This window comes from Oryctolagus cuniculus, chromosome 14 (genome assembly GCF_964237555.1).
Source record: "Oryctolagus cuniculus chromosome 14, mOryCun1.1, whole genome shotgun sequence".
Classification (NCBI taxonomy): domain Eukaryota; kingdom Metazoa; phylum Chordata; class Mammalia; order Lagomorpha; family Leporidae; genus Oryctolagus; species Oryctolagus cuniculus.
In genome coordinates, this window is record NC_091445.1 from 68,978,855 (window position 1) to 69,267,212 (window position 288,358).

General features: G+C 39.8%; 4 protein-coding genes and 2 long non-coding RNA genes across 33 annotated transcripts; 2 read left to right on the plus strand and 4 right to left on the minus strand.

Annotated features, from left to right (window-relative positions):
• Positions 1 to 5,951: 5,951 nt before the first annotated feature.
• On the minus strand, positions 5,952 to 25,296 carry TMEM267 (transmembrane protein 267). Of its 5 annotated transcripts, none has more exons than XM_008262169.4 (4): positions 24,920 to 25,296; positions 15,612 to 15,714; positions 10,484 to 10,869; positions 5,952 to 8,264 (listed from the first exon to the last, which is right to left on the minus strand). In XM_008262169.4, exons 3-4 carry the CDS (start codon positions 10,844 to 10,846, stop codon positions 7,929 to 7,931), a joined length of 699 nt encoding a protein of 232 aa, XP_008260391.2. In that variant the 5' UTR covers positions 10,847 to 10,869; positions 15,612 to 15,714; positions 24,920 to 25,296; the 3' UTR covers positions 5,952 to 7,928. The 5 variants fall into 5 exon arrangements, with proteins under 5 accessions (XP_008260391.2, XP_017200198.2, XP_008260390.2 ...); XM_017344709.3 differs by lacking the exon at positions 24,920 to 25,296 and adding an exon at positions 24,740 to 24,796; XM_008262168.4 differs by lacking the exon at positions 15,612 to 15,714 and having other exon boundaries at positions 24,920 to 25,057.
• Positions 25,297 to 25,451: 155 nt separating this feature from the next.
• On the minus strand, positions 25,452 to 55,345 carry C14H5orf34 (chromosome 14 C5orf34 homolog). Of its 8 annotated transcripts, XM_070056696.1 has the most exons (16): positions 55,063 to 55,345; positions 54,850 to 54,940; positions 53,272 to 54,014; positions 50,222 to 50,329; positions 49,564 to 49,789; positions 49,313 to 49,402; positions 44,476 to 45,122; positions 42,650 to 42,748; positions 40,796 to 40,919; positions 39,065 to 39,156; positions 37,972 to 38,041; positions 37,123 to 37,293; positions 36,613 to 36,707; positions 33,810 to 33,908; positions 29,978 to 30,018; positions 27,479 to 27,861 (listed from the first exon to the last, which is right to left on the minus strand). In XM_070056696.1, the coding sequence occupies exons 5-16, from the start codon at positions 49,756 to 49,758 to the stop codon at positions 27,680 to 27,682; spliced, it is 1,905 nt and encodes a 634-aa protein (XP_069912797.1). In that variant the 5' UTR covers positions 49,759 to 49,789; positions 50,222 to 50,329; positions 53,272 to 54,014; positions 54,850 to 54,940; positions 55,063 to 55,345; the 3' UTR covers positions 27,479 to 27,679. The 8 variants fall into 8 exon arrangements, with proteins under 8 accessions (XP_069912801.1, XP_069912797.1, XP_069912798.1 ...); XM_070056697.1 differs by lacking the exon at positions 50,222 to 50,329 and having other exon boundaries at positions 53,272 to 53,402; XM_070056698.1 differs by lacking the exons at positions 50,222 to 50,329; positions 53,272 to 54,014.
• LOC127492745 (uncharacterized) lies at positions 44,575 to 53,345 on the plus strand. The gene is made up of 4 exons (XR_011382031.1): positions 44,575 to 44,712; positions 45,044 to 45,147; positions 52,007 to 52,055; positions 53,198 to 53,345. It is a non-coding gene; the product is annotated as an uncharacterized lncRNA (long non-coding RNA).
• A 5,413-nt stretch (positions 55,346 to 60,758) lies between the features above and the next one.
• Positions 60,759 to 92,889, minus strand: PAIP1 (poly(A) binding protein interacting protein 1). 7 transcript variants are annotated; one of them, XM_017344711.3, is made up of 12 exons: positions 92,102 to 92,378; positions 91,454 to 91,555; positions 91,071 to 91,237; positions 85,008 to 85,193; positions 80,785 to 80,897; positions 77,107 to 77,218; positions 73,147 to 73,272; positions 71,831 to 71,937; positions 70,812 to 70,929; positions 70,053 to 70,107; positions 63,999 to 64,092; positions 60,759 to 61,123 (listed from the first exon to the last, which is right to left on the minus strand). In XM_017344711.3, exons 1-12 carry the CDS (start codon positions 92,127 to 92,129, stop codon positions 61,030 to 61,032), a joined length of 1,302 nt encoding a protein of 433 aa, XP_017200200.1. In that variant the 5' UTR covers positions 92,130 to 92,378; the 3' UTR covers positions 60,759 to 61,029. The 7 variants fall into 7 exon arrangements, with proteins under 7 accessions (XP_017200200.1, XP_008260398.1, XP_008260397.1 ...); XM_008262176.4 differs by lacking the exons at positions 91,454 to 91,555; positions 92,102 to 92,378 and adding an exon at positions 92,607 to 92,889; XM_008262175.4 differs by lacking the exon at positions 91,454 to 91,555 and having other exon boundaries at positions 92,102 to 92,403.
• A 238-nt stretch (positions 92,890 to 93,127) lies between these two features.
• On the minus strand, positions 93,128 to 108,215 carry LOC138845192 (uncharacterized). 2 transcript variants are annotated; one of them, XR_011382033.1, is made up of 3 exons: positions 107,943 to 108,215; positions 106,442 to 106,552; positions 93,128 to 93,609 (listed from the first exon to the last, which is right to left on the minus strand). It is a non-coding gene; the product is annotated as an uncharacterized lncRNA (long non-coding RNA). The 2 variants fall into 2 exon arrangements; XR_011382032.1 differs by having other exon boundaries at positions 93,128 to 94,500.
• NNT (nicotinamide nucleotide transhydrogenase) lies at positions 108,205 to 212,418 on the plus strand. Of its 10 annotated transcripts, none has more exons than XM_008262181.4 (22): positions 108,205 to 108,843; positions 114,504 to 114,710; positions 118,068 to 118,297; positions 121,375 to 121,592; positions 124,665 to 124,752; positions 128,175 to 128,263; positions 133,466 to 133,653; positions 151,923 to 152,056; positions 152,341 to 152,532; positions 153,042 to 153,195; positions 156,754 to 156,915; positions 158,333 to 158,443; positions 159,657 to 159,802; positions 162,726 to 162,921; positions 164,707 to 164,940; positions 166,058 to 166,218; positions 168,852 to 169,031; positions 181,041 to 181,200; positions 183,204 to 183,285; positions 207,679 to 207,797; positions 209,025 to 209,140; positions 211,460 to 212,418. In XM_008262181.4, the coding sequence occupies exons 2-22, from the start codon at positions 114,560 to 114,562 to the stop codon at positions 211,607 to 211,609; spliced, it is 3,261 nt and encodes a 1,086-aa protein (XP_008260403.1). In that variant the 5' UTR covers positions 108,205 to 108,843; positions 114,504 to 114,559; the 3' UTR covers positions 211,610 to 212,418. The 10 variants fall into 10 exon arrangements, 9 of the variants coding, with proteins under 9 accessions (XP_008260403.1, XP_008260402.1, XP_008260401.1 ...); XM_008262180.4 differs by having other exon boundaries at positions 108,295 to 108,610; XM_008262179.4 differs by having other exon boundaries at positions 108,512 to 108,730.
• Positions 212,419 to 288,358: the final 75,940 nt, after the last annotated feature.

Genomic DNA, 288,358 nt, shown 5'->3' on the forward strand with positions numbered 1-288,358 from the left:
TGGGGGGTGAACCAACGGAAGGAAGACCTTTCTCTCTGTCTCCCTCTCTCTGTCTAACTCTGCCTGTCAAAAAAAAACTACTTAAAAAAAAAAAAAAAAGAAAACTCACTGCTATATTTTTGTATTCTAGTTAAAATGAGTATCTTGAGATTTACATTTAAATAAATTATTTCTAGAACATACAGTGGTTGCTACAATACTTGTATAACTTACAGTAGTCAGAAATAAACATTTTTTGTTTTACTAAAAAAGGTACCCAATCACAGAATAATATCTATAAATTCATAACAAATCTAGATCCAAACCAACCTCTTACCATAACTGCACTGTCCATTAGAGTTAGGTTCAGAATGCCCTTCACCACATGGAACAGGCATGAGTCACAGAGAAGAAATCAGTAATTGAGAAATTCCTTCAGCTACTATGAAAATCTCCAATTTGGACATTCCTTAGAAAACTGGAAATATATATCTCCAAAAGACATGAAACCATAATGACAAAGAGATGTCTATACTACCATGTTAACCTTAGCATTCATTGCAAAAGCAAATGAAAATCAACCAAGATATCAATCAGTAGATGAATGAATAAAGAAAATATGAAATCTTGTCATTTGCAGCAAAATGGATGGAACTGGAAGTCAGCATGTTAAGAGAAATAAGCTGTAAGACATAGAAGGACAAATACATATGTCCCCCCTATCTGTGGACACTAAGAAAACTCAATCTGAACACTGAATAGTGATTCATAGAGGCCGGCAGGGGTAGGAGGTGATAGGGGAAGTCTGATAATGGAGACCAAATCAGAGTTAGGTCAAAGGACTAAGTCCCTATTGTCACCCAGCATAGGAAGGTGAGTACAGTTCACAGTACTTATCATATTGTATGAGCAAACAGAAGAGAGGAGCTCCAAGGTTCCAGTCATAAAGTAATATCAGAGGCAGGGCAACGCTGATTACCTTGATTTGATCACTATACACTGCACACATGCTGTTTACATGTTTTTCTCTCCTTTAACTAAAGTAACTGCAAGGAGCTTCTGAGGCAGGAAAGGGTTTATTTCATCTTACAGTTTGGGGGTTCACAGTTCAAAATCAGGCAGCCCATTACGCTGGCATCTTGTGGAGTTGACCGTGGCAAAGCAGGTATGGACAAACTGTCACATGGAGCCAGGAAGCAGAGGGAGAAGCTAGGCCAAAGTTGGCTTAAATCACCAATCCTCTTATAGGAACAGACCTCTGAGGGCAGGCATCCAATGACTTAAAGGCCTCTCACTTGACCTGCCTCTCAGATGCCATAATTAGATCAAGTTTACAACCTTAACCCATCAACCATTAACATAAGACTTAAGAGTTTACACATCTGCATGAGTTTGGGGAGCCACGTCCTGTTTAATTCATAACATGTATATTGAAATGTTGCCCTGTACTCCATAAATAAATACAAATATTGTTTTTATTGATTTATTTATTTATTTTGACATGCAGAGTGGACAGTGAGAGAGAGAGAGAGACAGAGAAAGGTCTTCCTTTTCCGTTGGTTCACCCCACAATGGCTGCTGCGACCTGTGCACCGCGCTGATCCGAAGCCAGGAGCCAGGTGCTTCTCCTGGTCTCCCATGCGGGTACAGGGCCCAAGCACTTGGGCCATCCTCCACTGCACTCCCGGGCCACAGCAGAGAGCTGGCCTGGAAGAGGGGCAACTGGGACAGAATCCGGCGCCCCGACTGGGACTAGAACCCGGTGTGCCGGCCAAGTACAAATATTATTAATAAAATATTTTTAAAAGAAAAAACAAATTCTTTTAGGGAATTTAGAACTTCATCAATCAAATTTAGGTCATACTTTATTCTTTGTAAAATTTTATTTGCTTATTTTATTAATTAGAGAAAGAGAGAGAGAGAGAGAGAGAGAGAGAGAGAGATCTTCCATTGATTGGCTTACTCTGCAAATGCCTGCAGCAGACAGGGCGGGGCAGGCTGAAGTCAGGAGCCAGGAACTCAATCCAGGTCTCCCACATGATGACAGGAACCCAACTGCTTCAGCAGTAATCTTCCCTGGCTTGTGGCACTGGCAATCCTATATGGGTTTGAGTGTTGGCTACTCTGCTTCCCATCCACCTACCTGCTAATGCACCTGGGAAGGCAACAGAAGATGATCCAAGTCCTTGGGCCCCTGTCACTCATGTGGAGCTTCTGGTTTCTGGCCTCAGACTAACCCAGCCCTGGCTGCTTGTAGCCATTTGGGGAATGAAACAGTATTTGAAAGATCTGTTTGTCCCATTGCCTTTCAAACAAATGAACGAACACATAAATAAATCTTAACAAAAAATCCTGTTATATTCCTCTGTGTCTGCCCTACAGAATGTGTAATAATATCTAGAAGGTGGCACAAAACATATAAAGCAATGGATACTGCCTGCCAAATGATGCATAAACACAACTGCTTTCAGTCCTGCATGTTCCCAGTGAGATTCTGCTGTACACAGCACAAAGAAACCAGCACAATTGTCAAAAGTTCTCGCTCACTCTAACTAATGTCCTCTGCATGGCATCAGCAGTGAGATGCTGCTTCTGCCCCCAATAAGTCAGACTTTTCTAATTTTCAATTTGTGGGCTAGACATTTATTAAGATTATTTATTAATATTTAAATTTATTTGAAAGGCAGAGAGAGAGAGAGCACGCTTCCATCTGCTGGCCACAATAGTCAGGATTGGGCCAGGTCAAATCTAGGAGTCTAGAGCTTCTTCCGGTCTCCTACATGGATGCAGGGGCCCAACTACTTGGGCTACCTTCCACTGCTTTCCCAGGTGCATTAGCAGGGAGCTGGATAGGAAGTGGAGTAGCTGGGACTCGAACCAGAGCTTATATGGGTTGCCAGTGTCACAGACTGAGCTTAACCTGCTATGCCACAATGCCAGCCCCCTGTGGGCTTGACATTTAGACTCACTATAATATTTGCATTCCATTGCTTTATAATCTGGTATGATTATATGAAATAGATTGTGCCGGCGCCGCGGCTCACTAGGCTAATCCTCTGCCTTGCGGTGCCGGCACACCGGGTTCTAGTCCCGGTCGGGGCGTCAGATTCTGTCCCGGTTGCCCCTCTTCCAGGCCAGCTCTCTGCTGTGGCCCGGGAGTGCAGTGGAGGATGGCCCAAGTGCTTGGGCCCTGCACCCCATGGGAGACCAGGATAAGTACCTGGCTCCTGTCATCGGATTAGCGCGGTGCGCCGGCCGCGGCGCACCAGCCGCTGCGGCCATTGGAAGGTGAACCAACAGCAAAGGAAGACCTTTCTCTCTCTCCCTCTCTCTCACTGTCCACTCTGCCTGTCAAAAAAAAAAAAAAAAAAAAAAAAAGAAAAAAGAAAAAAGAAAAAAAAAAAAGAAATAGATTGTGAGGTAGCCAAGTTTGCTTTTAAAACACAGCCCAGGCTGGCGCCGCGGCTCACTAGGCTAATCCTCCGCCTTGTGGCGCCGGCACACCGGGTTCTAGTCCCGGTCGGGGCATGGGATTCTGTCCCGGTTGCCCCTCTTCCAGGCCAGCTCTCTGCTGTGGCCAGGGAGTGCAGTGGAGGATGGCCCAAGTCCTTGGGCCCTGCACCCCATGGGAGACCAGGGTAAGTACCTGGCTCCTGCCTTCGGATCAGAGCGGTGCGCCGGCTGCAGCGTGCCAGCCGCGGCGGCCATTGGAGGGTGAACCAACGGCAAAGGAAGACCTTTCTCTCTGTCTCTCTGTCCACTCTGCCTGTTAAAAAAACAAAACAAAACAAACAAACAAAAAAAAACACAGCCCAATATACATCATTGTTAATGCCTAGGTGGCCACAGAACTTAAAATATATGGCAGTTATTGCAGAGGATTTTGACAGAATTCCACACTCAAGAGGTTTTAGTCTATTAATTACTTTATCATCTTGCTGTTTGCCTACATGCCATAAAATTGTGGAAGGTGCCAGTAAACTTTATAGCTCTCTGCCATCATCAGACTTTAGATTGCAAACCTTATACATACTGACAATTTGGAAGGAAAAAATAGCGGGCTGGAATATGGTACAAAAGCATAAAGAGCTATGAGCACTTGGCTTAATGATACAGATGCCACTTGGGATGCCCACATCCCATTTTGGAGTGCCTGGGATCAAGGCCTGGCTCTACTCTTTTTATTTATTTATTTGTTTGTTTTTTAAGATTCCTTTATTTGAAAGGCAGAGTTACAGAAAAATAGGAAGAAAAACACATGCATGCGCACACATATACACACATGCACACACACACAGAGGTATCTTCCATCTGTTGGTTCACTTCCCAAATAGTTGAAATGGCCAGGGTTGGGCCAGGCCAAAGCCAGGAACCTGAAACTCCATCCAGGACCCCAGTGTGGGTGGTAGGGGCTCAGACACTCATGTCATTTTCTGCTGCAATCCCAGGCACATTGGCAGAGAGCTGGATCTGAAGCAGAGCATCTGCTCATATGGGATGCTGGCTTTGCAGGTGGTGTCATAACCCACTGTGCCACCACGCCCTCCTGGCTCCATTGTTGATTCCAGCTTCCTGCCAGCGCACATCCTGAGAGGTAGCAGGTTATGGTTCAAGAACTTGAGTCCTTTCACCCATGTGGGAAACCCAGACTGAATTCCTAGTTCCTGGATTTGGCCTGGCCCAACCCCACTGTTGTGGACATTTGGGGAGTGAACCAGCAGAGATTTCTCTTATCTCACTTTGTGTCTCTGCTTTCCAAATACATAAAAGTAAATAAAAATTAAAAGCATGACAAATTTGTAATTGTCTTTTTTTTTTTTTTTTTTTTTTTGACAGGCAGAGTGGACAGTGAGAGAGAGACAGAGAGAAAGGTCTTCCTTTTGCCGTTGGTTCACCCTCCAATGGCCGCCGCGGCCGGTGCGCTGCGCTGATCCGATGGCAGGAGCCAGGTACTTCTCCTGGTCTCCCATGGAGTGCAGGGCCCAAGCACTTGGGCCATCCTCCACTGCACTCCCTGGCCACAGCAGAGGGCTGGCCTGGAAGAGGGGCAACCGGGACAGAATCCGGCACCCTGACCGGGACTAGAACCCGGTGTGCCGGCACTGCAAGGCGGAGGATTAGCCTATTGAGCCACGGCGCCGGCCTTGTAATTGTCTTAAAAGCTGTAAAAGTAGACTTGAAAATGACCAGACTACTCCAATTTGAAGACAGAGCACAGTACTGTCTTCATTTGTCATTCTGTAGCTCTGAGAAACACTAAATCCAGCAACTGCAACTCCCAGTAAAATATTTATCTTCCAACAAGTGTTGATGGGTCTGACTGAAAATACCCTGGGCTTTGGTATACGCTGAAAATATAACCTTGAACAATCCCGCATACTCCATGGTCTGCTCTCTGCTTCTCTTCTCAAAGATTCATCTTAATCATCCCATTATTCAAAGGTCCTTTTTCAGACCATCTCCAAACACTCTAACCTGCTGTTAGTTGGCCACATTTGAGATGAGCAGAAAAGAGTTCAAAGCCAGCATGAATAACACACTTCAGGAAAACAGCAGATTGGGAGGTCTGATCAGTGAAACAGTCAAGAGAGTGAATGGGGGGATGTCTGAAGAATGGAGTGTTTTTACACATACAAACAAGATGCAGTCCACCTTCTGAATGTAATGTTGTGTTACACAAATTCTTTCACTAGGTGTAAGAGCAAAGAGGTGGCATGGGGACTCGGCTGCTGGTTTTCTAGAGATTAGTCATGACTTTCAGGGATCACAGAGGATGGTCTAAAGGTAGGAACTGAGATAAACCCATATACAAAATCTGTAATTATTGTTTAAGCAAGGAGTCATGGTCACAGTGAATTCCTGTTCTAATAAAGGATAAAGTTAGGACAACTCCAGAAATGCCAGTGTGGCATTCTAAAATGAGGCCCTATGTTTTAATATTTCTTTTAAATGGAGAAGGAACAAGAAGTGGGTTTTGTAATTTACTCAAAGATACACAAGATACAGACTTTATTTCCACGTATTTCTTCAATCAGATGCTTTTTAAAAAAAATCTCCAATTTAATCAGATTTACTACTGTTATATGTGCTATTATATCAATAAAGCAAATTCACATAATGATTATTCTTGAAGACAACAAACAACAGATTGTAAAATCTAATAGACTGTAAAACATAGCAACATAATGGAATAAATATGTTAACATTACGAAAAAAAACAAGTTTCTTCCCTAAAGAGCTATAACCTTCATAACAATTTACAAAGCTCTGTTTAACTTAGTCTATAAGAAAACCCTGCTTTGGATAAGGCATTGCTTTATGAATCACCCACCATTTCTCAGAGAATAAGGCACACAATCAACAGCGTCATAAACCACAAAGCTAGCAGATGGTACTTATATGCCACAAAGAAAAGCAGGTACCTTTGGGGTACTGATTTTAACATCAAAATAATAAACGTGTACAAATGTAAAATTTACAGCAACTAAATCTTCCTTTTTTTGATAAAGGTTAACCATGTTAACAGAAGATCACCCTGAAAGACCAAAGGAAAAAAGCAAATTTCCTAAAACTACTTTATTTTGAAAAAAAAAAAAAAAAAAGTTTTCTCTTGCAGTATGAGACAGATTTTTAAAAAATGGCTTAACCTGTACAGTATTTTTTAATAATATGTAAACAAATTGACAGCAACTAAGACAGATGGAATAACACATTCTGGAGTTTACATCTGAAATGACATTACTGCCGATTTTTTTTGGTGTGAATTCAAATTCTGTGGTTATGGTCCAAGTAACATATTTTGCTAATGCTATTTGTTAACAAATATTTTGTGAAATGTAGTTTTATTTTTCCCAAACAGCTAAAATACTAACATGAGATTCTTGGGCAAAGATAATAAAAAATACTATTTTAGTAAAATGTTACTATACTCACTATACTCAACATATTATAATGAATCTTTTCTAAAACGGCTTCTAGAATAATAATCAAGACTTAATGTTACTGTCTTTTACGAATATTGCAAGGATGATATCCTAAAAGAGTTCTGAAGCAAATTTTGCTAGTAATCATAACCCATAGAGTACTTTGCAAATTAGTTAGGATCAACATTTATGAAATAAACACATGTCAGCATGCACTACATGTCTTATTCATAACCTCATTTTGGCCATTTCATTGTTTAAATATCTCAGGAAAATGTAGATTCAAATATAATGCTGTTTCCACAAATAGTTACCCTAAAATTTGAGCTATTTTCATCAGGAAATGGACTTAGAGGTATATTCCTAGCCAATAAACTTGATGTTCATCTAACAAAAGCATAAGTAAAGTCAGAAACAGAAAAAATGATGAAAACATATCATGGAGCCGGTGCCGTGGCTCACTAGGCTAATCCTTTGCCTTGCGGCGCTGGCACACCGGGTTCTAGTCCCAGTCGGGGTTCCGGATTCTGTCCTGGTTGCCCCTCTTCCAGGCCAGCTCTCTGCTATGGCCGGGGAGTGCAGTGGAGGATGGCCCAAAATCTTGGGCCCTGCACCCCATGGGAGACCAGGATAAGTACCTGGCTCCTGCCATCGGATCAGCGCAGTGCGCCAGCCGCAGCGCGCCGGCCGCGAAGGCCATTGGAGGATGAACCAACGGCAAAGGAAGACCTTTCTCTGTATCTCTCTCTCTTACTGTCCACTCTGCCTGTCAAAAAAAAAAAAAAGAAAGAAAAAAAGAAAAAGAAAACATATCATGGAATAAATAGAACTCTATTACTGTACTAAAGTGTCAAGTATGAGAGAAATAGAATTATAAAAAATATGATTTTTAAAAAATTATACATGCCTTCTGAGCAATAGGATTCAAGAATTATAATTAAATAATAGAAGTACCTAACTGTGATTTTAGATAGCCACTTTAGTATGGCTACCATTTATTTTCATCACCTGAATCATCTGATTACCTCAGACATCAATCCGAATTCCATGTTTTGAAGACATCACTTGTCTGGTCCCTGTTAAACACATAATGAATGAGCAGAGATGAGGTAAAGATGCTGTGGTTATTACATAAAGCCAGAATGGCAAAGGAGAAGTTTTTCCAAATGGGCATATCCATAAGCCATGACGAATTCCATCTCGGATATGGTGGGAGGCCCAGGATATAAATAACATCCATGGGAGAAAGCACCAGGAGTCTTTGAGCTTGAAGAGGTGCATAATAAGCTTCAGGGTCAGAACCACGATGGGTATCACAGTGGAACAGTGAAGGAAAGGTCTTCGTGGAAGAGTCAAAGCCGCCTGAGGGGAGAAGTAGCAGCTGCTGTCATTTCCTTATTGGCAAAACAAAATTTTATAGATGCTTCTTAACACTGTAAAATAGTTTCCAGAATAGATTAGAAATGCAGGGTAAACATTTTCTTTGCCACCTCACAATATATTTCCCAAAATTATGTATAAAGTAAAGAAGATGAAAGTGTGAGAAGGATATCTTTTGCATTAAAGATGAAATCAAGGTCTTTGATAGAGTGATTAATTTTTTTAAAGTTTCCCCTTATTTGCTTAGACATCAGCAATGACTGTTTCCTTATCTATTGTGTTTCTAAGTAAGCAAAACAAGTTCTGAGAAGTACTTGGTACTTGACATGTAATGGAAAGAAATGGTAATTTCTCATTTGTTCAACAAATATTTACTGAACAACTAGTAGGTGAGCTGGCCAGTCTTCCAGCCCAGTGGTGAATGTAACAGAGAAAAGTTGTTGCTCTATGAGTTTATATTTCTTTCCTGAAATGTTTATAGATCATCAATACACAAAAGGTAGGAAAATTAGACATTCAGAAAATATTATCTGGGATTGGTTGCTTGGCACAGTGGACAAGACACCTGCATTCCATGCCAGAGCGTCTGGGATCAAGTCCCAGTTCTAACTCAGATTCCGGCTTCTTGCTAATACACAGCCTGGGAAGCAACAGGTGATGGCTCAAGTGGTTGGGTCCCTGCCACCCATGTGGGAGACCTTGATTGAGTGTTTGGCTCTTGGTTTCTGCCTGGCCCAGTCCTAGCTGTTGTGGGCATTTGGGAGTGAGCCACAGAAGGCAGATATCTCTTCTCCTCTCTGCCTTTCAAAAAATTAATTAAAAAAATATCATCTGAGCTACCATTTTGACTTTATTCATTTGTGAGGCAGGTTGCTGAATAGTTAAATGTCACCATGAAGTTTCTCAATATCTTCACCAGGGGCTGCTCTAGCCAATCCACTGAAATGCATGCCTGTGGCTCCAGGAGGGACTCAGGGAATCAGTCCATTCAAGCCAATGCTCAGGACTGAGAGTCATCTTAAAGGTATGCAATTTCATGGAGCAACTAGGAGCTGTATGCCAACTTCAAAACATAAAGAATAATGGGGCAAATGTAAGTGTCCTGAAGAAAGAACACTGATACAAAAACAGCTGAGAATTACATGCACCCCCACCCCCCACTTCATTTAAAATATTTGCTATTACTTCCTTAAAGACTTGAGTAAAGACATCCTCTATACGTTAGCACTGAACTACTTAGGTGCAATTAGTGGGTCTTTGCTTTATGAGCATCCATAGCACTGTGTGCTAGCAAATTAATTTGATCAGCAACATGATTGTGTGCATTTTTTGGGAAGTACTAATTGTTCAAAAAAGTTGAATGAGGGGCCAGTGCTATGGCAGAGCAGGTTACAATGCTGCCTCTAACAACAGCAGCCCATATGGGTGCTGGTTCAAGTTCCAGGTGCTCTGCTTCCAATCCAGCTTCCTGGGAAAACAATGGAAGATGGCCCAAGTATTTAGGCTCCTGCACCCATGTGGGAAACCTGGATAGAGTTCCTGGCTCTGGCTTCAGCCTGACCATCCATAAGCCATGACAAATTCCATCTCGGATATGGTGGGAAGCCCAGGCTATAATAATAGCCTTTGAGGCCATTTGTAAAGTTAAACGGCATTTGGAAGATCTAGTTCTCTGTTTCTCCATGTCTGTCTGTCTGCCTGCCTTTCAAGTAACTAAAATAAATATTTAAAATGTTTTTAAACAATTGAATGAATGGTGTTTTTTTTTAAATATTTATTTGTTTGAAAGTCAGAGTTACAGAGAGGCAAAGGCAGAGGCAGAGGCAGAGAGAGAGAGAGATTGGTCCGCCGTCCACTGGTTCCCTCCCCACATGGCTGCAATGGCCGGAGCTGGGCCTATCTGAAGCCAGGAGACTGGAGCTTCCTCTGGGTCTCCCCAGAGGAAGAAGAGTATAGGGACTAGGGCTTTCCCAGGCCATAGCAGAGAGCTGGATCGGAAGTGGAGCAGCAAGGGCGTGAACTGGTGTCCATAAGGGATGTTGGCACTGCAGGCAGCAGCTTTACCCACTACACCACGGCGCTGGTCCCGGGCTTTCTTAGTTTTAAATAAGACTAATTCTCCCTAGTTCTAAATGATGCTGGGAAGATCAGTATAATGGTGCTAAAGGAATTAAAGGGGAGGCCAGACACACGTTTCTTACCTTTAAAGACAGGGATCTAGCGAGGAAAAAATGGTCCACATCAATAACAGAAGCTAGAAATCCAGCTAAAATGATTTCTCCACAGTCAGTCTTCTTCTTGATTCCAATGACTATTGCCCAAGACCACATGCCAATCACACAGTGTGCTGCGTTATCTGAGAGAGCACGAATCCAGTCATTTTGCTGAATTATGGGAAACTGAAGAATTCTGTCAGCTACTAGGCAAAATATCCCCAGACCAAGGCTGGAAATAAGAGATTCCGTGCTACAGGACTGCAGTAACGCATGAGTCTTCTCAGTCTCGGATGCCATTATAAACAATAGGTCAGTATATGGGAAGAGCCATGGGAAACATAGGGTCATACAGTCGTTTCATTCCTGGCACCCTAAAATAGCAAGAAGAGGAAAATATTCATGAAGCTTATGGATTGCCATATCACATTTAAACAAAGTAACATCATCAGTAATTTTACAAATATAAAATCAAATTAGAAACTGGCATCTTTTACATGTTATATTACAAAGCCACAGGCTCAATTAACTTTGTAGAAAAACAATGCAGTATATACCAAGGGGTATTTGAGAAGCTCTACTAATTGTAATCTCTTGCTTTGAGGTCATCAGACAGCTCTCTCGGCAATGTGGATCACAGGGAAGGTAAGTGCAACCAACAACTGTTTTCTATACTCCTTCTGACAAATGTTTCCTTCCTTTGGGAAAACCGCTTATCCAGAGCTGACCTCCCCTTAGTAACACCATTAATCTAGTGATGAGGGTCACCCAGCCAATCAGACTCCTTTCGAGAATTCCCCCAAGTGAAGCTGGTGGGGAAAGTTCCTTTTCTTCTCAGAAGCTGTTCTCCAGTATATGACACAGTCCAGGAAAACAAAATCTCAGAGACGAGAGAAAAAGCTGAGAGAATCTTGAGGACGTCAGTCCTGAGGGTCAGTCTCTAAGGCTCTCAGAGCTGCCCAGCTTCCTCAGATTATCCTTTTCTTCTCTGAGCTACTCCAGCATTTCCCAAGGCTCCTCATTTCTGTTGCCTCTCACCAAAAACCGTAAGTGAAATAAAGATAAAAAGGCTATCGTAATTCAGTGTTGAGTTCTAACTTGGCACAGAAAGTGGAAGTCATTTATTCAATTACAGTTAACATTGTACGATAACTGAGTTTTTGTTTCCTATTGTTTTGTTTTAATTCTGAGACAAGAAAACAACAAAATGATTTTTTGAGTATGATTGAACTTCCATCCTGCAATAAAACTGTACACAGGTCATTCCATATATTTGAAAATTGAAAATATAAAGGGCCTAGAATAGGAAACAAACATTGAAAAACAGGAACTAAGTTGAAGGACATATGCTATCTGATTTTAAGTCTTATTATAAAGCTACAATAATCAAGATAGTGGGGTTGCTATAAAGATGATGAAATAGATAAAGTAGAACGTAGGATCATAAAAAGAACCGTATGTTTAGAGTCAGTTTATTTTTGATAAGTCAATAACAAATTTCTTTTCTGCAAATAGTTCTAAAACTGGATATTCATATGCAAATATAATGAACTTCAATCTATACCTTACTCTTTATATAGTAACTAACTCAAATCACACTGCTAAAATATAAAACTATAAAATTACTAGAAGAAAACAGATTTTTTATCATTAAATCTAATAATGGAATCTAAAAATAATATTTCGAGGCTGGCGCTCCAGCTCACTAGGCTAATCCTCCACCTGTGGTGCCGGCACCCTGGGTTCTAGTCCCGGCTGGGGCACTGGGGTCTGTCCCGGTTGCTCCTCTTCTAGTCCAGCTCCTGCTGTGGCCTGGGAAGGCAGTGGAGGATGGCCCAAGTGCTTGGGCCCTGCACCCGCATGGGAGACCAGGAGGAAGCACCTGGTCCTGGCTTCGGATCTATGCAGTGCGCTGGCTGTAGCGGGCATTTGGGGGGTGAACCAACAGAAGGAAGACCTTTCTCTCTGTCTCTCTCTGTCTAACTCTGCCTATCAAAAAATAAATAAATAATCTTTTGTAGAAGTTAAGAGTAGAATGGTGCTACTAGAGGCTGGAGAGCAGCTGGGAAGAAGGGATGGGAAAAAGTTGGTTAACAAAAAAACTAAAATTTGATACATTGAACTTCAAATTTAAGAATGTCTGCTGTTTGAAAGACAATGTTAAGAGAATGAAAGGGGGCCAGTGCTGTGGTGTAGTGGGTAAAGCCGTTGCCTGTAGTGCCAGCATCCCATATGGGCACCTGTTCAAGTGTGGGCTCCTCCACTTCCGATCCAGCTCTCTGCTATGGCCTGGGAAAGCAGTAGAAGATGGCCCAAGCGCTTGGGCTCCTGCACCTGCAGGGGAGACCTGAAAGAAGCTCCTGGCTCCTGGCTTCAGATCAGCGCAGCTCTGGCCGTTGCGGCCAATTGGGGAGTAAACCAGTGAATGGAAGACACCCCCCCCCACACACCGCCTCTCTGTAACTCTGATAAACAAATCTTTTAAAAAAAGATAAATAAATAAATCTTTTAAAAAAAGATAAATAAATAAATCTTTTTAAAAAAGATAAATAAATCTTTTAAATAAATAAATGTATCTTTTAAATAAATAAATCTTTTAAAATAAATCTTTTAAATAAATAAATAATAAATAAATAAATCTTTTAAATAAATAAATAAATCTTTTAAAAAAAGAGAGATAGAATGAAAAAACCAGCCACAACTTGGGAAAAATATTTTCAAATTTCATATCTGATAAAGGACTTGCATCCAAAATATGTAAAGAACTCTCAAAACACAGTAATGGAAAAACAAACAGTACAAAAATGGGCAAAATATCTGAAAAAGTATTTTACCAAAGGTGACATACACATAGAGAGCCAGTAACTATACAAAATATGCTCAACATCATTATTAGGGAAATGTAAATTGAAACCACAATGTGATACCAAAAGCACAGATTAGAATGTCTAAAATTAAAAACAGGTATTTCCAGGGTTGGCATTGTGGCCTGATGGGATAAGCCACTACTTGCAATGCCAGCATCCCATATGGGTGCTGCTTCAAGTCTTGGCTGCTGCACTTCTGATCTGGCTCCCTGCTCACGTGCCTGAGAAAGCAGCCATGTGGGAGACCTGGATGAAGCTCCTAGCTCCAGCCTGGCCCAGCCCTGGTTGTTGTGGCTACTGGACCTGGCCCAGCCTTGGTCATTATGGCCATTTGGGGAGTGAACCAGTGCATGGAAGATCTCTATCTCTCCGTAACTCTGACTTTTAAATAAATAAAAGTAAATCTAAAAAAAAAAAAAAAAAGGTGTGCTTTGTGGCAGCTTTACAGCAGTCATTTGGGGAGTGAGTGAGAGTGAACCAGCAGATGGAAGACCTTTCTTTCTGCCTCTGCTTCTCTGTAACTCTGCCTTTCAAATAAACAAGCAAATCTTTTTTTTTTTTTTTTAAGGTAATCCCAAGCATTGATAAGAATGTGGAGAACTGGAACTCTCAATACAGTGATTGTGGGAATGAAAAATGGTATAACCACTTTGGAGAAAGTTTTCCAGCTTCTCAAAAAGTTAACCATTCTCTTACCCTATGCCCAGTTATTCCACTCCTAGGCATTTTCTGAAGAGAAATGAAAGTGTACATGTACATAAATACTGACAACGAAATATTTTTAAGAAGATTTATTTATTTGAAAGGCAGAGTTACAGAGAGAGAGAGAGAGGGAGGGAGGGAGGGAGAGATAGAGAGATCTTCCATTTGCCGGTCCACTCCTCAGATACCCGCAACAGCCAGGATTGGACCAGGATGAAGCCAGAAGTTTCTTCTGGTTTTGCAAGTGGGTCACAGGGACCCAAGCACTTGGGCCATCTTCCACTGCTTTCCCAGGCACATTAGCAGGGAGCTGGATCAGAAACAGAGAAGCTGGGACTCCATGTGGGATGCTGGCATTGCAGGCTGCAGCTTAATCCATTATACCATAATGCTTGCCCCAAACAAGTGAACATTTATAGCAAGTTTATCTGTATTAGTTCCAAACTGGAGAAATATCTATCAACATATGAATGGTAAACAAAATGTGGAATATAAAGAAATAAGTGATACACATAAAAACATGATGGATCTCAAAATAAGTATACTAAATGAAAAATTCAACTTCTTTACCCCCAAAATGTACGTAGTTAAAACTCAAAGGATAAATCTTACTATAAACTATGGACTTTAGTCAATAATAATTACCAACACATTGTTTCACTAATTATAATAAATAGACAGCAAAAACACATATGTAGAGAAAAAGGGAACCTTTGAACACTCTTGGTGGGAATGTAAATCAGTGTAGTGATTGTGGCCAACAATATGGAAGTTGCTCAAAAAAACTAAAAAGAACTACCATATGATGCAGAAATTCTGTAACTGGGTATATATTTGAAAGGAATGAAATCAATCTGTCAATGAAACATCTATGTTTCCATGTTTATTTCAGCACTATTCACAGTAGTCAAGAGATTAAAAATAGCCTAAGTGTCCATTACCTGCTGAGTAAAGAAAATGTGATACACATGGAATACCACTGAGCCATGGATTGGGCTCCCAGCTCCTGACTTCAACATGGGCAGCCCTGGCCATTGTGGGCATTTGGGTAGAGAGCCAGTGGATGAGAGCTCTCTTTCTATCTCTCTATATTCATCTCTCAAATAAATAAATACATAAATACCTGTAGGAATTTAGATGTAAAGTATGAATAATTCAAGATAAATACTACTAATAATTTTTCAATATGCCAGTAATAATCATGAGTAAAAATATATGGAAAAATGAACATTCACAATAGCAATAACTCAAAATACTACAGAATAAACTAAATGGGAAATTTATATGAATAAAACTCATAATTTTATTGGGACAAAAAAGATAACTGAGTAGAGCTCTGAAGGCTATGTTCTGTCTTTACTTAGTTAAATTGGATTTATACTTCCCAGAACTCCCTTCCTTGTACAGTTCTGGGTAATGTTGGCTGCAGGAGACACTTTGCAGGAGATTTCGAAGGCAGAAATGAAGCAGGAGCCCCGTTTTTCACTCTGAAGGGTGATGGAGGGCACACTGTGGTGCTTGCATGTGTTGCTGATTTGTTGGCTTACCTGTGGGCACCGGAGAGCAGCTGGACCTCCAGCTCCCATCAGATCTTTCAGCTTCTCCCTCGGCCTGCGTGTGCAGCTCCTGGCTCAAGCACATTAACATCTCCTATGGCATCAAAACTGGACTTGGTGAGAGGCCAATACGGGTTCCATTTTGTTTCCAAAGGTTTCATTTTGCCTGCCTGCCAGTCTAACTGATCTGTAGCAACTTCAGGCTCAACAGTGGACTCAGAGGCAACAGGTTGCTCTGCGCACTCCCACAATTCCATACAACCTAGCTCCTGTAACAAGTCCCTCATTCTTTGACCTGCAAAATAGTTTTGCTTCTTTGATGGTTGTTCTGTTTTATTGTATAGAAAAATTGATGGTGTTAATATCTTCAAATTAATTTATAAATTTAATACAATTTTCATCTAAATCATAAAGGTGTTTTCTTACTGGAATTTTACAAAATTATCCTAAATTTCATTTGAAAGAGTAAATGCTAATAAGCTTTTGAAAAAAGCAGAGAAATAGGAATACTGAAAGATGAATACATAATCTAGAACCAGACCTAGTATATGTATACTTGGGGGAGGGAGGCATGTGTACATAATCCCAAATTGGTATAAAAATGATGTGTTATTTAACCCAGGTCCTATTATCAGTTATAGTTCTTTTTATTATTATTATGAGGAATAGAGTCTTTACTGGACTTGACCAGGACTCTATGAGTTTTTGAGAACCTCTGTAAATTTGTTAGTTTTCTTCTCCTGTTTCCGTAGCCTCATGAGTTGTTTTTTCTTTCAGTAATGGATCCTTCCTCTTTTTCCTTAGGGTGGCTATTACTACCTGTTACTTCCAGCCAACCTCATGAGCCAGGTGCTCCAGGTGGTAGGTAAACTTTCTTGTAAGCTTCAGACACAACCTTGAGGACCACAGTTAAGGTTCTTAAGAGCACGAAATAGAAAACACTGGCAGTGGTGTAAACAACACATTTAAGAAAAGGATATTGGGAAGTCACAGACTTATCAGGTTTCAAGAAGCAGGCTTCAAGGCTGTCCTTCGAGAACCTCAGTCAAAGTGACATCAGACAACTGGTCTGGTGAAGGCTCCTCTGTGCCTCAGCTCAAACCCCTGTCACTAGCCTTGGCCACTGACTTTGCTGCCAGTGCTGCACTCTCTGCTGCTGCCAGAAAAGGTTCCTTGCTTTCAAGAGAAAATTTCTTGTGGGGGAGGGTATGTGTCTGACTGTTCAATCTCACTCTCTAGCCGCAAGGAAGAATGGAAAAGTGTATGGCCTTTTCAGCATGGAGAGGACAAGGCAGGCTCGATCTTTCTTCAGAAGAGGAATCTCCCAGGTACACTATACTGAACAGGAAGTGACCAGTCCACACTGGTACTCAGTAGGTCAGAGAGGGCTATAATTGCTAAGTACTGGAGAAAGTTCATCATCACATGATTCTAGATAAATTCACTGGCTAGTATAAGGCAATCTTATACAACTTAAAAAATTTAAAATGTCACATCCACATAGAGTTTTGCAGTATGGACCATTTCTCTGGTTAAATTAAGAAAGAATCAGTTTGGTTGACTAGCTGCTTTGAGCATGTCCATGATTAGATGACTTTTGTAATCAGCTTGGTTATCAAAGCTATTGGGATATTTATACGAATTTGCAAACAGATTTCTATATAACCCAGCTACCTAAATTATTTTTAAAAATTTGATAGGCAGGATCACATAAAAATATAAAACATCTGCATGGCAAAGCTAAGGACAAATATATGGAAGACACTTAGAACATTTTGACAGAGAATTTTAGAACACTTATAAGAGAAAAAGGATAGTAGCCATAAACTTATTAAAGCCTCTTAATATTAATTTAAAAGGCATACTAATAATAACATGGATGTATATGAAAAGACAATTTGGAAAAAGAAGAAATACAAATGGTCAAAAAATTATGAAAAGATTTCAACTTTATTAGTAATTGAATTCAAATTAAAACAGGATAATTTCAATGTCAGATTAACAAAAGATTTCTATTTTATTTATTTATTTATTTTTTTGATAGGCAGAGTGGACAGTGAGAGAGAGAGACAGAGAGAGAAAGGTCTTCCTTTGCCGTTGGTTCACCCTCCAATGGCCGCCGCTGCAGCCGGCGCACCGCGCTGATCCGATGGCAGGAGCCAGGATCCAGGTGCTTTTCCTGGTCTCCCATGGGGTGCAGGGCCCAAGCACCTGGGCCATCCTCCACTGCACTCCCTGGCCATAGCAGAGAGCTGGCCTGGAAGAGGGGCAACCGGGACAGAATCCGGTGCCCCAACCGGGACTAGAACCCAGTGTGCCGGCGCCGCAAGGTGGAGGATTAGCCTATTGAGCCACGGCGCCGGCTCAGATTAACAAAAGATTTCTAATAGTTTCTGTCAGTAGTGGTGGGCAAATGAACACTCCCATAGATTTTTCATGGCAGTATAAATTGGCACACCTTCCTAGCAGACAACATAGCTATGAATAAAAAATTTTAAAAACCAGCCGGCGCCGTGGCTCAATAGGCTAACCCTCCACCTTGCGGCGCCGGCACACCGGGTTCTAGTCCCGGTCGGGGCGCCGGATTCTGTCCCGGTTGCCCCTCTTCCAGGCCAGCTCTCTGCTATGGCCAGGGAGTGCAGTGGAGGATGGCCCAGGTGCTTGGGCCCTGCACCCCATGGGAGACCAGGAAAAAGCACCTGGATCCTGGCTCCTGCCATCGGATCAGCGCGGTGCGCCGGCTGCAGCGGCGGCCATTGGAGGGTGAACCAACGGCAAAGGAAGACCTTTCTCTCTCTGTCTCTCTCTCTCACTGTCCACTCTGCCTATCAAAAATAAAATAAAAAAAAAAAAAAAAAAAATTTTAAAAACCTATAAGCATTTCTAATTCTAAGAATAGACTAAAAGAAAGTTATTATTTAAATATGAAGAGCTATACATGGATGTTCAGCATGTATAAGGAAAAGTTAAAAATAATAAATGAAGGTACTTCAAAAAGTCCATGAAAACACAGAATTAGAAGTTTATCTGGGTACAAAAATTATTGAAATCTATGCATAGTTTTTCATAGTACACATTTTGCATGAACTTTTTGAAGACGTCTGTGTCTGAAATACACGGCTAGTGAAATAGATTCCATACATTATGCAGTCATTAAAAAATACTTATTTCTGTCTTAGACACAGAAAGATGCTCAACAGATAATTAAATTTTAAAAGGTAACCTATAAAATATGTAAAATATAAATTTTTTATTTAAAAATATATTAATTTTACATTAAAAAATCTGAAGGACTGTCATTTGGTTTGTCTCCCAGTAATGGGCTTACAAGTATTATCAAGAAATTTTTTTCCCTTCTTTTGCTAAAAACATTAATTTTTTTATTATTTTTATTTTTTGACAGGCAGAGTTAGACAGTGAGAGAGAGACAGAGAGAAAGGTCTTCCTTCTGTTGGTTCACTCCCCAAATGGCTGCTATGGCCGGTGCGCTACGCTGATCTGAAGCCAGGAGCCAGGTGCTTCTCCTGGTCTCCCATGCAGGTGCAGGGCCCAAGCACTTGGGCCATCCTCCACTGCCTTCCCAGGCCACAGCAGAGAGCTGGACTGGAAGAAGAGCAACCGGGACAGAATCCGGTGCCCCAACCAGGACTAGAACCTGGGGTGCTGGCGCTGTAGGAAGAGGATTAGCCTAGTGAGCCGCGGCGCCAGCCTAAATGTTTTAATATTATGACTATGAAACCAACTTGGAAAAGTTAAAGCCAGAAGTACACAACTCAGACTCTAACATTGTCATGCTCTTAAAAGTGTAATGAAAAAGTAGGAACATATTTATGACACTATTAACATATATTAATAAAACATTAACATATATAACATTGATTAGCATTAATAAGTGTGTACAATCTGCTTAGTCAAACTAATAGTACAATATAAAATAATTTGTTGGTGCCAGCATTGTGGTGCAGTGGCTTAAGCCATCTAATACGAGCACTGGTTCAAATCCCAGATGCTCCACTTCCCATTCAGCTCCCTACTAATGTGCCTGGGAAGGCAGGGGAAGATGGCCCAAGTACTTGGTCCCCTGCCACCCATATGAGAGACCCAGATGAAGATCCTGGCTTCTAACCTGGCTCAGCCCTGGTGACTGCAGCCATTTGGGGAGTGAACCAGCAGAAGAAAGATATTTCTACCCCTCTATAATTCTGTAAATCTTTAAAAAAACATAAAAATAAAAAATAATGTTCATTGTTATGTATTAGTTGACATAAAAAGTCTGTATGAAAAATTTGTGCTTTTTTAGTTTTTAAAAAATATATCATGAGCCTTAGTTATAGAATGAATACTACTTGAAAATTCTAGGCAATATTGATAGATAGTGTAATTACAGGTGTTGGTGCAACTGTATCAAGCAGGTATAAATACAGCTGTTGCTGCAGATGTAGATATCAATTTGGATATAAATAGCTATGTGAAGATCTCTATCAATGTCATTCTACTTTCAACATACATGGCATTATTCTACATGTATTATATCGATCAACTCCTGAATTCTGTTTCTTTCTTTCTTCTTTAAATTTATTTGAAGGCAGAGTTAGAGAGAGGCAGAGGCAGAGGCAAAGAGAGAGAGAGAGAGAGAGAGAGAGAGAGAGGTCTTTCATCCTCTGGTTCACTCCCTAGATGGCAGCAATGGCTGGAGCTGCACTGATCCGAAGCCAGGAGCCAGGAGCTTCTTCCTGGTCTCCCACGTGGGTGCAGGGCCCAAGCACTTAGGCCATCTACTACTGCTTTCCCAGGCCATGGGAGAGAGCTGGATCGGAAGCAGAGCAGCTGGGACTGCATATGGGATGCCGGCATGGCAGGCGGCAGTTTTACCTGCTATGCCACAGTGCTATCCCCCCCCCCCCACCAATTCTATTTCTTAATGAATTATTTATTTATTTGAAATGCAGAGTTAGAGAGAGAGGGAGAATTTTTCCATCTGCTGGTTTACTCCCTGAATGGCCGCAACAGCTGGGGCTGGGCCAAGCCAAAGCAAGGAGCCAGGAGCTCCAGCAGGCCATTTCCTGCTGCTTTTCCTGAACCATTAGCAGGGAGCTGGATTGGAAGTGGAGCAGAACTGGTGCCCATGTGGCATGTGGCATTACAGCTGTTGTAACCTACCACAACACGGCCTTAACTCCTTAACTGTTTGAACAATTCTGAGAAACAACTACTATTATTACTCTAATTTTACAGACAAAATCAAAGTGAACTCAGGTGAACACAGGTATATTGTTTGCCTGTGGCTGATGCAATACACACAAAGTGAATGGGTTAAAATAATAGAAGCACTGAGATTGGATTATTTTTTACAGATTTTTCCAGCATGTGAAAATGATGAGTATTAGGTATGCTTTTAACCAAAAGATATGACCGAAATGAAAAAAAAAACCTCTCCTGCCGGTCATGAATACTTTCTATACCTCAGATTTATAGTCAAAGGATTTATAGTTACAAATTACTGTCTCTACTTTAGAAAGTAAATAGTGGACAGATGAATGGAGAAGAAGTCAGTATGTTCAAAAGTTTAGTGCATGCATTTTAATAGCTTATAAAATATTCCTTGAAATAAAGAAAAATGCCATTATCCAGTTAGCTGGATGGGACTTATGGCATGGAAAGCTTAAATTAATGGCCAACATTAAGGAGAGAGGCGCCTTTCTCTGAAGGGAGGAAGGAACCTCCACTGTGATATGGCCTTGACTAAACAAATTCAGAGTTGGTGAACTCAAGGGGCTTCCATAGCCTAGACAGCTCATAGCAAGAGTCTCGGGTGATTGCTGACGTCATAAATAAGAGTGCCAATTGTTAAATCAACAACGGGAGTCACTGGGTTCATGCTCCCCTCGCAGGATCTCTGTCCTTAATATATTTATCTATGAAACTCAAAAACAACTCTACTAGTCGAACAATACCCTATACCTGGTACGGTTGTGTGAGTGCAACCTGTTGAAATCCCTGCTTAGTATATACTAAATTGATCTTCGGTATATGAAGGTAACCGAAAATGAAACGTGATGAAGGGGGGGGGAGGGGAGAGGAAGTGGGTGAGGGGAGGGCCACGGGAGGGAGGGAGGTCGGGGGGGGGGGGGGAGCCACAACAATGCAAAAGATGCATTTTATATTCTACTTAAAACTATTGGTTGAGCTCTGTAATTAATACACAATTACTCTTAGGTGTTTAATTAATGCTATAACTAGTACTCAAATAGTATTTTACACTTTATGTTTCTGTGTGGGAGCAAAATGTGGTAATCTTAACATACGCTAAATTGATCTTCTGTATATAAAGATAATTGAAAATTAATTGTGATGTGAAGGGGAAGGGGAGAGGGAGTGGGAGAGGGGAGCGTTGTGGATGGGAGGGAAGACACGGGGGGCGGGGGGAGGAGGCTATTGTGGTCCATAAGCTGTACTTTGGAAATTTATGCTCATTAAATAAATTAAATAAATAAATAAATAAATTAATGGCCAAGCCAGAGAGCTGGAGCAGCAATATTCCCCTCCTTCAGTAAGCCATGGCTTGTAAGTCATCCCTAAGGAGACAGGCCAGTCAGGTGGGTGAGTGTCGGAATACAAGGCTGAGTACGCACTACAGAGGCCTAATACAAAAGTTCTGCCGCTACTCAGACTATGCTTAGACGTGCATTTAATTAGAAATTTATGAATATTTTCAATCTCATGCCAGGAGGAGGCAGAAATAAAAGGTCAGTATCCACTTAACTGCAAATTTCATGATGTCACTACAAGCCCATTGCATATATCTTCTTTCACTCGTGAAACAATTTTGATAATTATATATTTAAATGTTACTATCCTTACATTTTATGTTAAATTCAGATTCTAAAAGGGTTGTATAGCTAAAAAAGTGTCATGATCAAAGTGAAAAAGCAAAGATTACTTCAAGTATTGAAATGGTGATCCAGATTTAAAATGACCTAAAAAAGAAAAGCTTATTATTTTCAGATCACTGTATCATACTAAGTGAACAGGAATCAATACAATAACAGGATAATACAAATGCATTTTATAAATGGAAAGCATACACAGCTTGCTCACAGGAATGGACTTGGAAGCAGAGCCTCTAGTCCCAGTCAGGCTGAGATGCTCACAGCCCTTGCCAACATCTGGACTGCAACTTCATGAGACCCCGACCAGCTAAGCCTTTTCCAAAGCCCTGACCCACAGGAAAAAATGAAATAACAGCTACTTATTTTTAAGCCTCTTAGTTTTGGCGTAATTTGTTATGAAGCAGTAGATACTTAGAACAGCACTATTTTAACAGTGATTCTAAGGATACAGATTCCTGGCATCTATGCCACTCCAATTATTGGTGTAGATATGTAGTAAGATATTGAATGTAAGAGAGAGAAATCTAGTGGCGGCGCTGTGGCACAGCAGGTTAAGCCTCGGCCTGCAATGCCAGCATCCCTGGGAATGCAGTGAAGATGGCCCAAATGCTTGGGCCCTTACACCCACACAGGAGACCCAGGAGAAGCTCCAGGCTCCTAGCTTCTGCCTGGCCCAGATCCACCCTCTGTGGCCATTGAGGCATGATCCAGCAGATGGAAGATTCCTTTCTGCCTCTTCTCTCTAACTCTGCCTTTCAAATATATACATTAAAAAAGAGAGAGAAAGAAATCTAACAAGTAAACTTCCTCTACTATTTATTGTCTGACCAGGACACTGAAGTGTATCCATTTCTAGTACTCATCTTTCTTCTTAAACTGTTTTCTTCCTTTTCTATTTCTTGTTCCTCCTCCTACAAATAAAATGGACTCCTCAGTCTCGTAAACTCCTCAGTTGTATGTGTATTTTACATACTCTTGTTGGAGAAGTTCCTTAAGACCAATGATTATAATTTTCTTTTAAATGTGCCATGAGTAACATCTAAAATGTGCTAGGTGTTTAATAATTCATTATACTAATATAAAGGGTAAGCACATAAGCACCCCTCAGCCTACAAACTGAAGCTAGTATTCTGCAGTTTCCTGACTTAGTCACCCACATCATACATTTTTCTCAATCACATGCAGGAGCTACTTTCTGCACTAGGCAAAGCGTGTCAAACCCTGTCCCCATTAAAGCAACTGCCTTCAATTATTTGGCTTTCAGAGTGTACACAGAAGCAATCCCTCCGTTCCTTAACTCTACATACACATAATTACCTAGTCTCTAATTACACGCTATCACGAATTAGTTGGTAATAATCTCTTAGACCTTGTTTCTGCCAAAACAAATAAGAGTTAACAGATTCCCAAGGCAGACGTCATTTTCTGCTTCAGCATTGCCCCCTCCCCACAAATCTCACTAGTGACAGAATGTCTGCGGTAAAAGCAGTCCGAAGTCCACAACCTGCCTTTACGCTGCTTTACAAATAAGTCCTGTTTGCCGAACTGCAGTTGTGGTGAAACTTCCTCTGTTTAATTTCTTAATGCCAAGACGCCAAGTGTAACGCAGCCAACTGGCAGGGGAAGGAGACGCCAATCTTGCTCACCTTCCCTGAAACTTTTCACAGCCATCAGCTCTCCGCACACAAAATGTTTAGTTCCTATGACCCTCACGAATAAAACATATACAGTCCTGAATCGCAACATGTTTCTGAGACGATGCGATAGCTTTAAAGTGTCAGCTTTTAAAAAGCGGGGCAGAAAGCGCTCCTGTCTTGAGGGAAGGGCCCACGTAACGCAGCACAGCACTGAGACCTCTACAGATCCGGGGCGCGACGGGGTTCTTACACCTGTCGAGGACAGCAATGGGTCCTGCGGCCGACGCCGGACCCCGGCCCCGGGGCCAGGGAAACGCCGGCACCGCGGAGCCTAGGAGGGGGCTGGGAATCTAGGGGACCTGGAAGGCGGTTTCGAGGCGACGCGCAGCCCCCGGCAAAGCGGACGCTGCCGGCCCACAGGCCACGCACATCCCACTTGCTCCGGTTCCCGGAGGACACCATCCCCACCCGCAACGCGGACCTTCCAGACTTCAGACTCCCGTGGTCCCAGCCTCCGGCCTGCCCCCGGAGGCCACGGGCCGCGTCCACTCTCCGCCCGCCCCACCCCCGGGCGGAACGCAGCCGTACCCACCCTCGCTTCTTACGACTGGAGCGAGCCGCACCGCCAGCAGCAGCCACGCCCCTCTCCTCCGCCCCCCCCCCCCCGGGCCCGCACCATAGAGACGCAGGGCGCCGGCCAGAGCGGCTCCAGCCCGCAGCGTCGGCGAGAGCACGCCGGGATAGTGTCCCCCGTCCTCGTAGAAAGCGATACCTGAGTAGGCGTCGGTGGAACTTGTAGGTAGCGAGTTCCTTCCCGCATTCAGAGGAACCTTGGGATGGCGGGGTGAGAACTAAAAGCGCCTCGTTGGGTTTCTTTTTCTCAAATCCGAGGACACGCTTCTTGGCTCAGCGAGCGCGGAGCCACATAGTCGCCCGCGTCCCCACGAGGCACCCAAGGAGCGGCGGGGAAGCTGGGAGGGGGGATGGCGCCACCGAACGCGGGACTCAGGCGAGACTCCAGACCCTGGAGCTAGGAGCCACGGGGTTCGAAGCTGTAGAGCTATTTTCAGCTTCATTCATCGGGTCCTTCAGGGCACAGGCGGGGGTGGGGGACCCTCTGACCTGTCAGACCGGAAGCTCCTCAGTAGCGCTCCACTGCCCCCTGGCGGATTTCTTGGTAATTCTTTGTCTCGGCGCGAGCGGAGGTTGGGATAGCGGTGACAGGCCTGTGACACTTTATCATGATGAAAAAGCGTCTACAGACCGAGTAGTTTGATCCTAGTTCACTGGACTCACGGATAGCTTGTGTCATCGCACGGTGGCCGGGTCCCATTCCATCTCCCTGCCTCGGTGTGGTGCGTGCTAACCTAGAATCAGAGAGACCTCTAGTTTGGCGGTTGGCTCTAGGATACACTGGCCTAAGAGCCCACAGAGGAACATTCTTAACCCCTTCCTATGATAGGGGCCTTCCCAAAGAAGGGCCTTTCCTGGGAAGGGGTATGTGTGACCGCTTCAACTTGTTTTCTTGTAACATGTTTTTCTGCCAAGACTGGGCCATTTTCTGCCCATTGGCAGGAAGCTGGATGGAAAGCAGAGGAGCTAGGATCGGAACTGGCACTCCAAGTGGGATGTGGGTGTTGTAAGCCACTGTGCCACGCCCGTCACTGAATACAACTTTTTTTTTTTTTTTTTTTTTTTTTTTTTTTGACAGAGTGGATAGTGAGAGAGAGAGACAGAAAGGTCTTCCTTTTGCCGTTGGTTCACGCTCCAATGGCCGCCACGGCTGGCGCACTGCGGCCGGCGCGCCGCGGCTGGCGCACAGCGCTGATCCGAAGCCAGAAGCCAGGTGCTTCTCTTGGTCTCCCATGGGGTGCAGGGCCCAAGCACTTGGACCATCCTCCACTGCCTTCCCAGGCCCCAGCAGAGAGCTGGCCTGGAAGAGTAGCAACCGGGACAGAATCCCGCACCCGGACCGGGACTAGAACCTGTGTGCCGGTGCCACAAGGCGGAGGATTAGCCTAATTAGCCTCGGCGCAGGCCTTTGTTTTTGAATACAACTCTTGAGTGCTTTCATTCATGTTAAAGACAAATTTTCTCAGTCTGAATGCAGTAACTTTTTAGTACATGACTCAGTCTATGCCTTCTGGAGGGCCAACATAGATGGCCTCCTTTAAACTACAACAGATGTGTTCTTTTCTCTGTAGCCGAGTCTACTGCCTGAAGGCAGCGATTCCGTTAAGCAGTACATATCCGGTGGTTTCAGGCGGTAGGCTACAGAGTGATTTATGGAGCACGTGTTCTAGCCGTAAGACATAGCTGGACAGACTAGTAAGTACTGTAAAGGAAATAAATAGGATGATGTCATGAGAGTTGGGAGAAGCTAACTTTGGTCAAGTAGTAGGGAGGAAATACTGTTGGGATTTGAAATGTGAAGCAGCCCATTGTGAGAGGAACGGAAGTGGGCATCAGGCCCATTCAACTCAGTGACATGATCACTCCTGACCTATCACACTTCCGCTTCTTCCCGGTTTCCTCAGTTGCTTCTTCCTTTTCATGAGGAGAGTTTGGTCTTGTAAAGAAATCAGAAGTTAGAACATTTCTAATTGTATTTGGTATAATCCTGAAGTCTTTTTGGGTGTATGGTTTTGTTCATTACAAACTTACAATAGCACTTTTGGTGAGCTAATTTCTCCCAAGATTTTTCAGCTTAACTTAGTTTTCATATTCAAAAACAATGAGAGAATCTGGTTCATGAGACAGTTATATTTGCTAAAGTGCTTCTTAGTTTGTATTATTGCCTATGTCAGTTTTTTCCCCACTGAGATCTAGTTGTCTTTCACAGTTCTATTGGAAAATATTTGGATAAACTAAATAGCAAATGAGCAAATACACTATTCTAAATATTAAAAAAAAAAAAAAAACTTGAAGATTTATATTGATTGCTCCACAGATAAAAACAACAGCTTTAAAATTTTACAAGAGGGACCAGCATTGTGGTGTAGTGAGTGAACCCGCTGCCTGTATGGACGCTGGTTTGTGTCCTGGCTGTTCCACTTATGATTCAGCTCCCCACTAATGGCTTGGAAAAAGCAGCAGAAGATGGCCACTGCTTGGGCACACCCCAACCCCCAACACCCTCCACTCCCTACCCAGCCCCCCACCCCCACCACCATGCCCCAGCCATTGCGGCCATCTGGGGAGTGAAACAGCAGATGGAAGATTACTCTTGTCTCTCCCTCTTCTCTATAACTCTGACTTTCAAATAAATAAATAATTCTTAAAAAAAAACTTTACAAGACATTTTGATAAAATTGAAGAATTAAAGCAGTCCAAAATTTCCAAAGCTTTTATTAATATAAATGTGTATTTTAAAAATTTATAAATCATGTAAAATACCTCCAAAGTTAAATATCAGTTCTCATACAATCATTGTGCAGAATAAATGTTTACAATTTCTTGGCTTACTAGTAATTTCAAAGCCGGTTCTTGAAACAACTTCCTTAAAAAGAATATATTGTAATAATTCCATTTTTCACTTTTTAGAGTTTGATAGAAGGCAGTCAATATCCTGAAGGATTTCAGAGGTTTTTTTCAATGCGACTGATACTCGATTTTCATGAGGCTCTTCTGGAAAGGTTTCTGAAGAAGCTAGTGTGTAATGATCAGCAGACTGTTCGCTTTTCTGGTTCAGGATACTGCTGTTCTCCAGTAGCACTGAGTCACTTAGCTAAGGAGCTTTTTCCCGTGTTTCACTATGTAAATACTCTTGTTTTCAGAATCCCTGGCTTTCACGGTAAAATATTACCTCCATTGCAAGGCAGATTTCTTGGATCCACATTACAGTCGAGACTTTAGAATTATCAAGACCACCTTTTTTTTTTTTTTTTTTTTTTTTTTTTTGACAGGCAGAGTTAGTGAGAGAGACAGAGAGAAAGGTCTTCCTTCTGTTGGTTCACCCCTAAATGGCTGCTATGGCCTGCGTGCTGTGCCGATCCGGAGCCAGGAGCCAGGTGCTTCCTCCTGGTCTCCCATGCAGGTGCAGGGCCCAAGCACTTGGGCCATCCTCCACTGCCTTCCCGGGCCCCAGCAGAGAGCTGGACTGGAAGAGGAGCAACTGGGACAGAATCCGGTGCCCCAACTGGGACTAGAACCCTGGGTACTGGCGCCGCAGGCAAAGGAATAGCCTACTGAGCCACAGCGCCAGCCTAAGACTACCTATTATAGATGAGGAAACTAGTTACCATATAAAGAAGTGGTAGGGAGTAGAGGATAGAAAGTGGAGGCAGGGAGTTGGAGAAGGAGAGATATTATAGAGGTTTGGTGGTAGGGAAGAAATAAAAGAATTAAAATTTTAGTAATACTTTAAGTGTAGAAGTTATATGGGGTTAAGGGGCTGACGCTGTGGTGCAGTGGGTTAACGCCATGGCTTGAAGCGTCAGCATTCCATTTGGCACTGGTTTGAGACCCGGCTGCTCCACTTCTAATTCAGCTCTCTACTATGGGAAAGCAGTAGAAGATGGCCCAAGTCCTTGGGCCCCTGCACCCGCGTGGGAGACCCAGAAGCTCCTGGCTCCTGGCTTCAGATCAGCGCAACTCCAGCTGTTGCAGCCAATTGGGGAGTGAACCATCGGGTGGAAGACCTCTCTCTGCCTTTCCTCTCTCTGTGTAACTCTGACTTTCAAATAAATAAATAAATCTTTAAAAAAAGAGAGAGAGAAGTAATATGGGATTAAAAAACATGAGTAGAGGGGCCAGCATTGGGCATCCCATATGGGTGCCTGTTTGAGTCCCAGATGCTCCATTTTCGATCTGGCTCCCTGCTAATGCACTGGGAAAAGCAGTGGAGGATGGCCCAAGTTTTTGGCCCCTGCCATCCACATGGGAAACCTGGATGAAGCTCCTGGCTCTTTCCGCCTGGCCCATCCTTGGCCATTGCGGCTATCTGGGAAGTAAACCAGTGAATGGAATATCTCTCTCCCCCTCTCCCTCTCTAACTCTTTAAAGACATCTTTAAAAAAAAAAATGAGTAGTGGCTGGTGCCATGGCTCACTAAGCTAATCCTCCGCCTGCGGTGCTGGCACACCAAGTTCTAGTCCCGGTCGGGGTGCTGGATTCTGTCCCGGTTGCCCCTCTTCCAGGACAACTCTCTGCTGTGGTCCGGGAAGGCAGTGGAGGATGGCCCAAGTGCTTGGGCCCTGCACCTGCATGGGAGACCAGGAGGAAGCACCTGGCTCCTGGCTCCGGATCGGCGCAGCAGCACGCCGGCTGTAGCGGCCATTTGGGGGGATGAACCAACGGAAGGAAGACCTTTCTCTCTCTCTCTCTCACTGTCTAACTCTGCCTATTCCCCCTCCAAAAAAAAATGAGTAGCAACAACAGGATTATAAACGATTTGTTTAATATCTTTGCTTTTTAAATTAAAAAATCTAAAATCCTGGCTTCTGTTTTAGAATGACATTTTATTTAAGTAAGATTACAGAAAAATAACAAGAAAACACAAATTTAGGTGGAGTGAGAATGTACAGAACAAAAAGTTTTATCAGAATTCAGAAATAAGTATTAAACAGTTAGAATTATGTGAATATATAAGCAAAAATTCTCCAAAGGAGTCTTTAATCCTATTTTACTATTCTTTACCTAATTTAAACCCAAGAAAAGGTATAAATATTAACATATGTACCTTTCTATAGAAAAGAAACATTGTAAATCACAATCAAGTATCTGCTGACTCTTAAGCAGAATGTAAGTATGGATTAATAAAAGTACAGATATGAATTAAGCCTAGAATGGAAGAGCGTATGCAGGCCAATACCTTCTGTTCAAAGGATACAGTTAAACTTCCGTATCTTTTCAAGTTCAGAAGCAACAGACCTGTACAAGAAAAAAAAAATTAACTTCCTGTTGGTGGTGTGTTTCCTTTATATTCATGAAATTTCAAATAAGCATACTTCATTTTTTTTCATAAAGGTTAGCATTTTAAAGAGAAGAATCTAAAAGAATTCTCTTTTATATCTGCAACAAGTTCACTCAACTGATACGGAGTGCTTTCGAAGACAAGTGAATAAAAGTCCCTGCTTCAAGAACTCTAATCAAGTGTTGATGTTTAAAGGCATTGGGGCCTTCCTGTGACTTCATTTTTTTTTTTTTTAAGATTTATTTATTTATTTGAAAGTCAAAGTTACACAGAGAGAAGGAGAGGCAGAGATTGAGAGAGGTCTTCCATCTGCTGGTTCACTCCCCAATTGACTGCAACAGCTGGAGCTGCGCCGATCAGAAGTCAGGAGCCAGGAGCTTCTTCCAGGTCTCCCACACAAGTGCAGGGGCCCAAGGACTTCGGCCATCTTCTGCTGCTATCCCAGGCCATAGCAGAGAGCTGGATCAGAAGTGGGACAGGCCGGGGCCGGGGCTCACTAGGCTAATCCTCTTGCCTGCGGCGCCGGCACACCAGGTTCTAGTCCCGGTCGGGGCGCCAGATTCTGTCCCGGTCGCTCCTCTTCCAGTCCAGCTCTCTGCTGTGGCCCGGGAAGGCAGTGGAGGATGGCCCAGGTCCTTGGGCCCTGTACCCACATGGGAGACCAGGAAAGGCACCTGGCTCCTGGCTTCAGATCAGCGCGGTGCACCGGCTGCAGTGGCCATTGCGGGGTGAACCAACGGAAAAGGAAGACCTTTCTCTCTGTCTCTCTCTCTCTCTGTCTACCTCTGCCTGTGGAAAAAAAAAAAAAAAAAAGAAGTGGGACAGCCAGGACTCGAACTGGAGCCCACTGGGATGCTGGCACTGCAGTTGGCGGCTTTACCCACTACACCACAATATGGGCCCCTCCTATGACTTCTTAGAAAGTCCAAGTACTTGGGCCTCTGCAACCCACAAACTAGGATGGAATTCTAGGCTTCTGGCTTCAGCCTGGCCCACACTGCTGTTGTGGTATTTGGGGAATGAACCTAGGGATGGAAAAATCTCTGTCTCTCCTTCTCTCTTTCTGTATCTCTGCCTTTTAAATAAATCTTTTTTAAAAAAAGATGTTTTCTCCTGTACTTTGCACATATTATACAGTACCATTTATATGGAACTCTTACAGAATGATGGTTTGGAAGGTCTGAGTTTTTATATAGTTTAATTAGGTGTCAATGCATAATAAATTTTTATTAAATTCATTCTAGAATAGACTATTCACTGATTTCTTAAGCACAGAGCACTAGCATGATGAACCCTAGTTCTTACAATGTGCTCGTGGGCAACCAGTAGGGGGTAGAGGGCTGAATATACACAGCCTGAGCAGAACCCCTTACATGTGTGTTATGTTTTTACCTCTCAGGGTAGAATGAAATATGAGCAGTAGCATAAAACTACAAATAGTGTAACCTGACTAGCTCTCTGCACATTTAATGAGGATATCAGTCTTTATGCAAGTCACTAGAAAGACTGCTTCACGGTTCCTAAGAGGGTACGTGCCTTTGCTTTATTGGCTTTACTACAACAGACCACAGCTTGCTTTCTTTTTTCCTTCATACTGCAGTCTGTGGACAGAGAATGAAAATGATCTTTAATCATTTTAAGAATCTGTTGTAGAGGCTGGCACTGTGGTGTGGCAAGTAAAGCTGCTGCCTGCAGTGCCAGCATCCCATATGGGTGCCTGTTCGAATCCTGGCTGCTCCACTTCCGATCTAGCTCTCTGCTGTGGTCTGGGAAGGCAGTAAAAGATGGCCCAAGTGCTTGGGCCCCTGCACTCATGTTGGAGACCCAGAAGAACCTCCTGGCTCCTGGCTTCGGATCAGCTCAGCTCCAGCCATTGAAGCTATCTGGAGAGTGAACCAGGGGATGGAAGACCTCTCTCTCTCTCTTGTCTCTGCCTCACTGCCTTTCAAATAAATATATAAATCTTTTTTTTTTTTTTTTTGACAGGCAGAGTGGACAGTGAGAGAGAGAGACAGAGAGAGAAAGGTCTTCCTTTTGCCGTTGGTTCACCCTCCAATGGCCGCCGCTGCAGCCGGCGCACCGCGCTGATCCTGGCAGGAGCCAGGAGCCAGGTGCTTTTCCTGGTCTCCCATGGGGTGCAGGGCCCAAGCACCTGGGCCATCCTCCACTGCACTCCCTGGCCATAGCAGAGAGCTGGCCTGGAAGAGGGGCAACCGGGACAGAATCCGGCGCCCCAACCGGGACTAGAACCCGGTGTGCCGGCGCCGCAAGGTGGAGGATTAGCCTATTGAGCCACGGCGCCGGCTAATAAATATATAAATCTTAAAAAAAAAAAAAAAAATCAGTTGTAGAGAACTTGGCTATGACTTACTCTAAAGCCTGCTGATCTTTCAACATTGGAAAATTCTTTTGCTCAAGACACAGTTTTCTGGGTGTAAGCAATAACACGAGTACAACATCTAGTGCTGATACTGGTCACAAGATGAACCAAGTTCTGATAAAATAACTTCTTTACTACTTTTGACTAAAATATTTAAAAATTGAGTTAATAAGCTAATAATTGTGGGTGAGGTATGAAAAATACTGAGATACAATTTAGGTAGTTGTTTATTGTACAGTCCTTTCAACCCTCTGACAAGAAAAAAAATCACAGTGGAGCCATCTTAGGCTCTGCAAAGGGAAGGGAGCTGTTCTTCAATTACTTTGTCGTTCTGCTGTTCATTGTTTCACTGTTTAGACCTTAGGTTTTTTGTTTTTTTTTTTTTTTTTCAGTTTTCATATAAAAGGGCTGATATTTTACTATGTTGGTTGAGCAATGCTGAAATAAACAGTTTTTATAGCTTTGTACGATTTCCTGTTCTCTCCAGCCAGACTTTTTTTTTAATTAGAGAGGGACAGAGTCCCGATCTACTGGTTCAGTCCTCAAATCCCTGAAATGGCTGGGGCTGGATCAGTAGTGACAGCCAGGATCCAGGAATTTCAGGTCTTTCACATGTGGGTGGCAGCAATCCAACAACTCAAGCCATCGCCTGCTACCTCTGGAAGTCCTGCACTGTTAGGAAACTGAAATTGGAAGCTGGATCCAGGAACTGCACTCAGATACATGATATGACATCTCCTATGTCAAATGTTTACCCCCACAACTCAACTGTATTTTTGCTAGCTACTTAAGTAAAGTTTCTATTCCCAAACAAGTTATAGCAGAAGGATAAGGGATCTAGAAAGCTGGATCCTCAGATACCCGAGATATTCAAACAGCACCTACTGACTTAATAAATAAACCAGGAAAATGTGATAAAAATCAGGCTTAATGTTTTTATATATAAATGTATAAAGTTTATTACACTATGCTAGGTCACCTCACAACTTAATTTCAAATTGTTCATGATACCCTTTTCCAATATATTCAAGTTACACATTCAGTGACATTATTCTTTCTAATAACCTTTCTTCTTATCTTTTTTTTTTTTCATTTAGGAACCTGAATATCATAACAGAGAGCATTTGCTCAAAAGTCAACATCTTACTTCCTTCAATATTACTAAAATTTTAATAATTTATTTTAATTTATCCTGTAAAGTTTTCAGGAAGCATTTATCATGTAAAAAGGCTACTCATTTTGATGTGAAGTTTTCAATGCAGTTTCTGACTTTTAGATGAGACACAGTGTGAGGAAGTATGATTAGATGACTGATTAGGTATTAGCTGGCTTTCCTACACAAATTAAGTTAAAAAGAAATAAAAATACCAGTTTTCTTCAAGATCAGAAGATGAAGTACATGTGGGCAATTCTCTTGGACTTGTCTGAGTCAGTCTTCTACACCATGATGTTACTGTTGTCACATATCTACAGTGAACCCATTAAAGAAATAATTGAGCTTGTATTTAATATAAAATAACATAAAAAATAGGAAAACCATTAAGGTAACTTGAGTGAGACATCTGCTGGGCAATTTTAACAACCTTTTTCACTGCTCATAGGAAAGGCAAGTTTTCTCCATAATTTATCCAGAGTGATTATATTTGTGATTATTAAAGATAATATTTAGGAATCACATCTAATATTTGGATTTAAAGTTCTAATTAAAATGTTAAATTTTCCTTTTAAAGTAAAATAGGTTTCATTAAGTTTTATCATGAAACTAACTGTCTTTACCTGTAAGACTAGGGAAGATTCTCGCTTACTGAAATTTAAATGAGGAAACATGTTAATGCATACATACACATATACAAGGGGCCTTCAAAAAGTTCATGGAAATATGTGCATGGCTTTCAAATTTTTGTATGCCAAAAGAAACTTGTATTTGTGTCTGAACAGAATCTAATTTGGGGTACTAAGAAGCATGAGACATCAGTTTGAAAAAAGCTGTATCAGCAACATGAATTCTGCTAAAACTGAAGCAAGAATAAACATCACATTTTAGGTAAAGTTTAGGTGGAAGAATGAAGAAACCACTGATACTTAATGAAAAGCTTATGAAGATAATCCCTCAAAGCAATCAGCAGTTTACAGATGTGTAACTTGTTTTAAGAAGGGGATAAGACAATGTTGAAGTGAAAACTACAGTGGCAGATGATGGATATCAATTTACAAGAAAAAATTGTTTGTACCCTAATTGAAGATCAATGATAATTAACACCGAAAATAATAGCCAATACCTCAGACATCTCAAGTTTTTTGCCTTATGAAATTATTGCTGAAAAATTAAAATTGAGTGAACTTTCTGGTTTCTGGGTTCCAAAACTATTGTACTCAGATCAGCTGCAGACAAAAGCAGAGCTTTCAAAGGAAAATTTTAACAAGTGGAATTAAGTTCCTAAAGCATTTCTTCAAAGAGTTGGAACAGGAGATGAAACATAGCTTTCCCAGTACAAGTCTGGAAACAAAACACAATCAAGGCTGGCGTCCTGGCTCACTAGGCTAATCCTCCGCCTTGCGGCGCCGGGTTCTAGTCCCGGTCAGGGCACCGGATTCTGTCCCGGTTGCCCCTCTTCCAGGCCAGCTCTCTGCTGTGGCCAGGGAGTGCAGTGGAGGATGGCCCAAGTACTTGGACCCTGCACCCCATGGGAGACCAGGATAAGTACCTGGCTCCTGCTATCGGATCAGCGCGGTGCGCCAGCTGCAGTGCGCCGGCTGCAGCGGCCATTGGAGGGTGAACCAACAGCAAAGGAAGACCTTTCTCTCTGTCTATCTCTCTCTCACTGTCCACTCTGCCCGTCAAAAACAAAACAAAACAAAACAAAAAAAATCAAGGCAATGGCTACCAAGAGATGGAAGTGGTACAGTCAAAAGCAAAAGTCAAGAGCAAAGGTCATGGCCACTGCTTTTTGGGATGCTCAAGGCATTTTGCTTGTTGACTTTCAGAAGAGATGGCACCTGCTTAATATGACTGTATTTTGAGAAAGTTATCCAAAGGTTTAGCAGAAAAATGTCTGGAAAACCTTCACTAAACAGCTTCTTTTCTACCATGACAATGCTCCTGCTGTTTCCTTTCATTAAACAAGAGCAATTTTGTCAGTTTCAACAGGAAATCATTAAGCATTCACTTTACAGTCCTGATTGGTCTCTTCTGAATTTTTCCCCTCCTAATATTAAAAAGTCTTTAAAGGATACTCATTTTTCTTCAGTTAATTATGCAAAGAGATGCACTGACACAGTTAAATTCCAGGACTTTAGTTCTTTATGGATGGACTAACCAGCTGATATCAATAAGAAAATGTCTTGAACTTGATGGATCTTATGTTGAGAAATAAAGTTTATATTTTTTACTTTTATCTTTTTATTCCATTTCCCATGAACCTTTTGAAGTACCCCTGTATATATCCACACATATTACATATATCCCACTGAATATACAAAAGAAATATTCAGGTTTAATGAAATGAATGATCTGCAGTGACTGGCTGAAACAAACAGTAATGTTTGCTAAAGACACCATCTTTTTTAGATAAATTACTCAATAGCAATGAAAGTGTGTTTGGGCCCAAAAGCAATAAAGTCCAACAGAAAAATCAATTCAGGCAGGATGAAAAAAAAAGCCATCTTATGTGGACATTCTCAAGTGAAATCATTAAAATGTCAAGATTACCACAAGTTGAATTAGTCTTACAAATTATATAAACCAGAAGTGAAAAAACATATTCATAAAAAGTAGATGTCAAAATTCTTCCCCATTTTAAGAATTATCATCAGCTAATTTAATTCAATTTTTTCAGTTTACAGAAATATTCACAATTTTAGTTATTTGTGGTAGCAAAACTTATTTCAGATTGGTTAGAGGATTAGTTAATTGGTTAACACAGCTGACCAGAGTGAAATCTCCCCCAGCAAGCCAGTTATGTCTAAAACATATTTCATTCTGAAAAATCACTTGAATACAAAAGGAAATGACCAAGGCTGACCTGATCTACTTAGTTATGCTAAATGCCAATGAAAATACAAATTTTGAAACGCGCTGAAATGACTTCATTTACTTTAGCCACATGGAAAAACTAAAAGTGTCAAATAAAAGTAAAACATGAAAATAATTTTTAAAATTGTTTTTCAGTACCTTTCATATGGTCCGGGGTATTCAGTTTGAATTAACTGACACTGCCCATCAGGAAAAGTTAACTTACACCAACCTAAACTGAGACCTTGATTTACCTTAAGAGGCAAAGAGGAAAGATAAGTTTTATCCTTGTAAAACTGAAAACAAAACCATGAACAACCTCTTCTGACTGTATTACAAGTTAAAAAAAAAATATAGATGAGTCATTAACAATTTTCACAATTAAAATGCAATATTTTATATTGCTATGGGTATTTAACCACCCCTCTTATGGATAAATATCAATGAGAATAAAAATATTAATCCCTCTCACTATAATGAGCTATCTTCATAAAAATAACTATTTGTCACACCATTCTGATTTTTGCTGGGAAATCCATGTGATCAGTAAAGCATCTTTACAGATTTTATACTTCATAAAATAAACAGAGATGGCAAGGTATTTTCTTTATTCTTCTTTCCACTGATAAGTAACTAGTAAACATAAATTACAGTTTGAAGTATACCCACCTGTCTATTTTCAATAGAAGAGCTAAAATTCCAGCTTAGGGTTAGAGTAACGCCATCTAAAAAAATAGCATGTACTTTGTCATCAGAGTAGGCAAGAAATCTTCCTGTGTTAGGTATGAGCGATTCTTTCAAAAGCAAAGGCAGCGTATTGTTATCATTTATCCCAGGTACCTAAGCCCAAGTAAATAAAAACAGATGTACAAAAGTTATATATTAATCCAAAATTTTAAAAAAATTTAAAAAGTAAAAACAGGATATGTGAGAGTTATCCATTGACAAGATTTAAATGAATGTTAATTAACGCTCTGGCAACTTTAGAGTCTTATTCAGAAGTTGAATATTCTAGAATCCTTATACATGTTTTCATTTTTCTAGACTTAGATACCTTAAAAAATCTATTCACAAGCGCATGAAGTTCTAAAATCATAGTAAAGTCAATGCTCTGAACTTTACCTAGACAGAAATTAAAGAAGAGTAATGGAGGTTTTCAATTAAATCAGTACAGATATCAGAAATCACAGAATCACTTCCTCCAAATTATCATTCAAGAATTGTTTTAATTACAAAAACATGGAATATTATAGCTTAATGGTTTATAATGACTATTTTACATAAAACCCAGTGAATTCTCTGTCCTTCCACCAAAAACAAAAACTCTATATACAACAGAAGTGTAAATGTCAAAGCTTGTCTTTCAGTATTTTCTACTAGGTGGGTATTTTTCTGAATTAACCAATATTGATGTTACAGATAATTCCTCACAGGAGGTAGTGCAGGCAGTCTTGACTGGGAAGTATGGATACAAATAAAGCAGCACTATCTTGCTTTGAGATCATTTTTAAAACTTACCATTTTCCAGCAGCATATGTGATAGTTATGGCTTAAAGAAAGCCTCATCTTGGCGCAATGTTGGAGAATTCTGTGAGCATGAAAAACACTTCACTTAAACATTTGGAAGTGATATTTTCCAATTCTAGTACCCACTCTCAATGTCAGTACAACATTTGGGATGGTTCTTAAGTTCCTCACGTCCACTGAAATGTATTGGGAACTCTTCTTGTAGAAATCCTTAAGCCCCCTAGAAGGGAACTACTGTTGCTAGGCTTTCAGCTTGTTTCCTAGCTAAGGTCCAGCTCCTTTTTTAAGAGATGAAAGATTCACAGGCCTGAAAATTAGTAGTATGTGAATCAACTATGTCCATGAAATCAAGCTACAAATTCTCCTTCAAATTTGCTTTGAAATTTGTTTATATATAAACTTATAAAAATATACAATTTAGTTCAGTGATCCACTTTCACCCTTCTGGGTGTCACAGATTAATTAAGGAAATTTGAAAAACATATAAGAACCAAAACAGACTTCATCTTTATTACATTCTCAGAAATCTTTATTATTCTGAGTATAATCAAGTAGTCTGAAAATTTCAACTATGTCATCAAATTCCCAATTTCATTCCAAGAAACAATGTCAAATTTACCCAGAGAAAAGGCTTTCATTTTCTCTCAGCATTCAAACATGGGTATTTTTCTATTCGTTTTTTAAAAGATTTATTTATTTGTTTGAAAGGCAGAGTTAGAGAGAGGCAGACAGAGAGAGAGAGAGACAGACAGACAGAAGTCTTCCATCTGCTGGTTAGCTCCCTAAATGGCTGCAATGGCCAGAGCTAAGCCAATCTGAAGCCAAGAGCCACAAGCTTCCTCTGGGTCTCCCATGCGGGTGAAGGGGCCCAAGCAGTTGGGCCATCTTCTACTGCTTTCCCAGGCCATAGCAGAGAGCTGGATCAGAAGTGGAGCAGCCAGGACTTGAACCGGCGCCCATATGGGATGGAGGATTAACCAAGTGAGCCACGGCACCAGCCCCAGGTGTCTTAATTCTTAACCACAAGAAAATATAGTCAGGCTTTCAGACATCTAATATTTAATTTAATTGAAAGTGAAATTACCTGGTGGCCTGGTTAATTAGAGAAGACACAGAGAACAGACTTCCTGGTCGATCTGGAGGAAGATTATTTACTGAATAAGTTTTCTCTTCTCTCTGAAAATTATTTTAAAATGAAAAATCTCACTAATAATAAGTGTTGGTCCTCATTCCTTAGTTATTTTCTTGAAATATTTATTTACATAAGGAGTTTTTTTTTAAACAATCTCAAGTCCATAAAACCTATATATTTTTAAAGGTATGATTCTTTCCCATTTTCCCATTTTTTTAAGTATAAAATTCCTCTTATGCATTCAAAAGTTATACTCTAATAGCCTGTAACTTACTGTCCAATCTCAATCTTGGCTATAACTAAATTAACATGGGAACTAAACTAATTTTCCTACACATTGGCAAGAAACTGCTCACATAGCCACTGTTTCTCTTTTTTCCCCCTAAGACACCAGAAATACTTCTTTGTTTTTTTAAAGATTTATTTACTCATTTGAAAGACAAGAGTTTCAAAGACAGAAGAAGAGCTTCTTCTAGGTCTCTCACGTGAGTGCAGAGGCCTAAGCACTTGGGCCATCTTCTGCTGCTTTCCCAGGCCATTAGCAGGGAGCTGGATTGGAAGTGGAGCAGCCAGGACTTGAACCTATGCCCATACAGGAAATGGTATCACAGGCTGCGGCTTAACCTGCTGTGCCACAGTACCAGCCGCTACTGTTACAGGCTTTAAACATTATTTAAATTAAGTGGCCACATTATCTTGTTATATTCTATTAACAAAGAACTATCACTGCAGTTTGTAGAAGATATTTATAGCCCAGGTTCTTGAAATTTAAAAATAAAATTTATTGTCATGCCTTCTGATTTTCCTCTTTCTCAAACTTGCTAGTGTTTCCTAATCTCCAGCCTTCTCTTCTCCCTTACTGATTATTTTTAGGTAATCCCAACAGGGACAAATTAAATATAACATTTATGGAGCAGATTATTTTCCACACAGTAGTACAGCTCCTACCTACTGGGGAAAGATGAGCTTTGAATACAGCAGATCTGTATTCAAATCACATGTACATCTCTTACTAACTAGGAGACAGGAGGGTTATATAACTTTTGTTAAGCTTCAGTGCTTATAACCCACGAAATGGGGACACTGCCTACCATCTGGATTGTCCTAAGGATTAATGACATTAATACATATCAGAGGATAGAAGCTCTCTCATTCTGTCTCTGCTTCTCAAATACATTTCTAAAAAGAAATAATGTAACACGAACCACACACACACCCCTTCCCCAATCTACTGCACTGTTAACTCTTTTTAGTAACTCTGAAAGGTCACTACTTAGACACCCCACTCTGTATGGGGGAGAATACATTTATTCCATCCTGGCCTGCAAAGCAAAGCAGTGTGATAATATAGCGATCACAATAAATGTGCGGATGTCCAATGTTGGACTAGGAATAAGCAAATGAAAACTCACTAATGAAATACCTACACTATTATTTTATAGTCTAACAAATGTATCATGTTATATTTCACTATTTTCAGTTACAGAATAATCTTGATGATGGTCAAGCAAATGAAGACACCTAAAAATAAAGTGGTTAATAATTAACTGGGTGCCAATGCTGGCAGTAGGATTGTATTAGTTTTCTGGATTAAGAATTAGGAAGCGGTTTTTTAAAGACCACATTCCTGTATATATTTGGAAACATAACAAAACTCTTCTTGAGATCTCATTGTTGGCCTACCTCTTCTGATCCTCCGTGACTGGAATAATATGTAAAATAGCTTCCAAAATAAGTTCCTTCTGATTTGAAAATAGAGCCATCTCCAGGATAAATCTCTATTGAATTCACATTTTTATGGGTAAGTCTAAGGAAGAAAAATCATCATTAAAACAATTTTTTCTCCTGAGATCAAATAATGCATGAAGACAGTCATCAAAAAAGCCTCAAGCAAAGAATTATAGTCTTTTTTGTCTAACCAAAGAAGCCAAATTAACTTTTTTTGCAATAGATGAACAGAACATGCAGAATTGATTTATGAACTTATTTAAAAATTAAGTTCAGAGCTTCTGGAATTCAGGCATCCTACTATCCTGGTAGCCTCACTCCAAACAAGAGGCTAGCACATAAGTCACCAAAGCAATGTCCATTGCATATGTGTTAAATACAATGCTTCTAGAACCTGAACATAATATTTTGCAAAAATGAGACTAGTATCCAATACATGATGGGTGAGATTAACCATTTGTACAAAGAGCCATTCTTTTTTAAAGAGATTTATATACGTATTTGAAAGGCAAAGTGATGCAGAGACAGAGAGAGAGAGAGAGAGGGAGAGAGAATCTTTCATCCTCTGGTTCACTCCCCAAATAGCTGCAATGGCCAGGATTGGGCAAAGTTGAAGCCAGGAGCCTGGAACTTCATCTGGTCTCCTATAAGGGTAGCAGGGGCTCAAATACTTGAACCATCTTCTGCTGCTTTCCCAGACACATTAGAAGGAAGCTGGACTGGAAGCAGAGAAACCAGGACTCAAACCAGCACTCTGTTATGGGATGACAGTGTTGCAGGTAGAAGGTTAACATGCTACGCCACAACACCATCCCCTCAAGGATGCCATTCTTTTTTATTTTTTTTTCTTTTTAAGTTTTATTTTGCTTATTTGAAAGGCAGAGTTAGATAAAGAGAGAGAGACAGAGAAATATCTTCCATCTGCTAGTTCACTCCCGAAATGGACACAATGGCTGGGCTGGGCCAGGCTGAAGCCAGGAGCCAGGAGCTTCTTCTGGGTCTCCCACATCAGCGTGGGGGCCCAAGCACTTGGACCATCTTCTGCTGTTTTCCCAGGCTTATTAGCAGGGAGCTGGAATGGAAGTGTAGCAGCCGGGAGTCAAACCAGCACCCATATGGGATGCTGGCACTGCAGGCACTGGCTTAACTCATTATGCTCCAGCACCGGCCCCAAGGAGCCATTCTTAAGAGAAGGTGATTAATGGTACATGAACAGCCATGTACAATGAAGACATTGTTCATATATATATATATATATATATACAGCATAGAAAAACTTAAAACAAGGGCAAGCATTTAGTCTAGCAGTTAAGAAGCCACTTGGGAGGGGTTAGCCCAGGCCTACCTCAGACAAAATCATTAGTATTGTTCCAGTACTATTCCTGAAGACGAAACTCTCAATCTGGCCAGCACTAACATTCCAGTTACTAGAGCTATCTTCTGTTGTGGGGTAGGAATGATTCTATGGAAGTGCTAACATGGAGGGCGCCACTCAATAAATATTTGCTATAAGAATGAAACCTGAAATCTCCCTTAAGCTACCTAACTTTAATTCAGACTAGATCTTCTGAAGCTTTGAAGGGGTATCCTAAATGACTGATATAAACATTATTTTCACTAGCAAAACTGATCCCTTAGTGGCTTTGGAGCTGACATGAAAGTCTTACAAACAGACCTGTAAAACTCAGGACAAAACACAGGCACACAACTGGCTCAGCAAAACTGTGTCCACTTGTGAAAGTCTGCAAGGCTTGTCTCAGCTCCTTGTGACATTACTAAACAGCTTCCAGTCCAACATACATGCCTTACCTATATGTAACACCTTTATACCAAACCATTTTTACTAGTTCAGGATAGGAATATTCTTCATCAAACTGTCTCTGTAAAAGTGAGTCACAAAAATTCCACCTGTGAAGGTTAATATACAAGCTGTTAGTTCTAGTTGCTCCACATAATTAACTTTAAGTGTCAATAAAACATTGTTACCATAACAAGATTTATTTCTTGTTTAACTTACTAGATAAAAGAAAAATAAATATGGAAGTATATTAATTACATTTAAAAACAAGTCTTATTTTTCCATGTAATTTTTTCAGTGTTTTCAATAAGTTCATTATTGAATTTCCGCACAATTATAGACGTTAACAGTTGTAATCACCTTTAAAATTTAGATTGATTCAAACAACAAATATTTACTGAAATGCCTATGAGGGGTCAGGCACTGTGTTCTACACTCTGGGGACATAATAACTTCCCTCATTCCCCCTAAAAAAGAAAAGCTGACATGGTCCCTATCCTCATTGAGATTCTACATGGCAGAAATGTTATATAGTAAACATTAAGTTTTGTAAAAAAAAAAAAAAAGGAAAGAGTGGATGCTATGGGATGTAGGAAAATTACCCTAAAGAAGTGAGGTTTAAGCTGGGATCTAGAAACAAATAAATGCAAGTTAGCTAGTTGAAGGACATAAAGGGAGTGTGTTCCTGGCAGGATAAAGAGCAGGTTCAGTGGCAAAAGCTTCAGCAAGCACTCTAGGGACTGCAGGAAGCCCAGGTTGGCAACAGCAGACAGAGTTGAGGGTGGCAGATATATGAAGGGAACCAGGACAAGGAAGGAAGACCTGTTAAGCCAGGTTAAGGATAATGGATTTCAATCTAAAACCAGTGATAAGTTACTGAAAAAGTATTAATTGAGAATTATAAACCTCTTTTGATATGTATTTATAATACCCGATTTTCCACTTTTAATTAGATAATCATAACAAGGCTGAAAATCATCTCATTTTCACTAACAAATGTGTGCTCAGAGACTTCTTGGGCCAATTCTTGATTCTCTAAGTATTAGCCATATAGCTCTGCTTAAGTAATTTAACATTTCTGTCTCTAGTTCTCAACAAAATGCGGATGATAGTAGTACTGAGTTCTTGGGATTACAATAAGGATTAAACAGGTAAAATACAATAGTGCCTGGCACATAAGTGCTTTAGGTGTTAGCTTTTAAAATTATTTCTCATTATTTATATACCATTCACATGACAAATCTGTAACTATTATGCTATTCATCTCTTAGTTGAGGTAAAGTTTATACGTTGCCATAAAAAAAGCTGCTCCATGCTTACCCCTTTGGAAAATGGGCATGTTTGTAGTCAGCTAACCAAAGACAGAGGTAGCCATGGTCATAACCTTGTCAGATCCATGTTCCAGCAAGCAACAGAGGGTCCTCTGGGCTGGCTCCTACAGAGAGTCCTGTGTGGATTCTGTCCCATTACTTACCACATTTTAATAAACCTTTTAGGGACAGTGATCTTCACCAGACTCTAAGTTGCCAGAAAGCAGGAACTATGTCCTAGTCATCTCCACAGTCATGGTGCTTAACAAAAGATCTAGAGTAAAGTCAACCTTCCATAAACATTCCATGCATGAATGTAAAGAATATAGAACACATTTGCTGGGGAAATTATCTACTAAGTAAATAATACTTATTAAACTACTATTTAAATATGAAGTTTCAGATCAACTAAACAAACTTCCCTTATGAATGGTTTCATAATCTTTCAGATTTAGAAAGAAAATTATCCTTAAGTAATGACTGGTTCTGACATAAGTTATATGACCAATAAGGCATTCTTCCATTACCTGTGCAGGTGTGGGACAGGACAGCTAAGTGACACGGCCTTGGGAAGAACAGAAACCTCTTTTGCTCTTTCCTCGGAAACATCAGAAGTTAAAATTTCACTCTGAGTGAAACCTGCCTTAATTTTAGACATACTGCTAACTTGATTATGAAAGCGAAGTGCTAAAGACAGAGGGTACTTCCATTCCTCTGGACAGGAGGCTACAGACCAGCACTGCTTTACCCACGTGTATACACAGGTGTGTCTGGGACCAGGAGAAAGCAGCTCTTCCCCCGCTTCAGTTCCATTTCTACAACTTGTCTTCTCTGAAGGTTCTCTGCATTTCACAGTCTGGCGATAAAGTTCATTTTCTTTATTATTCAGTCTTTGCCCTGATAAACTTCTGTGTGTAGCGATTCTGCCAGCTTTTCCACTTAGTTTGTCTTTGGAGGCTTGATTTTTTTTTTCTGACAGTACTATAGATGAGTCTGGCTTCTGACTAACTTTACACAAGAAATGTACTGTAAATTCATGCTGAGATTTGGGCAAGCAAAGGTACGCGTGACCATCTAGAGATGTTATCTTCACAGAGCCACTCTCCATACATATCAGGCTGTCATCTGAATCAGGACCGGGCCATCTTACTTCTGAGATGTCAATGAGGATACGCTGAATTGAGAGGCAAAAAGAGATGGTGAGTATTATCTGTTAACAGTCTAATATTTCCTTATACTTTGTGTTTAGGTATTATGTAAGAAACCACTTAAATAATTTTGTTTTTACTACCTGCAGGAAATAAAAAATGGAGAGCCAGATGTCAGTGTATTCTTATGTATAGATTTCTGGAGAATATTTGATATTGTTAGGATTATTTCCCTTAGAAAAAGGGACATAAAACAACATCTTGATTATATTTAGTGTCAAACATATTTTGGTTTAAAATGTACCATGAATCACAAGTAAATAGATTTTTTTCACCACCCCTTCCAAAATCTACTCTGAAAAAGAACAGAAACGAGGTAGGACCAGTGTGATGATGTATTATATTAAAAACCATCATAGCTTAAACAAATATAGAGCTATTATAAAAATCATTAACAGAACTCAGAAAATGCAAATTGAGACTCAGTTATATCTTAAAATGTAACATGTGAGAACATTAGCTTTTCAAAATAGGAGGGAAAAGAGCGATTTATTTAATAATAGTACTGGAACTATTAGCATTTGTGAAACCCTGTCTTAGAGAGTTATCACTAAATAAGATGATTTAAAGATAAAGATATGAACCATTAGATAGCATATAAAGTACCTATCTTTGATAGTACTTTGGCACATCATACGCTAAAAGAAATGCTACTTAAAAAGTAACACTTAGGGCTGGCGCCATGGTGTTGCGGGTAAAACCACCGCCTGCAGTGCCAGCATCCCACATGGGCACCGGTTTGAGTCCCGGTTGCTCTACTTCCAATCCAGCTCTCTGCTGTGGCCTGGGAAAGCAGTGGAGGATGGCCCATGTATGAAGACCTGGAGGAAGCTCCTGGCTCATGGCTTCAGATTGGCGCAGCTCTGGCAGTTGTGGCCAACTGGGGAGTGAACCAGTGGATGGAATACCTCTCTCACCCTCTCTCTCTCTCTCTCTCTCTCTCTGCCTCTGCCTCTCAGTAACTCTACCTTTCAAATAAATAATTTATTTTAAAAGAAAAAGAGCAAAAAAAAAAAAAAAGGTAACATTTAAAGAAATGGAATTACTCAAAGGTAAACTGATTCTGACCAATAGCAAATAGACTCAGGCTGTTGTGTTCTACATATAAGATACAAATAGTGGGCCGGTGCCGTGGCTCAATAGGCTAATCCTCCTCCTTGCGGCACTGGCACACCAGGTTCTAGTCCCAGTCGGGGCACTGGATTCTGTCCCGGTTGCCCCTCTTCCAGGCCAGCTCTCTGCTATGGCCTGGAAGTACAGTGGAGGATGGCCCAAGTGCTTGGGCCCTGCACCTGCATGGGAGACCAGGAGAAGCACCTGGCTCCTGGCTTCGGATCAGCGTGATGTGCCAGCCCCAGCGCGCCAGCCACAGTGGCCACTGGAGGGTGAACCAATGGCAAAAGGAAGACCTTTCTCTCTGTCTCACTCTCTCACTGTCCACTCTGCCTGTCAAAAAAAAAAAAAAAAAAAAAAGATACAAATAGTAGGTTTTTTTCTTTTTTCTTTCTTTCTTTTCTTTTTTTTTTTTTTTACAGGCAGAGTTAGACAGTGAGAGAGAGAGAGAGAGAGAGAGAGAGAAAGGTCTTCCTTCCACTGGTTCACCCCCCAAATGGCTGCTACAGCCAGCACGCTACACTGATCCGAAGGCAGGAGCCAGGTGCCTCCTCTTGGTCTCCCATGCGGGTGCAGGGGCCCAAGCACTTGGGCCATCCTCCACTGCCCTCCTGGGCCACAGCAGAGAGCTGGACTGGAAGAGGAGCAACCGGACAGAATCTGGCGCCCCAACCGGGACTAGAACTGGGGTGCTGGTGCCACAGGTGGAGGATTGGCCTATTGTGCTGCGGCACTGGCTGTATAAGTCTTAATTAATTATGCCAACAGTTTAACATTTCAATTTCCATTTATGTAAAACTCCAAATTTACAAAACGATTTTCAAGACAGTCTCTTAAATTTACAGTGCTACCAATGTATACTAATATTAGGACACCAAAAGGCACTATTTATTGATCTAAAGCTGGTTGTAAGGACAGTCAATTCTCTCTTCTAGAATCAGACTATCGGGCGGGTGTTTGGCACAGTGGTTAAGTCGCTGCTTGGAACACCTGTATCTCTATCAAAGTGTCATGTTTGAGTCCTAACTCCTTAACTTCAACTCAGATCCTGTTAATGTGCATTCTAGGAAGCATCAAATGATGTTCAAGTACTTAGGTCCCTGGAGATGTGCTGTGACTAACAGGCTAAGCTTCTGCCTACAGCACTAACATCCCATGTGGGCACTGGTTTGTGTCCCTGCTGCTCCTCTTCTGATTCAGCTCTCTGCTATGGCCTGGGAAAGCAGTAGAAGATGGCCCAAGTGCTTGGGCCCCTGCACCCACATGGGAGACCAGAGAGAAGCACCTGTCTCCTGGCTTCAGACTGGCTCGCTCTGGCTATTGTGGCATTTGGGGAATGAAACAGTGGATGGAAGACCTTCCTCTCTATTTCTCCCTCTTTCTATAACTCTCTCTCTCAAATAAATAAATAAATCTTAAAAAAAAAAAAAAAAAAAAAAGTACTTAGGTCCCTGCCAGCCACATGGGAGACCAGGATTGAGTACCGGTCTCCTGGTTCTGGCCTGGTCCAGCCCTGGCTGTTGTGAGAACTAGCAGATGGAAGATCTGTCTCTTTCTCTGCCAAGTAAGTAAGTAAGGAAATAAATAAATCATACATACATAAATATATAAATAAATAAATAGAATCAGGCTAGCTAATAATCCTAGAGCAGCACCAGCAGCAAGCTTTTCAGTATCAATGAGCACAGTTATTCAAAATACACACTGGTAATAAGTCTTCCAGACGTTTGTTTGTTTGTTTTTTAGATTTGCTTATTTGAAAGGCAGAGTGACAGAGAGACAGAGACAGAGAGAAATCTTCCATCCACTGGGTCACTCTCCAAATGGCCGTAACAGCAAAGGCTGGGCCAGGTCAAAGCTATGAGTTTCATCCAGGTCTCCCATGTGAGTGGCAGGGACCCAAATACTTGATTCATCATCTGCTTCCCAAGGCACATTAGCAAGGAGCTAGACTGGAAGTAGAGCAGCTCCGACTTGAGTGGGAGGCTGGCACTGCAGATGGCTTAACCAGCCACACCACAATGCCTGCCCCAAGTTCACAACTCTTTACGGTCCTTTGCCACAATGTGAAATAATAGAAAGTTACTCAGTAGGCAGACATATATCATGAGAGAATAGAAGGGTAGCAGAGAGAAGTTAAAAGGCATAGTCTTCAGGATCAGACAAACCATGTTCAAATCCCGACTTGCCACTTAAAAAATTTCCACAGTAGGAGTGTTTAGACTAGTGGTTAAGATGCTCCCATCCCAAATCAAAGCGCCTGAGTTTGATTCCCTGTTCTTGCTTCTGACTCCAGTTTCTTGCCAATGCAGAACCTAGGAAGTAACAGGGATGTCTCAACTAATTGGATTCCTGTTCTCCATGAGGAAGACCTAGATTGTATTCTTTTTCCTGGTTTCAGCCCCAGCCCAGCATCAGCTGTTTCAAGGATTTGGGGGCATCTACCAGTGGATAGGAGCACTCTTTGTCTCATTCTTTGTCTCTCTCTCAAATAAATAAATAATTTTCACAGACAATTAGGTAAACTTTCTAAGACACAGTTTCTATATCTATTTAAAAAAAGGCCAATATCTAGCCAATTTACCTATTCTGGTTGGCTGAATATCCATTTTGATCAGCCGGTACCCATGCCATGCTATTGTTATTAATTGTTTTTAATATAATTCTTAGTTCTTGGCACACAGCTAACCCTTGATAAATTATAGCTATTATTCCTAAAGGTCAAACTATAAGCAAAAGAATAAAATTTTTATACCTACACATTAATTATACATCTTGTTAACCTAAGTTACTGAAAATGGTCACATAATTGCTCACATTTATGAGAAGGACCAATTTGGAAAGTTCTGATTATAATCCCTGGCTACAAAGAAAATGGCACTATTATGTAACTTCTATGTTCCTAAACGTGGAGAATTATATAGGCCTAATATAACAATGTGTGTATTCCAATGTTGGGGAGAAAGACTAAACAGTAAACTACCCATTTTTCATTACCTGTCCTCAAATATTACTTCTAAGAATGAGGTTTAAAAAAAATCACCTTTTTTCTTTCAGAAGGTATGATGTTTTCAGATAAAAAAAGGCAAGTAGCTGAAGAATTTCGAAAATCAAGGGCTCGCTGTAGTTGCTCCTATATAAAGAAATACAACATGTAGTCTTAAAAAATACAGAATAATTTGAAAGTCCATTTGGTATGACAGAAATCCAAAGTACTAATTATTTTTCACATTTTGGCCCACTTGACAATATTTTGATAATAAAATGAGTAGTTTTTATGACATCCTTACTTACTCGGTAAGTGCTAATAACAAAATGTGTCCTTTGGCGAATTCTTTGTGGTTGCTCTAAAGGATGTGCTGAAGCAGGAGGTGACTTTTCAAATAAAAATTCAGAGCCACAGGGAGAAAGTTGTAATTTGGAGCCATCAACATACTGTACTTGCACTGAATCATCTTCATAAAGTATCATTTGCACTTCGGTTGTCATTACTGTACAGGATATTTTTCCAAAGTGAAGACTGAAGGAAATAGGAAATTTAGTAGCACAAATAGTTCTCTTAATGTACAAAAGTTCGATCAAAATAAATGCATGTGTTTTCTAAGAACATAAGAAAAACAAATTGCCATTTCATTTACTATTGTTAGAGGAAAAGTGATCTTAACAAAATGTCTTAACTCCTAGGACATTACCTTAATAACATAACCTAGAGGGAGAAGACAGTTCATAAACTAATAATCATCGTTTGAATTTTAGGAGGTTTACTTCTCCTTAAGTTTGATTTTTGTATACTATATCCTAAGTATCTAAAACCAGGCAAATTCACATTTGCAATAAGAAATGCAGGAAGTTATTCTTAAAACATGCTAAGGTCAGGCCAAAGGTACCTACTAGGCATAAGGGAAAAGAAAACTGAAAAAGAAAATTCAAATATCTAGATTCTTGTCCTTACCCTAGGAACCAGCTCCATATCACTACTGAGCAAGTTAATCTTCTAGTGATGTGATTTATCCTCCTCTCACTGAATTCAATTTCCTCTCCTCAAACTCTGTATCTTCACCTACACTCTCCATGTAGAGGTGGCAAAAAGGGAATTAAATTAAGGTTCATTCAATCCACCATTTACTATCTATAAGCCTTTACTTCCCCATTGTAAAACGGGAGTAGTAACATGGTTACTGTGAGGATTAACTGAGAAAACATCCCCAGCGAGTACTTAGCCCTGTGAATGTTACCTTGTGGCAGTGCCACACATCTTGGGAAATGTTTGTATTCCTTTCTTTCTTTTTTTTTTTTTTAACTTTTATTTAATGAATATAAATTTCCAAAGTACGGCTTATGGATTACAATGGCTTCCCCCCCATAACGTCCCTCCCACCCGCAACCCTCCCCTTTCCCATTCCCTCTCCCCTTCCATTCACATGAGGATTCATTTTCGATTCTCTTTTTTTATAGAAGATCAGTTTAGCATACATTAAGTAAAGATTTCAACAGTTTGCTACCACACAGAAACATAAAGTGAAAAATAATAGATGATTTTTTAAATGATGATGAAATCAGATCAGACCTATTGTCATGTTTAATCCCAGTGAGAGTCAAGTTGGGAATTGATAATTTCTTCTTTTTTTTTTTTAACAGAAGATCAGTTTAATATACATTAAGTAAAGATTTCAACAGTTTGTACCCCCATAGAAACACAAAGTGAAATATACTGTTTGAGTACTCGTTATAGCATTAAGTCTCAATGTACAGCACATTAAGGACAGAGATCCTACATGAGGAGTAAGTGCACAGTGACTCCTGTTGTTGACTTTACAAATTGACACTCCTGTTTATGGCATCAGTAATCTCCCTATGCACCAGTCATGAGTTTCCAAGGCTATGGAAGCCCCTTGAGTTCTCCGACTCTTATCTTGTTCAGACAAGGTCATAGTCAAAGTGGAGGTTCTCTCCTCCCTTCAGAGAAAGGTACCTCTTTCTTTGAAGACCTGTTCTTTCCACTGGGATCTCACTCACAGAGATCTTTCATTTAGGTTTTTTTTTTTTTTTTTTTTTTTTTTTTTTGCCAGAGTGTCTTGGCTTTCCATGCCTGAAATACTCTCATGGGCTTTTCAGCCAGATTGGAATGCCTTTAGGGCTGATTCTGAGGCCAGAGTGCTGTTTAGGACATCCGCCATTCTATGAGTCTGCTGAGTATCTCGCTTCCCATGTTGGATCACTCTCCCCTTTATTTATTCTATCTGTTAGTATTAGCAGGTACTAGACTTGTTTATGTGCTCCCTTTGACTCTTAGAACTTTCATTATGATCAATTGTGAACAGAAATTGATCACTTGGACTAGTGAGATGGCATTGGTACATGCCACCTTGATAGGATTAAACTGGAGTCCCCTGGTATGTTTCTAACTCTACCATTTGGGGCAATCAGCATAGCCCTGACTGTTAATGAACAACTTAATACATTATCCCTCTTAGTAGTTTTTTTTTTTTTTGTCTGTTCTACTTAATATGACTGGTTTAATTCTGTAATTAATACACAGTTATTCTTAAGTGTTGAAATTTAACTGAAATGTGATCCCTGTTAAACATAAGAGTGGGAATAAGAGAGGGAAGAGATGTACAATTTGGGACATGCTCAAGCTGACTTGCCCCAAATGGTAGAGTTAGAAACATACCAGGGGACTCCAATGTATTCCTTTCTAACACTAACTGCATTCCCTCTACATTTTCCTTTTCAGATAATATAATAACTCAAGTGATCAAGTTTCAACTGCCAGAACAAAAAAAGTAACTTTCCATAGATAATACTTTCTCCGTTTACCCGTATTTTCTACCAATAAATCTCTCACGTGTAGTATCCACTTACTTCCCACTTTCTCTAACAATCTTTAATATACTGCAATCCGACTTTGTTCTCTCTCTACTGACACTGTTTTACAAAGGTCACTGATGTCTTCATCCTACCAGGTCGCCAACTTGCGACAGTGTGTTCTGTCTTTCCTTGCTCCAGCTCTTTCTTCCCCAATGTGTACCCCCTAATACTGGGCTGCTCTGGTTTCCCTCTCTATTATTTTTACTTATGTTGTTAGTGTAAACATTCTTTTTCAGCAAACCCTTAAATCAACAATTCTTCAAGACCTAACCATATTCTCCACCGCATCCCTGCTTACTATAAACTCCTGTCTCTTATGCCTCACTTTTTTAATCCTACTCCCTTTCACTGTATGTAATCAGCTTTATATGACACACTCTATAATATTTTGTGGACTATTTCAGCATATAAGTAAACATTTGAACATTAAGGACTCTCCGAAGGAGACTCATGCACCTTTAATTTTCTCTCTAGAGAACTTCTAAAGCTATCTGACCTCTCTCTAGAGCTTTCAGCTTGCTACGTACTAAACCTCTCTCCATGTCCCTGTCCCACAGATAAATCAAACTCAACATGACCAAAATGAAACTCCACCTCTCCCACCAAAAGTAGATTTTGGTAATATCCCTTAATTTCACTTTTACTCATTTCTTTCCTTGAATCTGATCTATTCCTCCTTGGCATAAAATCCATCAAGTATTTTCCATTTGCACTTAAAATCCAAACTCCTAACTACCACTTACCAAGGCCATACAATCTGGCCTTATCTACCTCTCAAAATGTCATCTCCCAACCCTCCCTCCTTTATTCAGGACATGTCAGCCACACTAGTCTTTCAGAGTTCTTTAATCTAGCTCTTCCCAATTTAGAATCTCTGCACTGCTTTCCACACCTCCTTTGTCCCTCCCTTGACTCATCATGAGGGTGATACTTTGTCAAAATTAAGGTCTCAACACAAATGTCATTCTCACAAAGGCCTAACTTGAGAACTAAGTCAAAGTTGCCCCAACCATCTCTGTCATTTTTCCTACCACATTTCATTTGTTTTTCTTCACAGAATGCATCACTATCAAGACAGTTTATTTACTTGCTTTCTCATTGATAAAAACTCAACCAAAGTTGGGAACGTACCTGTTTTATTCAACTGTATCCTCAGCTTCTAACATAGGCAAATAAGGACACAACGAACACACTGAATGCTCAGAGTAAGTGGATTTTAAAATTCTTGCTCCTCTTGGGTTTGCAACTGGAGTTAATGGCATCTGAAGGTTAACAGCCAATATTAGCAGTATTTAACCTCTCAATCTGCTTTCCTTCATACCACTGCAACAAGCCCTGCTGATTCTGAAGTCCTTCTCTTAAACGTGGTTCTGTCGGCCTCCTTTTCCGTGCTCGGTTCCTGCGACCGTCTAGTACCTTTTCCTTCTAATCCACCTTTAACTTAGTGTTGCTGTCATGGGTAACCTTCCATAGGTCAGACCATACCAACTGCTTTATATCTCTTGTTTACACTCACTAACTGGAAACAGATATTTACTGCAATAAATTCAGGAAGGTCGACTTGGTATCTCACTCAAAAATCAAGACCTGATACGCAGCTGGATGTCTCTACTTTGGCTAAGTTGTTTGAACAGCTATATCGAGGTACCAGTTTTCAAGATGGCTTAGATAACCAGGCACACACAAGAAACATGGCAATGTCCAAAAGCTCCCAGCGTATCATCGAAAATCACAGTCCGGCTCCATCCCACATTTCCAGCCGCATCTCGACTGTCTTATCCCCGTTCACGTTCGCACACCCAGCACGTAATGCTTATATAGAGTATGTTCAAAGATCGTAAGGCCACAGATCTGTTCTTGACATCAACAAGAACCTGTTTTCAAAATACGACCTCTAGTTAGAAAAACGGCTTTCTCAGGACCACCACCACACGTCATGCACTCACACAGCAGTTCTGAGCTGAGAAGTTGGGGAGAGGAGGCCGATCAGCGGCCTCCGGGCTTTAAATGTGCCCAAACGCTGGAAGCTGCTGGGTCTGCGCCAGCCCAAGATCGCGTCTCCAGGGATGTCGCGTAACCTGGACAAATTACCAGCAAGTACCGCTTCTTGACGAAGGAAAACAATCGCCACCGCAGAGGAACACGGCCACTGGGAGAGCGCTTTGTCTGAAACGCCTGCCAAGTTAGGGCAGCGGACACGAGACGGCCACCCCCGCTCAGGCCGCAAAAGCCGCGTTTCAAAGATCCCCGCGCCCCGCGGCGGCGGCTTCAGGTCTCCGGAAAAGGAGGAGCGGAAGTCCGCCCCGGGCCACGCCCCCGGGCCACGCCCCCAGCTCGCTCCGCACGGGTGGGGCCGGAAGCGCGAGGGGGCAGCACCGCAGGCCGGAAGACGCTGGGCTCCTCTGGGCGTTTACTCCCAGTACCTGACGCTGTCAGGGAGGACTTGATTGTAATAAAACGTGATAAGAACCAGCCTTCAGATGGTGCAGCACAAGAGTGGATGTTAGTGGGGTGATGTTTACTTAAGTAATCCAAACAACTGGTATCTTAATAAATCTGTTAAAGAAAACTTGGCCAAAGGTAGAACCCTTTCATTTCCTAATTTAGTATTAGAAAATGCCTTCCACTGTGTGTCTGCACTCTTTTCTCCCCTCTAAAACAGCAGATAGACAAGTTGGCTGTATTGACTGCCATTAAGCAAGTACTTACGGAGAACCTGCTACACACTTGGGATGAAGCCGAAAAACAGGCGCTTCCTTGGTGTATTAATTCATTTGATCACAGTCGCGGTGAAGTGTTCCTGAAACAAAAATAAAACTCTGTGAGAGCATGCATTGGGCAGATGTAACAGGCAAAAGAAATACTTGTAGGCCGGCGCCGCGGCTCTCTAGGCTAATCCTCCGCCTTGCGGTGCCGGCATACCGGGTTCTAGTCCCGGTCTGGGCGTCGGAGTCTGTCCCGGTTGCCCCTCTTCCAGGCCAGCTCTCTGCTGTGGCCAGGGAGTGCAGTGGAGGATGGCCCAAGTGCTTGGGCCCTGCACCCCATGGGAGATCAGGAGAAGCACTTGACTCCTAGCTTTGGATCAGTGCGGTGCGCCGGCCGCAGTAGCCATTGGAGGGTGAACCAACGGCAAAAAGGAAGACCTTTCTCTCTGTCTCTCTCACTGTCCACTCTGCCTGTCAAAAAAAAAAAAAAAAAAAAAAAACTTGTAAAGAAATCTGAAGTTTAAGTAGGTGTTAATCAGGTAGGAAGGGGAAAGTATTTCAAGGAGAGGTTAAAACCCCAGGCCCTAGGCCCAAGGGAAAGATGTTTCCCCTTAAATTGGCTGGAAGAATACCCTTAAGTTTGAGGACAAAGAAGCCTGCAATGGGTGCTCCCACTTTATATTATGGATTTATGACTTACAGACTTTAAAACATTTTCTGATACCAAATTTCAAAAAGGAGAGTTTCCTATCTTAGGCCAAGTTGTTTTTTTTTGTAACACTTTTATTGAGGTGTAATTATTTAGCACTGAGACTTCAAGCAAAAGTGGGAACATTGAGATAGATTAGAAAACTCCTTAATTTGAAAGTTTATCTCAATCTTTTATGAAGGCCAATAGTCTCCTTAGACAGCCATATCTTCATCGATGTGAAAGTTTGTATTATACACTGCCAGCACAGATCCTATCCCATTCCTTCCTTGTTCCCATTCCTTCCTTATTCCCCTCCATTGACTGAGAAACTCCTATATAGAAATTTTACTGCAGAGTAGTTTTGTGACACTATTTTGTATTTTAGAAAGATTTCTTGGAACTGCTGGGTGAGGAAGGTACTATGGGATGCAAGAGCAGATGTGGAAAAAGCAATAGGAGATAATGGCAGTTAGAATTCAGTACCTGGGCAGTAAGGCTAGAAAAACACAGCTCAAGTAAAAACTTAGGAGAGTGACTATTCTTGGTGATGAATGAATATGGGGCTTTAGACAGAGGCAGCAAAAACACTTTTAGGGTTTCTTGTTGGAGCAAGTGAGTAGGTGGTTATGCCATCGAACAATCCTGGAAGTCATTGGCTGATAGCACCGAACTAAAGTCACAGGAGAAAATTAAATAGTCCAATAATACTGTGACATAGGAATAGTGACATCTTTATGACTAAACTTTGAAGAATCGATACTTAGAAGCTAAAAACAAAACAAAACAAAACAAAACAAAACAAATGTGGGGAGCAACTCGGACTAGACTGTTACTGGAATTAAGACTTATTCTATGCATCTGCTCTCCCACAATATGGCGCTGAGAAGGGAGAAACAGCTTCTACACAGCTGCCTCCAGTTCAACCAATAAACTGTAGGACCTGCTCCTGACTGGAGGAGAGCAGCGTACTCGGCGTGTGGGTAGCAGAGTTGGGATTGGCGGAAGAGGACTATAAAGGAGGAGAGAGACAACATGCACCAGGAACACCTAAGGGGAACATCTATCTGAAGGAACACCTGAGCAGCCCCCGAGAGAGCCGGCTGGCGGTGTGCCGCTCCCCTGCGGAAGTGGGGAAAGTGGCAGGGGGAACCGCCCTTCCACGGAGGTGGAAGGGACGGTAGCCAACCTGGGAAGAACCAGCAGCAAACCCGGGAAGGGCCGAGCAGATGAAAGAACAGCGCAGGGTCCTGTGTCGTTCCTCCACGAAGAGGGGGAGCGACATAATGGTGCCGTGACTCGGATATGAAGCCTAGGCAGGGTTTAGTGTCGTTCCTCCGCGAAGAGGGGGAGCGACAAACAAAAACAGCCCAAAAGCATCGAGGAGGAACAGCCTAAGGAAATAGTTATTGTGTCCTGGAAGCCTTGAGGTTTTCAATCTTGCTGTCATATATTGCCAGGGGCGCCAAGCTAAAAAAATATGAAGTGTCTATTGAATTTAGTGACATACAGGTCACTGGAGAATTTAGTAAGGGCCATTGTATACAGTGGGGCAGAAGCCATAGTGGATTTGAAGGGGGAAGGAAGGAAGGAAACGGTAGGGGCGAGTGGTGAGGGAGGCAACACTTGAGCATTCCAAGAAGCAGAGATAGGACTGTAGCTGGAGTGAAGGATCAAGGTGATTTCTCTTGACGAGAGGAATGACATTTTCAAAGCTCACACGAAGAGCCAATAGAGATTAAATCCATCCACTGACCAAGCACAAGTCATGAATGAGGATAGGATTCCAGCACATGTTGAAAAACTGGCCTCTTTGAGGCCGGCGCCTTGGCTCACTAGGTTAATCCTCCGCCTTCAGGGAATCCCATATGGGCGCCGGGTTTTAGTCTCAGTTGCCCCTCTTCCAGTCCAGCTCTCTGCTGTGGTCCTGGAAGGCAGTGGAGGATGGCCCAAGTGCTTGGGCCCCTGCACACGCATGGGAGACCAGGAGGAAGCACTCGGCTCCTGGCTTCGGATTATTGTCGCGCCGGCCGCGGCAGCCTTTTGGGAAGTGAACCAACAGAGGGAAGACCTTTCTCTAACCCTGCCTCGCAAAACAAACAAAAAACAAAAACAAAAAACACCTTTTAACAGGAAGGACACTTTCTATACGGGAAAATAGATGGGACTTGTATACATTTGTCCTGTAGTTTTCCTGCGTGGCAAAAAAATCAATTACAGGATGAAGGAACATTGTGGAGTTTGAAAATGTTTAAAGTGATTGAAGAAACAGTACAATTGTTGGCTGTGCTGTTGGCCTAATTAAAGGTGACCATGAAGTTACAGTGGTACAATGCAGAAGCAGGGTTAGGTTGAGCCAGGGTTGGTGTTTGCCAGCTGACACAATAGGGTAGCAGCACATGAGGTTCAATTATTTATATCTGCTAAAGTCTAGTCAACCAAAAACCACCAGGTTCACACCTGTGATCTGACGAAATCACATACCGATTTAGGAGAGAGCTCACAACAGGGGAACCCAAGAGGGCACACACAAGAGGGAGAGGGTGCCATCTTTGGTAAGGTTTGAGTTCCTGCTGAAGAATTCTGAGAAGGCTATGAAGTGAGGAGACCAGCTCTGGGTCACATGCTGTTTCTGCAGCAGGATGAGAACTGGATTTAGTACCGCAATGCATTAAGGACAGCTGAGCGATTTGGGTATCTCCAGTAACACATGTAGAAGTAGGTGTGGGACATCACTGGTTGAACATTGGCTGTCACACGAGGTGGGGGTACTGATGGTATTTTATAGCTGCTGCAGGCCCTTGGGAGAATGTTTCCTGCTAACTTCGCAGCTAGTTCTGCCTGTCCTCCCAGCAGGTTAATGGTAGAACAGCCTTTTTCTTTTCCAGTTTGAGCCAAATTTCAGTCCTGGACAAGTTTTTACTTTATCAAATATTTCCCTCTTACAAGTGTGATTTAAAATTAAAAAAAAAAAAGTAAATTCAACCCATATTCATCTGCCCTCCCTCCACAAAAGACTGCCTTGAATACCTTATAGAATTACCTTTGTTTTCTGATAAGCAGCCTAGAGTGAACTTCCAGTGTCTTAGACCATCCCCCAAATTATCCACCAGAAGCCCAAATCCTTAAACACGTTCTAACATCCTCTCAGGGATACATCTTAGTTTGCCCAAGGTGTATGTTTTCTCCCTCACTACAACAATAAATCCAGCAGGCTCCGGATCAGATGTGTTTGGAGGGAATTAACATCAAGGCAGAAGCTCTGAGCTGATGACAGGACTGCCAGGTTAAAATCAGTATTTTTGTTTTCCTGCCAGAACACATGTCTGACCTTTCCTGGCACCTGTGTGTCCTTGTTCACTGGAGATCTGCACTAATAATCTCTAGAGAAGACTTATGTTTCTGTTGAAGACATGGCAGTCCTAAAGGCTAAAAATTGGGCACAGGGCATATTCATTATGCGCTGTTGCAATTTCAAGACACATCCACACATTCCCTTATAGCATCTTATCCGATTTTGTTTTAATCAAATTATTAAAACCCCGAGAAGGTTCTATTGTAACACTGCAGCTTCTTTCTGGGTCTTTTGTTAAGCCCATCTTAGAATCAAGCCAATGATGTGAAAAGTACAAACTACATGGACAAGCACAGTGTGGGTGGTTGTGGTCAACAGCTCTTGTCTGGTCCTAACTTCAACTCATCTCAGTTTATTTTCCAGCCATGTGAGATGATTCTCAATGACCAGATATCTTCCAGCTGCTTGACCTACCCTCAGCCCTTAGTTTTCCCATGCAAAACCTCAGACGTTATGTAATAAAGGAAAGTCATCCTCATTGTGTCCTGTACAAATTCCTGAACCACCGAATCCATGAAATTGACAAAATGTTTGTTGCTTTAAAAACTACCCAAACTTAGTCTTAAGCAGCAGCAGTATCTGGAACATATGTTGATCCTCTTCATGGGTACTGTGAATATAGCAATAGTTGAGCTAGCGAACAAATACAGGATGGTCATTCATATAGAAACTGCTAGAAGTTTAATATACAGTGAGCATTCCCTGGTCCCTGGTTTAATGTACTACCACTCCTCAAATTTATAGTATGCAGTATCATCAGAAAATTGCAGATAATGGTAATGGCCACCACGCCGAATCAGCCATTTTGAAAAAAAAAAAAAAAAAAAGTAACAGCATTCAACTTTATAAAACTCCAATATCACCATTCCCCTTAATAAGGAATTTAAGTTTTATATTTGGTAGTTTTTCCAGGTAGACTTGTCATTGAATTGAATTCTTATTCAACAAACATCAAATAAGCTATCTTCTAACCTAGTATAGTCTAATTTCAAACCTTTAAGTAAACTTTGTCATAAACAAGTTCAGTAGGTTTAAAATACCAGAATGCCACCTCAAAAATTTAGAGGAAACAAAACTATTTAAGTTTTATTTCAAAGTCTAATTTTAATTCAGACTGAACAAACAAGCAGAAAAGTGAGAAAGCTAACTGTATTAACAGACATAGATGTACCAAATGTAAAACAGTGGGTTATTAATAGAACTATTTACATGCATATTTACAAGCAATCTTTTGTACATAAATTTTAGTTAGTTGGAAAAAGATTTGACATTAAACATATTACTTAAATAGGGCTGAGGTGGTACCACATTATAGTAAAATGTATTAGAAAATTGATCTTCAGTGTGTATCAATTATAAAGCAGATGAAAACTTGAATGACAAATCTCATAATTCCCTAGTAAAAAGTCTATGCAACCCATGCTACAAAATGAAAGTGAGAAAGCCACAGAGATAAAGCAGAATAATGTTCTAGGCCTTAGGGTAATGAACTTAGGGGAAAAAAAGACAATTCTGGAACTGAAATAAATCTTCAGTGAAGAGTCTTGATTGTTGAGCTAAGAGTTCTCTAAACTTTTCTATTTTTTTTTTAAATGACATTTTGAAAGCCCTTGGTATCCAACAGCATTTACATTGTCAATCAGTTGTCAATGATATTCTCTAAGACTTTAATGCTAAAGATTTTCATGATCCTGGTTCATACTGGGAACTCAATTCACTGATATACTAAACAAACTAAAGTAAGCTATAATACCTGTATAAAAAAAATGCTACATTTTTGCAGTATGTATTTCCAAGGCTAAGACTTTTTCCCCTCAAGAAAAAGTAGGATTTAAGGTGTCTTATCAGCTAGCAAAATTTACTTTCAACATTTATTTATTTCAAAATCGATTTTATTGCAGCCAAAACAGTAGAATTAACTGTACATAATAATCTATTTTATATATATACACATTTTAAGTTATAGGGAATAAAGTTTATTTTGGCAGATAGTGTTAAACAAAATTAAAGTTGCATACATTAGTAACGTAACTCAACATCCTTAATTTGGTATAAGAGTGACAAATCTTCTTGGTTTCCTGTGTTCTGCTAAATCACCATACCTAAACTGTTTTATAAAACTGATACGCTGAAATTTAACTTTATTGCTTTCTCTTACGCTCTGATTCCAAACAAAACTTTTCATAAGCTTCTTCTATCTCTGGGTCCATCTCATCATCAATATCATCCAAGTATCTGTAAAGGAAACAAATGTGTCATAAGTTTAATGCTTCAATTCAGGAAATGTCTAAGATGCTAAGCCATGAAACAAAAAAATCCATGTAATGTAACTTTCCTAGACCAAATTATACTAGAATACATCTTAACTTTAGAATTATGTAAATGAAGTCCTCAATCCAATGTGTAATTCAACAAGTCAAATTTTTTTTTCAACAAGTCAAATTTTATACTGACTCCATGTCCCTTGTATCTAGAGTTAAGATTCTGCTATACCTGTAAACATGTTAACCTAAAAGTTAAAACACTAGACATACTAGGGAAATTTAAAAAGTTTAACAGTAAATTCATCTTGGTGCAAAAACCTTTGAAATCCTACGAGATTCTTCAGAAAGTTAGTGAAGAAATGTCTATGATGTAAAAAACTTCATGGATTTCACAATTTCTGTGCCAAAATAAACTTTGATTCTACTTTAAAAAGTTATTATTTGAAAGGCAGAAACAGAGGACAAAGAGAAAGGAGAAATTTTCCATCTGCTGGGTTCACTCCCCAGATGGCTGCAATGCAGGCTAGGTGGAAGCCAGGAGACAGGAACTTCTGGGTCTCATGTACGTGCAGGGGTCCAAGCAGTTGGGACATCCTCCACTGCTTTCTCGGGCACATTAGCAGGGAGCTAGATCAGAAATGGAGCAGAAAGGTCTTGAAACGGCACCCATGTGGGATGCTGACGTTGCAGGTAGAGATTAACCTTCTATGCCATATGGCCAACCTCTTAATTCCACTTTCAACATACTCTGAGGCTTCCTTATATAAACTTGGGGGTTCTCAATTGATGTTAATATAAATATATAGATCAATAAGCAATTACACTACTTAGACCATGATTTCACCTCTGGTGATGCACTGATATTTTATGTCTACTTAATATTAGGAATTATTCTTTCTATAGTTATATCTAACATCAGGAAGTATTATCTGTTATGATTTCTGTGCTAGGTTATTCTCAATTTAGCCCGGATTCCCAATTTTCTTAAATCAGACTTTCATAATGAATCTACTTCTGAAATAATTAGTCTAGACTTTTTCCAACACTTGGGGTAGTTAAATACGGGAGAAAAATTAAATGCCAATTAAATTTTTAATACATTCTGACTGAATTCTCATAGCCATCTAAAAAAAGATTACTATTAAGCTATGTGTTGAAACCACCACGAGCTCATTAGGGCAAGAAAACACGATGATGCTTACTGTACTAAACTTTAAGATACACTCAAATTAAAATGCCAAAAACAAGTTTAACCTCTAGTGTTACATCCGGAAGAACTGAAGCTTCCTAGTCTGCCTGGGTCCTTATCTCTTTATGTTCTTCCTATTAAATTAGTATACAGAGGCTGGTGCTGTGGCATAGGTTAAGCCTGCACCTGCAGCACCAGCCATCCCATATGGGCGCCAGTTCCAAAGTTAATGCACCTGGGACAGCAGTGGAAGACAGTGCAAGTGCCTGGGCCCCTGCATCCATAAGGGAGACCCAGATGAAGCTCCTGGTTTCAGCCTGGCCCAGCCCCAGCCATTGAGGCTATCTGGGAATTGAACTAGTAGATGGAAGACCTCTCTAACTCTGCCTTTCAAATAAATAAATCTTAAAAAAAAAAAAAGGGGGGGGGGCAGCTAGTGCTGTGGCGTAGCGGATAAAGCTGCTCCTGCACCACTTCTGATTTAGCTCCCTGCTATGGTCTGGGAAAGCAGTAGAGGATGGCCCAAGTCCCTGGGCCCCTGCACCTGGGTGGGAGACCCAGAAGCAACTCCTGGCTTCGGACTGGCACAGCTCCGGCCGTTATGGCCAACTGGGGAGTGACTCAGCAGATGGAAGGTCTCCCTCCCTCTCTCTCTGTATAACTCTTTCAAACAAATTTTTTTTTTTTACAAATAGGAGTTAGACAGTGAGAGAGAGATCTTCCTTCCATTGGTTCACCCACCAAATGGCCACTATGGCCGGAACTACGCCAATCCAAAGCCAGGAGCCAGGTGCTTCTTTCTGGTCTCCCACGCAGGTGCAGGTGCCCAAGCACTTGGGCCATCCTCCACTGCCTTCCCAGGCCACAGCAGAAAGCTGTGCAATCGGGACTAGGACCTGGCGCTCACACGGGATGCCGGCACCACAGTGCCGGCCCCAAACAAATCTTTAATGTTCCCCCGCACCTCCTATTTAAGAACGAACATAAGTAGCTTATCTAAATACATGCAAGTGTTAACAGAGCTAGAATTAAACCTCACAAGTTACTGGTCCTTCTATAACAAAGTGTAATGCAATCTGATGGTAAGCAATACAATAAAACTGTCTTCAATTACAAAGAGTGGCAGGTGGAGAAACTAAGATGCATTTCAGGGCTATAACTTACATCTTCCTATTGATCCGTTTTTATAATGTGTTCTTTTGACTTTTAACCCTTTAACAGCTAAGATTTGAGCCTTTTAGTATGTGCCAGAAGGCTGTCAAGTATTTAATGTAGTCTGTTTGCTCTTTAGAAAACTCAGTGAGAAATACTACTATTTCTGGTTTATAAATGGATCAAAAGGCACAGAAGATGCCCCAAATCTTAAAGTATTAGAGCTTATTAAAGTCTAGATGTAAATAGTAAAAGTTTAGAATACTTAAGCAAAATTTGTTTAGGTACAATTTAAAAAAGATTCCAATAGTTTTTTCTTGACATAGATTTTTAGATTGAGTTTATATAATAAAAGTTTTTGGCAAATTGTTAAACAGTAATGTTTAAATACTGTAACACTTCTAAATCCAAATGCCATTCTTTCATCTTTTCTAGCTTAATCTCCATCTACAAATTGGTTATAGAAATTTCATAAAATTTAGTAACCTTTCAAAAGAGAACTTACGGATCACCAGCCCCGGATAAATCTGTTCCATTTTCTTCATAATCTGGGAAAAAATCTTCTCTTTCAAGTAATTCTTGATATTTCTCTTGGTAATCTATAAGACATTATATAAAAACTAAATGCTAAGGAGAAAAATATGAAATAACCAGTTCCCCCTAAAAATCCTTTTTAATACTATGACTTTTTAAAGATTTGAAAGGCAGTTACAGGGAGGGAGAGGCAGAGAAGGGAGGGAGAGGCAGAGAAGGGAGGGAGAGGCAGAGAAGGGAGGGAGAGGCAGAGAAGGGAGGGAGAGGCAGAGAAGGGAGGGAGAGGCAGAGAAGGGAGGGAGAGGCAGAGAAGGGAGGGAGAGGCAGAGAAGGGAGGGAGAGGCAGAGAAGGGAGGGAGAGGCAGAGAAGGGAGGGAGAGGCAGAGAAGGGAGGGAGAGGCAGAGAAGGGAGGGAGAGGCAGAGAAGGGAGGGAGAGGCAGAGAAGGGAGGGAGAGGCAGAGAAGGGAGGGAGAGGCAGAGAAGGGAGGGAGAGGCAGAGAAGGGAGGGAGAGGCAGAGAAGGGAGGGAGAGGCAGAGAAGGGAGGGAGAGGCAGAGAAGGGAGGGAGAGGCAGAGAAGGGAGGGAGAGGCAGAGAAGGGAGGGAGAGGCAGAGAAGGGAGGGAGAGGCAGAGAAGGGAGGGAGAGGCAGAGAGGGAGGGAGAGGCAGAGAGGGAGGGAGAGGCAGAGAAGGGAGGGAGAGGCAGAGAGGGAGGGAGAGGCAGAGAGGGAGGGAGAGGCAGAGAGGGAGGGAGAGGCAGAGAGGGAGGGAGGTCCTCCATCCACTTATTCACTCCCCAGATGGCCGCAACAGCTGGAGCTGCACTGATCCAAAGCCAGGAGCTTCTTCCTGGTCTCCCACGTGAGTGTAGGGGCCCAAGGACTTGGGCCATCTTCTACTGCTCTCCCAGGCCATAGCAGAAAGCTGGATGGGAAGTGGAGCAGCCAGGACACCTGGGATGGGAAGTGGACAACCAGGACAACCAGCTCCTATATGGGATGCCGGCACCACAGATGGCAGCTTTACCCGCTTCGCCACAGCACCAGCCCCTTTAATACTATGACTTTTCATGTAAGTAGATCCAATGTTTAAACAGCAGAAGTAGGGCTGGTGCTGTGGAGTAATAGGCTGAGCCTCTGCCTGTGGTGCCAGCATCCCACATGGGCACTGGTTCATGTCCTGGCTGTTCCTCTTTCAATCCCGCTCTCTGTGGCCTGGGAAAGCAGTGGAAGAGGACCCAAGTGCTTGGGCCCCTGTACACATGTGGGAGTCCCAGAAGAAGCTCCTGGCTTTGGAACAGCTCCAGTCGTTGTGGCCATTTGGGGAGTGAACCAGCAGATAGAGGGAGAGAGAGAAAGGTTTTGTCTGTAATTCTACCTCTCAAATAAATGAAATCTTATAAAACCTGGCTGTTCCACTTCCGATCCAGCTCCTGTGCCTAGGAAAGCATTGGAAGATGCCAATTGTGGGCCCCTGCACCCGGTTGAGAAATCCAGAGGAAGCTCTTGGCTCCTGGCTTTGGCCTGGCACAGCCCCAGGTGTTGCAGCAATTTGGGGAGTGAACCAATGGATGGAGGATCCTCCTCTTCCTCCCCCACCCAACTCTGCCTTTCAAATAAAATAAATCTTAAAACAAAAACAAAACAAAAACTTATATTCTAAGTGGTTTGCTTTTGCACCCCCTACAAAAGGTTTAGAAGAAACCTTAAGGTAATTATATAAAATACTCCTCTAAGTTGGAAATGAGAGCCACTATAACATACCAGATTTTATTTCACAACTGGTGTGTATACTGCTTTCATTCTTTAGTGCCGTTTTTTCCTTCTAGAAAGGACTTTAATCCAATACTCCTGGCTGTCAGCTCTCCATTAGCATTCCACAAGATGGTAAAGTAAGCTATCTGGCTAGCAGGTAACAGCAACTGGTCCATGTTTCTCAGTCAAGTGAGGTTTAGCTGGCAAAGGTTTTAACACAGAGGCTTTTCCTTTTTTTCCTTCCCTAAGAGATAGCAGGAAGGCAGCTACCTGGTAAATGTTTCAGCTCTGTCAACCTTCCCTTGGTTAGATCTTCCAAGGCAATTCAGGTGATACAACTCTCTACCTGCTAACTGTCTTAGGCAGACTTACTGGGTACCTTTTAAGATTAGTGTCTTAGAGGGTCCAGCGCTGTGGAGCAGTGGGTTAACGCCCTGGCCTGAGGCGCCGGCATCCCATATGGGTGCTGGTTCAAGACCCGGCTGCTCTACTTCCAATCCAGCTCTCTGCTATGGCCTGGCAAGCAGAAGATGGCCCAAGTCCTTGGGCCCCTGCACCCACATGGGAAACCCGGAAGAAGCTCCTGGCTCCGGATTGGCACAGCTCCGGCCATTGCGGCCAACTGGGGAGTGAACCATTGGATGGAAGACCTCTCTCTCTGCCTCTTTCTTTCAAATAAAAAATATTAAAAAAAGGAAGATTAGTGTCTTAGGAATAGAAGCTACCTCAAATTCTGATAGCAAATAACTACATTTGATATTTCAACATCCAATTTTGGCAACTTAGAAACTATTTTAACCATAAGAATCTCTGCAAGAAACACCTGTGGTATATAACATTCTTTTTCAGGTATGGATGAGTTAAAATTGAAGTAAAGTCACCAGATGACAAAAGAAATAGGAACTGAAAGCCATCTGTAACTACTGCAGCTCTTGCAGCTAGTAGGCTGACAGATGGTGCTGGTCTCAGAATAAAAAAGGTCCCCAGATTTTGAAACCCACAAAAGGTCAGAAACCAAGATCTTGGGTTCAGAAAGATGGAATCTATGTTCCATACCCATCTCACCTTGCAAATTCGCAACCCTTCAAGGGCTGTTACCTTAAGAAAAAGGACAGCCATCAACAAAACAGAAGTCACCTGAAGTGGCAAAGAGATGGCAAGGAAGCTTGGCTGCCTGTCTAGGTTTATGGTGAGGATAGAGCACTCTGGAGAAGTTGAATCCCCAGGGAATTTGTATCAATGGGCCTGGTACCGCAAATATCTACTGTTCACATAAAAAATCCCTATGACAAGAAAATAAAAACCTGTCAAAGTCAATGGTATCCCTGCGGCTCCTTGCAGAAGCAGATCTACAACTATTGTTGATTCAAGGTCCTATAATGCAAGCCACAGGGAAAGTTTTCATGAAGACAAAAAGACAGTTAACACATTGAAGCATTTATACAAGGCCATCATTTATCTAACTTATTTAACTTATCTTCAAATGCTACACATGGTGTGCAGAGAGCACAAATAAAGCAAAGTGAGCAAACTACTAGTTACATCTGTGTAAAGAGTAGACTGGTATTCTTTGAACAGTTCTGCTTTTGTTATTTTTCTCTCATTTGTAAATGATTTTAAACTTAAAGTTTAAGAAAGATCATTAAGGATGAGATTACAATTTTATAAAAACCTGATATAAGGGAATACTTTTCTGTGATAACCATAAAAGGAGAGTTAAACAAAAATATGAAACAAAAGTTTAGAATGAGATAAATGTATCTAGAAAGGTCCAGATAATTTGAATAAAATGCAGAAATGAAGTTCAGCTTGAAAAATTAAATAGAATTTCTATAAAATAGTCACTAGAAATAGGATACGCAGATTAGTCATAGATGAATGAATGAATCAAGGTAACTTGAAGAATTAGTGAAAAGGGAAAAATCTGGCTTACCACGCTGCAATTATGACAGTAAGGAAGAAAAATTAAAAATATAGTATTGGTGTTTAGACAGACTAGCAGGAGAGAGCTATGTGAATAAGCATAGTAGTAAGACACACAGAGGAGTTACATGGTACACAGAGGGAGCTTCTTATCACTAACAGGAAAGAGGACTTCATTATTTGTTGCTGAGATAGTAGTCTATGGAAAAAATATTTACTTTCTGTTACATCCTACATACAAAAAGTAGAGATGGATTAAAGAGCTAACTTTGAAAAAATACCAGAGTAAGATTTTTAGGAGAAAACTGAATTTCACAGTTAAGGAAATTTTTAAGAGTTATTTATTTGAAAGAGTTATACAGAGAGAGAAGGAAAAAAAGAGGTCTTCCATCTGCTGGTTCACTCCCTAACTGGCCACAATGGCCAGAGTCGTGCCGCTCCAAAGCCAGGAGCCAGGAGCTTCCTCCACTGCTTTCCCAGGCCATGAGAGCTGGATTGGAAGTGCAGCAGCCGGGACTTGAACCAATGCCCTCCCATATGGGATGCTGGCACTGCAGGTGGTGGCTTTACCCACCACACCACAGCACCAGCCCCAGGAAATATTTTTCAATCACAGAAAGCCAAAATAAGATAGATAAATTTTATTTACATTAAAATAAAGCTTCTATATGGTAAGACATTATAAACAATATGGGAAGAGGAGGTAAAAAATATAACTGAAACTCAGCCAACTAAGGATCACTTTTTTCAAAACTGTATAAAGAATTACAAATACAGACAGACAAATGGTCCAACAGCAATATGGGCAAAGAGGATAAAACAAAAAATTCTCAAAGGAAGAAATCAAAAGGTCAACCAATATCAGGAAAAGAAATGCAGTATCATATGCCAGGGAAATAATATGGCAGCAAGACAGAATTCTGTACCATCACACTGACAAACATTAAGTGTAATAAAAACTGTTGCCAAAGATGAGCAGCAAGAACTCCGTATACTACTCCCGGGAATACTAAATGGCAAAATCATATTCAAAAACAATTTAGCAGGGCTGGCGCTGTAGCATACTGGGTGAGGCCACCACCTGCAGTGCCAGCATCCCAAATGGGTTTCAGTTCGAGACCCGGCTGCTCCACTTCCAGTCCAGCTCTCTATGCCTGACCTGGGAAAGCAGTGGAAGATGGCCCAGGTCCTTGGGACCCTGCATCCACATGGGAGACCTGGAAGACGCTCCCAGCTCCTGACTTTGGATTGGCGCAGTTCTGGCCGTTGAAGCCACCTGGGGAGTGAACCAGCAGGTTGAAGACCTCTCTCTCTCTCTGCGTCTGCCTTTCAAATAAGTCTAAGAAAATTTAGCAACATTTAGTGTAGGTGAAGATGTTCACAGCCTGTAACTTAATTCTATTCTCACCCTAAAGAAACTCCTTTGTCTAGACATATGAGAGTCACAATGCCTGCTATCCAGAGTAAACAAATGGGAAAATTCTGACAAGCTGGTTATAATTTGTATTCAAGTGGGGAAAATTTCTCATTTACCCTGTAGTCCTATCACAATGAAAAACAATCTTTGTATAAAATGTCTTTCCAGAAAAGAAAGTATGCAGATTTAAATTTTAATTAACTCTGAATCATCAAGTATTAACGAAATCTGTAATTCTGAGTACCTATAAGCACTAATCCATATTGGGAAATTAGAACCATCTTTCTTCTCCATTCTCTTTTTTGCCAGGTAGAGTTAGTGAGAGAGAGAGTTATAGACAGTGAGAGAGACAGACAGAAAGGTCTTCCTTCCGTTGGTTCACTCTAATGGCTGTTATGGTTGGTGCTGTGATGCTCCGAAGCCAGGAGCCAGGTACTTCCTCCCGGTCTCCCATGTGGGTGCAGGACCCAAGCACTTGGGCCATCCTCCACTGCCTTCCCAGGCTACAGCAGAGAGCTGGACTGGAAGAAAAGCAACCGAAACTAGTACCCGGTGCCCAACCAGGCCGGTGCCGCAGGCAGAGGATTAACCAAGTGAGCCATGGTGCCGGCCCCCCTTTTTTTTTTCTTTCTCCATTCTAATAACCTGAAAGTTTAAGAGTCTTTAAAAAATAAAAATGGCTGCATTTAATTGAGGGTTTCTTCTAATCCTTTGTTGTTAAAGTACAGCAGCAAGACATTATAGAGTCAGATTTTCATATCAAATGGCTCACATGATCCCTTATAAAGAATACCCTACTTATAAGACAAGTCTATTATTTGAGATGACATGAATTTGTCAAAAAGTGACAATTCTGTGGTGGGGACTATGTGGTTTTCTGTAATTTACTATTTACCAAAACCTTAAGGGAAAACAGGACTGAGAAAACATACCTGGATCAGCTGCAGTGAAAGGAACACCATCAGATGTATAAAATGTTGGTTCATTCTAGGATGAATCAGAGTGATCAAAGTATGTAGTCATTTTAGAATTTCTTTTAAAGTACATTAATGAATGAAACATGGCTAATGTGACCCATCTGCTCCTGATAATGCAACAAGCAAGAGCAAATCAAACTAAAACCGCAAAAGAATCCACTTCCTAGAAGCCATTTTCACTTTCACTTTCATATATTTCTTTTATTATCTCAAGTTCTCATGATTCTAATCCTGCTATCTATTGTCTATCACAGTCATGGCGGAATTTTTAGCTGTAGTTTCCCTCTGTCCCACTACTTCCCTTAATTTTTCCCAAGACCAGGTTATAGGAGCATTCCTCCACAACTGCTTTTCTTTGGGTCATGTCAGCAGATTCAGGGCATCACTGGGCCTGGGAACTGTTTTTATTTCATTTTACTTTAATACAACATGCAAAAGTCAGCCTGAGACGCAGGTCTCCAGTTAGGAGATCTCTGGAAGAACAGCTTCCTGGCATCCATTTGCTCACTGAAGTCCTGGCCCTATCAAACTCCCTTGCCACTGGAGGATCTTTTAGTCTACCTCTCTTTTACTGGAAGAATCTAAATGTCTATTTACCTGATCTGCTGGCAGGTAGGCGACTCTGAGTCAAATAAGAATAAGAATGGAATTCATTTAATTTCTAAAACAGAATTCAAACAATAAGCAGAACTTAAAATATGAACACAAACATACCATAAAGTAGTTCGGATCATTCTCAGGTGTTGCTTCTCTGTATGTAGAAGTTGCGTGGACTCTACCCCAGTTGCTTGACCGGAGTTCTACAAGCTTCAAGAGCATCTGCTTTACATCTCTGCAGACAAGAGTTGCACGAGTTAAAGTGTAGTCACTGTTATCAGGCTTGCGTGTCACAGGTGTCTAAAACTTTATTTCCTAAATTTAACAGTACTACTAATGCTTTTTCTGCACATTATGATATAAACTCACCTTTAAAACGAAACCCAGCTTTGAAATGTGTTCCATATAACTGACTACATGGTCCTTAAAAGATAGTGATTATCCTTTAATTTCTGTCTTCTGTAATACTTCTGGTAGTTCTTTACCCAAATATTTGTTGAGTACTTGAAGTTTATTTTTCACTAAATTCATCTTTCCATAGGAAAAAATTCCAAATGAAATTGAACAATGGCTACTGAGCCAAAAGCATAGGTAAAAATATTACACCTTTAAAGAAACTCTATTAGAGATCTGTAACAGCAATTACAATCCTGAAGTTCAGCAGATTAGGAAAAAAACTAAGGGCCAGTGTTGTGGTGTAGCAGATAAAGATCTTTCTCCCTCCCTGCCTCTTTGTAACTCTGCCTTTCAAATAAAATAAAAATCTTTAAAAGAAGAAAAAGAGGTCGGTGCCGTGGCTCACTTGGTTAATCCTCTGCCTGCGGCACCGGCATCCCATACGGGCGCCAGGTTCTAGCCCTGGCTGCTCCTCTTCCAGTCCAGCTCTCTGTGGCCTGGGAGGGCAGTCGAGGATGGCCCAAGTGTTTGAGCGCCTGCACCCACGTGGGAGACCAGGTAAAGCACCTGGCTCCTGGCTTTGGATCGGCGCAGCGCTGGCCGTGGCGGCCAATTGGGGAGTGAACCAACAGAAGGAAGACCTTTCTGTCTCTAATTCTGTCAATAAAAAATAAAGAAAAAGAAAAACGAAAACAAACTAAGGAAAAAAAGAGTTACTGGGCGTCTACATTGTTTCCTACCTGCTGCAGTTAGCATCTAGGACAACATTTTCAATTCTCTGAATAATTTCTTCCATATCAGTCTTTCCTTTTTCCTTCCAGGCATCTTCCAAAACTGACCCCGTCAACTAAAATGAAGGCATCAGTAAAATAAGGAATTCAATACAGCACAGAAATTCTAAAAAGATATTAGAAGCAGTTCAAGCATTCTTTAGAATGAATTTAGCAAGTTAAATATTTCCAATTATTCTCTATCATCTATTCAGAGATCTCCATGCTAATTTTTTTGACAGAGAAATTGAAAAAAACTATAGCAGGCCTTTAAACATGGCTTGTAAATGTCATTATGTGTTATACATGGAAGCTTCCAAAAGTTCATGGAACACGCCCACAATCTTTTAGCTTCATTTGCTCAAACTTTTTGAAGGCCCTCATATTCCATGTATGACTAAGACTGGTTATTACATCTTACTGAACATATAAAAATAAGCAACATGTAAAATAAAATTAAGGGTATAAATAGGTAATTCACAAATAAATGGCTAATAAACATGAAGATATGCTTAAATTCACTGATGAAAATGCAAAATTTTACTCAGCATCTAAGCCAAAACAAAAACTACACTCTAGTCTGGCATTTGGAAAGAAACGTAGTGTTTCCTGTCAACTGTGTACAGCTTACTGATCTATCAAATCTGTTTTGGAATTTAACCCAAAGAAATGTCTGCACAAATAAAGACAGGATGAAAGATTACTAGCAGTGTTGCAGGGGCTAGATGGAAAATAACTTAAACGTCTGAAATAAGCAATATATACATACAATGGAATACTATGAAGTTATTCAACAAAGGGGTAATCTGTGTGCCATGGAAAGATCTAAGATTTTATCAGCTGGCAAATAAAAAAGTCACAACTAAAGATATTCTATATAGAATTCATACAGACACAAGAAGGGAACACCAGGGAATTTACAGATGAAACAAAGGAATTCCATTTTTCACTCTTAATTTTGCTTCTTTACATTAAATAAGTATATGAGGGCACTTCAAAATGATGTGGAAAATGGAATTAGAAGGTAAATTTATTTCAGTACCAAAAAACATGAAAATCTATACATGGATTTCAAAAGTTCAAGGAAAAGGTGTATTATGGAAAACTAAGAAGATTTCAAAATGAATTCATCTTTTAATTTTTCCACTATTTTTGAAGTACCCTTGCATAATGATTTTGTTATAGAAGAAAAAACATCAATATTTAAAGTAGAAACTTAAATCTTGAGCTCATTTATATACTATACTTTTCTTCTAAATTATAAATAAAATACTTTAAAGGCATACCTTCAGTAATTTTACAGCACAAATTAAGTTGTCATCCACAGGATTAGAGAAGAGGGCATTGAGCAACTCGCGAAGACCAACCTGAAGAATATCTGCTCTCATAACCTGTCCATTTGTTCCCTTGATCTTATGGAACAAGAGAAAATTACAAGTAATGATATTAAAATATAATAGAGATAATTAAGTGCTAAGAGGTGTTGGCAAACTAAACTGTTTTAGTTCAACAATAGAAAAATGGCAACATACTCTGGAATCTTCACAGAATTAGAATTACTTTTATTAATAAGACTTCTTAATTACATATAAAATATTAAACTACAAGTACAATTTCACTTCCATTTTTTCCACACATAAGTCAGGAAAATTTAAGCCCATCATGTTACTGTCTCATAAAGCATTCTCCAGTTTAAGCTGCCACATTTGACCTTTTAAATATCCTATTTATCTTAGCATTTTAAATATCCTATTTTTCATTAAAGTGGTATCCATATATCATTTCTCATGTTAGAGAAATTTTAGGTGCAAGAACTATGCTTTGTCTTTTCCTTGAAAGATTATTTGAAAGGCACAGTGACAGAGATGGAGAGACATCTTCCATCTGCTGGTCCACCCCAATATGGACACAACAGCCTGGGCTGGACCAGGCCAAACCAGGAACTCCATTCAAGTCTCCTACCTGGGTTGCAGGGGCCCAAGCACTTGCTGCTTTCCCAGGCATATTAGCAGGGAGTTGGAGGAAATACCTTGTTTATACTCCTACAGGCCTAACTTCATTACTTCCACATAGGAAATCATCAGTAGCATTCTTAGAATTTACTCTTCAAGAGGGGCTGGCGCTGTAGCATAGAAAGGTAGGCCTCCACCTACAGAGCTGGCATCCCATATGGGTGCCAGTTCGAGTCCTGGCTGCTCCACTTCAGATCCAGCTCCCTGCTAATGTACCTGGGAAAGCAGTGGAAGATAGCTCACATCTTTGGGCCCTGGCATGGGAGACCCGAATGAAGTTCCTAGCTCCTGGCTTCGGCCTGGCCCAGCCTTAAGTGATGCAGCAACTGGGGAGTGAACCAGTGGGTAGAAGATCAATCTCTATCTCTATCTCTACCTTTTATATATATATAAAAGATTTATTTATTTGAAAGACTCAATCTATATATAAAAAAGAATGACTTCGTGAAAGGCACATAAAATTGGTGCTCTTATTTTGACTTAAAGATTATACTGAAAAATATGTGTGCATTTGACAATGGATTCATGCATCTCATGATATGTATATTATGATGTTTATGAAAGTAAATTCTCAAATCAATGTTTAAGACTACAATCCAGCTTCCTGCTAATGTGCATCCTGGGAGGCAGCAGATGATGGCTCAAACACTTGGGTTGCTACCCTCTACATGGGAGACCCAGACTGAATTCTGGGCTTTTAATTTTGGCTTGGCACAGCTCTGGCTGATGTGGGCATTTGGGAGACTGTACCCAGCAGATAGGTCACTCATTTTCATTTGAAATGCAGACTAATATGTGTGTGTGTGTATACTTATATATATGGAATTCACTAAAAAAATAGTCAAGTACCACCAACCCATTACACACTAATGCTCAGTTTTACTGCCTACTAAGAAGCATATACTCAGGTACACCACCTAAATCTATTTAGCTATTGACTCCATAAAAATGTCACACACACACACACACACACACACACACACACACAAACCATTCTTAGGAGCTGGAGAATGAGATGATTGGTCAAAGCACACAAAATTTCATTTAGGAAAAATAAGTCCAAGAGATCTAGTGTACTTTAGTTATATTTAACAATATTTTGTATACTTGAAAATTACATAGAATTTTTTTTAACAAATTTTTTATTTGAAAGGCAAAGTTACAGAATCAGAGAGAGGGAGACAGAGGCCTTCCATCCACTGGTTCACTCCAAAAAAACCACAACAGCCAGAGCTGGGCCAGGCTGAAGCCAAGAGCCCAGAGCTTCTTCTAGGTTTCCCAAGTGGGTACAGGGGCCCAAGGACTTGGGCCATCTTCTGCTGCTTTCCCAGGCTCATTAGCAAGGAGCTGGACAAGAAGTGAAGCAGCCGGGATTTGAATTGGCACCCATATGGGATGCAGGCATCACAGGCGGAGGCTTAAACTACTATGCCACAATGCTGGCCCCAGACTTTTTTTTAAAAACGATTTATTTGTAGGCCGGCGCCGCGGCTCACTAGGCTAATCCTCCGCCTAGCGGCGCCGGCACACCGGGTTCTAGTCCCGGTCGGGGCGCCGGATTCTGTCCCGGTTGCCCCTCTTCCAGGCCAGCTCTCTGCTGTGGCCAGGGAGTGCAGTGGAGGATGGCCCAGGTGCTTGGGCCCTGCACCCCATGGGAGACCAGGAAAAGCACCTGGCTCCTGGCTCCTGCCATCGGATCAGCGCGGTGCGCCGGCCGCAGCGCGCCGGCCGCGGCGGCCATTGGAGGGTGAACCAACGGCAAAGGAAGACCTTTCTCTCTGTCTCTCTCTCTCTCTCTCTCACTATCCACTCTGCCTGTCAAAAAAAAAAAAAAAAAAAAACGATTTATTTGAAAGGCAGAGTTAGAGAGAAAGAGATACAAAAAAGTATCTTCCAACCATGGTTCACTCCCCAAACAGCTGCAATAACAGTCTGTGCATGGTCAAAGCCAGAACCTTCAATTGGGTCTCCTATGGAGGTAAAGGTGTCCAGTCACTTGGGCCATTATCAGCTGAATTCCCAGATGCAATAACAGGGAGTTGGAGGGGAAGTGGAACAGTTGGGATTCGAACCAGCACCACATAGGATGCTGGAGTAGCAGATGACTTAATCAGCTATGACATAGCACTGGCCCCAAAGGATAGTTTAAGAATTTATCTTACTTATTTGAAAGACAGTTACAGAGAGAGGTAGAGCCAGAGAGAGAGGTCTTCCATCTACTGGTTCACTCCCCAAATGACTGCAATGGCCAGAACTGAGCTGATCTGAAGCCAGGAGCTTCTTTTGGGTCTCCAACACAGGTGCAGGGGCCCAATGACTTGGGCCAGTTTCCCAGGCCACAGCAGAGAGCTGGATCAGAAGTAGAGCAGCTGGTACTCAAACTGGCACCCATATGGGATGTTGGAGCTGTAGGCCAGGGCTTTAACTTGCTGTGCCACAGCGCCGGCCCCAAGGGTAGATTTTAGATGTAAAATGTCCTTACTGAAAAGAAATTTTGCTTGTCAATTCCAAAAATAGAAACAAAAAGATTTAACGAAATAATTCTAGAGGAGCTGGCATTGTGTTACAGCAGGTTGAGCCATCACCTGCACACCAGCATCCCACATGGTTCAAGTTCCAGCTGTTACATTTCCAATCCAGCTAATGCACCTGAGAAAATAGCAGAAGATGGCCCAAGTGCTTGGGACTCTGCCACCAATGAGGAAGACAAGGATGAAGCTCCTGTCTTTGGCCTGGCCTAGCCCCAGTAGTTGTGGCCATTTGGGGAGTGAAACAGTAGATGGAGGAGCTCTCTAACTCTTCCTTTCAAAAAAATAAATCTTAGAAGATTCTAGGTGAAATTATGGTGAAAAGCCAGAAACTTCTACTCTCTCGCCTCTTCATTTAAAAGCAATAAGCTGCTCTAAGCCACCAGCTCAAACTCAGACTAAATGTATTAACATTTCCATACAAGAAGTAATACACCTCATAAGTTTAAATTCGTATGTAAACCATAGCTTCCTAAAAGGACAGACTAGCTCTAATTATTTCTCAACATCCTGACAAAGAGAAGCAAATATTACAGAAGTTGGATTGAAGTACAAACACTATCAGGAGTAGGTGCCGAGCCATCTTCTTTCCCACTCCCCCTTTTATTTCACTTGGAATGTTGTAGAAAAATGTGAACAAAAGTTCCTTAGTGCAATCAATTTATGTTTTCAAGCTTTCTTAATAGTTTAAAAAAAAAAATCTTACCTCCAGGTTAAGGTAAAGTTCTCCCAGGAAGAGTACAAACGCATGAAATCGTTTTCGAGTCACTTCATCACCTTTTGCAGCTTGATCTTTAACTTCATATTCAGTCCGACACCTAATAAAAAGACAAATCTTTATAATATCACATTGCTTTATAATAAGAAGTCAAAAAAGATGACCATTTGTTGATTCAGCTGTCCACATCAAGAGAGGTAGTTAAGCATGATGTTCTAATGCTCTGACCCTCTATAGTAAAGACAAAGTGTTCCCACCCAAGAGATATCTTCATTAACTTTTCACACTAAAGGCTCTCAGTTTTAAGAAACTGATAGGAATAGTTGAAAATAAAACTGTCAGATCAAGTTTTTAATATATTTAAGCAATAGTAGTTTCCTGAGGTTCACAGCATACTGTCAAACAAAAAAGTCTCACATTGAGTCTTAAAGGCTTTTTGTGAAGAAAGCTCTGTGCTTTTACCCTAAGATTTTCTACCTTTTTGAATATAAAAACTTTGTAAGAATATGTAGGATATATGTAAGAATTTTATAAAATCTTTAAAAATATAGATATAAGGCCTCTATGCTTAAAATGAATACTTTTTAAAGTCCATCTTTATAATTTCCATTATACATATCAGGAAAGTATTACAGTGAAGAAAAACTCCAACTGGAATCATGATACAGAAAGCAACTGATACGGTCTCTGTTCCAATGGCATCTGAACATATCTACTGATTTTCCCTCCTTTTATTTTCTGATTAGGCCCAACTGCCTCACACAGATAATACAAATCCTCTTCTCAGGGCTTACAATCACAGCTCATACAAGATGTCTAAACTAATCATAGTGGGCCCCTACTATGTTCATAAGTGAACTACAGTGCCACCTTTTATTACCAAGATGGATTTATAAGAGTTTGTAACTTTGGTTTTAATACTTTCTTATTTTTAACGATAAAGTGTGAGAAAACCCTTTGAAATTCATTTGTTTTATAAAGCTGATGTTCTACAGTTTCTTTTAAAGACAAAAGGAAGAGCTTATGGAGAATGGAAGGCTTTCAAACAGTCTGTAAGTTTAAGAAAAAAAACTACTTGCCCAAGAATTTACCTTAGGTCTGTTTATGAGCCAACAATAAACCTGGATAGCTTCTTGTGCCTGCTGACCAACTCCAATGTTACAAACTCTATTAACTGAGCACCACTGTGTTTGAGTCAGATGTGGTAAGACATTTGTTACTTTCTCATACATATTAAAACCTCATCAGAAAAAAAAAAAGGGCTAGACATTTATAGAACACTGTGGTTAATAATGGAAAAGAGCAATTAACAGCAATTCGGTTGTTTCAGCTGTTGTTGACCGCTTTCCTTTCTGTTAAAATGCTGGAACTGAAAGTTTGTATGAAACCATCTTTTTTCTTCCATAAACCCTGTGATTACAAGGGAACTTCAAAAAGTGCATGGAAAAATCAAAGTTTAATTTTATCCACATGTATCAGTGGTCTTCAAAAAGTTGAAGTGGCTGGTGCTGTGGCATGGCAGGTAAAGCCTTTGCCTGCAATGCTGGCATTCCATGTGGGTGCCAGTTTGTGTCTCAGCTACTCCACTTCTGTCCAGCTCCCTGTTAATGGCCTGCAAAAAGGAAATGGACCCACGTGTTTGGGCCCCTGTCACTCACATAGGTGACCTTGATGAAGCTCCCGATTTTGGCCATTGTGGCCATCTATGGAGTGAACCTGCGGATGAAGCTCTGAATCTCTCGCTCTGTAAACTAGTTTTCTAAATAAATAAATCTTAAAAAACCAAAAACTTTGTGGAACTGTATTATGGAAAACCTAAACATGGATTTCAATATTTTTGCACCAGAATAAACTCATTTAGCCCATTTTCCAAAAATTTTGACATACTTTCCATTAAATTGTATGAGGCTGTAATTACATACCTGCAAAATAAATCCCTACCCCTATACATGGTTGATTACCTAAGACCCTAGACGTTCTTAAGTAAAAATTTTAGTTTTTTAGCTTAAGTGTAAAACAGAAAAATAAAGAACAAAGTCACCTATAATACCACTATAACAGAGGTAAGTGCTTTAAAGGCAACTTCCATTGTTCTTTTCCTTATCAGGAAAGTATTACAGTGCTCATTTTTAAATGAGGCAGAATTATGCTTTGCTGTTTACTACTTGTTATGATATCACTAATTTTCCACATTAATATCTTAACAGCAATGAAGTACTATAGAAACACTCAGGGGTAGAGAATCAAAGAATGGGAAGAGTTATTCTCAACCATGGCTACACAGTAGCATCATTTAGAAAGCTTAAGAAAGGCATACTCAGGCTCCACTACAATCCAATTACACCCCAATTTCCAAGGGTTGGGACAGGGTGTGAGCCCTATTTTAAATATCTAAGAAACCAGAAGGCAGAGCCCGGGTGAGTAGCAGGTCACAGTTATGGTAGCTTTTCTGGGATTCTACCTCCTAGAAATACACATGTCCTATCTTTCCAGAAGCTATTATGTGTTGTTATTTATGTTTTTCCAAACTGTATCTATTCAAAGCCTTTCCAAATATTTCTATTAAGATAATCTTTTTCTTACTCCTAAGAATTCTCTTTATACAAAGTAAATGAGCTCACGGTCATGTGTTATAAAATTTTGCTATTTTACTTTACTTCATATAATTTATGTCTTCCCTTCCAAAACTAATCTATATGTAACTAAATTCGTTAATTTTAGGACTTCTTGGTTTCATGTCTTGCTTGAAAGGATTTTACCAATCTTTAATTTTCAATTTCCCCCTTAGTACCTATTTTACTTTAAGTGAGATGTTTGGAGTTTATTTTGGTATAAGGACTGAGACAGGAATTTTGTTCCCCTCCCTCCCTAAAATGGCTAACCAGTGTGCTATCAACATAATTTATCCTTCACATATGCATCTGAAGTACCACATTCATCAAAACCTTAATCTTTCCCTGGGGTTTTCATTTAGAATCTTAATTCTATTCCACTGCAGTTTAACCATACAATGGAACTCATACTAAAGAACTGATAGACAAACAAAATTGAAGACCTTATTGAAGACAATGCAAATGCTAAGAAAATTAGTTTTCCCTAAACTAGGTAAGTATCATCCCCCAAATACCTAACAAATACCAAAAAGGTTGTATAATTTCAAACGCTGATTCTAAAGTTCATTGGATAAAACAAGCAAAGAAACTTCCACCAAAAAAAAAAAAAAAAAAAGAAAGAAAAAGGAAAACCAGACCAGTTACTTTTAACATTAGAGCTTTTGTAGAGCTATTATAAATGGATAGAATAAGTGATAAATGGACTATAAGTCCAGAATCAAAACCCAAATACAAAAATGCAATATGATAAATAGTTCAAACAAGTAGGAAAGGACGTATTCACTTTTATTCTTATCTAAATAAAATTAAATCCTTAGAAACTTGTAAGTGATCATTTTTAAGATCTTGGGAAAGGAAAAGCCTTTCTAATCACAAAACCAAAGAGAGACCATTACTTAAAAATACTGATATATCTGACTAGTTTTAGGACTGTGCAAATAAGAATGGGCCACCCTATTGTCCCTATAACTTTCTCTAACTTTAGAAAAGAGGAATGGTAAAATTCTAGTACATATAGAAATAGATTGCCTTTAGTTTTCATATTCACACTGACCTTTGAAGTAGCAATTGACGAAAGTTGCCACTCTGTGGGCTAATCGTCAGATGATGGGACAAGTAATTACACAGGCGAGCTCCCATGTAAGAGAAATTTGGGATAGACGTAGCCTTTTAAAAAGAAAAGTTTTGTATGACATAGATACATCATTATTAATGCAAACACTTAGCAACATTCTAAAGAAAACCACATTTTGGTTCACAAAACTGACCATCAATGTTGTATAGAGAAACCTACAAATCTGTAATTGGTAAGCATAAGGAAATTTAAATTCATTCTCCCTCCCAACATTACAGGTTCAATGAAAACATTTAATGCAAGTTCTTCCCCTTGCTCCATTTCTCTGAGGCTACCAGAAGGCAATTAGACATTTCTTGATGCTAACCCATTTTTGCATAAAATATGCATACTCCCAACTACATGATAATAACTACACATGTGAACAGCGGCCAAATGACTGGCCAGTGGTGCTTTTCAGTGGCAAGACAACAAAGACTTTGATGTCTAATAGGTCAGAATAAGTTTCCCAGGCCTTCGGCTTTGTGACTATGGATGCTTCCCTGAGCTTCAGCTAGGGTGATAAAGCGTCTCATACCAGGTATGTTAAACAACATTTCAAACATCTGTGGTAAAGAAAATCAAAATGGCTATTAAAAACAAAAAAGCGAAGACACTAACAGTACATATCAGACTGTTATGTAGTCAAAGCAATACTCAAGAAGTTCGACTTTAATTTTTTTTTTTTTTTTTTAACAGGCAGAGTGGATAGTGAGAGAGAGAGAGAAAGGTCTTCCTTTTTGCCTTTGGTTCACCCTCCAATGGCTGCTGCGGCCGGCGCACCGCGCTGATCCAAAGCCAGGAGCCAGGTGCTTATCCTGGTCTCCCATGGGGTGCAGGGCCCAAGCACTTGGGCCATCCTCCACTGTACTCCCTGGCCACAGCAGAGAGCTGGCCTGGAAGAGGGGCAACCGGGAAAGAATCCGGTGCCCCGACCGGGACTAGAACCTGGTGTGCTGGCGCTGCAAGGCAGAGGATTAGCCTAGTGAGCCGTGGCGCCGGCCCAAATTGAATGTTTTAAAGAATAGTAGAAAACAGTTTACCATCTAATAGAGACACTAATGGCTCAAGTCACAAATTTTAGATTTAACACATGGCCTGATGTCCCTCCGGTCTACTTAACTAGGTGTGGTAACCTTAGCCAAATCATTTATCCTCATTTATATTTTAATACAGAGGTTAACAGTAATATCTTGCACTCATTGAGAATTAAATGAGTTAACTACATGTAAAGTGCTTAACACTGCCTAGCATACATTAAATGCTTTATAATTATTAGATCTTACAGACTGATTTCTCATCATACATGCTTAGCTGGCACAAGACTTGAAATTCAAACTCACTCTTCCCATTACTGCCAATGTCTATGGTCCTTTAGTTTCTTTCTAAAGTTATCACATACGATTTAAAAATGTTTAAGACTTCAGTTCTACAAAACCTGTCATACAGCAGTTTCCTACTTTCTCACCTACATTCCAATTTTACTTCCATGGACAACCATTTCCAATTCAAGCTAAAAAGGTTTTAACCTCTGTATTCCCATGAATGAGATTTTTCAGTTTAGATGTCATTACTAGATTCTCACTATGAATGACGAGCTTTTAGCTTTCATCCTGCTAACTCACCCCATTCCACTATTTCCCATTCCCTCCATCTCCTAAAATGGTTTTATTGTGATTTTTCAGTTGTATTTCCATTTGTAGCTGAATCATGTATTACACTGATTTTTCCTTTTCTGTAACAATTATGTTTTCCTTAAGTTACTAATTTTTCTTACTTTGTTTTCATATACTTCTCACTGATTTATCCCTAAACTCACCAGGCTGTAAATTTCTTAATACTTTCAAACCCAGCAGGTGTGCTCATCTTACCAGGGAATCTTTCCTGGAGCCTTCTGACCTACTCCAATGAAGACTGGCTGCCTCTTGGCCTACTGTGAATGTGTCTATTAACTTGACATCTCCTTTCACTATCATCTGGATGATTCATTTCGCTTTTCTCCTGTAGAATTCCATTTCCCTGGTTCTCATATCTTTGCCTTTGGTTTAATTTCCCTCATTGGTAGAATACCCCTTTGTTAACTTCCTGAGAAGGACTATAATCAAACTTACCCTAGTGGCTACTTAATGCAAAAAACAGACCTAGAGTGTCTAATTTTTTAGATTGTCTACCAATTTAAGAATCATTCCATACTTATTCTATAGCCTTTTGGAGGGTCTGCACTATAAATCAAAGCGATTCTCAGCTTTTCCAACTGGCCTGGAATTGAAATTTGGGTCTGCCAAGACAGTTACCACTCAGCCACCTGCTTTCTAGTCTTCAAAATGAAGGCTTTTACCTCCTTACTTTTGTTCTTATGGAATTCTACCTCTTTAAAATCCCCATATTGTCATTTTTAGTGCTCTGGGAAGGGAACAAAGTTGAATGTGTCTGTTTAGTTCTGTTACTCGCTAAGAGTCAATTTCCATTTTCATTTACAACAGTGAAATTTAAAAGCTGTTGATAAATCTGTATATGGTCAATGTACTATCAACTAAAGAATGTTAAAACTTTAAAATGCAGATTGTATCCCAAAAAATTGGTTTTAAGGAAAATCATAGAAATGACTGTAATGATCAGGTTATAGACTCAGCTCTGAAAAACTATAATCATGCACCCTACTGAATAGCTGAAACAGAGAAACAAGAAAAGCCAAAAAGTGGTAAGCACATTCTTCCATTTTCTTCCTTCATATTCCTTTTTAATCCATTGAGGCAGAAAATAGGAATCAGAAGAGCAGTTCTATAAAAACAAGCATTTCTTAAAACTTGAGAGTTGACTAGGTAATCTTGGTACAACTGTTATAACAGTCTAGATCAACTTGGAAAAGTATCCAATATAAACTTGCTATTATCATCTATTCATGTATTCTTTTTCTAAAGACTTATTTGAAATAGAGAGAAAGGGAAAGACAGAAAGATCAATCTTCCATCTGCTGGTTCACTCCCAAATGACCTCAATGACCAGGGCTGGGCCAGGTCAAAGCTAGGGATTCATATGGGTCTCCCACACAGCAGGGAGCTGGGTTAGAAGTGGAGTGGCTGAGACTCGAACCGGTGCCCATATAGGATGCTGGCATCACAGGCAGTGGGTTTACCTGCTATGCCACAATGCTGGCCCCATTCACATATTCTAAATTTGAATTATACTTGCTTAAAGGACTAAAGTTTATATTTCTGTTCCTCTATTGTTTTTTGGCCATTCTTACACTGACCTTAAAAAACTGTCATAGGAGCAGACATCTAGCCTAACAGTTAAGCACTCCAATATGGAACGTAGTTGGCTTCCATGCTATTCCCAACTCACAGTTCCCGATTCCAGCTTCCTGCCAAGGCAGATCCTGAAAGGCAGTGGTCACCGAGCTTAGGTGGTTCAGGTAGTTGGGTTTCTAACACTTACGCAGAAGACCTGGAGAGCTTTCATGGCTCCTGTCCTTAGCCCTAGCTCAGCACCAGCCATTGTGGATATTTAAGGGAATCAACCAATAGATGGGTGCTTTCTGTCTCTCTCAAAATTTCTTTTTCCTAAAAAGGCTTAAGATGCCAGTGTTGTATATTGTATTTTTCATTCTTAAGATATCATCAGTGTGTCAATGATCAACATGCTGGGATCAAAACTAAATGTGAAAAACAATCTCAATTGACATGAGACTTTCAAGGAGTTACAGTGTAATTCCTTATATTTTAAATGGAAGTCGAGACAAAAATATTAAGACAGAATATTTTGCAGTACGGCTCTTTTAAACAAAGTTTTATGTTTCTCAATTACTCCCATGCTACATGATTTAAGACAGAACAAAATTGCAGTGTTTCTTGTACACTGATTTCAGATCCTATAAAAACAGAAGGGAAAAAATCATGTGATGCACAGTCTTCCTCATAACTGTCCCAATTTTCCTTCTATACTTTCTTTACTGCCTGTGTAGGGCCTTGGCTACATAGATAAGTATGTAGTCTAACTTGGCTCTAGTTGGCATCCTGAGTTACAGGAACCTATTACAAAGCAGACCTGACAGCAGCCATGAACAGAGAAGATGAAGATGAATCCAGTTTCTCTAAAACTAACCATTATCCCCGTTTCAAGGAAGCTATCGGAAGATCATCATTGGCCATCAGCCAACCTACCTGTTGATAGATAAGTTCCACAAGTTCTTGCAAAGCATCATCTGTTGTAACCCAACCATTCAGGGTCTCTGCAAACTGTTCAATTTCAGTTTCGAAACTGCCAGGCTGTTCGGTGAGATGATTCAAAAAATCCTGAACATACTCTGATAGAGTGGGATAATCCTCACAACCATCTTCATAGGATTCCTATAGATTTTAAAAGAAAAGTTAACTCCATGTAACTGGCCAAAACAAACACAAGGTGGGTTTAAACTGGCCTATCTTTAGCACAGCTTTTTTTTATTTTTAAGGATCCTTTATATGATAAAGCTCATTATGTTAATAAAATAAAGTATATGGAAACATATTTCTTCCTTGCCCAACAGATGATGTTATAACATCTCCATTTACCTGGATGGAGCTGTCTTCTCATTACTGGCAAATTTACTAGATGGCTCAAACAGTATAAATTCATTTCACTACAATGCTAATGTCAACATTAAGAATATCACTGGGGCCGGTGCTGTGGCATGGTGGATTAAGCCGTCGTCACCTACAGCACTGGCATCCCAGATAGGTAGCAGTTTGAGATTTAGCTGCTCCATTTTACTCCAGCTCCCTGTTAATGACCTGGGAAAAGCATCAGAAAATGGTCCAAGCCCTTGGGACCCTGCCATCCATGTGGGAAACTTGGAAGCTCCTGGCTTCAGCCAAATCCAGCCCTGAGGGGTAAACCAAGTGGATGGAAGATCACCATCTCACCTCCCTGTAACTCTTTCAAATAAATAAATCTTTATGTACATATATATTATTCATGAATGAAATAAGAACTAGGATTTTCTTCAGAGTGGGAACGGATGTATGGACAAGGGATACAGAAACAAGAATGTAGTTTACTGTTGAGGCCACAGGACTCACTTATTCTCTATATTCTTGGAGATGTTTGACAATTTTCTTGGGGTCATTGCTGTGGTGCAGTGGATTAAAGCCCTGGCCTGAAGTGTCGGCAACCCATATGGGCACCAGTTCTAGTCCTGGCTACTCCTCTTCGATTCAGCTCTCTGCTATGGCCTGAGAAAGCAGTGGAAGATGGCCCAAGTCCTTGGGCCCCTGCACCCACGTGGAAGACCCGGAAGAAGTTCCTGGCTCCTGGCAACGGATCAGCTCAGCTCAGCTCCGGCCGTTGCAGCCATTTGGGTAGTGAACCAGCAGATGGAAGACCTCTCTGTCTCTACCTCTTTCTGTAACTCAAGTAAAATAAATCTTAAAGGCTGGTCATCTGTTAATCCCCAGTGACAGAAATGCATGTAGCTACTCAAGTTGTTGGTTTTTTTGTTTGTTTGTTTTTTAAAGATTTGAAAGTCAGAGTTGCAGAGAAAAAGGCAGAGTGAAATAGAGGCCTTCCATCCGCTGGTTCAATCCCCAAATGTATGCAACGGTCAAAGCTGCGCTGATCCGAAGCCAGGAGCTTCTTCCAGGTCTTCCACAGGGGTGCAGGGGCCCAAGGCAAGTGAATTATGATTGCCTATTCAAGATGTAGTTTATTTAAGAAGCAATGAGCAGGAACAGATGAATACAGAACTCACTTATAAAAAAATTATGGAAAATAGGGAATTCTAGTAGCAGGATTAGAGGAAGGACTGCAGGTATGGGGGCCTGGAGCTTTGAAAGAGTTAACAGCAAAAGGCTACCACAAAAGCTGTCAGAAAAAGGCGGCATTCTTAGAGCAGACCTATCTCGGGGTACTAGGAAATGGATTTCATGTGTAGAACAAAAGAAAAACAAGGAAGGCAGATTTAGCCAGGACACCTACATTCCATATCAGAATATGTGAATTCAATACTCAGTTCTCCCTTTGACTCCAGCTTCCTGTTAATGCAGACCCTGGAAAGCAGTGGTAATGCCTGAAGTCCCAGGGCTCCTGCCACCATGTTGGAAACCTGGGGAGTTCCCATCTCCCATCTTTGGCCCTGCTGTTGCAGGTACTTGGGAATAAACTGGGGGAATGGGAGCTGTCTCTCATAAAATTTTTTTTAAAAACAGAACAAGGAATTTCTGGAAACTGAGCAAGGATATGACTAGAACAGAGGTTCCATGAAGACAAGGATTTTTGTCCATTGCGTTCACTGCTGTATCTCCAGTGTTTGACTTATGGTAAGTATTCAATTATTTGTTGAATACATAAAAGAATGTGGGTAACTTTGGATTATGGTTATTACAAGAACTTATCCTCACTGGGGGAAAAAAGCAAGCCTTCTGCTTTTGTCTAAGTGGACTGAGAAACTCTTAGGCTTGGCCAAGGATAAATATTAGGATAACCTAGTAAGGCTAGAGAATGTACCAAAACAGGGTTTGCAAGCCTAAATGTTTATAGAACTCAAGGGGCTAGAAGTGAATGAAGGAAGCCAGGGAGCAATTAGGGGTCACATACTCCATTTAAAGGGAATGCATATATTCAGTGCCAGCCAATTGCTGCTCTATCAAAGTGCAAGTCTGTGACAGTGGACCGATTTCTGGAGAAAACAGCAAACTCAGACATGTAAAATCTAACTTGTGTTGGAGATTTAATTAAAACAACCTAAATTTTCAAACACACACACACATAACCCACCACCAAGACATAGCCTTGTAGGTCACAGAGGCTTCCAGTTCACAATCGGTACTGGTGCACACAGACCATGGAAAGAGCTGATGTATGAGAGCACAGCAGGGAATGCCTAACAGATGACAGGGCTCTAAGTAAGTGGGTTAACTCCACACAGTTCTACCCCTGAGGAATCACTGCAACTATGTAAAAATAGTTCAGAACTATGTGGGGAAAAAAACTATCCTTCCCATCATAGAACAACTAAGTCAACAGGAAGGAAAACAAACAGGGAACTTATTGTAGATACTACAAGGCAAATACCCTTAAGAGTTTATTCAACTACTCATAGCCTTCCAATGGCTCTTTACCTCTCAGCCAAATACAGTATCCTGGAAAGAATCCAAGTTGCTCCCATTTCCATTTTATAAAATAAATGGCCCATTTCACCCCATGTCAACCCCTCTACACCTTTTTAAACAATTCCAAAGCTTTTTCCTATTCCTAGATGGTCGAAACATAGTTTCTCTGGCAAGTACATACAGCTTTTCAAACTTTTCCTATTGAATATGAAAAAAAAAAAAAAGAGATACAGCGGCCAGCGTTGTGACACAGCAGGAAAAGTTGCTGCCTGTGATGCTGGCATCCCATATGGGCAATAGTTAAAAGTCACAGCTGCTCCACTTCTGATCTAGCTCCCTGCTAATGTGCTTGGGCCCCTAAACCCATGTGGGAAACCTGGAAGAAGCTCCTGGCCAGGTCATTTGGGGAGTGAACCAGCAGATGTGTGATCTTTCTTTCTCCCTGTCTCTCCCCTCAACTCCTGCCCAGTTAACTTTGCCTTTCAAATAAAATAAATCTTTAATTAAAGATATGCCATTGTTAACTGTAAGAAAATACCAACTAATGGAGCCAGCACTGTGGCACAGTAGGTTGAGCATGTGCCTGTGGCGCTATCATCCTATACGGGCACCAGTTCGAGTTCTGGCTGCTCTACTTCAGATCGAGCTCCCTGCTGATGGACTGAGAAAACAGAAGAAAAATGGCCCAAGTGCTTGGGCCCCTGTACCCGCATAGGAGGCCCGGAAGAAGCTCCTGGCTCCAGATTGGCCCAGCTGCTGCTGTTATAGCCATTTGGGGAGTGAATCAGCAGATAGAAGATCTGTTTCTCCCTCTCTGTACCTTAAAAAAATAGAAATACCAACTGAAACTAACTAAAACCATAACCAGATGCCATACACAAACAGAATGGCTAAACAGAAAAATATTAAATGCTGACCAGATAGTACGTAATCGGAAATCAAATACAAGCGTATACAATAGAATAATCTCTTTGGTAGGCTCTAAAGCTAGCTACATTATATCCCAGCAACTCCACTCCTCAGTACATGATAAACAGAAATGAAGGCATATATTAACCAAGACATGGAGAGGAATAGCAGCTCTATTAATAGTCCAGAAGTGGAAGAGGTCCAGTGTTCATCAATAGACAGATGGACTGTGATCCAGTCATGGGATGGCATGCTCTGAGAATAAATTCCCTATTATATGCTACACTTGGGTTAATTTTGATGCTGAATGAAAGAAACAAAGAATATATTCTGTATGATTCCATTTACATAACCTTTGAAAGCAGGCAAAACTATTACATCAAAAAGAGTTTGTCTAATACACTGGTAATGATTAGAAGGTGACAGAGGGGCTTTGGGGATGCTGTTTCCTGTGATACTGGTTACCTGTGTGTCAATTTTGTGAAACTTTGAGCTAACCCTTATGTACACTATTCTGGGTTATACTTCACTAAAGCTAAGAAGATAGGTAAGACAGGTCTTATAAATAATTAAGAATTACCTATCATCTCTTCAACTTGATTGAAAAGTTCCTGCCCTACTTTCCTACAAATCAATCCCCATGCATTTACTCATCTAAGTTAACCTAGCACAGCAAACTCCTTTCTACACATCAACTGAGTTACGTTTTTTGCTGAAGAGAAATGTGTGGTCAATTTAAAAAATTGCTATGTCATTGACAAAGATAAATATGAAAGTTTAAAAGTTCTTCTATCAGGGGCTGGCGCTGTGGTGGAGTAGGTTAATCTACTGCCTGCAGTGCCGGCATCCCACGTGTAGTACAGAAGCACCAGAAGCTGCTCCTCTTCCAATCCAGCTCTCTGCTATGGCCAGGAAAGCAGTGAAGGTGGCCCAAATGTTTGAGTCCCCCCACCTGCGTGGAGACTCAGACGCTTCTGGCTCCTGGCTTTGGATCGGCCCAGCTCTGCCCGCTGCAGCCATTTGGAGAGTGAACCAGAAGATAGAAGACCTTTCTCTCCATCTCTCTCTCCCTCTCACTGTAACTTTACCACTCAAATAAAAAAATGTTTACATATAACTTTAAGATTTTAATCAAAACCCCTTAAATTTCTGTATACAGGTTAACTGCACCAGAAACCTTTTTAACATAATGGAATTAATTATCACTAGAAACAAGAGACCAGATGTATACTCTCAAGATTCAAAAAAGTACCAGGGGCAAGTAATAGGCACAGGTGTTAAGGTGCTGTTGAGGATGCCTTCATCCCATATTAGAATGCCTAGTTTGAGTTCCACCTATTTCCCATTGAGCTTCCTGCTAATGGACAGGAGGTATCAGGTGAGAGCAAATACTTGCGTCCCTACTACACACGTAGGACACTTAGATTGGATTGTGGGGTACCAGCTTCAGCCTGATCCAACCCTGGCTGTTACACACATCTGGGGAGAGAATTAGTGGATGAAAGTACTCCCCTACCCCTAGGCGGCTGCTATGGTCTGTCTGGTTAAAGCCCTGGCATACAGCGTCAGCCAGCATCCCAAATGGGCACAGATTCATGTCCCAGCTGCTCCACTTTTGATCCAGCTCCCTCCTAATGCGCCTGGGAAAGCAGTGGAAGATGGCCCAACTCCTTGGGCCCCTGCATCCACGGGGGAGACCTAGAAGAGGCTCCTGGCTTGAGATTTGCTCACTTTGGTGCCGCTATTTGGGGAGTGAATTAACAAATGGAAGAACTCTATTCCTCTGGCTCTTTCAAATAAAAAAAAATCTTAAAAAAAAAAAAAAGTGCTCTCCTCCCCTCTCTGCCAAGTAAATGAAAACAAACATTAAAAAACAAGAAACCCTAGTTTGGTGTAGCTGCTCTCCTATGGAGTATCCATAAAGTCTGGAAACACATTTTAGTTTCAAAAGAAGATGTCCTGACGACATTGAGTTTTCAGCCTACACTCTATAGAAGCTGGGAATGCAACAGAGGCCAAAGCAGACAAGAAGTCTTTCAAGCTTACATTCTAATACCATGACTATAATGGCAAAATATATTCCAGAATCAGGTTTGTTTCCTCCGGAAACACGTCGGAATGATGTGTTTTTATGCGTAGTACAGAAGCAGCAGAACACTGATAAATGAAGCAGTAACACCATTATTCGAGCAATGTTAACCCAGAGTCTTAAGGAAAGGCTATACTTACTGTATAATTAGAATAACCTGATGGGTAAAATTCAGGGGCATTTGCCGACAGCTTAGACATTAGTACAGGAGCTACAACCACCTGGGGCTTCGCCATTGCTGACTCCGAGTTCTGCTGTGGGATTTTGTCCTGTGAAGTAGGTGGCGCTCTCAGGGGCCTCGTTTGTTCTGAGAAAGGAAAAAAAGGGGGGGGGGGCGGTGGTGTTAGAGGCTTTCATTCCTTTGTACAGCGACTTACTACACATGGAAAAACCATCTGCGGAGGGCCAGGGTTTGACGAGTTAAACGGGAACCGTCACGAAATTTAAGCTTATTCCTAGGATGTATACAGAAAGCCAGCCAAAGGGAACAATAGGCTCGCGTTTAGCTCCTTTAGGAACATACCTGCCTCCCAAACGGACGCGGGAGGGCGTCCCCCCCTCCCCGCTTCGGGCTCGGCGAGTCGGTTAAGAGGTGGTAGCTCGCCTCGGGTCTCGCTCGGCGGGGCTGGGGAGGGGGAGGCGATTTTACTTCTCCCCGGACGGCAGAACTCCGAGACCGCGCACCCGGCCCCTCCCCCCGCCGGGGCGCACAAAGGGTTCTAGCGGCCACCTTCCAAACCCGGTTCCGAGCCCGTCCCTGCCCCGTCACAAGCGGGCCGCCCTCGGGGAATGCTTTCGGGGAACCAGGGCGGGGGAGAGGAGACGGCGCGCCAGGCCTCGGCCCGCGCGGAGGGTCGGGGGTGGGGAGGGGGAGGGTCGGGAGAAAGCGTTGGCCCAGGACGACGGGGACCCTCGAGCTGCTCCGTACCTGGGAGCGCCCCGGGCCGGGGAGGCCGCTGGGAGCCGGCGAGGGCCTCGCACTGGGCCCCTGGCGGCGGGGCCGTCCTGGGCTGGCGCAGCGGCGGCGGCTGCTGGAAGCCCGGGGCTTTGGGCTGCGGTGGCGGCTGCTGCTGCCGCGGCCGCTCTGCAGGCCCCGCTCCGTTCGGGAAACCGCCGCCCTCAGGCCCGCCCCCTCCGCGGCCCAGGCCCCGGCTCCGGCCCCGACCAGCACCTGGGGCCCGATCGAAACCGTCCGACATGCTCCTCCTCCTCCTCCACCTCCGGGGGCCGCGGCCGCTGCGCTCCGGGGCAGGACGCAGGAGGAGGCGCCGCGGGCCGGCTCTCGCCGCTGCGCCTCACTCGGGCCTCATGGAGGAGGAGGGCGGCGGGCCCGGGCTCGGCTCCTCCGCGATTCGGGCGGAGCGGACGGCTGCCTGAGCACCCGCCCCCCTCGGCTACCCTCCGCTTTCCGATTCTCCTCCGAAACCCGGCTCCCCCGCCTGCGGCGCGACCGGGGCCAAGGCGGGTCACAGCGGCCCCCCGCGGCCCGGAGGCCCCGGGCGCGCCCGCCGCGGCTCCTCCCGTTCGCGGCTGGCCGGCAGCCGGGGCCCAGCGGGCCGCCTGGCCGGCGGCGTTTCGGCCGCCGGACCTCCCCCTGCTCGTTGCCGGGCTCCGGCGGGGGCGTCTCGGCTCCCAGTCCTAAGCTGGGGTAGGGGGGGACGTGGTGGGGCGCTTACCCCAGGCGGGCCCGACCTACTCGATGGTTCTCCGGAGAGAAATGCGAGACTGACGGTTGATGGCAGGAAAATAAAAATACGGGGGGAGGGGGCGTGGACCCAGCGCCAGGGTTCGCGGACGCGCACCTCCGTGGGCGCGCAGGTGTGTTCAATGACCGGGCTCCCGCCGAGACCCGAGGACTGGCGGGGAAGGGGGCCTTGGAAGAAACTCTGCCACCTGCTCCGTTAACAGCGGGGGCGGGGAGAAGAAACGGCATCACAATACGCCTCCTCCATCTCAATTAGCAGCAGGTACTTATCACAGAGGGTCACACCTCCTGTGACCGCGCTTCGGTTTCTTCCCTTTTCGCTAACCTCCCCCAGAAATGTTAAGAAAATGCACTTTCACTGCGACTCGCCCCTCATTTTTATCTTTTACCAGTGGTAATAAAAACCTAATGCGAGTTACAAATGCCAGCCACTTATGTAATTATGAGCTTTCTAGAAGCCACATTAAACGAATAAAAAGAAACTGGTGGAAGTATTTTTAATATTTTATTTAACCCAGTATGTCCAGCATGATTTTTTTTTTTGAGATTTATTTATTTGAAAGGCAGAAAGAGATCTTCCATCAGCTGGTTCATTCCCCAAATGGCCACGACTGGGGTCAGGAACTCCATCCGGGTCTCGCACGTGCGTGGCAGGGGCCTAAGGCCGTGGTCCATCCTCCGCTGCTTTCCCAGGCGCAAGAACGGAGAGCCGGGACTTGAACCAGCGCGTCCTTATTTATAACGCGAAGCCATACTGAGGCTGGGCCACAATGCCGGCCATTCTCTCTCCTTTTTTTAATGTACAAGTGAAAAATGAGTGTATGGTTCATACTCATGCAACATTTCAGTTGGGATTAGGCCCAGCTAAACTTTCAAGAGCCACAAGTGCCTAGTGGCTGCTGCATTGCATAACACAGTTCTAGATACTATTTTTGTACAGGTTACTCTCTTTGTCAGGGCTGTTGGTGCTGAATCTAAATGAAGACAAATATAAGTAATGAAAAGGAGAAAAAATCTATTTATTATTCAAGCATTACCACAAATTGATTTAGCCCTGTGTTATGAGCAGGACTTGGAGATTTTCAATCTTTTCATCTTAAGAATCATTTCAATAATGGACAAAAAACTCTTGTTAACTATTTTCTCTTCTCTCTAATAAAAACATCAATGTCTTCACCTGAATCAATGAGAAAAATGGCTTTATTGAGAGCAATCATGAATAAATGATTTAGGCTGTTGATGTCAGGCAAAAATAGGTTAGGGAAGTAAGCCAAGCAGCAAATGTGCTTCTTTGGTGTAAGGAGAGAAAATAGGATTCAAAGACTGGGGAGCTGGGTTGGGATCCTACCCTTGATCATTACTGGTTGTGTGGTCTTAAGTCAGCTTCTCTGAGCTCTAGTTTCCTCATATGTAAAATAGTTATTTTGTAGCACTGAGCATTTTTTTTTCAGTTTTGAGATACTGTATTTTTAAAACAGGTCACAACATGAAGCTTTTGGCCCACTTTGCCATTGTACAAGCTACACGTGCTTGCTCAGCAATTGAGGCCCCTTTTTAGTAGCATGTGCAAAAAGTGAATAAAAATCCATATAAAACAAATATTCAAATCATTTCCATAGAACACAGGTGTGACCCTATTTCCTAGACTTCCATATTACTGTACCAACTCAACTTCTGCAAAAACATTTCGAAACTAGCAGTAATTAAGTTAAATGGACGCTATTTACTGCAAAGATTACAGTTTAAAAATTAGATAAAGTGATACTCATAACTTTTTTTTTATTTGCTTGCAACATTTTAAAATGCACCAGTCTATGTGGTTGTCAGTTCTTTTTATCTGGACTTCTCTGTGCTGTAGGAAAGACCTATAAAGGATGCACAAAAACTCAGAGTGAGTCCTCCTGGATGTTCTGTGAAATAGAAGCCCCCATTTTGCCTTTTTTTTTTTTTTTTTTTTTTGCATTCACCCTTTTTGTTTCCTCTTAAAATTTTCCTGACAGGTAGCACCATTTCTAACACATAGGGCTTTCTTGTGTGAAGATAATGCTGTACCCATAGGGCAACTTTACAGCTTCTGTTTGTTAGATAGTTAGATGACAGATATCTATCCTTCACCTTCTATTTTCTACTATGTAACTTTAGCCCTATCATTACAATGTGTGAAAGGTACACTTGAGTATAACACCAATGGATTTAGCATTGTGATAAATAGCTAGTATGTATTGAGTGTTTTATTATATGCCAGCCACTGTTCCATGAACTTTAATTTTATCATACCCTGTAAAGCAGCCATTCTAAAATCCCCATTTTTACAGGAAAGGTGCCAAGATACCACAAGGGCTCAGATACAGCCAGAGACTCTTGTAGGGCTAAGTGCCAGGTAGTAGGTAGTGCAAAATGGCAAGAGGCCACACACACACACAAGCACCATATGGGACTTCCTGAAAAGAGTCTTTAAAAACGATCCTCTTCCACATTTATGCCTTTTAAAATTAATTTATGGTGAAAGGTGTGCAGGAGAATTAAATTCGGAGAGGTTGGAAAATACATATGGGAAAGGGCCTGCTGGGAACTCTGGGAAAGGTATGTTTCTTTCGACTGGCCTTGAAAGGTGCTCCTCAGGATGACCTCCCCCAGCTTCCTGATCTTAGATTCCCTCCCTGGTGACAGGTGCACCATGGGAGAACTCTGTCTTGGCACTTACCATGCATTCCAGATTGTTAATATTTGGTTTAACTGCCTCTTCCACTAAAGTAGCCCTCTGAGGGCAGAAGATGTCTTTTAATCTCTACACCTTTAAACTCTAACCAGGAACTTGGTCCATATGGGCTTTTAACAGAATTAGGACTCATCTGAAAATGCCTTGCAATTCCTTGGGTTCTACAAGTGACAGAACTTAGTGAATCCAAGATCATCCTTGGAGTTTTCTCATAGGAGCAGATAGTACAGTTTTTTAAGTTTAGACAATAGGAGGAATTTTTTAAAAATATCAGGGAGGAAATCCTTGCAAACCACAAATTCAAAGCTGACTTATATCTATAATATATAAAGAACTCTCAAAACCCCACTGGAAAAGAGCAATCCATTTAGAAAATGGGCCAGATACATTAATAGATGTTTCACTGTGGGCACCGGTTCTAGTCCTGGTTGCTCCTCTTCCTATCCAGCTCTCTGGTGTGGTCTGGAATAGCAGTGGAGGATGGCCCAGGTCTTTGGGCCCCTGCACCCATATGGGAGACCTGGAGGAAGCTTCTGGCTCCTGGCTTAGGATCAGCTCAGCTCCAGCTATTGCATCCATCTGGGGAGTGAGCCAGCGGATGGAAGACCTCTCTCTGTAACTCTGTCTTTCATATAAATAAAATAAATCTTTTTAAAAAAAAGAGTGTACAGATAGTATTTAAGCCCGTAAAAAAATTCAACATAATTAACCATTAGATAAATGAAAATTAAAACCTAAATAGCATTTTATTAACTGCTTAGCATAATGGCTAAAATAACACATATAAACAAAATCAAATGCTCAGAAAGATGTAGCGAAACTAGAAACTGAGTCACTCTACATTGATTGTGGGAATGTAAAATGACATAGTCAATCTGGAAACAGTTTGACAATTTCTTTAAAAATCATGCATGAAACTGCCATACAACCCAGCAACTGCACTCCTGGGCATTAATCCCAGAGAAAAGAAAATTTATGTTCACCCAAATCCCTGTATCCCAAATAATTTGTATTCAGATGTTGAGTCTGTCCAAAGGACCTTGATTGAGCACTCTGAACACTTCTGTGCAAACACAGGCTACTCCATTATTTTATGTATTTTATTTATGTAGCATGTCTCATTAGCATACACTTTCAGTTCCCTGAGTTGTTTGTTATCCTTGCCTTCTGATTGGCTGTTATTCTCACCTCCTGATTGGTTGTTATTCTGCTTCTCCCTGTTTGGTTAAATCTGTACTCTTCAGAAAGCAGCCAATCAGAGAGAGCCACTGTGTGTATATAACAGCCCCACTAGCAAGCTTCTCTGCCGACTCCTTCCTTGGAATCCCCCTCCTGACTGCTGTGGCAGGAGGTTTCTCATTTTGCTCACTGTCCCTGTCTGCATGGCAATTCTTCCACATGGGACAAGAACTATGATCATCCTCATTGTCCCACTACAAAACAACTACTGATACAGCAATTTTAATGGATCTCAAGGGACTCAAGCTAAGTTGAAGAAAGTATCAAAAGATTATTGTATGATCCCATTGATATAACCTTGAGGTGACAAAGTTATTAAAATGGACATCAGATTAGTGGCTGCCAGAGATTAGGAAGGAAGTGGGGTTATTAGCAGAGTGGAGACTATGATAGAACTATTCTGTTCTGATTGTGGTAGTGGTCACATGAATTGACACATGGTAAAACTGCATGGAAATGGCCAGCGCTGCGGCTCACTAGGCTAATCCTCCGCCTTGTGGTGCTGGCACACCGGGTTCTAGTCCCGGTCGGGGCGCCGGATTCTGTCCTGGTTGCCCCTCTTCCAGGCCAGCTCTCTGCTGTGGCCAGGGAGTGCAGTGGAGGATGGCCCAAGTGCTTGGGCCCTGCACCCCATGGGAGACCAGGATAAGTACCTGGCTCCTGGCTTTGGATCAGCGCGGTGTGCCGGCCGCAGTGTGCTGGCCGCGGCGGCCATTGGAGGGTCAACCAACGGCAAAAGGAAGACCTTTCTCTCTGTCTCTCTCACTGTCCACTCTGCCTGTCAAAAAATAAAAAATAAAAAAAATGTCATGGAACTGAATACATGTGCATGCACACATACACACACACAGAGGAGTGCATGTAAAACCAAGGTATGTGGAATGTATCATTGTCAACTTCCTGGATGAGATATTGTGTTACAGTTATGCAAGATGTTACCATTGGGGGAAACTAGGTGAAGAGTAGATAAAATTTCTCTGTATAAAACTTGATGCGAATCTACAGTCATCTCTAAACAACAAGCTTTAGAAGTCTAACACATACAAGTACAATAAACCTTGTTCCTTATTCCATCTCTCCTAATTCTTTCCTAGCTAGTGCAGGTCACTCTTCCCCACTAAAATCATCATGGCAACTTAACAAGCCATTATAAATGAGTGGCAGCATCATTACGAGAGAAAAATAATTAGCTGCTGTGTTTGTTCTCATCTGTGAAAGCTATCTTCCTCTTCTAGTCTCTTGGTCCTGCTGTGAAATGTAACCACAGATAGTCAGCCCTTCAAATTCCTATCTGGATCAATGCTCATATCAATCTTAGAGTCTGAGATAGCCAGGAATGCTGTTTGGGACCTCCCCAGTATTTAGTGATACTTGTTTAATATTGATCTCTCAGTGGGATTGTAAACTATGTGAAGAAAGGAATTAATTCATTAACTTGTTTATTCATTCAAATACTGATTGCATGCCTGCTTCGGGCCAGATGCTGTTTTTGGTGCTGATGAGATGCAGGGTTGTGAGATTCACAGGTGGAAGGTATATGAGACTTGAAACAGATGCTTTTCATGAGCTGTTGCAGAAATTTTGGCAAGAAATTATGCTGGCCATTAAGATAGTGGTGGCCTTGGTGGGGTTGGAGAGAAGGGCCAAATTCAAGAGATGTTTAGCAAGTTGACAAATAGTGTGTGAGGCATTAATGAGGGGCCAGAGATAAAGAGGACTACCAGGATTCTGGCCTTGTAATTCAGCCTATCAGAGTGGGGATACTGGAAGGAAACAAGTTCAGGAAAAAAAGGGGACCCTTACTAATTCTATGTTGTTCATTTCATTTGGCATTTGGAGAAACCAAGTAGAATTGTTCAGAGGAGAGTTAAATTTGTGATATTGGAACTCAGACCAATGTTGCTTGAGTTAGGGATTTGATAACTGAAGCCAAAGGAGGAAAAGAGATTCCTTAGGAAAATTATATAACAGAAAAGGAAAGAGAAGCACCAAATTTAATGGCTGGGTTGAAGAAGAATCTGTGTTCTTTGTTTACATAGGATTAAGATGGAGAGAAGCCAGTGGAAAATAGGTTAAAGAGGGAGAGCCTGAAAGTGCCCATTCTTGCAAAATTGTCAAATAGTAGGAATCCAAGGAGTTCATGAAAGAACACCCTTCTCTGAGACTGACATTTAGTTGGCTATGGCTAGTGTGTCCTGCACCACTTAAACAACCGAGCAAACAACCACTTCCGGGAATCTAGTGCACGTTCACTAAGCACTCTTGCAATAATATTACTGCTTGAAAAAAACTCCATATTAAGAGGAGCAATAATAGCAATACTAGCTAATATTTAGCGCTATGTTCCAGGAAAACACTTTATATAGATTATCTCACAGAATTATCTCATTTAATTTTCCAAACAAATCCTTGAGGGTAGGTATTATTATATACTCCATTTCATGCTAAAAATACTGATGTTCTCATTTGCCCAGGACCACACAGTGAGCAACCCAGTTCAAAATCCAGAGTTCACAAGTGTAAATGATATGCTACACTATTTCCAGAATAAATAGGCCATACAAATATAAATATTCCATTATTTTTGAGTTATATTTCTTACTGTAATTAATAAATAGGCATTTCAATGATAATAGCAATCAGAATAGTATAGGTTTGTGAGTTATGTGGGTGTAAGAAATTGTAATAGGAAATAGAGATAGTAGGTATAGATAGCTTTGTCTAAGGTTGGCTGTGAAACAAATAGGAAAGTTATGGGAATGGTTTTTGAGGCAGTATGTTAAGGAATTTTTGTTGTTATTGGAATTTTTTTAAGAAGGAATAAACATGAGTATGTCAGCTAAAATCAAGGAAGATAAGGAACTTATCAGGGAAAGGAGGAAAAATTGAGGGAGCTAAGAACTAGACAAATTCAAAGTGTAGGCAGCAGGAATAATTTTGTGTTATTTTTTATTTATTTTCATTTCATCTGGGAGAGAGAAAGAGAGTTTTTTTATCTGCTGATTGATTCCTCAAATGTCCACAGCAGTCAGGGCTGTGTCCAGACCCAAGCCAGGAGCCTAGAACTCTATCTGAGTCTCCCACGTGGGTGGCAGGGACCCAAGCACTTGATCCATCACCTGCTGCCTCCTGGAGTGCAGACAGACTGGAAGCTGACTTAGAAGAAAAGGAGCCAAGACTCAACGAGCACTCTGATGTGGACTATGGGAATCCCAAGTGGCATCTTAATTGCTGCACCAAGAACTCACCCAGCAATGGTGTTGGACAGGAGTAAAGCTATTTCACTAGGACTTGAAAATAGATGCAAATATTGCAGGAGTGGGAGAAAGCTGGAAACTTTAGATGGTCTCAGTAAAAAAATAAATAAATAAAAAGAGATGTCTTGGTAACAGTAGTGGGCATCATTAAAAAAAGAGGGAGCTTTAGGAAAGCGACGGGTGGCAAAAGTTGTTTTGGGAGGGGAAGCTTATGGGGAAGAGAGGCAGTCATAGAAGCACTGATGGGTGATAGGTTCAGCTCAAGTTGGAAACTGGGGATTTGCAGGGGCAACACTCTGAGCCATTTTGTGATTTTTCTATAGCTACTCTTTTTTTTTAAAAAAAGATTTTATTTATTTATTTAAGAGGCAGAGTTACAGACAGTGTGAGAGAGAGACAGAGAGAAAGGTCTTCTGTCTGCTGGTTCACTACCCAAATGGCCACAATGGCCAGAGCTGCACTGATCCGAAGCCAGGAACCAGGAGCTTCCTCTGGGTCTTCCATGCGAGTGCAGGGGCCCAAGGACTTGGGCCATCCTCCTCTGCCTTCCCGGGCCACAGCAGAGAGCTGGATGGGAAGAGGAACAGCCAGGACTAGAACTGGAGCCCATATGGGATGCTGGCGCTGCAGGCGGAGGATTAACCCACTGAGCCACAGTGCCAGCCCCTGTAGCTACTCTTGACAACCTGCTGCAAGGATCCAGAAGCCTGTTCCTGGAAATGTAATTCTGTCTTGCAGATAAGGCAGAAGCATAAAGACAGAAGGAGCTGAAAGGTGGTTTATGGCTGAGGCTTGATAAAGGGTTAAGAAAGAAGATAGATGATAGATTGGAAGAAAAGGGGCATCAGGCAACAGAAATAAGGAGTAGTAAATAAAAAGTATGAGATAATAGGAGTTAGAAATTTTTAAGGACTCCTGAGTGAATAATTACATCATGCAATATGCTACTAATTGCACTATTCCACTAATTGAACTGAGTGCTTGCTGGCCAGCAGCAAGGTAATAGCTAGAAATACTCATTAATCAGATGATGTACACCATCCAAGTTTGGCACTCGAGAGACAAGAGTGTCAATGTTTAATATCTAAATGTCAAGCAAGAGGTCTCTTGCTACTGGCATGTTTGTTTCCCTATCTCTGACTCAGTCCATTCACTGCTCTTTCTGTTGGCATGTGGTCAAAAGTTAGCTTCTTGCTTCTATTTCAACCACCCCCCAGGCTACTCACAGGGTACTCAGAGTGTTTTTCTTCCTTTTAATAGAGCCCTTGAAATAATTTGTGGAAAATGAGATTAAAAGATAAATTTATTTTGGTGTAAAACATTTTAAAAATCTATGCAGTGGGACTGCATTGTAGCATAACAGGTAAAGCTGCTGCCTGCAATGCCAGTATCCCATATGGGCATCGGTTCATGTCCCAGCTACTCCACTTCTAATCTAGCTCCCTGCTAATGTTCTGGGAAAGCAGCAGAAGGTGGTTCAAGTGTTTGGGTCCCTGCCACCCAAATGGGAGACTTGAATGAAGCTCCTGGCTCCTGGCTTCAAGTCACCCAGTGCTGGCTGATGAAGCCATCTGGGAAGTGAACCAGCGGAGGGAAGATATATCTCTCTCTGTCTCTCCCTATCTCTCTGTAACTCTGAGTTTCAAAATAAAATAAAATTCAGGCAGCGTTTTCATAACATACATTTTCCATGAATTTTTGAAGGTCCTTCATATGCGTGGATGTATCCAACATGCCCCCTTTCTAACTCATATACTGAAATCCTAAACTGCAAAGTGATAATATAGGAAGATGGGACTTTGGGGAGGATTGATTAGGTCAGGAGGATGGAACCCTCATGAATATGATTAGTACTCCATTAAAAGAGTTCTCAGAGAGATCCCTTGCTCTTTCCATAATGCGAAGTTATATCAGGTTATGAGGGAGCAGGCCCAAGCCGTAATTTTGGATTCCTTAGCTTCCAGAACTATGAGAAATAAAATCTTGTTTACAGACCACCCATGGTACTTTGTTATAACAGCCCAAACAGACTAAGGCACACAATGATCAAACACCTGGGTTTCATAGCACCTAAGTCAACCTTGAATGAGTTGGAAAGGCTTCTGTGAGAATGCCACAACTCAAATAAATCAAGTATTCTGGACATAATCTATGCAAATGAATGGGGAGGGTAGAACAAGAGTGAATTTCTATTCCTGAGTTCACAGAGGACTCCCTTCTCCTCAGTGTTCTGAGTGGGCTTTTGTCTTGTTGCTTCTCTTGGGGGAGTCTTTTTACATGCTCCCTGGAGGGCACTTTGCCCTAGAAGGAATCACGAAGTTCAGAACTAGAAGACTTAGATCTAAGTCAAAGCTCTATTTCTTGGTGTGACTTTAGTTCAGTTGACCCAGGCTACAGCTTCTTCACGTTAAGACAGTATTAATAGTAACTATTTCGGAGTTACCTATTCTACGGCGGCATGCCTTGTGCTTTTATACTCCTATAGCGATTATGTAGATTAAGAAACGAAGAATTCATAATTATCAATATGAATTTGTAGACACTTTTCAGGTCTACCTAGTTTAAGCTCCTAAATGAATTACTCCATGAAGCTATTTAAAATGTTTGCGATAATTCCATAAGTTATTGTAATTTGTCTTTTACTTAATGATTTATTTATTCATTTATTTTCCATCCACTGGTTCATTCCTCAAATGGTCACAACAGTCTGGGCTGGGCCAGGCTGAAGCCAGAAGCCAGGAACTCCATTCAGGTTTCCCACATGGATGGCCAGACTCAAATACTTAAGCCATTATCCACTGCTTCCCAGGCACATTAGCAGGGAGCTGGATTGAAAGCAGAGTAGCTGGGACTCTCTGATGTGAGATGCAGGTGTACCAAGCAATGGCCTAATCTTCTGTACCACAATATCTATCCCTGTCCACTACTTAAAAGCTACCACAGAGGATTTGACATTTGGCCTAGTGGTTAGGATGCTGGTTAAGATGCCTGCATCCTATATCACAGTGCCTGGGTTCAACATCTACTTCTGGCTTCTGACTCCAGCTCTCTGCTGATGCAGACACTGGGAGGCAGCTGTGTGAGGGCTCAAGTAATTAAGTAAGAACTGGACTGAGTACCTGGCTTGTGGCTTTGGCCTTGGCCTAACCCTGGCTGTTGCAAACATTTGGGGAGTGAACCACTGGCTGGGAGTGCTAGCTCTCTCTCTCTTTGTCTTTGTATTAGGATGTTTGAGTAATGCAATCCTTACAGTACCTTAGCTACACTATATCTAAAATCATCAGGAAGGGGAGTTTGATGATTAGCAGGCCAATTAAATATTGAAAACATTAAAGAGAAGAGGAGTGGAGGGTGGGGAGTTAAAAGACCTCTTCATCCCCAAATTCAGGATGATCTCTTGGCCATCATTTGCTTCCTCTACTTCAGAAAAGTCCCACCCGATAAGAAACCATTTCATAAGAATGCCTTCTTATTCTATGGGCAATACTCTAAAAGGCAGAAACAGACACAGAGAGAGCTCTCATCTACTGGCTTATTCCCAAATGCCCGCAAAGGGTGGGACTGGACCAGGCAGAATTCAGGATCATGGGACTCAACCCAAGTCTTCCTTGTGGATGACAGGAACTCAATTAGTTGAGTTGCCTTTTGAGTCAGGAGCTGGAGGCAAGTATTGAACACAGGCACTCTGATGTGGGACGTGGACATATTAGCTTGGTATCTTAACTGCTAGGCCAAATGCTTACTTCTTCAATACTTTTAATGAAATGAATGTACATTACTTTCATCCTTTAGATTATAGACATGATGACCTTGGAATAATTACAATGGTGAACATGTGTTTCTTTTTGTAATTCTAATAATAACAAATATAACTAAATGGAAAGAATTTTATATGCTTACTTGCATACCTACTGCCTAGATTCTCCAATTAATATTTTACTATACCTACCAGGCTCATTTTTTAATTATTTGTTTTATTTGAAAAAGCATAGAGATAGAGATATAGAGATACATACAGAGCTCTTCCATCTACTGGTTCACTCCCCACATGTCTGCAACAGCCAGGGCTGAGCCAGGCTAAAGCAAAGAGCCAAGAATTCAGTACAGGTTTCCCACATGGGTGGCAGAAACCCAAGTACTTGATCCATCATCTGCTTCCTCCCAGCGTCACATTAGCAAGAGTCTGAATCAGAAAAGGAAGAGCCAGGACTCAAATCAGGCACTTTGAGATGGAATGCAGGCATCCCAAGTGGCATCCTAACAATTATCAAGCTTAATTTGTAAGCATTTTATTTTGAGATAATTGTAGATTCACATGCAATTGTATGAAATAATACAGAGAGATTTCCTACACTCTTCACCTAGTTTCTCTCAATGGTAACATCTTGCAAAACTATAGTATAATGTCACAAACAGGGTATTGACATTGACAATCAAGATCCAGAACACTTCCATTACCACTGGGATCCTTCAGGTTGTCCTTTTATAGTCACATCTCCTTCTCCCCTACCCTAATGCCCTCCATAAACTCTGGCAACTTCTAACCTATTTTCCATTTCTATGGGCATTTTGTACAGCTATTAAGACACCCCTTGGGGGGCCGGCACTGTGACATAGCCACCTGAGTGCCCGTATTCCATATGGGCACCAGTTCCAGTCCTGGCTGTTCCACTTCTGATCCAGCTCTCTGCTGTGGCCTGGGAAAGCAGTAGAAGATGGCCCAAGTCCTGGGCCCCTGCACCCATGTGGGAGACCCAGAGGAAGCTCCTGGCTCCTGGCTTCGGATTGGCGCAGCTCTGGCCATTGCAGCCATCTGGGGAGTGAACCAGTGGATGAAAGACCTCTCTCTGTCTGCCTCTGCCTCTCTGTAACTCTGACTTTCAAATAAATAAATAAATCTTAAAAAAAAAAAAAAAGAAGATACCCCTTGGGACCCTGTGTCTGATATTCGAGTACCTGATTGAGTCCTGACTCCTCTTATTCTGATCTAGTTTCTCACTAACGTGCACCCTGGGAGGCAGCAAGGGATGCTTCAAGTACCTGGGATCCTGCCACCCATGTGGAAGACCCATATCAAGTTTTAGTCTCCTGGTTTTGGTCTGGCCCAGCCCTGGCTGTTGCAGCTGTTTGGGGAGTGAACCAGCAGATGGAAGAACTCTCCTCCCCTGGGTCAACACCCCCCCACCCCCCGCCTGTAACTCTGCCTTCCAAATAAAATAAATAAATCTTAAAAAAAAAAAAAAACAGGTGCTACACACAAAGTTTGAGACTTGAAGAGAAACCAGATGGCTGAAGCTTAAATTGCATTTTGAGCTACACAAAGAAATAGTTTACTTGGGGAGAGAGGTGATGACTCAAGTTATAGAAGGGTAGAAAGAAAACTCACTGAACAAAAATTGCCTTATTATAGTGATAAATATTCCCAGGTAATGGTCATCAGAAGGTCACCCATGGGAATCTCTGTCTGGGCCAGATGTTAGACCCCCAATCTCTTTTTCCTGTGAAAATACTTTTTCCTGGCAGATAGAGGAGAGTTCCAGAGAAAGCCTGTTTGTATCTGTTGATATCTTCTACTGCAGATGCCAACCTTTCCCCAGAAAAATAGCTTTTTATTTTTAAAAATATTGTATGTACTTATTTGTCTCAGACGGAGAGACAGAGAAAGAGAGAGAAAGAGATCTTCCATCTCCTGATTCACTCCCCAAAATGGCTGGTACTGGTCCAGGTTGAAGCCAGGAGACTGAAATGCTATTGGGTTCTCCCACATGGGTGTGGCAGTGGCCCAAGTACTTGGACCATCTTCTGCTGCTTTCCTGGGTGCACAACAGGGTGCTGGGTCAGAAGTGGTGCAGCCTAGGCTTGAAGTAGCCACTCTGATATGGGATGCTGGCCTCCCTAGCAGTTTCTTAACACACTGTGCCACAATGCCAGCCCCAGGACACCTTGTGTCTGCAGCCCCTCTAAATAGCTACCTCAAAATACCCTGAAGTACATTTCGGGGTGGCTTATTTTGACCTCCCTTATGGGAAGCTATTACAGCAGCCCTAGTATGCTAATACAGCCTCTTTCCCTCATCATCTTCCCAAGCCCCAAAAGCTATTATCACACCAATAATTTTTATATTGATGAAAAGATAACAGATTTTTAGTATTTGGTACTTACTATATGGAGAAGACAATATTTACAAAACTATATTAGAAACTTTTTTATTTTTAAATATTTATTTGAAAGGCAGAGAGAAAGAGAGAGACAGGAAGAATCTTCTGTCCACTGGTTCACTCCTTAAATATCTGTCATAGCTGGGGTGGGCCAGGGACTGGAGCTCAATCTGCATCTCCTACATGACCACCTGGGATCCAACTACTTGAGCCATCACTGCTGGCTCCCAGGATGCACATTAGCAGGAAGCTGGAATTGGAAGTGGAGCTGGGATTTGGCCCCAGGCATTCTGATATGCAATGCAGATGTTCAAGCAGAGTCTTAACTACTGTGTCAGATGTGTGCCCCAAATTAGTTTTTTAGATGCTCTCAATAATTTCAACTGAAAACTAGTTTTACTTAAATAGCTTTAACAAATTGCCAATGACTTACCCTTGTAATGGCTGTTTAGTATCAGTTCTCCTGCTCCTTTTCCAATTACTGTTGATTAGCATGTTTATGTAGTCAGTATTTATTTCCTAAAATCAAACAGTCTTTGTTGATCTGCTTAGGAGAAGAGGGAGAAGACTGAGTCAGTGATAGTTCCCTTAAAACCTGTTAAGTGTTTGCATTATCAGACATTACCAGAGTCTAAGAATCTTATCTTTTTGGAGCTGTTTACTTACAACGTTCAATATACTCATAAAAGGGAAGCTTGGGACAAAAAACTTGAACACAATAATCACAATGGAAAGACATGAAAGCTACATAAGTAGATGCTAAGTCTGGGAAGATATCTTCTCAGGCTCAGCTTACATTTTGAGTTTTGGCCCTTGGGCTTGCTTAGGTTATAGGCTGCCAAGTAGATTCTAATGGTATGTGTAAGTCACATTCTTGTAGACTGGGATCTTTTTGCTTCTTGATGGTTCGGGACTCTAAATGTTAAATAGTGTTTTTAAACATATGTGACTACAGTCTCTTTTCAGAGGGCTTAAATGTTGATGTATGTTCTAATTCCAAAATATATTTAAAATTAAAGTATCCAATTATGTCGTGATCTGTAATGAAAACTTGCATAAAAGTGAAAGGTACCATTCTAAGAGGAGGGTTTGGAGGCCAGGATAACCAGGGAGGAAGGAGTGGATGTCACAAGGAAGACAGAGCTTGCAAGATAATAGGGTAATATAACGTTTTATTTTGATTTATTTATTTATTTGAAAGGCAGAGTTATAGAGAGGCAGAAGCATAAGACAAAAGAGAGAGAGAGAGAGAGAGAGAGAGAGAGAGAGAGAAGAGAGCTTCCATCTGCTGGTTCACTTCCCAGGTGGCAGCTACAGCTGGAGCTGTACCCATCCAAAGCCAGGAGCCAGGAGCAGGGGCCCAATGACTTGGGCCATCTATTGTTTTCCCAGGCCACAGCAGAGAGCTGGTTCCGAAGTGGAGCAGCCAGGACTCCAACCGGCACCCACAGGGGATGCTGGCACTGCAGGTGGCGGCTTTATCCACTATGCCACAGCATGGACCCCATGGGATATAACATTTTTACAAAAAGTTTATACAAGACAGCGTGCGCCTAAGATTCAGAAGCAACCAACTTACAAACTTTTGGAACAGTCTAATAATCTTTGGGGAACTCCATCTATGAAAAATAGAACTGTATGTAGGGACTCAAACTGATACTCTGATAAGAGAAACCCATAGTGCCATAATGCTTACCGGGAACTACTGATTTTCAATACCAGAAAAAGAATGAGCTGCTCCCCCGCCCCACCCCCCAACTCCCGACCCCTACAAGTTTGTAACAAGAGTATAGTCTATATCTATCCATCGTGGGACCTGCAGTATCTTGGACCTGTCTCTATGGTTGCACATATGATGGTTCCTTATTATTTTAGAATATGGGGGCACGTCCCTTCCAAATGTAGACGCTCCCAGGGGACGACCGGGCTTTTACCTTGTTTGGATCGCACTGCAAGTCCTTTAGTTGAATGACCTTGTGTGTGGTTCATCACAAGACACACTGTCAAAGTAAGCGTTTCTCTGTGGTTCGTTTCTTTTTATAAAGACATGCAGACCTGGTTTGCTTCATGCCTTTTAGCTTCATAATTCTTCTACTTGTCTTAAATATCTCAACTAAAATAAACAGAAGTGACTTTACACTGAACCCTTAGGGTGACTCATCTGTGGGGAAGTGAAGCATTTTGAACTCTGGGCTTTATTCCTGGCACTTTCAGTCAGAATACACCTGCAGATGAGTGAACGGAAGGAACAACTAGGTCTCTTCTTGTTAACAGTCTTTTTAACAGTTTTGCAGAGAGCAGCCTGGGGCTGTTAGGGAAAGGTAACGAAGCGCGCCGAGGGAGCCTTGCAGCCGCGGGATTTCCACACTTACAGCGACTCGGGCTTCCCAGCAGGCCGGCTGTGATGATGGAAGACGAGTACGCAGATGTGTGCTAATTTTCGGGCCTTGACATCGGATCTGAGGAATTTAACTCCACCTCCCCCGCCGGAATGGAAAACTACGCCCCCACGCCCGCCCTTCCCCTCCTCTGCCGCGTTCCCCGTGGCTCTCTCCTGTTACAGAAGTTCTGATTTTTCCTAGAGAGCTTAGAGGAAAGTCAGGTACTCGAGCTCCCGCGTGCTGGTGGGACGGGGGACCAGAAAGCCCTCTTGCCTCTGGTTCTGCAGGGGGAGAGGACAAATGGATCCTTGAGAACTTGCGCGGCCTCCCCCTGGCACCAGGTTTGACTGACAAGGACCGGCCGAGGGAAAACGCGGAGGCGGGGCTGGGGGCCGGGGCCCAGGCACAGACAAAGAGGTTTTGGCTGCCACGGAGCGTGGGAGGACTTCTCCTGGTAACCGACCCTTGGGCTCAGAAGGGGCGTTTCGTCAGACCGCTCGCTTTCCGGGTCCGAAAAAGGACAGGCGACCGGGTGGAAGGGGAAGGTTCCGGACGGGGAGGGGACGCAATGTTGGGGTGAGGGGCGTGGGGGGAGGACTGCGTGGGGTCACGTGGCTGAGGCGGCAGCTTCGGGTTTGGGGCTGTTCTTCCGGGTTGGAGGCGCAGCGCCGCGGGGCCCCAGCCCGGGTCTGCCAGCGCGGCGATCCCTCACGGCCCGCGGCGCGCGGCCTCCCGGCGCAGGTGAGCGTGGCCGCGCGTGCAAGCGGGGTGCGCGCCCAGGGCGCAGCTGGGGCAAGGGTGCGGGGCTCGGGCGGACAACCCCGACCCTCACCTGAACCGAGACCTGTCAGGTAGCAACGGGGGGGCGGGGTCGGCAGTGCCCTGGGCGCCGGGGGCGCAGGGGCGCCAGTAGGCCCCGCGCCTGGGCCTCCGAGAGGGCGAACCTTCCCTTCAGGGCCACCTTTCTTGTCTTCTGCTGGGGCGACGCGGAAGGGGGTGGGCGGGTGGATTGGGGAACTGGCTGCCCGCAGAGGGCAGGGAACGAGGCAGCAGCTGTGTAGGTGCAGACAGTGGAGCTTTAGGGGACAGGGGTCGTCCGGGGTCAATTCGACGTCCAGAAGGGGGCTGGAGAGGAAGGTCATAGAGGACTTTCGATGGCTAGTTCCCTCAGAAAGGTTGCAGCTGGATGCCCCGAAACTGTGCCTGAATCTTGAGGGAGTTCAGTGAGGGTGCCTGGTGTGGGACGTAGGAGCCGGTGCAGAAGATGTGAGTGCGTGTCCTGGCGGGCGCGGGGTGGCGGTGCGGGCCTCTGCGGGAAAGAAAGAGGGGCCCGGGCCTGTGAGAGGGGGAGAGACAGCAAAGAGGGCAGCCTGGGCACAGCCAATTCAAACTCAGGAGGCGGAATGACTATTATGCAGCCTGGGCCAATCGGCTTTCAGGGAAGGTTATAAATAGCGGTCCCGTGGCTCCAAGCGAGCCGGTGGCAGTTCCTTGCAGAGGGAGGGGCAGCACCCAGTGGCAGTGGCGGAGGCTTTGGGCGAGGTCACGCCGCCTGCCAGGCTATGCTGGTCAGGGTAGGGTATTGTGTCCTTGCTGGTATGTCGCACTTTTATAAGCGTGCCATGTTTGTGGTAGCAGGTGTCCTTTATTCGCCCTAGGAGCAGGGCAGTTCTTAAGTGCTGTGTGGCTCAGGAGCCTTGGAACTGGCATTCAGAGGCGGGAGGCTTCACTGCCTACCCACTCTTCTGATGTAAAAACGCTCCCCCTTCAACACAGCCCCTGGCCCCTTTCCGTTTGCAAACCTGGGCTTTTTTTTTTTTTTTCCCTTTAATTGAGTAATTTAGATCTTATCAGCAGGCATGCGCAACTGCTTGCCTTTGCTTATAGAATCAGTTTTCCACAAGGCTACACAAATATTTCATTTAAAAAGGAAATTTCCTGAAATGCCTTGGAAAATGTGTCCAGGAGTTGCAGGCTTCAGATTACCTAGCCCTAGTGTTTCAGTCGTTTAACTAGCTCCCCTCCCCCAATAAAGCCAAGAACACAACCAAACCCAATGCACACTTATTATCTTCCTTTACTTTTTGGAAAGCACTGAGCCAGAGGTCATAACAAAGTCTATGTTAACAGCTAAGGCTATTGTGCTCTTTTAATCCCTATGGCAACCCTGTGAGTTAGGCACTATTACTGTTCCCACTTTGAAGAGGAGGAAACAAGTGCAGAGCTGGGAGGTGACTTGCCAAGGTCACACAGCTTCCATTCTGGAGTTCACCTCTTCCTCTCTCTGTTCTTCTCCCTCCTTAGGGCTGGCATTTGCTCTCAAGCATGTTAATATCTATTGGGGTAGTTACCCAGATAAGGTACAGTGCATAGCACTTGAACTCTATAATGTGTATTAAAGTGCATTCTTTTTTATTCTCCTTTCAAATTTCAGCTATGAAGTTTTCCATGTAAAGTCTTAAAGTCATGGAAGCACACGGATAATAAGATAGCTTTAAAGTGAAAATAGGGGAGAATGTGCCAATTAAGATGGAGAACTATGGTGTAAACATTTGCTGGCCGTTGATAAGGTGGATTATACATTCATCTTTCAGGGCCATTTATATTTGATGCAGGCTTAGTGATGTGGACTGCTCTTGCCAGAAGACTGTCCACTGATCTCCGTCCTGTGCATTCATACCTTTAATGAAGTAGGGTTTTTTTTTTTTTTTGGAGAAATTGACTTCTGGAAGTCTTGGTCCTTTTGATGTCTGATGCCCATTCAGGGATCTGGTTGGCATCAAGTTACCATTTTCCAAGTAGGCAGGACAAATTTTCTAACTGGAGGCCAGGAAATAAGACTTCACAGGGTCTTGACTCTAGCTTCCTGTTAATGCAAACTTTGGGAGGTAGTGGTGATGACTCAAATTGTTGGATTCCTGCTACCCATGTGGGAGACCTGGATTGAGTTTCTATCCTTTGGCCTCAGCCCAATCCTGGCTTGTGTGGGCATTTTGGAAGTGAACTGGCTGATGGGAGCTCTCTCTTTTTCTCCATATTTTTGTCTGCTTTAAAATAAATAAAAAAATATAAAAAAACAGGACTTCAGCTGAAAGCATTGCAAAATCTCATCTAATCATAAGCTTTCTAGAGCCTAAAAGGATGCTAACAACCTGCTTTCCTCTGCTCTTTTTATAGATGAGCAGACTGAAGCGAGGTTCAGGTCATTGAGCAAGTGACAGACTTGGACAATACAGGGCTGTATTGTAGCCAGCTTTGTTCATTTGCTGATGAGGTTTGGCAAAGCTTTGGGAACATGTGAGAAGGATAGTTGTTGGGTAGCACTGAAATGTCCAAGAAGAGAAACGTGGGTAGATGTGGAGGTTGGAATAGGAGTAGGTAATTCATAATGGTAGGAAAAAATCTCCCTCAAGGCAGCAATTATCTTTTACATATCTTTGTATCTCCCTCAGTTTTTGGCATAGATTCAGTTTTGAATATGTGGCTGGATTTTGAACTAACTCATTTGCTGTCCATTGTCAGCCGTGAGTAACCCTAGACGTGACCCATGAATGAATGAGGAGGGTATTTATGGGACTAGAGACTGCTTCAGGACAGAAATGAAGTGATATATGAGTATGTCTAAGCACTTTGCAAATGTAAACCATCTAATCAAATGCAGAGAATTTTTCCTACACATTTTTAATTACATGCCCAAACACATCTTACATGCTTTCTCTTCCTTTTTTTTTTCTCTCCCATTTTGTTCTTTCCACTTGAATGCCTTCCCCTTCCTCCCCTGAGCCCTCCGACAGCACATGAGCACCTTTGTTCCATGAATGAACTCTGGACTTGCGTTATTCTGCTTTCACTTATTGACTTTCCTTATCTCCAACTATATTGCCCATCCCAGCTTGATTTTACAAGTACTCCTAAATGCAGTACTCTCTGAGACATTGTCTTCATTCCATGTTTGCTGAATTAAAGGGCATCTCACAAATAAATACTGCTTGCATTGAGAACTTCTTTTACCAATGTTGTTTGCTGTTTTTTTTTTTTTTTTTTTTTTTTTTTTTTTTTTTTTAAGATTTATTTATTTGAGGCAGAGAGAGAGATCTTCCATCTGCTGGTTCACTCTCCAAATGGCCACAATTGCCAGGGCTTGGCCAGGAACTAGGAGCCTCCTCTGGGTCTCCCACATGAATGGCAGGGGCCCAAGTACTTGGACCATCTTCTGCTGCTTTCCCAGGTCCATTAGCAGGGATCTGGATCCAAAGTGGAGCAGCCAGGAATCAAACCGATATTGGTATTAGGTGCCGGCATTGCAGGTGGTAGTGTTGCCTACTATGCCAAAATGCTGGCACTACAGCAGCAGTTTTGTTTTTTTTTTTTTTTTTTGAAGATTTATTTATTTACTTGAAAGTCAGAGTTACACAGAGAGAAGGAGAGGTAGAGGTAGAGGTAGAGAGAGAGAGAGAGAGAGAGAGGTCTTCCATCTGCTGGTTCACTCCCCAGATGGCTGCAATGGCTGGAGCTGTGCTGATCCAAAGTCAGGAGCCAGGAGCTTCTTCCAGGTCTCTGGATCTCCCATGTGGGTGCAGGGTCCCAAGGGACCCATCTTCTACTACTTTCCCAGGCCATAGCAGAGAGCTGGCTCGGAAGTGGAGCAGCAGCCAGTGCTTGAACCGGCACCTATGTGGGATGCCAGCACTTCAGGCGGTGGCCTTACCCCGTACGCCACAGCACTGGCCCCACAGCAGCAGTTTTTGTTTTTGTTTTTTTTTTTTTTTTTGACAGGCAGAGTGGACAGTGAGAGAGAGAGACAGAGAGAAAGGTCTTCCTTTTGCCGTTGGTTCACCCTCCAATGGCCGCCGCGGCTGGCGCGCTGCGGCCGGCGCACCGCGCTGATCCGATGGCAGGAGCCAGGAGCCAGGTGCTTTTCCTGGTCTCCCATGGGGTGCAGGGCCCAAGCACCTGGGCCATCCTCCACTGCACTCCCTGGCCACAGCAGAGGGCTGGCCTGGAAGAGGGGCAACCGGGACAGAATCCGGCGCCCCGACCGGGACTAGAACCTGGTGTGCCGGCGCCGCAAGGCGGAGGATTAGCCTAGTGAGCCGCGGCGCCGGCCTACAGCAGCAGTTTTGAAATTAAAAATGAACCATGCTTCTCATTCTTTAGAGTTGAGAGAGTGTTTTTGAAGTCTGTTGGGATGAGGAGCACAGCCACATAATGGTCCACATGATGAGTCAGAACCTAGGTCCTCAGATTCTTGAAGGAAAGAGGAGAACATAGGGAATCATGGGGTGGTAGGAGTGCCCTCAGTGAATCCCTGGACATCTACCTAGGAAGGTGAGGGAGGTAGCCACTAAAGCCTTAATGACAAAGATTAGCGACCTGTCACCCAGCCCAGTTAGAGTTGACACAAAGTGGGCTTGTGTGAGAACCACCGACTAAAGATTGCAGTTACTCCTACATCTGAAGCACAAGCCTATGTGATAAAGGCATCATGGAATCTCTTTCTTTTTTATTCTGGGAGTTATATCCTGTGCATGTATTTTCTTGAGAAATGTGTGTGGCAGACATGGATCTCCTGTTTACTTAGCTTAGCCTCAGTTCAAGGGAGTTCACTGACTGAGCATCCTGAACACTAAGTAGCAGGTCATTTTCTGTGTAACCTGGGGAGAATTAAAAGTTACACTAAATTGTACAGAATTGTAGATAATTTAAGGGAAACTCAAAGGTAACTTTATATGTAATTTTTTCTGGACTGCTGACTTAGAAGATGACTTTCATGGAATATGTGACTTGACTCTGTAGCTACATGGGGTGTTTTAAAACTTTTCAGCTACATTCCCGAATCTGATAGACTTTTGTGACCAGGGGCTTGGGCTTGCATAGTGAGTTTATAATCCCTGTTTTAGTGGGGAAAATGAATTCTAAGTTTTAAATATCTGAATTGGAAACAAACTCATGAGTTGTCTTTTGTAAGTACTTGACAAATTCTTTGTAACTGCCCACATACTGCTATGTGTAACAGCTATGTTCTCAGCTCTTATGATTAATATTTTTCATATTTTTGATGTTCAAAAGATATTTTCTCTGAGTATATAAACATTTTATTTTCTCTCCTTTTAGTTATTTGTCTTCAGGGAAATTAGGGATCCAGAAAAAAGTTTGGAGCTCATACTAGCATGGCGAACCTGTTGAAAACAGTGGTGACTGGCTGTTCATGTCCCTTACTTAGCAATTTGGGACCCTGTAAAGTTCTACCTGGGAAGAAGGATTTTTTACGAACATTTCATACTCATCAGGCACTGTGGTGTAAAGCCCCTGTCAAACAAGGTAAAGTCTCACTTTAGTGTTTTTAAATCAAACCTTCAAGTCATAGAAACTAATAGATTAATTGCTGATGATTGGTAAATGGAAAAGCCTTGCAGTTTTGTGACCTGGTGCTTGTGACCGATCATTGTAAATGAAAAAACAGTGAGTGCTGTCTTATATTTTCCAATTTTCCATGTATAGAAGTTCCTAATTGCCAGTGCTAATAGAGAATCAAAGGTAATGGAAAAAGAAAAAAAAAAAAAGCACCAGCAGAGTTGTACATAGGCACTCATTGCTCATAGTAACCATTTCCTCACCAGTCCTTCCCCCTGGTTAGTATTGGGGAATTTTACCATATGTAGCTCATTTGTGCTCAGGAATTAGGAGTTCAGTGTATTAACTGATCTACATTAATGCTTCCTAGTTTAGTAAATAGCATTATCATTATTATTATTAGTATTATCATTATTATTAGTAGTAAATAGCATTATCACAATTGCTCAAGTCAGAAATCTTGGAGTCATATGTCCTCTAACTCAAATCTAGAGTCTGCCCTTTTTTTCATTGTCACCTTTGTCACCTTGGTCCAAACGATCACCATCTGTTACCTGGCTAATGTAATGCTCCAGTCTCCTAAATGATCCCTGTGCTTTCTAACTCTGTCCCCCTACAGTCTGTGCTACACGTATGAGACTGCTCTTTAAAACACAAGATCATGTTACTCTTCTACTTCTTCTAATTCATACACAGAAAAGGCAGTTTTGCCCAAGGACCATACCAGCAGTTCTGTCTACCCCTCCGTGACCAGAACTCAGGCATATGGCTGGCATTTGTAGTTGTAAGATTCAGACATTTAGTCTTTTGTTCCAGAAGGCAACATATCTAGCTAGAAATGACATTAGGTGGAGAAAATCAGTGGGTATTTGGGAAGCCGTGTTTGTCACAGAGAATAATGCCCTTTCTTTTTAAAGTTCATAATACTATTTGGCTATTCATCAAGGACTCCTACACTGCTAGGCATTTTGAGTTTTCATGTCTGCCTTGAATAGATTTTATAACCTCTTTTCTTGATGTTTTAAGGATATTTTGGAGAGGACATTATTTTGCCTATCACATGCCTTATCTTCCAAAGTTGACCAATGAAGCTTTAACAGATACTTAATTCTTGAATATAAAGACAAACTCATGATTTTTAACATATTTGAATATGTTTTACTCCTTTGTCATTAATTAGTATTCCTAGATGCTCAAATTATCTCATTTGGTCAGTGGGAGCCCTTTATTTTTGACATGACTTCAGTCATCTTTGTTCACTTTTTTGACTTTTGGTTAGTAGGGCCTAAAAGTAATCTGGAGTTGTCAGATAATTAACTTCAGATAAATAACTATGTTATTTAACATAGCACATCAATCCCAGAATTTGCCAACTTTTAATTATTTTTCTAACTGTCCTTCAAGTAAGGAGTAAGAGCTGGCATTTGATTGCCTTTGGTTTGCTCTAAATTATTACCACATAAGTAGTGTGGGCTCTAAGACCATGTTAAAATTCCAATATTTCTAAATTGACTTGATCTCTCTGAAGTTGCACTTAATGAACTTCTCTGTAGAGATGATTTGATTCATTTTTAAAATACGTATATTCAGAATTCAGGTTGCAAGAGTCAATAACCTATACTTTATTAAACCTTATATAGAAACAGCTAGCTGTTTATTTTAAATTGTGTTTATGGGGGCTTGTGCTGTGGCATAATTGGAAAAATTACTGCCTGTAGTGCTGGCATCTCATATGGGCACTGGTTTGAGTCCCCGCTGCTCCACCTACAATCCAGCTCTCTGCTATGGTGCAAGAAAGGAGTAGAAGGTGGCCCAAGTCCTTGGGCCCCTGCACCCACATGAGAGACCTGGAAGAAGCTCCAGGCTTCTGGCTCCAGATTGGCCCAGCTCTGGTTGTTGTAGCCATTTAGGGAATGAACCAGTGGGTTTCTCTCTCTCTCCTCTCTGCTCTGTAGCTCCACCTTTCAAATAAATAAATAAATAAATCTTTTTAAAAAATGTGTTTATGCCCACATATTGAGTAAAACAGCAGGAGAAAGCAATGTTATTTAGCTGTGTTATATGGACTCTTTTGGGGTTGCAGGGCACAGAATCACATCAGATTATATTTTTTGGGGAAGCATGAGAGCTTCCATTCATCTGGTTCTTGGAGTAGTGGGACATCATACTGGCTTTCATAGCTAAGACTCATATTCTCTCTATAAATGTCCACTATGATGTGTCTGCCAAGGTGCTGCTTACCTCCCTTTGATTTCTCCATGGCTGTGCTTACAAATAACTTTTGTATCATTTCACTCTCCTTGGCCCTTTCTGTGAGTCTCCCATTCCAAGTCCTTGAGAGAGAACCCGACTGAGTTTGAGAGTCACTGGCTAGTATGGAGTGTCCTCAGGCAGCACTCCTGTGTAAATCATCTCATAGGCTGGAGCTGCCAGTTTTCCTCATGTCTGCCCTGTAGATGTTTATCTTTGACTCTATTGCTTGTCTCTTGTTTCATCAGCTGTGACTAAAGTATAGATTCTCAAGATACAACATTTGGAAATCTGTGAGGAATTGGCAGGAAATGGACTTTGGGTGTGGCAGGCCATCAAAATGTCTAAGTATAAGATTATTCTTTGAAACAGTGCCTTAGAAGCAGGTATTGTGACACAGCAGGTCGAGCTGCCACTTGGGATGCCGACATCCCATATCTGAGTGCTTCTGTTTCTGATCCAAGTTCCTGCTAATGTGTATCCTGGAAGGTGAAAGGTAATGGCTCAAGTCCTTGGGTTCCTGCAACCCACGTGGGAGACCTGGCTTTGGCGTGCTCAGTCCTATGAGACTGTTGCAGGCATTTGGTGAACAAACCAGGGAATGGAAGATTTCTATCCCTCCACTCCTCTTTGTCCTTTGAAATAAATAACAATAATAAGAAAAAGACAAAACAACAAAAAAGTACATTTCTCATCTTTGTTAAAGGTCAGGACAGAGACCAGAACCTAAGACAGTTGGTTTGAAGTGTGGGAGTTAGCATTCTGAGTGATCGTTCAACCTCCCAGTTGTTTTCCTAAGAATAAACTAAGCTTGTTTTGTGCCTTGAAGGGAGCTGGTTGATTAAAAATAATATTTAGAACTCTCAGGAGAGTAGGCATAAAAATTTCTCATCATCTATCAAAAGTGATAAAAGAATTATGATTGTGAATGAGGTGCATCATTTTAAATAGCAACTTGTGTATGCAGTTTATTTTGAAGGAGAGAGAGAGCCCTTTTCCATTTACTTAACTGTTATTGAGGATATTTTTTGTCTTTGTTTTTATCAATTCTTTTTTGCCTTTGTATGTTTGTAGGAATTCCATATAAGCAACTGACTGTTGGAGTCCCCAAGGAGATTTTCCAAAATGAGAAGCGAGTGGCATTGTCTCCTGCTGGTGTGCAGGCCTTGGTCAAACAGGGTTTTAATGTTGTGGTGGAATCTGGTGCAGGCGAAGCTTCCAAGTTCTCTGATGACCATTATAGAGCAGCAGGTGCCCAAATCCAAGGGACGAAGGAAGTGCTGGCTTCTGATTTGGTGGTCAAAGTAATTATTCCTTTTTTCTTTCCCACTTACGGCATGCTGACTTTCTGAAATACTTTCATAGAAAGATTATTTCTCTGATGCCATAAACCTCCCCCTTTCTCTCTCCTTTGTTTCCTTCCCTTCTCTTTATTTCCTTCCTTCCTTCCTTCCTTCCTTCCTTCCTTCCTTCCTTCCTTCCTTCCTTCCTTCCTTCTTATATAGTCATATGTACTCATGGGATCTGATACAAATAATTGTATATGTTGATAGGTTGCAGCATGATGTTTTGACACACACACATACACACAAACACACAGATAATATGCAGTGATTAAATTAGTGTAATTAGTGTATCTGTCACCTCAAACATTTGTCATTTCAGCTTTTCCTAATTTCAAACAAGGCTGTTTTCTCAAAAAAATGGTTGCATTTGGGGAATATTTTTCATGCTCCTCTAGAAATTTTATCAGGCTATGTGATCCGTGTTTAACCATGAGGACATGAAAAGTGATCTTCATTTTTATATTTGCTATGTGGAAATTCCCTTTTGATTAGGGAAAATTTGCAGGACATGGTCTAGACATATCCAGAATACCTACAGGTGAGTATTTACTGCTAGAATGGCAAGCAGAAGTGGGCCTCATCCTGGGACTGAGTGCACAGTGATCTGATACCTGATAGTACAATGATTAGCACTGACATAAGTGCTGTCTCCCAGAGTAAGACTACTTGGAGGAAGGCAGCATTGGGCTGAGCAGCATGTAGCCTTAGCTCCTTTAAAAGAGGGTCTTAAGGTAATGTATGGAAGAAATCTATCTGCTGAAGGAGTTTAGAACTAACACATTGGAAGTAAAAATTCACATAGGGAATGAGGGAGAGACTATGGAGTCCAGCATACATGATAACTAAACTTGTACATTAGATCCTAATCCTTCTGCAATCAAGGCAGACAAAGGTATATGAATTACATAACATGGTTATTACAATAGGATAAACTTAAATTTTTTCATGCAGGACAAGCTTTTTTATGTGTGTGTTTTGATAATATCCAGTGAATAATCTGACAGTTGTTTTTATAAAAGACACAAAACAAATTTTTGGTGTAGAAAACTAACAGAATTTATGTCTTGGAGATAAATTGCAATTCAACTAGGGCTTTTTAAAAATTTGGGTACCCGGTTGCCCCTCTTCCAGGCCAGCTCTCTGCTGTGGCCAGGGAGTGCAGTGGAGGATGGCCCAAGTGCTTGGGCTCTGTACCCCATGGGAGACCAGGAGAAGTACCTGGCTCCTGCCATCGGATCAGCGCGGTGCGCTGGCCGCAGCACGCCGGCCACGGCGGCCATTGGAGGGTGAACCAACGGCAAAGGAAGACCTTTCTCTCTGTCTCTCTCTCTCACTGTCCACTCTGCCTGTCAAAAAATAAATAAATAAATAAAGATTTGGGCTTACAGATATTGGTAATAATAACTTGAAGTAAAAGAACTTTGAGAAAATAGAAAAATAAGGATAATTCTAGGGTTCAAAACATTTTGAGATGTACCTCACAAAAAGGGTACACATAAATTTGGGTACACATAAATTAAGGGTACACATAAATTTTGGAAGTGTTGTGTATGTTTGCAGATTTCGCAATGTGTAACCATATTAAAAATATGCTGTGATATCCTCTAATACAAGAGTACTTCAAAAAGTTGACAGAAAATAGAATTAATTGGTGCGAAAACTTTTTTATAACATGTGGAAAATGCATATCATGACAATCTATATGTGAATTTAAAAATGTTTTTGCACAAAATTAAAGCCATACATTTAGTTCTATTTTCCACGAATTTTTTGAAGTGCATTTATATAGAATGTATGTAACCTTTTACAATATTAATTAACTAACTTGACCTTGAGTTCCTCTTTTGTGTCAAATCTAGTTCAAGGAAACAGCCTGTTGCCTGGATTTACTCAGATAGGGACCAGCAGAATAAATTCAGAGTTGTTTTCTAATTTGTACTAAAACTATGTGTAGATTTTCATGGAGAAAAACTAGATCTTGTTAGAGAATCTTAATTAAAGTCCAGAACCTTAGAATTATGTGCATCACCAGATCAACAACTGAAATGGGAATAATAGACCAAGGTGTCTCATGGGAAAATCGAGGTAAAATTCTATGTTAGGATATGACTGATCCAAAGATTTTGTTTGTATTTAAAACATAAGTCCCAGAGGCTATGCTTTCTGTGTTTATTTGCCTAAAAGCAGTGCTGTGCACTGGTAGCTAGTGGAATGACATGAAAATTTACTTTAAATTTGGGCAAAAACATTTAAAAGTAAATGGATTTTAAAAATTTGTCTTTAAAAAAGTAGACATTTCAAGCATATATAGTGTGTTTTCATGGATTTATCTGATACTTTAAAAAATTTCTCTGCTGCTTTCCTAGGCGCATTAGCAGGGAGCTGGATCGAAAGTGGAGTAGCTGGGACTTGAACTGACACCCATACGGGATGCCGGCGCTGCAGGCCAGGGCTTTAACCCACTGCGCCACAGCACCAGCCCAGTATCTGATACTTGTTTACATAACAGAATATATTGTAGGTTTTTGCTAAAACCCAGTTCAACAAGGGTGTTAGTTTCAATTATGTATGTATAAATAGTCATCTGGAATTTTCAGATGATGTAAATCTATACTTAGTGCCATGAAAATTTTAGTCTAAAAACATTCTTAATGTCTGACTATTCCAAATGTTTATGCTTGCCAAAATTAGTAAGGATTGAATCTTTAAGCATGCAACAAAAACTTTCTGTCCATTTATTCTTGGCTAAGTAATGGATTTTGGAGGAAAGGTTTGTTGTAGAATCTCCACATAGACTGTGCATTAATAGGTATGTGTGCTGTTTACTCAAAAAACTCAGTAGGTCATTTGTCAGAGGATAGGTGATATACTTCTTTGTGTATCTTACTTTGCTAAAGAATTTAGTCATTCATTGATGAAATATTTATGTCTAGAGTATTATACCAGTTATGGCATATTATCTAAATTGGCCTATTTACTTTAAAATATGTTTAAAATTTTTGTATTTTTAATCTTTGGTTTGACTTTTTTCTCAGGTACGAGCCCCCATGGTTAATCCAACGTTAGGTATTCATGAAGCTGACCTTTTAAAGGCATCAGGAACACTGATTAGTTTTATTTACCCAGCTCAAAATCCAGACTTGCTAAATAAACTTTCCAAAAGAAAAACGACGGTGCTGGCAATGGACCAGGTTCCAAGAGTCACAATTGCTCAGGGATATGACGCGCTAAGCTCCATGGCCAACATTGCTGGGTAGGTTGATTCTTTTCCATTTCTGTTGAACAGAAGCACAATGGTACTACAGAAACAATCACACCATAGCTGTTCTCTCTTACAATGAGCTTGCTTGTAAAAATTGTTGGAAATTGTAGACTTTGGAGAGAGCACTTAAATTAGTTTTAAGAATCATTTTATTGTTTCACAGCACTTGGATTGGAAATGAACTCTATTGTACACTCTATGGGTAGAAATGAAGTAGTATTTCCATCCACCAAAGGACATAGCTATCAGATTATTTGTGTGAGGAATACATTATATTTCATATGTGTATGTATGCATGTATGTATTATGTTGAAATTGCTTTTTTATAGGTTAAAAATGCCTGAATATTGGCAGTTTCATATGGTTAAATATAATATGTACATATTGGAAGATTTACCATCTTAATTGGATTTTGCTTTGGTAAATTTATAAAATACTTATTGAATAGGAGAAACGTCTGCACAAAAGAGAGTTTCATCTAATGTCAAACTCTGGACTGATAAACTGATGGCTAACTATGTCCTTTAACCTTTAAATCCAAGATGGTTAAAAGCTTCATTTGCCTGGCAGGCACTAATACATTCCCTGTTTATTGCTGGCCATGCTATTAGGGGAGGATTCTAAGACTCATTGTCCTCAGAAGAACTTGGCCATGATTGAGTAATCATGTCTGCCATGGGTGAGGGATAGGGATGACTGCATGAACGCAGTGCAGTGTGTTGCTGACTGCCTTAGCAGGTAGGAGGAATCTGGAAGTGGATAATGCTTGCAAAAGCAGCTCATGTAAGAAGCTATTTGAATTCGCTTTCAAACAGGAAAACTGTTGGTAGTTGACAATAGAATATAAATGAGACAGCAATGAAAGAAAGTGTTAAGGAAAAATACAAGGCCATGAAAAAAAATGAATCACATGAAGAAAACCTTGTATAGCCTAACACATGACCTGAGAGTTTGTTTAGATTTTATATTTTCAGTTGTGATGTATCAAACAGCACAGATTCTACTTTGTCTTTAAACTGCTTACTTTTGATATGAATGAGATGCAGGAAACAAGAATGATCAGTTAAAGTCATGTTTTGTTGTCCTTAATGTAGTGTGGCAAACAATTTGAAGAGATTTTTGTGTGTGGTATAAGTAATTTACCAAGGGACAAAATAAGTTGATTCTTTATTTATTTTGTTTGTAGAAGAGTTATATTATGCAGTGTGGAACTTAAAGTCTTACATAGAAAATGTAAAAAAAAGTAGAATTTTAAAGGATGCTGTTGATTTTGTCACAGGGAACGCACATATGTGAAAGAATGTGAAAACCAGTAGCTCTGGCCCAGTGGCTTTAGTTGCGGAATCTTTTGAGCAAATGAAATATTATGAGGCACTATAAATGTATCTAAGAATGGAATTAGTTGTGCTAGTGTGGAAGTTCTGCCTAGAAACATACTTATTCTCTGTCCTACCCACTGTGGCCCCAGTTCAGTCTGAAGCTTAAACCTTTGGGGACTCACAGGATACAATTTGAAGAATCTGTCTTAGGTCCTGAGCTGTGGTATATTGAAAGGGCATCACGTGAAATGAATCATTTAGTATACATGCCCACATGGTGTGTGATAAATCATTTTTTGTGTAACTGACACACAGCCATCTTACAGTGAAGACATAACTTCTTCCATTTCACTAATGTCCATTTGAGCTGTTTTGCTCTCATCAAGAAAATACCCAGTTTGTCACCTTTCCCCACTATCAGTTCAGTGTTTTCATATATATATATTTCCTGTGTAATCAGTCAGTTTTTGTGATTTTTTTTCAGAATAGCAACTGGCTCTTCTAAAATCCTAATTTCAAAATTAATTCTTTAAAGTGGTCTTTGGAACTTTGTCATATTTGCCCTTTGAAAATTATTAGCACTTCAACTCAGAAGTAAGACTAATAGATAATATATTCTCTCAAATACTGTCTTTCTGCTCTAGTATGAAAAAGTAACAGTGGTGACTCTTATAGGCTTTTGGGTCAATTATTATATAAAAATTATGAGAGAGAAGTTTTGTTGCCAGCTGGCAAGTGGTGTTAACATTAAATAGTTGCATTATATTAGGCAGAGGCAGAGTGAGTATTACTGAGAATGTACAGAAGTGCCTTTTAAGTATAAATTGAAATGAAAATGAAGTTAATGTCAAAAATATCTTATTAAATAAGAGTTGGTGCATGTTATCCTTGCATACTTTGTTTCTTTAGCTGAAACACTTAATATTTATTGAACATTGTGACAAGTGTAACATCAGTTATTTCACCTGTATTATTTCATTTTTGTCCTTATAACACTTCTAAGAGACAGATGCTCTTTTGGTGTCCATTTCATAGATGAGAAAAACCAAGGTTTACAGAATTATAGAAATTTTTCCCAGGTCATGAAGTTAACTAGGCTATGAACAGAGACCAGTTTGTCTCAAAATTCCATGCTTTGAACTATTAGAGAATAAGGGGAGTGTTTTTTGTGTCCTGTGATTGGACTCTTATTATGTTAAAGCATATGGCTAATCTAATTTTTTTAAACACTTTCCCCCTACTGTTGAAGCATTACATCAATTACATCAAAGAAAATTTGGACAACATAGTGAAGTAAATGAAAGTTGGGAGGATGTGTGGTTCCAACACCTAAAGCCTACCATTGTATTTTCTTGTCTTTCCTTCATTGCTTTTTCTATCTCAACAAGTCTTTTGCAGTATTTGTTCTAAAGAATCTAGGCAACATGGTGGATAAGAGTCTGCCTCCATAGGTAGGCTTCCCGCTTAGACTTCTGACTCCAGCACTTAGCTGAGTGACCTGCCACAAGTCTCTTCATTTCACTTTGTATCTCAGTTTCCTAACCCAAAAAGTAAGGATAATAATTGTACCCATCTATAGGCTTGTTGCAAAGGTGAAAGGGGTAAGTATATATTTGTAAATAAAAGTTAGAACCTGTTCTTGCCACCTAATGTAATATCAATGTTAGTTACACTTAGCTTTTGACATATAAGTCTAACAGCTTTCATTTTATGAAACTATTAATCTGTTTATTTATTTTCTAAGTTATAAGGCTGTTGTCCTAGCAGCAAATCATTTTGGACGATTTTTTACTGGTCAGATTACAGCTGCTGGGAAAGTTCCTCCAGCTAAGGTAGGTATTCCTTTAATGTTTCTTCAGAATGTTAATTAAAAGTAAAGGTATATTAAACAAAGTACTTTAGAAAGTTCTTGGGAAAATGGAGTGAAAAGATGTACTTGTTTTGGTGTGCAAAATTTTGAAATCCAAAAAATTTTGAAATCCACTCATAATTTTTTCATAATACATACCTTTCCTGAACTTTGTGAAGACCTCTTGTATATATGAATTTAAAAATGTTTTTGCACCGGGGCCGGTGCTGTGGCTCACTTGGCTAATCCTCCGCCTGTGGCACCGGCATCCTATATGGGCGCCAGGTTCTAGTCCTGGTTGCACCTCTTCCAGTCCAGCTCTCTGCTGTGGCCTGGGAGGGCAGTGGAAGATGGCCCAAATGCTTGGAGGAATGCCAGGAGGAAGCACCTGGCTCCTGGCTTTGGATTGGAACAGCGCCGGCCATAGTGGCCATTTGGGGAGTGAACCAACGGAAGGAAGACCTTTCTCTCTGTCTCTCTCTCTCACTGTCTATATGTCTATAACTCTACCTGTCAAATAAAAAAAATTTTTGCACCAAAATAAATGCACCTTTTAATTTAATTTTCCATGAACTTTTTAAAAGTGTGCTCATATAGTTTTAAAGTATATTTATTTAAAAATTCTTATTATATATTAGCCTCGCACTGATGACTTTTTATGGTATGTACAAATATAGGGTTGAGCTTCAAAGCTGAACATTCAGTGTGACCACTGCTTGCAATACCCACATCTGGTATCACAGTGCTGGTCTGAATTCTGGCTACTCCACTTCCAACCTAGCTTCCTGATAATTTTTGCACGTGGATGGCAACAAATGATAGCTCAAATGCTTGGGCACATGCCACCCACATGGGAGAACTGGATGGACTTCTTGGCTCCTGGATTTGGCTTTGCTTGGCCTCCGCACTGGCTGGTGTGGGTATTTGGGAAGTGAACCAGAAGATGGAAGATTCTCTCTCTCTCTCTCTCTCTCTCTCTCTCTCTCTCTCTCTCTTCTTTTCCCTCTCTCTCTTTCTTCCTCTCTTTCACCCTCTCTCTGCTTTTCAAGTAGATAGAAATAATCATTTGTTCAAAGAAACTGGACATTTACAATTGCTTATAAAAATGAATTTGATCTTTTTTGGAAGTTCCAGTGAGTTCCACTGTCATTTTCTGTTTCTGACTTACTAACTTGAACCTTTAAAGGGAATTTAGATAACTTGTTCTGTATGGCCTATTTATTACTATTTTTTTTTTAAAAAAGCTTCAAGATGCTATTTAGCAAACTCTGGGTTTCTTAATTATTGTGACTTTTGGTTCATAGAAACGACTATGGTTTCTTTATTCTTTGTCAATTTTTGGAGCTAGAGGACAAAAAATGGGAGATGATGTAATCAGGGCATTTGACTAAGGGAATTTTTATGATGTACAACATGTTTTGAAGTATATATATACACATTATGGAATGGTTAAATATAGATAATTAACAAATGTATTGCCTCACATAGTCGTTCTTGTGGTGAGAACACTATACATCTGTTCTCTTTATATTTTTCAAAGATACAACATATGATTAACTATAGTTGTCTTGATGTATAATAGGTATCTTGAAATTTATTCCTCTATCTTACTATACTCATATATTCTTTCTTTTTTGAAATGTATTTATTTATTTGGAAGGAAGAGTTACAGAGAGGCAGAGAGAGAGAGTGAGGGAGAGAGAAGTCTTCCATCTGCTGGTTCACTCCCCAAATAGTTGAAACCACCAAAGCTGGGCCTGTCTGAAGCCAGGAGCCAGGAGCTTCTTCTGGGTCTTTCACACGGGTGCAGAGGCCCAAGGACTTGGGCTGTCTTCTACTGCTTTCTCAGGCCATAGCAGAGAGCTGGATTGGAAGTGGAGCAGCTGGAACTTGAACCAGTGCCCATATGGAATGCCAAGGCTGCAGGTGGTGGCTTTACCTACTATGCCATAGCACTGGCTGCTGCAATCATGTATGCTTGTTATTTTTTGATTCAGGATAACTTGGCCTAGTCCTGTGCTTTGTATTTATTTTGTGAATGGGTACCTCATCAGTTTGTGGGAAAAACTGAATTATAAGATAAGTTTAGGGGGAGTGAACCAGTACATAGAGGGCTTCTCTCTCTCTCTCTCTCTCTCTCTCTGCCTCTCTGCCTCTCTGTAACTCTGCCTTTCAAATAAATAAATACATCTTAAAAAAGAGGTAAGTTTATTTTGGGGCAAAAAATTCTTGAAATTCATGCAGTTTTTCTTAGTACACATTTTCCATGAACATTTGGAAGATCCTTGTATTTTGCTTTGTTTCTTTTTCTTTTCTTTTTTTTTTTTTTTTTTTTTTTTTTGGGAATTAGTGGAGCTTTTGTGTGCAGCAGGGTTGGCCTCTTGGAGCCAAGAGCTTGCTTGTTCACTTTTCCTCTTTGTCCTATGTACTTTCTCACTCTCCCTAGCAAACCGTCCTCATCAAGATCCAGTTCACAGGATCTCTGAGACCCTGTATGGGGTCACTAGAGCACAGTTTGATTGGTCTAGTCTTCTCAAATAGGCAGAAGGAAGCTTGGGCAGGATGGGTGGGTGGGAATTTGTAAGCTTTACTGTTTCTGTGGGTGGCATTTATTTCTACAGGAACAATAAGCTGCCTTGAATTGACTGTTTATGGGATGTATAACAGACTTTTTTTCTGGAAGGCCCTTTTCAGACTAGAGACAACATTGTTCTTGCTTTATTTCTTAGAATGTGGGGGGAGGGGGCTGTTGTTCCTGAGGAATTTTGTGGTTCTCTTGACTGTACCTTTCATGGTTAGGGAGAGTAGTTACATTGCTTTATGTTTCAGGTACAGTTTGTTCAAAATATTGCAGAATTATATGGTTGGTTAATGACAGTTCCTTTTAGAAGCATTTGAGCTCAAAATAGGGCTTGAGATAGATGTTTCAGTCTAGTTGTACCCATCTTTGAAATGTGCTTTGATATTTTGTGAAGATGGAAAAACCTTAGAATTTGGGAGAAGAGAAGAAGTTAACATGTCACATGGAATTTCTTAAAAAATAGCTTTTTTACAGTGGGAGAGAACCTGTTAATCTTTAACTTGTGTAAAACCAATTGTGCCTTTGTAGCTTTTCCACTGATACGTAACAGACTTTAATGGACAAGCTATTTTTTATTGAAGGTTGATGACCTTTGCCAGCAATTGTTCCTTTGGTAAACTTTAAAAACAGTGATGATTTAGCCAAAGAATAGTCCATCCCCTCATGCCGTGTGTTGAGCGCTGATCACCACGACCTCAGCTCTGCCATGTGTTGAAAGCTGATTATATACCAATGTACCGATAACTATTAGCTGGTGATTTTTTAAATAATCAATTGATAATGAACTTTATTTAACACATAACTGGTTTTGTCTTCTTTCCCAGATTCTCATAGTTGGTGGTGGTGTTGCTGGGCTGGCTTCTGCAGGTGCAGCAAAATCGATGGGTGCAATTGTTCGAGGATTTGACACGAGGTGAGTACTTTATTAGTGATTGATGTGGTGAGAAAACATCTTGTTTCAAATGGGTTATTTTATACTTTCCTTAGAATTTATAAATTGAAAAAGCACATGGAGACTGATCTATAAGCCCTTTGCATTTAAAAATATTCCCACTTTCAAAAAGTAAACTTAGAGTGAAAACATATTGCTTACTGGAAAAAAAAAAACATGGAAGTAACTAGCCTTAGTACAGCATAAATAATAATAATAATAATAGTGATAATAATAAAAGAATTCAAAACTACCAACTCATACTTCTTTTTTTTTTTTTAAATATTTTTATTTTATTTGAGCGTTAGAGTTACAGACAGTGAGAGAGAGAGAGACAGAGAGAAAGGTCTTCCTTCCGTTGGTTCACTCCTCAAATGGCCACAGTGGCTGCAGCTGTGCCAATCCGAAGCCAGGAGCCAGGAGCTTCTTCGAGGTCTCCCACATGGATGCAGGGGCCCAGGGACTTGGGCCATCTTCTGCTTTTCCAGGCCATAGCAGAGAGTTGGACTGGAAGTGGAGCAGCCAGGACTAGAACTGGCACCCATATGGAATGCTGGCGCTGCAGGTGGAGGATTAACCCACTGTACGACGGTGCTGGCCCCTCACAGTTCTGTTTCATTGTATGGATTGGCCATGGCACCAGAGTTACATCTGTCCTGAGATTCAAACACGTTGCTCTACTTGTCCTACTTCTGTTCACAGTGGTTTTAGGCACTAGGTAGGCCATGAACAAAGATGTCTGAAGAAAGAGACTGCCATAGGAGACATCTCAAAGCACAAAGTGAGTAGACCAGGCTGGGGGTGGGAGGCAGGTCTGGTACCCTGCCTTAAATGGACTGAAGCAGATAAATCTGCCACGGCAACAGTTCCCAGGTACTTCACTTAAGAGTAGGAATACATAAATAATAATAATAATAACTATTATTATTATTACATTGTTTATGCTAAGGCTCTTGCTTTTAATGTGAGGGTAGAGTTGCATATCTTTATTTGGTAATTTTAGAGTCCCTAGTTGGAAGTAATGGATTATGTTCATTGTATATATTTTTAAAGAAGATATGTATACATTTTCTTAGATTGTCTTTAAAGACAAGTTTAATTAAAATTCATTTTCATTGCTGAAGATACTAGATCCTGGATCTTATTAAGTGCTTATTGAGTTCTGTTTTCTTTTTTTTTTTTTTTAAAGATTTATTTATTTGCAAGTCAGAGTTACACAGAGAGAGGAGAGGCAGAGAGAGAGAGAGAGAGAGAGAGAGAGAGAGGTCTTCCATCCAATGGTTCACTCTCCAGATAGCCGCAACAGCTGGAGCTGCGCTGATCCGAAGCCAGGAGCCAGGAGCTTCTTCCGGGTCTCCCACATGGGTGCAGGGGCCTAAGGACTTGGGCCATCCTCTACTGCTATCCTGGGCCATAGCAGAGAGCTGGACAGAAAGTGGAACAGCCAGGTCTCAAACTGGCGCCCATATGGGATGCCGGCGCTTCAGGCCAGGGCGTTGACCTGCTGCGCCACAGCACCAGCCCCATAGTTCTGTTTTCATTTATGTATTGCAGTCCTTTCTGAAGCTGTGACATGAGATTATGTATTATCATTTGAGGGCAGTACTACTGCCAGTCTTGAATATAGACTGATTAAAAAACCCTGAATGCTGAATGTTGGAAAGAATGTGACTTTTCAGAGTGAAGAATATTCTGCAGAACACTGCTAACAGTCTTTACCTGGAGTTGAGAGAATTGATGTTCTGATAAATAGCTGCCATGTGAAATGAGAAAATAGGCATTTCCAAAGTAACCAGGACACAAGCCAAAGGGAGTCAGAGATAACCATGCCATTAGTCCTGCCTTTTCCTTTCTGATGCTGCTGATGGGAAGTTTTCTCAGGACCTCCAAGCCTGTAGAAAGCAGGCTATTCATGTTTCCCTTGAAGTGGACAATAGTGGTGAAATATAAATGTATGTATTTGACCTAGACATGGTTTGAAACGTGGTGGAGGGTGAACTAGTGAGAATTTTAGTGTATGGATGTCATTGTTTTTGTCTGCAGAATAGACTGCTACAAAATAGCTGTTGCATAACTATTTATATTTATTATACAAATAATTCACTTGTACAGTAAGAAAGATGTAGCTGAAATAATATTTTGCTTTTCTAAAAATTATTGTTCATTAGGCAATCTAGTCTTATTTTGAGACTAGCAATTGATATCACATTATAAATATGAAATCCAAATATATTGGAAAACACAGTTGATTTAAAATTCTTGCTGGACAACTGATACACTTTTTCAGTTAAGCATTTTCAGATTTACGGACAACTCAGTAATATTAATGGGAAATGATTTTTAATTCTTTCAAACAATAACTAGGAGAGTCTCCTCTTAACAGTAGTGATGATCTTGTTTAATACCTATATTACAAAGCTTAGAAATATAAAAATTTTACTTTATTATTATAAAAACATGATTATCCCTTCAATTAAGAATAATATAAAAAATTAGAAATGTGAAAATTAAGTACCCTAAATCTTACTGCCAAGAGTTAGCTGTTCATAATTTAATATATTTCTTTTTCCACACATGAATTAAAAATGTAATTTTACTAATAGTACTATTTAACCTTTTTCCATTCACCTGTAGATCCTGAAGACATTTCCCTATCTATAAATATTTCTAATGGTTGCATAGAATTATGTTGTATAAAAGTATAATGATTTATTTAACTAGTCCTCTATAAATGGACATTTTTTCTTTCTATAAACAATATTTTGTTTGTTGTGTGTATATGCATATATCTGTGTATCCATCTCGTTATTTCCTTAAGATAAATTTCTAGAAATGGAATATTGGCATTAAAAGACATATACATTATAAGTTATGATGTGGTATTTTAAAATGATATTTTGTGGACAAAAATATAGCAGTAAAGATTGTCAAATAGTGTTTATATTTATAGTGATACATATTTATTATTAGAAACTACAAAAAAGTGGAAGGAAGAAAATAAAAATAGTTTTTATGAATCTGTCAGCGAGATACAATTGTTGGTGATGTGTCAGTATAAATTCTTGAGAGTTTTATCTACCTTTTGAACAAAAATGAGATTCTTTGGAAAAATGTGTATATACACATACATATATCTAGGGTGCTCAAAAAGGTCACAGAAAATGTGTTTTCTGAACCACTACAAATGGATTTCAAAGTGTTTTTGGACCAAGGTAAGCTTGTCTTTTCATTCCATTTCCACAAAAGTTCTGAAGTCTGCCCATGCACATGCGTGTGTATAATTTTTACATTTTTTCTTAATAATAGGCATTTCTTAAACTTTTGAAAAGATTTGTATCCCTGTGGCTGCAAGGGATGGAAAAGAACAGCTCAAACCAGCTTAAACCACCAAGAAATGTATCATTTCCTCTAACTGAAAATCCACAAGAAGGGCTCCCTTTCACATGAGAGTCAGCAGCATACTGGTGCTATCAGGGGTGGGAACTTTCTGTTTCTCCTCTCTGCTGTCCTCAGCTTTGGCTTCCTCTTAAAGCATATAACACTTGTGGTTGCAACTTGACCTCCAGAGCTACTGGACTCCTTGTTCGAGCCAGCAGAGGGAACATCTTGTTCAACAATGGACTCTATGTCCTACCCTTCATGCATACCCTTCATACATACAGTGAACATGATGGTCCCTAAGGATTTGTTGGCTCAGGCCTCAGTTTCCAACGACTGGTAGCTCTTGCTAAAAATATAGCTTCTGCTCTCTTTGCTGGAGATTATAATTCAGTAGGTCTGAGGAGAGGCCTGGAAATGTGAATTTTTAATAAGTAACTAGAGTGATTGTTGTCATTAGGGAAGTTTAGAATTTACTGTAGACAAATGGATATTACTGAGTTAAACAGCATTGTCACTGAGCTGAGGTCTTCGTTGGTTCTGTATTCCAACCAGGATACAGTGACTAGATAACATTTATTTAGTTTTTTAAACTGAATGTATTTTTAAATAATTTAAATTTGCTAGCTTTTTACATTTTATCATTTACCAGTTAATGTTTCACAAGCACAATTTAGTGGGATGCGGTACAAATTTACTTCACTAAAATATTTCTAGGAGAGTCATTTATGTGGAAAATGTCCTCAATAAGTACACATTTAAAACAGAATATTCACAAATAAAAAAATTTCAACTTGAGTGATTTTAATTATATCAAATGCTAATGCATATTAGCACGTCATCATCAGCATTGGGGCCACAGGAAACAAAATTTATTACTGGGATTGACAATGGTGAAATTCCTTTAGCAATTTAACTAAGGAGTTGGAATTTCCTATCATTTTCTTTTTTCATAAAAATATTATTATAAAATTTGTACCTTGCCTTTAGAAAAATATTGAAACAGTTTTCTGGAGGAATGCAAAAAACCTTTTTTTAAAAATAACAGTTTTATTTTTACTTTGACAGCAACCACATCTTTTATTTTTATTTTTTCTAATTTATTTATTTATTTGAGAGGTAGACAGAGACAGAGACAGAATCATCTGGTTCACTCCTTAAATGCCCTAAATGAGTGGATCTGGGCCCATAGAAACAGAGTTCCAGGAGCTCAGTCTAGGTCTAGGTGTGGGTGGCAGGGATCCAGATACTTTTTTGTTTCCTCTTAGGGTGCATTCCCTAAGGAAGCAAGAATTGAGAGTATAGCTGAGACTCAGACCCAGACACTCCTTTATGGGATGCAAATGTCCTAACTTTTATCTTAACTGCTAGGTCAGATGCCCACCCTGCCATTGACTTCTGAATATACACAGCTGTTCATCCACGGCTCACTAGGCTAATCCTCCGCCTGTGGCGCCGGCACCCTGGTTCTAGTCCCGGTTGGGGCGCCGGTCCTGTCTCGATTGCTCCTTTTCCAGTCCAGCTCTCTGCTGTGTCACAGGAAGGCAGTGGAGGATGGCCCAAGTGCTTGGGCCCTGCACCCGCATGGGAGACCAGGAGGAATCACCTGGCTCCTAGCTTCGGATCCGCGCTGGCCGTAGTGGCCATTGTGGGGTGAACCAACAGAAGGAACACCTTTCTCTCTGTCTCTCTCTCTCACTGTCTAACTCTGCCTGTCAAAAAAAATATGTAAATGTGAATGATAATCTTGATTCCTATATTGGAGGCCTCAAATAACCACCATTTTGCCTTCCATACTCACCCTAGAGCTGCAGCCTTGGAACAGTTCAAGTCTCTTGGTGCTGAGCCCCTGGAGGTGGATTTGAAGGAGTCTGGTGAGGGACAAGGAGGATATGCAAAAGAAATGTCCAAAGAATTCATTGAGGCTGAAATGAAACTCTTTGCTGAACAGTGCAAGGAGGTGGACATCCTCATCAGCACAGCACTTATTCCAGGTATGCCATTAAGTAAATGGTTAACTTGAAAGCACTTTTACTAATGATTTTTCAAAAGTGAAAGTGAATAGTTATTTAATATTTGAATTTCTTTAAGTAAAGATCAATTTTCTGTTATAAAAGTGCTAGGCAATGAGAAGACATGACAAAAATCACTGCAGTCTCTAGAGATAATAGTAATTAATTCTTGGATACATTTTCTTCCAGTCTATTTTTTTTTAGATTTATTTTATTTATTTGAAAGGCAGTTATAGAGGGAAATAGAGAGGGAGAGACAGAGAGAATCTTCCATCTGTCGATTTACTCCCCAAATGGCTGCAATGGCTGGGTCTGGGCAGGGCCAAAGCCAGGAGCCAAGAGCTTCATCCAGGTCTCCCACATGGATACAGGGGCCCAAGTACTTGGGCTATCTTCTACTGCTTTCCTATTAGCAGGAAGTTGGATCAGAACTGGAGCAGCCAGGACTTGAACTGGTGCCCATATAGGATGTTGATGTTGCAGATGGCAGCTTAACCCATTATGCCAGAACACCGACCTGTCTTCCATTTTTTTCTCTGGGTATTTTTTTTTTCATTAATCTGTTTATTTGAAAGGCAGAGCCACAGAGGCAGAGGCAGAGGCAGAGGCAGAGAGAGAGAGAGAGGTCCTCCATCTGCTGGTTCACTCCCCAGATGGCCGCAATAGCTGGAGCTGGGACGATCTGAAGCCAGGAGCCAGGAGCTTCCTCTGGGTTCCCCATGCGAGTTCAGGGGCCCAAGGACTTGGGTCATCCTCCACTGCTTTACCAGGTCATAGCAGAGAGCTGTATTGGAAATGGAGCTGCCGGGACTTGAACCAGTACCCATATGGGATGATGGCACTGCAGGAGGTGGCCTTAACTGCTATGCCACAGCGTAGACCCTTCTCTGGGTATTTTTGTATAACTGTGTTCCTATACCATATTCTGTGTGCAATATTATGTTTGTAAATGGTTTTCTTCATTTAAACCCTTCACAAGTTGATTATTGATTTATTTTTGTTCCCTTTGTTAAGATACTTCATTCTCATCGTAGGAAATTCACATAGTAATGAAAAATATGATGAAAAGAGTAAAGATCATCTGAAATTCATCAAAGATGAATTGTTATTGTTATGCTGATGACTTTTTTATACACAAGGATGAGAAAGGACTTTGTGTATATACATTTATGGAATTTCCAATGTATATTTTTCACTTATGGACATGACACATTGTCACTTTTTAGGTATGTTTCATCTTTTCAACGAAGTTGTGAGGTTTTTGATGCCAGGATTTTCTAGTCCCTTTACAACATCTCTTTAAAAATAATTAATTTGAAAGGCAAATAATTAATTTGACAGAGAGGGAGAGACAGAAAGAGATTTTCCATGGATTGATTCATTTCCCAATTGCCCATGACAGCTGAAGCTGGGCCAGGCAGAAGTCAGAAGCCCGGAGCTTTATCTAGGTCTCCCCTGTGTGTGGCAGAGACTCATTACTGCTGCCTTCCCAGGCACATTAGTAGGAATAGATTGGAAATGGATCAGGCAGGACTAGAACTAAGCACTCTGATATGGTAGGTATGGTACGCAGGCATCCCAAGCAGTGACTTAATCCATGGCATCATGGATCTTCTAAATAATATTTTGCACTCAATGCATGATTGATGTTAAACCAATAAGTATTCATTAATCAGTAAATGATAATTTAATCTAGCAAGATTTGGGAGCTAAAGGACTCTACCTTTTATGTTCTTACCTCTTCTCTTACTTGCCTATTCCTTCTGTAACTGAATAATGAAAGTTATGCCAACTCTAATTTTTCCCTTTCTGAAACAAAGTGGACCAGATGATGAGTATTTAAATGGTACTTTCTCTAGGGTACTGTGGAGAATTAGAAGTTGTGTGAGCAGACTCATGGAAAGACAATCACTTTAAGTAGCACTCTGACTTCAGAATCCTTAAGGCTTCCTGGTATGGCTGAAAAGCCTGTGAGAGCATTTCAGGTATGGAAAGCCAAGATACTGTGGCAAAAATATGCTGTACATGAAGGATCTCTGTGAGTGAGATCCTAGCGGAAAGAAGTGGCCATCAAAGAAGGAGGTACTTTTCTCTAAAGGGAGGACAGAACTTCCACTTTGCTTATGGCCTTGTCCAAATACTGATGGAGTTTGTGGACTCAAAAGGCTTCCATAACCTAGGCTGCAAATGTCAGGAGCCTCAGGTGGTCACTGATGTCAGACATAAGAGTGTTAATTTTTTTTTAAAGATTTATTTTATTTATTTGAAAGACAGAGTTACAGAGAGAGGTAAAGATAGAGAGAGAGGTCTTCCATCCGCTGATTCACTCCCCAAATGGCCACAACTGCCAGGGCTACGCCGATCTGAAGCCAGGAACCAGGAACTTCTTCTGATTCTCCCACACGGGTGCGGGGGCCCAAGGACTTGGGCCATCTTCCATTGCTTTCCCAGGCCATAGCAGAGAGCTGGATCGGAAGAGGAGCAGCTGGGACTAGAACCAACACCCATATGGGAAGCCAGCACTTCAGGCCAGGGCTTTAACCTGCTGTGCCACAGCGCCAGCCTCAAGAGTGTTAATTGTTAAATTAACAACAGGAGTCACTGTGCACTAATTCCCCATGCAGGACCTCTTTCCTCAATGAGTTGTATTATGAGAGTTAACTGCAAAACTAGTTCTCAAACAGTTTTTTTCTTTGTGTGTATGTGTGTGTGTGCACAAATTTTTGAAATTCTGCTTAGTATGGAGTTGGTCTTCTGTGTACAAAGTTAATTGAAAATGAATCTCAGTGGAGAATGGAACTGGCAAGGGGAGAGGGAGAAGGAGGAGAGGTGGGAGTGTGTGGGTGGGAGGCTGGGTATGGTGGGAAGAATAACTATATTCCTAAAGTTGTACTTTTGAAATTTGCATTCCTTAAAAATAAATTAAATATATATATATATATATATATATAAAATATGTGTATGTAATAGAAAAAGAAGAAGCTGTGTGATGAGGCCGTGGGAGAAGAGAAGTTCGTTTCTGGCACACCCTCCCACAGTCTGGCTAATGTAAACTCATTGCTGGGGAGTTGATGGATATCAGCTCCATGAGCTTGTGTAGGGAAATGTGCTTTCCCAAGCTCTTCTTTGTGTCTTCTGATTACCCAGGTAATTGGTGAGCTGGTTTCTCCAGACACCCTGTCCCATCAGAGCGGACTAGATGAAGTAGAGAGGCAGGAAGGCAAATGTGGAGGTCATCATGGCTCAACGTCTGCGAGTGTAGAAATGAGACCCATGGTTGGGTGCAAGAGGGGAATGCTAATCTGGCAGCTCAGGGACTCAGCATGGCGGTTATGAAATCTGTCAGTGAGTACAGAAATCATACACGGCAGGAGAGTACTTCAGGATTTGACCTTTCCTTTCGTGGCTGACTCCTGACTCAGCTGTTCCCCAGGTGACTTTGAAGAAGGGGTGGAGAGACTTTTATTTAGTCACCCGCTGACGTTTGAGAGGCAGCTGCACTAGGCGGAGAGGAGTTAAGTGTGAGCTAATGAGATGCAGCAAGTGGCCAGTAGAGGGAGCCACAACATTTACTCCTGGAGTAAATGAGACCAGGAAGCTAGTTTTAGTCAAAGTATACTCTTAGTAAAGCTAGAAGTGACAGAATTCAAAGCTTGTTATACTGCCTTTTAGGCTATACCTTCCCCCCAATGAAATCTTAATGCTTGTAAGTAGTTTTTAGTTAATGTACTTTAGTAAAGGGTCAAATTGTGGGATAGTTTTGAAGACTGCTTGAAGAAATTTTATTAATATAGTTAGATGAATGTTTTCTGCTTTCTGAAGCTACAATCTTCACATTAAGTTTGCTCAAAGTCCTTGCTCAGGACATTGACCCATACTTTGTCACAAAAGACTGGCTGAAAAGGAATTTTCCTTTACTTTTTTTAAACCAAAAGAGAAAAACAAGTGAAAGAGAGGTTAGAATATTATGAGAAAAAGGCTGATTTTTTTTTTCTAAAATCATTCATATCTGATGGACTGAAAACTGAAACCATTTAGTAAAGTGATTGAAAGATTACATACAGGTACAATTGCCCTTTGGGAAACAGTGTTCTTGGCATTGGACCTGACTGGTTAATGACTTGAGCCTCTGTATGTACCAGAGGGTACATCTAGTTCTAGTAAAACTCTTAGAGCAGAAGTTGTTCTCAAGTTTTCCTTGAGTGGATTCAAAGGGGACCAAGTCAACTGTCAGAAGTTCTCTAAGCTGAGATCCCATAAACCTAAACCCACACAAAGCTGGACTGAGGACCTGGCATGAATCAGAGTGTTAACAGAACAACACAGGCAAGGAGCTAGTTTTGGGTAGCAACTTCATGGAGTTGGCAAGTTTTCACCGTTCCTAGCTATACAACCTCAGTGGACTTGAAAAACAATGACATTTGACATTCAAAAATTAATGGAAATGTATATTATGAAAAAAGTATGCATGGATTTCAAATTTCTTTTGTATCAAAGTAAACTTATATTTCAATTAATTTTTTAAAGATTTATTTATTTGTTTGAGAGGCAGAGTTACAGAGAGGCTGAGAGACAAAGAGAGAGGTCTTTTATCTGCTGGTTTGCTCCCCAAATAGCGGCAATGGCTGGAGCTGGACCCATCTGAAGCCAGGAGCCTGGAGTGTTTCCCAGGTCTCCCACATGGGTGCAGGGGACCAAGGACTTGGGCCATCTTCCACTGCTTTCCCAGACCATAGGCAGGGAGCTGGATTAGAAGTGGAACAGCCAGGACTTGAATTGGCACCCATGTGTGATGCCAGCACTGCAGGCGGAGGCTTAACCTACTATACCATAGTGCTGACCCCTTAATTAATTTTTGAAAATTATTTATTCATTTGAAAGGCATCAAGACAGACACAGATTGAGATTTTCCATCTACTGGTTCACTTCCCAAATGCCTGCAACCACCAGGGGTAGGGTGGGTTAAAGCCAGGAACCTGGAATTCCATCTGGATCTCCCACGTGGGTTATAGACATCCAAGTATTTAAACAATTACCTACTGCTCCCCAGTGTGCACATAACAGGAATCTGGAATCAGAAGCAGATCTGGAACTTGAATCCAGACACTCCAACATGGGTGGCAGGTGTCCAAAGTGGTGTCTGCTGCTAGGCCAAATGGCTGCCCCTAATTCAATTGTTCTACAAACTTTTGAAGTATCTTGAATGTAGATTACATGTGGAATGAAATAGTTCTGTAGTTAGCTGGTTTTTATGCTGCCTGTTGTCTTGTGCCAGACCCCCTACAGGATGGGGTGATGGGTTAAAGGTAAACATTTTGCTTAAATTAGCTAACTGTAGGATAGGACTGATAGTCCCATTTTGTGATGCTCTGAACATAAGGAAAAGCTCCCAACTTTCCTGTTCAGCTCTTTGATTTTTGGCTGTACTGCTAAAGGATAAGTTAGCTCTGATCTCTGGTCATGCTCAGGCTGTGCATGTAATCTTTTCTGCTAAGCCTATTGAGATACAAGATATTTTTCAGCATCTCTGTGATCTGGAACACTTTTAGAGAGACTTGTTTTATAGACTTGGAATATTTAGTCAGGAATGGAGTGAATCAGGTTGAAAATTTAATACGTAATTGAAGGAGAGAACTATTGGAAAAGAATAGGGAAGAATCAGAGTAATTTTGCACTGACCATGTCTTGGGCAAATTTGCCTTAAAGCCCACTGAGAAGTAAGGGTGCTGTGGAGCACACAGTAGCTTTACCCTTGCAGAAACCACTTTTTCCATTGCAAATCTTTCCTGATGGCTACTTAATTAAAAAATCATGATCTTCATGTGGTCATATAGCTTCCCTGCTTAGCCCTTCCCCATATTACATCTTGTCCTTATTATTAGAAGCAAGATGATGGCAAGGTCTGGGGTTTTGTTTAGTAATGATGACAGTATCCCAGGCCACTTGAATTCCCAGCATCATTAGATGGAGGCATCTAAATTGGTCGGGATTTGATTGCAGCCTCCCATCCTCAGAATTCCTGTGCTGTAAAGTTTGCACTCCTAGGTAAGATATTTATTGCCTATCATTTTTGCTTCTGACCTAGTCTTTGGATCTCATGTTAAATTAATGTCTTATCCTCTGGGCCTGATTTCAGTCAGGCTGGCTGCTCTTAACTCTCAAGATAGGCCCAGATACTTTCAAGACTTTGCATATATTGCTTCTCTTTGGAATGCTACTCCTGCCCCTTTAAATCCAGCTTAATCCAGTTACCACCTTCTCTATACTTTCTACTGCTTCCTACTACAGTGGCAGCCAATCTTTTTTTCTGCACTCACAGCACCTTGCCAGTGCTTCATAGTACAACAGTGCTTTGTCCACTCGCCTCTCACTTGTTCTGCCTTCCTGTGAGTGCAGCAGATGTGTTTATCTGTGTTGTGGCCAGTGCTTAGCATAGTGCTTCATACACGATGGTAGGCCCAGCAAAGCGGAACTAAAAAAATTCTAGGTGCCTTTCTTAGGTCTCATTTGGCACAATCACTTTTTTTTTTTTTTTTTTTTTTTTTTTTTTTTTGCTGCTGCTCAAGGAAGGATAGAACATTCTGCTGGCTTGCTTTTGAACAGGAACATTTCTGAGGCTTATTTAGAACTGAAAACTTAGCTTTCTTAAATTATTGAGAACATGGACAAAAACCCAGTCTGTAATTTGAGGTAGATAGCCAGACCTCTCAAGAAATAGAATTAGAAAGTAGTGGCAGTTCTATTTAGGAGTTAGACAATGTCCTGCCAAATAGGAAGGAAGATATTCATTGCTTCATCATAAATTATGATACCCTAGGCCATGAATGCATGAATCTCTTTTTAAACACAATGCAGATTAGGGTAGCAGTGTTTTTTGGTCTTTATACCTGTTAGGGTCTGTAAAATTCACGCCTCAAAGGACGCTGGAGAATTGGGAGGGAGATATTTTTCTCTGATAGTCAAGGGCCTTACATATGTGATACTGAACCCGAGGGGCTACAGTTTCCTGGAAGGCTAGCATTTGTTCTCTACTTGATACAAACTGTCTCCTTGAATCCATCTTTGAATTCATCTTTTTAAAAAGTTATTTATTTTATTTGAAAGGCAGAGTTACAGAGAGGCGCAGAAAGAGAGGTCTTCCATCCACTGGTTCACTCCCCAGATGGCTGCAATGCCATGAGCTAAGCTGATCCGAGGCCAGGAGACAGAAGCTTCTTCCGGGTCTCCCATGTGGGTGCAGGGGCCCAAGGACTTGGGCCATTTTCAGCTGCTTTCCTAGGCCACAGCAGAGAGCTGGATTGGAAGTGGAGCAGCCGGGATTTGAACCAGTGCCCTTATGTGATGCAGGCACTGCAGGCGGCAGCTTTACCCTCTATGCCACAGCACCAGCCCCCTTAACCCATGTTTAATAATGTAAATACCATACAAAATGATTTTTGGGGCTGATATTGTGGTGCAGTGGATTGAACTGCAGCTTGCAATGCTGCCTTGCTTTTCAGAGTGCTGTTTTGAGTCCTGGCAGTTCCACTTCTGATCCAGCTTCCTGCTAATGAACCTGGGAACCCAGTGGAAGATAGCTCACATTCTTGGGACCATGCCCCCCATGTTGGACACCAGGATGGAGTTCCTGGCTCCTGGCTTCAGCTAGACCAGCCCTGGCTGTTGTAGCAATTTGAGGAGTGAACCAATGGATGGAAGATCTTTCTCTCTCATCCTCTCTCTTTATCTCTCCCCCCTCTCTCTTTGTCTTTCGCTTTTCTGTGTCACTCTGCCTTTCAAATAAATAGATCAATACATCTTTAAAAAATAATTATAAAGAATGATTTTCCACAGTAACTTTCAAACTTGTACTTTGAGGCAAGAGAATAATTATTGATGCTATCCATTTGTGTAAGTCCAAAAAGTTGATATTGTTTAGATGAATATATAAAATTTTTCTCACAAACAAGGGCTTGTTTTTCAGATTGTTTTCTTTTCCTTCTTCCATATGCATTATGACTTGTTTTAGGGCAAAACTATATGCTGTAGACGAGTGATTCCCAACTTTTTGAATTATATTACTCTTTTTACTATTGGATTCATCTGCCATCCTCTTTTCTGGTAAATGTATTTTAGGACTATATGGCATTTTGTAATGTTACTTCTACAAAGATTCATCTGTTTGGAGAATTTTGAAGGACAGAGAGAAATACTTGGATGTTGCAACATCAAGGGCTGGTAACCACAGGCTGTCTACACACCTCTTGGTAGCTTTCAACACAGACAGGGCAACTTGTCATCAAGGGGAGGGTGCCAAAATTGTGGCGTTTTCCATTGCCATTTGTCAGTCTTGATTTCTTAGGGTTGTGTTAGAGCACACTTAGTGAGTGGGCCAAATTTAACAACTGTTCTGTTAGAAAAATTTATGGCATGGAGTTATATTCTGGTTTGGTCTGCTATTTCTCCAAGACATGTTGCAAGATTGGGAAGTATTAGGCTCTCCTTCCTGGCAGCCCTTGCCTTGAAAAGAATGGGGAGGCTGAGCTGTCTCTGGTCCGTGCTTCTAGTGCTTTGCACTCTGTGTGGTTTTTTCCCCCAAAGAAATCTTTTATTTAAGGAGTACAAATTTCTTAAGTACAACTTTAGGAATATAGTGATTCTTCCCACCATACCTGACCTCCCACCCACCTCCTCCTCCCTCTCCCATTCCCAGTCCCATTCTCCATTAAGATTCATTTTCAATTAGCTTTGTATACAGAACAGCAACTGTATACTAAGTAAAGATTTCAACAGTTTGCACACACATACACACACATGCACACATGGAGAACAGTTTGTGTTTTTGTTTCCCCTTCTTTCCATTTCCCCTATGCTTATTTGTGCCTTAATATGAATTAGTTAGGGTGGCCTATCTCTAAGTTCATAGCCCTTGCTGTAGTAGATCAATCCACAAGTGTCTAATGACTTAAATGTTATCAGAGTTTATTTCTTGCTCAGGTCACAGTGATAGGTGGGTTTTCACATTGGTGGTCAGTCTCCTTTGCATGATCACTGGGGATTCACAGTGTTGTCATCGTTTTTATGAGGCTATGGACATCACTCTGGGCTCCTTTTCTAATCCAACCAGCCTGAGGGGGAAGAGACAGGGAGGAGTATGAATGGGAGACATGGATGGAGCACATCTACTCATTATTTCTTTTGCTAAGAACCAAACCTAACTATGAAGGAAGCTGGGAACTATTGCTTAGAAATGTGCCCAAGAATAAGAGAACATTGTATTAATTTGTTAATTAACCCAGGGGCTTAAACAATAGAAATTTATTGATTTTCTCACATTTCAAGAGGCTCAAGTTTAAGATGGAGTGTTGGTAGGTTTTTTTCTTCTAAGGCTTTTCTGCTTGGCAGGTAGATGGCTGTCTTCTTGCTGTACCCTCTAATGGTCTTTCCTTTGGGTGCATGTGTATCCCTGGTGTCTTGTTTGGTGTCTAAATTTTACCTTTGGAGTCACTAATCAGTTTGGATTAGGGCACACCTTAATGACCTTGTGTTATCTTAATCACCTCACTAAAGGCAACCAAATTCTGAGGTCCTAGGAGTTAGGGCTTCAACATAGGAATATTGAGAGAACACATTTCAACCTGTAAGAAATGTAGATTTTTTTTGGGATAGCATTGTAGAATCATTAATATGGATACCAGTTCGAGTTCTGGCTGCTCTACTTTTGATCCAGCTTCCTGCTAATGTGCCTGGGAAAGCAGTGGAAGATGGCCCAGGTGCTTGTGCCCCTGTGCCCACATCTTTCATCTGTATTTCACTCCCCAAGTGGCTGCAATGGCCAGGGCTGGACATATCAATGCCAGGAACCTGGAGCTTCCTCCTATGTAGCTTCAGCGGCCCAAATACTTGGGCCATCTTCTGCTGCCTTCCCAGGTGCAATAGCAGGCACCTGGATGAGAAGTGGAACCCCATGTGGGATGCCAGCAATTGTAGGTGGTGGCTTAACACTTACACCATAGCGCTGGCCACAAGACTCAATACTTTAATCCCATCTGCAATTTTGAAATTCCAGAAGAGCTTTTGGTGTGTATCAGTTATGATGCCATAGGCTGTTAGAGACAACAATCCAAACACAATCTAATCTACCTTAAGAAAGATTTTTTGAGTTATGCTAATGGAAAATAGTCTAGTTATAACTGTGGGTTGATGTGGGTAAAGGCTTTGCACATTTATGTTCTCTCAGCTCACTCTCCTCTTTGAGTTGACGCCATCCTCTGTGGTATGCAGAAAGTAGCACTGATTTCAGGCCTCCAGTTTCTGTAATACCATATCCAAAGCTCAACATAGGACAATTATGATGGCTCCTTCTCAAAGAACAAGGAAACTTCTTGTTCAGAAGCCCTTAAGAACCTTTCTTTTGCTCTTCTTAGCCTTAATGTGCCCATTTCTGAGCTTATCTTTGTAGACAGGACAATGAGATGCTCCTCAGTTTACACCTGATTTTCTGATGGAGCCAATTAAAGGCTGATGAGATTACTGAAAGGCTGGGCAAGCCTGCCTCTGGAGTATTTTCTGAGGTCATCTCTCCTGAAACGCATAGACAGTGACAAGAGAATGGAAACTGGAGTGGTGACCAAAGGAGAAAATGGATACTGGGTAGATATTACTACAATGTTCAGTGTAAAATGGTGTTGTTACAAAAAGTTTCTTAATGTGTTAACCCTGGAGTTCACGATGTTTTTCTTTACCTGCTTTATTTGATACTTAATGTGTATAGGATATTACATTACATTAAAAAGCATTCTCATCTTCCTAGGACTTGTTCATGACAAATCTGCTTTGGTTTGCAAAAATGTATTCTATAATTTATGTTATTAATCTATTTGCCAGGGTGGAGTTAAGTATACCATGTTCTTGTTGAACAGAAGGTTTTTCTTGAGTCTTTGTCTAATTTGATGGCCTTCAGGCCAGGAAGTTAGGAATTTCCCCATTTGATTATATGCCATTGAATAATTCCAGTAAATAATGCTAACTGCTCCTTGGAATCATTAGAAAATTTTGTGGTAAACCCATTTCATCTTGGTTTCTTGTTGTTCTTAACATTTTTAGTGGTTTCTTCTTAATTTGTTTCTTTCTTTTTTTGTTTTTGGTGTGATTAAAGTTGTCTGTGAGGGCTTGATTCTTCCCACAATAAGATAGAATCTGAAAATTTATTGAGTCCAGATGATCATGTTAGGCCTGACTCACTCAGAGAGATATAATATACTTATATTACAAGATCTTCTGGTAAATCTTTAGCTTTTGATGTTTAGTTTAAGCCAATTCACTCTCTGAATTTAGTGATGTAGAGAAGTTAATAATGCATTTTTTTGCCACATAGAAATAGATTGTTATTTTTAGAAATTAGTAAGTTTTTTTTAGCAGCTTCTAATTTTAAATCTTTCTAAACTGTATCTTTTTTAATTTTTTAATTTTTTAATTTAGTAAATATAAATTTTCAAAGTACAGTTAATGGATTACAATGGCCCCCCCCATAATTTCCCTCCCACTCACACCCCTCCCATCTCCCGCTCCCTCTCCCATTCCATTCACATCAAGATTCATTTTCAATTATATTTATATACAGAAGATCTAAACTGTATCTTAATATTCATTATTTGAGAAAATATGATTATGAAAAGATACTATAAATTTGATAACATTTGAAATGAATTTATATGAATTCCATCTTTATGTACATATATCAAGAAAGAATGTACAAGCATGAGGTACTTATTTAGTCAATAGTCAACTCTTGGTGCACACAGAGATTTGTGGAGACCTTACATTAAACTACTCATTCCAAATCAGTGAAGCTAACCAGTTGGGAAGCTTTTTAATTAAAATTCTTAGATGAGCACTTTAAATACCCATCTGTTCTAGTAATAAAACTGTTGGCTATGTTTTGAATGTAGCCCCCTTCAGTTGTAAAATATTAGACCCTAGAGCAATCCATAAAATTTTCCTTCCCATCTATTCTGCACACAGGAAGCACTTAGTATTAGTTGAGTCAATGAATGGGTGAATTTTTGAGTGATGAATATATGTGCTCTATGTCCTACAATTGTCTTGGCAAAGTATTGAAATAACTCCCAATAGGGAGGCAACTGAGTAACCTTATTAGGGGAACTTAATGTTCACAAACCAGAAGGGAGCAAGAAATATTTCATGAAATTGGACATCATGCCAGATATTTCAGTTTGTATTGTGCTGGGAGATATTTTTTTTAAAATTTTCTCTCCTTGTTAATTTTTTTGTCATGATTATTGCTGTTTTTAGGGGGCTGGTCTTAGTAAATGCCTTAGTGTTTTTGTGTATCCAGTTTATTATAGAAAGGTGATAAAATGAGCAGAAATGAGCATCAAAGGGAAAAGGTCAGTTGTGCCTTTAAGAAAACACCTTTTATATGTCTTCTTTCATTAACTCTTCCACTTTCTGCTACAGTTATGTTTTGAAATATATGATATGCTCATTTTGTCTTTTATTCTTCTATCTAGAACTTTCTCAAAGCTATCTATAGAGTATATGGTTCATCTCATCATATTTGAAGGATTTGCAATAAATTTTAGATGTGTGTTTACATTGTAAAAAGTCTGTACACATCTTTCTGTTATCCATCTTTAGTTGTTTCTTTGTCTTTAGTGTTTTGTTTTACTTTTTTTTATGCCTTATTTATGAAAGGCAGAGTGAGAGAGGGACAGAGAAAGATCTTCCATCTGCTGGTTCACTCTCCAAATGCCTGCAACATCTGTGACTGGGCCAGGCCAAAGCCAGGAGCCAGGAGCCAGGAGCCAGGAGCCAGGAGCCAGGAGCCAGGAACTGAACCAGGTCTCCCATATGAGCGGCAGGAACCCAAATACTTGAGCCAACACCTCCTGGCTCCCCAGGGTGTGCTTTAGCAGGAAACTGGAGTCAGCAGCAGAGCTGGGACTTAAACCTAGAAACTCTAATACGTGATGCAAGTGTCCTAAGCAGTGTCTTAAATGCTATACGAAACTCCTGGTTCTGTTGTGCTTTTGGAAAGTGTGTGCTGATTACAAAGCTTTGTTTGCTGTAACAGGGAAGGCAAGTGAATTTGAAGACTTTTAGATTGGTGAGTAAATAAGTTGATCTAATGCTTTTTCTAAGTTATTCTAATTCTTCTAATACCAAGTCTTAAATCACATCCTTGACTCAAAGGAGAAAATGGTTGTGATTATGTAGGGGTACATTATTTTATTTTTATAAAAATGATATGTAACTTTTGTTAGAAAAGCAGTAAAGTACAAAGTAGAAAATAAAGATCTCTGGTGATCCTTCCTTTAGTGATAAATACTGTTAACATTTTACCACTTCTGTTCAGCCTTTTTTCCAGTGCATTTTTTTTATAATGTTGAGACAAGATACAGTATCTTGCTTTATTTCTCTACTTAACATTATATCATAAGCTTTTCCCCTTTAGTATAATAATGATGAATCACTAGGAACTCTGTAAATATGTGTTAACGTTTTACAGAACTTTCCATTGGAATTACTGTTTTATTTAACTGGTCCCCCAAAGTTGAGCTTTAAATTTATGTTCAGTTTTTGTTAGTTAAAAATAATGCTCTTATGATATTTTTCTTCTGCATTTTTTTGTGTCTGTGCTTTCATTTATTTCCCCAGGATTAATGCTATTTTAGAGGTAGAATAAACTAGATAGTAGAATGACTAGATGGCCAATTGATAAATGCTTGATTTACCCTTTCTTTTCTTTTTTTAAAGTTTTATTTGTTGATTTATTTATTTGAAAGGTATAGTAATGGGGGGGGAGGAAAAGGCAAAGATAGTGGAAGAGAATGATGGGGAGAGATGGGGCAGAGAGAGAGGGGGAGAGAGAGAAAGAGGGAGCATGAGTGCCACCTTTCATTTGCTGGTTTGTCCCCCAAATTCCTGCAACGGTGGGTGCTGGGGCAGGCCAGAACCAGGAGTCAGGAATGCCATAGATTTGCTTCAGGTGGGTGGTAGGGACCCAAGTTCTCTGTTGCCTCCAGGGTTCACATGAGCAGGAAACTAGATTGGAATCAGAGGTGGGATTCAATCCAAGACACTCAGATATAGGTTGTGACATCCCATGCAGCAGCTAAACCTGCTGCTACACAAAGCCTGAACCTAAACTCTGCTTTCTTGAAAGATTGTGCAGTTCATAATTTTATTAGGAGACTGCCTAGCTGACTGTTTTTTTTTTTTTTTTTTTTTTGACAGGCAGACTGGATAGTGAGAGAGAGACAGAGAAAGGTCTTCCTTTTTGCCGTTGGTTCACCCTCCAATGGCCTCCACGGCTGGTGCGCTGCGGCTGGTGCACCGCGCTGATCCGATGGCAGGAGCCAGGTGCTTCTCCTGGTCTCCCCTGGGGTGCAGGGCCCAAGCACTTGGGCCATCCTCCACTGCCTTCCTGGGCCATAGCAGAGAGCTGTCCTGGAAGAGGGGCAACCGGGACAGAATCCGGCGCCCCGACCAGGACTAGAACCCGGTGTGCCAGCGCTGCTAGGTGGAGGATTAGCCTATTGAGCTGCAGTGCCGGCCTGACTGTTTCATTTCAACGTTAAGTATTATGATTTTTTGATTCAGCTAGTTTGTGAGGCCAAAAAAAAATCTTACTTTTTGTGCCACATTTCTTTGCTAATGACATTTTTAATGATAGTGGACATTTTTTTGAACTTGCCATTTGCATTTATTGTTCATTGACCTATTTTGATCTTAGTGTTTTGCTTTTATTTATATTTCTGTGAGCTTTTTATTATATTATTTCTTCTCATTTACGTTTCTTGGGGACTATAATGTCTGTGTTTTCATACTTAAATTCATTGATGTTTTCCTTTGTAATTTTCCTGCTGCTTTAAATTTAGGATTTTTTTTTCACTTTTTTAGTAAACTAGAGAGAGATTCACCAAGGTATTCTTTCTTCTGCATTTTCTTTTGCTGTATGGGTTAATTCTTTTCTTTTATAATTAGTTTAGACCTACTTAACTAATTGTCTTATTCCTTTTGATCTTTCCAATATGGAAGGCCACATTTATCATTCCTTCAATTTTATTGTGTCAGCCTAAAAGGGTAAGATAGTAATTTCGGAAATTGCTTTCTCAGGCTTTCCCTCTCTTGACCTAATCTTTTGAGGATTTGCTCACTTGGAACTTTTGTTCTACCCTGCTGCTTTTTTGGCTTTATTTTTTCCCCTCTGTTTTTAATTTTTATTTCTGTATTTTCCAGATTTTCAAAAAATTGATCCACATGTGAGTTCTTGAAGGCAGCTAGACTGTTAACATTCATCATTTTATTCCCTGTAGCCCTTATTAAAATTTTTTTAATTTTAAAATTAAAACATTTGGGAGATAAGGAAAAGCACAGAGGGAAAAATAAATTAATTTCACTGAATAGAAGCTTAAAAACTTAAAATTTTAAATCATACTGTATATGTAGTATTTTGTTAAGTACATGAAATACTCATGTATATATTTTAAACACACAATATTTTATTATGTGCTTTTAACATAGAATAATTCCATGTCTTTATATAGTCCTCTGTGTTTTAAGTAAATAAAATATTCTATTTATTTATTTTCATTTTATTTGAAAAGCAGAGAGAAAGAGAGAGATGTCCCATCTGCTGATTCACTTCCCAAATGACTGCAATAGCCAGGGCTGGACTAGACTGAAGCCAGAAGCTGGGAACTCAGTCTGGGTCTCCCACATGGGTGACAGAGACCCAACTAATTGAGTCATCATCTGCTGCTTCCCGGGTTGCAAGTTAGTAGGAAGCTGGATTGGCAGAAGAGCTGGGATTTGAACTAGGCCCTCTGATATAGGATGCAGTAGCAACTTTATGGGTGAAGTAGCAACTTTATCACTGAGGCAAATGCCCACTCTTTAGGTAAATTTTTAAACTTAATTGTTGGAACAGTCCCCTCTAGTCTGTACACTAAGTCAATTATTCTGTGTGAAAAAATATTCTATCATTTCAAGTGTTTGAGAAATCCTGTCTTTTGCAACAAAATTGATTCAACTGGAAAACATTATGCTCAGTGAAATAAGCCAATCCCCAAAAGACAAATATATGTTTTCTCTGATATGTGGCAGTTAATATAGAATACAAAAAAAGTGTGGGAACAAAATGGACATCTCGTGATGTGATTATTGTTTTTAGCCCTTGTTTGTGCTCCTGTGGGCTGTGGTCTTCCTACTTTTAACTTGTTGGATATTATATTTGGTGGTGAATTGGACCTGTGATTTTTATTTTATTTATTTATTTTTATTTTTTGACAGGCAGAGTGGACAGTGAGAGAGAGAGAGAGAAAGGTCTTCCTTTGCCGGTGGTTCACCCTCCAATGGCCGCCACGGCCGGCGCACCACGCTGATCTGATGGCAGGAGCCAGGTACTTATCCTGGTCTCCCCTGGGGTGCAGGGCCCAAGCACTTGGGCCATCCTCCACTGCACTCCCTGGCCACAGCAGAGAGCTGGCCTGGAAGAGGGGCAACCGGGACAGAATCCGGCGCCCCGACTGGGACTAGAACCCGGTGTGCTGGCGCCGCAAGGCGGAGGATTAGCCTAGTGAGCCGCGGCGCCAGCCCGGACCTGTGATTACAGAGTGGATTGGAAGCATGTCTTTGCAGAAGCTGGAGAAAAACAAAATGGAAGGAGGAGGATTAAGAGAGGGAGAGGGGGAGGGAGAGAAGTATAGTTATCTTCTTGGAACTATACCTATGAAATACATGAAATCTGTTTTTTTTATATTAATAATAAAATAAAGAATTAAAAAAAAAGTGGTTAGGGGCCACCGCTGTGGCATAGTGGGTAAAGCTGTGCCTGCCATGCAGTCATCCAGTAAGTGCTCTGGTTCATGTCCTGGCTTCTTCACTTTGAATCCAGCACCCTGATAATGACCTAGGAAAAGCATCAGAGATAGCCCAAGTGCTTGAGCCCCTGCTAGCCATGTGGGATTCCCAGCTGTAGCTCTTGGCTCCTGGCTTTGGCCTAATTCCTGACTGTTGCTGCCCTTAGGGGTAGTGAATCTGCAGATGGAAGATCTCTCTCTTTCTTTGTCTCTCTTTTCTGTCACTGACTCTCTGTAATTCTGAGTTTCAAATAAATAAATAAATCTTTTTTTTTAAGTGATTGAATTTCAGAGTAATATTATGAACAAAACACCTGGGTTATCCCTGTTAAGGTGCAGCTGTGTGCATGTGTTTTTTTAAAGTTGTGTCAGTGCCTATACAATTGTTTTGTGAAGATTTATTGACTAAAATCAGAGGAGATAATAGGTTGTATATTTGATATTTTCTAGGGAACCTAAATGATTTTGGCCAGTTAATGTGTTGCAGTACAGGGACTGATTAGGGCAGGAGAAATTCTTTAGATGTCAAATCAAATTTGTGAGATTGATGGCACAGTTGACATTTAGAAGTCAAAGGGGATGAACCTGGATTTCAAAGAGTGGTTTAAAGCACCGCAGCCTGAGCCTGGAGGGTACCACTAGATGAGGGGAAGCTTTAACAAGCTAGGTGCTCTTGGCCAGAGGGCAAGGCTCGGTGATGAAAGTGAAGACCTGGAAAGCACAGGGTAACACTGGAAATCCTCCAGCTGTGTGATCCAGCGCTGTCAGTCACTAGCTAGCTAAGCAGCATGACCTTTATTTTGGGTCAAATCCTCTGTATTTCCAGCACCAGGCATACCTGGAGCATAGATGCACCACAGACCAGAGTCTGTGTGCATTCCTAAACCTTTTGGAGTAGACATATCTTACTCTTTTGGTTTCACAGTACTTGACATTTCTCCTTGGAGTTATCCTGTGTTAAATTAAGGTAGGTTAATATAGCTTGTTGGAAAATCTGATGACATTTGTTATGATCTGAACTGTCCAATTTTGGGTGAACATAGTTCTCGAATGGCCTATTGTGCCATTTTTTTTTTTTTTTAATACCAAGCAATTTGTTTACCTCTTCCTGAATAGAACTGGATGTAACCAGTTGGGAGAGGCAGCACTGAGATCCTCTGGAGCAGGTGGTGAGGCTTATTCCCTCCTGCACAGTGGCTTTGCAGCTCACACTCATTGTGTTTCTTCCTTAAGATAATGACCAATCTCTGCAGAGGTTTTTTGGAAAGAGTTAAAAATCTCAGATGTTCAGTTCCTGAATGTCCAGAGACTATGGCAAAAATAAGAAATATAAAGACTGTAGAAAATTATAATTTTCTTTTCCTTTTTTTTTTTTTTTTTTTTTAGGTAAAAAAGCTCCAGTTTTATTTAGTAAAGAAATGATTGAGTCAATGAAAGAAGGTTCAGTTGTTGTGGATTTAGCTGCCGAGGCTGGTGGAAACTTTGCAACCACTAAGCCAGGAGAACTTTATATTCATAAGGTATATCCAAAAAGTATCTTCTATTTTTGCATCATTTCTCTTACAGCATTAGTGATTTGTGAGAAGATATTTATTGGTTTACGTACTTGGCAAAATTGAGACCTGAACATATTTTAAAATTAAAATTAGGCACATATAAAACTCCTTTCATTATGCTTGTATGTGTGTGTATTTATATAGATATATAATTTAAAAATGTAGCCTTGATTGTGAATAATAATTGTCCTAGAAAGACTGTGAGCAAGGGGTAGTAGACCTTTCTGACTATAATTTTGTTCATTTAGGGAATTACTCATATAGGCTACACAGACCTTCCAAGCCGGATGGCCACACAGGCCAGCACCCTGTACTCCAACAATATCACCAAACTCCTGAAGGCCATCAGCCCGGACAAAGACAATTTTTATTTTGAAGTGAAAGATGACTTTGACTTTGGTACCATGGGTCATGTCATTAGAGGAACTGTAGTGATGAAGGTAAGTAATGCGATTTGTTACTTCCTGTGGCTTTTAATGTATATTTATGTTAGGATTGCTGTTCATGGAAGAATTCTCTTGGAATTGAGATATATTCTAATAAAGTATTGATGTACCAGGATTTTACCAATATAATTGTTTAAGAATGCACAATGATGTAAAAAATATTTTAAATACAGGTAGCATGACTCACTGAAAATATATGTTAATTTTGGAAAACAGAAGCAAACAGAAATTGAATAAAGTAAAAATTTAGTATTCTCTCCACCTATGTACTTTTTGGGGATTGAGCTATATTCTTTCATGTATGTCCTAGAACATATAAATTCTATATCTATGTGTATGTAATACATGCATCATGTATTTATAACATAAGTTTATATAAAATGTTATAAATTACATGAATTTATTTATAAAAATTGCATTCATAAGAAGTGTTTTATTCAATAGTAAGCTGCCTTCTGTAAATTGAATTTTTTTAAAAAATGCTAATTTCTAATATCTCTTAGGATGGTGAAGTAATTTTCCCAGCTCCCACACCGAAAAATATTCCACAAGGTGCCCCAGTAAAACAGAAGACAGTAGCTGAGCTGGAAGCTGAAAAGGCGGCAACTATTACACCCTTCAGAAAGACAATGACAACGGCTTCAGCATATACAGCAGGTGAGGGTCTCATTTATCAGAGGGTTTCATTTATTGTTTGAATTTTGTGATTGTCAACATTAATAAATTAAATGCTGTTCTTCTTTTGATTTCATTGGTAATTAACTCTGATAGACCTGATTTTTTGCCAACATGTGACTTGTACCCTTTTTGTAGAATTGGAGACTGTGTTGATTGACTATCTCAAGAGATAAGGCTCCATGCTAATACTGAAATGAATACATATGACATAATACACAGGCTATTAATATTTTCCTTTTTAAGACACATTTTAAAATATTCTATTCATTAGTATTTTTATTTATATCAAATATGTTCAACTATGACAATACTTCAGAAAATTCATGGAAAATTGGAATTAGAAGGTATATTTGGGAATGGACATTTGACAGAGTGGGTAAGATACTATTTGGGACAATGGCATCCTAAATCAGAGTGCCTAGGCTGAGTCCTGGCTATGTTCCTGATTTCTACATCCTGCTAATGTGCAACCTGGGAAGCAGCAGACGATGGTTCAAGTATTTGGGTCCTTGCCATCCATGTGAGCGGTCCAGATGGAGTTCTGGGCTCATAGCTTCTGGCTGGTCCAGTCCTGTCTATTGCAGGCATTTGGGAAATGAACCCACAGATGGGAGAGTTTTATCTGTCTCTCTGCCTTTCAAATAAATAAAGAAAATAAATAAATGAAAACAATTTTAAAAGTGATGTGCATTTTGGTACAAAACTTTTGAAATCTGTGCATACTTTTTTCATAATATACATTTTCTATGAACTTTTGGAAGAATGTTTATATGCATGGATATCAAATTTTTTTTGGACTGAAATAAACATCTTTAATTCCATTTTCCCTGAACTTTTTGAAATACCCTTGTGTGTCATATTGTGCTGATACTAAGTGTACATAAAGATTATGGGGTTTTTGAGCTTTGTAAAACTTGAGTTGTGATTTTTTTTTGCACAGTTGGGTAAGACTGGGGATCCCAGTATTTACTTTGAAGGATAGATAAAATGATATAAGGTGAAGTCCTTGAAAATTTTTATTAGCATTCTGTTACTCATCTACTAAAAAAAATTGTGCATTTAATTTTCATCTCTTTCTTTAGAATTTCATATAATTTGTCTTTTAAATTCATCTTCATGAAAACTCTATAAAGAATTATTGTTGAATAGTGACAGATATGCATTTTGGCCATGTATTGTTAGAGGCTGAAATTAGATATTTGATTTTAGATTAGTTTCTCTGTCATACAGTATTTTAAAAATTTGCAGATCTACTTAGGGATAAAAGAAAAACAAGACAAAGCAAACTATAAAGAATTAAAGACCAGCACCAGACACACAGAATTCCTGTAACCTCAGCATTCTCCGTGTTTCCATGTGAGTCCAGATGTCTTACTGCTAAATATGTGATTCTGCTTGAGTGAAGAGCAAGTCTCAGCAGAATGGCTGGAGAAGCCTCTGATTGTGAACACTGTGAATGGATGGAGTAGTGTTCCTCCTTGCACTCATTTGTTATGACAAAGAAACTGGATTATTATATTGTACGTGAAGTGTATTATGAGTAGGATCATGATTTTTTCATTTCTCTTTGAGAGAATACAGAAAATATAGCAGGACATATATGATGATTGGTTTTTCTAGGTTTTTCTTGTATTTATTGAGGCAGGGAATATTGCTTTTTAATAAATATTACAATAGCATAATCCAATGAGCAAAAGGATGGCCTAACATTTGTTTTACTTTACCTTGAACTTCCTCCTTCATATTTAAGGCAAGATTATTCTCTTTCTGTGTAGGGAATCTATTTGAATAGGATTCTTCAAGGAATGTGATTTTCTTTTCTTCCTTTTTCTGTTCTGTTCTGTTCTATGAGTGAAGACTTTATTAAATAGTTGATAAGAAAACTTTTAGGTGTGTGATGTGATTGCCATTTAAGATGTTCAACATAGGAATTGTGAATTCTGATAGTTCAATGCTTTATGTGGTCATAATAATAGCTAGTATTTAGTGAGTACTAGACATTGCATTAAATACTTATCATGACTTAGCTCATTTATCCCTTACAAGAATTCACTAAAATGGTATATCTTTACAGAATCAGGGAGTCTGATATAAGAAAACATATTTTACTTATTTATGTATTTGGCAAAGAGACAGATAAAGACACAGAGAGTTAGACAGGTAGGTAGAGAGATGGAGGCAGGGAGAGGCAGAGGGTTCCTATCTGCTACTTAATTTCCCAAATGCTGGCAATGGCTCAGGTTGGACTTAGCTGAAGTCTCCCATGTGGGTGGCAGGAAACCTATCAGTTGTGCTGTCACTGCTGCCATCCAGGGTATGCATTAGCAGGAAACTGGAGTCGGAACTAGAGGCAGATATTAAACCTAGGTACTCCACTGTAGGATGAGGGCATCTAAACCACTAGGTTATATGCCTTCCCTCCAAAAACATTCTTATCCACAAACCCATTTAGCTTCTCTAATCTTTAACTGAAAGGTAAAACAATGTTTTATCACGTTCTCCCTCCAAATAATTAACGGCCATGCCTTGGAACCTTGGAAATGCTTTATGTGTCTAGGAAAATATATTAAAATTACAGTCCTATTTAATGATTCAAAGTAAACTTAATGTCAATTCCTGATGTTCTAGCTGTGCCGCTTATAAAGTAATAATTCATACCAAGGAAAAAAAGTGTACCTTGTTCAGGAAAGTTAAAGTCCAGCTCCCTGGTTGCTCACTATCACTGTGTTTCTACTGACCACTAGGTAACCCTTTCTTCTGTTGCAGAACAACTGTCCACATGTTTGCTATTAAGGAAGGCGATAATTAAAGATGTATGTTCAGAGCTGACTGTTTGTATTCTGCACATTCTTAATTTAATTTGTATTTTTTTTTTTCCTTTTCTTTGTAAATTCCCGATGGCTGACTTGTGTTGAGGCTGGAGCTGACTGCCCTGGCCAGCAGTCCAGTCCAGATTCAGGAGCAATTGCAAAACTTCTGTCCTGGGTGGGTGGAAGCCATATGTTTTGGGGAGGTGCTGGAGTGAATGAAATCCTTCCTACTCTTTTAAAACTCCTCTTCCTCAGCCAAATCTGAGAGTGACATAACATTGGCCTCATAAAAGTCCTGTCTTAAAAAGGTTTTGTCTTGCCCAAGTAGAAAATCCTTTGGTAGATCCTCTATAGGCATATAATTCTGGAATAAAAATGTTTATAGAAACACATGTGGCATTGTCAATGAACGTTAAAATGGAAGAAGACAATATACATGGGGGAAAAATGTGCAAATTGCTATTAAGGTGACTCATAAATATTATTAGATCTTTACAGTTTGTTTTGAGGGTAGCTGGAAATTTGGATTTTGTTCACAGAATTCCCCCCACCCACCACTTCTCAGTTGTGAAATATGTAAAATATCTGCTCATTCCTGGCAAGGGGGTAGAATTTCAAACATTAACTATTCCACATGTTTGGGTAGTGTGGATGTGTGTATGTGTACACTTTTAATATGACTGGGCTAATTGGGAGTCATCTTAAACTCTTTCTTCTCTTTCTGCAGGTCTCACTGGGATACTGGGTTTGGGCATTGTGGCTCCCAATCTAGCCTTTTCTCAGATGGTGACCACTTTTGGTTTGGCTGGCATTGTGGGCTACCACACTGTCTGGGGCGTGACTCCCGCTCTGCACTCACCACTGATGTCTGTGACTAATGCAATCTCAGGTTTGTTCCCTTCTCCATTTTTCTCATCTTAGATTTTCATAGGCTCATTTGATCCTGTGAGTGTTTTCAATGGGGCTTACAAAGTCTTTATTTTCCAATTGTTTCACTTCATGTGTGAGGCTGTATTGTGGTGACCCAGGGGCTCTCAGAGGGTGTGGGATATGGGGTTGTGAAGTAAGAGAACATGGAATGTGTCAACCCTTCGGGCTGCTCCCATTTCAAGTAGTGCAAATCCATTGGTATTTACTTCAAGTATGATTTCTTTTAGAGAAAGGATTCCACTGGTGGAATTTGAAAACCAGTGTTTCACAGAACCATTGTTGCAACATCTTTAAGGGATTCCTCTTAGATTCAACTAAACATTCAGTGAACAAGGTTACAATAGGACACACATGGCATTGAGATCACTGTGAGGCTCATGGGACAGGAATCACAGCTTGCTAGTGGGACAGCAGGGGCTTCTCTTTGGTGCAAGTCTACACAGCAGTCCTGGTGGCAGTCCATATGGCTGCCCATGAGCTATTTTCTTTTGCCTCTAGTGATGGTTCAGATGTGAGGGAATAAGACCACACTGGACAGGCATGAGAGATTCCTTGGCTTCAAAGGCTCAAGGCCCATAGTCATTTCTTGTAACACTGCTGTAGATTCAAGGATCTCTGTTGGGAACAGTCTAGCACTCAGCAAAGCCCAAAGCTATATTATCTTCACTGGATATTTATAGATCATAAATAATTATTTCTAGTTCAGATAAAAGTAGCCACCAGGGGTCAGTTTTTACTGTAAGCAATGTTATCTGGTCACCTCAATGATTTGTAGCTTTATCAGAGGAACAGAGCTAGAAAGTTAAAGGAAGGTCATATCCTTTCAGAGAAGGAGAAAGGGTTTTGTTAACCCTTTGCTTAAAACAGTGCTTTTAGTAAGAAAAGGGCTGTGTTGACAACAGCCTCTATCAGGACAGGTCTTTATATTTGGTCCTCTACTTCCTTGGGTTCTACATCTGTAGATCCTACTAACCATGACTCAAGAATATTCAGAAAAAAAATTACATCTGTCCTGAACATGTAGATATTTTTCCTTGTCATTATTTCTAAACAGTACAATGTAATAGATATTTAAGTAGAATTTACATTGTATTATTACTATAAGTAATATAGAGATTATTTAAAGTCTATAGGAGGATGTGTGTAGGTTATATGCAAAAACTATGGTATTTTATATAAAAGGCTTGAGCAACTGCATATTTTGATATCCATAGATGAGGGGTGGTTCCCATAACCAGTCCCATAAGGATACTGACGGATGACCATATATTATTTAAATGAAAATGAAAGAAAACTGACTGGATTTTTTCTTTATGAATTCTATGTATGTGAGGTCCTGTCACTGTAGTTATTTACCTGTTATACTTGCTTTCTAGGATTGACTGCAGTTGGAGGTTTGGCACTGATGGGAGGACAGCTGTATCCCTCCACAACTTCTCAGGGCCTTGCTGCTCTTGCCACATTCATATCCTCAGTCAACATTGCAGGTATAATGATGATGAACGAACCCAGAGTGCTATGTTTAGTGGACATATAAAGCAAATATGAATCACTTTAAAATAGACATTCTGATTTTAAGAAGTTAATTGTACTTTTAGAAAGTCTTTTACTCAGACCATAAATGTTTTTTGTGAAGGAAAAATGGTTTTGCCATCTATAATTTTTAGAAACTCTTTGTGGCCGGCGCTGCGGCTCACTAGGCTAATCCTCCACCTAGTGGCGCCCGCACACTGGGTTCTAGTCCTGGTTGGGGCGCCGGATTCTGTCCCGGTTGCCCCTCTTCCAGGACAGCTCTCTGCTATGGCCCAGGAAGGCAGTGGAGGATGGCCCAAGTGCTTGGGCCCTGCACCCCATAGGAGACCAGGAGAAGCACCTGGCTCCTGCCATCGGATCAGCGCGGTGCACCGGCCGCAGCGCGCCAGCTGTGGCGGCCATTGGAGGGTGAACCCACGGCAAAAAGGAAGACCTTTCTCTTTGGTCTCTCTCTCTCTCACTATCCAGTCTGCCTGTCAAAAAAAAAAAAAAACTCTTTGTAAGAGAACATTTCCCCCCTCCTCAGTACCCCAAAGCAAACAAATATAATGATGTCTTTCTGCAAGCTAACTAGAAAGTTATTTAATGCATAGTTTTCAGTTAGTTGGAGAGCTATCACCATAACATCTATAAACAAGTACAATTTTAGATAACATTTTAATCTTTCCCCTTATCCCAGCACAGACTATGCTTATTTCTGAAAATTGAAAGTCTAGCACATCACTCATGTGTGAGACCCTTTTGATGCAATTTTGTAGCTAAAAATTCTTTAATGTATCTAAGAAACATGGTACTTATTGATATGGTATTTTTTCCTATCATTTGTTACATGGATTAACAAATAGAATAACTTACTGGAAAAAAACCTAACCTTTGATCTTTTGCATTCCCAAGATTTTTGAATGGGTATTTACTTTTAGTCATGCAGAAATATTTGTTTTTTGCATCCAGATAGCAAGTTTTCTTACTGTTTTTAGGTTTTTTGTTTTGTTCTCCACTCTAGTGGAATTGGATTGAATACTAGAATTTTTAATTTTGAAATTCTAAAATGTTACACAAAATTTTATTTATGCCCAGGTAATAAAAATAGAAAAAATTGTTAACACTTAAAAAATACTGTTCAACAAGATACCTATATGTGTTTTATATTTCCTTTGTTTTCATAAGGTGGTTTTCTGGTGACTCAGAGAATGCTGGACATGTTCAAGCGTCCCACGGATCCCCCAGAATACAATTACCTGTATCTACTCCCTGCTGGCACTTTTGTTGGTGGATATTTAGCTGCTCTCTACAGTGGTTATAACATTGAACAAGTAAGAGTATCTTTTGAAAGTTCTAATTTTTTACCACTGTGTTCTGTATCTAACATTATTGTTAACCAAAATTCAACCTGTCAGGCAAATATAACTCTGGAACCATCTTGATCAGAGCATTCCAATCCTCTAAGGATCTGGACCCTGGATTCCAGAGAAATATTTGCCTGCTGGATGTGCAACATGGGTTTAACTGTGTACTTAAGTTTTCCTTCATGTAAAAATGTGGAGGAGATTCCTCAGCTAGACTTGGTCCAAGTTGTTGTCTCCATGCATGAAAGATTCAAGGAGGAAACATAGAAACAGGTGAGCAGGAAAGCAGGGTTCATTTAAGGGCAAAGGGAGAGTACATACTCAGAAGGGAGTGCAGGCAACCTCATGAGGGAGAGCTGCAATTAACAAAGTTTGGGGTTCTTTTATAAGATAGGGATTGATATTAGAATGGGACTTAATTGAATATTCAAGTGGGGCAGAGTTTGGGTGGTGGTGGCTCAAGTACCGACCATTTTGATGCCTCTTTTTTGGAAATCTCAAAAGTGTCCTGGTGTCTGATATGTTGTGGGGCTGCAGTGCATGTGGTGAAATATACAAAGTGTCTGACATCTGGTGCGTGATGAGAGTGGGTATGCTGATGGTGCATTAAGGGGAGTGAGAGTCAGGTGCATGAGGGGGAGTGGGTGTGCTGGGAATGTTGGGGATTTCTACCCAGCGCCACCCCAACACTATGCTAGCATGGAAGAGGATGAGGTTTTAGGTGTTACACATGGGCTGCAGCACAGATGCTAGCAGTCTTCAGTTCCTCACTACTCCCAGACTACATCAAAAAGAATCAAGAAAGTTATTAGCATCTTATTATGTACCTGGATAAATTGTTACAGGGATACGATGAAATAATCAATAAAAAAGTTGATAATTTTTCAAGTGCTAATTGTCCTTTTTCTTTTTTCCCTTCTCTTTCTTAATAAACCCAAGGCATTCTGTCCTGTTATCAAGAGACATTATGCCTATATATATATATATATATATTTTTTTTTTTTAAATTTTTGACAGGCAGAGTGGACAGTGAGAAAGAGAGAGACAGAGAGAAAGGTCTTCCTTTTGTCGTTGGTTCACCCTCCAATGGCCACCGCGGCTGGTGCGCTGCGGCCGGCGCACCGCGCTGATCCGAAGCCAGGAGCCAGATGCTTTTCCTGGTCTCCAATGCAGGTGCAGGGCCCAAGCACTTGGGCCATCCTCCATTACACTCCCGGGCCATAGCAGAGAGCTGTCCTGGAAGAGGGGCAACCGGGACAGAATCCGGCGCCCCGACCGGGACTAGAACCCTGTGTGCCGGCACCTCAAGGCAGAGGATTAGCCTAGTGAGCCACAGCGCCGGCATGCCAATATATTTTTAAAATGATAGTTTGAAAGTTAATGTTACATAGAAAAATAGAAGTTATATAGTTATGATGGAGCCTCAGCTTTGTTCTGAACTCCATTTTCCATTTCTTTTCAGTGATTGTCACTAGATTGAAACCTCTCTACAGAGGAAAGCCATGTCCCTCTTGGTTTCTTCTGCCTTCCCAACAATCAGGATTTATTGAATGAATGGAACTTTTTTTTGAGAAGAGTTGAAGGAATGAGTCAGAGAGATTGAAGTCTAAATTCCCTGTTTGCTGTTTACTGATCATTTGATCTTACAGAAATTTTGGAACCTCTTTAATATTTTATAAAATGTATTTAGTTCTTTTGTCTTATGGATCTCATAAGACTAAACTTATAGCATAGAAGCTTGGACATACATCAGAGGTTTTTTTCTTTCAGATCCAATAGTAACTGTTGATGTTTACGTACTTTTCTTTTTATTTGTGTATGATAGCAAATCCAGAAGAAATCAGTTTATATAAATAGTACAATTGCAAATTTAAGTGTTTAATATGTTAATACTCATAATTAGATGGGAAAATATATGAAAACATTAAAAGAAGAACTTAGATTTGTCTCTCTTATCTCAATTTAAAATTGTCCTCAGACACATGCTTCCACAACACTGAAGGTTATAATAATCTCTCTCTTGGAAGGTCATTAGACCAATCTGGGAGTATGAGTTAAGACTGCCTGGAGGAGCTGTGAAATAAGATCAGATGGATGTATATGCTTTACCCAGGAAATGCATAGACTCAGAAATTATCACTATGTAGGTAGGGGTTGAGATGGTAAAAGTAGATGAAAGCCGTAATGAGGATTTATACAGGAAGAATAATTTCTGGCTTAGTATATAACCCTAGGAAATAACAACATTTGGGGGATGTTGATATGGTCACTCAAAAAGTTACTATAAGGAAACAGAGGAAGAGTGATCAGAGATAGGAGAACCAAAATAGTATAGGGCCACTTGAATGTGCATATCAGTTTTATTTGTGTTAGCCAAAGACTGGAAACAATTCAAATGTCCTGCAGCAGGTACATGGCTAACTATGAGGTAGCCATACAGTGGAGTGCTGCTCAGTGATAAAAAGAAATGAACCACTGATACACCAAACAACATAGATGAATCTCAAAAGCATCAGACCAATGGAAAGAAGGCAGAAATAAAAAAGTAAATACTGTATGATTCTATTTACATGAAATACTTTAAAGGGAAAAACTGATCTATAGTGACAGAGGCATATCAGTAGTTTTCTGGGATGGGGGAAATGGCTTGGGGCCTGGTGTACAGGGGGAACAGCAGGGACTGACCGAACATGGATAAGAGGAATCTTTTTAGGATCAAGAAAATGTTCTATGTCTTGACTGTAATGGTAATTACAGGTGAGTGCATATCCGTGAAACTCAGTAAACTGTACATGTAGAATGAGAACATCTTACTGTAAGTTATACCTTAATAAAGTTTATTTTAAAATGTCAAAAAAAGTAATCTCTCTTTCCCCTTTCCCCTGAAAAGATCATGTACCTAGGTTCGGGTTTGTGCTGTGTTGGGGCCCTGGCTGGCCTTTCTACCCAGGGAACAGCGCGTCTTGGCAATGCATTGGGCATGGTTGGGGTTGCTGGAGGTCTGGCAGCCACCTTAGGAGGCCTAAAACCGTGCCCAGAATTGTTAGCTCAGATGTCTGGTGCAATGGCTTTGGGTGGTACCATTGGTAAGTATTTGTGGGATTTCTCCTTTATGTGAATGCATGGCCTGCAAACACCTGAAGGCAATTAGGTTCATAGATTTGGGAGAACTACATTAGGAGTAATACCTTTTAATAGTAGCATCTTTATTGCCGAACATATATTTCTGTGTGAGGCCCATATAAGTGAAGGAGTTAGATTCTCTTAATGGAAATTGTTTCAACAAATATATGTTTTGGTGAAAATTCCATACAGTTGAGAAAATTCTCAACCTAATGTAAGCATTTAGCAATATTGTGCGCATCAACTGAGTCAAACGAGTGGGCCATAAAATGCCCTGTATATAGTTCTTATTTTCCTTCACTTACTGTGTCCAGTTAGCTAATAGTTGAATGGGGGATTTGGAATAGTTACATATGTATGAGGATTGGGTACAGGTCATCTTTTGTTCTGTGAGGTATAAGTAACAGCAGGAGATGCTACCTCAGTTACTTGTTAAAAACTTTGAAAACATGTGGGCCAGCAGGAAAACCACTATTTTAATTTTGGTTTAGTGCTCCACTGACTTTCAAATGTTTAGGAATTTTGCTAGCTGGATTTTGAATATAACCATTGTTAATACTTAAATTATATAAACTCAAAACCAAATAAATTGAATTATAAAATAAGGTAAAAAAACTAGAAATTCATCTTTCCCACTGACTAGATTTTATTGCCTATGTTCATGAGGTCATTTATATCTATTTGTATGTGTGCAGTAGAAATACTGTAATGGTGGGTTACTGTACATCTTCTCCCAATTCTACATTCCATGAAATCACATTGGTAGATTAAAATCGGCCCTAGTTAGGATATTTACACTATGAAATAACAAAATGACATAAATCTGGACTTTATTTATTTATTTTTTTAAAGGTTTATCTATTTATTTGAAACTCAGAGTTACACAGAGAGGAGAGGCAGAGAGAGAGAGGTCTTCCATCCGCTGGTTCACTCCTCAGTCGGCTGCAATGGCCAGAGCTGAGTCAATCCAAAGCCAGGTTCCACGAGCTTCTTCAGGACTCCCACACAGGTGCAGGGGCCCAAGGACTTGGGCCATCTTCACTGCTTTCCCAGGCCATAGCAGAGAGCTGGATCAGAAGTGGAGCAGCTGGGACTTGAATTGGCACCCATATGGGATGCTGGCACTGCAGGAAGTGGCTTTACCCTCTTCACCACAGTGCTGGCCCCAGGGAAGTTCTTTAGACTTGATCCTAGAAAGTATTTTGAACCCACTTCTCCATCACCCACTTGTAGCCATGAAACTCTTTGCTATCTCCTAATTTGGGAATTTACTACCCATATTTTTTGCCTTCTTTACCTTTGAACTTGGCTCCCGCTCACCCATTTGAAAACCAATGCTATCTTCATATTACAGCTATTTCTGTTTGCACAGGAGCAAGCATTGGCTGTAGAGGACAGAGTCTGTGATGTTCATTCATAGTGGAAAATATAAGGGGATCTGATTGGAGCTTTGAATAATGTGAAGAAGTATTTGTTAGGGAATTGTAGTTAGTAAGGGGAAGAGACTGTCATTGATGCTATGTATTTGTGCTCATTATAGTGGACCTTGTTAGCTGTGCTGGGTATACATATAGAGTCAATGGCTTTACATTCTGTACAGCCACTGTAGAGAATATTTAGCCTATACTAGGAGTAAGGCAAAGGTTATTGGTCATAGCTATGGCGACCCTTAAATGTGATCTTTGTTGTGGCTATTCCTCAAAGTTCTGTCAAGTTTTAATCTCTCCTTGACCTTCATTTCCCAACAGGATTGACGATTGCCAAACGCATCCAGATTTCTGATTTACCTCAGTTAGTTGCTGCTTTCCACAGTTTAGTGGGTTTAGCAGCTGTACTTACTTGCATAGCTGAGTACATTGTAGAATATCCACATTTTGCCATGGATGCAACAGCAAATCTCACCAAGATTGTGGCCTACCTTGGCACTTACATTGGTGGTGTTACCTTTAGTGGGTCTCTTGTTGCCTATGGGAAATTGCAGGGTAAGTAACTCAACCTACAGGTAAATATCTATTGTTGAGGGTATTTGTGGATCCATTTCAATTTCAGAAAATAGTATAACAGTAGAAACTGTTAAGTGAAGAGTGTTTGTATGATACTCAGAAATATGTAAAAGTTTTTCTTTCCCCTTTGCTGATCCTTAAAAGGGTCAAAAAACTTTGAAGCTATTTATTTCTCCAGGCAGCCACTGTTGAAATTAATTAGTGAATGGAAATTGATGTAGAGGAAATTGATGTACTTGACATTTGACAATACATATAAATAAAAACTTCTTGATAACTTTGATTAGAAATATCTCTATAGAGTTCATAGAAATGAACTTGATAGGTTTTCCAGAATAGAGAGTACCTTGCTGAATAAGGTATTGTGATTAGCAGACAGTAATTTTGAATACAAACACACATTTCAGGGCTGCAGCATGGCAACTTTTGCTTCTGCTAAAGTATATCATGGAAATAGAAGTGCAGAAAAAATCCACAGAGGCTGCTTTTATTGTTTTAGCAAAAATATGAGTGTTTAGAAAAACTAGTTAGTGATTTAAAAATATGGTTTTGCTTCTCAGAAACGAAGTCATTAAAATTAGGTGGGGGACTTGCATGAAACATAAAAAGCGTAAAAGAACTTCAAGTCTATAACATTCTTGTTTCATTCTTTGTCTTCAGAAATAATTAACAAATTAGGGTTCTGCTCCCTTGGGCTCAGTTGATACAATCAGAAAGGCTAATGTACTAGGACTCTGTATTGAAGTTTTAAATAGCTAAAACCACACTTCTGTATTGGTCATACGGGAAAAAAAATCACTTTTTAAGATTCAGTAATAAAGAGTAGAGAAATGTGTGGTTCAAGTCAGGAAAAGAGAAGTTGAGTTGAACCATATTTTTCCTCTCTCCCTTTAATGTTTGTTATGTGTAATAATTCTAATTTGTTTTCATGTTTCATATCTGGTTATATAAATTAATATCTTAATGTAATACCACGGTATTATTCTAACATTGGATTTTGGTAGTTTAGGTTGGAATGGCATGCACTTGAGTATGCTTGTGAGAAGTTTCTTATGACACATTCTGCATTCTGAGTTTTATGTGTGCTTGGTTCTAGGTATACTGAAATCTGCCCCTCTTCTCCTACCTGGAAGGCATTTACTCAATGCAGGCTTGCTGGCTGCTAGTGTGGGTGGAATAATACCATTCATGATGGATCCGAGTTTTACGACCGGCATTACCTGTCTGGGCTCTGTGTCTGCTCTCTCTGCTATCATGGTAAGATGTCAGGGACTGAAAAGTGCATACTGAGGCAGGTGTTCAGCCTAATAGTTAAGACACCCATGAACTGCATTGGAATATCTGGGTTTGATACTCACCTCTGGCTGGTGAATAAGAGTTTTAAAAAGCCCAGGGTTTCTATTCCATTCATTAGGTGCCTACTGGGTGACAAGCCTACAAAATAGTGCTTTGGGGTTTATACAATACCCAAAACATAGTCTTTGAAATATCCCAAGACAGTGTTAGGCAGTCTCTCTTCATTTGTTGCACATTCATTGAAAGATATGACACCAAATCAGATAATTGTATAAAATGAAGTGCAGTTAACTGACCCAGTGTGCTCAGTGAGGGACTTCACTGAGGTCTTTCATGATAGGTTTGATATTCCTTTTTCTCACTAATTCTTGTGTTTAGTATATTAATACTTATAGCATTTTTAAAGTTATCTGTATGTTACAGTTTAGCTCTTTGTCATACCAGTGTAGGATACTGTTATATGTAGTACTGTGTCATTCTTCACTGATCACATCATATTCCTCTAGTTTATTATATACTTTGTATACAAGGTTTATGTTTTAAATTAAAAAAATTATCTGGAGTTCCTAGCACAAAATTAGACATACCATGATTGCTTTTTAAACATTTACTGACTCCTTGATTCAGAAACTTGATAGTACTTTTTTTTTTTTTTTTTTTTTTTTTGACAGGCAGAGTGGACAGTGAGAGAGAGTGAGTCAGAGAGAAAGGTCTTCCTTTGCCGTTGGTTCACCCTCCAATGGCTGCTGCGGCTGGCGCGCTGCGGCTGGCACACTGCGCTGATCCGAAGGCAGGAGCTAGGTGCTTCTCCTGGTCTCCCATGGGGTGCAGGGCCCAAGCACTTGGGCCATCCTCCACTGCACTCCCTGGCCACAGCAGAGAGCTGTCCTGGAAGAGGGGCAACCGGGACAGAATCCGGTGCCCCGACCGGGACTAGAACCCGGTGTGCCGGCGCCGCAAGGCGGAGGATTAGCCTATTGAGCCACGGCGCCAGCTATAGTACTTGTTTTTTTTGTGATCATAAGAGTTAGGTCATGATTTCAGTACAGAAACTTTGGAACACTAAGAAGGATCTCAAAATTATGTCTTTATATAAATACAGATGATCCAGTTTTATTCTGGCTTAGATATCATTGGTTTTTGTTTTATTTTTAGAAGCAGAATTTTGATATTTTAAATCTAATAAAGCAGAAGAGTTAAAAGAAAGTCTGAAAATCTGTTGTTTAGAAATATAAAACTTCAAGAATTATGGTTTTTGAGAAGTGGTGAATATATTTAAAAGATACTATACTTAATAGCTCTGTGAGAATGTCCAAGTAAGAAGAAGTATTGAGTGATAGGGTTTTTCTTTATTATCTTAAAAATAAAATAGATTTTTATTTGAAAAAAAGTATTTTATACATATTATTTGCTTTTGGCTAAAATAAGTAATATATGAATATACTGAGATTGTAAGAAACTAAAAAATGAAGGAGTATGAAGAATAAAAAGAAAAATATTTGTCCCTTACTATCCTTTTTTCTTTCCTGGGTTTAGTAATTCTGGATTGCATGGTGGACATTGTTAATGAAACATTATAGAAACTGTAAATTTTGCATTTGCCCAAAGAGAATTGATGGTAACTTTTATTTATTTGTTTTTGTAGGCAGTTAACTTGGCCAGACTTAAATTTCTACTCCTGTTTGGTGGGGGAAACTAAAATCTCTGCTATTTTATCCTTAACAGGATTGCTTGGAGTCTGCCTGCTATACGCATAGTACAAGAGTCAGCCAGATAATTTGGGTGGAGTTTGCACACAGAATTGGAGCTCCCTCTCTGTAGTTTGCCTCTTGATAGCATTTTCCTTCTCGTTTTTCAGATATTTTAATCATCACAAACCCTATCCTTGGGATCTTCAGATGAGTCATATATTAGTTTTAGCTACTGCACTTGATACCCATGGGGGCCTACCTTTAGTCTAAAGACATAAGTAACAATTGGGAAATTCACTTAGTGTTCTATATTTTTCCTCGTGTAGCCCCTCTCCAGTTTCTGCCCGTTTTTCATCACTGCCTTTATTTAGGGATTTTTGGGTAGGTGGGATGGCTCAGTGTTATCAGTTATTATTAGTTATTAGTTGTTATTGTCTGTAGGAGAGCTGGTCATATAGGAAGTCCTTGGTCATTACCAGAAGTAGAACTTCTAAGTAAATGTATTACTTGGAAAACTAGAATGATTAAGAACTAAGATGTGGGGCTAGCGCTGTGGTGTAGGCTAAGCCTCCACCTTCAGTTCTAGCATCCCAGTTCATGGCCTGACTGCTCCACTTCCTATCCAGCTCTCTGCTTAAGGGCTGGGAAAGTACATACTTGGGAGACCTGAAAGAAGCTGCTGGCTCCTGCCTTTGGATGGCTCAGCTCTAGCTATTGTGGCCATTTGTGGAGTGAAACAGTGGCTAGAAGACCTTTCTATCTCTCCCTCTCTGTCTGTAGCTTTGCCTCTCAAATAAGTAAATAAAAGAATTTTTTTTAATAAAATATTTTTAAAAGAATTAAAATGTTAGAGGTTTATTTTAATATTATTAATCTTGAGTTCTGCTGTGATTTTCATCCTAGGGTGTGACTTTGACGGCTGCTATAGGGGGTGCTGACATGCCTGTTGTCATTACTGTGCTGAACAGCTACTCAGGCTGGGCTCTGTGTGCGGAGGGCTTCCTGCTCAACAATAACCTGCTTACCATCGTAGGCGCTCTCATTGGCTCATCTGGTGCTATCCTGTCATACATCATGTGTGTGGTAAGAAACAGATATGTTAAAGAGAAAAAAATGATGTTCTAGAAATGTGGATGTGCTTATCATTTATTTGCAGTAGAAATGAATATGTCAATTTTAATTGTTTTCAATGGAAATAATTTTAATAATCTTCTAAGACTTTTTAAAGTACACAACTGTAGAGAATTAGGAAAATTAGATATAAAGTTAAAAATCTGGGACAGATGCTGATATAGTGGTTAAGACACTGCTTTGGACACTCGCATCCAATATTAGAGTACCTGGTACTCTAATTTTCTTCTTGAAAGCAAGAAGATGTCCTACAAATAATTAAAAGTCTAGCTAGGAAGCTTTTTCAAATTATAGATACCATTTTCTAAATAATAGTTTTGAATAACATTTAAAGTACAAACGTGTAGATATGTGAAATAAGTGTATGACTTCATATGATAAATAATTTAAACAGAAAACAATATTCTGTGTTCATTCTTTTGCTACAATATTAAAAACACTCTTATAACTTAGAATTTTCCTTATATTTTAATTGAAAATCTCATTATAATTTAGTATCATAAAAATACTTTGTTTCTTTGGCCATATTGTAAAACAAAGGATTTGATGGTACAGATTTACAAGAGATTTTTAAATGAAATTGCCCAAAATTTTCAGTGATTTTGGAAAGGTAGAGGTTGTTGATCCTGCTTAAAATTGTCAGGTTTGGTGGCTTTTAAGTACAAATATTTTTAAAGAATATAAAAATGCATTGATTATACTGGAAATTCAGGTTTTTTTTTTTTCTAAAAATGAATTTTAACTGCTTTGTGCTTTATTTAGTGGATTTGAGGACCAGTAGGGGGCAGTAAAATTTCATTATTACTTCAATATGGTTTGTTGGAAAAAAGATTTTAAAATTAAATGGGGAGAATTTGAACTTTGACAAAGCCAGTGGCAAACTGATATGGGTAGGGATTGGGGGAGGTCTTGTATTTATTTTATTTTATATATTGATTTAGTTTATTTGTTTATTTTATTTTTAAAAGATTTATTTTTATCTATTTGAAAAGCAGAGTTAGCAGGGTGTGGGGCGGTGTAAGGGGTGGCCTTAATCCACTGGTTCACTCCCCAAATGGCCACAATAGTGAGGGCTGGGCCAGGCCAAAGCCAAGAGCCTGGAGTTTCTTTTGGGTCTCTCATGTGGATATTGGGGCCCAAGGACTTGTGCCATCCTCTGCTGCTTTTCCAGGCACATTAGCAGGGAACTGAATTGTAAGTGGAGTATCTGGGACTGGAACCTGCTCCCAAATGAATTTCCAGTATAATCAATGCATTTTTCTATTCTTTAAAAATATTTGTACTTAAAAGCCACCAAACCTGACAATGCCCATGTTGTAGGTAGTGGTTTAACCCACTAGGCTATGTCACAGCTCCTATTTTTTATTTTAAAGACAGAGAAAAGTGGGGAGGGGCAGAGAGGGAGAAAGATAGCTCTTATTTGTTGCTTCACGTCCCAAATGCCTGCAAAAGCTGGACCTGGACTAAGCCAAAACCTGGAGCCAGGGACTCAATCCAGGTCTCTCAAACAGCTGGCAAGGACCCAACCACTTTTTAAAAAAATTTTATTTGTTATACAAGTTTCATGTATTTCATATATACAGATTTAGAAACATAGTGATGCTTCCCACCCTATCCTCCTTTCCACCTTTGTTCCTACCCTTCCTCCCTCTCCTATTCTTGCACTTAATTTTTACAAAGATCTTTTTTCAGTACACTTTATACTCATAAAGTTAACCCTACACTAAGTAAATAGTTCAACAAATAACATGAAGAAAAAGATACTGTGCCTAAACAGATGAGACAAGGGCTATAAACAATCATCAAATCTCAAAATGCGCACTTCACTCCAATACATTATATTTTAGGTACTCTGTTAGTTACTCCAGATCAGGAAAAACACATAATATCTGTCTTTTTGGTACTGACTTATTTCGCTAAATATAATGGTTTCCAGTTGAATCCATTTTGTTGCAACAGAAAGCATTTCATTTTTTTTATAGCTGAGTAGTACTCCGTATGTATATACCATAATTTCTTTATCCAGTCATCAGTTGATAGACATTTGTGTTGGTTCAATATATTAGCTATTGTAAATTGAGCTGCTATAAACATGGGGGTTCAGTTAACTCTTTCATATGATAATTTTATTTCCTTTGGGTACATTCCCAGGAGTGGGATGGCTGGGCCATATGGTAGGTATATATGCAGATTTCTAAGGTATCTCCATGCTGTCTTCCACAGTGGCTGCACTGGTTTACATTCCCACCAACAGTGGGTTAGGATACATTTTTCACCACATCCTTGCCATTAGTATTTGTTTGTTGATTTCTGTATGAGAGCCATTCTAATGGGGGTGAGGTGAAACCTTATTGTTGTTTTGATTTGCATTTCCCTGAGGGCTAGTGATCCTGAGCATTTTTTCTTGTGTCTGTTGGCTATTTGAATTTCCTCTTTTGAAAAATGCCTGTTCAAGTCCTTTGCCCATTTCTTATTTGATTACTTGTTTTGTTGTTGTTGAATTTCTTGAGCTCTTTATAGAATCTGGATATTAATCCTTTATCAGCTGCATAGTTTGCAAATATTTTTCCCCATTCTGTCTGTTGCCTTTTCACTTTGTTGAGTGTTTCCTTTGCAGTGCAGAAGCTTCTCAGATTGATATAATCCAATTTGTTAATTTTGGCTTTGATTGCCTATGCTTCTAGGATCTTTTCTGAGAAGATTTTGTCTATGCCAATGTCTTGCAAAATCTCCCCAATGTTCTGTGGTAATTTGATGGTATTGAGTCATAGATTTAGGTCTTTGATCCATTTTGAGTGGATTTTTATGTAAGGTGTAAGTAGAGGTCTTGATTCATACTTCTGCATGCAGAGATCCAGTTTTCCCAGCACCATTTGTTGAAGAGACTGTCCTTGCTTCAGGGATTGATTTTAGCTCCTTTGTCAAAGATAAGTTAGTTGTAGATGCATGGATTGATTTCTGGAGTTTCTATTCTGTTCCTTTGGCCTACATATCTGTTTTTGTTCCAGTACTAGGCTATAAAATGATAACTGCCCTTTAGTATGTCTTGAAATCTGGTTTTATGATGCCTCTGGCTTTGTTTTTATTGTATGATATTGCTTTAGCTATGCTAGGTCTCTTGTTTCCATAAATTTCAGCATTTTTTCTAAATCTGAGAATAATGTCATTGGTATTTTGATTGGGATCACACTGAATCTGTAAATTGCTTTTAGTAGTATGATGATATTGATTTTTCCAATCCATGAACATGGAAAATTTTTCTATTTTTTTGTGTCTTGTTCTATTTCTAATGTTTTATAATTTTTATCATAGAGATCTTTCACATCCTTGGTTAAATTAATTCCAAGCTATTTGCTTTTTTTGGAGCTATTGTGTGTTGGATTAATTTCAGAAGCTCTTTCTCAGCTAAGGCATTGTCTGTGTTTACAAAGGCTATTGATTTTTTTGTGTGTGTTAATTTTTATCATACCAGTTTACCAAACTCTTTTCTGAGTTCCAATAGTTTCTCAGTGGAGTCTTTTGGATTCCCTATATATAGAATCATGTCATCTGAAAATAGGGATATTTTGACTTCCTCCTTTCTAATTTTTTTATTAGTTAATTTATTTTTTATTTTTTATTATCTTTTGACAGGCAGAGTTAGACAGTGAGAGAGAGAGAGCGAGAGAGAAAGGTCTTCCTTCCTTTGGTTCACCCCCTAAATGGCTGCCACGGCCGGTGTGCTGCGCTGATCCAAAGCCAGGAGCCAGGTGCCTCCTCCTGGTCTCCCATGTGGGTGCAGGGCCCAAGCACTTGGGCCATCCTCCACTGCCTTCCCAGGCCACAGCAGAGAGCTGTACTGGAAGAGGAGCAACCAGGACAGAATCCGGTGCCCCAACTGGGACTAGAACCTGGGGTGCCAGCGCTGCAGGCGCCTCCTTTCTAATTTGTATCCCTTTGATTTTTTTTCTTGCCTAATGGCTCTGTCTAAAACTTTCAGGACTATATTGAATAGCAATGGTAATGGTAGGATCCAACTACTTGTTCCATTGCCCACAGCTTTCAGGAACAGAGGCACTCAGATGTGGGATGCTGGAGTCCCAAGTATTCTTTTTCTTTTCTACTTTTATCTTAAATGCTTTTTATATATATTTTAAATTTTTTATTTCCATTTATTTGAAAGAGAGAGAGAGATACGGAAAGAGAGAGAGAGATCTTCCTTTAGCTGGTTTTGTCCCCAAATACCCACATAATTGCTGATTCACTCCTCAATGCCTGCAGCAGCCAGGGCTGGGTTAGGCCCAAGTCAAGGGTCAAGAACTCCATTCTGGCCTCCCACCAAAGATGACAGAGGAGGAGCCTAAATACTTGGGTTATCTTCTGATGCCTTCCCAAGCACATTAATAGGAAGCTGGATCAGAAGCAGAGTAGCTGGGACTTGAAGCTGCACTTAGAAATGGGATGTCAGCATTACAAATGATAGCCCAATCCACTGTGCTGCAACACTGGCCTTAATTTTTTATTTATTTGAAAGGCAGTGAGACAAATGATAGAGCATTCCAATCCACTGTTCACTCCCCAAATTCCCATAAGGTTGGCAGCTGGGCCTGGGCCCAGGAACTCAATCCAGCTCTACCACATAGATAGCAGGGACCCAACTACTTGAATCACCACCTGCTGCCTCCCAGGGTGCACATTAACAGGAAGCTAGAGTGAGGAGCCAGAGTTGGGAATCAAACTCAAATACTTTCATATGAGATGTGGTAGCCTTAACTGCAAGGCTAAATGCCTGCCCCAGAACCTTAAAACTTATCACAGCCCTCCCATTTAATACTCATAGAGGCAGTTCAAACCCAGAAAGGTTAAGTGACCTTTTGGAGTCCATAGAACTAGAGTGAAGGTGACAGAAATGGAAGCCTCTTGGGTGGACTGCACAAATCATGCTCACCTCCACATCCGGACACCAAGGCAGGCCCCAGTGACACCAGACTTTAAAAGCCCTAATTGATTTTTTTTAGGTTCTTAAATTTGTCATCGTGTCTCCCAAGTATCTGTTGTCTCTTTTATTTCTCTTCCTTTTACATTTTTATTTAATTTCTCCTATTATTAATTATAGTTACCACAGTGACTCTTACAGTAATAGATCCGTAAATATAGTTAGAATAAGGTTGTAAGGGGCCCTTGTTGAAAGTACTGTCTTTCATGTGAAATTATCTCATCTTTTTCTTATTTTTTCTATTCTTTCATAGTTCTTTTTAAATCAACAAAGTATTTTATTTCTGTATAACTGCTGGTCAGTAAATATTGTTATGTTTTGCAATCATATTGTTATGTAATTTCCTTTATAAAAGAAAGGTTTTCTAAGTAAATGATTCTCTTTGATTTTTGTGTTTCTTTTCTATTTCTCCTGCCTCGTGCATGCCACTTTCCTTTAACATATGGCAGATTTTTTTTATTCCTGTACTGCCTTTAGCACTTGTAAGATAATCCTTATGGCTATCTGTGACTGTAAATATAGTGAGTCAAACTAATACTCTGTTTGTATTAACAATATATTAATAGGTTTGTATGATGGTCTTCATGGAAATGTATATTATGCAAAACTATGAATGGGCTTCAAATTTGTTTTGCACCAAAATAAACATCTTTTAGTTCTACAGTTTTAGGAACTTTTTAAAGTATTCTTATGTTAACTTGGATTCAATGGCACATGAAACTTTAATTCCTAAAAAAATTCTAATTACAAAAGTAAAAGTTCCCTAATATAGAATGTTTGGAAGAAACAGAAAAGGGTAAATAATAAAGTAACTTATCTAAACTCCAATTATCACTTAATGTTTAATATTCTAATTCTAGTCTTTTCATTGCATATGTTTAAATAAGTTTTAGATAATGTATTTATTTTTCCAATTTAGATTTAATTTTCTGCTTAGTTTTCTAATAATTTTTATGATCTATCTGTTATAGCACATAGATATACTATAATCTATTATCCAAGTCCATTTTATTATCTCTTTTCAACTTTATTTGGATATATTATTTTTCCTTGTGCATCTTTGATTATTTCCTTTGGTCAAATTTTTGTAAGTGCAATTTAAGGTCAAAGGAAATAAGATCTTTTTGTTGGTTTTTGATATTGCTAAGTTGAGATCCACAAATTTTCACCACAGTTCTTACTAGTGAAGCCCATGGTGCTCATTCTGTCACATGTGCTCTGCTTGTCGATGGGATTACAAAACAATGAGAACTCAACAATGGGAGGCCTGCCATATTTTTAGACTATGATGATAAAAAATTTTTTTTATTCCAAATTCTCCTGATTTCTGACTTTTCACATAAATCTGTTGAGTCTTGGCTTGTGCTTTTTTAATATGAGAAATTATTTCTTCATGGTAGTGCTTCGCAGTAAATAGTAGTTTGAAATAATAGCACAAATGAAAGAACTACTCAAAATTAGCACAATACTGAAGGCGTTATGCTAGGTGCTTTACAAATATTAGCTCATTTAATCCCCACATTCATTCTGGAGGTGGGAAATGCAATTCTTATTTTGCAGAAAGGTATTTTAATGTGCCACTTACAATTTACCTTTGTGTTTATTGTCGTTGGTCTAGCACCTGGCATAAACAAATGTAGTATTTCTTTTTTTTAACTTTTATTTAATAAATATAAATGTCCAAAGTACAGCTTTTGGATTACAGTACCTCCCCCCCCCCATAACTTCGCTCCCACCCGCAACCCTCCCATCTCCCGCTCCCTCTCCCATCCCATTCACATCAAGATTCATTTTCAATTATCTTTATATACAGAAGATCAATTTAGTATATATTAAGTAAAGATTTCAACAGTTTGCACCCTCACGGAAACACAAAGTGTAAAAGTACTGTTTGATTACTACTTATACCATTAATTCACATAGTACAACACATTAAGGACAGAGATCCTACGTGGGGAGTAAGTGCACAGTGACTCACTCTTGTTTATGGTGTCAGTAATCTCCCTAGGCTCTTGTCATGAGTTGCCAAGGATATGGAAGCCTTTTGAGTTCGCCAACTCCAATCTTATTTAGACAAGGCCATAGTCAAAGTGGAAGTGCTTTCCTCCCTTCAGAGAAAGGTACCTCCTTCTTTGATGGCCCATTCTTTCCACTGGGATCTCACTCACAGAGATCTTTCATTTAGGTCTTATTTATTTATTTATTTATTTATTGCCACAGTGTCTTGGCTTTCCATGCCTGAAATAATGTAGTGTTTCTTAAATGGACAATAAATGAATATTTTATTTGTTAGCTCATTTCAAGTTTTGGAGTCCTCTAAATAGTCTTGGTAGCAGATATACCAGAGTTATTATGAAAGTAGTATACTGATCTTCATTATTATTTAAGGAACAAAACACTCAAGTCCTTACTGGAAGAGGGTAATTTTGTCATGTGAGAGAATGGAATGCACCCTGAGTGGCTAACCAGCAATCTCTAAAGTAGAATTTCTGTTTTCACAGAGAATGCTTTTGGGTATCCTAAGAGCCTTTTGCCAGTATGAAAAATATTGACAGTGACCTAATAATCAGCTCAAGTCAATGGTTTGATTTATGTTCAGAAGTTTTGTAGACACTAGACTCTTTATGACTTTATGGTGCTGCTGCTTGTGTTGGTGTCCAGATTGCCTAGGAGATAGAAATCTTGTGAAAATGGAACAGCATTTTAGTATATGTGCTGCTGAAGTGAGCACAGTGGAACAGCATTTTTAGATGAAAGTTTTTGATTTTTGCATTTGACTCTTCATTTCCCAATGAAAATGGAACACAATTAAGTGGGCCAAAAACTAAAGAAAAATAATGGGTTTTTATGTCTTTTGAAATTTTAAAAATTTATTTGAGAGACAGAGGTAAAGAGAGAGAGAGAATGAGCATACAAGTCCCCCCATCCACTGGTTCACTCCCCAAACAGGCAGAACTTACCTGGATTGAAGCTGGTAGCTATGAACGCAATCCAGGTCTCCCATGTGGATGACAGAGACTTAACTTTTTGAGCCATCCCAGGTCCCTTCCACAGTCTGCATTGTCAGGAAGGTGGACTAGGAAAACGGAACCAGGAATTGAACCTAGACACTCAGATGTGGGATGCAAGTGTCTTAACCACTAGACCAAATGCCCATCCCCTTTTTTGTTTTTGAGATTAATTAATTAGTACCCACAAAACATTGAAATGAGGGATGCTAGCAAATAGTATATATGTTATTATTGCTTTGTCTATTTTATAGACATTCCTTTGTTTTTAGATTTATTTCTTACTGTGTGCTTGGAATTATATGAATTAAGCTTCTCTTTAATGTAGAATACAATTTTCATTATAGGACTTAATAGACTAAAAGGAACAGCCTTGCATTGTGTTGCAAATTTTTGTTTTGGGAGCTGGGAACTCTTCATTCTCTGAATCAGTGGTCACAGGGTAGTGTCATTAATCACTTTAAACAGAAAAATAAATAAATAAAACAAAACTATAAACCCTAAGCATTTGCAGAAAATGTGATGTTGCAATAGTAAATGAAAAATAATGTAGTTTTTAAGAGACCACATGGAATTAACATAATTATGATATAATTGTGGATATGTGTTTAACAAGTTGACTTTATTGTAAAACTACCGTGTGGTTCCTTTTTCTTCTCCCTAAGATGCCATCAGAAGTAGGTACTCATTAATTAGATATCCTCAGAAATCCCTCTCTTCTCTTCCATTCAGTTTTATGGTGAAAATAATGGTTCCTTTTAAGTCAGGTTAGAATAATGTGGTTAATATCACTCAGTATCTGTCGCTCTGGGTCATATCTCTGTGAAGGGCTGCATAATACAGCTGATGGAACCTTTTTGTCTATTTTCTTTTCTTAGAAAGTTTGTCTGTGACAGAAATATCTTCATGTCAAAAATACTCAACAGTCCTTAGAGCAAGTAACTGTGTTTAATGTATATTTATTTATTTTCATACTTGAAGGGCAAACAGAGAGAGAGAGAGAGAGAGAGAGCAAGAGAGAGTGCTTCCATGTGCTGCTTTATTCCCCAAATACCTATAACAATCAGGGCTGGGGAAAAAGGGAGGGAGAAAGAAAGAGAGAGAGAGAGAGAGAGAAACACGAACGGAGAACCAAGTGCTTCCACCTGCTGCTTTATCCAGGTCTTCCACGTGGGTGGTGAGTGCCAGGCTCCTGGCTTCGGATCGGCGTAGCGCTGGCCGTAGTGGCCATTAGGGGAGTGAACCAATGGAAGGAAGACCTTTCTGTCTCTCTCTTACTGTAACTCTGCCTGGCAAAAACAAACAAGCAAACAAACAAAAGAAACACAAAAGCTGAATCAGAAGTGGGGTCGCTGGAACTCAAACTGGCACTTTGATAAAGGATGCAGTTGTCCCAAGCAGTGGCTTAACCTGAGATGCCACAATGCATGGCCCTGAACAATCAATTTTTAAGGGAAAAAATTTGGTAGAACATATTTTTTGATAATTTCAGAATCCTGTAGTTCAAAGCCAGGAAGGATTTATCAAAATTAACTGAAGTTGAAAATTTGAGAACTCTTGGGTATGAACATTTGAGTTTTCATTAAGCAATGGATTTATTTATTTTTTTAAACTTTTATTTAATGAATATAAATTTCCAAAGTCCAGCTTATGGAGTACAATGCCCCCCCCCCAACTTCCCTCCCCTTTCCCGCTCCCTCTCCCCTTCCATTCACATCAAGATTCATTTTCAGTTCTCTTTATATACAGAAGATCAGTTTAGCATATATTAAGTAAAGATTTCAACAGTTTGCACCCACATAGAAACACAAAGTGAAAAATACTGTTTGATTTCTAGTTATAGCATTAAATCACAATGTACAGCACATTAAGGACAGAGATTCTACATGAGGAGTAAGTGCACAGTGACTCCTGTTGTTGACTTAACAAATTGACACTCTTGTTTATGGCATCAGTAATCACCCTAGGCTCTAGTCATGAGTTGCCAAGGCTATGGAAGCCTTTTGAGTTCACCGACTCTGATCATATTTAGACAAGGTCGTACTCAAAGTGGAAGTTCTCTCCTCCCTTCAGAGAAAGGTACCTCCTCCTTTGATGACCTAAACATTGGATTTAAATATGGGAAGATATGTTAATTGAAAACTTCGGTGCCAGCTCGGTGCCTGCAGTTCTGGCATCCCCTGTGGGTGCCGGATCATGTCCCAGCTGCTCCTCTTGCCATCCAGCTCTCTGCTTATGGTCTAGGAAAGCAGCAGAAGATGGCCCAGGCCATTGGGCCCCTGAATCAATGTGGGAGACCCGGAAGAAGCTCCTGGCTCCTGGCTTTGGATCAGCTCAGCTCCCACCAATGCAGCCATTTGGAGAGTGAACCAGCAGATAGAAGAGCTTTCTCTTTGTCTCTCCCTCTTACATAAATAAATAAAATCTTTTGAAAAAAAAAAAAAAGAATTTAAAATTTCATGTAGGTTAGGATGATGAGCTTAATTAAAATTTAGCATTAACTTTTCCCCGACTCTCCCGTGAAAAATGGTATATATGGCTAGTCCTGACTTTGTTTCGTTTGTAATAATTTTAGATATATTTTTATTAGGTTTTGACCTCTGATAAATGAGTTTGGATTTAATTAACAACTTAAATATTCTGATGGCAGTTTGATCCATCGCCAGTGAAATGTATATTATTTATGGGCTGCCTTTATTGAAGTGAAGCTTTTTGTTCGTCTCCATGTTCATTTTCCTTGCTGCCTTTGCCTGGCTTGCACGTCAGCAATCATGTCTCCACCAAGATGGTAGCAGGCTGCGCCTTTAATGGATGAGTGGACCTTTTTTTTTTTTTTTTTTCTCTCCTGATGTTTAATTTATCAAGGAACAACTCTAGGTGCTTTTAAAAATAATAATGTATTGTCTTTTTAAATAATAGGTTGACTCTTAGGTATCTTTTAAGTGACACAATGGATCAGTGATATATTTGTTACAGTTCTTAAGAGAGGGTTTTCCAGTTTTGGAACTTTTTCTAAAGTGCTATACTCAGTTATGATCATGTAGATCATATACTGTAGATTTGAGTTCTTAAAGTCTGTTTGAATACTCAAAACATCTAGCTTCTTTACCTTTCTCTTAAGTCTCCACTTCTGGAGGTCACAATAAACTATTTGCAAAACCAGATCAGCCATTGTCACATATTTCAGTTGTGGCATTTGAATGGTACATCCTTGAATGCTTGTAAATGAGCATGCCAGAGAAAGTCTTTCTCTGATTTTTCTCCTGAGATGTTCTAGATAAATGTGTTGTTACAAGTTCTAAAGAGTGTGTAACCTTACTGATCTGCCTCTTTGGAAGGAAATATTTTAGAACCCTAATGAAATTACAACATAGGCATGAGGCTTCATGGAGTGTTAAAGGATTTGAAAGATGAGTATCAACCCCCGTGTTTCTTTTTTCTTGACGACAGAGGGCAGCAGAGTTCTAAATGAAGTGGATCCTTGTCATTTTGATTCCTCCCGGTTGCCTCTTGACACCTTATATCTGGTAGCAGAAGTCATCCAAGAGGGTCACCTTATAAAATTTTTTATTCTTGTCATTCTCTTTGTTCCTCTGACTTTGGTGAAATACACGTACATATGGAGGCAGAAGTTAATCAGTGCATTCAGATAATAATAACTGAATCTGAATTTTTCATTAATTTTTTTGATTTTACTGGTAATTTTCCATTAAATTATTTGTTTTCATTTACTTTTTTATTCATATATCTTTGGGCAGTTGATTTGGTAGGGAAAAAATTATGTGGTTCTCAGATGTCTTCTGTTATTTAAACTTTAAAGATTTTTTCAGAAGTCAGCTCAAATTTATCTTGTTAAAATATTTGAAATGATCAAATAAACCTCTTTAAATGATTCTGAATATCACATACACAAAATGAATACAATTTTCAAAAAGTTTTATGGATTAAACTCTCACAGATTATCCTTTTGTTTTTTAGGCGATGAATCGCTCCCTGGCTAATGTGATTCTTGGAGGTTATGGTACCACTTCAACAGCTGGTGGAAAACCCATGGAAATTTCTGGCACTCATACAGAAATCAACCTTGACAATGCAATTGACATGATCCGAGAAGCTAATAGCATTATAATTACTCCAGGTAAAAAGAAAAAAGCAAGCAATGAAAGTAGATATTATAATTGAATATATTAAAATAATTTCTCATACTAGGAATAGAGAACCAGAACTTCTCATTTTTTAAAACAAAAATGTAAACAATGGCAACTTTGATTACTAAGTAGAAATACTGAGAATTCTCAATTTAGGTTGGGGGATCACATAGAGTTTCTATAGAAGGATATGGCAGATTCTGGCCTAGTCTTTCTGTGGCTCTGTTTACATGTTTAAGTCACTTTTGAGTCTTGGTTATTTGTTTTGTTTTCATTGGTAGTTTTTGGACCTATTGCGAAGATTCACTTAGATACAGTATATGAAAGTATTTAGCTCACTCATTAGATTGACTCAGTAAATGTTAGTCTTTTTCCAAAAATAAATATTTAAAAAATCAACAATCATGTGGGTTCTAACAATGTGAAAGCCCTGAGGGGAACTTTGTCTACTAGGCTGAATGGCCTAGTAGAAATAGCTTGGTCTTGGAGTCATAATACTTTAGTTTGGTTCCGAATTTTGCTGCTAACAAATTTTGTGATAATGATAAGGTCATTTAATCTTTCCAGGACTCAATTTCTCAGTTTTTTGAGGTTAAGCCAGCTCTTCCTCACTATTATCACAGAATGCTATGGTATTACTGGCAATATATTGGCCTTAGATTAAGATTTTGAACTCTATCATGTTACAAAAGTTTTCTGTAAAGAAACTCTACTGATTTGACATGCGGTAGTTTATTGGTCAGTTTATATTAACATATAATTAATAAACTTTAGCTGAATTGAATGTTAAAGTGTAAGCACTTTTAACTTTGGAGAACATCACTGTCTAGGAGCATTTGAAACAAGTTGATTGGAAGTTATGGTTGTCAAAGATGGGGCTGTTACTGTCAATTAAGGGATGGAAACAGATAAACTAAATGTACTGTAATGCCTGGAACACTCCTAGATGACAAATTGTCCCAGCCAAAGTGGCATTGGCATTATCTTTGAAGATGGAGAAACACTGAGCTGGAGTATAAAGGTGTAAAAGATCTTTCCCTTCTAGGTTTTTCCAATCTAGGGAAGAATTCCCTTATGTAGGTAAGGTAAGTGGGCTCTGATAAGGGCTGAACTTTTTTGTGTAGACAATTCCTCTATCATGAGGAGCCTGAGAAGGTTTATAGGATGGGATTTGTTTTGGATGGTGTTTTGAAAGGGGAAAGGCACAAAGAATAGCTTGAGCAGAGTCTTGACATTTTGAAAAATGGGGATGGAAGAAAAAGGGCAGCTGTGAATCATTGTATAGGTAGAAAGAACAGAATATAGGAGTTAAAGGAGAAGGAAGATGACCAATGTTTTTGACTATGCCTGTAATAACATCAGAAATTTGGGTGTGGGAAAAATTTCAGCTTCTTTTTTGGAGACATTAAATTTAAGATGGAGCTATGACAATGGACATGCTGTGCTGGAATTCAGATGACAGGTGGAGCCTGCCTACAGGCCGGGGAGTCATCAGATGGTTGTTGAAGCCATGGACAAAGCTGAAATTTTCAAGGAGAATGTGAAGGACAGCATTAAACCCCTGGGGAAATTTTGTCATTTAATAGGGAAAACAGGAGGAGAAAAGTATTCAAGGAATTTGAGGAAGAGTAGTAACAAAGTTAGGAGGAGAACCATGGGCAGCAGTGTCATCAAAGCTATGTAAGAAGAGAGTTTAAAAAAATAGGAGAGAGAGGGAGAGAAAGAGAGAGAAAGGCACATGCAAGGGTATGCATGGTAATGTGGGTAATGTGGAGCGATGGTGCTCAGTTGTGTCAGACACTATGAGAGGTTGAAGAAGGACCATTAGATTTTGACTTTCAAATATCCAGATTTTAGATTTGCTTTCATTTCTAGTTCTGTTAGCTGATTGCCTATGTTGGCATAAAATATATTTTGGTCCTCAGAGAATTTGTAGCTCACATGATTTCAAAATAGGAAACACATTCTTCTGTGTTCTCAATGTTCCTTGCAGGCTATGGTCTCTGTGCAGCCAAAGCCCAGTATCCCATCGCTGATTTGGTAAAGATGCTCACAGAGCAAGGCAAAAAAGTCAGGTAAGTGTTTCCCATGGCAGACCACAGCGCCATAAATGTGTGTAGAGAAAAAGAAACAGATGACTTGTTTTTACGATGGCTCTTTGTTAAAGTGGTATTTTATGTATGTAATCCTTGGTAAAGAAACTAGGTTGCTATTAAAAAAAAAACTATTGTAGTTTTAGCTTTACTTTCTATTTAGTTTTTTCTAGTTTCTAATAGCATTGATTCGAAATAGAGACTCATTTTAGGAAGAGAAATTGTATTCCAAATTCCCAGATACTTAATAATGGGAAAGAAGAGAACTCATTTTTCTCTCCGGTTTGATTTGGGGAAGGAGTTTGAGTGAAGCAAGTTTTGTTTCTTGGTTTCTGTTCACACTGAAGAAAAACAAAAGGTCTCCAAAGAGGACTTTTGAAGAGTAAGACCCAGTGATAAACCCCCATGGACTGGTGTCTGCTCTGCTGATCTACTTACCTTACTCTCAGTATAGAAAGGATTTCTCTCTGGTTGTTTGCAACAAAATGGATGAAGCTAGAAAGCATCATACTTAGTGAAATAAACCAGTCCCAAAAGGACAAATACCATATGTTCTCCCTGGCCTGTGATATCTAATAGAGCACCTAAAAGGTAACTATAGAAGTGAAATTGACACTTTGAGAAGCAATGACTTTGAATAGCCCTTGTCTCGACTGTTGAGGAAGTTTTTTTTCTTTTTCCATACTATTTGTTGACCTCTACTTAACATAGAGTTAGTTAATCATGTGTGTATAAAGTTAATTGAAAATAGATGTTAGTAAAAAATAAGAATGGGAATAGGAGAGGGAGGAGGCAGAGAAGTGGTAGAGTGGGTGGGAGGGCAGGTATAGTGGGAAGAATCACCATGTTCCTAAAGTTGTAGTTATGAAATATATGAAGTTTGTATTCTTTAAATAAAAGGTTTCTGGGGAAAGTAAAGAAAGGCTTTCTGAAAAATGTTCCTACTCCAAGGCCATACTATGTTTGAAATATGAATTAGAGCAGCTGCTGTTCTGCCATTTGCATTTGGGCTTTGGAGTCTGCTCTTGGGAGGATACTCAGTAAAACATTGGAGTCCAGGACTCTACATTTTTAGATTATCCCCCATGACCTGGGTGAAGGGATTGAGGAAATATAACAATGAGGACATAGAATGATGAACCTGGTGACCATTGTGGTACTTTCATCTATCCTGCTCACCTCTGGGTCTCCATTCTGAACTCCGCTATAACTTAGGTATCAGGGAAAAGAAAGTCTAGAGTCTTTCCTAGAGGCCAACTGTTGCCCACTTTGTGGGGAGGCTGCTTCACTAGTAGCTGAGTTGACATGACACTAAGTCAGAGACACAGGACAGCTCATCAACCAGAACTAACGTACTCATTAGCATGTTACCAGATGCTAACAAATGTTAATGTCTGCTATCAAAAACCCTCTTAGATGTCAACCATATCCTTGTATCTGGGGGCAGCTAATAAGATCAGCCAAACAGTGCCTAGAATTAGAGTATCTGTGCTGGAATGGATGCATAATCTCAATCTTTGGCTTGATTGTCCCAGTTATTAATGGTGGTAAAAAGACTTAGATGATGGTAATCTGAGGGTTACCTAAATTGTCTTGGTGTCAGCTGTTTTCCTTCCTTTCCTTCCCATCCTTCCTTTTCTCTTTCACCCTCTCCCACCACTTCGTGTAACCTTTAGTGTACATGAGGTCAAAATATTGTGTTTTTCCCCTTTATTTCTAGTCATTTTATTATGGAAATAGGCTAACACAAACCCCATCACCTTGGTCTTCCCACCCACCTCCTCTCTTTCCCCATTGGAGAGTTGTTTTTTAATTAAAAAAATCAAAATACTGTTTTATGGTGGGCCTGTAACCTATGATATGGATGATTTCCATGTTTAGAAATACTCTTAGGTAACTTGAGCCGGTGCCGTGGCTCAATAGGCTAATCCTCCACCTTGCGGCGCCGGCACACCAGGTTCTAGTCCCGGTTGGGGCGCCGGATTCTGTCCCGGTTGCCCCTCTTCCAGGCCAGCTCTCTGCTATGGCCAGGGAGTGCAGTGGAGGATGGCCCAGGTGCTTGGGCCCTGCACCCCATGGGAGACCAGGAAAAGCACCTGGATTCTGGCTCCTGCCATCGGATCAGCGCGGTGCGCCGGCTGCAGCGGCAGCCATTGGAGGGTGAACCAACGGCAAAGGAAGACCTTTCTCTCTCTGTCTCTCTCTCTCACTGTCCACTCTGCCTGTCAAAAAAAAAAAAAAAAAAAAAAAAGAAATACTCTTAGGTAGCTTGAAGATAGAAGATGAGAAAAATTACTGAGTTCATTTTTAAATTTTGCATAATAGGCTTCCTTTTAGTTACCCATTCCTATTTTCATGCAGGATATTAAGCTGTGCTTCCATGTTAATGATAATCTTGCCACTTAGAGCGTTTGCAGACCTACATGTGGAAAGATGTGTTGAAGAACCTTTTATGATTTCCTAAAAAGAAATTGTTTTCATTATTCAGTCCACATGTGAAAAAGTCTATTGTATTAGTAATGTATTATACCACCACATAAATGTTTAGAGGATGAATGGCAATCTTAATAAAACAGAAGATGGCTTTCATATCTTAGTTATCCTTAGGGAAGGGAATGAATAATTTGACACACCTCTTGTTACCCATTGATCAGCCAAAGTCAATTAGATATCCTGCAGAATCTGTCCATTGTTCCATGAATGGATGTAGAGAAGAGCATCATAACACTGTGGGTAGCTTGAAGGAAGTCAGAATGCAAAAGAAATGAGTAAGACAGTTAAAGAAAAATGATCTGAAAAGTAAAGGGATAAGAAATAAATTTTTAATTTCTGACAAATATAGAGTGGCATTATAGGATGATTTCTATCACTCTGCATGAGAATATTAATTAATTGACCTAAAACTTATGAGAGGTATTTGATTGCGAATATGTTTGTGAATAGTTTCCCAATTATAAATTATTTTCTGTTGAAGTAATTTTGTGAATATAACAAAAGATTATTCATGAGAGAGCTTTTCATTGTTTCACATGACTGTTAACACGGTTTGTTCAAATAATTTATTAATAATAAACTCATTAATAATTGATCATTTAAGATCAGAAGAAAATTGTTATTCAATCTAATTTCCATATTTATGAATTAGGAAATATTAGCTATTTATATTAATCTGTCTTTCATATTAAAGATGAAATTATCCATTGATATATTGTATATATATATGTATATATATATACATATGTATACATATATACATATATGTATACATATATACATATATGTATATTTTTTACCATAATATGTTTTCAACATGGACTTTGTAGCAGGTTATGTAAATCTTAAATTTGAACTAAATGGTAAAGGACTGTGCTTGCTAACATGATAATAGTAGACCATGATACTTTCCCTTTTCTCTTTTGTAGTTCCTGCATGAATTTTTTTTTGTAGTTTACAGATTCCTAAAAATGTTGATTTTACTTTATGTATATGCCATGATATTTTTATGGGGGGAAATGCAATTCTTTATGAAGTTAGGACATAAATATATGTATGTATATGTGTAACACACACACACATATATACAGTTGTGAACTTTTTTCCTTTTTTTTAGAGAGGCAGATGTCTGAGCAAGAGATGGCTGCAGCAGTTACCTCGTATTTTAATGAAATAAATCTGTATTTACAGTTTGCAGTAATTTAGTCCTTTCATCACTCCGTGGAGCTCCCATGGTGTTCATTGAGTACAGCTGCTGGGCCTCTGGTTTTAGTACATCTTTGTGCCTCAGGACCCCAGCATGCTTAGCATCCAGATGTGGTGACATATTCACACACATCCTCTGTGGAAATGTGCCAGAGTGGACATACGATTGTCATCAATTAGTTATGCCCAAGTGGTGCCAAGAAAAATTACATCTGTCATGCAGTCTGGCGGGTTTCATGGCCCATGATTGATTTAGAGACACTCCTGTTTTTCTTTACCTTGGCCATAGCCATAACATGCTCACAAAGAGCTCAGATTATATAATGGAGCATATGACATTTCATCACAAGAACTCGTTTTAGAACGTCATCAAAGTTCATGGACTTAGCCTTTATTTAGTAGCCAAAATATTATTTCTTGATTGTACAGAATGGCTGTGCAGCTTGCCTCATTTTACGTTTGGTCTCTGAAAGCATTTTATGACAAAATTTTAGGAAACAAGAGGTCAAGCTTATTTTCTCTTTACTTCCCAATCTTTGTTTGATTATATGAATATGATAGCTTTTTATTATAAAGCAGAGATAATGTTAGAAAGGGATGAATGTTTTGTTTGCTTTTGTAATTAATCACTTCTTGATTTTCTTTGTATAAATCATTATTGCTTGTATTATCACAGAGGTCTTTTGAATTATGAAAATACTTTTAATCTTTTTTTATTGACATTATGATTGCATGTTAATAATTTATAAATAGGGATTTATTATTATGGGAACTTAAAGAATAAAAATGCTTCAGAAAGCTTATGGAAATGGGAATCAATCATAAATGTATTTTGGTACAAAGAAATTTTGAAATCCATGCATAGTTTTTTCATAATTTGTATTTCTATAAACTTCTTGAAGATTGCACATATGCTTGGATTTCAAAATTTTTTGCAAGAAATAATATTTTTCTTTTTTTAAAAGTTAATTACTTCCTTAGAATTTATATATTTATTCAATTTATTTGAAAGACAGAGATAGGGATAGGATAGAGATAGAGAACATGCCCCCATCCACTGTTCACTCTCCAGGTGCCCACAGTAGTCATGGCTAGATGGGCCAAGGCCAGGAACCTGAAACTCAGTCTGGAGTAAATCACTACCCAAGTAAATGGTAGGGACCTACCTACCTGAGCTATTACCTATTGTCTCACAGAACAGTCATTCAGCAGGAAGTTGGAATTGGAATCAGGGCTGGGATGGGATGCATTTGTACCAAGTGGTACTTTAACTGTTATGCCAAACCTCTACCGTGAAACTTATCTTAGTTCCATTTTCCATGAACCTTTTGTAGTTAGCTTGTACAATAATGTGTAAGCCTAGTTGATGCTCTCAAAAGCTTATAGCTATAAAGAAAACCAATCTATAAACACACACATCAATGAATGAATTATTTAATGTGGTAGTGTGCTAATAAAAATACAAATAGTGTAGAAATAGGTTAACGATGTTAAAGAGAGTTGTAATTAGCTGCCCAGGTATATCTGGTATATTTTAAATGTTTTATACTACTCATAATATGAATTTTATATGGCTCTAAGAAGTCTCTCTCTCTCTCTCTCTCTCTCTCTCTCTCTCTCTCTCTGTATATATGTATTTCATCCTCTATCCAAACTCATCTAATTGCCTTTGATATTTGCAGTTTAAATTTTTATATTCTTGTACAACATATATATAGGTTTAAATATGTTATTTTTATGAAGAAATCAATACTTTGAAGATGCTTGAAGATGCTATTTTGTACATCTAGTCAGATTTGTCTGTGTTTCATGGATTTCATGTGATTCAAGTAAACAAAGTTTAGCTTTCTTGTATTTGTTATGTTTTGGATGGAAGAAGATCCAAGGCGTGCACATTTGTAAAGCAATAAAGGCACAGGCTTCTGAAGAGACTATAAAATAGATGAGATTGAAAAGCTGGCATAGTTTTTGAGCAGAAAAATAGACAGTGTTTAGCAGTTTCCTGTCAGCTTTGTAGTGCTTTTATTTTTTAGACATGACTGTCCAAATCAATGACCATTTGATGAACAAATAATTTTATAGTACTTCGGGTACATACTATTCCCTGACCTGGGGATGCATCTTTGACTACAACAAATCAGAATTCCTAGTCTTGTAGAGCTTACATTGACTGGTGGATTAGTTAATAGGCTTCAGAATATTCTGCATTGAAAATACTGATCACCCCGTTGTGTGATGCAGATGCTAATTCGTAAGAGAACAGCTATAGATTATTGCATCCGAATTTCATAGTTACGGCTGGTACTTTTTGGCAATGGATTAGCCAGTGCTTTCAGTTTTTTCAAAGAATATGATGTGCTTTTTTGTACTTTGCACTGAGCCCACCTTCTTGAAAAACATGGTATCAGGAGGGTGGATGTGATTGGATAATTTGTAAAATTGGGTTAACAAGTGAAATTGGTGGAAGAGAATAAAGAAAGTATGTGTGTTCAGTTAGTCTACACATTTGTTTAATCTATTGTATAGCACTGCCAGGAATCCCCCAAATCAAAGTTTCTGATTTGTTCCCAGCAAGTGACAATCTTCATTCCAGGTATTTTTGCTTTAAATATCCACAGCATATTGGTATGGTGGAAAGAACAGAAGGCTATCGTAAAAGCCTATACTTTAGGTGCTCTAGAAGGTCTGTTCCAGCCATACCATTCTAGGACCTGCTCCATACAAACTCGTCATAGGCATGCCAATGGCCTGAGGAAGAAACTCTCACTATTGCTGAAACCAGTGTCTCTAACCATTAGGGTGATTTTTGACTTCTAGTTCTGGTATTGGTTATGATATGCTCTTTGAGCTTAGTGTCTTCAAAGACATTCATGTGAAATGACAGAATATAAATAAAATCTTTCTTCCCATTTCATATTCAAATTCTGTAGTATCTGTCTTTTAATTTTCATTTTATGATGCACATTAGCCAATGCATTCCCAGAGCCATTCGACAACATCATTAAAGTTATTCAAGCAGAAAAATCAAATCATGGATAATTTTAACTGAATCTCTAAAATATGCCAGAATATAATATTCTACAACATTAGTCACCAATTGAATTTTAGATTTTCTTCTGATATCATTCCTCATAGTCTTGTGCTTTTGAAATAAAAACAGTATCAGTACAGTTTCATGCAGTATCATACAGTTTCTACTCTGGGCCTGGTAGCTGGATTTGGTTCAGTGATGGAAAAGCCAGATTGGGCCCAATGTGTAATTAGTGTCCTTGGAGTGTGGCATGTAGTGTTGTGACATGTTCTGTGGAGGACTGCATTGCTGTTTGCATTGGATCATTTAACCTGATCCTCTTTAGATGACATCTCTCATCTCTCTGGGTGTCCTCTGTGTCTCAGGCCACTTGTATAGATGGAAAATGTGACTGTAGCCTGTCAGACATTTCCTCATTCACTTTCATAGAACAGGCTGTATTATTCTGTATTAAAAAAAAAAAACTGTACCTCTGAAAGTGAATGAGGAAATGTTTTTTTAAGGTCTTTGACTTTCTTTTCTTTTTTTTTTATTTTTTAAACTTTTATTTAATGAATATAAATTTCCAAAGTACGGCTTATGGATTACAATGGCTTCCCCCCCATAACGTCCTTCCCATCCACAACCCTGCCCCTTCCCACTCCCTCTCCCCTTCCATTCACATCAAGATTCATTTTCGATTCTCTTTATACAGAAGATCAGTTTAGCATACATTAAGTAAAGATTTCAACAGTTTGCTCCCACACAGAAACATAAAGTGAAAAATACTGTTTGAGTACTAGTTATAGCATTAAATCTCAATGTACAGGGCCGGCGCCACGGCTCACTAGGCTAATCCTCCGCCTGGCGGCGCCGGCACACTGGGTTCTAGTCCCGGTTGGGGTGCCGGATTCTGTCCCGGTTGCCCCTCTTCCAGGCCAGCTCTCTGCTGTGGCCAGAGAGTGCAGTGGAGGATGGCCCAGGTGCTTGGGCCCTGCACCCCATGGGAGACCAGGAAAGGCACCTGGCTCCTGGCTCCTGCCATCGGATCAGCGCGGTGTGCCGGCCGCAGCGCGCCGGCCGCGGCGGCCATTGGAGGGTGAACCAACGGCAAAAGAAGACCTTCCTCTCTGTCTCTCTCACTGTCCACTCTGCCTGTCAAAAAAAAAAATGAAAATAAAAAAATAAAAATAAAAAAAAATAAATCTCAAAAAATCCAGCACACTAAGGACAAAGATCCTACATGAGGAGTAAGTGCACAGTGACTCCTGTTGTTGACTTAACAAATTGACACTCTTGTTTATGGCATCAGTAATCACCCTAGGCTCTTGTCATGAGTTGCCAAGGCTATGGAAGCCTTTTGAGTTCACTGACTCTGATCATATTTAGACAAGGTCGTAGTCAAAGTGGAAGTTCTCTCCTCCCTTCAGAGAAAGGTACCTCCTTCTTTGATGACCCGTTCTTTCCACTGGGATCTCACTCGGGGAGATCTTTCATTTAGGGTTTTTTTTTTTTTTTTCCCCCAGAGTGTCTTGGCTTTCCATGCCTGAATTACTCTCATGGGCATAGGAAATTAAATTAACACTTAATTTTTTTCATTTCATTTGGAATTGTTTCAGTGAGTTTGTCTGAATCACTTTTTTTTTTTTTGCTTTTCTTTCTTTCTTTTTTTTTTTTTACAGGCAGAGTAGACAGTGAGAGAGACAGAGAGAAAGGTCTTCCTTTGCTGTTGGTTCACCCTCCAATGGCCGGCACACCACGCTGATCCGAAGGCAGGAGCTAGGTGCTTATCCTGGTCTCCCATGCGGGTGCAGGGCCCAAGCACTTGGGCCATCCTCCACTGCACTCCAGGGCCACAGCAGAGAGGTGGCCTGGAAGAGGGGCAACCGGGACAGAATCCGGCACCCCAATTGGGACTAGAACCCGGTGTGCCGGCGCCGCAGGCGGAGGATCAGCCTAGTGAGCCGCGGTGCTGGCCTTTTTTGCTTTTCTTAAAATATTATTAATTGGTGGCTGGCGCCGCGGCTCACTAGGCTAATCCTCCGCCTTGCGGTGCCGGCACACCGGGTTCTAGTTCCGGTCGGGGCGCCGGATTCTGTCGCGGTTGCCCCTCTTCCAGGCCAGCTCTCTGCTGTGGCCTGGGAGTGCAGTGGAGGATGGCCCAAGTCCTTGGGCCCTGCACCCCATGGGAGACCAGGATAAGTACCTGGCTCCTGCCATCGGATCAGCGCGGTGCGCCGGCCACAGTGTGCTGGCCGCGGCGGCCATTGGAGGATGAACCAACAGCAAAAGGAAGACCTTTCTCTCTGTCTCTCTCTCTCACTGTCCACTCTGCCTGTCAAAAAAAATATTATTAATTGCTTTCTTTTATTTATTTTAAATTTGATTTAAGGTATACAAGTTTGATACATTTCATGTATAGAGATTTAGGAACATAGTGAGACTTCCCACCCTTGCCTCCTTCCCACCCATGCTCCCACCATTCTGCCTCCTTCCTCTCCTTTTCCCTCTAAATTTTTACAATGATCTATTTTCAAGGTTTGCTTTATGATCATAAAAATAATCCTATACTAAGTAATGTGTTCAACAAGTAGCATGAAAAAAAAAAAAACACTGTTCCTCAACAGAAGAGACAAGGGCTGTAAACAATCATTGAAGTTCAAAATCTCTATTTCACTCCTATACATTACATTTTTGGTACTCTATTAGTGACCACAGATCATGGAAAACATATAGCATATGACTTTTTGGACTGGCTTATTTAAGTATAGTGGTTTCTAGTGTATCCATTTTGGTTGTAAAAGACAGGATTTTATTCTTTTTAATGGATGACTATTATTCCACAGTGTATATATGCCATAACTTCTTTATCCAGTCATTAGCTGATGGACATCTGGGTTGATTTCATAGCTTAGCTGTTGTGAATTGAGTTTTAATGAACATGGGGGTACAGATCACTTTTTTTTTTAACTTTATTTAATGAATATAAATTTCCAAAGTACAACTTATGGATTACAGTGGCTTCCCCCTTCATATGCTGATTTCATTTTGTTTGGATAGATTCCCAGGAGTGGGATTGCTGGGTCATATGGTATATCTATTTTCAGCATTCTGAAGTAGCTCCACACTATCATCCACTGTACTAAGTTTACATTCCCACCAACAGTGTATTAGGGTACCTTTTCCCCTACTTCCTCACCAGAATTTGTTGCTTTTTCATTTCTGTATGAGAGCTATTCTAACTGGGGTGAGCTGAAATATCATTGTAGTTTTGATTTGCATTTCCCTGATGGCTAGTGATCCTGAACATTTTTATGTGTCTGGATATTAATCCTTTATCAGTTGCATAGTTTGCAAATATTTTCTCTCATTCTGCTGATTGCCTCTTCACTTTGCTAAGTATTTCTAAACACAGAGATCCAGTTTTCCCAGAACCATTTGTTGAAGAGACTATCTTTTTTCCAGGAATTGATTTTAGCTCCTTTGTCAAATGTAAGTTGATTATCGATTCATAGGTTGATATCTGGAGTTTCCATTCTGTTCTGTTGGACTACATTTCTGTTTTTGTGTCAATATAAGGCTGTTTTAATTATAACTGCCCAGTAGTAGGTTTTGAAATCTGGTATTGTGATGCCACCAGCTTTGTTTTTGTTGTTTCAGATTGCTTTAGCTGTTTGGGGTCTCTTTGATTCCATGTGAATTTTAGCATCATTTTTTTCTAGATCTGAGAAGAATGTTGTTGGTAGTTTGACTGGGATCACATTGAATCTATAAATTGCTTCCAGTAGTATGGACATTTTGATCTAAGAACTTTCTGAATTTTAGAAAATTGGGTATCTGTCCTTTTGACTAAGAACTGCCCCTCCTCTTCTCCAACACTAATTCCATAACCTTTTTTTTTTTTTTTGTGGGCCTCAACCACCCTATCTGGAAGCTTTCTTATTTTTGTATTTTATCATTGTATTTATTTTCAGATGAATAGATTACCCACCCCGCTGGTTTGGTCTTTTCCTCACCAAGGATAGTTTAGGTAACTCTTGCCTTCTAATTTTATGTTTTAGAAGATTTTGTTCCAAACTAGTTTACTAAATTAACAAACAAAACTCTTGTGCTTTCAATCAGTGATCTGTAACTCTTAACCAGATCTGATTAGTATGTGATAAACTGGAGAAACTTGCCTTTTTAGTCTGTCACGTTTTTTCACAGGTGAAATGCATAATTATATGTAAAAATATTGAATATGTTAAAAATTCTTTTGTCACCTCCTGGGCCTTCCTCAGAATGGAGCATTGCCTCCTGCAAACAGAATGCAAAAGGTCCCTGAGGGACTCTGTTTAATCTACAGTAGAATTAAAGCCTGTTATATGACAGAACACTGTGTAAATGTTTTTGATGTCATTATAAATAAAAAATTTCTGCCTTAGGAAGCAGTTAGATTGGAGGATCTTTAAGCTCTCTGTTAACCATCAAGGTTGTTGTAATTTTTCTTTTCCTTTGATCTTAGGGCCTCTCTAAGGAGGGTGGCTATAAACTCTAGCCCAGCCCTGGCAGGGTATCAGGGGAAGTGGTTATGGAGGTTTGCAATGTGCCTTTTAAGGGACACCTCTTTAACCTGAAAAATGACCTAATGTCTAAATGTCTGACCTGTGACCAAGTGTCCCTCAGACAGGATTCTTGTTTCTACTGGTGGACATCTTTATGGTACTTGTCCGGCCTGTATTAAGTTTATTCCTACCAAGATAGCCACTCTCTAGGGGAGCCCTGACCAGGAGTAGAGTTAGGTTCAATTGTGTTGGTCAGGGTATGACATAGAGGAGGCAGCAAAACAAAACGTATGGAACAACAGAAGCAGATCTTATCACCTGCAGATCCTAGAGCAAAGAGGAATGCTGACAGCCAGTGGGAATATCAGAGGAAGAAGCATGCTGTGTTCCACCACTTGGTGGGGGGCGTGTGTGTGTGTGTGTGTGTGTGTTAAAGATTTATTTATTTATTTGAAAGGAAGAGTTACAGAGAGGCAGAGAGAGAGAGAGAGAGAGAGATCCTCCATCCCCTGGTTCACTCCCCAAATGGCCGCAACGGCCAGAGCTGGGCTGATTTGAAGCCAGGAGCCAGGAGCCAGGAGCTTCTTCCAGGTCTCCCACATGGGTGCAGGGACCTAAGGACTTGGGCCATCTTCCACTTCTTTCCCAGGCCATAGCAGAGAGCTGGATCGGAAGTGGAGCAGCCAGATCTTGGACTGGCGCCCATATGGGTTGCCAGCACTGCAGATGGCAGCTTTACCCACCCTGCCACAGCTATGGCTGCCCATGTGTGTATATTTACGTGTGCTTATGAAGTGGGGTGTGGGGGGAGGAGAGAGAGAGCAAAAGAAAGAGAGAGGGAGGGAGGGAAGAGAAATTGCACTCCAAAACCTTTATTGTGATCCTGGATGGTACCTACCCAATTTACCTGCAGGAAGTTCTAATTGTGGCTTTAGATAGCGTAGACAGGGGCCATGGTACACTTTAGGTGTGGCCACTGTAACATATCTATACAATCAGTACAGGAAGGATGTGGGAGTCAGTGGGAGAGTCCTGTAGGTTGTATCTATGTGAGGTTATTTCAAAAAGTTTATGGAAAAGTAGAATTAAAAGTTTATTTTGCTAGAAAAAGTTATTTTTTTCTTCTAATCTGTTTCCATAAACTTTTTGAAGAGTCTTCATATGCATGGATTTCAAAAATTTTTGTGCCAAAATAAACATCTTTTAGTTCTACTTTTTTTTTTTTTTGATGAACTGTGTGAAGTACCCCTGTATGTTTTATAGGTGTAGGCCCAGACAGTTCCCTGGTCATGTGGGGCAGATATCTGGATCAACCACAAGGAGAGATGGTAGTTATATAGGGCAGATAATCTGGATTGGCTACTGGGAGTAGGCAAAAGGGTCCAAGTTTTGCTTCTTGTATAAGACAGTTAACCGTTTACTCACAATGGATTTCAAGACAACACAGAATTACAAATATTCATTACAAAGGTTTTATTGATGAATAAATATTTATGACTTAGAAGGAAGAGGAGTAAGTAGGTTTTTGAACACTTTATTTTCTGTTTCTTTATTACTTTGTTAGTATCATAAGAGGTTAGAATAGGAAAATTGTGAGATGATGGAATTGAGAATGCAGAATTACAAAATATTATCAATGTTCTGTATACAGTTTGATTTAAAAAAAATAACATGTTAACCCTTTGAACATCTTGAGAATGGAAATATATTTTGCATAGTGACTTCCAAAATGTATAACCAGACAATTGAAAGTTGTAAAGAACTTCTTTTTAAAATGTGGAAATAATTTTTATTATTTATAATGACAAGAGGCTGCAAAATGGGGAAAACACTTAATACATCAGAAAGAGACCCAATTATCCCTATAGTTACTTTGTCTTATTGTTGAATTGGTTGCTTAATTCAATAAACCATTCCTAATGGAGCTAGATCTAGATATTTCCATAATGCAGAGGAACATGTCATTTGTTTGAACAGTTGTGGTAGGGTCTGTGTGGTGATGATTTTGTATTCTTTAATAACTCAACATGCCCAAGAACCACTGCTGTAATGTACCCCAGTCAGGACATATTGTCTCCATGGCCTGTGATCTTGGAAATTCAAGTTGTTGTATCCCTGTAAAACGTGTGGTATCTGAGATCTAATGTGAGGTTGCAAAAAACTGTCATCATGTATTGTAAAGAAAGCTTTTAAAAATGTTACTTTTTGAATTGTTCCTTCCCCAGCTTTTACCCAGTTACTTGTTATTTGTGAGTGGTTCTTGGGTATACTCTTATTAGTTTATACTCTTTCTTGATTAACTTATAAGAATCTGAAGATCAAAGAGTAGATTATTCCCCTTTTTTTCCCAAAGTATGCCTGGGTCTATTCTTAATTGATCAGTGAGCTTTTAAATTATATCATGTTCCATAAAAGACTTTATCATTTTCATATTTGAGAGAGAGGAAGATAGCTAAAATTGTTGAAATTTTCCTTGCTTCAAGATATTGAAGAATTTACCCTCATTCAATGATGACATTTGTTGTATTTGCAAACAAAAGTAATGATGCTTTTTTAAAAATTCTATTTAAGGAATATAAATGTCATTCATTTCATGTATACAAATTTAGGGACATAGTGATTCTTCCCATCCTACTTCCCTCCTGCCTGTACTCCCACCCTTCCCCTCCTCCCTCTCCCATTACCATTCTTATTTTTCCCAAAGATGTATTTTCAGTTAACTTTAAGATTAAGATTAACTCTACACTAAGTAGAGAGTTCAACAAATAACAAAAACAAGCAAAGACCATTGTTTCTCAACAGTCTGACAACAGCTGTTCAAAATCATTGCATCACAAAGTGTCTATTTCACTCCTGTACATTACGTTTTAGGTACTCTATTAGTTACAACAGATGAAAGAGAACATATGGTATTTGTCTTTTTGGGATGGGCTTATTTCACTAAGTATAATGGTTTCCAAATGCATATACTTTGTTGCAAATGACAGGATTTTATTTTTTTTACTGCTGTGTAGTATTCCATAGTGTATATATACCATAATTTCTTTATCCAGTCTACAGTTTATAGACAACTGGGTTGATTCCATATCTTAGCTATTGTGAATTGAGCTGCAGTAAACATGGTGGTACAGATAACTCTTTCATATGCTGATTTCATTTCCCTTGGGATTTTTGTATAAGGTGAAGGTGGGGGTCTTGTTTCATATTTCTGCATTCAGTGATCCAGTTTTCCCAGAACCATTTGTTGAAGAGATTGTCTTTGTTCCAGGGATTGATTTTAGCTCCTTGGTCAAATATAAGTTGGTTATAGATGTGTGGATTGATTTCTGGAGTTTCTATTCTGTTCCATTGGTCTAAACTTTTTTTTTTTTTTGCCAATACCAGGCTGTTTTGATTATAACTACCCTGTAGTATGTCTTGAGACCTGGTATTATGATGCCTCTGGCTTTTTTGTTTGTTTGTTTGTTTCAGATTGCTTTAGCTATTTTGGGTCTCATGTCTTTCCATATATTAGCATCATTTTTTTCTAGATCTGAGAAGAATGTTGGTATTTTATTGAGATCACGTTAAATCTATAAATTGCTTTTGGTAGTGTGGAATTTTGATGATATTCTTCCAATTCATGAACATGGAAGATTTTTCCACTTTTTAATGTCTTCTTCTATTTCTTTCTTTAATGTTTTGTAATTTTCATTGTAGAAATCTTTGACATCCTTGGTTAAATTTTTACCAAGGCATTTAATTTTTTTTGTAGCTATTGTGAATGGGATTGATGTTAGTTCTTTCTCAGTCATGGCATTGTCTGTATATACAAATGCTATTGATTTTTGTGTGTTGAGTTTATATCCTGCTACTTAACCAAATGTTTTTATGAGTTCCAGTAGTCTGTTAGTGGAGTCTTTTGGATTCCCTATATATAGAAACATGTCATCTGCAAACAGGGTAGTTTGGCTTCCTCCTTTCCAATTTGTATCCCTTTGATTTCTTTTTCTTGCTTAATGGCTCTGGCTAAAACTTCCAGGAGTATATTGAATAGCAGTGGTGAGAGTGAGCATCCTTGTCTGGTTTCAGATCTTAGTGGGAATGTGTGCATATTGACTCATTTCTCAGGTCTTTTGAAACAGTTGCAAGCACAAAGAACTGCCTTCTGTTGGACTAAATTCATAGTCACTGAGATTTCAAGATAAAAATTAGAAAAGCCATCCAGAAAGTGTTTATGTTAAACTGACATTTGTTTTGAAGTGAAAATGTGTGTCTGTTTTAAGTGGTCATTTAAAGATGTGCGTTTGAAAAACAACACAGATGAACATTTGTATTACAAAATGCATTTGATAGAATGTCATAATTGTGGGGCCGGCACTGTGGCACAGCAAATTAACATCCTGGCCTGAAGCACCAGCATCCCATTTGGGCACTGGTTCTAGTCCCAGCTGCTCCACTTCCGATCCAGCTGTCTGCTATGGCCTGGGATAGCAGTAGAAGATGGCCCAAGTCCTCAGGCCCCTGCACCCACCTGGGAGACCTGGAAGAAGCTCCTGGCTCCTGGCTTCAGATCAGTGCAGTTCTGGCCATTGCAGCCAATTGGGGAATGAACCATCGGATGGAAGACCTCTCTATCTCTCTCTCTCTGCCTCTCCTCTCTCTGTGTAACTCTGACTCTAAAGTAAAAAATAAATAGATCTTTTTTTAAAAAAAGAATATAATAATTGTAATAAAGATTTGTTAAAGGCTTATGTCTGCCAGGTACTAGGCTAAATATAGCCCTTTGTTCGAAAAGGTTTTTGCATGAACCATCTCATTTAAACCTCACAACAATCCTCTGAAGAAGTTTTGTCGTCTATTCCACTGTAACCATGAGGAAACTGAGACACCCAGAAGTAAATGGTCCAGATGCTTTGAACCCTGGCAGTAGCAATCTAGAACTCTTAACCACTGCCCTAAATTCTTCCTCCAAATAGAGATATAAAGTTTATGCGTCAGCATACCTTGTTGGGCACAATATATTGTTCAAAATCCCTTCCTTCACCCTACCTTTAATTGAGTTCTTTTTTTAAAAAGATTTATTTATTTATTTGAAAGTCAGAGTTACACAGAGAGAGGAGAGGCAGAGAGAGAGAGAGAGAGAGAGAGAGAGAAAGAGGTCTTCCATCTGCTGGTTCACTCCCCAATTGGCCACAATGGCCATGTGGGTGCAGGGGCCCAAAAACTTGGGCCATCTTCCAGTGCTTTCCGAGGCCATAGCAGAGAGCTGGATCGAAAGTGAAGCAGCCGGGTCTTGAACTGGCAACCATATGGGATGCCAGTACTTCAGACCAGGGCGTTAACCTGCTGCACCACAGCGCCGGCCCCTAATTGAGTTCTTACAGTAGAGTACTAGGTATGGTGGGGTAAGTAAGACATGTTTTCTGTACTTAAGAAGCTCCTAGCTGGGAGAGCACAGCATGTCAATACAGATTTTACACTGCAATATGGAAAGGAGAAGTTGCATAAAAAAGTTTTAGGAGTGTGGAAGACCTTTCTATGATCTGATTTTAGTAGTTGTTTTCCTTCTGTAGAATCTTGTCATAGTCAGGGACAGCCAACTCTGTTTTCTAAGCATTTGCATAATAAAAGATAATTTTCATGGTCCAAAGGAAAGAGCCGAAAGGCTGGTAGGCATTGAACATTGGAATTCTGAATATTCTTCATGTGATGATGGAAAATTGATGAGCTTTGGCCATTAGTTCCTGGAAATTGCTGGTCATGGCCAACCAGTGTCTGAAATAATTAATTTAATACATGCTTTGGAGATTAGCCAATTACATGGGCCAGAATTGTTATAAACTTACATTAATTCATCAGCATGCTCATATATTTCTACAATGTTGAGCGTGTTCTGCTGTTTCTCTCAGAACATTGGCATTCTCTGTTAATAATCTTGCATATATTTTTCTTTGACCTTAGAGTCTTAAAGTTTATTGTAATAAATTATTATGCGAACAGATATAAAATGATCTGTCCTTTGGGATATCCAGCGTAACATGAAGGTTAGCTTGGTGATTATTTACCCTTCACAACTAGTCAAATAGAAATACTGTCTTTATACAGTCTGCAGCTAATCAAGATGTTATAACAGAACTAATACATTTAGAGGTCTTTGATTTCTCATTTGGTACAAAACACTTAAAGCAACAAGATGGTAGGTAGTTAAGGATGACAAAGGCAGTATTGAAAACAATTTAAAAGTAAGCAACAACAACAAAAACAAACTGGAATCAAGGGTGGATACAAAAATCAAAATCCAAAAGTAAATCACAAAGTGTATATTATGTTATTCAGTTTAGATGGAAGCCCTAGTCCACGGAATTTTAGGACTGGAGAAGGAACTTTGTTGTAAACTGAATAATGGCCCACCCAAAGGTGTCTAAATCCTGATCCCAAAACCTGTGGCAAAAGGCCCTTTATAGAGTTAATCAAAGTGAAGATTTTGAGAAGGGGAGTTTAGTCTGGGTTATTTGGGTGATCCCAGTGTAATTACTAGAGTCCTTATAAAGTGGGAGGCTAGAGGGTTAGAGTCAGAGAAGGAAATGTGGCAGTAAAAGCAGAGTTTGCAGTGATGTAGCTTTAAGACACAAGTAATGGGGGCAGACTTCAGAAGTCAGAAAAATAAAGAGATGAATTTTCCCCTAGAGCTTCCAGAGGAATGCAACCCAGCCAACATTTCGATTTTTTATCTTAGGGAAATTGATTTTAAACATCTGATCATGAAAACTACAAAGTAATGCATCTGTGTTGTTTTAAGGTACTAAACAGTGCAGTATGAAATTAATACAGACCTTAGATGTCATCTGGTGCATGTTCTTGGAATTTCTTAAATTCCACAAATTAGATTTTGGGAAGAGGAAAGAGCATGATAGAGACTGGAAACCTATGTTAATGGTGAACATAGGGATTGTGAGTTTAGTAGTTTACATCAATTTAGGAGAAATTGTTAGTGTCCAAGATTACTGTTAACATTTCCAAGAGCACAGGTGAGTAATTTGAGAGAAATTTTTCCTATAGGATTGAGGGAGGGCAATGTCACGTGGTTGTTCTGGAAATCCTGACTTCTATGTAAAATGTTACATTCATCTATCTTTTCCTATGTTCATGATGCTCAGTAGGTTTAGGAATATATTTTGTTTGTTGATTGATCATGTATTTTCTTTCTAAGCCTGTTTTTTATATCTTTATGTGAAATGCATATTGAAGAGGATATTTAGCAAAATATCCAATACTTCCCATTTAATGAGCATGCACCTTGATATCTGGAGACATTTTTTTTCAAATGTTTTCTCTTATTGTCACTGTAAAAATATTACATTTTTCAAGTAGCTATCTCAAGTCAAGAGTCCATGTAATGTTTTGGAAATGTTTTCTCAGGAGTAGTTTGAAAACAGCTGTAATAGTGCTCAATGTTATTACACAAAGAGTGTGAACATAAGTTTTTGGTGTTTTGCCTTCTTTCTTTTTTTTTTTTAAAATTTATTCATTTATTTGAAAGACAAAGTTAGAGAGAGAGACAGAGAAAGAGACATAGAGACAGAGGTCTTCCATCCATGGTTCACTTCCCAAATGGACCCAATGGCTAGAGCTGGGCTGCTGTGAAGCCAGGAGCCAGGAGCTTTATGCGGGTATCCCACATGGGTGCAGGGGCTGTCTGTGCCACTGGTTTCCCAGGCACATTAGCAGGGAGTTGGATCAGAAGTGGAACAGGGGCCAGCACTGTAGGTTAGTCCTTTGCCTGCAGTGCCAGCATCCCATTGGGCACTGGTTCTAGCCCATGTGGTTGTCTTCTGATCTAGCTCTCTGTTATGGCCTGGGAAAGCATTGGAAGATGGCCCACGTGCTTCGGCTCCAGTATCTGCATAGGAGACCAGAAAGAAGTTCCTGGCTCCTGGCTCCAGATTGACTCAGTTCCGGCCATTGAAGCCATTTGGGGAGTGAACCAGCAGATGGAAGACCTTTCTCTGTGTCTCTCCCTCTCTCTGTCTGTAACTGTACCTCTCAGGTAAATAAATAAAATTAAAGAAGTGGAGCAACTGGGAATCGAATCGGGATGCTTGTGCTACAGGAGGTTGCTTTACCTGCCATGCCACAGTGCTGGCCCCTACTTTGCCATACTTCATTGTTGTCAGGAGTGATTCAAATTCTGGATTGGTGTATATGATGACATTAGAATAGTAATGCCTAGTGAAGAAAAAAGCAATCTTATTTCCAGGGAATTTAAAAAAAATTTTTAATATAAATAAATTTTGTATTTATTTTTTATTTATTTGGGAAGCAGAAAAGGAAAGAGCTATGGAGGGAGGGAGGAAGAGAGAAGGAGAGGGAGAGAGGGTGAAAGGAAGAGGGAGAGAGAAAGGAGGAAGAATATCTTCTATCTACTGTTTCACTCTGCAGATGTCTTCAACAGCTGGGGCTGGGCCAGGAACTCAATCTAGATCTGCCATGATGGTGAGGGGGACCCAGCTACTTAGCCATCGTTTGGTGCCTCCTAGAATGTGTATTAGCAGGTAGCTGGCACTGCGAACAGAGCAGGACTCTGTTACAGGCACTCCAACATGGCACTCCCAAGCAGTGCTTAACTGCTGCACCAAATGGCCACCCTCTGGAATTTTTTGTTTTTAACTTTTACTTAAGTGTTGAACTACCTGTTAAATTCTCAAAAATAATAGAAGAATTTGTTGTTAAAGGACTTTACAAACTGCATGAAGATGGCAAGACTGGCTGACCACATTGTGGAGTAAAATAATAAATGTCCTTAATATTATTCTGCAGGTAACCCACTGAGGGAAGAGCAGATAGATTCCTTTTAAGGGACTTAGATTATTGATAGTACATTCTGTATTGTTCATTTCCATTTGCTGTCTGAGATCATATGAAATGTATATTTGATGTTTGTTTCCCATTCATGACATAGAGCTTCTAAAACTTTCTGAATTTCCCAATTAGGATAACATGTGAATTTATGCTGAATAAATAAATAATAAAAGTGAGTCTTGGTGGGCCCCTAGATAACTCCAGGGTGGGATTTTTGCAAGAGGCAGCAACCATGTAATGAGAAGGTTGGGACTTTCAGCCTCGCCTTGGAGTCTCCAAGGAAGGGAGAGGGGTTGGTGATGGAGTCCAGTTAGTGACCAAATGATTTAATCAGTTATTCCTATGTAATGAAGTCTCCATAAAACCCCCTAAATGACAAAGTTCAGAGAGCTTCTGGGTTGGTGGAAATGTTGAGGGCTTGGAGTCTGGCTCACAAAATCTGCTCATAATACTGTTCCCCAGATCTGACCTCATGCAAGTTCCTTATTTGGCTGTTCCTGACTTGCACCCTTTTCACTAAGTCATTAAATGTGAATAAAATGTTTCTCTGAGTTTTGTGGGCTATCCTAGGAAATTATCTTTATAATTTTTTTAAAGATTTATTTATTTATTTGAAAGAGTTACAGCAAGACAGGGAGAGGCAGAGAGAGAGAGAGAGAGAAAGGAGAGAGATCTTCCATCTTGACTCCCCAAATGGCTGCTACGTCTGGGTCCGGGGCCGAAGTCAGGAGCCAGGAGCTTCATCTGGGTCTCTCACGTGGGTGGCAGGGGCTCAAAGACTTTGTCCGTTTTCCACTGCTTCCTCAGGCACATTAGCAGGGAGCTGGGTAGGAAGTGGAGCAGCTGGGACTCAGACCGGTGCCCATATGGGATGCTGGCACTGCTGATGGCAGCTTAAACCATTACACCACAGTCCTGGCCCCCTCTAGCAGATTATCAAAGCAGAGGAGGATCTGACTGGTCCAAAGGAAAGGCGTCAATCTGGGCCTTATGACTGGCATCTGCAGTGGGGACAGTCTTGTGAGGCTAAATCCCCAAACTTGTGGAGTGAAACATTCAACCTGGGTAGTTAGTGTCAGAACTGAATTAGGGGTTTAATTCCCATGCCTTTAATCTCTTCTTAGAAGGGCCTGTGTGTTAAGAGTCAGAAGGCCTCATGGGTAGCGGGTAAAGCCGCTGCCTGCAGTGCCGGCATCCCATATGGGTGCCAGTTCGAGTCCCAGCTGCTCCATTTTCGATGTAGCTCTCTGCTATGGCCTGGGGAAGCAGTGGAAGATGGCCCAAGTCCTTAGGCCCCTGCACCTGTATGGGAAGACCTGGAGGAAGCTCTTGGCTTTGGATTGGCGCAGCTCTGGCTGTTGCAACCAACTGGGGAGTGAACCAGTGGATGGAAGACCTCTTTCTCTCTCTGCCTCTCCTTCTCTCTCTGTGTAATTCTGCCTTTCATATAAATAAATAAATTTTTTTTAAAAAAGGCCTGGCTTGGCAGCAGTCCCTGTGGAAAGTAAGAGGGCATCTTACACGTTTTATATGAGCCAGCAGTGTTGTGGCGGCCATAAATGCTCAGGCAGACTTTGGCTTTATCAGTGAAGGCTTTGAGGACATGATTTTCCTGCTGCTGTGCTGTACGCATGTAGATCACATTCAGCACATTGCCTTCATTTTGGGGGACTGAGGTTTAAATTGGATGTTGACAAAATAGGAACAGGCAACTAGGACAAGCAGTGAGTCAGGAAGTCCCGCTATTCACTAAACAGTAGAACAGACTTAAGACTTTTTTGCTTGGTAAGCATGCTAGGATAGCTGGAAGGAATCCACATAAAAAGAGAGAATAGATTTATGATGCTTCTAGATGAGAAAACTACAGACCTTGGCAAACAATGAGATGAGGTTTCGCTTTGGCATAATATTCTATATATGTTTATCTATACGTGCACACCCACATACAATTTATTTCTCTTTGGATTGATATGAATTTATAGTCACATAAATGAAGATATATGTGAATGTATACACACACATGCATGTCTCTATAGTCTAATTATGGAATAGACCTAGAATGGAATAAATTTCTTTCACATATATTATTTTTATTTCAACCTTCAGAATATTCACAGGTTGAGTACTATATCCATTGACATCTCCACAGAAAATGTACCAAACAAAGCATTCCACAATTATAGAGTAACCTATTTGTGATTGTATGTGTTTACCCTGGAATTTATCTTGAAAAACACTTAAAAAAAAAAAAACTCTTTGAGTGTTATACTGCATTCATCTCCATAAAAAGTGAATTGCAGATAATTTCAGGAGAGATACTTAAATATGCCAGTACTTTTTTCTTAACAATTTTTGACTTTTAAAATTTAAACTCATTTTTTTTTCTCTTTTCCTCTCGATAGCCAAGCCAGAATGTATTTCCTTTCATCCTTCTTCCATCCCCAAGTCTTTGTTTCTAACCACAGTGTGTAGAATAGGTTGCTAATCACAGCATCTTGACTAGCTAATGAGGTGGGGGTATTCTTCAAAAGAAGGTCTTAGACATTTAGGTAGCAAAGGAGGGAGTAAGGTTGTGGTTACTGAAGGGAGTGTTTTTGGCCACTGTATTTAAGCGGAGGTTGGATGGCTTCCTGCCAAGAAATGTTGTAAAGTGCATTTCTTCATTGAATTTATTCACTCATTCAGTGTTTTTTAAAATTTTATTTAAGGTATACAAGTTTCATGCATTTCATATCCACAGATTCAGGTATATAGTCCTGTTTCCCACTCCATCCTCCCTCCCACCCCCGCTTCAACCCTTCTTCCTCTTCCTTCTCCTATTCCAACTCTGAATTTTTACAAAGATCTGTTTTCGGTTTACTTTATACTCTTAAGGTTAACCCTACATTAAGTAAGAGAGTTCAACAAATGTTATGAAAAAAAAAAACACTGTTCCTTAACAGAAGAGACGAGCTGTAAACAATCATTGAATCTCAAAATGTCCATTTCACTCCAATACGTTACATTTTAGGTACTCTATTAGTTACCCTGCATCAGGGAAATCAGTTTTTGTGGAATCCTTTCTGTGTGTCAGGCACTGTATCTGGTGTGGAGGAGACAGATGAATACAGTGGGCAAGAGGCTGGATGAAAAAGCTATATAAAGATTCCTTTGTATGAGAATCTTCAAAAAGTTTGCGGAAAATGCATATTATGGAAAACCTATATGGATTTCAAATTATTTTTGCATTAAAATAAATTTAATTAATAATTCTATTTTTCTAGGAAGTTTTGAAGTACCTGCATATCTGTTGGTTGAACGAAATTTCTGATGCTTCAGTTTCCTTTGCCTTACTATGGAGCTCTGATTATGTTTTACCCGTGGTTTCCTTAAAATACTTTAGGGACTGAGTTACCGTATTTTTTCATATTATTTCTGAAACATTGTAGACCTTTTGAAAAGATTTTTTATTTGAAAGACAGAGGCGAGGGAGAGGGGGGGAGGGAGAGAGAGAGAGATTTTTCATTTCTCAAATGCCCACAACAGCCAGGGCTGGGCCATGTTGAAGTCAGGAGCCAGGAACTCAATCCAGGTCTCCCATGTGCATGGCAGGAACTCAACTAGTTGAGCCATAACATGCTGTCTCCCAGGGTATGTGTTAGCAGGTAGCTAGCATTAGGAGTGGAGCTGGGGTTCAAACCCAGGCACTTGGATATTGGATGTGGCCATGTGGGCATACCAAGTGGAATCTAACTGCCATACCCAAGGCCCACTCCACATTGTAGACCTTTAACATGATGTATACTATGATATTTTGTTTTCTTGCCTTTGAACTAGAGGTTTAAGTTGAATGTAGAATCAGCTTTTGATGGGATAATGCTGATTGTTTTCATGGCAAACATTTAATTTGAGATTGACTTAATTTCTGTTCAAAGAGTCAAGATTTATGGGAAAGCACCATGAGAAAACACAATGTTTTTAAATTTAAGGTGATATTATTTATTAATATTGTTGGAAGTTCATTTTGATTAAAATATTTATGGAAGAATCAGGTTCCAAAGTTACACTTTTATTTTTTTCTGAGGGAAGTTTTAGTTTGTATATGCTAAGATGTTAAATCTCCAACTATTTGGAGACTGACCACATATCTGAACTAATTCTATTTCTTCTTATAGAGATTAGATAGTACCAGGAGAGAGCAGAGGTGCCAAGGACAAAGTGTGCAGATTTGGGGGTGATAGTGGGGTCTCTGTGCATTTTGGCTTATTAGTAAATCCAGCTGTTCATTTATTTCATGTCTAGGTTTGGAATTCACCCAGTTGCAGGCCGAATGCCTGGCCAGCTTAATGTGCTGCTGGCTGAGGCTGGGGTGCCATATGATATTGTGTTGGAAATGGATGAGATCAACCATGATTTCCCAGGTAAGTGATGGGGATGGTGGTGAAGTTTAAATATTCTTAGTGTGAACAAAGCAACTCCAGACTAAGGATATAAATCGTGGAATCAGTGCAGGCTTACTGTTCAGATAAAGAGCAATCTGTACATTGTAGATGTGCAGTAAATTTAAATATGTGAAAAGCAATCTTGAATAAAGTGCAAAAGATTTGTAAGCAGCCTGGGTAGATATTCTCCTGTGAGGAGCTGAAGGATAAGGAACATTCTGGAGCATGGTACAGGGGTGCCAAGTGAGGAACAGGGCAGATCGGGCTTTTGAATCCAGGTCCTAATGCTCAGTCGCTGTGGCTTTTATGTAGGTACTCAACCTTGAACTCTTCATTCACAAAAATGCCTCTGTTGATAATTTAATGTGATTCTTGTCAGTTTCTGACACTTACTAGTTTCCCATTGTATCAGTTCGTGATCAGTGAGCTAGTTTTCCTTTCTTCTGTTATTTCTTTCTTAAGTACTAGGACTTTATTAGATAAGGTGCTATATTTTATAACTGTCATTGGGTAAATGTTGGATGGTAATGACATTTGGACCAAGATCATGTTTGTTAAAATTAAACCAGTTCCCTCTGGCAAGTATCCATTGTAAACTTAAAAAAAATTGTTTATTAGGGAAAAAAAAGAAATCGTGTGTATGTCTAGATGCACATGGCATTTTTGGCAACATCCTAAGGTAGTTTATTTTATAGTCCTCACAGAGAGAATTTAGGCATTTTAATTTTATGCCCCTTTTCAAATCTCACTGTTGCTAAATTATGTGGAAAACCAGCCAGTTCCAGGAATTATGGACGCAACTTTAATACAGTACAGACTTTTCGATCATTGTCTTTTAGGCATCAGATTGCATCTAAATTGAGCATTTCAAAGTTCAAAATGGGATGCAAATCTTCTAAAATCATGTGACCAACAGGATCATTTTGGGATAATAAGGGAATTATAAAGTCAGGTTAATTAGGTAGATCCTTTGGGTGAAGGGAAGTAAACTAATGCAGACTCTAGTCCAAAGGCTCACATTCAGTGAAGCTTTTTAGCTGTGTGACATTGACTAGATTGCCTAACCTCTATAATAGAGTTCTTTGACAATGCCTTTACAAGTGCTTTTGTTATTATTATTATGAAGTCAGATCACAATAATTTGCCTGAAAGGAAGTGAAAACGACAACTGTGAGTTTTATATTTTCTCTTCATTCTTTTATGCAGACACTGATTTGGTTCTTGTAATTGGAGCTAATGACACTGTGAATTCAGCAGCGCAAGAAGATCCCAACTCTATTATTGCAGGCATGCCGGTCCTTGAGGTCTGGAAATCCAAGCAGGTAAAGGTTTAGACTTGCATTTCCTGCTGATGACCAGAGGTCACTTCAAATACATGCACACAGGATGCTCTTGGTCATTTGATGAGAAACAATGGATGATCTTCTATAAGAGGCCCAGGAGTAAGAGCATGTTTAGGTCCCAGTTCTCTGTATCCAGCTTCTGTCTGTTCTTTGGCCACCAGAGAACCTGAGGGAATGCCCTCTTCCTGAGCAGAGCCAGATGAGATTTTGTGGATGGATTAACGAAATCTGTAACCACAGCTGAAAAAGGAGCTGTTAGCTTTTAGAATGAGTCTGGCTGAATTCCAGATGGAGTCTAGTGAAGCAGATGGCTTCCCTCTGGGACAGTGAGTCAGTATCATCGCCTTCATATACCAAGATGAGCACATTTTTTCATTTAATTTTTTTGAAAAGGAATTTGTGTGTTATTATGGAGTGTCTAGAAGAAAGGTGATTTAGAAATCCAAACAGTAACATGGCTGAGGAAGCAAGCTGTGCTCTTGCTCATTACTTCTGAAAAAGCAAATTGTTGCATTTTGGAGAACCTGGGGACTGGTAAATTTTCCTCTGCCCCAACAGCAGGCATGTCTGTTTACCATTCCAGTATCATGTCTGAATTTTAGGGTTCAGAATAACAAAATGTACACTGTCCCTGCAGTTTTGTACATATGTGACTTTATATCCTACTGTTTGTTCATGTGTAGCTAAAATATCCCTCCATCAGTAGTCGATGTTTGAGAGTTGCAGAGGGCATTACAGTACTGACGCTATATGAAGCCTGGACTGACTTGGCCTTCAGCAGGACAGCAGTGGCATAATATATGTTATAAATGTCTAAAACACACCAGTATTATATAGATGGGCTTATTCCATTTTGCTTTGCTGGAGCACTCTGTTAGTTATTAGCTTCATCCTTATGAGAAACTGGATTAGTCTTTGGGCTTTCTATATGTTTCTAGTATAGTTTATTTTTTTTTTATTTTTATTTTTTGCCAGGCAGAGTTAGACAGTGAGAGAGAAAGAGAGAGTTATAGACAGTGAGAGAGAGACAGAGAGAAAGCTCTTCTTCCTTTGGTTCACTCCCCTAATGGCCACTACAGCTGGCGCTGTGCCAATCTGAAGCCAGGAGCCGGGTACTTCCTCCCAGTCTCCCATGTGGGTACAGGGACCCAAGCACTTGGGCCATCCTCTGCTGCCCTCCTGGGCCACAGCAGAGAGCTGGACTGGAAGAGGAGCAACCAGGACTAGTACCTGGTACCCCAACCAGGACTAGAACCCAGGGTACCGGCGCCGCAGGCGCAAGATTAGCCTAGTGAGCCATGGCGCCAGCCTAGTTTATTTTAAAATGGTTAAAAAAAATAATGATACTGTATCCCCACTCAACCACATATATTTTAGAATTTGTAAGGGGAACCTTTGTACTATTTGTTATCTTCAGCATATTCATAGAAAGATACTTGTTTTTCTTACTAGAAAATACTATATGTTATGCTAAACTGATCTGTATATAAAGAGAATTGAAAATGAATCTTGATGTGAATAGAAGGGGAGAGGGAGTGGGAAAGGGGAGGGTTGCGGGTGGGAGGGAAGTTATGGGGGGGGGAAGCCATTGTAATCCATAAGCTGTACTTTGGAAATTTATATTCATTTAATAAAAGTTAAAAGAATTGTAAAAAAAAGTTTTTATACCAAAAAAAAAAAAAAAAAGAAAATATGTGTAATCTTTAAAGAGAAAAACATTAGGGAGAAATAATAAAATCTAATCTAACTATAATCTCATCATTCTGAGATACTGTTGTTAACCTGACCTTTTCTCTAATGGATATAGGATTCTGGGCACAAATTAAAAATTAAAATTAATAAAGGTAAAAAATACATTTAAAAGCACTCCTGTCTTTCAGAAGTCTCTGTGCTAAGAAGTGGTGCTTACCGTGTTCAAAGTTAGAGATATAAACTTAGAGTAAGATAGGAATAAGAAGTTTTGGGGTTTTATTGCATAGTAGGGAGACTATGGATAATGATAATATACTATATATTTCACTAAACAAACCCCAAAAAACCTATAAGAAAGGATTTGGAATGTTTCATCAAAATAAATGTTAAGTGAGGAGATGGATATGTTTACCCTGATTGGACATTACACAGTGTATACATGTACAGAAGCATCATAAGATACCCCATAAATATGTATGTATCAGCTACAAAAGCAGGGTCAGTTAGAAACAAGACAGAGTTAGGCAGGGCAATGTTCCTGTGCCTGAGAGGTCCTAACAAGATCTGTTAAACACACCCTTGTGTTTAATCTCTGCTTCATTCTAGGTCATTGTTATGAAGAGGTCTTTGGGAGTTGGCTATGCTGCAGTGGACAATCCAATCTTCTACAAACCCAACACGGCCATGCTTCTAGGAGATGCCAAGAAGACATGTGATGCGTTGCAGGCAAAAGTTAGAGAATCCTATCAGAAGTAAATGTTTAAAGATTAAGTAATCATCGGAAAAAGCCGCCTCTTGAGTTGTGGGAACATGAAAATAAAGAATCAGCATACATGGCTGAGATACATCTATAGCAAAGCTCTTCAAGAAGGGGAATACTGAAGAAAACAAAGCCAGTAGAGAGATTTCTCAAGAGCAGGGATCCCTTATTAAAAAAAAAGATTAAAAATCCCAAAGGTCTATCTGTGCATAGATTTTGTGTTGTGAATCAAAAGTGTTTTATAACAGTGGAAAGAACGGCCTCATTTTAGATGTAATCCCATTGGATTTTTAAATTCCTATTCAGTAATCAGAAATGTTTTAAGAAATTGAAGGTTTAAGATTTCAGAATTGTATTACACTTGGGTCTGAAAAATCTGACACAATGTAAATATTGCAGGCACCTCCATTTATGTTTTTTGACAAATGTGACTAATTCAAAACTTTTATCAACTCCTGAGCTGTCCACTTGTAATTTAATTATAGTTTGAACTGACTATATCAAATCAGTTTCAATTTTTTCAAACTGTACTTCAGATTCTAGATTCAACGATATATTTTCTCACTTGGATTTTAGTACATTAAAAGACTAGATCATCTTTCAGAGATGCTGGAAAAACCATTTGCGCTGTGTTTCATTAGAACACGAATGAAACTTATAACTTGAAATTAATACTAGTTGTATTTTTGAAAGCCCCATTTCCAATTGGAGATCTTTTTATGTCAATCAATTTATAATATGTAGTAATGTATTAAGTGCACTTGAGTGGAATTCAACTATTTGACAAATAAAATGAATTCATCATCTTTTCAAGTGATATAGCAATTGTCTCTGGTGAAAAAGGCTAACCTCACACAGTTATGCCTGTTATTAACATCAGGGGAAGACTCTCTATTATGAAACAAGTGAAGTTAATTCATTTTAACTGCTTTTAGAAAGGATTTTAAAAAAATAAAACTGTGTTTTGAGGTCTTATGTAATTTATGACATTTGAAAGAAATAGTGGTACTTTTTTTTAGCCACCTCTTTATTTATCCAAGCACTACAAAAGATCATTTTTTTTGTAGTACAGATCTAGATTTTCCTTGTGACTGCTGTTGTGCCAAAAGCTCTAAATATAGGTGAATGTGTAATGAAGACACAGAATATCTCCATTTCTGCTTGATCAATTTGGTACTAAGCTTCTCAAAAACAGTTATTAACTCATAAAAAACCTATATACTAGAAAACGAAATACCCAGCACTAAATTTTTTATTGTAATGTTCTCATTTTCTGAGTTTACAATGCACAATCCCTGTTCGTTTGCTGTTCAATTTCCATTTTATTGTGATTGGGATTAAGATTGTGTGTGTGTGTGTGTGTGTGTGCGCTTGTGTGTGTGTGTGTTTTAAAGCAAGAGAGACTCCTTTTTAATTTTTAACTGATAAATTCAGCTTGTTCATAGGTCTTAGGACTGAATCTTATCATGAAAATTCTATTAAAGTAACAGTGTCTTTATTAATATTCTTACCCTTTCCTTAAAGTAGTTGTGAGTGCATCTGGAAAGTAGTAACTTAGATTTAATTTTTAAAGGTTTATTTGAAAGTCAGAGTTACACACAGAGAGAAGGAGAGGCAGAGGCAGAGAGAGACAGAGAGAGGGAGAGGTGTCTTCCATCTGTTGTTCACTCCCCAGATAGCCGCAACAGCTGGAGCTGTGCCAATCTGAAGCCAGGAGCCTGGAGCTTTCCGGGTCTCCCATGTGGGTGCAGGGATCTTAGAACATGGGCCATCTTCTGCTGCTTTCCCAGGCAATAGCCCCGAACTGGACAGGCAGTGGAGCAGCTGGGACTTGAACTGGTACCCAAATGGGATGCCGGCACTGCAGGCGACAGCTTCACTTACTGTGCCACAGCACTAGCCCCATAGATTTTTTTTAAAAGATAGTCCCCACATTCAATTTAAGCTACAAATGATCATGCTTGAAATTTTTGAATTTATTTTTATCATTAATAGAAAACTTTTCTTTTTAAATTTTTAGTATAATTTTATTCTTTGATATCTACCAATTAATTATGTTAACTACCTTGAAATTCATGCTCTAGTTGGGTTTAGTTTTGTTTATTGGCTAGGATACTTAAAAATTTTTTTGATATGTGATTTCTTGTTTTAGAAGAAAAGGTATATTTATTTATGTGAAAGATAGAGTTACAGAGAGATAGAGGAAGAGACAGAGATAAAGAGAGATCTTCCATCTGCTGGTTTACTTCCCAAATGGCTGCAATGGCTGGGGCCTGGCCAGGCCAAAGCCAGGGGTCAGGAGCGTCATCCAGGTCCCCCACATGGATGCAGGGGTCCAAGTACTTGGGCCATCTTCTGCTGCTTTCCTAGGTGCATTAGCAGGGAGCTAGATCAGAAGTGGAGCAACCAGGACTTGAATCAGTGCCCATATGGGATGCCAACGTAGCAGGCAGCGGCTTAACTCACTGTTCCACATCTCTGGCACCAGATATATAATTTTCTAAATTAGCACTCCAAAATTATTGATTATGGCAAGGCCTAAAAGCAACAAAAATGTTTTTTATGCATGCTATTTTATTATTCCTCCTCTTCTGTTAAGTCATATAAGTGGTAGATGTAACATTACTTTTATATTATTTGCTATATCTTTGCTATTTAACTATAATTTTGAAAAATCCATCGTACCTTACATACTGTTACAAAAAATAAATTATCCTTGGATAGTAAAACTTAGATATTTATTTGTCTTTTAGGCCTTATTAACTGTCCTTTATTTTTTCTTGTTTGTCTTAAATTGTTTAAATTATTTACCTAAATGAAAGTGTACATAGGAATTGTAGAAGTTTTGCCATTATATTTCTTTGTATCCATCTATATCAGTTTACTTTCTGATACAAAAAATCTCGTTATCATTCCCTATCTTTTTTTTCTCCTAGGGATTAGAATAGGAGGACAACACAATAAGGAGGATTGATCTCTTTGTGCAGTAGACTTTCAGCCTTTACTGAGCCAGGGAATATCAGTTAAGTATTTGGTAATGAATCTGGAAAATGGGCCTTGGCCTTTTTGAGTCTACCTGAGTGATGACTCTAAATCTTAGATTTTGATGTATTCTTTTAGCCAACACAAATATGGAATATATTATGTATCAGTCTACTTTAGGGTTTAGTTCAATTTATATGATCCCAAAGCTTTATTATGTATAATTAATACCTCATAACTCCTATGATCACTTAACTTAGAGACAAATTTTCTAGTCCCCTAAAGCATAAGTATTGTGAATTAAAGTATTGTAGTGCTGGAAAGTTAGATAGCTCTTTTGTATAGCTGGGGAGGATAGTTCAGATATCTAATACATTACTCTTGCCAAGTGTTGAGAGCCTTTGCTAACACATATTATTGGGTCAGAATGGTTAAAAAAAAATACCAAAACCAAAACCTTTCACACCAGTGGCTTCAACTTGCACAATCCAGCTGCTCTTTAGCGTCTCAAAGGAAAGAAAAATTAATTAATAAGGAGGAGAAAAAAAATTTCTAAGGGGAGCTTTTAAAGTGTTGGTTTGGTAAAGCACCAGAAATGGTTCTGTATGAATTTCAAAGCACTCAAGATTCCTGTTCTTAAACTCTTATCTCTTAGAAGTTACATTTTGGGCTAAGGGATTGAACTTTTTTCTTCACTATTTAAGTGATTTAGACATTTGACATGCTGCCTAATGTAATTTATGAGTGGAAATGTTTTGAATGTTGGCTACAAAGTGATATACATGACCTGATAGTAATTAGAGCTACCAATATTTGAAACTCTTACATATAATGAATAAGATTATAGTAGAAAAATACATTATGGTAGATAATTTACTTGGGAGAACAGTGGAAAATCATATTGGGTAGGGTGAGAAAGCTCATTTTGTGATTATGGAGAACTTTAAAAGATTCCTAAGTAGTAGGGAGGTATTATTATCTCTGTCTTATTGATTGTCAAAACATCTGCCTCATTTTATGTGAAATATTTGCACTTCATGTCTTTCCAAAAATTACTACCTTCAACTCTCTTTACAGTTCTTGCCAAAGGTGTATTTCTGCAGAATACTCATACTAGTGGGAAGATAAAAACAAAGACATGAGGATATTGGAACAGAGACCATAGAAACGATCGTGTTTGCCAAGGTGACTGTAAATTCCAAGGGAGAAATGTACAAGGCAGTAAGCATAGAAGTCAATTGGTACGGACTTTGAGAATTGAGGAGAGCATGTGGATAGATAGAAGATGAAATTCACTTACATAATGACAAGAATAAATGTTAGCAACTTCTTAGAGGAAAAAATTCTTGCTGTTTTTATGTGGCATTATAAAAGTTGCTACTTACACAGTCAGACACTTCCATTTATTCTCTCTTTAAGCAGCTACTGCTTTCTTCACTTCAAACCTAAAGCCTACCTCCTGAGACTTTGGAGCAGCTCCTCCGCTTTTCTGGGCTTTGCTTTCCAGTATCATACCTGCTGGGCCTTGTCATTTGCCTTAAACCTCTAAGCCAAGGATGGGGAATGTGTGGCCCATAAAATCATTTGATCTGGCCTTGCCAAGGCAATCACAGCAGGACTCAAAATTCAAGAAATGTATAGCATGCTGATTTTTAAGTTGATAGTTTTGTGTGATCTGCAAGATGTTATAAATATCCAAATGGCCCCTGTCTTAAGCTTTCTTTCTTTATTTTTTTTTTTTTAAAGATTTATTTATTTGAAAGTCAGAGTTACACGGAGAGGCAAAGAGAGAAAGAGTGAGAGAGGTCTTCCATCTGATGGTTTACTCCCCAATTGGCCGCAACGGCCGGAGCTGTGCCGATCCAAAGCCAGGAGCCAGGAGCCTCCCCCAGGTCTCCCACGCGGGTGCAGGGGCCTAAGGACCTGGGCCATCTTCCACTACCTAAGCTTTCTTATTCACAGTCAGCCAGCCAAAATCTTTGTGCTGTGGATTTTCATCACTTATGAGCTGCAAACTCAGATGTTGCCAGGATGACTATATTTTTCTATAACTGAATTTGACAAGCTTCTCTTTTCCTTAATGTTGGTAATTTTATTTTAATTCGTGATATTTTCCTCTCCCTCTTTTACAACTGGGAAGACACCTTTAGTCTGAGGCAAAGTGGGTTGGGGAGCAATCCAGTGCCAACGTGTCACAGTGTGGGTGGAGTATGCCTCGTCCTTGGCCTTCATCTGTCCAAGCTGGCGTTCCTGAACCATATATTTGTGGGGAGCAATTCGGACTAGACTAAGTTACTGGAATTAGGACTTGTTCTATGCATCTGCTCTCCCACAATATGGCGCTGGGAGAGAAGAAAACAGCTTCTACACAGCTGCCTCCAGTTCGGCCAATGGACTGTAGGACTTGCTCCTGATTGGAGGAGAGCAGCGTGCTCGGCGTGTGGGCAGCCGAGTTGGGATTGGCAGAGGAGGACTATAAAGGAGGAGAGAGACGGCATGCACCGGGGAACATCTAAGGGGAACATCTAAGGGAACACCTGTGCAGCCCCGAGAGAGCCGGCCGGCGGTGTGCCGCTCCCCTGCGGAAGTGGGGAATTTGGCCAGGGGGAACTGCCCTTCCACGGAGGTGGAAGGGATAGTAGCCAACCCGGGAAGAACCAGCAGCAAACCCGGGGAGGGCCAAGCAGACAAAAGAACAGCGCAGGGTCCTGTGTCGTTCCTCCACGAAGAGGGGGAGCGACAATATTATCCTATCTAGTCTTGATTATTGATATCTTTGGATTTGGTGTCCTCTAATTCTTGTTTGGTCTAAATGAAGGAAGAGAAATTATGGTATGTTTAAATCAATATGAAATGGAAAGGAAGAAATATACAAGGATATTATAATTGCAACATTCTGGATAATTTCTGTTACTTCCGTTTATATTTGGGGTGAAGCTTTTAAAAGGCTTTGAATGAGAACGGAATATTAGTGCTATTTCCACTAACAAGCAAAACAATGGGTACTTTCTTTAAATCACTAGGAAGGGAATTGACCCAAACACTTCAAGCATATTTTAAGGAAGAGCCATTTAATTCATCTCCTGAGATTAGCTGAAATTGCTTCAGAAATCTGTACTTGCAGAAATTTAGTGAGGCAATGAGTTGTTTTGGGGAAGGCCTCCCTCCCCACCATCCTATGAGAAATAAAAAGTGCTCTATCCTTGAATGTCTGTTAGTTTATCAGCAATACTTTGGTATTAAATCTGTAGCCAAAAATTGAAAAGAACCAGTAATTCAAAGTTGGAGAACATCTCAAACAAAGAAAGGTCAAAACACAGCTTTTTTTGATAACTGTTCTCTTTTTTAGAACATAAGTTAGCATTTCTACTGCATCTAATATTTTTGTACTGATGTATTAGTCATGAAATCTTTTTTAAAAAAATGGTGACTCCTGAGTATGTTATTAATTGTAATTTTCACTGGAGAACTTGGAGCACAAAACGTAACCTTCCCACAGTTAACATATGGCAGATGGAAAAGCAAAACTCTTATCTTCTGCCACCATATTTTTACCCCTTAAATTACAAGTGCATGGTCATTTCAGTAAATGTCATGGTTCCCATTTAATCCACAATTTCTTTTCTTCATTGGAATATCTTTTCCCTGTAGAGCAAAAGGAAGGTGAGAAAAGTAAAACAATAAAGATAAAGATGTTTGAAGTTGCCATGATTCATTATTTTCCTGTCACCACTGTTGCATGAAGCTAGAACAGATCTCAGGGAGAACATGGGAGAATACATAAAGGAGGTTCTTGATGTAGCTGGGCCTCTGGCGTGAGAGCAGCTTGCCAAGGTGGAACACAGGTAGAAAAGAATGGTAGAAGCGCTGCGGAGCTTGGAGACCTCTCGTTTGCCATTAGGTAGGGAGGGAAAGCCCCTACAAAAGAAAAGCGACCAGAGGAACATTTGTGAGATGGCGTGAAATCCAAACTAAGAGTTCTCTTAGATTCAGAATGGAGGTAGGGAATGTCAAAGGGGAAAAGAACCAGAGAGACTCTTGGCCTGAGATTTTGGGAAAGGATGTGAAGTAAACTGCAAATTTAAACTAGAAGAAGCCCTAAAAGAAGCTAATGATAACAGGACATGATGAGGTGTTGGAAGAAATTGTACTTGAAGTGCTTCGAATTTCACTCTTTCTGCTATTGACTTGGTTTGATTTCCCATCTACAAAATACATGATAAAGTGGCAGTGGCAATCCTGCAATTTTTTTTGATGTGTGTATCTTGTGCTGCACCTGGTAACAAATATATGGGACATGACCCTGCTTTCAAGAACCTTGCTTTGTATAATGGGGTGCATGTAAGGATGATCAAATTATAATCTATGGCAAAGATTAAATTATTCACAAATTATGGAGGTAGCTCATAGAAGGGAATGATTGCTATTGCCTGGTGGAGTCTAAGGAGGGGATTCTGGGGCATTTTTGCAGAGAAATATTGTGGAAGCTGAAGAGATGGTTAGGTAGATAAGGAAGAAAGGAGCGGACAGTTTTAAATGGAAGAGAAAATTCACCAAATGAAGAATTTTTTAAAAAAAGTTCCTCACATATGTAACATAATTAGATTTTAATTTTATAGTTTTTGTTTTACATTAAATTCTTGTGTTAGAGGATTGTATCATTTTTCAAGGTCTCATGAGAAGGATGAGTGGGACCATGACTCTGAGAATACTCACTATTCTTTTTAATTGACTTTTAGTAAGTTATGAGTATTTGCCAATTTTGATATTGACCAATTTCTCTTTCTTTGTATTGTTCTCGGGCAAAAATAAAATAAAAAGCATTCTCAGTTTTTTTTTTTTTTCCAAAATCTGTTTCTTACCGCCTCTCTGTCAGAGCATGAGTGAAGGAAGAACACTCTGTTCTTTGCCCTACAAAAGGCTCAAGTTACCAAGAACATTTCCAGTCAATTGAAACCAGGCATCAGCAATTCAGTAGTACCAATTTCTGTACCTTCTGGGGTTTTGTTTGCCTTCTAACTGGATCCCAGATCAGTCTGTTGGGCAAGAAGTGACTTCATGTCTGATGAGTACTGGGCATAGTTATTGTAGTTCTGGGTCAGTTTAGTTTGTCGGAAGTAGGTTTCCCAGCATTTCCTTCCTTGTTTGATTTTAGGTTAGCTCTAAGGGCAGCTCCAAGAGAAGCCCCAAGAGAAATTGTATGAGATTTTGAAGATAATATGAAGGAGCCACCATTTTGCCTGAGGGTTTGTTCCTAGTCCCAGGCACTTGTTGGCCTGGCATGGCTGCTGGAACCGCAGCTCCTCTTGCTCTTGCTGGATCTCTTTGTTCAGTTGCTGTACAGCCTGGGAAAGCACTGTCTGTGAGGAGGGGTATCAGCTGGCGCAGGGCACCTGCAGGGTGGGAGGGCAGTGAGAGAGACAGATTCTGGTGCATCTCAATTTGCTTGCCTATGTCCTGTTGGCAGCCCTGCTCACCTGTCATCACTTTGGGCCCATCACCAGAAAGCAAGCAGAGTCTTGCAGAGACTTCTCCACCTGTCTCCAAGATTTTAACAAAAAGTCTAATTACTAGCTAATTCTCTTATTACTTGTGGCAATTCTTTGTCCCTGATTGAACCTTTTTTTTTTTTTTGACAGGCAGAGTGGACAGTGAGAGAGAGAGAGAGAGGTCTTCCTTTGCTGTTGGGTCACCCTCCAATGGCTGCCACGGCCGGCGCACCGCGCTGATCTGATGGCAGGAGCCAGGTGCTTCTCCTGGTCTCCCATGGGGTGCAGGGCCCAAGCACTTGGGCCATCCTCCACTGCACTCCCGGGCCACAGCAGAGAGCTGGCCTGGAAGAGGGGCAACCAGGACAGAATCCGGCGCCCTGACCAGGACTAGAACCTGGTGTGCGAGCGCCGCAAGGCAGAGGATTAGCCTATTGAGCCGCGGCACTGGCCCTGATTGAACCTTAACTGATTCCTTACAACCTATCATGAATAGCACTGTAGCTAACTTGTAGTTACTAATGGGGATGAGGAATTGGAATTGCCTAAGTTATTAACATTACAGGCAATTAAAATGTCTCATATAATATTTTCAGCCATTTCTTCTAACACATAGCAATCCAGTGTCCAGTGGCTTATACTAATATTTTGCCACCTTTTACAAATGGGTTGAGTGATGAGTACAGTTAATAGTTCTCCCCTGTAAGTGAATTTGTTTTCTTCAAAGAGGACAATTTAATATCCTGGGAGCTTCAACACTTGTAAAATTTTTCATATTTGTGGCAATGAGTAGAGATGTGTGGAAGACGTTTACAGATAAGGGAGAAGTTGGAGGCTAAATATTTTTGGTGATACTTTAGTAATAATATGTGTGCATAGAGGAAGTTTGACTTCATTTTTTGAAATCTCAAGAGCTCTTGTTCCTGCAAATGTGAATCAATCCTTTTTTTGGTCTTAGCTTGATCATATGACTTGCTTTAGCCCAAGGGACATTAACAAATGACATACAAGGAGAGACTTGATAAATATTTGTGCATTGAGTCTGGCTTTTTGGAAAGTTCCCTTTTGGAAGGCAGTTGCAATGTTGTAAAGAAGCTTGGGCTGAATCATGAGAAGCAATGGGGAGAGAGTCTTGGAGGATTGGGTTTGTCTTGGACATACCAGCTGAAGACAGTATTAGCCAGCATTACATGGAGCAAGAGAACCACTAGCCGGATTTCAAGAAAAATGAAGTTCCAAAAAATGATAAATTGTATTTTTGGGTGGTTTGGTACATGGCAGTGGAAGACTGAAACAAGCCATGACAGAGACTTAATGACAAACTTTATTCTTTCTTTCTTAAAAAATAAATAAAACCCAAATCATCTATTAATATAGTTTTGACTATTCCCCCCTTTAACTCTTAGTTTCTTTTTTATTTATTCCAATTGTCTCTGCTTTCCATTTTTCCATAATAGTCTGGGTGGTTAATTCTGTAGATGGTGTCACCTGAGAAATACTGGTGAACCTCTTAACTCTAGAATATTTCCCATATCAGTGTGTTCTGGTACCTGGGACTTCGACATTATACTAATGATGGACTTTTTCCTGTAGTTTAAGAATTTCCATCTTGGGGCCAGTGTTGTGGCACAGCGGGTAAAGTCACCACCTGCAACGCTGGCATCCCATATGGGTGCTGGTTCAAATGCTGGCTGCTCCATTTCTGATCCATCTGCTGATGTGTCTGGACAGGAGGAAGATGGCCCAAATCCCCAAGGACTTGCACCCCTGCACCCATGTGGGAGACCTGGAGGATGTTCCTGGCTCCTGGCTTTGGTCTGGTCCAGCTCCAGCCATTGCAGCCATTTGGGGAGTGAGCCAGCAGATGGAAGCTCTCTTTCTGTCTCTCCCTCTCTCTCAGTGTAACTCTGCCTTTCAGATAAAAAAGAAATCTTCAATAAAAAAAGAATTTCCATCTCAAAGAAGGAATATGTAACTAGCCCAGGATAAATAAATTTCATTCTCATTCACCATTGAACCAGGATTGGTGTGTGTGTTGCTTTCCTGGGACATAGCTGAGGGAGAGAGAATGTTAGGACCTTGCTTTGTCAGAGGGCCTTGCCCACACATTGATTCTTGCTGTCAGGCTTTTGCCCTATTTATTTATCCAATTAACTCCTGCTCTTCCTTTACCTCGATTCCATTAATGCTTGGGGAGATTCCTAACCCCCATAATTCAGTCAATTCACCCATTACAGGCTCTCATAGGAACCAGTATCTCCTCTTCAGAGGACTTGTTGTCATTCAGCCTCTTTATACATAATTATATTTACCCCTTGGGACTATAAGCTCCAAGAGGACAAGATCTTGTATATTTTGTCCACTGTAGTAGACCCTTATGTGCCAGTGATACATCCCAAGACCCCAGTGTATGCCTAAAACTAGGTGTATTACTGAATCCTTATATATACTCCTATTTATACATATCTGATAAATTTTAATAATGTAGGCACAGAAAGAGATCAATAAAAACAAATTATAAGATACTGTTTTATAAGTTATATGAATGTGTTCTCTCTCTCTTGAAGGAGTCAGACAAATACCACTATTTTGGGGTTACAGTTGGCCATGGGTAATTGAAACCAGGGAAAGTGTAACTGCAGATAAGGAACCACTATATTCCTATGTTCCCCCTAAATTCTGACACCTGGGGTAGACTCAGTATTTGTTAAATGAATGAATGAACATCTCTGAACAACTAGTTCTGTCTCTTTGAGAAATTCTTGTGCCTGGACTTAGTGCTTCACTGTTACAGGGGGCAAGAAAGCAGGAACTTAGCATTCCAAAAGCTCTGTAAGATGATTCAAGAGGGAAATTAAGGCTCAGAGTTATTCTGAAACAAAGGCTTATGAGACCAGTGTGGACTCCTTTACAATTCTTGATCCTTTAAGATTCTAACCCATGAATAAAATCATTCCCAGAAGCAAGAAAGTTAATAAGATCTAACATGCATTGTACTAGCATGCATTGTAAAACCATCACTAGGATGCCATAAATATTATTCCTCTTTTTCCATGCAATAATAGTTAAAAGCTTCCCTTTTCTTTTATAATTAAATTCAGATTTCTTAAGGAAGGGCTAAAGTGCTTTAATATATTTTGCAGTTCTTAGATTTATCTTCATTAAAGTCTGTAATAATTAAACAAAATTTATTTATAGTGGGTTTACTAATATGAGCAGAGAAAAGGAAGTGATGGGAATTTAGATTTTATTTTAATATTGCTATTCTGACTTTGAATGAGTTGAGCAAGAATAGCGATCATGGCTTAACCAATATTCAACTTATGAATAGCATTTTTATAGTTCTCTGAAGGTTGTAAGTCAAAAGCCTCCACTTTTATTCCCCTGGGGAAAATTGCTGCTTGTTCTTCAAAATTGACAGGGAGAAGCATTTCATAAAGTATAATGCTAATAGAAGGTAAGAGAAAAATGCACTCTGTGGGAAATACTGGATTAAACAACATTAAAAAGATGCTTGTTTTGAATCAGAGGATTGATAGTAATATGCACTATGAATCTCCAAGAAGGATATAATCAATAGCATTTCCCATTGTCATCTAAGAATGGAATTCTTTAGTTTAATTAAGTTTATTTTGTTTGGTAAGTTATTTGGAAATGGAATGTGTTCTTCATACAGAGAATTATATACATGGCCGAATCCCTGCTGACATGGTATTCTCTTGTATTCCTAGTTCTCCAGTTCTAAGAATCATTTCCTGTGCTCCTGTTTCTGTAACAGTGCTAATGATCAAAACAGCTAACATTTGTTGAACACTCCAAGGACCATGTGCAGTTCTAAAAACTTTCAGTGTAATAACTCATTAATCACAACAAAGCAGTCCTTCAAGTAGGTTTCCCAGTTTACAGATGTGGCTTCAATTAATTAAGTAGGTGGTGGAGTCAAAATTTTAACCTGGGAGGTTGGCTTCACTGTGAACCACAGCACTATGTTGTCACAGAAATGATTTGCCAACCTAGAAAACAGCTTCTTCTTAAGTAGGGAGCTACTTACAATTTGTGAACTCTTCAGGCTATTAAACAAAGAAGCAAAGTAGTTTAATGTACCAATTTGACATTTGCTTAACTTCATGCATGTGTTTGGCAGAGTCACTTCTTCCAAAAGATTTCTTCACCTTTAGGAAATACAGAATTTGCCTTTTTGGTGTGATGCCCTGAGAAGGATCATGCGCTTCACTCCTAGGATTTGAGCTACTGTTTTTAAGAGTAGGTTGCTTGTGAGTTTTCCCTCCCCTCCCCTCCCCTCCCTCCTCCTCCCCTTCTCTCTCCTCTCTCCTTCCTTCCCCTCCCCTCCCTCCTCCTCCCCTTCTCTCTCCTCTCTCCTTCCTTCCCCTCCCCTCCCTCCTCCTCCCCTTCTCTCTCCTCTCTCCTTCCTTCCCCTCCCCTCCCTCCTCCTCCCCTTCTCTCTCCTCTCTCCTTCCTTCCCCTCCCCTCCCTCCTCCTCCCCTTCTCTCTCCTCTCTCCTTCCTTCCCCTCCCCTCCCTCCTCCTCCCCTTCTCTCTCCTCTCTCCTTCCTTCCCCTCCCCTCCCTCCTCCTCCCCTTCTCTCTCCTCTCTCCTTCCTTCCCCTCCCCTCCCTCCTCCTCCCCTTCTCTCTCCTCTCTCCTTCCTTCCCCTCCCCTCCCTCCTCCTCCCCTTCTCTCTCCTCTCTCCTTCCTTCCCCTCCCCTCCCTCCTCCTCCCCTTCTCTCTCCTCTCTCCTTCCTTCCCCTCCCCTCCCTCCTCCTCCCCTTCTCTCTCCTCTCTCCTTCCTTCCCCTCCCCTCCCTCCTCCTCCCCTTCTCTCTCCTCTCTCCTTCCTTCCCCTCCCCTCCCCTTCCCTTCCCGCTTCCCTATCCTTCTGTTCCTTTCCCTTCCCTGTTTCTCAGTTCTAATGTTGACTACCATTCTTTCCTCACTAGAAAATTGTGAAAGCTGTAGCCCAACATTGTTAGGGCAGGATCTCTGGATCTCTATCCTCCTTCCATTTCTGGTGCTCTTCTTTTTATTTCTGGATTCTTCATAATCTTCTACACCTCCTCATTGTTCCATGTTGGTCCTGGTTCCCTTTAGATGTTCCTTCTTTACCATAGAGCTGATAGTTTTTGCGGAAAATGGTCAATTGTTGTTCATAGTTTAGACTCCGTTCATCTCTAAAAAAATTATTTAATTTTTAGGCAGAGAGACAGATGAGATCTCCCCTCCTGTGGTTCACTTCCTAATTGCCTGCAAGAGCCAGTGTTGAGCCAGGTTAAAACAAGGAACCCAGAACAAAATCCAGGACTCCTACATGGTTGGCAGGTACCCAATCATTTAAGCCATCACTTGCTGCCTCCCAGGAATGAAGTCAGGACTTGTACCCAGAAACTCTGAAATGGGATGTAGGTGTCCCAAGAAGCATCTTAACTACTGTACCAAATGCATGCTCTGTCTCCTCCTGTTTAACTAGCACCAGATTTGTCTGTTAGAATGTATTATAATTCCAGGCCGGCGCCGCGGCTCACTAGGCTAATCCTCCGCCTAGCGGCGCCGGCACACCGGGTTCTAGTCCCGGTCGGGGCGCCGGATTCTGTCCCGGTTGCCCCTCTTCCAGGCCAGCCCTCTGCTGTGGCCAGGGAGTGCAGTGGAGGATGGCCCAGGTGCTTGGGCCCTGCACCCCATGGGAGACCAGGAAAAGCACCTGACTCCTGGCTCCTGCCATCGATCAGCGCGGTGCGCCGGCCGCAGCGCGCCGGCCGCGGCAGCCATTGGAGGGTGAACCAACGGCAAAGGAAGACCTTTCTCTCTGTCTCTCTCTCTCACTGTCCACTCTGCCTGTCAAAAAAAAAAAAAAAAAAAAAAAAAAAGAATGTATTATAATTCCTCTATATTACCCCCCAGGTATAGTCTTTCAGGTGTGTTTAATTACAAAGTAAATGTAAAATTAAAATAACATAAATAATAATTATTAGAGGCAGAGCATAGCTAAAACTGGATAATAATCTAGGATTACTAAACATTCAGTTCTTGAGTTTTAATTATATTTTTTGCTCTAAGTTGCATAAAATTATCCACCTTTTCTTAAAACAAGAGAGTTTTTAAAACAATTAAAAACAATGCAATGTTATTAATCTCTTTAGTTGAAAGCTATTTTATTTCCTTTGCCAATCAAAGCGCTCCAAATGGAGTTTACTTTTGTTCACATTCTCTCCTCTCCACAAACACCTTTATTGTTGACACTTATCCTAACTGCTATAATCACTCTTGAAAGTTGTCACAAAATGTAAATTTCAGAATACATTTTCTTGGACATTTCTGTAACAGTTGACACCAGGGATCAGCCGTTGTAGAAACTGTATTACTGCTTTAATTAATGTAGCCTGTGAGCAAATTAATTCTTGACACTTCTTTTTCCACACCTGTCACTGACTTTGCTCCCATTTAAATATCTGTATTTTTTTCTTTTTTGTTTTTGTTTTTTGAGTCAAGTCGTTCAGGCCCATTTTCTCTCTTTTGGGATGAGATTCCTGAGCTTGCCATCCAACGAGCTGACTGATCTTTCTAAATTTGTGTAACCTGCAAGTATGGCATCAATTTCTCATTGACTTCACTGAGCAGAAGAAGATTTCCTCACTTTGTAGGATGTAGGACAAAAGTGCACCCATGCTGCCGAATCTTCTTGAAGGCAGACACTGAGCTGTTGATCAGGACCAAGCAGCAATAAATATATTAAACTCATATTTGGTCACTTTTTGTCCAAATCAGTACCTAAGAACTTTTGTCAAATGTTTTCTAGTAATGCATAGAAATAGGAAAATGACTGACCTAATAAACACACAAAACAGAAATGAGTGAGCTCTGGTAGGACTTGTTTCCCATGAGCTAATTCTGATTCACACTTCATAGGTTCCCTTTTCAAATTCTCAAGTCAGAATTAAATAATTTGTTCTAGAATGTAGTTGAGGATGATTAACGTGTCAAATATATGATTGGTAATTCTATTTCTTGCTGTTTTTGCTCAGAAATATATTTGCTTGCATATAATCTTGTAAAACTTCTGTTTGACTTGGTTCCTCAGACAATGAAAACAGATTCCGTGATCACATGGCATATTCTGGAATTACACTTGGAAATGGCACAGACAAGTCTCATTTGGGAACATTTTAGAGAAAGCAGGAGGGCTGTCAAAAATTCTCTTTTTGGGGAAGGTGGTGTGGTGTAGTGGTTAATCTGCTGCTTGGGACAACTGTGGTTGAGTGCCTGGCTTGAGTCGGGGCTGCTCCACTTCTGATTCAGTATCCTGCTAATGAATCCTTGGAAGGCAGCAATTGATGGCTTGGGCCCGTGGTACCTGCATGGTTGACCCAAATGGAGTTCCTGTCTCCTGGCTTCAGCCTGGCCCAGTCATAGGTGCTATGGGGATTTGGGGAGTGCACTAGCAGATGGACAATCTCTAACTGCCTTTCAAGTAGATGAAAATAAACAAATGTTAAAATTTTCTCTCTTCAGCCGGCGCCGCGGCTCACTAGGCTAATCCTCCGCCTAGCGGCGCCGGCACACCGGGTTCTAGTCCCGGTTGGGGCGCCGGATTCTGTCCCGGTTGCCCCTCTTCCAGGCCAGCTCTCTGCTGTGGCCAGGGAGTGCAGTGGAGGATGGCCCAGGTGCTTGGGCCCTGCACCCCATGGGAGACCAGGAAAAGCACCTGGCTCCTGGCTCCTGCCATCGGATCAGTGCGGTGCGCCGGCCGCGGCGGCCATTGGAGGGTGAACCAACGGCAAAGGAAGACCTTTCTCTCTGTCTCTCTCTCTCACTGTCCACTCTGCCTGTCAAAAAAAAAAAAAATTTTTTTTTTCTCTCTTCAACATTTTCCAGATAAGGTTTATTCTATATACAACAAAAGAAAATAGGTTTTGAGATTAACTTTTTTTCCACTCTTTGTTAAGATGGTGTCATCCTTTAAGGGTCCAAATTTTGCACCTCCTGTGCTCTCATTTTTCTCGGAATATGATTTATAAAGCTCAGTTTATATTATTTCTATACTTTTCCATTTATTGTGTGCTTTTGCTTGCTTTGACACTATTCCTATAACTCTGTGTCACTTTTTAATATTATTTTGGTTATGAATACTTTGATGATTTTTTAGTTCACTTTATTTTAAATTTTGGGATCCTAGAAATTCTGTGCATAGGCTGGCGCCACAGCTCAATAGGCTAATCCTCTGCCTACGGCGCCAGCACCCCGGGTTCCAGTCCCAGTTGGAGCGCCAGATTCTGTCCTGGTTGCTCCTCTTTCAGTCCAGCTCTCTGCTGTGGCCCAGGAGTACAGTGGAGGATGGCCCAAGTGCTTGGGCCCTGCACCCGCATGGGAGACCAGGAGTAAGCACCTGGCTCCTGGCTTCGGATCGGCGCAGCGTGCTGGCCACAGCACGCCAGCTGTAGTGGCCAAATGGGGGTGAACCAACGGAAGGAAGACCTTTCTCTCTGTCTCTCTCTCACTGTCTAACTCTGCCTGTCAAAAAAAAAAAAAAAGGAAAGAAATTCTGTGCATTCTCTTCCATAAAACACACACAGAAACTTAAGATTTCCAGGTATTTAGAAATAATTACAGCGAAAGCATTTTTAGTGCAATTTGAATGTGGAATTCTACTATATTTTTGTGATATTACCACAGTATTCTGTGGTTATTTCACTCCTGCTTGATTTGACACCAATTCAGAACCTTATGTTTTATTTTTATGTGTTGTTTACTTAAATTTAAATTGGCATGGACATATTTGGAAATAAATTCAGTTGTCTCTTAAATAAATAACTCAGCTCCTGGCAACAGAAGTCCATGAGTATTTTTTTTTCATTTTTATTTTTTTTTAATTTTATTTATTTGAGAGGTAGAGTTACACTTTGAGAGGGAGAGACAGAAAGGTCTTCCTTTCACTGGTTCATTCCTCAAATGGCTGCAATGGCCGGAGCTGCACTGATCCAAGGCTAAGAGCCAGGACCTTCCTCCTGGTTTCCCACACAGGTGCAGGGGCCTGAGCACTTGAACCATCTTCTACTGCTTTCCTAGGCCATAGCAGAGAGCTGGATTGGAAGAAGAGCAGCCAGGACTAGAACTGGTGCCCATATGGGATGCTGGCACCACAGGCAGAGGATTAACCTACTGCGTAACAGCCATGAGTATTTTAAAGTAATCAACTAGACCCAGGCATTCAATATAAAGTCATGAGTCAAAATATTTTGCAGATTTAATGGACTTAGTTAAGTCTGTTAAATGGTGATTGAGAAACTTCTCATGTAAAATATGATATACTCCTTGCCCTCCAAAGAAGTTGTAAAATGGCAGTCAATTCCATTTGACCATTCTGATTATAATTAATTCCACTCTACAATATACTCAATCATAATGCCCATAACACTGTATTTTCCTGTTATCTAAATCTACTGGACTGTGATCTTTTTGAGGATGGAGACTGTCTTCAAAAATTGATCAGGTAAATATATTTTAAAAATTATAGTATGCTAAAAGAAAGGGAGGAGGCAAAAGCAGAGCATGAACTGACAGACCAAAACAAGTTTCAGAAACCATTGTGGGCTATTGGTGCCATGAAATGTACAGTAAAATGGTATCCGAGAACTCATGGTCATTGGTAGCAGAAAGGCCAATAGGTGTTGGAGATGGAAAGTAGGTTCACTCTTAACTTCTATAACTTAAAAACAATAGCAACATTTGAAATGAGTATTTTTAGCTTTAGCCAGAATGTTCGCATTTAACAAGCATTGTTTCATTTTAGAATAATGATAAAACGGTGCTGCAACAGGCTTTGTTAACACAGATCAAAAGGATTCCTAACAGGAACTTCTGTAATTGTTCTGCTTCTTCACTAGATGGTGCTTGTGAGCTAATGAGAAGAAAGATGTTTATTTTTCTTAGGGGAAAATAAGAAATGTATGAATTAAATAGAATAAGGCAGCAAAAAATTAGAACAATTTAAGACAGTCCTTCATAGTTAAGTTAAACTACTTAGTGAAGACCTCATTTTCTTTAGTAGTGTAAATGTTGAACTCCTGGAAGAAAAGAAAAACCAGGTAAGACCATTACAATCACCAAATGCTGAATGTTCATTGGATTAACTCTCCAAGCCTAGTGAACTAAGAGATTCTCATTGCTCTCCTTAAAATACAACATTAATCTCTGACTGGAAGAAAAATCATTTAAATTGTTGTTATGATGAGAACCTAGCTTCATTACCTAATGTTATTTTGTGAAATGAGTTGTTGTCCAGCTTCTTGATATTGTCTGATACATAATATTTCTTTACTTTCATTCAGGGGCATTAAAGTGTAGTGACGAAAGGTCTCTAGACCCATCCAGCTTGAGTTTGACTCTCAGGTCTGCCACTGACAGGCTGTGTACTTCTCAAACCCTCCTTTCCCTCCTCTTACAAAAATAGGGTGTCATGGTTTCCACCGCCAGATTGTTGTGAGTTAATATGTGGGAAAGAATTAGAGCGGTGCCTGGCACATAGTTGGCACTTAAAACTCTTAACAATCATGACATTTTGAATTACATTTTGCTTACTAAGGAAGAATGATATATCCCAAGTTACAAAACATCAGGGGAAATCCCAATTGCGTGAAGTTCACATTGCTCTGCCTTTATGTGTGAAACTGACTCATTGTTATCAGATATTTCTTTCAGTAGAGGTAGTTAAATTCTAACGGTGGACTTTGACAAAGTTTGGCTTCTGAAATCCAGGAAGAAATGACTTTTTTTTTTTTTTAACATTATAGTTCTCGAAACTGAGCTACTTCAGTGGCTGATAGCAAACTTCTCCTAGTGGAAACACTGTTGCTGAAAGATTTCTGACAATGGCTGGCTCATAACATGGCAAAAAAGGAAAAGTGTGCAAGGGAGAAATTACTCCAAAGAAATATATTTTCTTCTTAAAGTTGTGGTAATAATGTGAAAAAGAATATGTAAGAAGGACAAACATTTGAATAGACATATCCGAACTAAAGCAAGAAAGCAAGCATTTAGCCTATCATTTAAAATGCCCAACTCCAGCTTCTGACTCTAGCTTCCCTCCAAGGCAGACACTGGGAGGCAATGGTTGATGTTTGTTACTGAGTTCCTGCCACCTGTGTGAGACCCCTTGACTCATGGCCTTAGCCCCTGTTATTGTGGGCATTTGGGGAGTGAACCAGGGAATGCTCTCTCCTCTCTGTCTGCCTGTCTCTGTCTCTTAACTTCTTCTCAAATAAATGAATGGATGAATTAAAAAAAAAACACCAACTAAAGCTTACATCCACACCTGTGAAGAATTAAGAACAAAATTCAGGAGGCACAGTTTTTGTTGATGGTTCTATTTTTAGTGTATGTGAACCCTTGCACCCAAATTCAGTTAACAGCAAGTGATGTGATTAACAAGACCTGTGACGTTTGCTATCGTTTATAGGAAATACAATTTGAAAATACAATAAGTAATTTTTTCATGGAGAGCAATGCCATGGCAGCCAGCATGACAATAAGTTACTATAAGTTTGTATCTCCAGCTTTTCTACCAGAGCTTATCACATTTAATTCTTACCACAACTCCACAGTGTAGCCATTATCATTGTCCCTATTCTAGAGCTGAGGAAATTGGGGTTTGGAGAATTAAATAGCATTTCTTAGGTTACAGGGCCAGCGATGGTGAGACTATCCTTGAAACACAATTGTGCCTGAGTCCAGAGCCTCAGCATGTAGCCATTCTCCTGAGATGTCAGTTCAAAGACATTGTTTCAGTTGATTCTGAAGTATAGGCAGCATCCCAAATGACACATTTCCTAATTGGTCTTCGCTTATTGAGACATTAACTTGTCAACATAGGGTATTATCCTTCATTGGTTCCCTGCATGCCTGGGTAATTAAAGAATCAAACTGTCCTTCATAATTTGAAGATGATACCACCACACGCGAGCATGTGGCTGAGGAAAACCAACATCTGACAAGCAGTTCTTTCCGCATCATGTATACATGCAGATTGCTCTCTGGTTTGTGGCTCAAGCCTCTGCTGGCAGAACTTTGCTTCTGTATTTTGTTCTGCCAAAAAGTGGTTAGCTGAAACTTAGCTTGAAGGAGGCTACACTATCACGGATCCTAAGTCCTTGTCAGGGCATCTTCTGTTCTTGTTCCCAGCCAGTCCTGGCTTTCTCTCACCCTCCTTGGGATTGCAGGGTCTTCAGAGGGCTTTTGGCTTTCCAGCATTTATATGTGAGTTCTGTTTGGGGTGCGGTGGTCTGTTATTCATATCTGCCTGGCAGCCTACATCTGGGTTGGGTGATTCATTGTTTTGAAGCTAGTGGACCAAATGAACTGCCAGTCCTTAGGGTTTGTAGCTACTGGATTTTGCCATCTGTTCTCAGGATTAATACACTTGCTCATCTGACAGGAGATAGCAGCTGCCTGTTAGAGTAACAGGGGATTTATTCTTTCACCCTCCTTGTTCTGTAAAATTTCATTTTGGTCAGGTACTGGATTCCCCCACCCCAGAAGCAGCAGTTTGTAATGCTTATTTAGTCACCCTAAGGCCAACTACGTATGTAGAAGGAAAAGCAGTGGCTGGGATTAGACGGTGCAGTCAATGATAGCAGGTCATGATGACGGTACTCACCACAGCAGAGAGCAGCTGCAGGGAGTTCATCTCTTTTGCACAGCACCATTCCTGCTTCTCTTTCCCTCTTCCACTTTTTCCTTCTCCTACCTTCTTCCTCCTTCTCCTTTTTTCTCCCCTCCTCTTTCTGGATGACATTTGTTGGGTACATACTATAAGCTAGGCCTTAGTCTAAGTCAGGATTTTGCAACCTCAGGACATTTTACATTTTGTTCTAAATAAGTTTTTGTTGTGGAGGATGCTCCTGTGCATGATAGGATATTAAGAGCATCCCTGATCTTTAACTACTAAACACCACCAGTGGTATCCCCACCTCCCCAATCATAACAATAAAAATGACTCCAAACAATTATAAACGTCCCCTTTAGGGACAAAATTACCTCCAGTTGGGAACCACTTGGGCTAAGGATATTACCTGATTTAATCTTCATAATGGCTCTATGAACTAGAGGTAGAATTGTTATAGCCCATTTTACAGGAGGCTTATCATGTTAAATAATTTGCCCAAGGTCACATTAAGGAATAAATTTCTGAAGCAGATAATAGCTCTGGAATCAGATGTCTTACCTATATGTCATACTCACTACTAGGAAATGAATTTTGGGCTTTCAGATTTATCCAGAAAATGTGTTTTCTTATAATCTATGATTTAAATTGAAATCATCTCCTCCTATCCTTAACTATTTTATATCCCTGGATATATTCATATTGTGTTTTTGTGATTCTATACCTTTGCAACAGGTTGTTCCTTTTATCTAGATTAGCTTTGCTTCCTTTGTCTATCTACAGAAAACAAATTAATTGTTAGATCTAAGCAATGCTGTTATGTCTTTTGTGATACTAGACCTAGCCAGTACTCATATACCTAAATACCTGCATTCCAACAGGTTGTCATAGTAGTTTGTGTTTATAGTTAGATTATGGGTATCACAATAAGTGACATTGAAAAAATACAAAAAAGAAAGATTGTACTCTGAGGGTTAGAACATATAACAAAAACATACTTAATCAGGTTAGCAGTTTACAAAATTACCTTACTTTGTTAAAAGAGACCAAATAGTTCCCTGATTTAAAAGATGCATAAAAGTCTCCTCATCTTGTTTAGGTCTTTCTGCACCTGGCCACTCATCTGTATGGACACACTGTAGTGTCTGGGACTAATATGGAAGTCCTCCTTACTTCACATGGGCTGGGCTGTGATGCTCTATGCCTGGCCGTACCCCCATGTGAAGGCTCTCCCCTCTCTTTTGGGATCTTATACCTTAAAACCTGTCCCCTATACTCATGTGGACTCCTTATTCACCTTGCACAGGCCCCTCCTTTGTTGGATTCCTCAAATCAGATCATCCTATTGCATGGGTGTCTGCCTTACCCTGTTTGGACTTTGCCACTGCATACCGAATTTCTCTCCCACATTGATATTCTCGTATGCTTCTTGGCTGTGATTCTTATCCTGGGCCATCCCTCCGTATGGATGCCTTCCTCACCTCTCATCTCCTTCCTTCACTAAGCTCTGACTTCCATGTTGTATTTCAGAGACCAGAGTTCATGGAAAAATTGAGATTAGGGGTTGTGAAAACACAGATGACATTTATAGACTTAGACTCACCTGGGAGTGAGTACAGACGGAAAACAGAAGAGGTCTTTGTATTCCCACAGTTAATGTTTTGGAAGACAAGGAAAAACCAGTAAATGAGACTAGCAGCAACCTTTGAGATGGAAATAAAAACCATGAAAGAGTGGTGTTCCTTTAGTCAAGGGAATAAAGTAATTTAAGAAGTAATGCTGTTCAGTTAGTAGAGAGGATAATTGGTGATGCAGAAGTTAGTAGGAGCAAATGCAGAAGCAATGCCATTGAATACATAAGAATGGATGGAAGTTATGTGCAAGGGGAAGAGTTGGGCCTTGTTAGAACCATGAGCTTTTGCTATTTGTAATAGCAAGAAGACAGGGTATATAGAGTGTGAAGCATGATGGGGGAACATAGAAACTTACTCTTGGGTTGGATTGTGTTTTTTCAGTGAAATTAGAACTAAGGCCAGAGCTGAGAGGGGAGATATACAGCAGGTATTTGCAGTTTGAAGTGAGTAATACTTCTAGGAGAGTGAGATAATTAATGAACTTAGGAAGTGAGAATTGCCAGGAAGTATCAAGAGCCTTTTTTAGCTTACAAGAATTAAATGTAAAGTGTGATCCATTGCATGGTGGTTTGTTTTTCTCTAGCCACCTTGAATAGCAAAGGCTATGGACCGAACAGGCAGAGAGTTTCATTTAAGTAGAATTCATGTCATCAGGAATCTATGAGAGAGACAAGAGAACTGAGAGTGCAGGCAAATGTGTGAACTTAATGATGGATCCTGGCACTGAAGTTGCATAATAAAGCAAAAGATGACAAGAGGAGGATGAGAATATGAAAGTAGCAAAGTCAGTGGATTGGAAGACCTGCACTGGTCAAAATTTGTTGACAAGGTATCTGGCAATGTAAATTAGACTCATATGAGATGCTGGTTGTAAAAGGCAATGCTAGGAAATTAAGATAATGGAAGGGTTACACTGGTAGGTAATGCTATTCCTCTTGTTTGGGACGTTTTCTCATTGTCTTCACTTTGGTAACTTCTATTTGTCCTTTTGGATTTAGTCTTCCTACTTTCTCTTAAGCTGATGTACTTGCTCTTTCTAGATACTCCTTTTATTCTTGATGTGAACCTGTATAACAACTTTCACATTTTCTTATAAAAGTTTGACTTACTCATTTGTCTTCCTGGTATCTCTCTCTCTCTCTTTTTTTTTTTTTTTTTGAGAAATGTGATTTTTGTCAAAGTCATCGTTAGCCCAGTGATTAGCATAGTGTCTGACATTTATGAGCTATATGCAAAAAGTTCATGGAAAATGCATATTATGAAAAGATTAGGCATGAATTTCAAAACATTTTTGTACCAAAGTAAGTATATCTTAAAAAATTTATTTAATTATTTGAATGGCAGAGTGATACACACACACATACACACACAGAAAGAGAGAAACAGAGAGAGAGAGAGAGAGATACCTTCCATCTGCTGGTTCACCCCACAAATGGCTACAACAGTCAGGGCTGGGCCAAGCTGAAGCCAGGATCCTGGAACTCTATCTGGGTCTCCAGTGTGGGTACAGGTGTCCAAGGACTTGGGTTATCTTCTGATGCTTTGTCAGATGCATTTAGCAGGGAGCTGTATTGGAAGTGGAGCAGCTGGTACTTGATCTGGCATCCATATGGGAAGCTGGCATTGCAGGTGTTGACCCAACCTGATGTACCACAACACTTGTCGCTAAACTTATATTTTAATTCCATTTTGTCAACAAACTTTTTAAGCTGTCCTTATATTATATGCTTAAGAACTTTTTGGTGAAAAAAATGAATGGACAGCAATCTCACTGAATTGATAAAAGCTAAATCTGGAGAGTTGAGAAGTTACTCGTTGAAAACAAATCTTTATGCATTTATTTTCATTTTTTATTTGAAAAGCAGAGAGATAGAGATACAGAGGTAAAGAGACTAACACAGAGATCTTCCACCCACTTTTTCACTCCCCAAATACATGCAATATCCAAGGCTGGCCCAGGCTGACGCTGAGAGCCTGGAACTTCCGCTGGTCTCAAAGGGAGGTGGCAGGAACCCAAGCATGTGAGCCATCATCTGCTCCTTCTCAGGGTACATTAGCAGGAAACTGGACCAGAAGAACAGGGACTGAACCAAGCAATCTGATATGGGATGTGGGCATTCCAAGCAGTGTCTTAACTGTGGCAACAAATGCCCACATCTTACTCTTTTTAAATAATTAATCATTTTATTAATTTTTGTGAGTAACATGTAATACTTATACAATTTTATGGGGTACTGTGCAATATTTCAACACCTATATCCACTATAAACTGATTAAACCAGACAACTAGTTTCTCCACTTCCATATCCTTTCTTTATTAAGAGAGACTCATTCTCTTTATCCTTCCTCTATGTGAATCTTCTCAGTTTAGACATATTTGGAACTCACATCATTAGGTGTCTATCTTTGAATAATCAAGATTTTCTGTTTCTCTTTATCTAGACTTGCCATTGCTTGATATTAAGACTTTCACTGTTCTAGGCTACTTCTGCATCACATGACCTTCAATAAGGAGCCCAGAAAGATATCAGAGCTCAGCAAAGATCTGGGCTTCTTGAATTCAAGTCCTGGGCTCTCTAATTGTGCGGTCTTGCAATTTAATATATAGAAATAGAGACATCTGGAATTTATGCAGAGCTTTTTAATCAAGCTTCTAATTTTTATTTTATTGGGTTTAAAATATCTGTGAAGTATGAGATGGAAATTTCCATCCTGTAGATGAAAAGATAATTGCACAAGATAGTTAATACACCAACTCAAGAACACACAGCAAGAGTTTACATTCTGTTGGAACTACTCATAGGAAGTTTTCAGTAAATGTTTCTTTTTGATGATGATATTTAATGATGGTATTTCATGACGATAACTCAAAAGGATTTTTGATTCTGAGTTACTTAATGATTATTTTTTTCAAAAACTATGTGTCTCTGATCATTATTATGAAAAAGAATTCATTAGTTACCTAAGGATAGAAGTTACATCCAAGTTCTTGGCAATATTTTTTTTTTTTTTTAGTTCTTGGCAATATTAATTTTAATGAATTGAAGCACAAGGAATATAGAGGTAGTCATAAATATATTTTCTTTTTTTAGAGAGAGAGACAGAGAGAAAGATCTTCCTTCCGTTGGTTCACCCCCCAAGTGGCTGCTATGGCCGGCGCGCTGCACGGTTCTGAAGCCAGGAGCCAGGTGCTTCCTCCTGGTTCTCCCATGCGTGTGCAGGGCCCAAGCACTTGGGCCATCCTCCACTGTCTTCCCGGGCCACAGCAGAGAGCTGGACTGGAAGAGGAGCAACCAGGACAGAATCCGGCGCCCAACCGGGATTGGAACCCGGGGTGCTGGCGCTGCAGGCGGAGGATTAGCCTAGTGAGCCGCAGTGCCGGCCTATAAATATATTTTCAATATATGAATAGATATAGAAATATAGGATCTATATATATTATAAACAGTGGAATAAAATACAAGGCCAACCTAACAAACCATCACTATTTAAGTTCCGCTGTACTAATAAGTTGGATTAATAAAAATTATGAAGAGTATTTTGTAAAAAATATAATCTTTGTTTTGTGACTTTGAAGAATATAAAATATACTAGGCTATTAAACTAGGATACTAAAATATTCTTCATAAAAGATACTCAGGAGTTTTTATGGTGTACTGTGCAATATTTCAACACCTATATCCAGTATAAACTGATTAAACCAGACAGCTAATTTCTCCATTTCCATATCCTTTCTTTATTAAGAGAGTATGAGACTCATTCTCTTTATTACATTAACAGATCAGAAAATTTTAAAAGCTAATATGCTAGTATGTTGGTAGATTGATAATAAGAACGTCTTCAGATTTGATTAAAAAGCAAAACAGCAAAATCTAACAAACAACCTTGATAAACAACCTTGATTATGTTTTATATGATATCAATCATCAACGATTGAATGTCTGTGCATATGGCAGGGTCTAGGTTAAACTGTGGAGATTACAGAGGAATGAGACATGTTATTTACCGAGTTGGAGCTTGTATCTTTATCGGATAAATAATGTTAAGAACTTATACAGTAATTATAATACAGAATCTTAAGTAATAATAGATGATAAAAAATTATGCTTAAGAGGAAAGTTCTGGAATCTAACTGAGTTCTTTCCAGTTCCTTCATCTACTAGTTGTATGAACTCCAGGAGGAATTAAACTTTTCTAAGCCTCAGATTCCAGGTAGTACAATGGAGGTAATATTATGTTTTTTATAAGATTGTTATTAGGTTTATACTAGTTAATGTATTTTATGCACTTGTATTAGAACATGATGAGTGCTCAATAACTGTTAGCAATTATTGTTAGGATGAATGCAAACTCATAGAAAGTGCTTTGGGAATACCCACGAAGGAGCAACGAACTGAAGGTATGTCCATACCATTGGCTTGTTCCGTGAATGGTAAGTTCTGAAGCAGTAGATAAAAGTTAGCCTACCCATATTTCCACACTTTAGAAATTACCACATGAACAAATTTATGAAATTTTACTTTGTAAAAAATGAACAAATATTTACTTGACACAAAGAAAAAGGTAAATGCACTGTAGAAGACTGATACTTGATGAACACACAAGGAGGACATAGCCATGGGAATTGCTTGCCAGGCTGGGCAGGAATTGATGGGAAGCAACTGAGTGATGTGGCAAAGGGACCAATGGAAATTTTGTGAAATTGTAGCAGGAAACAGAGAACTGAAATTTCTAATCACCAACTGATTGTTCTCCTTACCCAAGACATTTTCAGTAATGTAATTTTGCCCTGTGTTTGCAGAGTTAGATATCTGTTCCCACCACATCAAGGAGACATGTATTCAGCATTGACAAATGATCCATAAAGTGTTCGTGTTTTGTTATGCGTCTTAAATAGTCTTAAAAATGGTTGATGGAATCCCTTTTCTTCTAATTTTGTAGAAAGTAGTTTTAGAGCCTCCCATTTTAATTGGATAGAACATTTCATCAGTCCAATTTGTGTAACTGTAGTAACTACTGTTTACTCAGTATTATTTTATTTTACTAGGCACTTATGAGTGTGTGTATGTTTTATATTCTTTAATAATCACAAAAGGTCTGTTATACAGGCACTTTCATATCTACTTGGCAACTCAGGAAAGTGAAACTTAGAGAAGTTAAGCAGCTTACCCATGGGATACACACCTGGATAAAAGATGGAAGTCTCATGTGAATGCAACATCTGTGTGCTTTCTATGACTGTAAAATATTTTTTAGCAGTTGAATTTTTGTTCTTAGAAATGGCATAAAAGTGTTCTTACAGCTGACCTTTGTTCAAAAGTCCCCCCCACCCCATAGTACCACATATTGAAATGGATTGAAGATACTGTTGGGGAGTCAGTTGACTGTGGTGGTGTTTGCACATCTAGCCCAGGATCCCTGGAGAATGAGGACAGGACAGTGAAGTCCTCACTTACCCTTGACTGTGTATTTATTTCTAATAAGATCCTTCAGTGACGCGCTCCATTGAGAATGCAGTGGAGGCAGAGCGTTTCAAAGTCCAGTTTGTGGATTCTTGGCCTGGCTCATTTTTATTCAGCTTTGACATCTAAATATTGTCATTGTTCTGGAACACTTGCATTAAAGGTCCTGGCAAACACACTTTCTGAAAAACATCCAACATACGCAAACCCAATATTACCTTAAATTAGGCTGACTCTCATATCAAATGCTTTCATGATGTCACTAGCCTGTGGCACCAGCTGACGCACAGAGGTCTATTATTTTTCAGAACTTATTCAATCTCTTATTTCCTTGACCTGAGGCATTGTAGATCTGGGACACTCAATGAGTAAGGAGGATGGAAGATGAGCAGAATATCATGTGTGTCAAGTATGTGACAATCACGCTTCTTGGATATAATGGGGAAGATTGTTTAGCACAGGTTCTGAGTAGGTTGTTGATGATTGAAAATGTCACATCTCAATTCAAACAAGACTTTAAAAAAGTCCTTTTATTATGTAACTTTTCAAGGGTCCTTGAAAGCTGAGAGAATGAGTATATTGGAATGCAATGTACTTGTTACTCAGTTTCTCCAATTGTCATTAATTTTCCAATTTTATTTTATCTCTTGCTCTGTCCCTTCACTGGCTTCCTTACCTGCCTCCATGGCAATGCAAGCAAATTCCAGACTTCGTATCATTTTATTTGTAAATGCTTGAGTATGTATTGCTAGCAGATAAGGTTTTAAAATAAAATTATAATATTATTGTTAAACCTAACAAAAATAACATTAATTCCTTAATATCATTTAAAGTATGAGGCCATTTTAATTTTTTCCAATTTTCTCAGAAATGTCTTTTCCAGTTGTTTTATTTGAAGCATGACTTAAATGATGATGATAAGGTTTTTATCTTTTATTCTGTTAACATAATATATTGCATTGATTGACTTGTATATGGCAAGCAAGTCTTGCCTGCCAGGGACAAATCCAACTTGGTCATGATGTATGATCTTTTTTGATGTGCTGTTGAATTTGGTTTGCTAATGTTTTTTTGAGGATTTTTGCATCAATGTTCATCATAGATACTGGTTTGAAGTTTTCTTTTTCTTACAAAGTCTTTCTCTGGCTTAGATATCAAGGTGATAATGGCCTCATAAAATGTATTTGGAAGTATTCCCTCTCGCTCTAGCATTTGAAAAAGTTTAGGAAGTATGGGTATAACTTCTTTAAGTGGTAGAATTCAACTGTCACGGGAAGTCTTTGATTACTTGTTCAGTATCTTTATTTTTTATTGGTATGTTGAGGCTTTATATTTTTTTTCTGATTATCTTGGTAGATTGTATTTGTCTAGGAATTTATCCATTTCCTCTAGGTTATCCAGTTTGCTGACATATGATTCTGCCTAATATTCCTGTATGAACGTTTTCATTTTGGAGGCATCTGTTGTAATATCTCCACTTTCATTTTTTATTTTTTATTTTTTTTTTCTATTTCTTGTTTTACTAGTTAAGGGTTTGCCAGTTTTGTTTTTTCATAAAGCCAACTTTTAGTTTACTGATATTTTTTATGATTTTTCTCTTCTCTATTTGAATTACTTATGTTCTAATGCTTATTATTTCCTTCATCCTACTTTGGGTTTAGTTTGTGCTTTTTCTCATTCTTTGAGGTGTTATGTTAGCCAATTTATTTGGAATCTTTCTTCCTTTTTAATGTAAGCACTCACTACTATAAACATTCCCCTTAGAACTGCTTTTGCTGTGTCTCATAGGTTTTGGTAAGTTATGTTTCCATTGTTGTTTGGGTTAAGGTATTTTTTGGTTTGTGCTACGATATTTCACTTTTGGTTTCTTCATTGTCAAGATAATTTTAAATTTCATTTTTTGCTTTATTCTTTGATAAGTTTTTGGTTACTTCATATGTATTTCAGTTTCTACATATTTGTGAGTTTTCAAAATGCTTGCTGTTGTTGATTTCAGATTTCTTATCATAGTAGTTAAATGCAATAGTAGATATTATTTAAATCTTTTAAAATTTGTTAAGATTTGTTTTGGGGCCTAACATGTGGTTTATCCTGGAGGATTTTAATGAATAGTGGATATGAACGTTCATTCTATTACTTTTGGATAGAAAGTTCTGGTTAGTTCCATGTGAAATAAAGACCAATTTAAGTCCAGTATTTTCTTATTAATTTTTTGTGTGATGTATCCATCACTGAAGGTGGGGTAGCAAAATCCCCTACCATTATTGTACAGCTATTTATTTCTCCCTTCATGTCCAGTAATATTTGCTTTATGTATTTAGATGTTCTGATATTAGGTACATAAGTATTCACAATTATATATCCGCTTGATGGGTTGACTTTTCTATGATTAGGTAATAATTTTCTTTTGTCACTTGTGACAGTTTTTGACTTGAAGTCCTTTCTACCTGGTATAAGTATTTCCATCTCTGTTCTCTTTTAGTTAGCATTTGGATGGAATATCATTTATTTCTTAACTTCATGCCTCGGCATGTCCTCAGAGCTAATGTGGGTCTTCCGAAGGTAGCTAATTGGATCTTGTTTTCCAAATATATTCAGCCACTTGATGATTTTTATTGGAGAAATTACTCTATTTACTTTCAGGTTACTATTGATAGGCAAGGACTTACTATTGCTGTTTTGTTATTCACTTTCTGATTGTTTTATAGAACATTTGTTCCTCTCTCCCCCCTCTTGTTCTCTACATCTGTGAGCTGGTAATTTTCTGCAGTGCTAAACTTTAATTCCTTTCTCTTTATCATTTGTGTATCTGCTATAGTTTTTCTTGAATTTGGTTCCCATAAGACTTAATGTAAATATAGTTATGAAATATATTTGTGCTAGACTATTTTGAGTTGATAACTTCTGTTCAAATAAAAAGTATAGATCTTTGTTCTCCCCTCATAACTTGTATTTTTGATGTTATAATTTACATCTTTAATTTTGTATATTCCTTAACTTATTGTAGGTGTAATTTTTGTAATTGATACTGTTTTTAGATTACTTGTTATTTTTTCTCATCTTTGTAACTTTATAACCACCTTGTCTAGTTTTTGGAAAAAGTCTGAGAGATATTTTTATTTGGATTTCATTAAATTCATACATAAATGTAGGAGAAAATGATATCTATATGAGGGATAGTTCTCTTCAAGCACCCAGTATGTTTCTATTTATTTTATCTTTGTGAATTTCAGGGAATTTCATATTTCTCATATAGGTTTTGTCACTTCTTCTAATGTGCTTTAAAATTATGCTTTGAATTATTGCTGTTTTGACAAGGTGGGAAATATTTCTTATTCATTTCCTAAATTAGTAGATAATTGGAGTCTTTATTTCAGACCAGTCATAATTTCTTGGACTATCCACCAATTTGTGATCAAATATTCCTTTTTGGAATAAAGAGAGTAAGTTTAGTCTGAGATTGCAGATAATGGGATGAGAGAAACTATAAAATGTAAGCTAGTGGGGTGATATTCTCCAACTCATCATCATTAGTTTATGTATTTCATAAACAATTTTCTGTGATTACTTTCCTCTCTCAAAACACAAATCTCTTTTTCAAGGTTTGCCTCATATTACATTGAATAAAACAAATTTACTCACAGTACAGAACATTCTGAAAAGTTGCTATAAAATAATATTAGGTATAATAGGAAAATTGAGCTCATGTATTCTTAATTAACATACAATCAAATATGTATAGAACAGAAAACCAGTCCAATTTTGTTTGGAAAAATTGGGGTGAATGAAATCCTATAGGAATTAACTACAGATTATAAGGCTTATAAATGGGTGTTCCTATGAAATAGAAACACATTCTGAAGCATGAAGGCGAATAGTTGTGGTATAACCTAAATCCAGGACATTAAAGATTAGTATTTTATCCATTTTTTCCCTTTCTAATGCAAAATTTCCTCTTCAAGCTGAGTTTTACTAAAGTGGTAGGTATGCTTTAAAACAAAAAAATCGCAGTTATTTTTGTTGCTATTCTATTTTTAATGGATAATTTTTATAAATAGCTTTTTATTTCAAAGGGAAAATTACAGATAAGATTTAGCTTTCTCCTTTTCACACTGTTAGATACAGTAACATTATAGGACAGCATAGTTGTGGTTGTTAGTGTGGACCTTGGATCACATTGCTGGTTCAAATCTTGGCTTTGTTTGCCTCTATTATGTGACCTGAACAATCACTTAGCCAACTGATCATAGCTCTGAACTTATGGCACTGATGTGAAAATTAAATGAGATAATATTTTTAAAATGCTTAGAGCAATGTTTGTGATAAATAGTAAACCATTTAACTCTTTGATAGGTTAAAAAGAAAACATGTGTATTTTACTTTACTATCCTTGTAATCATTTCTATTTGATGAAGCTAAAACAAAGTCAATATCAAAGATGTTTTCAGGTAAGGGTGAAGACAGGGAAAATACCAGGGAAAATACTGGCCTCACTACACTTGCTGCGCTGGGGGAGTGGGTTTACAGACTGACTGTTCTCAGATGAATCCCACATCTCTACCATCTGGTGAACCACCTCTTTCCGTCCGTTGGGAAGTCTGAGCAGTACTGGGAGTAGGATCCCACAGAGCTGCGGGTGGAGGCAATCAACTCAATTTCCTGCAGCATAAGGAAATCCCTGGGAGCAGAAACAGCAAAAAATCATGACAAGTCAGCAAGTCAGCTGTTTCATTAAAGATAGGGTTAACCCTGTCAACTCATATTCTGCTTAATGGAATCTTCAACCACTTCCCATTTCATGGAATGCTTGCTCCAAACCAATAAACTAGCTCTATTAACTGAAGCTCAATTCCATATACAAAGTATGAATATTTGTAAAAAGGGGATAATGAGGCTGGATATCTATCCAATTACTGTAGACTCACAGGAAAATGAGAACAATTCAACGCAACTCAGCAACCATTTTCCAGGGTTGTTTTTGATACCACACCACAACATGAAACAGAACATTCTTCAGATGTGGGTATATTTTCTCCCCCAGTGTTGTCATTAGTCTCTGCTCACAACTCTGCAGCTCAAGCTCAGGGAGACCACAAAGGGTGAAATTAAATGGAAAACCAGGCAACTGTGTGCAATAGTACAAATGGCATAATGAATCCTTAGGGCCATTACACAATTGTCTGCTTTCACAGAAAATTTTAACTGTCTATGCTTGTGGAGAGGAGTCAGTAACAGAAAGTACTAATACGAGCTGAAGTGCATACTGGTGCCAGTTTAGGCAAAATGCCTCCAAGTACAACTCTCCTAAATGACTCAAAATTGCATGTGTTTTATTTATCTCATAGGGTTTACTTTTTAATCATTTTCTACGTTAATTTGTTCATTCATCCATTCAAAAACTGTTTAGCACCTGCTCACATTAAGCAATATTCTGCGGCCTGGGATGTGTGGAAGACAAGGCATGGGCTTACACTCTAATGATGGGAAATAAATAATTACATAAATTCATAATAGATTTCTGGGTTTTAATCAGTGATTCAAAAAATATAGCAAGGTAAGGGGTAATACATGTTAATCGGGGATGTCTTCTCTGAGGAGAGGACATTTTAAGCAGAGGCTTGCTAAAGTAAGAGAGACTCAAACTCTTCTGGGGAAGAGCGATTCAGACTGGGAGGAGTAGCAGATGCAAAGGACAGTAGTCGGAGGGTTCTTAGTGCAGTGAGAATAGCAAGAAAGGAAATGTTGCTGTTGGGGTACTGTGTGTGGAGTGTCATGGATGCAGTGGGAGAAGTAGCCAGTGACTAGGTCACATAGGGCTTGATTGATTGTGACTTATCTCTCAATGTGAGGAAGCTGTTGGAGGTTCTGAACAAGAGCTGCAATGAGATAATGTGCTATTTTAACAGCTCTTTGGTTGCTCTGTGAAGACTAGAACACAGAAGAACAAGCATGGAAGCAGAGGGACAGGCTGGGGACTGCTGCACAGTTTGTGCACTGATGCTGGATTAGAAGAGGGAAACGGGAGTAGAAGGTATGTGTGTGTATAAATATACATGTACTTCCTCTTTGGGGTTCTGTTTGGGGTAGGCCTCGTGTTCCTTTAGCTATGCAGATTAAGGTTTTAGGTAAATCTCTTTTGGTGCTTTACTTCTATCTGGATAGTACTGTTTCGAGTAGCAGAAGACAGGAAACTAAGCGAATCCCCATACGTGAATGATTGATTAAATCCCAGCAAATCCTTACCATGGTAATGTTCTACAGCACAATAGAATGACTGCCGTCTACAAAAATTTACTATACATTTTACGAAGAGCTGGAAGAAAGGAATCCAAAGGTTCTCAACAGAAAGAAATGATAAATTCCTAAGGAAGTAGAAATGCTAAGTAGCCTTATTTGATCATTATACATTACATACACATATCAAACTATCACACTGTACTCCATAAATATGTACAATTTTTGTGTAAAATGAAAATAAAATAAATAATAAATTTAAGGTCCTTGCCATGGATTATTACATAATTATTAAAAGACATGAGATATATACTGAAAATTATGTTCAGCATATGTACTCTTCAGTGAGAAAATATATATGCATTTGTATGTATTTAACCTCATTCTTAAAATGAAAGAAAATTCAAGATTCCTATATAATAATACATGTAAATTCATGCATTATATCTGTGTTTATATGCAGACAAATAAGCATGGATAAGTGTATAAAATATACTCACAGGTTATTAACAAATTGGTAGCGTTGGTTACCTGGATGAGAGCAGATAAACTTTAAATACTCAAGAAGCATTTATAAACTTTGATGAAGGAAACCCTGAAGTAAGAAGAATATATCCCAGTACAAACCAGATGGATTGAGTCTCATGTAGGATAGAGAAAAGGATCTAGAATTGTACAGAATTGGTCTTCTAGCCAAAATAATCAAGAGTTATTATGAGTTTCTTAAGGAGGCTGAATTGGAGTTGGATGCTAAGTCCCACTGTGTATCTTTTTGTGTAAATTTTATACAACTATGTATGATAAAGTGTGTAAAATTTCAGTTAAGGGTATTTTGGGCATAAACTAAGGAAAGATTTAACTCATGATCCATTTCATCTTTAACAAGTACGTGGTATAAATGGTGTAAATGTATTCTTCTGAACATATTAAAGAGTGAAATGAGTAGGCACTGATACAGAACTCTTACGATGATCAAGCAAATAAGAGCTTATTACAGATATACTTCATGCCTTTGGTCTGGGGTCTGCTCAGGGGTGGGTGATATGAGCATACCAGGCTCAAATATGTTAAACCTACACTGTACATTTTATTTTTGGGGAACTTTTCATCTCTGTTTTTTTGACCTACAGCCAATATTTTTCCTGTGAAACCTGTGTTTTGGCAAGAACATTTAGTCTCTATAGTTACATTTGGTAATTAAATCAATGACTGTAATGGAACCTCCGTCACTGTGACAATGACTGTATTCAAAGGAATTCTGGGAAGAGGAATGATTTCTTCACTTCCTGAACTCCAACATGCGACCTTCATTGAGAGATTTCTCATTCTGGCTAGTATGGCTTGGTCCACATGGTTCCCATGTTGAACACTTGGCAGGTTAGCTCACCAGTGACCAAATGGTCCATTTAACAAGCTCTGTTGATCAACGAGCCATATTTCTTCATCTGCTTTGACTTTTAAAGTGATTATATGTGAGTAGTATCTCATGAGAGATTGAGGAAAAGGAAGAGTTTTTTTACCTTTTGGAAAATCTATTCATCAGTTTTTTAAAAAATCACCAGGAACACCATTATTTACAAATTTTTCCATTGTGTTCTGTTTATTTGCCAAGAAAAATCTTGCACCATTCCAACTTGTGTTAGTAAAACAAATGGCTCTTTTTACAATACAGTTCAGTATATTTGTATATTTACATGAGTTTTCCAGCACTGCTTTGAGAGGAAAGAGTCAGCTACATTTGCACATGTTTTGTTTTCCCTTGTGTGTAAGCTTTGACCTCCCAAACTAGCTCCCAAAGAACCCACAAGCCATGGATTAGTTGGAGGCATTTTGTTAAGCCTTCACTTGGATAGAGTTTTTGTTGGATTCCTTGAAATAAATAGGATGTTTTCAGGGAGTTTAAGCTAGTTTTAATAAATGGGTGAATTACGAGTGAACAGATGACAGGACTATGCCCTGTGAGTCCTACCTTGTTCAGAAGACCTGAAGGTTACTGTCATTTAGTAGACCAATATTTTATTTGTGTAGGCTAACAAATAACAACTTGGGACAGACTTATAAATGTCTTGCCAGGCTATCCTATATCTTTGGGCTGGAAGCAGATTTGAGGTGTTCTTATGGCCTATGCTTTCTTAATTATAGTCCCTAGAATTTTCAAGTAACTTGCAATTATATGGTATATTTCTCCAAGGAAGTGAAACAATTTTTCAGTAGCTTTGCCCTTAACATTTGACACCTAATAAGTTGGTATTTGTATGATTTTAAATAAATGACTTCCCTTCTCTGGTTTTCAGTTTACTCCTCTGTAAAATGTGTATAATATCAATTTCAGAAGCCGATTGTTTGGACCTAATGTAATAACATAATAAAATATCTAGGACAGTACTAGGCACATAGCACACCTTCTGCAAAGAGGCATGTTACTATTATTATCACTGTTACAGTTAGCTTTGACTAGGATAATATTAGTTATTTCTATGGACCCAAGGGGTAGATGAATGGGTCTGGGTAAGAGTGAAAGAATAGATAAGTAGGTTGTTATTCTTTCTTTGATATACCAAGGAGGCATCTGGAAACAAAAATTGAGAGGCTCTGGAGGTATGCTTCAACATTTCTTAACCTCCCAATGACCATGGTGTTTCATTCATAGCAAGAAGAATTTGGCTGTCTTCGATGATGAATCCTAATTTTGGACTAGAACCAACCTTGAAGAAGTCTTATAAATCTCAATTCTACACTGTGAAATAAAGCATTATATTTCCAAGGACACTATTCAGCATGTTGAAGTTCACTGGAGCATGACCACATCTTACCACATTGGTGCCAAGAAAAAGGCCAACACAAATCATCTCTGCCCTAAGATGAAAATTTTAACATTAGCCTGAAATGTTGCCAGTGTTGGCCAGTGTAGAAAGGTCTATGATTCTTTCTCTCTATTGTTGTCATTGAAGGATGGAGTAGCATAAAAAAATCTCAAGAGGCATTTTAAGTCAGTTCAACTTCTCTTGATGTCAGTTTGGCAATAGAGAAAGTGGCAATGGGGAAAGAGCCAAGGCAATTCTCAGTAGTCTTTGGAGCAGTAGTAAAAGATGGCCACTAGTGGTTTTGGAAACTAATTCTGCCAGTCAGAGCATGTCATGCACAGGATTTTTGAATAGACTGTTTCTGTGAATAGTGATTTAGTTTTCTGGGAGCCAACTTCACAGGACACTGTAATAAATTATCTAAAACCATACTGGAGTATATTGACTGTTCTTGCAGCAAAAGGAATAATTTCCCCCTACTGCTTAAGGGAAGTGGTGGGTTTTCTTCCCTAGGTGTGCAAGAAACTGCTCTCTAGTCAACAGAGAGCTCAGTCCAGTTAACAAGTGTTACTTGATGAAGCCAATGCTCATCTGCCACTGGCATGAAATACTAGGGTATCAGCTTTCAGGATGCAAATCACGGCCAACACCTCTATGCATGGGAAAATTTCATGGCATGGACTACAGCAGATAATTATAAATTCATAATAATTAAGCTAGGGGCTAGTGCTGTGGTGTAGCGGGTAAAGCCACCCACAGTACTGGCATCCAACATGGGCGCCGGTTTGAGACCTGGCTGCTCCACTTACGATCCAGCTCTCTGCTGTGGTCTGTGAAAGCAGTGGAAGACGTCCCAAGTCCTTGGGCCCCTGTTCCTGTGTGGGAGACCTGGAAGAAGCTCCTGGCTCTTAGCTTCAAATTGGCCTGCTCCAGATGTTGTGGCCATTTGGGGAGTGAACCTGTAGATGGAAGACCTCTCTTTCTGTCTCTCTCTGCCTCTGTAACTCTGCCGTTCAAATAAATAAATCTTAAAAAAAAATTAAGCTACTCTTTCAAGTTGATTTTAGTATTTAGAAACTTGGGGACTGGCTGGCGCCGCAGCTCACTAGGCTAATCCTCCGCCTTGCAGTGCCGGCACACTGGGTTCTAGTCCCGGTCGGGGCACTGGATTCTGTCCTGGTTGCCCCTCTTCCAGGCCAGCTCTCTGCTGTGGCCCGGGAGTGCAGTGGAGGATGGCCCAGGTGCTTGGGCCCTGCACCCGCATGGGAGACCAGGAGAAGCACCTGGCTCCTGGCTTTGGATCAGCGCAGTACGCTGGCCGCAGCACGCCATTGGAGGGTCAACCAACGGACCAACGGCAAAAGGAAGACCTTTCTCTCTGTCTCTCTCTCTCACTGTCCACTCTGCCTGTCAAAACAAAAACAAAAACAAAAAAAAAACTTGGGGACTAAAACTGAGTATCTCAGTCACAGCATATGTGTTTTCCTTCATTATAAAATAGATCTGTTAGTGATACTAATAGCTTACTAATAGCTGGTTTAACAAAGAATTCTATAATCTTCATTTCAAAAACAGCTCTCAAATCTTTTCAACACAAAATTCTTATTCTACAATTATATTAATGACCTGTGATATACCTCTAGTAAGAGAAAAGATGTATCATGAATTTTGCTTATTGAATTTTATTTCCCTTTCAATTTCTTTCCCCTTAGTTTATTTGATTCTTTTCCTTATGTGTTTTAAAGTTATTGTATCTCGCTGTGTATTAAAGTTTCTTTTGAAGCTGCCTTAAATGCTGTCTGGAATAAGTCAACTACCAACAAACAAAAAATAAATATTCATTTGTAATGATTAGACCACCCAGTGGAAGCATGCTGGTAGTTTTTCTTCTTGAAAGGACAATAGCATTGTTATTTCATCATTCCCTCTTCCTTTCTTTGTAACCATTATTCTGTGGCTTTGAAAATTCCCATAGAGAAACAAATAATACATTTGCTTCTAGATTTGCCAACAAGTAGCTTGTGTATAAGAAGCAAAAATGTAGCTTTTTTCCCTGGCTTTCTTGATGCCTACAAACTGAGGACTACATCACATCTTACATGGTATAACGTTGGTCAGGGGGAGCTGGCTGTTGGGCAAGTTCTTTATCCTTCCATGAATGACGCCATGCCTCATCATGTCAAACTGGGAATAGGCATTTGCCAGAATGTGAAACAGGTCACAAAATGATGAAAACAATGCACTAACTTGGCATATTTCAATGTGGTCTCCCTTTATTAACTATTTTAACATTCACTTATATTCAAGAAGAGAAAAGGAAAAAATGATTTAAGCAGCAGACAGCGATGCTGTTGAATGAAAATGGAAATTGCGGAGGCTTCTCTGTTAGTTCATCTGCCAAACACCTGTAGAGTTGCATTTCAGTTATGTGTCTGGGTCAGGTAAGAACTGGCTGGTTTCTTTCTTTCCAACAGGACTTAACTAAGTTGGGGAGATGCACAAAAGGCTAATGTTCATTTCCTATGAAAGGAACTGAGGATGTCAAAGTAAATTGGAAAGGATAGAATCTGGGCAGGCATCTGGGACTTTGGCTTACACTTCAGGAAAATGTTGTGTCTGGTGATTGCCCGCAATTAAGAAAACAAGAGGGAAGGGGGGCCCACTTGACAATGATTCAATTTCAGTAAGTTTTACTGTTGAAGGAACATCAGGAGGTGTTTCTCTTTAAAAAAGTTCTCAATAAAAGTCAAGTCCAGTAGTCACTGAATTCATTATTCTACAGACATCTGCATTTGAAAATACTTAAAATTCTTCTCATATCAATGGATTTAAATGTCATTCACTAGTAATTCTTTGGGCCTTTGAAGCTTTCAACTAAAGTTTTGCGCTATGACTCAGTGTTACCTTAAGTTATTGACTATCTGTGGCCATCTTTCATGTCAGGAAGCTCTTCATTTACTGAAACTATTTGTTATGATATGGTATGCATTCCTCCCAAAAGAAAAATTGTTTTAATGTGATTTGTTCTACACAGCTTGATTATTGTATTAACTTTTGAATTGTCATGAGAGGGGGGGAATATATTTAGTATTAATGATAAAATTATTTTGAACTTTTAAATATTTCTCTCCATGTGAACTCTGTGTTTAATGCATAGTAACAAAGGTAACAATTTTTGAAACAGAACTGCAGGTATTGGCTATAGAAATTCCCATGCTGTAAGGAATTTTTTCTGTATTTGGGAATTGTTTTTGATAAACATTTAACAGAAAAATCTTAACCTCTAATTTCTAAGCTGGGTCACGCTTTTGTTTAGCAATTACTTGGGGATAAAAATGAAGATTTTTGTTTTTGTTTCAGAGCATTCCCTATACCCCATGTAAATAACATATTTTTAAGAACAAGCCAATTCAGATTGCAGGGAAATCAAAATAGGGAGTTCTTTTCATTGGTGAGAATTGTGATTAGTAATGCATATTACTTTCTGATGGTGTTACAGTAACTCACCTATGTGTGTAGTGCTATAATTTAACAGTCTCAGTAGTGCTTCATTTTACCTGGGGATGTTTAATTCGTAGTCTTGTTACCTTAATGATGAATGCAGTCTGGTGTTGCTGACTTCAATATCTATTCTTTTCATCACCCTGACTTCTTCAATGGAGGTGGAGAAAAGGTTTTACAAACAGAAGTGCTTTACAAAGCAGATTTTCACTCCTTAGAATGATCCGTATGTTCACTAGCACTTCCTCCCAAAATTGCAAAGCAATATTTGGAAAGGAGACTTAAAAAGAGAAGTTATATCTTTTTTCATATTTTGATTTTGTATCAACCATATCAGAACATTTCTTTAGGTCTATTTAAATCTTAAGTGCAGAAATATTGAAATCGCCATGAGTTAAATAAAACTGTTGTAATTTGGGGTTGTGATATTTATATCATTCCATGAATATTGCTTTTACTGTATATTTAAACAATGTATTAAGGATGAGAGAACTGACCTACACAGTGTCAGCTTGACACAAACCAGAGGCAGATAGAATGAGGGGCCCAGGCACTATATCTTCCATGAGAATATTGAACCATTCGCAAAAACACTACATATTTCACTGTTCACATAGTAAATGACCAATGGTGAACCCTGAGACAGAAATGATTTAGAGATGTTGTATAGAGATATTACTAAAACTTAATGTAAAAACCTACATCTTACACATTCAGGAATTTCACTTTTGATGTCATGATTGGAATGAAGAAAGCTGTGGAAGAGTTTAGCAAGATTTTAAAACTGTCTTAAATTGTCTAAGAGTGTGAAATAGTTGATAGTTATGTAATGCCAATTCCTTACAGGATTAACATTTTTCTTGTGAAAGCTACACTTTGTAATACAACAATAAAAACTTAATTCTAACAAGTATATTTCTACATATGTGGTTAGGATACTGTCCTTGAAAAATATAGTTTCTGGTCAACTCCTCAAATAGCTTTAGCTATAACTTTTTGAAATGATCAGCTATGTCCTTTTTTTCTACTGGATGTGGAAACAATTTCTAAGTTTCTCATCATTTCTTCATTAAATTGAAGGATTGACTGAAGTGTTTCATGATGACTTCTAGTTGGCATCTGGAGTTAGTGGTCAAAAATGTTAGGTCATGGCCAAGGGAAGGCATGACTGGGAGTAATGTGACTAATGAGAATTATAGGAATAAATGGCAGTTAGAGCCTTCAAGATTAGCCCATGCTTGGATTTTTTTCAGGTTGTAAGAAGGCAATTTAGGGTGAAATTCAGAGATTCACACTGAGCAGAGACTATAAGTAAACCCATGGCTATCGGATACTGAAATTGGATGTCAGGAAGCTGGAGAAAGTGGATTTGTACTCAGAGATTCCAGACAGGGTTTAGAAAGATTTTAATGAGGCAGGTGGACAAAGGCAAGAATAGTGATTTTTAACTACGGGCATTAGCCAGTCAGAAGGAAAAAGGACCCAGGAGATCAAAGGATTTTCTCAAACTCTGAACAGTTAGGTGGTTTCATACAATGTCACATTAATCTCATGATGGATGCTACTCCGCTTTTATTATTTAAAAATAGGTTTGTTTTGGAGTAAGCTTAACTAAATCCCCTGTTGGGCCCTTAGAGTTATTACTTCTTTTTTCTCCTACACAAGAGAAAAAAGGAATACAGTGGATAGGTTGTTGCATTTTTTAAAAACAATTAACTTATTTTGAAAATAAGAGTTGTAGAGAGAGAGAGAACGAGAGAATCTTCTGTCTGCTCGTTCACTCCCCAGATGGCTGCAGCAGCCAGCACTGGGCCAGGCTAAAGCCAGGAGCTTCATCCAAGGTGAGAGCTGCTGGGAGAATGGATTTGTCACACAGATCCCCAGACTCAAATACTGGTAGTGACCTCTGACTGGGAGAAGGGATATTTCTGGGTCATGCTGGAGTTGAACTGTTTGACTGTCAGTGGAATATAATGTGCTTGAAACCTCAAATAAGGAACCATGGAGGTTGAGTTAAATCTTAAAGAACCTTGATTGGCCTTCCTGGCATCTGTTTGTTGAATAATAATGGAAGACCTTTGATACAGGTGTAGAGATCAATAGATAAGAAATGGTTTTCTGAAGATATTTACACCTTTAACCCCACAGATAACCATTTTGCTCAATAGTAATGCTGGCAGTGGAAACGTTATTTTCTTCAGGGTGCATGACAACATAGAAAGAATCTTTGTATGGTTTCCTATATAATCAGTGACAGATGGGTATAGTAAAAGCCTGGGGCTGATAACACAAGTTTGGTAAAGAAAATGGGTTCATGGGTGTTACAATATGAATATTTGTGCCCCCTCCCAATTTTGTATGTTGAAATTCCAACCCCAAAAGTCACAGTATTAGCAGACAAGACCTGTAGCAGGTGATTAGGTTATGAGACAAGAGGCTCACGATGGAATGAGCGTCCTTATAAAAGGGATCCTAGAGAGCTTGTTGCTTCCACCACGTGAGGACCCAGCGAGAAGATGGAAACAGGAAGTCGCCCTTCGTTACCAGACCTGCTGGCACCTGACCATAACCATTTACTTTCTAGCACAAGGTATTTCAGCTGAACTGTTAAAGTGTTAACATTTCATAGCCATTTTATTTCACGTGTTTATCGTTTTTTTAAAAGTATTTAAGGATTTTATTCAGTGAGAGAAAAGCACAGGAAAGTGAGGGCTTTAATTAGGGGAGAAAGAAGTCTAGAAGCTAAGTTGGGACCATACCAGGCAGAGAGCAGGCCAGGGGCCACGTGGAGCAAGCATGCAGGCAGGAAGGCAGAAGCTGAGCAGAAGCCATAAGGCCCCGTGGCCAGAGGCGGGGTGCAACAGGGCGCAACAAGGGTACACAACCTGCTCCAAGCCTTTTATCTACTCCCAAAAGGGAGTGGTTCACGTATTTATCTTACTGATCTTGCTTGGAAACTTGGAGCTATGGCTGCTCCTTTTCTTTTTTTCTATGCATTTTTGGATCTTTTTTTTTTCTATGCATTGGCAGCTATATTAAACATCTTAGGAGTATCTTCTTTGTCTTCCTTTTATCTTCCTTCAGGTAGCTTATTTGTTTTGCCTTAATGTGAATTCCTTCTCCCTTGGCTCTGAGTGTTAGGAATGTTACATTTGTTTTGGCATGCATGGTATTATTTGAATGGTGTTCTATTGGTCCAGAAAGTCAAGAAAGAATTAATATCTTTGTATTATCACTTCTGATTATGTATCTCTGATTGCCTTGGTTAGAAGCAAAGATGATCATGGATTATTTGTGACTTGATTTAAGTATGTGAAAGAATGGGCACTTAATTTACAGTCCTACTCAGCAATGCCTTGCCAGTATATTTATTTGTACCTTTTTGAATCTTGTCTCTTAATTTCAAAGTTCTTTGGTTTCTTTAAGTGGCTATATATTAACAAAGTTTTTGGTGACCCTAAGGCTCAATGTTAATAGACCGAAGACCTGGGAAAGTTCCATTTGAATGTCAGCTATATCAAACGGAAAAGCAGGCCTTTTAGTGCACTTGAAATAAGTGTACAGAAATAAGGTAAAATAAACATTTTTCACTTCACATAATGTCTTCCAGTTCCATCCATATTGTTACAAATAACAGAATTTCATCTTTTCATGGCTGAATAGTATTCCTCGGTGTATATACACTACATTTTCTTTATCCATTCATCAACTGATGGACATTTAAGTTGATTTTATCTCTTCACTATTGTAAATAGTACTGTTGTAAACGTGGGGTGCAGATGTCTTTTTTTCATACTGATTCATTTCCTTTGTATAAATTCTCAATAGTGGGATTTCTGACCATATGGTACTTCTATTTTTAAAATATTTATTTATTTTAATTTTATTTGAAAGGGAGGGAGGGAGAGAGAGAGAGAGAGAGAAGAAATGCCTTCAATAGTACAACAGCTGATGCAGGGCCAGACTAAAGCCAGGAGCCCAGAACACCAACAAGGTCTTCCACGTGAGTGGCAGGGACACAAATATTTGAACCATCACCTGCTGCCTCTCAAGGTACGTATTAGCAGGAAGCTGGATGAGAAGTGGAGAAATCAGGATGCAAACCAAGCAGGTACTCTGATATGGAATGCTGGTATCCCAAGTGGTATCTTAACCCTGCCCAAATATCCACCCCAGTAGTTGTATTTTTTAATATTTTGATAAATCTGCAAAGAATGTACTAATTTATGACCTCACCAACAGTGTGTAAGGATTTTCTTTTCTCCACATTCTTGCCAGCATTTACTATCTTTTGTCTTTTTGATACTGACAAATTGATAATAACCAATTGACTATAGTGAGGTAGTAACACATAATGTTTTTGATTTACATTTCCTTCTTAAAAAGATTTGAACAGAGAGATATAATATTTAGATGAAAAACATTGGCTTTAAGGTTACTAAATCCTGGCCATTAAGGAAGGCTTATGCATGTAACTTAGAGGGATTTCAAACTACTCCCTATATTAAAATAATATAAAAAAGTAAGTGGAAGAACATGTCCTATTTATGTCCAAGGTGGTGACCCTATATGAGCGCCTCCCCAAAGTACAAGGAGAGAATATGGATCAAGTAAAAAGAGAGCAAGCAGGAAGAGGGAAAATAGCTTTATAGAAATATACAAACCTGACAATATATTAATGGGAAATTCTTGGATACTGGAGATCGCATCCTTCCCCTAATGATGGGTGAAAATTTGGTAGATCACATGGATCATCAACTGAATATACATGTCATCTAGACTTCTAAGTGGTATAATCATCTGAAAGAAACTATATTGTAGGAAAATACTTAAGTACATTCTCCTGGAAGCTTGGTGTAGTCCACGGAGTCTAGTTGGCCAGACCTACTCCAAGTGTGAATTAGAGAGGGACTCAAAAATGTCTTGGATGTTTATCTTGACGTTTGAATCAAGCGTTTCCATATCATACTTGACCTTCTTCATTATGATGCTACTGTCTACATTAATATGAATGACATCTCCAAAGATGATCTTTCAAAGATTCTGGGGTCCAGTACCAATTGTGTGTTATCTTTAGTTGTTTAGTTGAGTTTATAATTATATGATTGGTGGTTTTGCCATATTCACCTATGAGATTTCAATGATGCATGGAATTCAATTTGGGAATTTTATATTGTAAACTTTTTTACCATGATCCTCAAACCAAGGAAGACAGGGCAGTAGGAGATGGAGAATCACACATTGATAGCTTAATTCCCACACAGCACATCTGGGAAAAATTCACCCAAGAGGCAAGCCCATTTCTTTAGCTCAGGGAATAGAGCTTTAGAAACTAGCACAAAGTCCTTCTCTCCCCTTTACCAGCCCTAAAATGGAATCTATGGATAGGTTTTCTATAGAATCTCATCTTGACATTGGGAGTCATCTTGGTCTTTTTGGGTGACTATGGAAATTTCCAGTTCTGAAACTCTGAAGCTTTGGTCTTGTCTGACTCTTCTCCAGCAGTTCCATTCTCCTCTTTCCCAAAGAGTTCTCTCCCAAATCACTTGGGTGAGGCTTCATTTTCTACAATTTTTGTCTGAGTGACCATTTTTTCCCATTCTTAGCCCTGTTTCTATCCATTCCCTCCCAAATCAGGAAAGAAAGTAAAAGGTCTTTTGTTCCTAAAGAAAAACAAAAGATTCTTTATTCCCTCTCTCCTTAGTTATTAGTTGTATCACTAAATACCTTTATATTTCTAATGCAATTTCTGGATTTGTGCGTTATTGGGCTCTCCTCCAGCATTTAATAAAACAGGACCTAGTTTCCATTTGGTTGTTATTTCCTTGAATAACAACCTTTGTAACATTAAAAAGGAAGTATATAGGATTGAGCACAAAACATTTAAAAGTACTGTAATTTATTATTTTTTGAGAAATATATTTATTTATACTTAACAACTTCCCCCCTCCAGTCAGGGACTGTAAAACTGAATCAGTATGCATTCATAGGTATCATTAATAATAATATATACCATTTATAGAACCACTTTTTTGTTGTCTGTGCCAGAAATGAAGACCTTTCCAAATATTCTTTCGAGCCATTTTACTAATTGTGCAAGTTAATATACATGATTTATGGGTAAGAACATTGAAGTTTGGAAAGTCAACAGCTAGAAACTAAAGAAGGGGGTGCTCAGATCTAAATTCTTCACAGGATGTCATTTTAGTTGTGAAACTGTTACATACAGAAAATAATACAGAACTTTCAGTCGACACAGTGTGTTAACTATCTGAAGCATTTTCTACCTGTATTAATTGGATGATAACCCTTTTTTTCTTCTACCTATTTCATTACAGCCTAGCAGCCTATTATTGAGTAGTTATTGAGTTTCCAAAATATCCTAGCATTTAGATAGAAAGGAGAGGTTGGGAAAAAGAGGAAACTAGTAATTTATTTAGTATTTTCAATTCTGATAGGTAGTTTGTTAAGACATAGTTTATAGTGTATCCTATTCATACTCATAGCTACTATAAGACAGTTAATGTTATAATAGCTTAAGAGTCTGATAAATAAGACTGAAAGATTAAAACGCTCCAAAAGTCAAAAGTTAAAAGTCAATGGTGAGGGTAGAGTTTAAACAAAGTCTATGTTTAGACCTCATACTTGTCGCTCCCCCTCTTCGCGGAGGAACGACACAGGACCCTGTGCTGTTCCTTTGTCTGCTCGGCCCTCCCCGGGTTTGCTGCTGGTTCTTCCCGGGTTGGCTACCGACCCTTCCACCTCTGTGGAAGGGCGGTTCCCCCTGGCCACTTTCCCCACTTCCGCAGGGGAGCGGCACACCGCCGGCCGGCTCTCTCGGGGGCTGCACAGGTGTTCCTTCAGATAGATGTTCCCCTTAGATGTTCCTGGTGCATGCCGTCTCTCTCCTCCTTTATAGTCCTCCTCTGCCAATCCTAACTCGGCTGCCCACACGCCGAGTACGCTGCTCTCCTCCAATCAGGAGCAAGTCCTACAGTTTATTGGCTGAACTGGAGGCAGCTGTGTAGAAGCTGTTTTCTTCTCTCCCAGCACCATATTGTGGGAGAGCAGATGCATAGAATAAGTCTTAATTCCAGTAACTTAGTCTAGTCCGAGTTGCTCCCCACAATACTCTACACTTTCCAGTGAGAAACAAATGATATATTTTTAAAAATCTTATTGTGATTTGTATTTTTTATCATAACAATTTGAGAATTAGTTACACACGTCATACCCATTATCTCCCAAAATTTTGTTGTATGCATCCTTCGGAAAAGAATATTCACTTATACATAATAGTACAGATATCAAGTTTAGGAAACTTAACACTGAGGTGATATTTTAATCTGTAGTTCATAGTTCAATTTTTTCCATTGCCCAAAATGTCCCTTTAAACATTTCTCTCCTTTCCAGACAAGATTCAATCTAAAATCCAAATTGCATTTAGTTGCTATTATCCTTTAGTCTTCTTTCACTTGAATCAGTCCTTTAACTATTATTTCACCTTTCTTTTTTTTTTTTATTTATTTTTTTGACAGGCAGAGTTAGACAGCAAGAGAGAGACAGAGAGAGAGAGAGAGAGTTATAGACAGTGAGAGAGAAACAGAGAGAAAGGTCTTCCTTCTGTTGGTTCACCCCCCAAATGGCCACTACGGCTGGCGCTGCGTGGATCTGAAGCCAGGAGCCGGATGCTTCTCCTGGTCTCCCTTGCGGGTGCAGGGCCCAAGCACTTGGGCCATCCTCCGCTGCCCTCCTGGGCCACAGCAGAGAGCTGGACTGGAAGAGGAGCAACAGGGACTAGTACCTAGTGCCCCAACTGGAACTAGAACTTGGGGTGCTGGCGCTGCAGGTGAAGGATTAGCCAATTGAGCCACAGTGCTGGCCATTTCACTTTTCTTAGTACTGAGATTTTTAAAAGAAAAATATTTTATAGAAATATTTTATAGAATAACAACTAATGTGGGATTGCTCTGAACATTTCCTTATGATCAGGTTTGAGTTGCGTGTTTTCAGTCAGAATACCATATGTGAATGTCATTTCCTTCTCAGGTGATCAGAACTGGAGCCCCATGGATGTTTGTCTGATTTTCATTGGTGATGTTAATTTTGACAATCTGCTCAGGGTGCTCTTTGGTTTCTTCACTGTATGGTTACTATTTTCTCCTTTGTACCTAATATGAAATCAGTGGGAATAAATTTTGAGACCATGCATGTCGCTTCTCATCAAATTTTAGCATCCATTGATGATACTTGGCCTATACCAGTCATTACAATAATGGTTACCAAATACTGATTTCCAAACTTGTCTGCTCTCTCCACATTGATCAATTGGAATTTTACTGTAAATAAAAACTCTCACCTGTCCTATAAATTTATCTACTTTTCATCAGTGTTGGTTCATGAATCCTTATTTTATTCAGCAGGTTCTAATTTATTATTAGCTTTGTTTAATTTCGTGTTGAAATTATCATAGATTTGGCTAGCTGGAGTCCCTTCAAAATGGTTTCAATGTTCTTTCGACATGTTTCTAACATTTTTTTGAAAAAATTTCTTATTTTTGTCCCAACAAGGCATTTCAGGCTGAAGTTTTATTTTCTTAGACAGTTTTGAAATTGGCCATTTCTCCAGGGATCTCTACTTACTTTCAGTGGGGAAAGGTATTTAGAACACAAGATCAGGTCACTAGCTGACTACCAGGGTTAATTCCTTAGTCCCTTTCCCACACAGCCAGACCAAGAGAAGGCATTGTTAAGCCTTTGGATTTTTATCAGTATGATGAAAAAAAATGGTATATCAGTGTATTTTTAATTTTCATTTCTCTTACTGTGAGTGAACTTGAATGCTTTTTCATTTGTTTAAGGACCTTTAACCATGTATCTTTTTGTTGGATTTTCTGTTCAAACATTTTGCCCATTTTCTATTGGATATTTCCCCTAACTTTTACAAAAGTCTATATTTGCAATTTACCATTTACTTTTTGTGTTGATTATGATAGACAAAAATTTCATGTTTTCTAATATTTATTACAAATGAATGCTGAATCATCTTTAGAGAACCATTCCTTTCACTCATTTTATGTAATCTTCAAGAACTTATATGGCTTTGGTTTTTACACTTAGATTCTAGATCCATCTGGAGTTTATTTTTTTTAAAAGATTTTATTATTTTAAAGATTTTATTTATATATTTATTTATACCTTTTTTGTAAAAGATGTTTTTAAAGAGTTGCAGAGAGAGAGAGAGAGAGAGAATGAGAGGGAGAGAGAGAGAAAGAGGTGTCTTCCATCTGCTGGTTCACTCCCCAGATGGCTGCCAATGGCCAGTACTGGGCCAGGCCAAAGCCAGGAGCCAAGAGCTTCATCTGTGTCTCCCGAATGGGTGTCAGGGGCCCAAACACTTTGGCCATCTTATGCTGCTTTTCCCAGGTCATAAGCGGGGAGCTGTATAGGAAGTGGAATAGCCAGGACATGAACCAGTGCCCATATGGGATTCCAGCATCGTAGTTGTTGGCTTTATCCACTATGCTACAATGCCAGCCCCCAGTGTTTATTCTTGCACACATCAACAAGAATGGGCCTATATCTATCTTTATTCCAAATGGCTATGTAGTTGTCCAAATAAAAAGACTACATTTTTTGCAGCATATCTTTTTTTAAAAGATTTTTTTATTTGAAAGATTCAAAGAGAGAGGAGATACAGAGAGAGAGAGAGAGAGAGAGCGAGCGAGCGAGCTTCCATCCACCGGTCCACTCCCCAGATGGCTACATCAGCCAGGACTGGGCCAATCTGAAGCCAGGAGCCAGGAGCTTCTTCTAGGTCTTCCACATTGGTAGTAAGGGCTCAAACACTTGGGCCGTCTTCTGCTGCTTTTCCTAGGCCATTAGCAGGGAGTTAGATTGGAAGTGGAGCAGCCAAGACAAGAACTGGTACCCATATGGGAGGCTGGCATCGCAGGCAGTGGCTGTATCTGTTATGACACAATGCTGGCTCCTGCAGTGTACCTTTTATGCACTTTTGCCATACATTAGATCTCCATAAGTAGTCAAGTCTAGTTTTAGATTCCCTCCTCTACTCCACTGGTCCATTCTATTCATGTGCTGGCATGATGCAGTTTTATTTACATATTGGGATAATGTTTTACAGAGGAGGAAACAGAAGTATAAAGGGTCAAGTGTCTTGTGCAATACCAAGGATGGGCGGAATACGGACTTAAAGCTTATTTCCTTGAATTGTGTCACAGTTCTTTCCCTCTCATGCTGTGCTGTTCTCATCTTCTGCTGTTTTTTGCTGAGAGTGAAAAATGCAGTTATGGAAGCAAATCTGCTTTGTGGAGAGAATAACAGCCACTGGGTTATGCTGCTGTTGGGATAGATTTGTAGAAAGGATCAGGAGGCAGCTGGCAGGGAGCACGTACAGGAATGCTCTGACACATGGTCTGTTCCCCAGAGACTTTGAAAAGAAAAGATATAAGTTGAATAGTAGGGAGGTCATCTACTATAAGGAAGCTGATATGCAAAAGGGTTAAACGATATGGCCAAGGTCACATGGTGTGGTAGTGACAGAGCTCTGGTTTTAACACAGATGCCCTTGTAGACCTCTGAGCCACATGACAATAATTTATCAGACACTCTTTGAACAACTGATTCTTTTATGCTGCTGTACATTTCTGTGTGCATTAAAATTTGACCTTGTTATATGATGTCTGGCACAAAAAGTTATTGGTAGCCTGCCTATACTCTACTTAAGTTCTTGCTGAAGTTTTAACCTAAAGAATGAAAAAAATTGTTGGATGGGTTTGGAGAGACAATTCTTCTTATAAATAGTGGTAAAACTTCTTTTTTATATGGACCTGTTCAGCCAAAATCTAAACAACAAAGACATTTGATTTACTGCAGGCATTAGGTTGGAGTGTTAAGTGGTTGTTTTAATTTCAGAGTTTTCATAAAAGAGCTGCTCTCACCCTATAGTTGATTACAGTTTAAAAACAGAGACATATGATTTATGATAAACAGTGTTTTTGAGAACTAAACTTTTTTCTAGAAGAACTAAAAATATGTATTTCAAAAAATTTCGACTCCAGGGGATGAGGAACCTGATTGTTTTTTTTTTTTTTTCCCTCCTTTGGAAATGGTCTGTGGTGGTTGTGTTTTAAGTGGTCAGATAGTATCCCTTGGTGGCATCACAGAACAGGAAAGAGGAAATAAGAACCTCTTGGGTTCTCTGTTTGGGATGAAGACAGGGCTCCAGGCAACTAGATCAAGGACTCCACAGTGTAGGCTTGGTTGGGCTGAGTTGCTTTGTCTTCCCTAACTTTTCCTCCCATCCAATCCCACTATCTTTTGTTGTTCTCAGCCAACAAGAAGAACATCACAGATCACAGTGGCAGCTGAGGCACACTTATACTATTTAAATCTGTACTCTGTAACTCTCACCATAAAATTTTGCAGCATCTGGAAAAGCCAATGTCCAGTGGAAACAAAGGGACAAAAAAGATACATAGAAGAGATAAATTCAAGAGATCTATTGTGCTATGTGGTAATTATAGTTAATATCAATGCTTTCTATACTTGAATATCACTAAATAGATTTTAAGTGTTCAACCACCAAAAAATAATAAGTAGGTGAGGCCGTGAATATGTTAATCAGCTTGATTCAAAACATCATATTGTACATGAAAAATACATGTAATTTTATCAATTAAAATATTATTAAGTAAATAAATAAGTAAGGCACTTAGAACAGATACCAGTACAAGAAAGGGTCTCAGTTTCTTCCCCACCTTCCTTTTACTTTTACTGCATAATGACTCAGATTCTGTCTTCCTCTCCCTTACTCAAATAAGTCCCCAAGGGCAAGGGCAAAAGGGCTAGGGTTTCCAAACTCTCTGGTCCCCATTCCACTGGGTCTTTGCTTCTTGGTCAGCAAACTAAATCCCTGTGCTAACTCCTTGGCCACAGGGAGGATGGCTTGTAGGCAGCCCAGTAGATCCTTTGGGGGCTATCCTTGAGAGATGGCAGGGTAGAAGGGAGGGATAACTTGAGATGCCTGCCTTGCATCCCAAAATTAGACTTGAAGAATCTGATCACCAGGCACATGTACACAATAAACCCAAGGCCCTGGAAATAAAAAACGTGTACTTTACCTTTCTAATAGAAAAATCCATGAAGCATTTAGTTTTCAAATGCTTGGTTTGTTGATATATCACAGATGTAAAGTGCTTCAAGGAATTTTTGTGTAGGATAATTCCTGAAAGGTAAACAGTTTGAGGTATTTTTCTTCAGAAGAAGTTGCATTTGAGTGTGAACATCTCTAAGCTTTGAGGCTTTATTAAGTGAACAATGAAGATAATTATGATAAAGGTCTTCATATTGGACAGAGCTCAACACAATGTCTTTTACATACTAAGCACAATTATACATGTTGAGCACTTCTAAGCCAAATCCAAAATGCTCCAAAACTTAAAACTTAAAGAGGTGATATGATGCCATGAGTGAAAAGTCTCACATCTGACTTTATATGATAGATTTTTGTCAAAATAGAGGCATACTAAAATATTGCGTAAAATTGTCTTCAGGCTGCTTGTATAAGGTATAAAGGAAGCATACATGAATTTCAACCATTATGTATATGCAAATATTCCAAAGTCTGAAGAAAATCAGAAATCCAAAACACTTTTAGTCCCAGGCATTTCAGATAAATGATATTCAATATGTATTCCATTTTCTCTTTAGACTCCCCTTGTTCCTTATTGCATCCGGAAAATAGATTGTATAATCTTTAAAATTGGCACCAAAAAGACCAAATCAAACACAGTCAAAAGCAAGTGATGGCGTCCTTGTGCTAGAAGAAGAACTGAAGAGATCCCAGGTGTTGAAAAATTATTTCCTTCCTTTCTTCCACCTTTGGTATTGCATTCCAAGTAAATCAATGATAAGCTACCTGAAACTCAGAAAGGTGCTAAGATTAAGCTGGCTTTTTTCTGATAGCTTTTCTGATAAATCTGCCACAAATTGGATTCTCTTTCTCTCTCTCATTCTCTTTCCCTCTCACACAGGCTCTATCTCTGCCCTGAGGATGACCAAAGCATGTGCTCAGTTGATCTATGCTATAATGCAGTATTGGTTATATTAACAAACAAGCACATTTCCGTGGGAGTAAGAGGAGGAGTACTTTAGCTGAGAAGGGATTATTTTCTGGGTCTTGTTGCACCAGAACTAACCAAAGTCTTGTTTGAGTCAATAGTTCTTGAGTTAACAGAGTAATACAAATTTTCACATGATTCTATATACTGGTCTCTTCTAAGTGTTTTACCGGTATTACTTAACCATCTAACTTCTCAAGGGCTTAATTTTTATCCCCATTTTGTAGAAAAAGAAACAAAGGCAGAGAAAATAGGAAACATTCAAAATCACAGTTGTAATAAGTGACAAAACTGGAATTTGAACTTACTTTGTGTCGCTTTAGGTTAGTATGGCATACTGCTGCTCTACTCAAGAACTAACAGCAGGAAGCCCTTTCGCAGTGCTAACCACTGTTCTGAACACTTTATATGTCTTACCCAAAACTCCCTGAGGTTTGCTCATTTTCTACTTACCCCTTCACATCCTTTCCATCCAGTACCCTGCTCTGTCTTTTAAGAGGCTGGCCTTTGAACTGAATAGATTGCCTTATATTTTCTGGTTGTATTATGCCAGTGGGAATGCCCAGCATGAAATTAGAAGATAGAAGCAAAGTGAGGTTGTGTTACTTATTATCCTAGATCCCTCACTTTTGGGTGGCGCTATGAGTTGGCTGCATCCCTCTTTTATAGACCATAGTACCTGGGGCTGGCGCGGTGGCGCACTGGGTTAATCCTCCACCTGCGGCACCGGCATCCTATATGGGCACCGGGTTCTAGTCCCAGTTGCTCCTCTTCCAGTCCCACTCTCTGCTGTGGCGGGGAGGGCAGTGGAGGAGGGCCCAAGAGTTTGGGCTCCTGCACCCACATGGGAGACCAGGAGGAAGCATCTGGCTCCTGGCTTCGGATTGGTGCAGCTCCGCCCACTGTGGCCATTTGGGGAGTGAACCAACGGAAGGAAGACCTTTCTATCTCTCTCTCACTGTCTGTAACTCCACCTGTCAAATAAATAAATACAAATCTTAAAAAAAAAAAAGACCATAGTATCTGTTTACTGAGTCTTCTCTAATAGTCTCCTTGGATTCTGGTGGCAGCTTCCTTCTGTTTTCCTTCAGGCTTAAGGGTGGTGAAATCTTTCTGCTGTTGCTAGCTCAGGGATATGCTGATCTTCTGCTCACTGCTTTTTTTTTTTTTTTTATTTAATGAATATAAATTTCCAAAGTACGACTCATGGGTTACAATGGCTTCCCCCCCATACCGTCCCTCCCACCCACAACCCTCCCCTTTCCCACTCCCTCTCCCCTTCCATTCACATCAAGATTCATTTTCGATTATCTTAATATACAGAAGATCAGCTTAGTATACCTTAAGTAAGGATTTCAACAGTTTGCTCCCACACAGAAACATAAAGTGAAAAATAATAGATGATTTTTTTTAAATGATGATGAAATCAGATCAGACCTATTGTCATGTTTAATCCCAGTGAGAGTCAAGTTGGGAATTGATAATTTCTTTTTTTTTTTTTTTTTTTTTTTTTACAGAAGATCAGTTTAGTGTACATTAAGTAAAGATTTCAATCGTTTGCACCCCCATAGAAACACAAAGTGAAATATACTGTTTGAGTACTCGTTATAGCATTAAGCCTCAGTGTACAACACATTAAGGACAGAGATCCTACATGAGGAGTAAGTGCACAGTGACTCCTGTTGTTGACTTTACAAATTGACACTCCTGTTTATGGCATCAGTAATCTCCCTATGCACCAGTCATGAGTTTCCAAGGCTATGGAAGCCCCTTGAGTTCTCCAACTCTTATCTTGTTTAGACAAGGTCATAGTCAAAGTGGAGGTTCTCTCCTCCCTTCAGAGAAAGGCACCTCCCTCTTTGAAGACCTGTTCTTTCCACTGGGATCTCACTCACAGAGATCTTTTTGCCAGAGTGTCTTGGCTTTCCATGCCTGAAATACTCTCATGGGCTTTTCAGCCAGCTCCGAGTGCCTTTAGGGCTGATTCTGAGGCCAGAGTGCTATTTAGGACATCCGCCATTCTACTGCTCACTGCTTTGTAAAAAGACTCTTTATTAAACTTCCTTCAGTAATGGTGTGTTCTTGTTTTTCTGCTGGTACCCAGACTAACCCAGGTATATTCTGTAATTAACAGCATCTGTATTTAACTTGTTAGGCATTGGGAAGTTAGGTAATGGACACAAGGTAATTAGTAGGGCAGGATTAAAACCCAGACTATCTTGGGGCCGGTGTTATATCACAGTAGGTTGAATTGCCAACTGTGGTGTTTTTCCCTCTCACTCTGTAACTCTGCCTATCAAATAAATAAATCAATATTTTAAAAAGACTATCAGGTTAAAGCCCATGCCTTTATCACTACACATTTCTCCCTCCCAGCCTAAGTGTATGTTGGGCCTCCTACAAAGAGGTTGGAATTCATGTTTTACATGTCAAAGGATTGCATACTGTAGTTAATGAGAAGGATGTAAAGATTTCTAGTATAAAAGTGAAATGGGAGTAATGTTATGAGTTCATTCACAGATTTATCAACCACTTATCAAAATTTGTATGTGTTAAGCACCTGGCCTAATTTTGTTGATAAATCATCAAGAAAATACAGTCTTAGTTTCAAAAAATTGTAGATAATCCAAAGACTCATTTCTGTTCTCTGCAATATTTTGGATTTGATTGGCAAGGAGTGATACAGCAAAAATGAACAACAACAACAAAAAAACAATGTATAGTAGCTTGAAAATGATAAAAATTAAAATTTTTATGACTAGTTCTCCTTTACTTAGAGACTCTGATTGCTCAAGGCTCTGCCCTTTTCAACACATGATAGCCAAGATCACTGGGGCTGTCTCCACCTCTGACAGAGGCAAACATTTCATCAAGGAACATATTTACATTTTATGTAGGTTACATTTGGGAGTGGCCCTTATCACTTTCATTCATATTCAATACATATGAATAACTCAATACATGGCTCTATCTATATGTAAGGAAAGCTATGAAGTTCAGTATGGTTGTGTCCTTACGAAAATGAAGCACATGGAGTTTAGTGAACCATTAGCAATATATGCTTCAGAATGAAAGTAACAGTTGTATTGCAATTTTTTTTTATCTGAAGGGAAACTGTCTTATTCTTTCTAGGTTACCAGAAAGCCTAGTTTTTTCATAATTACTTATGTCCATAAATCCTCTATCAACTTGGTAATTTCTGTTTACAGCTGTTGTTTCTCTTGAAGCATCTTATGTAAGTTATTTCAATAAAAAAAAGACACTATGACCTAAGCAGGAAGGTGAGAAAGTACGTTTTCCAGTACATCATTCTGAGGGGGCTGCTAAAGAAGTTAATCTAAAGCAAAAGGAAGCATGAAAATGCATCAAACATGTTTGAGCAAAAGATGAGACTGGAAGATCTGGATGGAGCAGAGGCACTTACAATGGCGCTCTGGATGAAGGGCATTCTTTCTGGAGAATTGGGTTCCAAGTCCCCAGTCGAAGACTGCATGGGGTGTGCTGCTTTCAGAAGTGTCCCTGACAGAGGAGACCTGTAAATTATGGTTTTTGTGGTTTTCTTCTTGTTTCTTGCAAAACAAGAAACGGAGCTGCAGGGGTTTCAGTGGAATCTCTTTTTCTTTAGTCTTTTCCTCTCCCAGGGTTTGTCATGTGCTCTCCCCAGCAGCCACAAAATAATAATAATACCTCAAGACAGAGTGTTTTCCATTTTAAATTATGGTTCATGAATCCCTGTTACTGTAAACTAACCTGCAGAATGGGGCATGGAAACGAGAGTCAGGAAAATCACATTTTTTGGCTTTTAATTTTGAGACTTGGGTTCTGGGGCATTCTAAGCTCTCCACTGAAATTTGATTTATTATTATAGTGTCTTTGAAAATATAAACAAGAACATAATAAAATCAAAATAATAAAAAGGTGATTGCCCCAGGAAAAACTTAGTAGGTAACAGAGAGAGAGATGAAAGTAACAAGGAATTACAGTATAAATTTGTGTAACTTATTACAAGTGTTCATTATATTAATCATTCTAATTATGTCTTTTGGGGAAGAGAATCATATCATTTAAACATTGGTTCTGATGTTGCTAGTGCATATGATGGTATTAGTGCAGTCACTCTGGACCCCTGTCAGTGTATGTATTCATTCAGAAAATTGAAAAGAAGGATGATTTAAGTCATGTGGGAGAAATGGCACTTCATTCCTGACAGCATGGATTTATACTTTTCTATGTGAGCATACTGGTATCTCCTTAATAATACATTAGTGAATAAGATACTTGATTAGTTTCAACAAATATATATTTGGTTTAACAAGTCTTCTTGTAACATTCAGCCAATATTTGCAGAGGTGTTTGCTGAAATGAACACGTTAAAAATCTTGTTATTTATGCTTAAAATGAGGATCCTTAAATGATAAGCGTCTTAGAGAAGAGGAAGGTTATCTGAATATTTATAACGTGATAGAGTATTAGATGCTATTAACTGACTTGTCATATGGTGGGAATTCACCTGGAGAAATTTCTCTTTTATTCATTTATTTAAAAAAAAAAGGTTTATTGGGGGCTGGCACTTGTTGTGTAGTAGGTTAAGCCTTTGCCTGTGGCACTGGGATCCCATATGGGTGCCGGTTTGAGTCCTGGCTGCTCTACTTCCAATTCAGCTCCCTGCTGACGTTCTGGGAAAGCGACGAAAGATGGCCCACGTGCTTGGGTCCCTGCACCCACATGGGAGACCTGGAAGAAGCTCCTGGCTCCTGGCTGCAGCCGTTGCAACCATTTGGGGAGTGAACCAGCAGATAGAAGACCTTTCTGTCTGTTTGCAACTGTTTTTTTTTTTTTTTAATTCATCATCTATAAAAAGTGAGCTTCCAGTAACTACAGTGTGAAGAATTATTTATCACTGAAAAAAAAAAAACGTTCTTATTTGTAACAGAAATTGGAAGATAACTTTTTTTTTTCTTTTCCTATGTGTCCTGATAGAAAGACCCTATGGTTTTAGGACCAGAAATACTGACTTTTGAACTTGTGCATTGTTTCTTCTTATTATATGTTACCTTAAACCATTTGTATTATTTCCCATTAAGTAAAAGCAGACAAAATAATACTTGCCTCATAGATTTGTTCAGTTTAAAAATAATGATCCTCAATAAATGCCCATTTTCTTCTTTCATACTCAACGAAATAAGTAATAATATATTTATTTATATACCTAATTAATATATATGGTGCTCATTTTTCCATTGAGGAAGCTACACTCATTGTCATATTGACTAACACATTTACTCTTTATTTTTAAGATGATTTATTGTAAAATAGTTCAAAACCTCTATGTAGATACAGTCCATTTGCATGAAGACTTCTGACTCATTTTATATCTGATGTTTTCCTAGTAAATGACCAGAATGTAGTGGATTTCGGTTTTGATTCATCATCTCTGACATGCAATGTCTATGCTAAAAGGTCAACTTTTATCTTTAATTTGCGTAGAAGTTTTCCAATAGTGTTAGTTGAGCAAGGCAAGGACACAATGTCTTTAAAAGTCACCATAATGGAAGAATGAATCCTTAACCAAGTAAAACCTTTTTTTTTTTTTTTAAGTAGAGTTATAGACAGTGAAAGAGAGAGACAGAGAAAGATTTTCCTTCCCTTGGTTCACTCCCCAAATGGCCACTACAGCTGGCGCTGCACCGGTCCGAAGCCAGGAACCAGGTGCCTCCTCCTGGTTCTCCCATGCAGGTGCAGGGCCCAAGCACTTGGGCCATCCTCCACTCCCTTCCCAGGCCACAGCAGAGAGCTGGACTGGAAGAGGAGCAACCGGGACTAAAACACGGCGCCCATCTGGGAGGTTAATCCTCTGCAGGCGGAGGATTAACCAAGTGAGCCATGGCGCCGGCCCTAAACCTCTATCTTTCCCATCTCTATTCATCCCTCTCTGTCCTTCTCTTTTCCCTTAACAATTTATGCACAAGCCATGTCTTCTCACACATGATTCTGAAAAGACATCCACACTCTTGTTTTGTTGATATTTAAGGGAGAGTTTCCTTCTATGAGACAGAACCATCTGGATCAAGAGAATGTGGCCTATCCTACACTCACTCCATAAGTTTATCATAGTGAATATGATAGATACCAACAGAGGTTATAACAGCTCTTTCTTTGGAGATGTTTAACAATTTGTTATAGTTAGGGACCATCTGACTTGGTACAAAAGCTGGGGCTATATGACATCTGGAGGCTTTTTCAGTGCTGTTAACTCTATTTCCCAGATGTTGGTATTGTGGTTTGCTGATACTGTAATCAGGAGCAGCATGAAAAGAATAAGGGATTCAGATTCCCTTTATGGAGTTTCTACATCTCTTAATTCTCATGAACCTCTTCTGGAAACACAGAGAAAGGACAAGTTTGGTGGGCAGCAAATGGCAGTGAAGTCAGTGGGAGTCGCTAGTGGGTGCACACAGACTTATGTAAAGTATTGATCTCAGTCTCCAGGGAATCTCATGGTTTCAGTGGTTCAGATTATTGCTCCATGCTTGCTCTCTGCTAAAGCAGAGGATTATCTGCACGGGAACTCTACACAATAACAATGAGATGCATCATTTTTCTACAGTGGATTTGAAAATGAGTTATGTTTGTGAATTTTTATCAAAGTTCACATCGTTATATTTCAGTGTCCCGGTCGGTCGTAACAAATTAAAAATTAGCAATGCATAAAGCAACTGTGTTCAATACAATAAGATTCAGTAAACAAAGCCGCTTTTTTTTAAGATTTATTTTTATTTGTTTGAAAGAGTTAGAGAGAGAGGTAGAGCCAAAGAGAGAGAGGTCTTCCATCCGCTTTTCACCCCTCAAATGACTGCAACAGCCAGAGCTGAGCTGATCCAAAGCCAGGGGCCAGGAGCTTCTTCCAGGTCTCCTACGCACGTGCGGGGCCCTAAGGACTTAGGCGCCATCTTCCACTGCTTTCCCAGGCCATAGCAGAGAGCTGGATCTGAAGTGGAGCAGCCAGGACTTGAACTGGCACCCATATAGGATGCTGGCACTACAGGCTGGGGCTTTAACCAGCTGCCCCACAGTGCCAGCCCCTGTACAAAGCCATTTTCAATAGAGCAGCTGGTTCCAGATTCTGCCTGGGGCAGTAATTGGTAGGTGTGGTGTGGAGAAACCAAGCAAATTTAGTGTCAGTAATTACAATGTGGGAGACTGGGGAAATCCTCAAATGAACTAGTTAAGTTCAGTCAAACTTATTTTTTGGGTTGTAAAGTGTAAGTTTTTATGTTTTGGAATACCATCTCTAATAAGGTGTTATAAAAATAGACAATTTTTAGAAAACTCAAAGACAAAGCATACCAGGGTGGAAAAATTGTTAATTTCCAGGTCAGCTACTTAGCTATTAAATTTTGGGCAAGTTTCCAAAGCTTTGCTGATATTAAATTTATTCTAGATATATTTCTCCATCTGTGATTTTAGTGGTTAGGTTAGGTAATTTCTAAAGCCTATTCATTTTTATAAAGTTTCGTGGTTGTCTAACAATTAATGGATTCAACATTCAGTATGCATTGAGGGCAAGGATGAGTCAGGAGTTACTCTGGAAATAGAGAAAGATAAGCTACTGCCAGTTACTGTTTCCACAGAAATTGTTTCCTCTGTGTTTGCACATGTTCTAAAGAGATTGTTTAGAATTATCTTGCTTACAAATTTTTTTATTTATATCAAAGAGAGAGATTTAAAGAAATCTTCCATCTGCTGGTTCACTTCTCAAATGCTTGCAATAGCCAGAGCTGGGTCAGGCTGGGTCAGGCTGAAGCAAGGAACCCCAAGATGGCAGGGACCCAAGTAATTGAGCTATCACCTGCTGCCTTCCTGGATGTGCGTTAGTTGGAAGCTTGAATTTTAAGTGGGGCTGGTATTTGAACCCAGGCACCCTGATTTGGGATGTGGGTGTCCCAAACAGTGTTTTAACCACTAAACCAAACGCCTGTTCCAGAATTATCTAGCTTTTTCATTCACATCCAAAATCCAAATAGAATATGTCATTGGAGATATCTCTGGAGTCGTACAGTTGGCCATGAGTTGCCCAACAGGAAATGAGAACATTAGCATGATAGTGATTGGTGATGAAATGCTCTAAAATAAGCAACGTGATGACACACGCATCTATAGGAATCACTTGTTTTTGTCCTTTTCTGGCCGTATCATTCCCTTGACATTTAAAAGCCTGTGGAAATTTTAATTTATAACTTGCTGACAGTGTTTTGGAAAGAGATAGGCAATGTTATCCAATGTTTCTAGTGGTCCCTGTTCAATTCTGAACCTCCAGTCTATAGTCTTGTTGTTGGTAGTGATGGGAAGGGTAAGGAGACATGAGAAGATGATGATGAGCAATGATATCAGTTAGAAGAGTGATCATGAGAGGAAACATTTTTAAAGATGTTCTTGGAAAATTAAGATGATTGGTGGGAGCACAGGACTTAAGTTGGTAAAGTGGTGGTGGGAGTGGGTTAGGAAGGCAGTTGACAGGTTTACTAAATCATTTTTAAAGATTATTTATTTATTTATTTGAAAGGCAGGGTTTCAGAGGCAGAGAGAGAGAGAGAGAGAGAGAGGGTTTTTATCCGCTGGTTCACTCCCCAGATGGCTGCAACGGCTGGAGCTATGCCGATCTGAAGTCAGGAGCCAGGAGCTTCTTCTGGGTCTTCCATGCTGGTGCAGGGGCCTGAGGATTTGGGCCATCTTCCACTGCTTTCCCAGCAGAGAGCTGGATCAGAAATGGAGCAGCCGGGACTTGAACTGGTAATCATATGGGATTCTGGTACTGCAGGCAGCGGCTTTACCCACTACACCACTGTGCCAGCCCCAGTTTATTACCTTTTTACATTTCAGTGTATTGAAAATTTGGGAAACCATTTGAAGAGTGAGAGAGAGGAAGTTTGAGAAAAAAGGACATCGTCACGAATAGAGTGGTAAAGTTTTAGGGGATACATTGCAGAATGACAACATTCTAAACTACAGTTGAAAATAAATTAATGCGTAAGTAATAAGTGAGTTAGTAAGGAAGGTTAGCATGAATGCAGGGTGTTTTGGAGAAGATAACTTCGTGTGAGGAGTGAGGTTTATGATAGGCTAGGCTGTGTGGGTTGTAGACCTCACTGAAGTTCTCATGTTTTTATGAACCAGCATTTATTGTTAGGTTCACTCTATTTTATATTTCAATATCTACTATATATTATATTGTGTGATGATATGCTATTTGTCTAAGAATGTTGAAGTAATGGGCATAATGAACTGGGGTTAAGTGTCTGAAGAATAAATGGGTGAATTTTCCAAATATTTAGTTTGTAGAATTTGCTCATGGTTTGAAGCATAGCTCAACAATTTGGCTGAGATTTCCAGAATTGTTAATTATCTCCTGAACTTTATATTTTATCAATAAAATTTAAAACCTTATGAACAAATTTTTTAGTGTATATTAACATAATAATTCATCCAGAAAATTTGCTCAATGTGCCCTTCTTTCCAGATTATAATTTTGGAACTTCTAACTTTGAGTAAACTTTGTTATGAAAATCTAGATACAAAAGATAAATCAGGGTTTGATTTCTTCTTTCTTTTTTGGAGTGTCTTAAAGTTTTTTTTCCCTGTCCACTTAATCTATATTTTGAAAGACTGAGAGACAGAAAGGCTCAGAGAGAGAGAGAGAGAGAAGAGAAGAGAGAGAGAGATCTCCCATCTCTTTATTCAGTGTCCTAGGCCAGGCCAAGGCCAGGAACTGGGAATTGTTTGGATCTCCACATGAGTGGCAGGGACCCAATTATTTGAGTCATCACTTGCTGTCTCCCAAGATGTGCATTAACAGGAAGTCATATTCAGGAACAGAGCCAGGATTCAAACCCAGGTACTCCAATAGTTAATGCTGGGATTCTAAGCAGCATCTTAACTGCTCTACCAAATGCCTGTAGCTGATTATTCTAGATTAGAGTAAAATCTTTCATTTCTATAAAAATCATTATATAATAATTTTTAAAGATTTATTTATTTATTTGAAAATCAGAGTTACGGGGGGTGGGGTGGGGAGAGAGAGAGAGAGAGAGAGAGAGAGATTGATCTTCCATCAGCTAATTCACTCTCCAGATGGTCGTTATGGCCAGCACTGGGCCCAGCCAAAGCCAGGAGCCAGGAGCTTCACCTGTGTATCACATCTGGGTTCTCATATGTCAGTGGTCCATCTTTCGCTGTTTTTCCCATGCCATTAGCAGACAGCTGAATTGGAAATGGAACAGCCAGGACTTACCTGGCACCCAAATGGGATGGGATATTGCAGGCAGGGGCTTTACCTGATATACTGCAATGCCAGCCCCTATATATTAATTTTTATATGTGATTGTTTATATATATAAAGATTTGCAAACCCCAAATCAAAATTAGTCATAATTATGAGAGACTGTATCCATTATATACAGTGAGGCATAATATGGAATGCAGAGGGCTTTTATTTGGTCTGAATTATATGGGACAAAAGTTGCCTAACATTAATAATTTATAATGCAAATACAGCCAAGGTGTGGTGGTTTAAAAACATGCCTACACATTCTCTGTCACTATTCTCACCACTGAGGCATGGACCATTGAAAATGCTTTAACCAGTGGGGTGTGCAACTGCTGTCTTTCTTGCTGGGATACCTACTCTGTAAGACTTCAGCAGCCAGGAACGTGGTGTGACTGCATTCAGGTGTCTGCACCGTGAGGAAGCTCAAACCAACCCAAGCAGGGAAATCACAGAGACCTCCTGGGACTCTTGGAAGAGACAGCTGCCAGCCAGCCTCCAGCTCTCCAGCCTCTTGCTTCAGTCACCATCTGACTGAAACTCTTTGAGCCTAGCCAACCCCTTTCCAAGTTGTCAACTGGAAAACAAACAAAAAACAACGATGAGAGAAAATGAATGTTGTCTTTTTAGGCCACGGAATTTGGTGTATTTATTATCCATGAGTAGTAGCTGGAAAATAGGATAAAATGGGAGGGAATAGGAAAAACAAGGCATTAAAAGCCATTTGTGGAGTGATTTTTGGTATTTTTGGACGGTGTAATGAACTCATTTTGTCATTTTGATGGGAGTGAAAGAAAATTTTGTATAAAATTTCAGGTTACTCATAATCTTCACAAAGGACACGCCTTACTCAAACTAATGTTAAAATATTAAAATCATATTTTAATAAAATAACATCATTTAAATAATATTAAAAGCAGGCGACAATATTTCTTTAGGTGCCTGTGATAAGATAATTTTTGCAATTTGTGTGAAATTTAACTCCCTGCTAGTTGACTAACAGAGAAATTATATAAAATTCTTTAGTAAATGGAAGCTTATTTTTTATATTAAAAAGCTTATATTTTTATCTGTGAAGGTCTGGTTTCCCATGGGTCAAAATTTTTAGGGAAATTTGAAAGCTTATCAGTTTTCAAGAAAGGTCTTCAAATAGCCTCATTTTTTTTATTTAGTAAATATAAATTTCCAAAGTACAGTTTAAGATTACAATGGCTTCCCCCCCATAATTTCCCTCCCACTCACACCCCTCCCATCTCCCACTCCCTCTCCCATTCCATTCACATCAAGATTCCTTTTCAATTATCTTTATATACAGAAGATTGATTTAGTATATATTAAGTAAAGATTTCATCAGTTTGCACCCACACAGAAACACAAAGTGTAAAATACTGTTTCAGTACTAGTTATAGCATTACTTCACATTGGACAACACACTAAGGACAGATCCCACATGAGAAGTAAGTACACAGTGACTCCTCTTGTTGACTTAACAATTTGACACTCTTGTTTATGGCGTCAGTAATCTCCCTAGGCTCTAGTCATGAGTTGCCAAGGCTATGGAAGCCTTTTGAGTTCACCAACTCCAATCTTATTTCGACAGGGTCATAGTCAAAGTTGAAGTTCTCTCCTCCCTTCAGAGAAAGGTACCTCCTTCTTTGATGGCCCCGTTCTTTCCACTGGGTTCTCACTCGCAGAGATCTTTCATTTAGGTCTTCTTCTTCTTTTTTTTTTTTTTTTTGCCAGAGTGTCTTGGCTTTCCATGCCTAAAATACTCTCATGGGCTTTTCAGCCAGATCTGAATGCCTTAAGGGCTGATTCTGAGGCCAGAATGCTATTTAGGACATTTGCCATTCTATGAGTCTGCTGTGTATCCTGCTTCCCATATTGGATCATTCTCTCCTTTTTTGATTCTATCAGTTAGTATTAGCAGACACTAGTCTTGTTTATGTGATCCCTTTAACTCTTAGACCTATCAGTGTGATCAATTGTGAACTGAGATTGATCACTTGGACTAATGAGATGGCATTGGTACATGCCACCTTGATGGGATTTTATTGGACTCCCCTGGCATGATTCTAACTCCACCATTTGGGGCAAGTCCGATTGAGCATGTCCCAAATTGTACATCTCCTCCCTCTCTTATTCCCACCCTTATATTTAACAGGGATCACTTTTCAGTTAAAATTTAAACACCTAAGAATAATTGTGTATTAATCACAGAGTTCAACCAATAGTACTAGAACAAAACAAAAATACTAAAATGGATAAAGTATTACATTGTACATCAACAGTCAGCACAAGAGCTGATCAAGTCACTGTTTCTCACAGTGTCCATTTCACTTCAACAGGTTTCCCCTTTGGTGCTCAGTTAGTTGTCACCAATCAGGGAGAACATATGATATTTGTCCCTTTGGGACTGGCTTATTTCACTCAGCATGATGTTTTCCAGATTCCTCCATCTTGTTGCAAATGACTGGGTTTCATTGTTTTTGACTGCTGTATAGTATTCTATAGAGTACATGTCCCATAATTGTCATGAAAGGGTGTTGTATTGTATCAAATGCTTTCTCTGTCTATTGAGATAATCATGTGGTTTTTCTTCTGCAGTCTGTTAATGTGGTGTAACACATTGATTTGTGAATGTTGAACCATCCCTGTATACCAGGGATAAATCCCATTTGGTCTGGGTGGATGATCTTTCTGATGTGTTGTTGTATTCTATTGGCCAGAATTTTATTGAGGATTTTTGCATCTATGTTCATCAGGGATATTGGTCTGTAATTCTCTTTCAATCTTTTTCTGGCTTAGGAATTAAGGTGATGTTGGCTTCATAGAAAGAATTTGGGAGGATTCCCTCTTCTTCGATTGTTCTGAATAGTTTGAGAAGAATTGGAGTTAGTTCTTCTTTAAATGTCTTGTAGAATTCAGCAGTGAATCCCTCTGGTCCTGGGCTTTTCTTTGTTGGGAGGGCCTTTATTACTGTTTGAATTTCTGTCTCAGTTATGGGTCTGTTTAGGTTTTCTATGTCTACCTGGTTCAATTTAGGTAGGTTGCATGTGTTCAGGAATCTATCCATTTCTGATAGATTTCCCTGTTTGCTGGCATACAAGTCCTTGTAGTAATTTCTGATGATTCTTTTTATTTCTGTGGTGTCTGTTGTTACGTTTCCTTTTTCATCTCTGATTTTATTGATTTGGGTCTTTTCTTTTTTTAGTTAGTTGGGCCAATGGGGTGTCAATTTTGTTTATTTTTTCAAAAAACCAGCTCCTCGTTTGGCTGATTTTTTTTGGATTCAATCCTGTTGATTTCTTCTCTGGTTTTAATTATTTCTCTTCCCCTACTAGATTTGGGTCTGGTTTGCCTTAGATTTTCTAGATCCTTGAGATGCATTGAAAGCTCATCTATTTAATACCTTTCCAATTTCTTGATGTAGGCACCTATTGATATAAACTTTCATCTTAATATTGCTTTTGCTTCTTTTATATTGATGACCGTGTTTCTGTGTTTCTCTGTGTAACACATCTTTAAGCATCTTTTGCAGGGCTGGATGAGTGGTGACAAATTCTTACAACTTCTGTTTGCTGTGAAAGGTCTTTATTTCACCTTCATTCACAAATGAGAGCTTTGCAGGATATAATATTCTGGGCTGGCAGTTTTTCTCTCTGAGTACCTGGGCCATATCTCACCATTCCCTTCTAGCTTGTAGGGTTTCTGATGAGAAGTCAGCTGTGAGTCTAATTGTAGATCCTCTGAGAGTAATCTGACGTTTCTCTCTTGCACATTTTAGGATCTTTTCTTTATGTTTCACTGTGGAGAGTTTAATTACAACGTGTCGTGGTGAGGATCTCTTTTGGTCATGTTTACTGGGGGTTCTATGAGTTTCCTGTACTAGGATGTCTGTCCTTCTCCAAACCTGGGAAATTTTCTGCTAATATCTCACTAAAAAGGCCTTCTAATCCTTTCTCCCTCTCCATGCCTTCAGGAACTCCTAGAACCCGAATGTTGGTTTTTTTAATAGTATCCTGTAGAATCCCGACAATATTTTTTAGATTTCCAATTTCCTCTTCTTTTCTTTGGTCTGACTGTATCCTTTCCTGTTCTCTGTCTTCTAAGTCTGATATTCTCTCTTCTGCTTCACCCATTCTGTTTGTAAGGCTCTCTAATGTGTTTTTCATTTGATCTATTGAATTCTTCATTTTCTTATGATTTCTTGTCACTATCACAGTTTCCTGGTCTACTAGTTGCTTCATTTCATTTTGATTCACCCTTTTTTTTATTTTTATTTTTATTTTTTTAAACTTTTATTTAATGAATATAAATTTCCAAATACGACTTATGGATTACAATGGCTTCCCCCCATACCGTCCCTCCCACCCACAAACCTCCCCTTTCCCACTCCCTCTCCCCTTCCATTCACATCAAGATTCATTTTCGATTATCTTAATATACAGAAGATCAGCTTAGTATACATCAAGTATGGATTTCAACAGTTTGCTCCCACACAGAAACATAAAGTGAAAAATAATAGATGATTTTTTTTAAATGATGATGAAATCAGAGCAGACCTATTGTCATGTTTAATCCCAGTAAGAGTCAAGTTGGGAATTGATAATTTCTTTTTTTTTTTTTTTTTTTTTTTACAGAGGATCAGTTTAGTATGCATCATTAAGTAAGGATTTCAACAGTTTGCACCCCCATAGAAACACAAAGTGAAATATATTGTTTGAGTACTCGTTATAGCATTAAATCTCAATGTACAGCACATTAAGGATAGAGATCCTACATGAGGAGTAAGTGCACAGTGACTCCTGTTGTTGACTTTACCAATTGACACTCTTGTTTATGGCATCAGTAATCTCCCTATGCTCCAGTCATGAGTTTCCAAGGCTATGGAAGCCCTCTGAGTTCACCGACTCTTATCTTGTTTAGACAAGGTCATAGTCAAAGTGGAGGTTCTCTCCTCCCTTCAGAGAAAGGTACCTCCTTCTTTGAAGACCTGTTCTTTCCACTGGGATCTCACTCGCAGAGATCTTTTGCCAGAGTGTCTTGGCTTTCCATGCCTGAAATACTCTCATGAGCTTTTCAGCCAGCTCCGAATGCCTTTAGGGCTGATTCTGAGGCCAGAGTGCTATTTAGGACATCTGCCATTCTATGAGTCTGCTGAGTATCTCACTTCCCATGTTGGATCACTCTCCCCTTTATTTACTCCATCGGTTAGCGTTAGCAGGTACTAGACTTGTCTATGTGCTCCCTTTGACTCCCAGTCCCTCCACCATGACCAACTGTGAACTGAAACTGATCACCTGGAACAGTGAGATGGCATTGGTACATGCCACCTCGATGGGATTGAATTGGAATCCCCTGGTATGCTTCCAACTCCACCACTTGGGGCAAGTCAGCCTGAGCATGTCCCAAATTATACATCTCTTCCCTCTCCCATTCCCACTCCCATGTTCAACAGGGATCACATTTCAGTTAATTTTCAACACTTAAGAATAACTGTGCATCAATTACAGAACTAAACCAGTCGTATTAAGTAGAACAGATAAAAAAACTACTAAGAGGGATAATGTATTAAGTTGTTCATTAACAGTCAGGGCTATGCTGATCAAGCCACCGTTTCCCATAGTGTCCACCTCACTCCAACAGGTTTCCCTCTTGGTGTTCAGTCAGTCGTCACCGATCAGGGAGAACATATGGTATTTGTCCCTTTGGGACTGGCTTATTTCACTCAGCATGATGTGTTCCAGATTCCGCCATTTTGTTGCAAATGACTGGATTTCGTTGTTTCTTACTGCGGTATAGTATTCTAAAGAGTACATATCCCATAATTTCTTTATCCAGTCTATCGATGATGGGCATTTAGGTTGGTTCCAGGTCTTAGCTATTGTGAATTGAGCTGCAATAAACATTAGGCTGCAGACCGCTTTTTGTTTGCCAATTTAAATTCCTTTGGGTAAATTCCAAGGAGTGGGATGGCTGGGTCGAATGGTAGGGTTATCTTCAGGTTTCTGAGGAATCTCCAGACTGACTTCCATAGTGGCTTGACCAGTTTGCATTCCCACCAACAGTGGGTTAGTGTCCCTTTTTCCCCACATCCTCGCCAGCATCTGTTGTTGGTAGATTTCTGCATGTGAGCCATTCTAACTGGGGTGAGGTGAAACCTCATTGTGGTTTTGATTTGCATTTCCCTGATTGCTAATGACCTTGAACATTTTTTCATGTGCCTGTTGGCCATTTGGATTTCCTCTTTTGAAAAATGTCTATTGAGGTCCTTGGCCCATCTCTTAATTGGGTTGTTGGTTTTGTTTTTGTGGAGTTTCTTGATCTCTTTGTAGATTCTGGTTATTAACCCTTTATCTGTTGCATAGTTTGAAAATATTTTTTCCCATTCTGTCGGTTGTCTCTTCACTCTCCTGACTGTTTCTTTTGCAGTACAGAAACTTCTCAATTTAATGCAATCCCAATAGTTGATTTTGGCTTTGACTGCCTGTGCCTCCCGGGTCTTTTCCAGAAATTCTTTGCCTGTGCCAATATCTTGAAGGGTTTCTCCAATGTTCTCTAGTAACTTGATGGTGTCAGGTCATAGATTTAGGTCTTTAATCCATGTTGAGTGGATTTTTGTGTAAGGTGTAAGGTAGGGGTCTTGCTTCATGCTTCTGCTCGTGGAAATCCAATTTTCCCAGCACCATTTATTGAATAGACTGTCCTTGCTCCAGGAATTAGTTTTAGATCCTTGATCAAATATAAGTTGGCTGTAGATGTTTGGGTTGATTTCTGGTGTTTCAATTCTGTTCCATTGGTCTATCCATCTGTTTCTGTACCAGTACCATGCTGTTTTGATTACAACTGCCCTGTAGTATGTCCTGAAATCTGGTATTGTGATGCCTCCGGCTTTGTTTTTGTTGTACAAGATTGCTTTAGCTATTCGAGGTCTCTTGTGCCTCCATATAAATTTCAGCACCATTTTTTCCAGATCTGAGAAGAAGGTCTTCGGTATCTTGATTGGTATTGCATTGAATCTGTAAATTGCTTTTGGAAGAATGGACATTTTGACGATATTGATTCTTCCAATCCATGAGCATGGAAGATTTTTCCATTTCTTGGTATCCTCTTCTATTTCTTTCTTTAAGGTTTTGTAATTTTCATCGTAGAGATCTTTAACGTCTTTGGTTAAGTTTATTCCAAGGTATTTGATTGTTTTTGTAGCTATTGTGAATGGGATTGATCTTAGAAGTTCTTCCTCAGCCATGGCATTGTCTGTGTATATAAAGGCTGTTGATTTTTGTGCATTGATTTTATATCCTGCTACTTTGCCAAACTCTTCTATGAGTTCCAATAGCCTCTTAGTAGAGTTCTTTGGGTCCCCTAAATACAGAATCATGTCATCTGCAAAGAGGGATAGTTTGAGTTCTTCCTTCCCAATTTGTATCCCTTTAATTTCTTTTTCTTGCCTAATAGCTCTGGCTAGAACCTCCAGAACTATATTGAATAGCAGTGGTGAGAGTGGGCATCCCTGTCAGGTACCAGATCTCAGTGGAAATGCTTCCAACTTTTCCCCATTCAATAGGATGTTGGCTGTGGGTTTTTCATAGATTGCTTTGATTGTATTGAGGAATGTTCCTTCCAAACCCAGTTTGCTTAGACTTTTCATCATGAAAGGGTGTTGTATTTTATCAAATGCTTTCTCGGCATCTATTGAGATAACCATATGGTTTTTCTTCTGCAGTCTGTTAATGTGGTGTATCACGTTGATTGTCTTGCGCACATTAAACCATCCCTGCATACCAGGGATAAATCCCACTTGGTCTGGGTGGATGATCTTTCTGATGTGTTGTTGCATTCTATTGGCGAGAATTTTATTGAGGATTTTTGCATCTATGTTCATCAGGGATATTGGTCTGTAATTCTCTTTCAGTGCTGCATCTTTCTCTGGCTTAGGGATTAAGGTGATGCTGGCTTCATAGAAAGAATTTGGGAGGATTCCCTCTTCTTCGATTGTTCTGAATAGTTTGAGAAGAATTGGAGTTAGTTCTTCTTTAAACGTCTGGTAGAATTCAGCAGTGAATCCATCTGGTCCTGGGCTTTTCTTTGTTGGGAGGGCCTTTATTACTGTTTCAATTTCTGTCTCAGTTATGGGTCTGTTTAGGTTTTTGATGTCTTCCTGGTTCAATTTAGGCAGGTTGCATGTGTCCAGGAATCTATCCATTTCTGATAGGTTTCCCTGTTTGCTGGCATACAAGTCCTTGTAGTAATTTCTGATGATTCTTTTTATTTCTGTGGTGTCTGTTGTTACGTTTCCTTTTTCATCTCTGATTTTATTGATTTGGGTCTTTTCTCTTCTTTTTTTAGTTAGTTGGGCCAATGGGGTGTCAATTTTGTTTATTTTTTCAAAAAACCAGCTCTTCGTTTGGCTGATTTTTTGTAATGTTTTTCTTGATTCCATCCTGGTGATTTCTTCTCTGATTTTAATTATTTCTCTTCTCCTACTAGATTTGGGTCTGGTTTGCTGTAGGTTTTCTAGATCCTTGAGGTGAATTGAAAGCTCATCTATTTGGTGTCTTTCCAATTTCTTGATGTAGGCACCTATTGATATAAACTTTCCTCTTAACACTGCTTTTGCTGCGTCCCATAAGTTTTGGTATGTTGTGCTGTTATCCTCATTTACTTCCAGAAAGTTTTTGATTTCTCTTTTGATTTCTTCTATGACCCATTGTTCATTCAGGAGCATGTTGTTCAATCTCCATGTGTTTGCGTATGCTCTAGGGATTCCTGAGTTGCTTATTTCCACCTTCATTCCACTGTGGTCTGAGAAGCTGCATGGTATGATTCTAATTCTTTTGAATTTGCTGAGACTTGCTTTATGGCCTAGTATGTGGTCAATCCTAGAGAAGGTTCCATGTACTGCTGAGAAGAATGTAAAATCTTTAGCTGTAGGATTGAAAGTTCTGTATATATCTGTTAGATGCATTTGGGCTATAGTGTCGTTTAAATCTACTGTATCCTTGTTGATCTTCTGACCGGATGATCTGTCTATTTCTGAGAGTGGAGTATTGAAGGCCCCCAGTACTACTGTATTGGGGTCTAAGTCTCCCTTTAAGTCTGTTAATAAATCTTTTAGATAAACTGGTGCCCTGTAGTTAGGTGCATATACATTGATAATTGTTATATCTTCCTGTTTAATTGATCCCTTAATCATGATATAGTGTCCCTCTTTGTCTCTCTTAACGGTTTTTGAGGTAAAGTGTATGTTGTCCGATATTAAGATGGCTACGCCCGCTCTTTTTTCATTTCTGTTGGCATGGTATATCTTTTTCCAGCCTTTCACTTTCAGTCTGTATGGATCTTTGTTGGAAAGATGTGTTTCTTGTAAGCAGCAAATAGATGGGTTTTGTTCCTTAACCCAATCAGCCAATCGGTGTCTTTTAACTGGACAGTTCAGGCCATTCACGTTCAATGTGACTAATGATAAGTGGTAACTTTGCCCTGCCATTTGCCAAAGATAAGTTCTAATATATGCTTTGAATTCCCTGTGATCTTTTGCTGTGAGGTTTCCTTCCTTGGTTTCCTTCCTTTACCTTCTTTCATATTGATGACCGTGTTTCTGTGTTTCTGTGTGTAACACATCTTTAAGCATCTTTTGCAGGGCTGGACGAGTGGCAACAAATTCTTTCAATTTCTGTTTGCAATGAAAAGTCTTTATTTCACCTTCATTCACAAATGAGAGCTTTGCAGGATATAATATTCTGGGCTGGCAGTTGTTCTCTCTTAGTACCTGGGCTATATCTCGCCATTCTCTCCTAGCTTTTAGAGTTTCTGATGAGAAGTCAGCTGTGAGTCTGATTGGAGATCCTCTGAGAGTAATCTGACGTTTCTCTCTTGCACATTTTAGGATCTTTTCTTTATGTTTCACTGTGGAGAGTTTAATTACAACGTGTCGTGGTGAGGATCTCTTTTGGTCGTGTTTATTAGGGGTTCTGTGAGCTTCCTGTACTAGGATTTCTCTGTCCTTCTCCAAACCTGGGAAATTTTCTGCTAATATCTCACTAAAAAGGCCTTCTAATCCTTTCTCCCTCTCCATGCCTTCAGGAACTCCTAGAACCCGAATGTTGGTTTTTTTAATAGTATCCTGGAGATTCCCGACAATATGTTTTAGATTTCTAATTTCCTCTTCTTTTCTTTGGTCTGACTGTATCCTTTCCTTTTCTCTGTCTTCTAAGTCCGATATTCTCTCTTCTGCTTCACCCATTCTGTTTGTAAGGCTCTCTATTGTGTTTTTCATCTGATCTATTGAATTCTTCACTTCAGTCACTATCACAGTTTCCTGTTGTACTAGTTGTTTCGTTTCATTTTGATTCCTCCTTAATATTTCATTTTCACAAGAGAGATTTTCTATCTTGTCCATTAAGGATTTCTGTAGTTCAAGAATTTGTTTTTGAGAACTTCTTAATGTTCTTATCAATTTTTTGAGATCTGCTTCTTGCATTTCTTCTATGTCATCATCTTCATAATCTTGAATTGGGGTGTCTTTTTCATTTGAGGGCGTCATGGTGACTTCCTTGTTTTTATTACCTTGGTTTTTGCATTTGTTATTTGGCATATTGGAGATATTTGGTTTCTTCACTGTGGTGCTTTTTCTTGTTATACTATGACTCTAGATTAAGTGGACTATCTGTTTTTGATGGAGCCTTAGGGCTTGAGATGGGTGTGGCCTGAGAGCTCTGTTTGGTGTGCCAAAGGTGACACTCCCAGGTTAGGTGTGGTAAATCTCTCTCTCTCTCTTTCTTTTTTTTTTTTTTTATTCAAAAGGGAAGTAATTCCGCACAGCTGAACGAAGTTGGAGGTAGTTAGCAGGCAAATGATCTACCCACAGGAGCCAGAGATTGGAAGCTCTTTCCCAAGAACCCCACAGGGAATCTGTTCGGCCCTCAGAGTGGGCTCAAATTCTCCTTCAGCTTCCCACTGGGTTGCCAAAGTTACGGAATTGTAGCGTCTCTGGAGAGTGCTCACGTGAATTCCGTGAGTTCTCTCCCCCACCGTCTCTTTTTTCACAGTCTCAGTTCAGTAGCACCACAAATTTACTAGGTCCTAATCGCCTGTTAATTCGCCCCGCCCAGAGTCAGGTTTTTCTGCTAGGCTCAGGGCCGGTGCAGACCTGAGGTCGCTCTGCTTATGATGTATGTCCAAGATGGTGTCTGCTCTTTGTCTTGCTCGCCCTTGAGAGGTGAGCAGAGAGAGAGAAACCCGTGTCCGTACTAGTCACCCTTTTTTTTTCTCTCTCTCTCTCTTCCAGTTAGCCTTTTGAACTCCCCCCCCCCCCCCCGGGGGGTCGTTCCCTCTAGTCTCCTCTCTCTGCTTGCCTGCTGGTGTCTCGGGCTATTGAGGTTCGGCTCACCTCGCGTTCCAGCGCTGGTGTGTTGAGTCTGCCGCTGGTGTCCCGAACTGTGGGCTCCCGCGCTCTCCACGCAGGTCCGCTGTGAGTCACGCGTTCCGGAAGAGTTTCTTCTGCTGTTTCCTCCCCTACTTTTCCTTGAACCTGCAGTATCTCCACTTTTATTAAACTATCTCTCCCCAGACTATCAGTGTGCTCCCTTCCTATTCCGCCATCTTGCCGGAAAAACTTGATTCACCCTTAAGATTTCATTTTCATGAGAGAGATTTTCCATCCTGTCCAGTAAGGATTTCTGTAGTTCCTCATTTTTTTTAAAACACATTTTGTCTGACTTAATTATTGGCTAAGCAGACATGGCTTTAGGAAAATGGAAAGATTTCAGCTAAAACTGTATTTTTTGGTAAGTGTTTACTATATTTTAAGCAAAAAGAAAGATAAATCCTAAGTCTTACATTCTTTAATGATAAAGATTTGCTTTAGGCTTCTGAAAACCAGATAGGTGTTTTGTTCTTAATTACATGATAATTAGTTGAGATGAGCAGTTACTGGGTTTGGTTAAGGCCGCTAGCACTTGTCTTCACGTTGGTAGTTGCAAACTGATCGCTGCTGCTCAGACATTACACCTGTGTTTTAGATAATAACAAGGAGGAAGCTCAGGAGAAGGGTGGTCTTATTTCAGGCAAGGAAAGCTTTTCCAGAAACCTCAACTCTGGCTTCCCTGGAAATGTGGCCAATCTCAACAGCCAGAACTAACCTTGTCATAACGTGACTCCGAGCTGCAAGGGAAGCTGGGTAATTTTATTTTTTCTAAATTTGGGTGCACAGCTGTGTCTTTCTCTCCACCCTCCAAACAGAGATTATCTTGAAGTAGAGAGAGGGAAGTGTGGATTCAGTAGGGAACTCATTGTATACTTCACATATTCAACCAGTAAAAATGGTCATAATGTTTTTAATGTCATCCTTCACAAATAGCCAGAGATGTTTGTTCATGTCTTTTGATTACACTGGTGTTATTTCACATCTAAATGTCTTTTATTACTTCCTTGTGATAAACAAGATAATTTGAAATATGATGTCTATACTGAAGGATACATACATACAACTATGGACTTGCTCAG

Bases quoted from the DNA above. Each gene is read 5' to 3' on its own strand.
- NNT (XM_008262181.4), top strand. From the start codon at position 114,560: ATGGCGAACCTGTTGAAAACAGTGGTGACTGGCTGTTCATGTCCCTTA. The intron at 133,654-151,922 runs GTATGCCATTAA...TTTTTTTTTTAG, and splicing joins CAGCACAGCACTTATTCCAG to GTAAAAAAGCTCCAGTTTTA. The intron at 162,922-164,706 runs GTAAGTATTTGT...ATTTCCCAACAG, and splicing joins GGCTTTGGGTGGTACCATTG to GATTGACGATTGCCAAACGC.
- C14H5orf34 (XM_070056698.1), bottom strand. From the start codon at position 49,758: ATGACAACCGAAGTGCAAATGATACTTTATGAAGATGATTCAGTGCAA. The intron at 45,123-49,312 runs GTGATTTTTTTT...CTCTCAATTCAG, and splicing joins TACCTTCTGAAAGAAAAAAG to CGTATCCTCATTGACATCTC. The intron at 37,294-37,971 runs GTAAGTTTTAAA...ACTTGGGCTTAG, and splicing joins ACATATGCTGCTGGAAAATG to GTACCTGGGATAAATGATAA.
- TMEM267 (XM_008262169.4), bottom strand. From the start codon at position 10,846: ATGACCCTATGTTTCCCATGGCTCTTCCCATATACTGACCTATTGTTT. The intron at 8,265-10,483 runs GTAAGAAACGTG...TTCTCCCCTCAG, and splicing joins CTAGATCCCTGTCTTTAAAG to GCGGCTTTGACTCTTCCACG.
- PAIP1 (XM_002714019.5), bottom strand. From the start codon at position 92,129: ATGTCGGACGGTTTCGATCGGGCCCCAGGTGCTGGTCGGGGCCGGAGC. The intron at 71,938-73,146 runs GTATGCCTTTAA...CCTTCATTTTAG, and splicing joins GTGCTGTAAAATTACTGAAG to TTGACGGGGTCAGTTTTGGA. The intron at 64,093-70,052 runs GTATGTTTTCTC...AATGTCTTATAG, and splicing joins TTTCACTGCAGCTGATCCAG to ATTACCAAGAGAAATATCAA.